General features: G+C 39.6%; 2 protein-coding genes and 1 pseudogene across 2 annotated transcripts; 1 reads left to right on the forward strand and 2 right to left on the reverse strand.

Annotated features, from left to right (window-relative positions):
- The first annotated feature begins 249 nt into the window (after positions 1-249).
- On the forward strand, positions 250-1199 carry LOC147464831 (uncharacterized; annotated as a pseudogene).
- A 46426-nt stretch (positions 1200-47625) lies between these two features.
- On the reverse strand, positions 47626-49061 carry LOC147464832 (uncharacterized). The gene is made up of 7 exons (XM_086510212.1): positions 48890-49061; positions 48693-48718; positions 48560-48604; positions 48444-48458; positions 48377-48383; positions 47807-47955; positions 47626-47670 (listed from the first exon to the last, which is right to left on the reverse strand). The coding sequence occupies exons 1-7, from the start codon at positions 49059-49061 to the stop codon at positions 47626-47628; spliced, it is 459 nt and encodes a 152-aa protein (XP_086366338.1).
- A 42040-nt stretch (positions 49062-91101) lies between these two features.
- On the reverse strand, positions 91102-226682 carry LOC147464833 (uncharacterized). The gene is made up of 7 exons (XM_086522204.1): positions 226110-226682; positions 225832-225972; positions 225639-225749; positions 222851-222913; positions 222563-222634; positions 222378-222462; positions 91102-91247 (listed from the first exon to the last, which is right to left on the reverse strand). Exons 1-7 carry the CDS (start codon positions 226680-226682, stop codon positions 91102-91104), a joined length of 1191 nt encoding a protein of 396 aa, XP_086378330.1.
- Between the last annotated feature and the right edge of the window lie 21784 nt (positions 226683-248466).

Consider the following 248466-nt stretch of genomic DNA (forward strand, 5'->3'; position numbering starts at 1 on the left):
AAGGTAAGCGCCATATTCAGTCATATTAGGCTAAATACTTTGCAATTGTATTTTATGTAGCAATGAAAGCATCACAAGCATTGCATTGTGGGATGACTGAAAAGTAGTGGCTCTTTTGTGGAGGAGTTTAGTGTCACAAGTGAGTACTCCCAAGCGGTGTCATCAAGTGGCATCAACAGCAAAACACTCTTATATATGACATCCGAAGGTTGGATAGAGCTTGGAATAACAAGATTTTCGCATCGCCACATGATTTTAGGATGGAGCAACCATATCCTCAATGATAATCCTAGTTCACACACACATGCTCCAAGTATTAGGAGAGATCCTCGAGGATTATTCATCATCCAATCGACAATGAAGATCATGATCACCTACAAATGTTGCATGAGATGAAATATCTTCACGCCGATGATGTACCGGTGATGCGCAAACGGGTTTTGTATCCATCTACCGTTAGACATGAACATTCTCTTGTAGGAAAAGCTTTCCTTAAAAAATATTGGTACAAACAACATTTTTCTTACAATGAAAGCATGAGAAAAATTAGAGGCTGGTTCAAAGAAGGTTTTGGGGATTTAGAGAAGCATTCATTCACACAAATTAACTTGTGAAAAAGATCCATTGATTTCAACTAATTTGATGGAATTCATCAAGGGAAAGATGCATGAGTTGAAAACTCTAGTGTTTCCAAAAGATGTAAAGCTTGATTGGAGTGTCACATATGTGTATGAGAAGGTCTTAGAATGGAGGCATGCACAAAGAAACCCGAAAAAATGTTTGCGGTTGGGAAATGTAGAGAAAAGTCCTCCTTTACTTAGCCCACTTACTATACAACCAAGGAGACAATGGTGCTATCCCTCTCAAGATAGCTCCATGAAAGCACTCGAGGGCACCTCCATGCTCCAATTTATGAAGAGTGCTCTTCACTTTGAAGATCCTCCCAAGGTATGTAAGTACATGAGTTGCTTTTAATTTTGTTCTTAAACATCTTTAATGTGAGCTCAATGTGTGTGTGTGTAAGTGTGTTTCCTCAATGTTTCTTAGTTTGTGAGCTAACTTTTTGATTATTTTCCTTCCATGCTATGTTGACAAAAGACCTTCACAAGATCCTCAAACACTGTGCACGGTCATGCCACACAGTCTTGTGGCAAAGGCATCCTTTTGAAGAGCTTTATATGCATGAGGTAAAAAAGTAAAGAATATTTACAAAAAAACATTGTATTCTTATTTGGTAGCTTGACACTTTCATGCATACTTTGCTTGTTTAGCCAAAGCACACCACCTATGGCGATCCCATGAGCATATCCTCTTATGCTAATCACATAGATGAAGATGGAGGAGACCCTTTTACGGAAACGTTTGTACAAGATTGTTATATCCCTGAGCCATTGAATGGGACTGCTAATACAATGGTAAGATATACATTATATGTTCTTTAAGATATGACTTTTTATTGTCCATTTTAAGTTTTGCACATGTCATATTTATCTCATGGTTATGCTCTCTTGGTACAAAGCATAAGGATTGTACCACCATATCTAGCGGAGGGGCTAGTTATTGCCATGATGATATAACTACAAACATGGTAAGAGTAATTAATTACATGCTAATTTATAGTTGTTAGATTACCTTATTTGAGGTTCTTACTTTGTTCATTTTTACTTCTTGTAAAATAGCATGAAGGAAGCCAAATTTTTTGCATAGATATTGATTGTGATGACATGCAAGTGAAGGAGCACATGGTTATGCTTGAGACACAAGGATCAAAACAAGAGGTGGCGACAATTGAATCATTACTACCTCAATTATGATACTCACTCCTTGTTTAAGCATGCCACTAACTTCTAGCTTGTTTTTTGTTATGTTATAGGCAAGACTCATGGCGACCATGTGAATGAAACATTTTTATGCAATTATGATGTGATTCCACCCAAACATGACAAGTTTGTGAGGCTAGGAGGATCAAATCCATTGGCGATTAGTCACTCAAAGTGTATGTTACTTTCAAACTTATTTTTTTAAATATGGATTTTATGACATGATCTTATCAATACATTTTAGGACAAGGAGATTCTCACTAAGTTCTATAGGATCCCATTATACAATGGAAATATCCTTGAGGTGAAAGAAGCGACAAATGATGAGGTGAAGATTCCTAGCGAAGTGGTGAATAGTGGAAGAGGCCACCATTACAAAGGGGGAAAAGACAAGTGAATTGGTAAGGGGAGAACTCTTGTATAGATGACTTGAATAAATAAATATAAAAGCTTTGACACATCGCCTAGTAAGTTCTCTAAACTCATACCGTGTTCATGGAAAATGTGTAGCATGAAGACTTAGATGCAACTACTTCCACCCATGTTTTTTGTGGATTATGAGGAGGAAAATGTGTTGGAGTTAAATAACTCAAACCCAAGGGTATGTAAAGGTTTTTCCTACTTAAGTGCCATTGGTTTTTTAATGCTTTTAGAATTGACATTTTGTGTGCTACAGCTTTGTGAAAATCCTAATGCAAGGGATAAGGAAATAAAATTTGCAAGTATCAACAAGATGATGGTATGTCTTTAGATTTGAGACCATGTGCCTATGTGTTCTCACATTAAAAAAATGTGGTTTATGCTTGATATGCAAATGAAAAATATTAGGATTCCTGAAGACAAAAATATCAAGTCAATGAGCTCTTTCTAAAAAGTCTTGGTATCTCAAAAAAAGAAAGGGTATCCTATTGATTGCATGTTACACTATCTTAAAGTTATGTAATATGGCTTAAATGGGGCACATACTAAAAAATCTTGCATTTTCTTTTAGGCCTTTGATGGCTTAATACATCAAAATGCCTCAAAGAAGAGGAAGGTAATGCCATGCACTCTTTACACCGTTTGTAAAACAATGAAGTAGTTTAGTTTCTTATTTGTGAAGTTGCCACTTACTCCATTGTCTGTTAATTTTTTGTAGGCCTTTCATAACCTAACCAACAACTTGTTAACTAGTCCTAAGACATATGTGGTGTGGTTTTCACCTTAAATCTTACATTGGTTAATTTGTAATGCTTATTGTAAGTCACTATCTAACAACTACTAAATGTGCATCTATTCTTACACAATTTTGGCAAAAAGTACATACATCAAGGTCCTCTAGGCCTATAAAGACTCCAGCAAGATTCATAGATACCTTATTAGAGAATGTAAGCAATTCTCAAGCAAGATTATCATTATTGATATGTTGCTTTGTCTTGTTCATAGAGCTCTTGAATCTTTTATGCTAATAGGATCAAAGCCGCACAAGTTTGCTTAACAAGAAGACAATCAAGAAGAGTAATATGGATACTTGCATGAGTTGTTTGAAAAATCATGACTTCGTTTTCTCCTCTTTTATAAACTACTTTATTATTTACAGTTCCTTGCAACAACAAAGGAAATGAAAAATGAAGAAATGATACGCATTACGATGAAGGCAATGGATCAACATGATGTAGATGAGATGTTCGGGCAGTTTTGGAAAGCCATCAAAGAGGCACGTACATCTAACAAGTCTTTCTTCAAAGAGTGTTTCGTGACTATCGATCAATCACTTCTTTTGCAATACTATGTAGCTTGAGTCCGTCATTGTAGCTCTCTTAGTTGCCAATAAAAAAAATGAGACACTTTTGTTTTGATGGAATTGGACAAGTTGCTTCTTTTTCTATCCTTTGTGACTATGATTCAAAGGTGATGCTATTTTGATTTCATACACATCTTTTCTTTAAATTTCAATTGCTTGAATTTCTACATGCCCTCTATTTTAGCATGCTATCTCTTTCTAAATGTTTAAGGCCTAGAATTTCAATGATGGAGATTCAAGAATGTTATGCATTATGTAGTTTGTTGGTAAGTTTATATAGCCAAGTAAAATCATTTATCCAAGTTACCACTTTTTATGCAACAATTATGGAGAAGGTGAGTGTAAGCTTCTACCCATACATGAGAGAAGTATATATATATATATATATATATATGTAGACGGCTGGCGCGTCACCATGTGGGAACGTGTTCTTAAAAGATGGGCAGTGAATCACTTAGTAATTACTAGAATAATTACTACGGTAAACCCGAAGCATATAAATAGGGCCCATTACTTTGATATGGGGGGGGGGGGGGGGGGGGGGGGGGGGGGGGGCAATTGTTATCACTCGTTTCTTAGAAGATGGGCAGTGAATCACATAGTAATTACTAAGGTAAACCCGAAGCATATAAATAGGGCCCATTACTTTGATATGGGGGGGGGGGGGGGCAATTGTTATCACTCGTATTAGCGCTTGGAGCTATAACTGCACTTGAGCATCAGTCGCAGTATTATCGGCTACACTTTTTCTCTCTGTAATTATATTCACTGTAATCTCAATCATGATATATATATATATTTCAGTGATACTGACTTCTCAACAGTCTTCTGAATCTGAATCTGAACTTTATTCCAGTCTTTAAGTCTGATTCTCATTTCAGTATTCATATTTCAGTCTAGTCACTGATTTCTGTCTAGTCTGTTGTCTGAACTCTTCCTACTCTAAGTAGTTGAAATCCTTCAACACTGGAATTAGCTGTCTCAAGAGATCAGCTCCAATTCCATTTTGGCGATCACGGTTGCTAGAGATGAAGCTTGTTGACTGAAAGACTCTTCTCCCAGTTGGAGTTTTCAGCAAATGGCACCAAAATCCAATCGTGACCGGAAATCTACCAATCGTGTGGACCCCATTCTTGAGGAGTCAGGAAGAGCGTCTGACCCCAAGAAAGAGAAAATGACTAAAACTGAGGCTCAGGAGGAGCATAGTCAGGCTGATGAGACGCAAGACTCACAGCACTCCAGTCATTCTCGACGCAGACGGGCAGAACGGGAAGCACGAAAGGCAAAGAGTTCCAAGAGTTCTCAGTCTCGCCAGAAAGATGAGCATATCAAAGGCAGAAAAGGAAGTCACCGAACTTCTAGTAGACAAAATAGAGAGGATATTGATACTGAGACAGAGACATAGATTGACTGGGATGCTAAAACTGACAATTGCAAGAAGGTTCCCAAGCGTCAGTCTGAAGCCAAGAAGAGAACTGGCAGGATCAGCAGTAATCGAAATAATTACACCACTTCCCTGAAGATTTCCTTTCCCATGTTCAAAGGAGGGAAAAAGGATGATCCTGATGTTCACATACATTGATGAAGATGATTGGGGGGAATACTTTCCACAAACCTTGAAGGAAGCAGCAAGGAAATGGTCTAGTCTGCTGTCTGAACTCTTCCTACTCTAAGTAGCTGAAATCCTTCAACACTGGAATTAGCTGTCTCAAGAGATCAGCTCTAATTCCAATATATATATATATATATATATATATATATATATATATATATATATATATATATATATATATATATATATATATATATATATATATATATATATATATATAGCTAGATAGAACTCTTTATCTAAGCTACTACTTTTTATGCAATTGTCATGGATAGGGTGAGTGTAAGCTTCTAACCATAACATGATCAAGGTAAATTTTAAAACAATTGTAAGCAATGCTTAGTTTTAAAGGACCACATGATTCTTCTAGTCTTTGATTTCTTGGTCTATGTGCACATCATCACGAACTCATGACAAATAAGTTCAAGTAAACATGAAAAAAATAAATATGAAGTTTAATTTAGAGATTAATAATTGTCACATTCCAATCTTCAATTAAGTAGAGCTAGATGTTTTTCTAGTTTAACCTTAACGAATTTGTCCACAACAACGATTGGGTGCTCATCAAACACACTTAACGAGCAGTCTTGTTTTTGGCCTAGAAGGCCTTGGCGGGAGGGGTATAAGTGCAATTGTAGGAGAATCTCTAGTCCCTTGTGAAGTCGTGATGACAATCTTGGAGGCAATTATTTACCCTTGGATTGCAAGTAGATTGCAAGCTTTGAAACTTATGCCTCATCAACCTTTTGAAAAATTCAAGAATAGAGTTCCCTAACTAGGGGAGGGTAAGAGGGAATATACAAAGAAAAGGTCTCTCTCTCTCTCTCTCTCTCTCTCTCTCTCTCTCTCTCTCTCTCTCAAATCATAAAGATGGGGAATTATATTATTTAGAGAGACTTTCTACAACCATAAGCGACATAGAGGCCATCGAAGTGGAAGAACACAAAACTTGGGTTGTCCAACTATTCATGTGGTCCTTGTCAATCGTAATCTTGTTCCGATGGTAGCAACCCTAATTGGACTAATATTTTTAGATTTATTGATTACATATTGTTGCCTCTTTCAGGCACAAACTAAAAGGTCCTATCAATTTGTCTTGTTCATCATAGATTATCCCTGTGCGATAGTCAACATATTCTATTAGTTAATTGTTAGCCACAGTCTTCTTTTGAGGATCAACTAAGGATTTAATACATAGGCAACAATAAAATAAGTATTGATTATGCAAAGGTCAAAGTAACCATTTAAAAAAGAAAAAATTCGGTGCTCATATTAAAACCTTAGTATAGAACTGAACAAGTGGCACAAGTGGTGCTTTTTTGAAGTTAAGAATTGCTAGACTCTAAATTTACACTAGCTAAGTTAAAAAGCATGTAGTTTTACAAAAAAATCCTTTTAATCTTGATTTATTAATGTGGAAAATTAAACCATCTTCAAATTGGGAAAATGAATCTATGTCTATGTGGGCACTTCCCACAAGGGAAAGTAAGTTCACATTTGCAAGGTGGGAAAAGTGGAGCTGATTGATTTCCCTCGTGGTAGCAGTCAATTGTGTCAATTTTTCCACTTGGAGAAGTTACTATTCCCTTTTTTTTCCCATTGGGAAAACTCTGGCCTACTTTCCCATAAGGAGCTACATTATGGAGAAAATATTCCCATCAGTGAAGTTGTTCTTAGTCACATGATTCTCACATTCAATTGGCAAGGACAACCTAGAGTCTCTATTCACACCAGCGATGCGAGCAAATCCATGCATAGACGATCAGATTATCAGACAAAACCAGGTCAAGGAAAATGAGCCAACAAAGTCAAAAAAAATTGTTCCATGCTAGACATAAGAGAGGGACATAGACATAAAGAGGGGATTCTTTTTATACATAAAAATCTGTTTTTAAGGACCATTGTGTTGGACGAGTTTACCAATAATGAGTGCAGTTAAAACTCCAAGTGTGGGAGTTTGGTTCATTGATGATCATTGCTTATGATCAAGGACTGAGATTTCTCTTGTGATTATTGCTATGCTTATGCTTTTTTCGTTGTGCTAGCTGGTGTGGCTCTTGGATTTTTTTTTGGTATGGCTATACTATCAAAAATTTTGCAACTATGTGATGGGATATGGATTATTATTTATGATTAAATTTTTTATTATGGAATAATTTATGGCAAGTGTGTAAGAGTAAAGACTATGTATAGCTTAATTGTCTTGGAAAGGATTTTTTTTGCATATCCAAGATGCTCCTGTGCAATGTTTCTTATGGTAGCTTTGATACAAAACTAGGGCCACCTATATTGCATATTCCATGGTCAGGATAGATGACCAGCTATGGCTATGCTTGATGAAGAATGTTGCATAAATATTCTTTTTTGTTAGGCTCATCTACACTCCATCTGCATGGCTAGTTTCTTTATGGTGGCACCAGAGAGGCATGGCTCTTGAAGTAGTGTACTTGGTGTACAAGGTGAGAACTAATCCTTGGAGAGATGCAGGTTGGGTGACGGGTTATCTTTGAATATTTGACTTGGAAGATGATTGAGTTATCTTGAGCAGTTACCACTAGTTACTCTACACTATCTTGCTATTTTGATCAATCAAGATCTAGTCACAAAACCTATATATAGGCCCCACTAATCCTTTTTTGAGACTCTCTAGTCTTATGCCCTTGATCTTTGTATCTTTTAGAGCTTAGTGAGATTAAGAATACTTATCAATGGGCTTTGTGCTAGTTGTACTTCGAGATTAAATTTTCCAGAGCACTAATATCTAAACTTGAATGTATTTTAGTTGTTTCATTACATGTCTATAGTCTCAAATCTTTAATTTTTGCTAAGTTCATTTGTTTATTTGATATGAAATCAAGTCATCGGAATTAATTTAAAACTATCATCTAGACATCTAAAGTCCTTCTACAAGGCTGGGATCCTCAAAGGGAAGGCTACCATATGTGCTGGTCGGATAGAAGAACCCATTTAACCAAGTCAAGACCACCAATGCCATGATGAGAGTATGAGTTATCATTTGCTTTTTGTGTGGGAGTGTCTATTAATGTAAGGATGCTACCAAAGAGGAGTATCGTATGGGGTTGTGGGTTTGATGTGAAGTTCATATATGCTTTATGGTTAGTTTTGTTGAGTTGTTTCCACTTGTTTGACCTCCATATATACATCTACAAATGTATGCTTTTCTAACCCAAACCGTATGGTTGATTTTGCAGAAAAAATCTTTCTTTTTGCATCATAGTGTTAGCATGAGTTTCATATCAATGGAGAGGTGTGCTATGATGATAACCTTTGTTATAGGGCTCAGTGTGATGCACTAATATGGGGTCAAAAACTATCTCTTGTGTGCCTTGTGTGTGCATCCACAAATTAAAAAAAAACTATTTTGCCCATAAGAAGGAATTACAAGATATGGTTGACAAAAGTGATGGGACTGTTTTGTGTCATGACTATGGTTATGTAATGAGGTTTTAATGTGCATAGAACCTGAGAGGGCATGTGTGGATGTCTCATGTGCATATTTGTCATGACTATGGTTATGTAATGAGGTTTTAATGTGCATGGAACTTGAGAGGTCATGTGTGGATGTCTTTCGTACATATGTGTACCACTTTCCATCTTAACACTAGACTCGTATAACAGGACACTTCTATGTCCTTAGACACTTTTCTGTCCTGTTAAGTGACCATTTTTCTTGAATTATTTGAAGAGCATGAAAATGAATTTCTAGGTGCTATATATCCACAAATTTGCCTTATGAGCTGAAAAAAACTTGACATTTTTTTTGGAATATAGATCTCACCATTAATCTTACTCTTACACAACATTTTTGAACATGAACTGTGTGAAAAAACGTGTCCTATTTTTGACTTTTTTTCAAGTTTTTGCAACTATACCACTCTAAACTTCGTGTTTGTGAGGTTTAGATTTCTACAGGATAAGCCTTCGTAGTTCTCAACATGTTTTGATGCTTCGATGGAAAACTAGGTGCTAAAATTGAAACTTATGACAAAATTACAAGAAATGCAATTTTGATTGTGTAAGTGTCATTATAACAAATGTGAATATATTGTCAAGGTGGAGAATAACCTTTGTGGAGCTTGGAATTACAGTAACTATAGATTTCCAATCCAGCAAAAAAAATTCAGATTCTGCATCATCTAACCAAAAAAGAAGGGCCTTTCTACGTGGCTCGTCAACTTCCACAATAAAAGCAGCCTTCATTTGATAGTCGTCCAAGAATGCAATGACATGATCCCCATGCTCAGTCCATGGTGGAACATAACCTGGCTGTCCTCTTTGCGCCAATCTCCCTCGAACCTTATGCCCACTCACCTCATACATTATCTCCAAGCCATCAATAGGAGATCTTAACCCAAAAACATTATGCTTGAGCCAAGCAAGAGGTTGCACCATGTCCTTTAGATTATTCTTCTCACTTGTGCACACGAGAGCCATCCATGTCACCTCATTCATGATGTAAATTCTTTGAACCATAGATTCCATGACCATAAATAGCTGAAGTTCTCCTTCTTGTTCATGAAGAAATATTTTTTTCAGGCGGTCTCTACATAATCCTCCTCCTTGTTGGCATGTTTGAGATAGCTTATCTTTAAAAACCACAGAGTCACCTTGTGTATACTTACATCCATGCAAAAAGGCCTTGAAGTAGAACACACCCATATCATATATATTTTCTAAAGTAAGAAAATTTGAGCCATTCCAATTGTAGATAGAAAACAATGACTCCCTTTCAAATGCACTAAGAGTAAAAACCTTCTTCTCCTTGCCACCAACAATAAGACCCTTGTTATTTACCAAGCCTTTGCAACTACTTGGAAGGAGTCTAGAACATGCATTCCATACATCTTTGGCGTTGTCCTCTGACGATACCAAAAGAATAGATTTCTCATGCCAATCAGCACAATCTCTTGGTACTTCTTGATCTCCATGTCCCTCTGGGAAAATGAAGAAAGAATTTACAAAATACTTATCTCTGTCAAAGCATCATGACCCATCTTTCTCAACATGGATTTGTTTCCAAATCCTTGTAAACAAATGACAACAGAAGAACTTAGTATAAGAAATCTCATTTTCCTTGTTATTGGTGGGTATACTCAAGTAGCCCAAAACACATCTCTCAAAAGAAAAGCACCAAAAACAATCGTGCGACCCATGTCTCAAGATGTCATCAAGCATTTCTCCATTACCTGAAAACACAACAAATAACATAAATATGCATGCATGAATTTGAAATGATATGAATTTTGTCATAACTAAAACAAGGACTAATACCTACAACATGTTCCAAAGGAGAGCTATTTGGACCCTCCCACTCCTCCAATAAGATGCACCATGAAAGCAAAAGAGATCGACAAACACTTATGTCATCTTGGGTCCATCCCTTTTTTTGCCTTGTACACTCAAAAAACATGTGTGAGATATCAATAAGAAGCTTTCCAAGGACCACATCTTCTTGGGAGATTCCATTGACTACATTTAGAATATGGGGCAAACACCACTGAATAAACTTTTGGCAGTCCTCCGCTTTGAAAATTTTGTAGTGTCGAGAAGGATGTCCTGGCCATCGTCCACTATTCAAAATAGTCTTGGGTATTGCCCTCTCCACCTCTTTCACAACCATATCAATTTCCTCTTTCACTGATGTAGAAGCGGTTGACAACAATTTTCTAAGGTACTTTTGAAACAAGTTAAGAGACAAGATGTGCATGGAATCATAGACTAAGTCCTTAGAAATGTCAAAACCATACAAGTGATAGAGTCTCCAAAGTGTAGACTCCCTCGATAAGCCCCCTTTTCTTAAGGTCTCCTCCTTTCTCTTCTTTGTCATGCATCTCTTTTACTTTTTTATAGTCCTCCACATCTTCTCCACATGCCTCTTCTTTGGCGGATACCTGCCTTGGAATCTGTTAGCATCATAAACATAGCAATCACCCACAAGTGTTGCCTTTGCCTTGTCTCGCCTACAGAACCTCATTAATTCCACCATGCTTCACTTGCCCAAGTTTGCATTGAGTAGGATGATCTCCCGTGCATAACATGAGCATGCTTCTCAATGTGACTCTTCCACCTTGTAGTTTGCCACTGATATCACTATAAGGATATGCATAATGCAAATCAAAACCCTCCACAAAAGATTTTCCAAGATCCAAAAGCAAAGGATGCAAGAATGCACCAAGTATATCGTTATGCTTTATCTCCAATTCTTGATGAGATAGAGGTAAAAACAACACGGGTAAAGATCCCAAAATTGATCTTTTGCCCCCATTCATCACCATTATTTCAACTACGGCACTATCTTTCATCATTGTAGAAGTGGCTTGGAAGCCATCCCAATGTAGCATGAGAGCAAAATTTCGAGGATCCCCCTTTACAAAGAAAGAAAGAAAAATATAACTTGATAATGATAAGAGAAAGGCATAGAGCACAGAGTTAAGATGAACCATATATAAATGTTAGGAAATAAGACGTAGCTAAATAGATAATTGAGTAGATTACTTAATGGAGAGAGACAGATTTACATACACGAGATTATAGAGTAGAGAGAGGGAGAGAGTACACACGATATACGTGGTTCACCCAATGTGGGCTACGCCCACGGGAAAGCAGCCACTCAATGGCTTTAGTACTTCAAAACAAGAAGTAGTTTACAAAGGGATTATACCCTTAATGGAGCTCCCGCCTTGCTTCACTCTCACCACCTCACACTCACCTTGTTGCATCAACTTCACAAACTATGAAATGTGTGTAGAAATGGCCTCCTTTTATAGGCCAAAAGGGCTACCCTCTCTTATGAGAGGAAGCCATGTGTAGCCGCCCTTGTGCGAATAAGTCCAAATCGGACCCTCCAATCCGCCCATGTGTGGCCACCCTTGAGAAGACAAGTCCGCTTTGAATTCGGCCACCGGCCCCCGGCCATTGACTTCCGACCACCGGCCACCGGCCATTGACTACCGGCCACCGGCCAACCGACGGGTGTTTTCCGACCACTTTCCGGCCGCCGTCCGGCCATAATATTCCGGCGAGGGGAAAAAAAGTCTCGGGGGCTTCCGCCCCCGAGGCCCCTAAAGTTGCCCTTGATTCTTGACTTTGAAAATTTTGCTTTCCGATGAGTGATTTTCTTTCACGCACGATGGCTTCTCCTCATAATGGGGGCCTTACAAATGTGCCTTTTACCACAGAAAATTACAAGGGTAAATCACGCTCCATACTTAACAATCTCCCACTTGGAGACTGATCTCCAAACCAAACCTGTGACTGCTTTCCATTCTCGCTTCTTATCCTTGAATGCTGATTGAAGATGAGTAAAATCTCAACTTCTCCTTGTTGACCACCTTTGTAAACATGTCTGCACGATTTTCACTTGTATGCACCTTTCCTAGCTTTAGCTGTCCCTCTTCCAAAAGAGTGCGTATGAAATGATATCTCACCTCAATGTGCTTTGTCCTTGAATGAAAGGCTGAGTTCTTCGCAAGATGGATAGTGCTTTGGCTATCACTGTACAAGACACAATTGTCTTGTTTGAATCCAAGCTCTCTAAGAATCTGTGAAGCCATAGAATTTCTTTGCTTGCCTCCGTCATTGCTACATACTCTTCTTCCGTGGTAGAAAGTGAAACCACTTTCTGCAGCTTTGTGTTGAGCTATATATAGAGATACTATATATAGCTTGTTGAGCTATATATAGTATCTGTATATATAGCTCAACACTTTGAACCCAGCTTATTGTTGTGCCTCCAACCGTGAACACATAGGCAGTAGTGCTCCTTCGAGTATCTTTGTCACCTGCCATATCTGCATCAGCATAACCTTCTAGAAAAATATCAGTTCCTCCAAAATACAAAGCATTTGTTGTTGTCCCTTTTAGATACCTAAGTATCCACTTCACAGCTTGCCAATGATCTTTACCTGGGTTGTCCATGAACCTACTCACAACTCCCACTGCATGTGCAATGTCTAGCCTTGTCCAGGCCATAGCATACATTAGAGAACCTACCGTTGCAGCATATGGAACTTTAGACATATAGGCTATCTCCTCTTGTGTCTTTGGACACATATCCCTCGTTAGTTTGAAGTGACCAGCGAAAGGTGTAGTAACTGGTTTTTCATTTTGCATTGGAAACCTTTCTAGTACCTTCTTGATGTAATCTTCTTGAGATAGCTTTATTGTCTTCTTCGTCTTGTACCTTGATATTTTCATACCAAGTATCCTCTTTGCAGCACCTAAATCTTTCATTGAAAAAGATTTAGACAACTCCTCTTTTAGGTCTTTGTTGTCCTGCATGTTAGCACTTGCAATCAACATGTCATCAACATACAACATTAGGATGATGAATTTCCCATCTCCCAAATTCTTTGTGTACACGCAGTGATCCGAGTTGCATCTTGTGAATCCATGATCCAACATCCATCGATCAAACTTCAAGTACCATTGTCTTCATGCTTGCTTTAAACCATACAAGCTCTTCTTTAATCTGCAAACCATTTTCTCCTTACCTTTTACTTCACTTTACTTTGGTTGAAGCATGTAGATTTCCTCCTCTAAGTCACCGTGAGGGAATGCCGTATTTACATCCATTTGCTCGAGATTTAGATCATGAGCAGCCACAAGGCTTAAGACAAGCCTAGTTGAGTTCATTTTTACAACTGGAGAAAATATTTCATTGAAGTCAATACCTTTCTTTTGAGAAAAACCTTTTACCACAAGCCTAGACTTGTACCTTTTCTTCCCACCTTCTTCTTCCTTCACCTTGTACACCCATTTGTTTTGAAGTGCCCACTTACCTTTAGGCAACTCAACCAACTCCCATGTTTGGTTGGGATGTAGTGAGTCCATCTGTACTTGCATGCTCTTCATCCATTCTTCTTTGGATTCATGTTGCATAGCTTCTTTGTATGATTCCGGCTCTACAGAATCTGAGATCAAGAGATAGTTGAAGTAAGAAACAAACCGTTCTAGAGGTCTACTTGCTCTTGTAGATCTTCGGGGAATAGGTTGAGGCTCCTCATTTGGTTGACGCTGTTGCACATTGTTACCGTTTGCAGTCCTTGAGTCTTCACCGTCCTCAAGCTCCATGTACTCATCACCTGTTTCTTTTGTTTGTTTTCTTTCCAAGTAATCTTTGTACATATTTTGTTCGTTAAAAATTACATCTCTACTCCTTAAGATTTTACCATCTTCAGGATTCCATAGGCAATACCCAAAGTCACCTTCTCCATAGCCAATGAAGAAACACTTTTTGGACTTTGCATCTAGCTTTGATCTTAGCCTTCTATCTATGTGCATGAAATCCTTACACCCAAACACTTTGAGAAATGCATAATTCACTAGTTTACATGTCCATGCCTCTTCTGGAACTCCCCCATCCAATGCCGTTGAGGGTGACCGGTTGAGGGTACTTACAGCTTCCGCCTAAAGCTCAAGCGGTAGGCCTACATGTAGCCGCATGCTTCGTGCTCGCTCCATGATTGCCCTGTTCATCCTTTCCAAAATCCCATTTTGTTGAGGTGTCCTTGGGGTTGTCCTTTGCCTCCGAATGCCATTGCTAGCACAAAAGCTTTCAAAAGCTTGGCTGCAATATTCGCCTCCATTGTCGGATCTGAGGCATTTAACCTTGGTACCTGTTTCATTCTCCACAAAGGCTTTCCACCTTTGAAATATGGAAAATACATCAGATTTATTCTTCATGACATAAAGCCATGTTTTTCTAGTCACATCGTCTATGAATGTTACATAGTACAATGAGCCACCAAGTGATGGTGTACTTGCAGGACCCCAAACATTAGAATGAACCAACTCAATTTTTTTATTTTTTCTTTCATTTCCTGATTTTTGAAATTTTACCCTCTTTTGTTTACCATAAACACAATCTTCACAGAACTCTAAGTCCACTTCTTTCAAACATGGTAGAAGCTTCTTTGTTTGAAGGATTTGCATTCCTTTGGCACTCATATGGCCAAGTCGGTGATGGGGGCTTTTCACAAGCCAAGCTCCCGTACCCCTCTTCTCTCGTCCCCACCCCATGAAAACCCTATCTTAGGGAGGGAGTGATAAAAGACATTGGAAAAAGTAAGAAAAAATAAAGTATGATTATGTAAATATATGAGAAAGGTAAAATAGGCCACCTCATGCCTGCGGGGCAGCCCATCCCCACCTTCCCTCCTTTTTCTTCAATGTTGCCCCGCCGTGTGTCCCTTTTCCTCTTCTCCACTCAAAAGGTCAACCCCCTCTCTCTTCCCCTTGTCCTTTCTACTTTCTCTCTCCCCTCAAGCTACCCCACCTCTCACCAATAATGCATTCTAACTCACCAATAATGCACCCTAACCCACATGCAACTTACCCTATCTTCCAAAATAGTATACCCCACCCCCCCTTTCTCTCTCATATCATATCCCATGACCCAAATACCCCCCCCTCTCTCTAAAGGGCGCCATGTCTCATGTCTCAGTTTCACTAAAAAAGGTGCCCACAGACCCATCCCCACCCGGTGGTTACCCGATTTTTCTTGTGTTCACAAACATCTGCACATAGATTCACCTCTGAACACACTCCTCTCTCTCCCCTCTTGTAATTACTTTATTCTCCATGTCACCTCTCACTTTTTTTCATCAACCCATCTCTCTCTCTTAGTCTCTCTCTCATGAGACTGCTGTTCTGGCACATATACACACAGCCAGACAAGTGTGGCCCACAGTCACATGGCCTATGTAGATAATGATTTCTTCATTTCTAAATTCTAGAATTTCTCCCCCCCCCCTCCTCCCCTATATTAAGAGGGGTCACCATCACACAAACACACACACCATCACCAAAGAGTACACTATGCACTGTGTGTGCCTAGTGCACACACACACACCCACACCATGACCATCACCATCACCGCAATCACCATGCTCTTCTTGAGCATGACCTCTACACCCTTGGGCTATGGAAGATGAAGGGCAACTAAATGAAGGATGATGTCCATAACCCTCGTGCGAGTCTTCGCCATCAACTCCCACCTATCCGCCATGTGCTCTACCACGCTCTCCCTTCTCATTCCCCTACCCTATGCTCCCCATTTCATCGCCTTATTCTCTAAATAAAGCTTGAGGTTTTGTGAGTATGTTTTATTGCAATGTTTTGCCCATGTGAGGTGTGCGGAATCGCCACCTAGTCTTGTGTTTGGAGTTAGCTTGTGTATGTGTGAAGGGTGTGCGGATTTGCCATCCTTTTGTGGTGCCTAAGTACTAAGCCGCTATACCCCCTCCCTCACTCTCTCTCTCTCTCTCTCTCTCTCTCTCTCTCTCTCTCACTTGATCTCATTCCCTTTCCTCTTCATCATTACTCCCAAGCATCCATCTCTCTTGGATGAAAACTTTGTTATGGTGGTGTGTTGTTTGCGTCCTAGCCGCTAAATCTAGGTGGTGCCCCCTGTTTGCTTTACCATGACAGGCTCGAGGCGCGCCATTCGGTTCCCGCTGTTTTAGAGGCCGTCGGGGTTCAGGGTTCGCTTTGCTCCCGTCATTTGGTGCCCCCACTGAGGAGGGCTTTCTAAGACCCTTCAGTTTACAATGCTGAAAGTGACGCCCACTATCAATCATGGACGAATGGCTGAAGGAATTTTTTAACTGGAAGACGGAAGAAGAAGAGACGAAGGAGGCACTAGCGGCCTTCATTGAGGTGCTACTGCCAGGCTGCAGTGTCGTCAGCATTCAAGAGGTAAATTCTCCATCTCGTGTCGCTCGTTCTAACTATAAATTGAGAGCATCAGGTGGGAGGTCGGTGAAGTGCCATCACTGTTGTCAACCAAGGCACACTGTCAATGAGTGCCAACAACGAAGGCAGCGAAAGGGCTGAAGTCATCTACATCAACATTCATCGCAAAGAAGTCATTCACATCAAGGAAGGGAAGCAAACGGTGAGACCTCTTTTCCCTAAAGAAATTATAGTCAAAGTTATAACTCCAAAGTGGCCTAAAGGGGCTGCTCGAGCCAAAGGCAACGAGAAGATAAGCCAGTCTGGAAACACATGACCCCGAAGGGGGAAGCATCTGGCCAAGCAAGTGCTTCAAGCTCAGAAGGCTGGGTTGTACCCAGTTTGCCAAAGAGGAAGTCATCCGAAGCTAAGCGGCGAAAGGTCTCCTACCGGTTTGCACGACGCATGCGAGTGCTACCAATCCACTTCGACAATCCGGAAGAAGAAGTGGTAAGAAGATTCCCATGTCCTAGAGAAGAGTGGTTCGGCTACTGCTCTCGCTGTTTTGGAAAGAGAGTGGAGGATCTTCCTCCTCTCCCGGTACAACTTATCTTGAAGAAGCTCTCTACCACGGGAGAAACCCAGTGGGCTGGGGACGAGTTGCAACTGAATGGAGTAGAATTCATGCAACACGCCGACTACGGAAATTACCTACAATTTTTGTTAGCCAAGAGGCTGGGAGTGGTCAGACGCGTCGCCAACACCCCGTACGTGCTGAGCAACGAAGGAAAGGTAGAGCCTATGAAAGGCGACGACCTCTTGTGGATGTGCCGACTCATCAACACTGGCACGATAAGAGTATAAGTAAGTATTTCATCCTCTGTGCATGATGGAAAACGGGCCAACGGCATTCCCATTCAGATTCTTGCAGCATATGCATGTGAATATCTATGTAGATAGGAAAGTCTTCTACCAACAGAAGATCGTACACCTATTCGGTGCGGCGGTACTAGGAGAAATCCTCAATTCCCTGAACCCTATCATTCTCCCCATATTAGATTACCATCGTTCCTTTAATGTTTCTATCTTTATCTTGTTTTAACCTATCCACCCACCCTCGTAAAAAGTTGCTATGAGCCGCACTGTTAATGTAATGTAAAAAAAAAAGAAAAAAAGAAAGAAAAGGTTTGTAATTTCCTGAGTCACTACCATGGCAAGTGTTTCTTTCCCCACGTTCAGTGGAAAGAAGGGAGAGGATCTCACCACCGACTTTTTGGATGATTTCGACATTGCTTGTATCGTCTCCAACAAAGATGACGATGCTTCACGACTTAGAATTTTTCCTCTACTGATGAGAGTAGAGGCCAAGTCCTTGTATAATGCATTGCCCCAGGCCACCAAGAATGCATGGGATGTGTTAATGGCTACTTTTGTAAAGAGGTTTGGTGGAGGCACAACCTCGGAGAGGCTATGGCAGTTACTGAGAGACTTGAAGCAGGAGGGTCTTTTAGAATATGCCACCTATGAGTCCAAATTTGTGGATTTGTGGGAACGGTGGGTTGAGTCATTGGCAAGGGGGGAAGCTGCACCCGATTTCCTAAAAAAAGATCGGTTCACGCATGGCTTATGGCCGCTTCTCAAGGAGAAGGTGAAAGGTAGATTCCCGGCTACATACGAGTTAGCCGTTGAGATTGCTCGCCTTAAGGACAAGACGCTGCGAATGAAAGCCAAAGAAACCGAGTCAACAGAAACAGCAACATCACGTCGACCAACAACTATGACAACCACCATTCCACCACCACCACCGGCTCTTGGGGTAAGAGATGACCAACAAGATATGTTGGCCCATATTATTGACCAAGTGCATAATTTGTTTGTCCACTTAATACAACAAGGGAGGAGTCAAGAAAGAGATCAAGACCCTGGAAGAGCACGACGACAAAACAGGGAGTATCATTGCTACAACTGCGGAGAAGACGGTCACGGTATGTACTACTGTCCCAAACCACGACAAAACTATAATAGAGGAGGTAGGAGGAACCAATTGTCACCCCCTAGAGAAAGAACACCCCCACCCCGAGCACCAACCCCACCAACACAAATTCTACGTCCACCCCAGACACCACTACAAGCATCCATTCCACCTCTTCCACCAGCCCCACCACCTGATCGCCCTGTAAATATCATAAGTCTAGAAGAGAAAGGAAAAGCCGTAGTAGTGGATCCACCCAGAGCAAAGGAGAGGGACAAGGGTAAGGAGAAGGTAACCTTTTTAGAACCACTTGAGGCCATGACTGTGAAAAGAGCTAGGAGGGAGAAGGCTACACAATCAGATGATGAGAGAAGCATGAGAGGAGAAACTAGCAAGAGGCCATCCAGGCCACGAAAGAAATTGGGCATCACCGACTTCCAGCTAGGGGAAAGTTCAAAGCCCTATGATCTAACATTGGATGTGGCAGAGCAAGGACCGAAGATTACATGGCCATAGCTGCTACATCTTGTACCTAAAGTAAGGCGACAATGGTCTAAAATGGTAAGTACAAGACGCTCCAAAACAAAGGTAGCCGGAGCAATTTCGGGATGCAACATGGATGACATCCTTCCAATTGTCGACGTAAACATAAAAGGAAAGAGGGTTGGAAACACCTACATTGATGGAGGTGCACAAATCTGTGTAATGAGCGAAGCTACGATGCTTCGATTAGGGCTCGAGGTTGATAGGCCTTCTCCATGCAAGGCAAAGATGGCAAACAACGCAAAAGTAAAGTGTGTGGGTGTGGTAAGTGCCGTGAAAATCAAAGCTTTCAACACTGAGGTAGAGGTAGATGTTTTTGTAATGCCTACTAAGGGGGAGGGCTATCCACTAATTTTGGGAAGGCCATGGTTGATGGCCATGAAGGCAAAACAGGACTGGGGTACTGGCCTTCAACGCATGACCGGTAAGAAAGGGGAGACAATCTACTACGACATGAGGATTGGCAAGCAGAAACAAATGAATCTGGAAACATCGGCAAATGAAACCACTAGCGAATCTTCCAGTTCTGAGGAGGAGACCACATCCACCGAAGAAAGTGACAATTCCATTGATAAGATGGGTATCATTATGAAGGATCCACAAAGGGTAAGCACAACTGGTGATCCATCACCAAAAGGGAAACCCAATGAAGAGGAGAGAAAATCACTTGGCCTAGGAGGAAGTAGGTTGAAGGGTATGTTCTCTACGGAATTAACACTTGAGGAGAAAGATAGTTTTTTGCAAATGTTGATGGGATTTCCTAACCTGTTCATTGACAAATATGAAAGAATCACAGGCATTACAGTGGTGGAACATCATATTAAGCTGAAGGAAGGGGTAAAACCAGTTGTGAAAAAGCTACGACGACTGGGTGTCATACAAGAAAAGGCACTCTTGGCTGAGGTAAGGAAACTGCTGGAGGCGGGATTCATCTATCCTGTAGAAAACTCAGAATGGGTGTCACCCGTAGTGGTGACTCCTAAAAAGAATGGTAAGTGGAGGGTCTGTGTTGACTACAAACCACTAAATGCAGCTACAAAGAGAGACCACTTTCCTCTCCCTGTCTTGGATGAAATTCTGAATGAAGTAGCGGGTTTTGAATGCTATACCGTCTGTGATGGTTATTCAGGATACTTTCAAATACGCATAGCCTTGGAAGATCAGCTAAAAACCACTTTTATCACGCCATGGGGTTGTTTTGCATACAGGGTTATGCCATTTGGTCTCACAAATGCACCTGCCACATTCCAAAGATATGTCACATATGTTTTTCAACCGTTCTTTGGAACATCCATAAGAGTGTTCATTGATGATTTTTGTATATATAGCTCCCGTATTTCACATTTAGAAAAGGTAACTGAAGGTTTGGCCAGGTTGCAGAGCCTAGGTGGGCAATTAAATGTGGATAAATGCCACATTGGGGAGAGTAAAGTCCTTCTACTAGGCCATGAAATTTCAGCAAAAGGTATCAACGCCGACCCAAGTAAGGTGTCCGCACTCATAGCCCTACCTTCACCAACGACCGCACGTCAACTGGTCTCTTTTCTACAGAAGGTGAGGTACTTAAGTAGATTCATACATCTACTATCACAACTTGTTCTACCACTGCAACAACTCACTCACATATCAACTTTCACTTGGGACGAGGAAAGCGAACATCACTACAATAAGGTAAAGGAGGTCTTAGCCACTCTGCCAACTATCTCACTACCTAAGTGGGATGAAAAATTCTATGTCACCTCAAGTGTTGGTGATGACTCATTGGGGGCTGTGCTACTCCAAAAGGATATGACGACATCTTTCATGAGGCCAATCTACTTCTCTAGTCGAATGATGACAGCAGGAGAGAAAGGTTTCACCCATGTGGAACACTTAGTCCTAGCTCTTAGATTTGCAACTACAAAGTTTAGGTCATATTTGCTGCCTAAGCAATTTGTGATTCTAACCATGGATGAAATATTTCCCTATGTTGTACAACACATGGATGTGTCTGCTAGAATTACTAAATGGCTAGTTTGCCTGCAAGAGTTTGACTACACGGTACAGGTAGAAAGCACGACAAGGGCAAGTTTGGGGGGACTCATGACCTACCAAGTCTTTGAAAGGAAGGAGAAGCAATCTAAGGAAGGAGAAGTCCGATTACCTCCAGTACCACCGATGGTAGAAGGAGCATACTCTCTCTACTTTGATGGAGCCTACAAGCGAGCGTTCGACAAAGCAGCTGCAGGCATAGTGGTCTTTGATGACAAAGGGACAAAGGTATTTTCGTTGGGCCAATTGTTAGATTCACATTCTAACAATGAAGCTGAGTATGCAGCACTAACCAAGGGTCTACAATGGTGCGTCTGGCAAGGTGTACAATGCCTTAATGTATTTGGGGATGCTCTACTTCTGGTAAGGCAAGTAAATGGAGCATGGACATGCAAGAATCCTAGTTTAAGGACTCACTTAAGTGGTGTAAAAACCTTGTTGGGTAAGTTTGAAGAAGTTCAAATACACCATATCCCAAGGTCTCAAAACCAAGAAGTAGATGCCCTAGCAAGTGAAAGACTACAGGAAGTGGTGGTTGGAGCAATAAAACTAAAGCTCCCTCTATTTCAAGGAAGTGATGCCTTGCCTGACATCATGCATTTTTTGGAAACAGGGGAATGCCCATCAGATTTAACAAAGGGACAGAAGCAATGGCTGACACGGAAGGCCACAAGGTATCGACTCATCAATGACGGTTTGTACTGTAAGCGTAAGGACCAAATACTCAGGAAGGTCCCTCTCTCTCAGGAAATCACGGGAGTATTTGCTAGTTGTCACGACGGGGTTTGTGGTGGTCACTTTGCCCTAGACATAACAAGTAGGAAAATTTTGCAGGCAGGCTTCATATGGCCTAGCCTCAACCACCAGGTTTTAGAGCAGACTTGGTAGGAGAATTAATGCAGAAACTGGGCATTACAAGGAGGCACTCTTCACCATATTACCCTCAATGTAATGGCCTAGTTGAAAAGGTAAATGGAATGGTTTCTAAAATTATTACCAAGCAGGTAAACAATCATCCTAGAGACTGGGATAAGTATCTACTACCAGCTTTATGGGCCTACAGAACTTCATTTCGTACATCCTTGGGATTCACACCGTATCATCTAGTATTTGGTAAGGAAGCAATCTTGCCCATTGAAGTGCAACTACAAAGTCTCAGAGTAATGGCAAGCCAACTTCAACAACCCAACATGCATTTGAGAGATCACATCATCAACTTGGAAAGACTGCAGCTGGACAGAGAAGAAGCAATAAATTATTATGCAGCACAAGCAGAGCATAGACGGCTTAGTTTTAACGAGCATCTCCGGAAAAAAGAATTGAAGAAAGGAATGTTGGTGCTCCGCTACGACAATCGCTTCAACACGCGCAAGGATAAGAAACTCCTACTCCGATGGGAAGGTCCTTTCATCATCAGGCAAAAGTATGCCAATGGAAGCTACCAGCTTATGGAGGCTGATGGAAAACTTCATAAAACCAGGGTAAATGGTTGGCGACTTAAACCTTATTTTCTTCGATTTGACCAGGCTCCACCAATTGACATTCCAGATGAGGACACACCATCAGCCGCCACCTCCGACGATAATGATCAAACAGATGAGCTAGAGACATGAATGCCTCTAGCCCAAAGGGGAGGGCTAATGATGGGGGCTTTTCACAAGCCAAGCTCCCATACCCCTCTTCTCTCGTCCCCACCCCATGAAAACCCCCTCTTAGGGAGGGAGTGATAAAAGACATTGGAAAAAGTAAGAAAAAATAAAGTATGATTATGTAAATATATGAGAAAGGTAAAATAGGCCACCTCATGCCTGCGGGGCAGCCCATCCCCACCTTGCCTCCTTTTTCTTCACTGTTGCCCCGCCGTGTGTCCCTTTTTCTCTCCTCCACTCAAAAGCTCAACCCCCTCTCTCTTCCCCTTATCCTTTCTCCTTTCTCTCTCCCCTCAAGCTACCCCACCTCTCACAAATAATGCATTCTAACTCACCAATAATGCACCCTAACCCACATGCAACTTACCCTATCTTCCAAAATAGTATACCCCACCCCCCCTTTCTCTCTCCTATCATATCCCATGACCCAAATACTCCCCCTCTCTCTAAAGGGCGCCATGTCTCTTTTCTTGTAGGTAAATAACCTCCCCCACACTCACACACACTCAGTTTCACTAAAAAAGGTGCCCACAGACCCATCCCCACCCGGTGGTTACCTGATTTTTCTTGTGTTCACACACAGATTCACCTCTGAACACACTCCTCTCTCTCCCCTCTTGTAATTACTTTATTCTCCATGTCACCTCTCACTTTTTTTCATCAACCCATCTCTCTCTCTCATGAGACTGCTGTTCTGACACATATACACACAGCCAGACAAGTGGGTCCCACAGTCACATGGCCTATGTAGATAATGATTTCTTCATTTCTAAATTCTAGAATTTCTCCCCCCCCCCCTCCTCCCCTATATAAAGAGGGGTCACCATCACACAAACACACACACCATCACCAAAGAGTACACTATGCACTATGTGTGCCTAGTGCACACACACACACCCACACCATCACCATCACCATCACCGCAATCACCATGCTCGTCTTGAGCATGACCTCTACACCCTTGGGCTATGGAAGATGAAGGGCAACTAAATGAAGGATGATGGCCATAACCCTCGTGTGAGTCTTCGCCATCAACTCCCACCTATCCGCCATGTGCTCTACCACGCTCTCCCTTCTCATTCCCCTACCCTATGCTCCCTATTTCATCCCCTTATTCTCTAAATAAAGCTTGAGGTTTTGTGAGTATGTTTTATTGCAATGTTTTGCCCATGTGAGGTGTACGGAATCGCCACCTAGTCTTGTGTTTGGAGTGAGCTTGTGTATGTGTGAAGGGTGTGCGAATTTGCCATCCTTTTCTGGTGCCTAAGTACTAAACCGCTATACCCCCTCCCTCACTCTCTCTCTCTCTCTCTCTCACTTGATCTCATTCCCTTTCCTCTTCATCATTACTCCCAAGCATCCATCTCTCTTGGATGAAAACTTTGTTTTGGTGGTGTGTTGTTTGCGTCCTAGCCGCTGAAGCTAGGTGGTGCCCCCTGTTTGCTTTACCATGACAGGATCGAGGCGCGCCATTCGGTCCCGGCTGTTTTAGAGGCCGTCCGGGTTCAGGGTTCGCTTTACTCCCGTCATCGGTAGTGCCACACCGCACTGTCAACTTCTATAGTTGCTGCACAAGTTGAAGGTTGCGTGCTGACAGTACACAAGTAAAGTGTACCGACTTTTTCTTCCTTGGCAGCCACCAAAGATCCCTTTGAGATCTTCCACCTTTTGTTTCCGAATGCAATGTTGTGACCTTCATCATCCAATTGTCCTGTAGAGATCAAATTTTTGCGAAGAGAAGGAACATGCCTAACATCTTTAAGCTTCCACTCATTTCCATTAGCAGTTTTGACAAAAATTGTACCTTTGCCGACAATCTCACAAGCTTCGTCATCTCCCAAGTATACATACCCAAAATTACCTTTGGTGTAGTCTTGGAAATGTTGCTTGTGTGGTGTGGCATGGAATGAAGCCCCGGAATCTACTATCCAGGAATTAGACACATTGTCAAATGAGAGAATTAGAGCATCTTGCTCTACTTTACCTGCCACATTGGCCTTCGATGTTGGCTTGTTGTCTTGAGACTCTGTCTCCTTCTTCTTCTTGGACCAGCAATCCTTCTTGACGTGGCCCTTCTTGCCGCAGTTCCAACATTCAAGAACTGTCTTTGTGCGTGACTTGCTCCGCCTTGAGTGATCAAGACCCTTTTGGTTTTTGAAACTCTCCTTAGGCCTTCCTCTTGTTTCCACTGACAGTGCATCACTTGATGATTCTCTTGTGCTTCTCCTTCATATTTACTCGCTTAGGAGAACACCCACAACATCATCAAACTTAATAGTATTTGTGCTAGAAATAGAATTACTTACAGCCATCACAAGGCTGTCCCAACTATCCGGTAGAGATGATAGTATAAGGAGAGCTCGCACTTTATCATTGAAATTGATTTTCACCGATCGAAGTTGACTTTTGTTTGTGTTAAAGTCATTTAGGTGTTCTGTAACTGAACCATTCTCTATCATCTTTAGATTGAACAAGCACTTCATAAGAAATACCTTATTGGATGCCAATGGTTTCTCGTAGAAGTCGTCAAGTGACTTCATCAAGTCCTCCGTGGTCTTCATCTCTGAAACATTGAAGGCCACCGCTGACGCCAAGCTTAACCGGACTGTTCCCAGTGCCTTTCGATCAAGGACATCCATGCATCATCTGCCATTGTTGTGGGCTTCTTCGCAAAACCGCCTAGTGGAAAATAGAGGTCCTTCTGGTAGAGATAGTCTTCAATCTGCATCTTCTAATGTTGGTATTTTTTTCCGTTGAACTTCTCAATCTTGAGCTTCCCTTTCTCCGCCATAACTCCCACTCAATTCAAGGAATCCTTTCCTTGAGATAATTTAGCTACGAGTAAACCTTGCTCTGATACCAGTTGTTAGGAAATAAGACGTAGCTAAATAGATAATTGATTAGATTACTTAATGGAGAGAGACAGATTTACATACACGAGATTATAGAGTAGAGAGAGGGAGAGAGAGTACACACGATATACGTGGTTCACCCAATGTGGGCTACGTCCACGGGAAAGCAGCCACTCAATGGCTTTAGTACTTCAAAACAAGAAGTAGTTTACAAAGGGAGTATACCCTTAATGGATCTCCCGCCTTGCTTCACTCTCACCACCTCACACTCACCTTGTTGCATCAACTTTACACACTATGAAATGTGTGTAGAAATGGCCTCCTTTTATAGGCCAAAAGGGCTACCCTCTCTTATGAGAGGCAGCCATGTGTAGCCGCCCTTGTGCGAATAAGTCCAAATCGGACCCTCCAATCCGCCCATGTGTGGCCGCCCTTGAGAAGACAAGTCCGCTTTTGAATTCGGCCACGGGCCATCGGCCATTGACTTCCGACCATCGGCCACCGGCCAACCGACGGTTGTTTTCCGACCACTTTTCGGCCGCCGTCCGGCCATAATATTCTGGCAAAAAGGAATATTTTGGCGAGGGAAAAAAAATGAGGCCCCTAAAGTTTCCCTTGATTCTTGACTCTGAAAATTTTGGTTTCCGGTGAGTGATTTTCCTTCACGCACGATGGCTTCTCCTCATAATGGGGGCCTTACAAATGTGCGATTTTACCACAGAAAATTACAAGGGTAAATCAGGCTCCATACTTAACAATAAAGGACCATTACTTGTATCTTCTTTCTCTTAGCAGAAATGTCTTGACAACATTTTGAGCATGTAAATTGATACTATTCATTTGGCTCACTCCATATGAGCTCGGAACTCCTTGATTCCTTGGGAAAGGTCATGTATGCTTGCATGCATAATTCGTTTTTACATATTACAGGTGCCTCCCAACATTTTTCAGGATTCCAAAAGTCCTGATAGGCTCTTGTCTTCTCCCCATCCCAAAACTCATTGATATCTGAAGGATAGTCAGAACCTTTCTTATCCAGCCATTGTCCTCTTTCCCTCCACATGGCCAAAAAGTCATGGTAAAACGTCTCACTAGCACATATGAGCCGAAGTTGTTCCATGAAAGAGATGTATTGAAAAGAAATCATATCTTTTCTAGGCTTCTGATAATGTGGACATCGTTCGCAACATTCTTTACGGTCACATACTAAAGAAGATGGATTGTCTTTGATGCTACAGTCACACTTGAGAATTGCACCCTCATATGCATCCTCAAGACTAGGTGCAAAAACTTGAGGATCATGGGACATATCCTCGGTGCCGACACAAAACTTCCATTCTTGAGGGGTCACCATGCCCATCTCTTTGTACATTTGCAATAGCTAAGAGAAGTTGCAAGGAATGCTCTTACCCCCCAATGGTCCATTCCAATTGCTTGGCTTGCAAACTAGGAGGGATGCAAGAGACCGCGCTTGAGATGTCATATGCTCTTTCTTTCGAGCACTCACATCCAATCCCCCGAATAGAATCTTCAAGAGATCGTCATATGGAGGCCTCATCACATAATGATTGGATGCATAACACACAATCTAGTATGTACCAATCCAATTCCTCATCACTTAATACACTAGCACTCAGTGGAAATGATTGAGAAGATGTAGCATATCGGTCCATGTACAAGTGTGCACTGGCAAGTTCATCATCACAACTACTTTTAATCAGCATGTTTATCACATGTAATATAACCCAATGAAAACATTATAAAACCTTTTATGGAAGAATTCCTCTCTTTTCAATCAAAATTCATGCGTTTCTAGAACATTGCAAGTCAACCACAATGATGCATCATATACCTAGCTAGGTATGTTGCCTACTAAAACATGACAACAGACATAAAAGAAGCAAAAAGACCGATGCAAATCAGACACGGCTTCAACCTTCTCACAAACATCCTTCAACTGTGTCAGTGTTTTACTCAGTTCAGTAGATTATTTGGCACATCAATTATAAATTAATCTGGCACAATTTTTCACACTAATTACAATCACAATCAATATTATGGCAGGATTGACATAATGTTAAAATGTCCCTATACAATACGGAAGGCAAGGTGGTCCATCTTTTTCATAGGTCTAGTTTGCATCACCACTAGGTGCATCACCACTAGGTGCATGAACGGCATCCAGAAGTGCGAAACCTAAAATCCCTTGCAAAAAGTAAACAAGTTAAATAACTGTCCCTAAAACATCTCAATATACAATTATGAAAAAAGGCTTGAGGAAATGAATTATGACCTAAGCTTGCAAGTAGTGGCTCAAGAAATCGAAGCCCTCCTGAATTCGCACATAATCTCCTCCTCTCAGGCTAGATCAATGGCAAAGTCCTCTTGTCTCTACTTAGTCTCTTCTGGTTAGACGCATTGTAGGCGATGGGCTAGTAGTTTCCTACAAAAGACTGTTGATCAACTAGGGCGAGGGCGATCCTAATTCCTGAACAGTAGAGCAAATTTGAAAACATACCTGCGCACACTGCTTGCTTGGGATTCAGATACGTGGACGATGTTGAGTTTATATGTGAAGCTACTCAATATATGGCTTCTCTATATATGGCACCCAGGTCCCCTCTATATATACATCATCTCATGTGTGTATTCTACACACTTTGGGGTTCTACTTCTATGTTCTCTCCTTCTCTCAACATGGTATCAAAGCAGTACGTTTTTGTTTTCAATGTTTCTCCTGATCAAAATCGATTTTGCAGAAACTACCCGCTAAAGGGATCAGAATCGATGTGGTCTACAACTTTGCAGAAGGAAGTTTCTTCAAATTCTGCACCGATTTTGAGTTATTGTTCATGGACTGCGTACATACCTGAAAAGCAACTTTCGCTTTTTGTTTTTGATTTTTCTGCTAATTAGAAACGATTTTGCAGAAACTACCTGCGAAAGAGACCGGAATCAATGTGGTCTACAACTTTGCAGAAGAAAGTTTTTTCAAATTCTGGACCGATTTTGAGTTATCGTTCACGGACTGCGTACATACCTGGAAAGCAACTTCCGCTTTTTGTTTTTTAATTTTTCTGCTAGTTAGAAATGATTTTGCAGAAACTACCCTCAACAGAGACCGGAATCAATGTGGTCTACAACTTTGCAGAAGGAAGTTTTTTCAAATTCTGCACCGATTTTGAGTTATCGTTCGCAGATTGCATACATACCTGAAAATCAACTTCCGTTTTTTGTTTTTGATTTTTCTACTAATTGAAAACGATTTTGCAGAAACTACCCACCATAGAGACCGGAATCGATGTGGTCTACAACTTTGCAGAAGGAAGTGCTTTCAAATTCTGCACCGATTTTGAGTTATCGTTCGCGGACTGCGTACATACCTGAAAAGCAACTTTCGCTTTTTGTTTTTGATTTTTCTGCTTATTGAAAATGATTTTGCAGAAACTACCCCTTATGAGAGACCAGAATCGATGTGGTCTACAACTTTACAGAAGAAAGTGTTTTCAAATTCTCCACCGATTTTGAGTTATCGTTCGCGGATTGCGTACATACCTAAAAAGCAATTTCCGTTTTTTGTTTTTTATTTTTCTTCTTATTGAAAACGATTTTGCAGAAACTACCCGCGTGAGAGACCGGAATCGATGTGTTCTACAACTTTGCAGAAGAAGCTACCCGCCATGGGGATTGGAATCGATGTGGTCTATAACTTTGCAGAAGAAAGTTTCTCTAAATTCTGCACCGATTTTGGGTTATCGTCTCGGACTGCGAATATGTTTGAAAATCAAAATTTTACTTTTTGCTTTTGATTTTTCTTATAATTCAAAACTTCTCAATTATATTTTTCTTCATCAATCATATATTTGTTACTGACGTAACTTTGCTGCAGAAGCCAGTTACACATCGTTCCGATTCAGTCGAGCCGTTGATGATCGTCCAAATTCTATCGAGCTACTGTTGGTACATGATCTTTTGTTATATGATATACTCGTTCATTGATTCTCGTATACTTATTCTTCTAGAGATATATTTTACGTCGTTTTATTGATAATTTCTCATTGATACCATAGTGATTTTGATGGTACCATGATGATGTTTTGTTAATACTTTGGTCATGGTGATTTTCGTTGATACCATGATGATATGTCATTGATACCATGGTTATTCTCGGTGGTGCAATGATGATATTTCGTTGATACAATGGTTATTCTCGGTGATTCCATGATGATATTTCGTTGATTCCATGGTGATTTTTGTTGATACCATGATGATGTTTTGTTGATACCATGGTTATTCTCGGTGATACCATGATGTTGTTTCGTTGATACCATGGTTATTCTCGGTGATGCCATGATGATATTTCGTTGATACCATGGTTATTCTCGGTGATGCCATGATGTTGTTTCGTTGATACAATGATTATTCTCGTTGATATCATGATGCTTTTCGTTGATACCATGATCATTTATTCATTACTATTGACATAATGATGATATTTTGTTAATACTTTGATGGTATTCATTGATCACTACATTGATAAATGTTGTTTTATGTAGTATATACACATATCATTTGTATCACGTAATCACACATTTTGTACTTTTATGTTTATACTTTATGTACCATATGTTGTCGTGCGTATATATGTCGTCAAAAGAGTGGCGTCGCGAACCATCTCTTATGGCATTGTGAACGTAATTATTTCATTAACGATGCTAATAATTTTCATGACATGTTTTTTTTTGGAGTCTATGATCTATGTAGGATTGATCAAAGAATTGATTTTATGAAGACAAACTTGGTGACAATAAAAGATTTATGAAGATATGTTTGGTGATGCCCTATTGATGACAACATGAAGATATGTTTGGTGATGCGATATTGATGACAAGCTACACAGCAGATTCACGGAGACACTTTTGATTACAAGCTAATCGATAGCTTTTACACCTCTTTATTGAACCTTTGTATTCATTATTGTATTTGATAGAAGTAATGTAACTCCTCATAAAACATTCATTGTAAAAGGAGTGATGTAGCTCCTCGTAAACATTTGTATATTCAATGATTTTTATAATATAACGGTGGGTGTATATAGAGCTGTGGGTTTTTCCCTTGATTCCCCAAGGGTTTTTTCATCCACAATTAGGGACCCTTATTTGAGCGGGGGTGTTGAGCTTATATGTGAAGCTACTCAATATATGGCTTCTCTATATATGGCACCCAGGTCCCCTCTATATATACATCATCTCATGTGTGTATTCTACACACTTTGGGGTTCTACTTCTGTGTTATCTCCTTCTCTCAACAGACGATATATAGTGGGTGCGTACGGCTTGTTGGGGATACAGGAGATGCGTGACAGTGAACTGGAGCTGACGCAGACGCGTAGAGGGATACATGTTGCAAGTCGATAGTGGGCGCATACTACTTGCTGGGGATACAGGAGATGCGTGACAGTGAACTGGAGCTGACGTGGGCTACAGGACCCAGGTTCAACTTTGTAGCATTTCAAATAGTAGACAAAATGAAATCAACAGTGCAGTATGCATTCTCTTTAGACTCCACAGGAACCAAGTCTCAAGGCTCTCGCATACCTTCTTGCTGACTGTAGTCGCAATGTGGAAATAAGCATGTTCGCCCATCTCTACTCAAGAGTCATCACACAACCCTGTTCACAAGCAGTGTAGCTGTGTACCAATGTAGCCAGTAGTGCAACCTGCTTCAATCTTGCTCCCTTGAATCCCTTTGTGCGCCAGTGGTCGTGCTCTCCGTTCGGTTGCTGCAACTTGCAGGTCTTCAAAGCGACAGGGACCAGGGTTCATTTTTTCGCGCTGTGGTTTTTAGCAGGGCATTCGATGATATGCAGGTTTTACGCGCAACTTTCAAGTTGCAAGGCTTAGCCTTTGGAGTGTCCGGCCTTAAGATTTTGAGCCACATCAAATTTGGGCCGTGGCCAATGGCCACTTGCCATGATCAATGTCTCTTTGAAGTCTGAAAGTGGACCAGAGTCATGACCATTGACTCATGAGTCATAGCATATATGTATTGTATTATTTATATCTACTTGTATGTATCCTTCATATACTGGAAAAAATGACAGGTAATTCACAAATCAGGACTTGTAATTTGACAGCCATAAATTTTTTCTACTTGTCGTTCGACAGAAAAATTCTCTATCTGCACTTGTCATTTGACAGGTGAATTTTTCTAGAACCTTTTTTGATAGGCAAAATGGCCCTTGACAGTAAAACCAGGCGTCAATTCTATAGGTTGCAAGTTGACCGCCTGTGCACACTGCTTGCTTGGGTTTCAGAAGTGGAGACGTGCCCCCATGCAGAGGGATGCAAGTTTCAAGCTGTTAGGGTAAAGGGGCCAAAAGTGCGCCACCTAAGCAGAGCAGCCCGCGGGAGATTTAAGGGTCAAAACCAGCGTTTTTTAAAAATTCAAGGTATTGGCTAGCACTGCCATGTGTCAGTGCACATGCCAGGTGAGATGATAAGGTTGTGGTGAGGATAGATGGGGTAATTTTTGCAATCAATAATTTCTTTGTAAAAAAAAGGGAGTGAGAGGAGATCCAATAGCCCCCTACGCCTGCTGGTTGCACTAATCTGTCGAGCAGGTTTGACACCCGCCACAATTTTCCCCCTCTTTCGGAGCCTCCATGAGCTGCAAGCGCACCATGGCCCCCATTTTATCTGAATCCGCCATGAGTTGCAAGGGCAACATGGCCGCCATTTAACTGAGTCCGCCATAACCTACTGAAGTGATAATCCCGTTGGCCATAATGGTCAAAGTGTGGACGCATGCAGGGAATCATTTGCCCTTTTGCTTCTCCTTGCGCTCCTCATAGTTTGCTATTGCGGCCATAGCAATCATCACACTTCTTGGGCATCGTTTACCCTGATGCTTCTCCTTGCTGTGCTCAGAGTTTGATATTGCGGTCTAGGTCATCAAAGACCAATTGTGCAGAGCACCACCAATTGGCATGCCGGGGAAGATTAATGCTTGCATCGCAATCTTACCCCTTGGCCCATGGTGAGTCAGGGAAGATCAGTGATCAGGACCCCTTTACCCTAAGAGTTTCATTTGGGAAGAGTAAAAGGTTTGATCCTGCCGTGTGTGAGACAATGACATGTGAGTTAAGCTCTGAACTTTTTCCCTAGGTAGCCCTAGCTTTAGCGATGGCGTGAAGCAGTGCTCGAGAAAAATCATTTTTCCACACATACAAAATTACTTTTCTTAATTTTATCAAGAGGAATTAGGTTATTTTTTCAAGTTTTTACACTATTTTTCTCTAGTTTCCCCTTACCCTCAACCGGCATCTTTAAAATTGAAAATGGCACGATATTAAGTTGAGACACATTTTTTGCGAACACTAACGTTAACAGAATAGCAGTGGCACCGCTCCCTCTATCGTCTCATCCTCACAACTACTTTTATCATGTTTAAGCTTCCTCACCACTCGCTTGTGCACAATAATGCCTCTCTACTGTTCCGACACCCGGACAAGTTCCAACTCATAGGAGTCCAAGGAGTTTCCAATATCCCATGGTTTACTCTTTTCTTTGGCCCTATCGACGTATCAAAAAAAGGATCGGATCTCCTCAAAACACTCTCGAAGGCTTGGAACAGGTATAGACCCATCCTGAGGGTTAATTGGGAATCTAAACACAGCCTCGCAAGATATGCCCAATATCATATGTGAAGGGAACGCCCAATGCTCTGCTTCCCTTTAATTGTATACAAAGGATAGGCCTTCCTATACCCTATACATGATACAACATCATGGAATGCATTACTCGTAGGGTTTGCAAAGTAGGGGCATAATGAGGCAATCCTAGAAAGCTTTGCTCAGATGGAGTGTCAGGAAGTCTATTTAGATGCACCAACAAGTGTTTTTTTGCATGCGATTTTGTAGCCAAAATAATATTCTCTTCACTTCGGTACGGTATGCAACCCATGGTCCCACATCCACCTATATCCCACACCCATTTCATTGCTTGTAACTGGGCTATCCAAAATGGTCTCAGATTTGGGTCAACAATGTTTACTACCTACAATATTGATAAGTCTGAATTCATAGTATAACGAAGACATTAGACAAGATGAATGTGAAAGACCCATGTTGGTTATGAAATCCTTCTACTATACTCCACCTTACGTTAGCGTAATTTTCATGAATGTACGGTGAATGAGATAAAAACAAGAGCCATGCTAGAGCCATGTCTTAGAATAGTTCAAGAGTGTAGGTCGAGTGATGATGAAGATGGTGTTTTGAAAAAATGACGCAAGAGTTGGAACAATGAAAATATTTTACCCTTGATATCAAAGGGGACTCCAAGCTAGAGGAATCCTAGAGGGCAAAGCAAAATCAACAATTAGACCTTGCTTAACCTCATGGTTAAATAGGAGTTTCTAAAATATGAAATATATTTGTATGGGAATTAATCTTGGTTGCTCCTTGTTGAGAATTTTATAGGATATATCTTTAAGGCCTCTTAAGAATTTTCTTGTGATGTTAAAAGGACTCTTCTTCTTCTTGTTCGATCTCTCCTCTGACCCAGTAAGATGCAATGTTTATAGAGGCTACTTGTAGGTAGGATAAGCCACATGATGGGCATGGACACCAATTAAACCCGCTTGAAGTGCTTCCTATGGTTTGACGTAGAGTTAGGGACTCATGAGCAACCACATGAAACCCACTTGTATATATCGGTGTGGGTGGCTACAAGTAGGTGCTTTGAGTCAAGATTATCAAGTAGGAAGTTCATTAACCAGGGTCCTCACGTTGATGCCTCATACAAGTATGCAACTTGTTGTAGCGAAATTGAAGTGTTACAGCTTGTGGATGAGCTTCTTGCTTAGGATGTCATCTCTTCGGGGTAGCAGTTCTGCCAAGTGTGCTCTACAATACTGTTTGGAAAATTATAAGTGGAAGAGGAAGAGCACGAGAAGCACAATGGATATGTTCAATGTCTCGTCTTTCGTAGTTTGGGCACGTTGCTAAGGATTGCCCCATGAAAGATTTGGTCCATATGTATGCCAAATGCAACTCCTTCACAAAAGCACAAAGAGTTCTTGATAACCTTTGTGTTTAAAATGTCATCTCTTGGAACACTTTGGTTGCAAGGAACGGTTTGGTTGCAAGGTATGCTCAAGAAGTGTAGAGTCAAGTAGCCCTGTGTTGTTTCCAGTTGATGTGAAGTGAAGGAATATCTCCAAACAAAACAAAATATACTTGTTTCTTATGGACCTATGGCCTTTCCAAAGATGTTGACGTGGGTTAGACACTAGAAGTCATGAAATACAGGCAGGTTATACTTAAAAAGAGAAGACTACTAAGTACTAACTAACTTGAAAGAGGAGGACAAACAAAAATAACATACTTGGGAGGGGACAATATCCTCTTCAATGTCTTTTAGCAGCATGTAGAAGCTTTCACCTCTTTGACAATGTAGCTGGGGGGATGGCAACATTGTGACTTAACATTGTGAGCTTTTGTGAGGGAGGCACCGCATACCTAGCTAGGTATGCGGTGCCTCTCAAGCACAAGCTCATGATGTTATTCATTGTATGAAAAACACTCAAAAAGACTCCGTTTTCCTACATGAGATAATTTCTAAATCTTCTTATGGTGCTGGCGATGCGCCAGACTGCACAAACCTCAGCTAAAATGATGTTCCTCATTAGTGGCACTTCTTTGTCACTCTTTTCACACGTGAAGCCCATCGTGCAACATTCTTTAGACTTATCATTAATGAAACAGAAACTGCGACATGGTTGGAGGGTGTTGTATTGTTGGTAGGAGCCCTCAAAGCAACCCATATGACGTGGTCACGCCGAGTGATGTGCATGGGATGCCTGTCCTGCTTGCTCACCATTGCCTTGTTGGTGTCGAAGCCCAAGTTTTGCAAATATTCCACCACCCTCACCATACTGGGGTTTCCTGCAGGCAGGTGTAGCTTGTTCCATGTACCGTCATATGCACATCTCACATGCACATGCTCTTCTCTCTTTCTCTCTCTCTTCTAATCATCAAGCAGCTTGTTCCATGTGCTGTCATATTCACATCTCACATGCATGTACTCTCTCTCTCTCTCTCTCTCTCTCTCTCTCTCTCTCTCTCTCTCTCTCTCTCTCATAATCATCAAGCAATAATTCATAATTGGAATCCACAAAAAGCTGCACTTAATGTAGGAGAAAAAAGAACCCTAAGGGTTTATTTATGGATACAATTTACAATCTTAGTGTAGAAATTTGACTCGAGTCCAGCTCGTGTGCGCGCTTTCTCTGTGCAGCCTACCAGAGATTGGGAGTTGCTGAACAACTGAGCGTTTGAGAATCAATTTTGCATGTCTTTCAGTTTGACTTTCTAGAGGGGGCTACTTTTGACATCAAGCTTCGAACGCTCCCACGGAACTCCTTCTGCATCGCTAGCTGCAGCTGGGTGCTTCTACTGGCATGTGCTTCTATGTATCTCTACGATTACACAAAACATGTATGGCGCATCATTCCGCCTTGTACAGGGCCGGGCTCCTCAAAAAGAAAGGTGGACATTGCCTATTTAGGCTGTGATTTCAATGCTAGCTTCGACGGAAACCTCAATCTTCCTAATCATCCTTCACCTCACCCTTGAAAGCTGATACTTACACACATTTTGATCCTCGTCTGACGTTGGTTTTTGGTCTTCCCACAACTTTTACTTTGACATTTTGGGCTTGGCTAGTATTATCTTTTACGTCGACCTTTTGGGCTTGAACATAAATTATTTTTGTTTGAGAAAATAAATTATTAAAACAGTGATGAAATTATGTAACGAAATGGTTTTACATCATTTGTTTTTTTTAAGTAAATTTTTTTTTTCAAACTTAAGTGATAATTAAGATTCATGTGTGGTGTATATGCACCAAACGTACGTGACTTCTTTTTAAACCCTGATCATGTTTTAGTTGTTTTTAGACATTAGACTCTTTGGAAGGCTGTCATATGTATTGATAGGACAGAGTAGTTCACTTAATGAAGTCAAGACCTTGTTTGGATATGTTGATAATTGAAGTTAGACCACCACTAGAGTATGAGTTATCAAGTGCTTTTGGTGTGGGAGTGCCTACTCGTGTAAGGGTGCTACCAAAGAGCAGTACCGTATGGGATTAATGCGGGTTTGATATAAAGTTTATATATGCTTTATGATTAGTTTCGGTGAGTTGTTTCCACCAATTTGACCTTATGTGAAGATGTATGCTTTTCTAACTTGAATGTGTGGTTAACTTTGCATATAAAGGCTTCTTTTTTCACCATAGTGTTAGCATGAGTTCATATCAATGGAGTGATGTGCTATGATGATAACCTATGTTACACGGTTGAGCTTGATGCATTGACATGGGTCAAACACTATCTCTTGTGTGTACGGTGCATGCATCCCCAAAAAAAAAAAAAAGTTGTTTTATCCATAAGGATCAAATTAGGGTATATGGCTGGCCAAAGCGATCATGGGGTTGTTTTGTGTCATTATTATGGTTATGTAATGAGGTTATAATGTGCATATGGTTGGCCAAAAAAGTGATGGGACTGTTTTGTGTCATGATTATAGTTATGTAATGAGGTTATAATGTGCATGGAATCTTAGAGAGAATGTGTGGATGTCTCATGTGCGTATGTGTATTTCTTTTCATCCTTTTAAGTTAAAAAAAACTAGCTCTATGCAGAAGGAGGAAGATGTACAATTGTGGTATGTTGTTCACATGTAGTTCAAATATTTTAAGTTGGTGATTTGAGATTATGTTTACTTGCTAGTCGGATTTTTTTTATACATTAAAAAAATTTGTTTTTAAGGACCATGTGTATTGGATGAGTTTGCCAACAATGAGTGCAATTAAAACTCCAAGTGTGGCACTTGGGTTCATTGATGATTATGGCTTATGATCAAGGACTGAGATTTCCCTTGTAATTATCGATACGCTTATGTTTTTTTTGTTGTATTAGCTAGTGTGGCTCTTGGATTATTTTTTTGGTATGTTTGTCCTATCAAATTTTTTGCAACCATTGGTGTGCTAAAGTGGTTTGCAAAATGGTTATGTATCACGTAAAGAGGGGTGGAGTCCTCACCCATGTCATGGGTAATGGATTATGATTTATGATTGAATTTTGGATTATGGATGGTTTATGGCAAGCATTTTGAACATGCGTTGATACGCCTAACAAATTTTGGCCCCACTAAAATTTTTCCTTATATCAAATGCTTGAAATGGTCTGTGAGACTTGATCAACACTTAGAGACTCCATCCCACTACATTATTAGGAAAGAAGGTGCATGTGTCAATCCTCCTAGAGACTCATATTCTTCACCTGTGGAATATGTCTCCCATAGTGATGTTCACTATGTGAAGGTGGCATTCATCATAAACCTTGCTCCAAATTGGCTACATCAATCTCCTTGATTTGGAAGCCCAGATTTTGCAGCCTTATATACAGTAAGAGCAACATGTGGAAATTCAAAAAAACGATCGCTAACCTTGTAGCCATATAATCTTTGATAGAAAATCAATTAAAAGAAATTTAATGCCTGTAGTTGTTAACATATGAAAAGGGAAGCTTGACAGAGGAGGTACTACGTACACTAACCTCGAGAATCCTTTCCTCAAACATGACCTTGTCATCTACCTAAAGAGATAAGTGGGTGAAAGTTCATTCAAAGCATATTTAAAAATGAAATAAAATTAAATTGATTAAATTGAATACTTATTATGATGAGGAAAAGTATCATATACTTACCTCAAGGAAAAAGGGCATTAGAAAACAAAAAAGGTAAAGGTGCATCACCAAAATCCCTACCTCTATTAATCTAGTCAATTCCTTGACCCGTTAACCAAACACTAAAAGTATGGATGAGTGAATATAAACAATACATCTAAACTAATGGCATGGATTGAAAACCTTGGTCTTCTTAGCTAGGAGTTCAATATACGTCAGTTTGAGAACTGCCTTTCGGAGTGAAATCTAATTCACCAGCTTGATCTTACACAAGCTATACTTTATCTATAGGCACAACAATTCATTTAGAAAGTACTATGATATACTTAAGTTGGAATCGTATTCACTTCATTATAAGTGAGAATTGTATAGTTAGGATTATGAAAATTTTCCCCTTGTTCCTACAAGTAAGACCATCTAATGCTGACTCAGATCATCGTCCTCTTGGTCTTCATCTTGGCTTAATTGGAGATGCTCCATTATTGCTTGATTTTCTAAAGCACTTGTTTATTTGGTCCTCTTTCATGTTTACAAACGGATCTTGTAGGTCCGCATGGTTTAGGGATAGATTTCCTTCCAAGTTTGTGATATCTACCAGAGACTAGTGGATGTAATTATCCAAAATGGACTACTTCATTACATTGTGGGCCTCCTTTAAACTATCAACAATTGGTTGCTTCTGGTGTAACATAGACTAGTACTCTTTTAGATTTTTCCCTAGGTTCCATTTCTCAACCCTCTCATTGGAATTAAAATTTTCCAGTTCTTTAGTTTGCTGCTCCAGTCCTTTGATGGCTTTCTCTATTTTCTGTTAACTACTTACTCACTATCAAAACCTTGTCATGTGTGATTAATTCAAAATTCCACTATAATTTTAAATTTTGAGTCTCTTGAGTCCAACCATTGTCTGAGTTGCCGATGTCGATAAAAAGTCACCTTGCTAGCCTACGCTTCCAATCATTTGGCCCACTGGATTGACAATTTTATTCCATCCTGTTTGGATTGTGGCTATGCATCCATTGGTAATGGAATCCACATTTATGCTCTTACTTTCATATTTGACTACATGGGAATTGTATGGTATTTGTAGTTGGTGTGTGGTATTGATGAGTTGAAACTTGATGGAACTTGAGCTATGAGCTAAGTATGATGGGATAAAGGCATTGGAAGTGAAAAATTCTAAATATATCCCACTAGGTGTTGCTTTTGTAAGGCCTCAAGTCTGTAAGGTAATCTTTGAATTGTTGTGTAGTGGCGATTGTGGATTTCTGTTTCAATGTGGTAGTTTTCAATTTTGTGTCTTCTTAGATTCATTTATTTCTTGGCGTACATCGATGGTTGTCTTCGGGGTTCTTTGATAGTGGTACTATGGCCGTGCATTCTAGTTTACCTCCTACCAGTTTAATGGTTCATTGTGCCTTCTTTTCTTTAGATTATTTGCTTTGGCGATGAGCTAGTCTCAATATTCTTTTGATAGTTTTTTTCTTTGTGGTATTTTCAAAATCTCCTTGCCTGGTCCACTCTGTGTTCATGTTACATGTCTTCTTGCCCTTCTAATTTGGCTACATCCAATGTTTGATCTCATGTTCTATTGGGCTTTCCTGCCAGAAGTTTGGGATGCCCTGGCTTGCAAGTCATCTAGTAGAAAACTTGCCAAACATACGAGGATTTAAACAGGTGTTGGGATTTTACCTTGGCTCTCTAAACACCACACTAGATCATAAAATAGTGTGCTTAGGTTAATTGGACACTTATTGTCCAAAGCTATCACAAGAAGCATGGTGAACAACTCCTTAGACACATACATAGGGTTGATAGTTTTCAGATTGATGGCCTCAGCTACAAATTTATAGGTTGTTTTTTGTTCCAGAGTCATGTCTAGTGATGTTGGCTTGCACATTCTCTCACAAATGTCACATGTCTTCCAAAAATCTCAAACTTTTGATATCATACTCTACCACCATGAACCAACTTGAAGAATTTTTTTGTAGTAGAGAAGTGTCCACTCAAACTTCTAGTGTGTGCTTTAGTAATTACTTGCATCTTGCCTTGCATTTGTATACACCTTCTCAGAACTCCATCAATACTTAGTAAGATTCTAGTTCAGACTTCTTTGAATGAGAGCCTTTTTACTAGGCTGTGTGCTTTAGTAAGTACTTGCATCTTGCCTTGAATTTATACACACCTTCTCCAAACTTCAACAACACCTAGTTGATACAAAGATCCTATTATGATAGTAAAATTTAGACTTGTAAGAATGAGAGATTTCTTACTCGATTGTCACCTGTCCTTTGGTATACACCCATATTGTAGGAATTTATACACATTGGTGCAATCAAACCTGGTCGAAGCTAGGAGCAGGCACAGACAATGCTATGTATGTTTACAAGTGCATGCTAGAGTGCTAAAGTAGGTGTGGAGGTCCTAGGTAGGCAAGTGGTTGCTGGAATGTATGCTTGAGGTGTATTTTTAGGCCATAAAGGCTCCATGATCGGCTAAATAGATTGGTAGATCAAGGTGTTCAAAGTAGTGGAGTCATGTGGTAAGATATAGTGCTCAAGGTGCTCTACAAATTGATCAAGACTACTCCTCAATCGGAGCTATAGGGTGGATGTTATTGGAATTTGAATGTGGAGTGCCTTGCAGATCTTGGACGGGATGGATAGGTGCAGATGGGTGGTCAGAGAAAAGGTGAGTGTATAGATATGGAGTGTTTAGTTTATGGAGCATGTGTATCTTTTGAGATTGACAATTGGAGTCTAGATGCTTGAGATATGGCCAGTTGAATTTTTTTCAAGGGCTAGGTCAGTGCCAGTTTGACTGCCTCGGTAGGCATGCCATCTAGAACTTTTTTGGGCTTACCAAAGTTCTCAAGAGAAGTATGTAGTGTGTGGAGTTAGCTATAATTGATGGGTTGTCAATCTAAGTTGTAAGTATAGAGTTATGGACGATTGAATTTTGTGGATGGTGGCAATAGTGGAGAGTCGGATGGTTTTTCACATTTTTTGGATGCGTTGTTCAAGGCCACAGAGACGTTGAATGATGGAGGAGAGATGGTGGGCTATCGATGGAATCTTATAGCATGTGCATTGGATTTTGGGGCCAAAAACCATGAGCCCCTCAATTGGCAAAGAAGAAGACAATTTTTTTAAAGTTATTGCGAAATTTTTCTAACCCCAAAGGGGTGCTTCCACCGTGTGCAGCCACATGGCAGTGAATAGGCCCATATGTGATGGGGATATCCTTGGATGCATGTTATAAATCTTGGGGCAAGGCCCTATCATCATCAAGAAAATGGAAAGAGAGAGGCTCTCATGGAGCTCTCTCCCCCCCCCCCCCCCCATGCTTGCGGCCCTGTGCGACGCTCATGGCGGTGTTGGGTGGTTTTTGAGTGCACAGTAGTGGTGTTGGTTGATGGTGAGTGCTCGTAAGCATTGGTCGACCATTATGGCAACAATGATGTGGCAATGTGGCACCTTTAGAGGCTATTCTCACTTGACTGGTCCCCGAGGAGCCCGCTTTTAGAATTGAAAGCAAAACACCCCCCCCCCCCCCCCCCCCCCCCCCCAAACTAGCAATCTCGCTAGTGCTTGGGTGAGGGAGAGTGAGTTCAAGGAGGAAGTTCTTGAGAGAGAGAGAGAGAGAGAGAGGGGGGGGGGGGGGGGGGGGGGGGGGGGGGGAGACAGGGGGGAATGGAACCTTGTGAATCACAAGGGGCACTAGTGATGTTGCTAGTGCTCCTCGCTCTAAAAAGGGAGAAAGGGAAATTTGTGAAGTTGAAAGGCACTGCCCTCTCCAAAAGATGCCAAATTAGGCCGCCAAAGAGCCACCAAGTGGACCAATGGAAGAGCAGATGCTAAAAGTGTAATATCACCTGTACAACATGGGGTTTTCTAATCATTTTTGGGCTTTTTGGGATCCATTAAAGCATGCACGAGGGTTTTTAGATAGAGATCTATGCTTGTCAACCCATGAGGGTTTTTTTCTTGAAACTAGTCACAGCTTTGGCATTGGAAATGTTGTAAATGTTCTTTTGAAGCGATATCAAGCCCATTGTCACCCCATTTGATATCCTTTTTCCCTTCCCCCTTTCTCCTTCTCTTGCTCTTGTTGTGTCTTGCAATGTTGTCAGTGTGGATGTGTGTGTCCCCCCAAAGCAGCGGTGTATGTGTAAAGAGAGTGAGATAGAATGGGTGGGTGTGTGTTGTTTGGTGATCTTGTCAGGTGTGTGAGTATTGGGTGGAGTGCAGACGTGGTTCTGTTAGTGTAAGTTGTAAGTTTTGAAGGAGTTTCTTTTATAGGATAGGGGTGTTGTGAATACCCCGATCTATAGAGAGTCCATTGTGTTGTGTTTCATGTGTGTTCCCCATTCCCCCTCTCCATCTTCTGGTGCCCCCATGGAGGAGCACACTAGATTTACAAGAAGCATAGTTTTTTGCATTGGTAAGCATGCCGACGTGAAGCTATGGACCAATTTTCACTGATGAAGAGAATTCACACAAGTAAATTGCAGATTTTGAGTTGTACATGCTATCATTGTGTATGCCTAATGAGGATAAGAAGATGCAAACTTTTCCATTGGTAATGCACGGTAAAGCGAAGGTGTGGTGTGAAGCTTTGGAAGGCAAGATCAAGGCATGCGTGGTCAGTTGTACGGCATACTTTTTTCATGTTTTCCATAAGAGGGTGTCCCAATTGAGGTGAATGTGAAGCTGAAGGCTCTTAACACTAGAATGGTAACCTAACAAGACATAAAAGTGTCCTTTCAGGGTTTTGGGAAAAAATTCCAAAACCATAGTAGATCCACTCATTTTGAAAAATCCTTTCATGAGCTTATAGTTCAATAACTACTACATATGGAAAAAATAAGAAACTTGTAATTTTTCTCATCACTTGGTCACTACAAGCCTCCAAAGTTGACGGAACAATGCATTTTGCCCAAAACAACAATTTCTTACGGTTGATTGTATATAAATAAGAGTGGGGATTTTTGTAGGACATGATATAAAATGCCCCGTTAACTTCAATGGGTTGGTGACCAAAACATATGGTTGCTTTTACCTCACTATTTGTTTTTGGGCAAAAAAAATAGGTACAAAAAAGTCCCATTTTTGTCATTCTGTGGACCTATCTTCAAAGTTTCTATAGTCACGCTCAATACAGATACTATATACATGTTTTCTTGGTTCCCTTTGGGCCTTTGGATTCAAAAGGATCCATGGAGCATGTCAAAAGGATAATGGATCTCTTAGAATTGGAACCTTGGGGGCAATGATAAAGTGCTAAATACAGCAAATATGAAAATATTGGGTTTAGCATTATGACCTCTAGAAACCCATAGAAACTACTCAATATCTAGCCAAGTTTGTAGTCTATGATTAGATATGGTTACTACCTACAAAATACACACAATTGGACTAAGAAAATAGCAATATTGAGAAAGTTATACTTGCTACTCTAAAATGTATCATATTCTTCAACAATCAAAAAACTCAACCATCATCATATACTATGCTATATAGCATATTAGGTCCCCCAAAACTCAAGGAAGATTAGCTTTATGTTATACATTACACTTACACAATCAAAATTGAATTTGGATATCAAGAAAGCCACCAAAAAAATCATAAAAGTGCTAATTTTGGCAAAAAAAAAGGATTATGCAATTCTTGTAAATTGGTCATAACTTTCAATTTTGACACTTAGCTCTCCCTACAAGCATCAAAACATGTTGAGAACTATGAAGGCCTAACCTCTAGCCATCTAAACTTCACAAACTTGAAGTTTAGAGTGGTATAGTTGCCAAAAATTGAAAAAAAGCCAAAAACAGGACCCGTTTTTTCACACAGTTTAGGTTCAAAAATGTTGTGCAAGAGTAAGGTTAATGGTGAGATCGATACTCCAAAAAAAATGCTAAGTTTTTTTCAACTCCTAAGGAAAATTTGTGGATATATAGCACCTAGAAATTCATTTTCATACTCTTCAAATAATTCAAGCAAAATGGTCACTTAACAGGACATAAAAGTGTCCTGTTACCGTTCTAGTGTTAAACAAGATGTAAGTGAGGATTTCAATCTTTTTTTATTATTTTGTTAAAGCATGTTGGACACAATTATCGGCAACTTGCAGTTGGCTAATGGTGAGTACTTCAAGGTGGATAAGTTCATGGCATTCTTGCATCCCAAAGTGTGAGAGAAGGTTGACTTTGAAAGCCCAAAAAACTACAAGGGTGCAGAGGTGATTGTACGAACTAATACTAGGAACATTAAGAAGAAAATTGAGAAAGGCATGTTGGGCTACAAGGTGGTGGTTCTACTCAACCACAGAGTCCTTAAGACGTTGTCTAGGATGAGAATCATGGGAATCAAGGTATGGGAGCTATTCCACAGCATTGGGAGCCCAGGATTTGTCTGAGAAAATGCGAGAATTGCTATTACCTCTGATGAAGAGGGGACAACCAAGAGGATCAATAAGATTTTGGATGCAGGTATCGTCTATCATATGAACGAGTCAGAGTGGGTTTCACATGTGGTCATCACTCCAAAGAAGAATGGGAAGTAGAGAGTGTGCATCAACTACAATCTCTTCAATGCTACTACGAAGTGGGATCACTACTCTTTACCATTATAGGATGAAATCCTAAACCAAGTAGAGGGTCATGAAAGGTATTTGATTATGGATGGGTTACAGAATGTGCATCAGATTTTGGGGCCAAAAATTATGAACCCCTTAAGTGGCAACAAAAGAAGACAAATTTTTAAAGTTTTTGTGGATTTTTTCTAGCCTCAAAGATGTGATTCCTCTCTCTCTCTCTCTCTCTCTCTCTCTCTCTCTCTCTCTCTCTCTCTCTCTCTCTCTCTCTCTCTCTCTCTCTCTCTCTCTCTCTCTCTCTCTCTCTCTCTCTCTCTCTCTCCCCCCTTCTTGCTCTTTACACACGCACAACATTCGTGCACTCACAATTGGTATCAGAGCTACGGCTTGGCAATGAAAAGGAGCACGAGGGCTTTGAGAGCTTCAAGGTGATAGCTTGCTTTCTCTCAGTGGTGGAGAGATCAAGAAGCTATCTGAGAATGCAATGGCAGCTTGCGAGCTCAGCCTGCGAGTGATGTATACTCTTATGGAAGCTCAGAAAAGAGTATGGAAAATTGTGTGTAAGTGAAGGTGTTACCCTAAAAGCTGTGTGAGTAGTAGCATTGTTTTTAAATTCCTTTTTATGCTCGTAGAATGCAGATTTGAATATTCTACCCGCTAAATCCCTTCGTTTCGATGTGGTCTACAACTTTGCAGAAGACACTTTCTACAAAATCCTCACCGTTTTGTTGATATTCAGCTCAGACTGACTCTATACAAAAAATTTAAGTTTTTTGTTTTCACATAGTGTGCAAGATTAATGCATTTTTTGGAAGCAAGGCAAGTGCTCAAAGTTGAGTGCATAAATTATGAGTTTAAGATGCAATTTCAGCATGTGCAGAGATTAATGCATTTTTTGGAAGCACGGCAAGTGCTCAAAGTTGAGTGCATACATTATGAGTTTAAGATGAAATTTCAGCTTGTGCAGAGCTTGTGGTTTGAAGGTTTTTGGTAGATTTGGGCAACAAAGCACGGAGGCGTTCACACACCATTGAAGCGATCTCTTGAGAGACACGGTTTTTGAGCACTCAGGTGAAGCTTCTTTCACAAGTTTTCATAGGATACTTTGACAGTGATTTTGTGCTTTGGTTTATGATCTTCGCAAATGGATTTGCAAATGGTTATGGTGCATTGTCTATGCCCATTATACATGCATTTTGGCGAGTGCTTTTGAGTGTCGGTGAGCTCTCTTGAGTCTTGAGATTATTGGTTTTGCATTGATCATGTTTTTGGATTGCAACTCTTTTGGCGCTTGTTCATGTGCAGTCACTCCGTGGATGTATGGTGAGTGCGGATTGCCATTGTATGTGGAATTGTGGAGCCATTTTAGCATTTCTACTCATTGGCATTGAGTAGTGTTTTGGTTTATGGTTTTGAGTCCTTTTTTGGAGGCTGTAGTGGTTGAGGTTTACTCCCACTTTGCCATAACTTTTGTTGATAGATTTTTGTTAGTTTTTAGTGATCAAGAGCTTCTCCCCCTTTGGCATCTTGGATGCGATTTTATGGTTGAGATTTGCATTGAGATTTTACTTCAATTGCATGTAGAGGAGACTCTCTTGGTTTTTCACCAGGTTTTATGCGGTGTGTACAAGTAATAGGCGGTTGGACGTCTCTTGCATGTTCATTCGGGGTAAGAGGCACATTGTCTTTACCCCAACAATCCCCCACTTAAAGGCGAATGTGTCACATAAGTGGTACTACTATAGGACCTAGTAGTATGTATAATAGGTAAGGGACTAAACTTGTCTCAACCTATGCCCAATGGCTCTCTCACACAAATTGTGTTGAGATGCTCCAAGCTCTCCTAGTGATGACATCAAATAATTGAAGCAATCAATAACCAATAGCCTCAAATTGGGTACATCTTGGCTACAAGAGAGACTACCAGAAGAAGACCGACTGAAGCGATCAGCAAGCACAAACTACACTTTGGCTACAGGAAAGATTGACCAAAAACAAACAACTGCAACAAATGGAACACACCCTTGCTTGCACCAACTTCAACATCGAACGTAACCAAAAATGATCGAATAATTGAACCATCAACAAGCGAAAGCCTTACATTGGCTGCACTTTGGTTGCAACAAAAACTAACCCAAAAACAAACAACTGCAACAACACAAACCCCTGCTTGCACTTATTATTGAACGTAAACCAACATTGCAACTGTGATCATAATTTTACAACCTACAAGAGGTGCTATTCATATAAAAACTATAAACAACAAGCCACTACTATAATCAGATTTAAAATAGTAGCAAGACGTGTTGTTCAAAACAAAAGTGTCTACAACAAGTTTGTCTTTATCAAAGAGGAGTTGTCACGGTATATCTATCAGAACCATTCAACAATCAACTCAACATAGACTATCCAAAGAAGGATTCTTCAAGTCCTCACAAAAAAAGGATTTGTTACGGTTTCAATTTGAAAGTTAACAAAGATGAAGCATAGCTCGTAGTTTCCATACCCTAGCAACTTGCAAGAAAGAAGCAAAGAGTATGATCCAACAAGGGCGTTGCACTTGACCATACAAGAAATGGTGCCAAAATAAGAACAGAACACAAGGCATTGAACAGCCACCTGAGAAAAACAGCTCTACCACACACCAACGGACCCCTGCCAAACAACAAAATGACAATGAAATGCCATTTAAGATTGCAAGAAATTAACGCCCGTCAAGTATTTTCCATGGTAATAAACATAATATCCATCATAGATACAGCACATACATGTGTGTGTGTTTGCACACAATATGGACCTGTACGTGTGTTTGTGGACGTGTACATACATACATTTATATCTGTATGTATCCATGTATGTACATCAATACATGCATAATACATACATGTACATACATACATGCATACATGCATTTGTATCATAGAGATGGTATATGTAGATATATCTATGTGTCTGAGAGAGAGAGAGAGAGAGAGAGAGAGAGAGAGAGAGAGAGAGAGAGAGAGAGAGAGAGAGAGAGACCAATGCAAGTTTCAAACATCTTAAGCAAAAAACACATAAAGACAAGGAGATTTACTAGTAAACTGGTCCGTCCATCATGAGCTCTCTGCATCCAGCTTCAGATTCAGCTCGTTGCCAAAAACCTTAGTTAGCAATCCCTTTTCATATCAGAGATTAGGATTCACCCCTCACAAACTTTAAAGCTTGGACATATCAAATTCATATTCAAACTTTCAACAAAGGCTTTGCGAACAACTACCTCATGACAAGTACGCTGCGAAGACGTGCCCTCATGCGCTCTACCCTGAAAGAAGAAATGAGTAAGGTTAGAAGCTTGACATAAGAGTAATAAATAAGGAAAAGGTGAATATATTGTCAAGGTGGAGAATAACCTTTGTGGAGCTTGGAATTACAATAACTATAGATTTCCAATCCAGCCAAAAAATTTCAGATTCTGCATCATCCAACCAAACAAGAAGGGCCTTTCTCCCTGGCTCGTCAACTTCCACAATAAAAGCAGCCTTCATTTGATAGTCATCGGAGAATGCAATGACATGATCCCCATGCTCAGTCCATGGTGGGACATAACCTGGCTGTCCTCTTTGCGCCAATCTCCCTTGAACCTTATGCCCACTCACCTCATACATAATCCCCAGGCCATCAATAGGATATCTTAACCAAAAACAATTATGCTTGATCCAAGAAAGAGGTTGCACCATGTCCTTTAGATTATTCTTCTCACTTGTGGGCACGAGAGCCATCCATGTCACCTCATTCATGATGTAAATGCTTTGAACAGTAGATTCCATGACCATAAATAGCTGAAGTTCTCCTTCTTGTTCATGAAGAAATATTTTCTTCAGACGGCCTCTACATAATCCTCCTCCTTGTTGCAATGTTTGAGATAGCTTATCTTCAAAAACCACATAGTCACCTTGTGTATACTTACATCCATGCAAAAAGGCCTTGAAGTAGAACACACCCATATCATATATATTTTCTAAAGTAAGCAAAGTTGATCCATTCCAATTGTAGATAGAAAACAATGACTCCCTTTCAAATGCACTAAGAGTAAAAACCTTCTTCTCCTTGCCACCAACCTTCTTCTCCTTGCCACCAACAACAAGACCCTTGTTATTTACCAAGCCTTTGCAACTACTTGGAAGGAGTCTAGAACATGCATTCCATACATCTTTGGCTTTGTCCTCTGACGATACCAAAAGACTAGATTTCTCATGCCAATCAGCACAATCTCTTGGTACTTCTCTGATCTCCATGTCCCTCTGGGAAAATGAAGAAAGAATTTACAAAATACTTATCTCTGTCAAAGCATCATGACCCATCTTTCTCAACATGGATTTGTTTCCAAATCCTTGTAAACAAATGACAACAGAAGAACTTAGTATAAGAAATCTCATTTTCCTTGTTATTGGTGGGTATACTCAAGTAGCCCAAAACACATCTCTCAAAAGAAAAGCACCAAAAACAATCGTGCGACCCATGTCTCAAGATGTCATCAAGCATTTCTCCATTACCTGAAAACACAACAAATAACATAAATATGCATGCATGAATTTGAAATGATATGAATTTTGTCATAACTAAAACAAGGACTAATACCTACAACATGTTCCAAAGGAGAGCTATTTGGACCCTCCCACTCCTCCAATAAGATGCACCATGAAAGCAAAAGAGATCGACAAACACTTATGTCATCTTGGGTCCATCCCTTTTTTTGCCACTCAAAAAATATGTGTGAGATATCAATAAGAAGCTTTCCAAGGACCACATCTTCTTGGGAGATTCCATTGACTACATTTAGAATATGGGGCAAACACCACTGAATAAACTTTTGGCAGTCCTCTGCTTTGAAAATTTTGTAGTGTCGAGAAGGATGTCCTGGCCATCATCCACTATTCAAAATAGTCTTGGGTATTGCCCTCTCCACCTCTTTCACAACCATATCAATTTCCTCTTTCACTGATGTAGAAGCGGTTGACAACAATTTTCTAAGGTACTTTTGAAACAAGTTAAGAGACAAGATGTGCATGGAATCATAGACTAAGTCCTTAGAAATGTCAAAACCATACAAGTGATAGAGTCTCCAAAGTGTAGACTCCCCCGATAAGCCCCCTTTTCTTAAGGTCTCCTCCTTTCTCTTCTTTGTCATGCATCTCTTTTACTTTTTTATAGTCCTCCACATCTTCTCCACATGCCTCTTCTTTGGCGGATACCTGCCTTGGAATCTGTTAGCATCATAAACATACCAATCACCCACAAGTGTTGCCTTTGCCTTGTCTCGCCTACAGAACCTCATTCCACCATGCTTCACTTGCCCAAGTTTGCATTGAGTAGGATGATCTCCCGTGCATAACATGAGAGTGCTTCTCAATGTGACTCTTCCACCTTGTAGTTTTCCACTGATATCACTAGAAGGATATGCATAATGGAAATCAAAACCCTCCACAAAATATTTTCCAAGATCCAAAAGCAAAGGATTCAAGAATGCACCAAGTATATCGTTATGCTTTATCTCCAAGTCTTTATGAGATAGAGGTAAAAACAACACGGGTAAAGATACCAAAATTGATCTTTTGCCCCCATTCATCACCATTTCAACTACGGTGCTATCTTTCATCGTTGTAGAAGCGGCTTGGAAGCCATCCCAATGTAGCATGAGAGAAAAATTTCGAGGATCCCCCTTTACAAAGAAACAAAGAAAAATGTAACTTGATAATGATAAGAAAAAGGCATAGAGCACAGAGTTAAGATGAACCATAGATAAATGTTAGGAAATAAGACGTAGCTAAATAGATAATTGAGTAGATTACTTAATGGAGAGAGACAGATTTACATACACGAGATTATAGAGTAGAGAGTGGGAGAGAGTACACACGATATACGTGGTTCACCCAATGTGGGCTTTAGTACTTCAAAACAAGAAGTAGTTTACAAAGGGATTATACCCTTAATGGAGCTCCCGCCTTGCTTCACTCTCACCACCTCACACTCACCTTGTTGCGTCAACTTCACACACTATGAAATGTGTGTAGAAATGGCCTCCTTTTATAGGCCAAAAGCGCTGCCCTCTCTTATGAGAGGCAGTCATGTGTAGCCGCCCTTGTGCGAATAAGTCCAAATCGGACCCTCCAATCCGCCCATGTGTGGCCGCCCTTGAGAAGACAAGTCCGCTTTTGAATTCGGCCACCGGACACAGGCCATTGACTTCCGACCACCGGCCACCGGCCAACCGACGGGTGTTTTCCGACCACTTTTCGGCTGCCGCCCGGCCATAATATTCCGACGAAAAGGAATATTCCAGCGAGGGAAAAAAAAAGTCTCGGGGGCTTCCGCCCCCGAGGCCCCTAAAGTTGCCCTTGATTCTTGACTCTGAAAATTTTGCTTTCCAATGAGTGATTTTCCGTCACGCACGATGGCTTCTCCTCATAATGGGGGCCTTACGTACAAATGTGCGCTTTTACCACAGAAAATTACAAGGGTAAAGCAGGCTCCATACTTAACAATCTCCCACTTGGAGACTGATCTCCAAACCAAACCTGTGACTGCTTTCCATTCTGGCTTCTTATCCTTGAATGCCGATTGAAGATGAGTAAAAGCTCAACTTCTCCTTGTTGACCACCTTTGTAAACATGTCTGCAGGATTTTCACTTGTATGCACCTTTCCTAGCTTTAGCTGTCCCTCTTCCAAAAGAGTGCGTATGAAATGATATCTCACCTCAATGTGCTTTGTCCTTGAATGAAAGGCTGAGTTCTTCACAAGATGGATAGCGCTTTGGCTATCATTGTACCAGAAACAAACTTGTTTCAATCCAAGCTCTTCTAAGAATCTGTGAAGCCACAGAATTTCTTTGCTTGCCTCCGTCATTGCTACATTCTCTGCTTCCGTGGTAGAAAGTGAAACCACTTTCTGCAGCTTTGAAGCCCAGCTTATTGCTGTGCCTCCAACTGTGAACACATAGCCAGTAGTGCTCCTTCGAGTATCTTTGTCACCTGCCATATCTGCATCAGCATAACCTTCTAGAAAAATATCATTTCCTCCAAAATACAAAGCATTTGTTGTTGTCCCTTATTGATACCTAAGTATCCACCTCACAGGTTGCCAATGATCTTTACCTGGGTTGTCCATGAACCTACTCACAACTCCCACTGCATGTGCAATGTCTGGCCTTGTCCAGACCATAGCATACATTAGAGAACCTACCGCTGCAACATATGGAACTTTAGACATATAGGCTATCTCCTCTTGTGTCTTTGGACACATATCCTTCGTTAGTTTAAAGTGACTAGCCAAAGGTGTAGAAACTGGTTTTGCATTTTTAATTGCAAACCTTTCTAGTACCTTCTTGATGTAATCTTCTTGAGATAGATTTATTGTCTTCTTCGTCCTGTCCCTTGATATTTTCATACCAAGTATCCTCTTTGCAGCACCTAAATCTTTCATTGAAAAAGATTTAGACAACTCCTCTTTTAGGTCTTTGATGTCCTACATGTTAGCACTTGCAATCAACATGTCATCAACATACAACATTAGGATGATGAATTTTCTATCTCCCAAATTCTTCGTGTAGACACAGTGATCCGAGTTGCATCTTGTGAATCCATGATCCAACATCCATCGATGAAACTTCAAGTACCATTGTCTTGATGCTTGCTTTAAACCATAAAAGCTCTTCTTTACTCTGCAATCCATTTTCTCCTTACCTTTTACTTCATACCCCTTTGGTTGAAGCATGTAGATTTCCTCCTCTAAGTCACCATGAGGGAATGCCGTATTTACATCCATTTGCTCGAGATTTAGATCATGAGCAGCCACAAGGCTTAAGACAAGCCTAATTGAGTTCATTTTTACAACTGGAGAAAATATTTCATTGAAGTCAATACCTTTCTTTTGAGAAAAACCTTTTACCACAAGCTTAGACTTGTACCTTTTCTTCCCACCTTCTTCTTCCTTCACCTTGTACACCCATTTGTTTTGAAGTGCCCGCTTACCTTTAGGCAACTCAACCAACTCCCATGGTTGGTTGCGATGTAGTGAGTCCATCTCCACTTGCATGCTCTTCATCCATTCTTCTTTGGATTCATGTTGCATAGCTTCTTCGTATGATTCCGGCTCTCCAGAATCTGAGATCAAGAGATGGTTGAAGGAAGGAACAAACCATTCTGGAGGTCTACTTGCTCTTGTAGATCTTTGGGGAATAGGTTGAGGCTCCTCATTTGGTTGACATTGTTGCACATTGTCACCGTTTGTAGTCCTTGAGTTCTTCACCGTCCTCAAGCTCCATGTACTCATCACCTGTTTCTCTTGTTTGTTTTCTTTCCAAGTAATCTTTGTACATATTTTGTTCGTTAAAAATTACATCCCTACTTCTTAAGATTTTAGCATCTTCAAGATTCCATAGGCAATACCCAAAGTCACCTTCTCCATAGCCAATGAAGAAACACTTTTTGGACTTTGCATCTAGCTTTGATCTTAGGCTTCTATCTATGTGCATGAAAGCCTCACACCCAAACACTTTGAGAAATGCATAATTCACCAGTTTACCTATTCATGCCTCTTTTGGAACCCCCCCATCCAATGCCGTTGAGGGTGACCGATTGATTAAGTACACACGCGTACTTACAGCTTCCGCCCAAAGCTCAGGCGGTAGGCCTGCATGTAGCTGCATGCTTCGTGCTCGCTCCATGATTTCCCTGTTCATCCTTTCCGAAATCCCATTCTGTTGAGGTGTCCTTGGGGTTGTCCTTTGCCTCCGAATGCCATTGCTAGCACAAAAGCTTTCAGAAGCTTGGCTGCAATATTCGCCTCCATTGTCAGATCTGAGGCATTTAACCTTGGTACCTGTTTCATTCTCCACAAAGGCTTTCCACCTTTGAAATATGGAAAATACATCGGATTTATTCTTCATGACATAAACCCATGTTTTTATAGTCGCATCGTCTATGAATGTTACATAGTACAATGAGCCACCAAGTGATGGTGTACTTGCATGACCCCAAACATCAGAATGAACCAACTCAACTTTTTTCTTTCTTTCATTTCCTGATTTTTGAAATTTTACACTCTTTTGTTGACCATAAACACAATCTTCACAGAACTCTAAGTCCACTTCTTTCAAACCTGGTAGAAGCTTCTTTGTTTGAAGGATTTGCATTCCTTTGGCACTCATATGCCCAAGTCGGTAGTGCCACACCGCACTGTTAACTTCTGTAGTTGCTGCACAAGTTGAAGGTTGCGTGCTAATAGTACACAAGTAAAGTGTACCGACTTTTTCTCCCTTGGAAACCACCAAAGATCCCTTTGAGATCTTCCACCTTTTGTTTCCGAATGGAATGTTGTGACCTTCATCATCCAATTGTCGTGTAGAGATCAAATTTTTGCGAAGAGAAGGAACATGCCTAACATCTTTAAGCTTGCACTCATTTCCATTAGCAGTTTTGACAGAAACTGTACCTTTGCCGACAATCTCACAAGCTTCATCATCTCCCAAGTATACATACCCAAAATTACCTTTGGTGTAGTCTTGGAAATGTTGCTTGTGTGGTGTGGCATGGAATGAAGCCCCGGAATCTACTATCCAGGAATTAGACACATTGTCTAATGAGAGAATTAGAGCATCTTGCTCTACTTTACCTGCCACATTGGCCTCCGATGTTGGCTTGTTGTCTTGAGACTCTGTCTCCTTCTTCTTCTTAGACCAGCAATCCTTCTTGACATGGCCCTTCTTGCCGCAGTTCCAACATTCAAGAACTGACTTTGTGCGTGACTTGCTCAACCTTGAGCAATCACGACCCTTTTGGTTTTTGAACCTCTCCTTAGGCCTACCTCTTGTTTCCACTAACAGTGCAACACTTGATGATTCTCCTATGCTTCTCCTTCGTATTTCCTCGCAAGAAATAGAATTACTTACAGCCATCACAAGGCTGTCCCAACTATCCGGTAGAGATGATAGTATAAGGAGAGCTCGCACTTCGTCATCGAAATTGATTTTCACCGATCGAAGTTGACTTATGTTTGTGTTAAAGTCATTTAGGTGTTCTGCAACTGAACCATTCTCTCTCATCTTTAGATTGAACAAGCACTTCATAAGAAATACCTTATTGGATGCCGATGGTTTCTCGTAGAAGTCGTCAAGTGACTTCATCAAGTCCTCCGTGGTCTTCATCTCCGAAACATTGAAGGCCACCGTTGACACCAAGCTTAACCGGATTATTCCCTGTGCCTTTCGATCAAGGACAATCCATGCTTCATCTGCCATTGTTGTGGGCTTCTTCGCAAGACCGCCTAGTGGCAAATAGAGCTCCTTCTGGTAGAGATAGTCTTCAATCTGCATCTTCCAATGTTGGTAGTTTTTGCCGTTGAACTTCTCAATCTTGAGCTTCCCTTCCTCCGCCATACCTCCCACTCAAGTCAAGGAATCCTTTCCTTGACATAATTTAGCTACGAGCAAAGCTTGCTCTGATACCAGTTGTTAGGAAATAAGACGTAGCTAAATAGATAATTGAGTAGATTACAAAAATGTCTCGACAACATTTAGACAAAATGTCAGGGCTCAAGAGGAGCAAGGAGAGGATAAATTGGAACCACATGTTGTGGCTGAGCCTGAGCCACCTATTTTGCGTAGATCTGGACGTATCACGCGACCTCCTGATCGGTTTGTTCCATCTATGAACTATGTCATGTTGACTGATTGCAATTAGCCTTCATGTTACAAGGAAGCAGTGCAAATGAAGGACTCTGGGAATTGGCAATTGTCCATGCAGTCAGAGATGACAGCTCTGCATAAAAACCAGACATGGAAGCTAGTTAAATTACCACAGGGCAAAAAGGCTCTACCTTGTAAATGGGTTTACAGGTATAAGATCACCGCTCATGATAGTCAGCCAAAGTACAAAGCAAGGCTTGTTGCCAAGGGCTTTAAGCAAGAACAAGGCATTGACTTTGATGAAGTCTTCTCTCCGGTGGTCAAGATGACTACATTGAGATTCTTTCTTGCATTGGTTGCCATATTAGATTTGGTGTTGCACCAAATGGATGTCAAGACAGCGTTCTTGCATGGTGATTTAGATGTGGAAATTTACATGCAACAGCCAGAAGGGTTTGTTGAGAAAGGCAAGGAAGATTTGGTATGCCAGTTGTTAAAGAGTCTTTATGGCTTTAAAAAATCACCGAGGGCATGGTACCATAAATTCCACAAGTTTATGCTTTCTCAAGGCTACAAACGTAGTGAGTTCGATCACTGTCTATATACAAAGAAGGCTAAGGATGGTAGTTGGCTGATCCTTATTTTGTATGTGGATGACATGTTGATTGCTGGCAAGCACTTGGAAGAAATTTCAGCTTTGAAGTCAAAGATGGAAAAATCGTTTGACATGAAAGACATGGGTGAGGCAAGTCATATACTTGGTATGCTCATTGAGAGAGACAGATCAAAGAAGTTGATTTGGTTATCTCAAACAGAGAATATTGACAAGGTTTTTCAACGTTTCAATATGGAGAAGGGAAAGGCATTGAGTGTTCCATTGCCACCATACGTGAAACTTAGCAAACAAGATTGTCCTGTGTCTGAGGAAGAACAGGCTAAAATGGATAAGATTCCATATGCTTCTGCAGTGGGTAGTTTGATGTATGCAATGATTGCTACTCGCCCAGACATTGCATTTGCAGTGGGAATAGTAGGTCGATTCATGTCAAACCTAGGCAAGAAACATTGGGAGGCAGTGAAAGGAATATTGAGATACCTGAAAGCTACAAAGAGTATGCGTATATGCTATGGGAGTCAGGAGCTAAGTGTAAAGGGTTTTGCAGACTCAGATTATGCAGGTGACTTAGACAACTGAAGGTCTACGTCAGGGTATGTCTTTACATTGGCTGGTGGAGCAGTATCATGGCGTTCTAGATTACAAGATTGTGTTACTCAGTCTACTACAAAGGCTGAATATGTTGCAGCATCAGAGGGATGCAGATAATCAATATGGCTTAATCGACTAGTAACAGATTTGGAAATCAAAGAAGAGATGCCCGTGTTATATTGTGATAGTCAGAGTGCTATACAACTGGCTCGGAATCCAATTTATCACTCAAAGACAAAGCATGTGGATGTGAAGTATCATTTCATCTGGGAAATGCTCGAGGATAAGAAAATTCATCTTGTCAAAGTTCACACCACAGAAAATCCTGCTGATCTACGTACAAAAGGACTTCCCTTAGAGAGCTTTGCGCACTTTCACAAGCAATTAGGTGTAGGGTAGTACATCACTTCTCTACATCTCTTGTATATTAGCTTGTATAGTAGCTTCTCTCACATTGAAAGTACGACATTGGACTTTAAGTGGGAGGTTGTTGGGGTATAAAGCCCAATGTGGTCGCCGAGGTAAGTGGGCGGGCCGCCAGGTATGTACACATATTCTTTTGTAAAAACCTAATAAGAACTCACTATGCTCTACACATTACAGTAGAGCGTCACCATATCTTCGTGCTCTTCTTCTCGCACTCTCTCTCGCGTCACACTTCCGCTCGTACTCCTTCAGATTCCATCAATATACCACCATCTCTCCTCCACCATTCAACGTCTCTGTGGCCTTGAACAACGCATCCAAAAAATGTGAAAAACCATCCGACTCTCCACTGTTGCCACCATCCACAAACTTCAATTGGCCATAACTCTATACTTACAACTTAGATCGACAACCCATCAATTCTAGCTAGCTCCACACACTACATACTTCTCTTGAGAACTTTGGTAAGCCCAAAAAAGTTCCAGATGGCATGCCTACTGAGGCAGTTAAACTGGCACTGACCTAGCCCCTGAAAAAACTTCAAATGGCCATATCTCAAGCATGTAGACTCCAATTTTCAATCTCAAAAGATACACATGCTCCATAAACTAAACACTCTAGTTATATACACTCACCTTTTCTATGACCACCCATCTGCACCTATCCATCCCGTACGAGATCTGCAAGGCACTCCACATTCAAATTCCAATAACTTCCACCCTATAGCTCCGATTGAGGAGTAGTCTTGACCGGTTTGTAGAGCACCTTGAGCACTACATCTTACCACATGACTCCACCACTTTGAACACCTTGATCTACCAACCTATTTAGCCGATCATGGAGCCTTTATGGCCTAAAAATACACCTCAAGCATACATTCCAGCAACCACTTGCCTACCTAGGACCTCCACACCTACTTTAGCACTCGAGCATGCACTTGTAAACATACATAGCATTGTCTGTGCCTGCTCCTAGCTTCGACCATGTTTGATTGCACCAACGTGTATAAATTCTTCCAATATGGGTGTATACTAAAGGACAGGTGACAATCGAGTAAGAAATCTCTCATTATTAGAAGTCTAAATTTTACTATCATAAGATGATGTTTGTATCAAATAGGTGTTGTTGAAGTTTTGAGAAGGTGTGTACAAATTCAAGGCAAGATGCAAGTAATTACTAAAGCACACAGCCTCTCATTCAAAGAAGTCTGAACTAGAATCTTACTAAGTATTGATGGAGTTCTGAGAAGGTGTGTAAAAATGCAAGGCCAGATGCAAGTAATTACTAAAGCACACACTAGAAGTGGACACTTCCCTACTACAAGAAAATTCTTCAAGTTGGTTCATGGTGGTAGAGTATGATATCAAATGTTTGAGATTTTTTGAACACATGTGACATTTGTGAGAGAATGTGCAAGCCAACATCACTAGACATGAATTTGGAACAAAAAACAACCTATAAATTTGTAGCTGAGGCCATCAATCTAAAAACTATCAACCCTATATATGTGTCTAAGCAGCTGTTCACCATGCTTCTTGTGATAGCTTTGGACAATAAGTGTCCAATTAACCTAAGCACACTATTTTATGCTCTAGTGTGGTGTTTAGAGAGCAAAGCTAAAATCCCAACACCTGTTTAAATCCTCATATGTTTGGCAAGTTTTCTACTAGATGACTTGCAAGACAGGGCATCCCAAACTTCTGGCACCAAAGCCCAATAGAATATAAGATCAAACATTGGATCTAGCCAAATTAGAAGGGCAAGAAGACATGTAACATGAACAGAGAGTGGACGGGGCAAGGAGATTTTGAAAATACCACAAAGAAAAAAAAACTATCAAAAGAATATTGAGACTAGCTCATCGCCAAAGAAAATAATCCAAACAAAAGAAGGCACAATGAACCATTAAACTGGTAGGAGGGAAACTAGAATGCACGGCCATAGTACCACTATCAAGGAACCCCGAAGACAACCATCGATGTAAACCAAGAAATAAATGAATCTAAGAAGACACAAAATTGAAAACTACCACATTGAAACAAAAATCCCCAATCGCCACTGCAACAACAATTCAAAGGTTACCTTATAGACCTGAGGCCTTACAAAAGCAACACCTAGTGGGATATATTCAGAAATTTTCACTTCCAATGCCTTTATCCCATCATGCTTAGCTCATAGCTCAAGTTCCATCAAGTTTCAACTCATCAATACCACACACCTACTACAAATACCATACAATTCTCATGTTGTCAAATATGAAAGTAAGAGCATAAATGTGGATACCATTACCAATGGATGCATAGCCACAATCCAAACAGGATGGAATAAAATTGTCAATCCAGTGGGCCAAAAATCCGGAATCTATGTTCCCAAGGTGACCTTTGACATCGGCCAACTCAGACAATGGTTGGACTCAAGAGACTCAAAATTTAGAATTATAGTGGAATTTTGAATTAATCACACATGACAAGGTTTTGATAGTGAGCAAGTAGTTAACAAAAAATAGAGAAAATCCATCAAAGGATTGGAGCAGTAAACTAAAGAACTGGAAAATTTTAATTCCAATGAGAAGGTTAAGAAATGGAACCTAGGGAAATATCTGAAAGAGTACTAGTCTATGTTAGACCAGAAGCAACCAATTGTTGATAGTTTAAAGGAGGCCCACAATGTAATGAAGTAGTCCATTTTGGATAATTATATCCACTAGTATCTGGTAGATATCACAAACTTGGAAGAAAATCTATCCCTAACCAGGCGGACCTACAAAATCCGGTTGCAAACATGAAAGAGGACTTAGAAGATAACGCGACCAAATAAACAAGTGCTTTAGAAAATCAAGCAATATTGGAGCATCTCCAATTAAGACAAGATGAACACAAACAGGAGGATGATCTTAGTCAACATTAGATGGTCTTTACTTGTAGGAACAAGGGGAAAATTGTCATAATCCTAACTATACAATTCTCACTTATGTTGTGAATACGATTCCAACTTCAGTATATCATAGTACTTTCTACATGATTTGTTGTGCCTATAGATAAAGTATAGCTTGTGTAAGATCAAGCTGGTGAATTAGATTTCACTCCAAAAGGCAGTTCTCAAACTGACGTATATATATTGAACTCCTAGCTAAGAAGACCAAGGTTCTCAATCCATGCCATTACTTTAGATGTATTGTTCATATTCACTAATCCATACTTTTAGTGTTTGGTTAACAGGTCAAGGAATTGACTAGATTAATAGAGGTAGGGATTTTGGTGACGCACCTTTACCTTTTTTGTTTTCTAATGCCCTTTTTCCTTGAGGTAAGTATATGATACTTTTCCTCATCATAATAAGTATTCAATTTAATTTTATTTCATTTTTAAATATGCTTTGAATGAACTTTCACCCACTTATCTCTTTAGGTACATGACAAGGTCATGTTTGAGGAAAGGATTCTAGGGGTTAGTGTACGTAGTACCTCCTCTGTCAAGCTTCCCTTTTCATATGTTAACAACTACAGGCATTAAATTTATTTTAATTGATTTTCAATCAAAGATTATATGGCTACAAGGTTAGCGATCGTTTTTTTGAATGGCCACATGTTGCTCCTACTGTATATAAGGCTGCAAAATCTGGGCTTACGAATCAAGGAGATTGATTTAGCCAATTTGGAGCAAGGTTTATGATGGATGCCACCTTCACATAGTGAACATCACTATGTGAGACATATGACACATGTGAAGAATATGAGTCTAGGAGGATTGACACATGCACCTTCTTTCCTAATAATCTAGTGGGATGGAGTCACTAAGTGCTGATCAAGTCTCATAGACCATTTCAAGCATTTGATATAAGGAAAAATTTTAGTGGGGCCAAAATCTGTAAGGCGTAGCAGCGCATGTTTCAAAATGCTTGCCATAAACCATCCATAATCCAAAATTCAATCATAAATCATAATCCGTTTCCCATGACATGGGTGAGGACTCCACCCCTCTTACGTGATACATAACCATTTTGCAAACCACTTTATCACACCAATGGTTGCAAAAAATTTGATAGGACAAACATACCAAAAAAATAATCCAAGAGCCACACTAGCTAACACAACAAAAAAAACATAAGTGTATCAATAATTACAAGGGAAATCTCAGTCCTTGATCATAAGCCATAATCATCAATGAACCCAAGTGCCACACTTGGAGTTTTACTTGCACTCATTGTTGGCAAACTCATCCAATAGACATGGTCCTTAAAAAAAAAAATCTAATGTATAAAAAAAATCTGACGAGCAAGTAAACATAATCTCAAATCACCAACTTAAAATGTTTGAACTACATGTGAACAACATACCACAATTGTACATCTTCCTCCTTCTACATAGAGCTAGTTTTTTTTAACTTAAAAGGATGAAAAGCAGTACACATACGCACATGAGACATCCACACATTCTCTCTGAGATTCCATGCACATTATAACCTCATTACATAACTATAATCATGACACAAAACAGTACACACAAGAGATAGTGTTTGACCCATGTCAATGCATCAAGCTCAACCCTGTAACATAGGTTATCATCATAGCATATCACTCCATTGATATGAAACTCAAGCTAACACTATGGTGAGAAAAGAAGCCTTTATATGCAAAGATAAGCACACATTCAAGTTAGAAAAGCATACATCTTCACATAAGGTCAAATTGGTGGAAACAACTCACCGAAACTAATCATAAAGCATATATAAACTTTATATCAAACCTGCAATCCCATACGGTACTGCTCTTTGGTAGCACCCTTACACGAGTAGGCACTCCCACACCAAAAGCACTTGCTAACTCATACTCTAGTGGTGGTCTAACTTCAATTATCGGCATATCCAAACAAGGTCTTGACTTCATTAAATGAGCTACTCTGTCCTATCAATACATATGACAGCCTTCCAAAGATTTTAATGTCTAAAAGAACTAAAACATGATTAGGGTTTAAAAAGAATTCACGTACGTTTGGTGCATATACACCACACATGAATCTTAATTATCACTTATGTTTGGAAAAAAAAATTACTTAAAGAAAACAGATGTTGTAAAACCATTTCGTTACATAATTTCATCATTGTTTTAATAATTTATTTTCTCAAACAAAAATAATTTATCTTCAAGCCCAAAAGGTCGACGTAAAAGGTAATACTAGCCAAGCCCAAAATGTCAAAGTAAAAGTTGTGGGAAGACCAAAAACCAACATTAGATGACGATCAAAATGTGTGTAAGTATCAGCTTTCAAGGGTGAGGTGAAGGCTGATTAGGAAGATGGAGGTTTTCGTCGAAGCTAGCATTGAAAGCACAGCCTAAATAGGCAATGCCAACCCTTCTTTTTGAGGAGCCCGGCCCTGTACAAGGTGGAATGATGCGCCATAAATGTTTTGTGTAATCGTAGAGATACATAGAAGCACCCGCCAGTAGAAGCACCTGGCTGCAGCTAGCGATGCAGAAGGAGTTCCGTGGGAGCGTTCGAAGCTTGATGTCAAAATCATCCCCCTCTAGCGCCATCCAATCTTGGGTGGCAAAGTCAAACTGAAAGACATGGATGCGTATGAAGGTGGAATCCGTATATTCAAGGTGCTCTAGATCCACGACGAGTAGGTGCTCACCAAGCTGCACCATGTGGAAGCGGAGGTCCTGCGAGGTGTGCCGCTGGCCTGCGTTATAATCGTGTGTAAGTACTATGATATCCTTGACCCTCATAGAGTTGTATATATGGCCATAAGTGGTGATCAAATCGAGGGATTATCCGCCTGAAGAAAGTGATACGAGGCCCTGAACTTATTGTACTAGTGTCGTGCTTGTAGTAGAAGCTGTCAAAATTCTCGCTACCGTTGTCAAACAGGTTGCCAATATACAGCTCTTCTCACCGTGTCTCCTACCAACACAAGAACCAGAATCAGGCAGGTCTGTACCATGCCTCCATCACCTGCTCTCTGCTCCATGCGCGCCATCCTCCATCCTCTAGTGAATGTGGCATTTTGATCTGGTGGAAAGGCATCGTGCAAAATGCGGGAGAAGGGAGTCAAGGGCTTGCTGATCACCAGCGGCTCCCATACGCTATTCTTGTGGCCCTTGAAGAACTCGCAGCACACTATGTCTCCCTTGCCACCTACCACTGGCGATATTAGCGGCCTATTAAACTCCAACAATTTTTTTTCTGCAGCGTACTTTTGTAGTCCATAAAGCTTCATAGTTCATATAGATTCCTTGGATTAGGACATTGGAATAGTCTTTTGTATTAAAGATTCTCCTATCAAGAGAGACTTGGTACAATACAATCTTCGTGTTCCTTGTGATCTAGGTGATGCAATGAAGATAGAAAGCTTCATGCATCACGAGCATAACATAGACTTTGTAAAACGCATTAACCACCCCCGTCCTCAATCCCAAGGCCTCAAACACCTTCAAAGGTGGAGAGAGCTAGAAACATTCATAGGAGAAAGAAGTAGTTCTTCACTTATCATCACTCTTCTTGCTTAGCATACATAATAGCATAGTAATGAAGACGGAGAAGCTGGAAAGCTTAAGCATTGGAGCATGGCTCTTGGTTGGATTTGCATTCCATAGACAAGAGTGTTGGTGTAGGCTCTCAACTTCTCTACGAGCTTGGAGAAGGAGATGGAGCTCTTGCAACTTTGCAACTCACACAATGAGTGTGTGTGTGTGGGGGAGAGTATACCCCCCAAGCTAGCCCCCTCCTTGCTTTGGTCGACCCCCTCATCTAGCTCTATCTTGTACTTCATTGGACCTCCTCAAGCCTGGCCAATCACATGCTTAGTGCATATCAAGCAACAAGGGTAGCCTTGGGACAAGTGCCCCCTTTCCCCTTTGAGAGAGGGGACTTGATAAATGCATAAACAATGAATTCAATTATCTTGCACTTGGACCCTGGCCAATCACATGCTTAGTGCATATCAAGCAACAAGGGTAGCCTTGGGACAAGTGTCCCCCTTTCCCCTTTGAGAGAGAGGGCTTGATAAATGCATAAATAATTAATTAAATTAACTAAATTATCATTGTACCCCCTTGGGAGGCCAATCAATAGGATTTAGGGATACCATGAGGAAAACATGAAGAGGATCTTGACAAGTGTCCTAGATGCTTTCTTTGTACCAAGCTTGGCTTGTGTGAGTGTGTGTGTTTTCTCTCTCTAGCTCCTTCAATGAGGGCTCTCCCCCCCCTTGGGTAGGGATATTCTTTGAACATTTGAACACCTTAACCCCTCAAGCACCTTAGTTATGGAGCACATTAGCACCTTAGTCATTAAGCACCTCAAGCACCTTAGTCAGCAAGCACAACAAGCACCTCAAGATTGGGCCGGGTTCCGACCTCAAGCACAGTCCTAGCTTACCTAAGGTCAAAGGACTTTTAACACTAACCTTTGGAGGTCTTTCATGAAGCTAACCCTAAGGTCTTTAAACTCCATTAGCTAGCCTTGCACTTTGACAGATCATCTCTCATTTGGACCGCTTTACCATTGGCCCAGTGTTGAGATAGATCTGTAAGCACATGTCTATATTCTACCCTTGTTCCCATTTATTCTCCCACATTAAATGATCTTCCATGAGAAAGAAGTCATCAAAATTGTGTCTCTTTTGGATGAAGCTTTGGAGGTGACTTGGGACAACAACTTGATGAGGACTCTTTTGAGCACTCTCAAGGTCGATGACCGAGAGTCAATGCGGTATCCATAGCAACTCACAATGGTCTATCTTCTATGATATATGAGTATGCTATCAATGCCGGATTTAAAGATGTGATTTCAGCCCTTTTACTAGGGAAGAAGGAAGAACCATTTACCCTACAAGATGGTTATCTTCTCTATGACAGGCTATGCATTACTAACTCATCACATGAGAAAGTAATGTATGAATCTCATGCTCCTCCTTATGTGGGGCATAGAGGCTAAAAGGGATAGAAACATACTTCTATTGGCCTGCCATGAAAACAAACATACAAGAGTATGTTTCAAAATGTGTGGTATGCCAAAAGATGAAGTTTGATAGAGGGAAGCAACCTGGATTGCTTCAACCTTGGCCAATTCCTAATTCACCATGGGACAGCATATCCATGGATTTTATCTTTGGATTGCCCAAGTCTTTCCATGGGAATACAGAAATATGGACGATAGTGGACAGCTTTAGCAAATAAGCATGTTTCATACCTATCAAAAAGACTATCAAGGCCCATCAAATGGCGACCATCTTTATATCAAAAATCTTCAAGTACCATGGCTTGCCAATGTCCATAGTATCAGATAGTGATCCTAGAATGACCAGTAATGTCTGGAAGGGTCTCTTTGAGAATTTAGGTACAAGGCTAAACTTCTCTTTGGCCTATCACCCCGAATAGATGGCCAAAGTGAAATAGCTAACCTAACAATTCTTGATCTACTAAAAGCTCACGTTACAGAAGTAGATCAAAAGTCCCAATGGGAGAAGTAATTACCTTTAGTGGAGTATGCTCATAATAACACTGTATATACTTCCACAGAAAAAGCACCTTTTGAGGTGATGGAGGGAAGATTAAAAAGTCCCCTGCTACTCAAGGTACATGGGAATATCTTTGTTGCATATGAATATAGCCGAGACCTGCAAGAATCTTTCCAAAAGATTAAGGATGCTATATCCATCTCTCAGCAAAGGCAAATGGCTGCTAGTGATAAGCACAGAAGAGCCATGGCCTTTAAAAAAAACGATTGCCTTGCTTAAGTTTCCCAAGGCTCGATTAAGGCACACGACGGGCAAGAATCCTACGGGGCACCAAAAGTACTATGATAAGTTAGCAAAAAGGTACTATGGTCCCTTTCAGATTCTTAGGCCAATCAATGAGATGGCATATCAGCTCAAGTTTCCCAACCATTGGCTCGTCCACAATGCCTTCCACATGAGCCTACTAAAACCTTACAAAGGAGAGCCACCTCAAGAAGCAACCATTGAAGACCCACCAGAGATCGAGGACCAAGAAGAGGTGCCACAACCCGAGTCCATTCTCCGACATGAAGACAAGGTATTGAGAGGTGGTAAGACTATCCGATGATATCTTATCAAGTTTAAAAATTATCCTTTTGAAGATACTAGATGGATGCAAGGCATACAATTAAAGGATAACCTAAATCTTGTCAATGCTTACAATGATTCCCTAGAATAAGCAAATGTAATATGTATAAATGAACAAAGTTTTTGTCTTATAAGACTCTTTTTTTTCTTTATTGTGCACAAATGTTAATAAGTATGCATACTTAGGATCATGTTTGTGGAGCCAACGTCTCCCAAACACCAAGTAGAGCTTGTTACTCTACCATGGAAGATTGATACGGGCTAATGTGCAGACATGCTTGCACTAGCTAAGGCTCTCAAGCACCAAATGGACTAGTCATCCATTCTGGAGCAGTGTCGTAGGGATCCTCTAGCCGCTAAGCAAATGGACTAATGACTAGGCTTTATCTTCTCTACCTCATAGTCGAGTAAGACTATAATTTCAAGAGAGCGATAATGTCATAAAAACTAATATCTAATTCTTCCAAATGATTTTATCATGTTAAACTGATCATTTAATATGAGGAGGTAACAGGGGAATTAAAAGCTAAAATATTGGTACGGCTGCCAGAACGGTCTCAACAGGGATCCAAAGGAGGGAAAACAGGGATCCAAAGGGGACAGTCTGCAAAAGAGCAACGTGCATCATTGGAGCTTAAAATACCTAAGGTTTAGCTCCATTAAAACTTCCATAGCAGCCTGAAGGGTTTATTCAGGAGAATGCATCTCATGAGGAGCTAGTATGTAAGCTCAAAAACTCACTTTATGGCTTAAAGCAGGGTTCAAGGCAGTGGTATCATAAATTTGATGCATGTATGAGGTCTCAAGGATATAAAAGGAGCGAAGAGGATCACTGCTTGTACACACGAAAGCTAGATGATAGCTCGATGATCATTCTAGTTTTGTACGTTGATAACATGCTTATCGTTGGGAAATCCATTGCGAAAATTGCAACTTGAAGAAAACACTTAGCAATAATTTTGCAATGAAAATTTTTGGGGGTGCTAAAAACTTTCTTGGCATGCGAATCAAAAGAGATCGCAAAAGTCCTATTATTGAGTTATCTCAGGAAACATACATTGAGAAAGTTTTGCAGCGTTTCAATATGCAGGGGGGAAAATGTTGAGTACCCCAATGCAGACATTCTTGAAACTCAGTAAGGAAGATACACCCAAATCTGATGTTGAGCAAGCTGAAATGGCTAAGGTATCATATTCTTTGACAGTGGGCAGTCTCATGTATGCTATGGTGGCCACAAGACCAGACATTGCTTTTGCAGTGGGAGTGGTGAGCCGATATATGGCAAATCTTGGCAGCAAGCATTAGGAAGCAGTGAAGCACATTCTTAGGTACCTCAAAGGTATGGTCGGCAAGTGTTTACGCTTCGAGAACAGTGATGCATCCATAATGGGTTATGCGGATGCAGACTATGTGGGTTGTGTTGACAATAGAAGATCGACATCTGGCTATTTCGTCATATTTGCTGGAGCAGCAGTATCTTGGAGGTCATGTCTTCAAGATTGTACGTCATCTTCCACTACGGAAGCAGTGTACGTTGCATTATCGGTGCAAGTAAAGAGGATGTATGGTTATCTCACTTGGTCAGAAATCTTGGCATTGATGAGACTCCAATGATATATTGTGATAGTCAGAGTGCTCTTGCATTGTCAAGGAATCCCGTGTTTCACTCCAAATCGAAACACATTGAAGTCAGGTATCATTTTGTGAGAGATTTCTTGGCCAAAGAACTCATTGATTTGGTCAAGGTACACACTGACGACAACCCAACAAATGCTTTGACAAAAGGCTTAGCTTAGAGCGGTTTACACATTGCAGTGAGTTGATGGGTATAGGTTAAAGCCACTAGATTGCTTCATGGTTGAACATATCAGGTCACTTGGGCTATGCTGGCCTTAAAGTGGGAGTTTGTTGAGATTCAGAACACTTTGCCAGACATACCACTTACTACTAACCCATCTACTCACTTAACTATTATACACTTATTCTTTAATACAACAAAATAAGGAGTTGCAAAACAGGATAACGTTGCCGTGCGCTCCACCCAAAGCAGGTCTCTCTCTCTCTCTCTCTCTCTCTCTCTCTCTCTCTCTCTCTCTCTCTCTCTCTCTCTCTCTCTCTCTCTCTATCTCTCTGTGTGTGTGTGTGTGTGTGTGTGTGTACTCTCGCACTTGCACTCGCACACGCTTCCCACGGCACCTTCATCGATGTTGTGTGACTCAACAATACTTGGTTAGACATCCATATATGGAGAGTCATTTCCAATGTCTGTCCTCTTTTCCATAAGCATAACTATAGTATAGTGCGGTTTAGTGATTTGTGGTGTCATCACAAGTGTTAATGATGGATCTTCTTTATCCCACATACCCTCTTCACCCTTAAGAGTACTAAGCTCTATATATATAGTTTGGCCCTCACTCTTGCTTTCACCAAAGGAGGAGGCTATGGAGGATGTAGTCTCTACATTTTATATATATATCAAAGATCGGGGCTAGTTGGGTTTTTCAATTCAATTTTTCTTTCCAAGAAGAATTCCGTCCCCCTCTCTCATGCGGCTTTTGTTTATGTTATTTTTATTTATTTATTTTTAACATGAACCTTATCACTTCAACAATTAAGAACTGAGTGTGTGGTTTGTGAGTGAGCTAATAGCCACGAGCTGACTATGTACTGTGATGGTGGTAAATTATAATGATAGTAAATGAGCTTAATAGATCTAAAATTCCGTGTGTGCTATTGTTGAAATATAAAAACACACAGATAGAGCACAAAACACTGAACTAATAATGGAAAACACAGAACCTGAAACCCATATATGTATAGAAAGACACCAAAAATGACAATACATGCACCCTTCCCACCTTCCTACAGAAAGAATATAACAAATGTAAATGTTTTTTTAAATGAACAATATTTTTGTCATATAAGACTAGTTCTTTTTCTATTGTGCACAAATTTAAGTAGATGCATGCTTAGAATCATGTTTGTGATGTCGATGTCTCCCAAACACCAAGTAGAATTTGTCACTCTACTTTGGGAGTATGATATGAACTAAAGAGCAGACATGCTTACGGCAGCTAAGTCTCCCATGCACCAAATGGAGTAGTCATCTTGTAACATTTAATGCACTAGTAACTTGTGTGTGGCGGAAAATGATAACATAGTGAGCATTCCATTAAGAACAACTTCCAAATGAGCATAGAGAGAGTACTTGATTGGAGAAATAAACATAGAAATTTACACCTAGCTAGTTTGGCATAGACAATACTTGAAAAGAGAGAGAAATAGAAAAATTGACAATAGTTGAGGACCCGATCTACATGGAGCCAATCCCCCCTCCAAAAAGGCTTTTTATTATAGCTTCTCCCATCAAAGTAGACTTTTGTACAATACAATCTTTGTGTTCCTTGACAAAATTCATTGGTGCAATGAAGATGGAAGCTTCATGCACCAAATTATGCTTGAAAAATGCCTAGTCTCAGCCCCAAGACCTCACACACCTTCAAAGATGGTGAGAGCTAGTAGGGAATGAGGAAAGATTGAGAGGAAGAAGATGTATCTGAAGTATTCTCCTCACATATTCACTCTAATAGCATAGCTTAGCTTAGTAATTAGCATGGTAGAGGAGATGAGCATGCCATTGAAGCTTGGCTCTTGGTTGGATTTGCATTCCATAGCCAAGAGTTGTTGATGTAGGCCTCTACTTCTCAATGCTTGGAGAAGGAGATGGAGTTCTTGCTCAACACATGAGTTGTGTGTGGATGTGGAAAAATTGGTTAGAGTAAAATGCCAACTTCTCTCTCTTCTTGGTCGCGACCCCTCTTCCCAAAAGCTCTTACTAGCTTCCCATTGGCTCCTGCAGATCTTGTCCAATAGCAGTTAATAAGCGTAGTTGATAGCATTGTGACAAGTGTCCCCCTTTCCCCTTTTGTGAGAGCTTTAGGTAATTAAAATAATTTAATTAAACTCTCATTGAACCTTTTAGTCTTTTGGCCAATAAGAATCAAGCAAGCCATTGGGCTGCTGGATGCTCATTGGACCCCTTGGTGGACTGTCCAAGAGTCTTCTAGGGAGCTTAATTTCTATTGGTTATTTTATCAAGCATTTTTAAATTGATTAAACTACTTTTACTCTAGCCTAATTCTCATTGGTCCACCTCTATGGCCATCCAATAGGATTTGAGGGGAGATTGGGGGCAACTAGGCTAGGAGCCTTCCATGTGTCCATTCTTCCCTTTGTGTAAAGGGAGAGCTTGGGAGTGTGTATGTGTGTGTTTCTCTCTCTTCACCTACCATTAGGGCTCGCCCCCTCCTTCATATGGACGTGGGAAGAATTTTTAGTCTTCCCATAACCATCCAATTTTCCCCACTTTTGGCCATTGGACTTTTTAATTAATTTTTGGAACTTTAGCATGAATGGCGCATAGGTTGGTATCTTCCAACGCCGAAATGATGTGGGCCTCTGCAGCTTCTTGAATAGCCTCTAGCGCTATTGCTTGCATTCTATACTGATTTCCATAGCTTTGAAGCACCTCCTTCACTATGCGAGCAAAGGGGGTGCATCGAATCAAAAGCTCCGTAGTCTTCTGGTAGTGGCGGATTTCTGCAAATGCCCTTGCTATTTTTCGATGCCGCTGCGGTTGTCTTGGGGGCACTTGCACATTTGCTGGCGGGCGGCGTTTAGGCTTCTTGAAAAACTTAGACTTGCGCCTGTTCACATGCTTAGGGGCTGGTTCTGCATCCTTTTCTGATTCATATATATATATATATATATATATATATACATGTATATATATATCTATATTATATGTATACATATACATATATATATATATAATATATATATATATATATATCTATATTATATAATATATATTATATATATATATATATATATATGCATATGTATATGTATATATATATATGTACCCTCTTCCCTTGGCTGCCGATCTTGTTGTGTGGGGAGAGCTCCCTGGCCTCGAGGCAGTGTCTTCCCCACAACGGCCACCCGGTGTGTGCACGGTATTTTATCTCGCAGCATGGTGGCTCACTCTCTGATTCAGTTTCTGTATGGACCACCCGAGTCCTGGATGGTCCTGCTTGTGATTGGTGGCGTGATGGCTGATCCCTATCGGACTCTGTTGTTTGTTGGCCGTGTTCTTCTCTCCAGTGCTGGGCACGTTGCTTCATTCTTTTCCTAGGTGTTATACTTGAGGAGGTGGAGAGATTCAATAGCCCTCGATGACTCTGCTGCCCTACCACCACGCCCACTGCTAGAAGAGTTCCTGGAACGGCCAGGTGTTCGTGGCCATTTTCTTGTGCCTTTAAGCCATGCCGGCTTCTCACATCCTTGGAGGTGTTTTTGTTGCTGGCAGGTGGATGCTCTTTCGCGGTTTGTTTGGTGCGTGCCATTTCGTTGGTAAGAGCTCACCTGCTCTTAAGAAATGAGTGGTTTATGAGAGCATGCAATATTTGTAAGGGTCCATTTAAAAAGGGCATTGTTCACACTAATTTTTAAAAAAAAACTATTATTTTTAAGATAAACATGTCGCTAAGAGTTGGACCCTGTGTTCATGTTAAGTGACTCGCGCAGTATCCGCTTTGATCCTTGTCGCACTCTATATCGCCGCCATGCAGCATGCGTGGTGGGACCTTGCGACATTTTCCACTTGTTGCTATGCTCTTGACGACTCCATTTCCGAACTTCAATAGCAATCTTCAATTGTCATGCATGCTCCATTGTGAGATTACGAGCAAATGTTGTGCGAAAAAACCAGTTGAACATCTCCTCCAAATAATTGGATTGCACCATTCCACCACCATGTCGAGCATTTTTGAAGTACACTCCCCTTGCTCGATAATGGGACTTCTCCATGCCTTGAGTGCTAAAAATTTCAAGCGATCCATACTTGTGCATAAAAAATGCACCATGCGCAAAAAAGATATGTTGTTCACATGAGTAAACGATCACAATTATTTAATAAAAACAATCCCTTGTAATAAATACACCACGTAAAATGGCTTACCATGTAATGTGTGATGTTATTTTCACCCCAAGAAAGGGTGAAGACCTTGGTAAAATCCACCAAGCCTTTTTGAAATGATTGGTGTGGCCCATAAGCTTGACCATTTTATCAAAATGTGCCGAAACTTGCTTGCGCTTGTTTGCAAGCTCGCCATTTGAATCATTGTCAGTAGTAGCTTTGCATAACTCCTTCCAAAGCTCCCAAAGGTTACCTACCTGCTGGTTGGAATTTTTTGAGCATCATATCGACTTGGCTTTCCTTGGGAAACTTTCTTCAAAAAGTTCCTAGCTTTTTGTCCACTCATTGACACTTGTTGAGCAATTTCATGGGCCTCCCCTGTGTTCTTTGCAGCAATGATAGACACATTTCCACCGTATCAATAAAAGTCACGAAGTATAGGTAATTTCCTGAGGATGGAGTTTGCATAGGCCCACAAACATCACTATGCACAAGTTGCAACCTGCATGCAACTCTTACTAGACCATCCTTTTGAAACTTTGAACATTGCATATTACCCAAAATAAAGCCTTCACACAAACATGCTTAGAAGGTGCTTCAAGAGGTGGCAAAGAAGCCACCATATCAGATTTTTACAAATGTAGCAAACTGGAAAAATTCAGATGCCCAAAATATGCATGCCTATGAGTGTGCAAATGCGGTACATGTGTAGAGAGCAAGAAGGAGAGATAGAGAGAACAAAGGATGTGGGTGGAGCAGCTCAACACAATTTTTGCGAGAGAGCCAGTGGGCATAGGTTGAGACAAGTTTAGTCCCTTACCTATCATACATACTACTAGGTCCTATGGTAGTACCACTTATGCGACACATTGCCTTTAAGTGGGGGATTGTTGGGGTAAAGACAATGTGCCTCTTACCCCGGATGAACATGCAAGAGACGTCCAATCGCCTACTACTTGTACACACCTTATTCTTTACTAGTAAGAAGAATAAGGGGCTCTCTTACACACATTATGTTGAGCTGCTCCACCCTCATCCTATGTTTTATCTCTCTTCTTCTTGCTCTTTGCACATGCATGCATTCGTGCACTCACAATTGGTATCAGAACGCGAATGCGATGTGTGTGCAAAAAGAAAGAAGGAGAGAGAAATGAGTGCATGAATGCCATGCGTGTGCAGAGAGCGAGAAGGAGAGAGAACACATGATGTGGATGGAGTGGTACTACTATAGGACCTAGTAGTATATACAGTATGTAAGGGATCTCATTTCAACCTATGCCCACTAGCTCTCTCGAAGCCAATGCAGGCTGTCGTGTAGGCTCTAGCGGTGTGCAAAAGCATATATCCCTACTAGAATCAATATGCATACCCTACAAGTATCTTGTAATGACCTGCACCGCTCCATGATGCATCATGCTAGTGTCAATCATCAAACGACTGACAACCCCAACTGCAAATGCTCCCACTATAATTACTATATTGGGTCTCAACACTAAGAGGTCATATATGAGAGTCTCAAAGGCGGATGAAAAATGCGTAATCTCTACCAGCATATCCATGCCAATCATGTCAATGCCATGTGCATTGACCTTTGCCAATCTATCTGCAATATGTATCTCAACCCTCAGTGCATCACCACGAGAAATAGTCACATATGGACGCTTCAATCCCATGACTCTAGGGTAGTTTTCACTCCCTCATTGTCCATACGGATTGCATCTTATTGTCCTGGCATCACCATATCAACCTCTAATATGAGCATGTCAAAGAACTCCATGTCACTCATCTCGGTGGTAGTAGGAATCTTTGTCCTAAGAGGATCAATCCGCTCTGTCTCTCTAGAGCATGTCCCTAGATCATACATATTGTGCATAACACTCTGAAGCTCATCCGCAAAAGTATATGTCTGCAAAGTCACTAAGACTTCACTGTCTGGTACATGTGACTTGCTGCTCTGCTCCCTCAAAGCCTCAAAATTTGTCACCACCACGGTGAGTGCTCTAGTCGTGCACTCACACAGCTGTCCTGCTCTACATGTCTATCCTTAGACCCTGCACACAAAAACAACAAAGTGTCACACACTGCTCATTAGTAAAGTGTACTCACCTAGATTGCGAACATTTGTATGGAAACAGACACAAAGAGACTATGGCATCTTTGACACCAAGAACCTAGAGAAGAGTCAAATGAGCACCATGATGGCCCCACGCTATCACAAGTGGGCACATATTGAACACCATGGAGCACAAGCATACTCCCACTGGAAAAAACGAAAATGAATGTCACCCACACCATGAACACCATCATGTTTCAGAGCAGAAAACGTGCTAAACCATTCCCTACAAGGAGTAACATGGCATAAAGCTTTATTGTCCAGCTACCAATCGTGAGACAAAGTCCATGCATGCCTAGGTGAACCTGTAGAAATAGGAGTGCCTACCATAGTCGTACTTTGAGTAATATCTAATGGAATCTTATGTTGTCTCCAACGCCTAAAATAACGTCTGCTCTTGTGTCCTGGCCTGCCACAATGCCAGCAAGCCGCATGTCTACGCCTTTGAGGTCTACATAATACACCAACCTGTGTATCCAATGACAAACTGTCACTACAAGATGCCATAATTGAGCACAAAATGAATCTACATATCAGCCCAAACAAAGTGTAAATGGAATGTCCACAAGAGTATAACTGCTCAACACGATGCAAAACAAAACTAGCTGATCAAAAACCATCCGTATAGGCACAAGCCAAATCTTTGCTAAAATAGAGCTCTACCACCTGTAATAAAACGCATAAAACCTGGTGAAAAACCAAGAGAGTCTCCTCTACAATTGAAGTAAAATCTCAATGCAAATCTCAACCATAAAATGAATCCAAGATGCCAAAGTGGGAGAAGCTCTTGATCACTAAAAACTGACAAAAATCTATCAACAAAAGTTATGAAAAGTGGGAGTAAACCTCGACCACTACAGTCTCCAAAAGAGGACTCAAAACCATAAACCAAAACACTACTCAATGCCAATGAGTAGAAATGCTAAAATGGCTCCACAATTCCACATACAATGGCAATCCGCACTCATCATACATCCACGGAGTGACCGTGCATGAACAAGCACCAAAAGAGTTTCAATCCAAAAACTTGATCAATGCAAAACCAATACTCTCAAGGCTCAAGAGAGCTCACCGACACTCAAAAGCACTTGCCAAAATGCATGTATAATGGGCATCAACCACGCACCATAACCATCTGCAAATCCATTTGCGAAGATCATAAACCAAAGCACAAAAATCACTGTCAACGTATCCTATGAAAACTTGTGAAAGAAGCTTCACCTCTGTGCTCAAAAACCGTGTCTCTCAAGAGATCGTTTCAATGGTTTGTGAACGCCTCCGTGCTTTGTTGCCCAAATCTACCAAAAACCTTCAAACCACAAGCTTTGCACAAGCTGAAATTTCATCTTAAACTCATAATGTATGCACTCAACTTTGAGCACTTGCCGTGCTTCCAAAAAATGCATTAATCTCTACACATGCTAAAATTGCATCTTAAACTCATAATTTATGCACTCAACTTTGAGCACTTGCCGTGCTTCCAAAAAATGCATTAATCTTGCACACTATTTGAAAACAAAAAACTTAAGATTTTTGTATAGAGTCAGTCTGAGCTGAATATCAACAAAACGGTGAGGATTTTGTAGAAAGTGTCTTCTGCAAAGTGGTAGATCACATTGCAACGAAGGGATTTAGCGGGTAGAATATTCAAATCTGCATTCTACAAGAATAAAAAGGGATTTAAAAACAATGCTTCTACTCACACAACTTTTAGGGCAACACCTTCACTTACACACAATTTTCCATACTCTTTTCTGAGCTTCCATAAGAGTATACATCACTCGCAGGCTGAGCTCGCAAGCTGCCATTGCATTCTCACAAAGCTTCTTGATCTCTCCACCATTGAGAGAAAACAAGCTATCACCTTGAAGCTCTCAAAGCCCTTGTCCTCCTTGTCATAGCCAAGCCGTAGCTCTGATACCAATTGTGAGTGCACGAATGCTGTGCGTGTGTAAAGAGAGAGAGAGAGAGAGAGAGAGAGAGAGAGAGGAGAGCACATCTTTGAGGCTAGAAAAAATCCACAAAAACATTTAAAATTTGTCTTCTTTTGTTGCCACTTAAGGGGCTCATTAATTTTGGCCCCAAAATTTGATGCACATTCTGTAACCCATCCATAATCAAATACCTTTCATGACCCGCTACTTGGTTTAGGATTTCATCCTATAATGGTAAAGAGTAGTGATCCCACTTCGTAGTAGCATTGAACAGATTGTAGTTGATGCACTCTCTCTACTTCCCATTCTTCTTTGGAGTGATGACCACAAGTGAAACCCACTCGGACTCGTTCATATGATAGATGATACCTGCATCCAAAATCTTATTGATCCTCTTAGTTGTCCCCTCTTCATTACAGTTAATAGCAATTCTTGCATTTTCTCGAACAAATCCCGGACTGTATGCTCCCAATGCTGTGGAATAGCTCCATACCTTGATTCCCATGATTCTCATCCTAGACAACATCTTAAGGACTCTGTGGTTGAGTAGAACCACCACCTTGTAGCCCAACATGCCTTGCTTAATTTTCTTCTTAATCTTCCTAGTCTTAGTTCGTACAATCACCTCTGCACCCTTGTAGTTTTTTGGGCTTTCAAAGTCAACCTTTTCTCGCACTTTGGGATGCAAGAATTCCATGAACTTATCCACCTTGAAGTACTCACCATTAGCCAACTGCATAGTTGCCGATAATTGTGCCCAACATGCTTTAACAAAATCAAAAAATAGATTGAAATCCTCACTTACATCTTGTTTAAGAGCCTTAAGCTTCACATTCACCTCAATTGGGACGCCTTCTTATGGAAAACATGAAAAAAGTATGCCGTACAACCGACCACGCATGCCTTGATCTTGCCTTCCAAAGCTTCACACCACACCTTCGCTTTACCGTGCATCACCAATGGAAAAGTTTGCATCTTCTTATCCTCATTAGGCATACACAATGATAGCATGTACAACTCACAATCTGCAATTTACTTGTGTGAATTCTCTTCATCAGTGAAAATTGGTCCATAGCTTCACTTCGGCATGCTTACCAATGCAAAAAACTATGCTTCTTGTCAATCTAGTGTGCTCCTCCATGGGGGCACCAGAAGATGGAGAGGGGGAATGGGGAACACACATGAAACAAAACACAATGGCCTCTCTATAGATCAGGGTATTCAAAACACCCCTATCCTATAAAAGAAACTCCTTTAAAACTTACAACTTACACTAACAGAACCATGTCTACACATTCACCGCTGCTTTGGGGAGACACACACATCCACACTGACAACATTGAAAAACACAACAAGAGCAAGAGAAGGAGAAAGGGCGAAGGGAAAAATGATATCAAATGGGTGACAATGGGCTTGATATCTCTTCAAAAGAACATTTACAACATTTCCAATGACAAAGCTATGACTAGTTTCAAGAAAAAAACCCTCATGGGCTTGACAAGCACACATCTCTATCTAAAAACCCGCATGCATGCTTTAATGGATCCCAAAAAGCCCAAAAATGATTAGAAAACCCCATGTTGTGGAGGTGCTATTACACTTTTAGCATTTGCTCTTCCATTGGTCCACTTGGTGGCTCTTTGGCGGCCCAATTTGGCATCTTTTAGAGAGGCCAGTTTCAACTTCACAAATTTCCCTTTCTCCCTTTTTTTTAGAGCCCAGGAGCACTAGCAATATCGCTAGTGCCCCTTGTGATTCACAAGGTTCCATTCCCCCCCCTCTCTCTCTCTCTCTCTCTCTCTCTCTCTCTCTCTCACTCTCAAGAACTTCCTCCTTGAACTCTCTCTCCCCTCACCCAAGCACTAGCGAGATTGCTAGTTTGGGGGGGGGGGGGGGGGGGGGGAGTGTTTTGCTTTCAATTCTAAAAGGGGGCTCCTTGGGGACCCGTCAAGTGAGAATAGCCTGTAAAGGTGCCACACTGCCACATCATTGTTGCCAAAATGGTCGACCAATGCTAGGAGCACTCACCATCAACCAACACCGCTACCGCTACTCACTCAAAAACCACCCAACACCGCCATGAGTGTCGCACAGGGCCGCAAGCATGGGGGAGGGGGGAGGGGGGGGAGAGCTCCACGAGAGCCTCTTTCTTTCCATTTTCTTGATGATGATAGGGTCTTGCCCCAAGATTTTTAACATGCATCCAAGGATATCCCCATCACATATGGGCCTATTCACTGCCACGTGGACGCACACGGTGGAAGCAACCCTTTGGGGTTAGAAAAATTTCGCAATAACTTTAGAAAATTGTCTTCTTCTTTGCCAATTGAGTGGCTCACGGTTTTTGGCCCCAAAATCCAATGCACATGCTATAAGATTCCATCGATAGCCCACCACTGTCCCTCCATCATTCAACGTCTCTGTGGCCTTGAACAACGCATTCAAAAATGTGAAAAACCATCCAACTCTCCACTGTTTCCACCATCCACAAACTTCAATCAGCCATAACTCTATACTTACAACTTAGATGGACAACCCATCAATTCTAGCTAGCTCCACACACTGCATACTTCTCTTGAGAACTTTGGTAAGCCCAAAAAAGTTCCAGATGGCATGCCTACTGAGGCAGTCAAACTGGCACTGACCTAGCCCTTGAAAAAACTTCAACTGGCCATATCTCAAGCATCTAGACTCCAATTGTCAATCTCAAAAGATACACATGCTCCATAAACTAAACACTCCAAATATATACACTCACCTTTTCTCTGACCACCCATCTGCACCTATCCATCCCGTAGGAGATCTGCAAGGCACTCCACATTCAAATTCCAATAACGTCCACCCTATAGCTCTGATTGAGGAGTAGTCTTAACCGGTTTGTAGAGCAACTTGAGCACTACGTCTTACCACATGACTCCACCACTTTGAACACCTTGATTTGCCAACCTATTTAGCCGATCATGGAGCCTTTATGGCCTAAAAATAAACCTCAAGCATACATTCCAGCAACCACTTGCCTACCTAGGACCTCCACACCTACTTTAGCACTCTATCATGCACTTGTAAACATACATAGCATTGTCTGTGCCTGCTCCTAACTTTGACCATGTTTGATTGTACCAACGTGTATAAATTCCTACAATATGGGTGTATACCAAAGGACAGGTGACAATCGAGTAAGAAATCTCTCATTCTTAGAAGTCTAAATTTTACTATCATAATAGGATCTTTGTATCAACTAGTGTTGTTGAAGTTTGGAGAAGGTGTGTACAAAATCAAGGCAAGATGCAATAATTACTAAAGCACACAACCTAGTAAAAGGCTCTCATTCAAAGAAGTCTGAACTAGAATCTTACTAAGTATTGATGGAGTTTTGTGAAGGTGTATACAAATGCAAGGCAAGATGCAAGTAATTACTAAAGCACACACTAGAAGTTTGAGTGGACACTTCTCTACTACAAGAAAATTCTTCAAGTTGGTTCATGGTGGTAGAGTATGATATCAAATGTTTGAGATTTTTGGAACACATGTGACATTTGTGAGAGAATGTGCAAGCCAACATCACTAGACATGACTTTGGAACAAAAAACAACCTATAAATTTGTAGCTGAGGCCATCAATCTGAAAACTATCAACCCTATGTATGTGTCTAAGGAGTTGTTCACCATGCTTCTTGTGATAGCTTTGGACAATAAGTGTCGAATTAACCTAAGAAAACTATTTTATGCTCTAGTGTGGTGTTTAGAGAGCCAAGATAAAATCCCAACACCTGTTTAAATCCTCGTATGTTTGGCAAGTTTTCTACTAGATGACTTGCAAGCCAGGGCATCCCAAACTTCTCGCACCAAAGCCCGATAGAACATGAGATCAAACATTGGATCTAGCCAAATTAGAAGGGCAAGAAGACATGTAACATGAACAGAGAGTGGACAAGGCAAGGAGATTTTTAAAATACCACAAAGAAAAAAAAACTATGAAAAGAATATTGAGAAAGCAATAATCCAGAGAAAAGAAGGCACAATGAACCATTAAACTGGTAGGAGGGAAACTAGAATGGACGGCCATAGTACCACTATCAAGAAACCCCAAAGACAACCATCGATGTACGCCAAGAAATAAATGAATCTAAGAAGACACAAAATTGAAAACTACCACATTGAAACAAAAGTCCACAATCGCCACTACAACAACAATTCAAAGATTACCTTATAGACTTGAGGCCTTACAAAAGCAACACCTAGTGGGATATATTTAGAATTTTTCACTTCCAATGCCTGTTACCATATACATGTGGTAGTGATGTGTGTGAACACACTAGGACCGTCGGGGCATTTTTCCCTCTTTAGGAGGTTTTTTCCCCAGTGCATTGTATATACGCCCATCACTTTAGGGCCATCTATCTTTCCATTGCACACTAAGTAAAACACTCTCTATTGTGTGCCTTGAGCTTCCTTCATCTTCTCCAAGCTGTGTGTGTTTCTCTGCAACCCTAATTCCAACAAAGCACAGGTTTTTTCTAGAAAAAACAGGACTAGGCAGCGTGTAGTTGAACAGGCTTTTATTGCTTCTCAAAGAAAGGGTGTAAGAGTAATGCAGTCACTTCTTATGGTTCTGCTGCGAGTGGAAAAAATTCTGTTCCTAATTCTTTTCTTTGTGCCGTAGCACTTTGTCTGGAAATTCTTAGTGATAAGGGCAAAAAGAAGATGCGTTGCCATTATTGTAAATCCAATGATCACTAGATCAAGTTGTGTCCTAAGTTGAAGGCCAAAGAGGCTAAGAGAAGAAAGAGGTGGTTCCACTACAAATGCTGGTTCTAATACAAATGCATCCATTGTTGAGTCTTCTGTGAAAGGAGACTGTGTTGCTGATGTTGATGCAGAATGGGCTTTTAGCGCAGAGTGCACTTACAATCCTGCTGTCCAGATGCATGCTTGTCAATTGCTGCAGATTCACATGTGTGGTATTTCGACAGTGGTGCTACAAAGCACATTACCTCACATCGTGAATTGTTACCTCTCTCGAGTCTGTCCCTCATGGGAATTTAGTCACTTGTGCCAACAACGCCTCTTATCCAGTTCAGGGAGCTGGAAAGATTGTGCTTACAGCTGCTACTGGCAGTCTTTCACACTTGTTGATGCACTTTATGTATCTGAGATCAAGAAGAATTTCTTGTCTGTATCCACACTTGCTAGACTTGCACTTGTAGTCAATTTGTGGATGACAAATGTACAGTTCATGATCTCAGTTTTGGTGATGAAATTGTTGCATCCGGGCTTTTTGTGCCGTGGGCTATATAAGCTCACTTTGTATGACAAGTGTGGACAAAATTTTGCAAATGCTGTTGCAGATTCAAGGGCTATTTCAGATGCAAAACTTTGGCATGCACGTTTTGGTCATCTGAATTTTGCTAGTTTGCTGCGTTTGCAGAAATCTGATATGGTTGCTTCTTTGCCACCTCTTGAAGCACCTGTCAAACAAGTTTTGTGAAGCTGTCTTTTGGGTAAGATGCAGCGTTCTAAATTTCCAAAGGATGGTTTAGTTAGGGACACATGCAGGTTGCAGCTTGTGCATAGTGATGTTTGTGGGCCCATGCAAACTCCGTCCTTGGGCAATTACCTGTACTTTGTTACTTTCATTGATGATTACTCCAAGCATGCATGGGTATTTCCGCTTAAAGCGAAGTCTGAAGTTTTTATGTGCTTCAAACAATTTCTGGCTATGGTGGCTGAAAATGTCTCGGAATGTACTATGGGCACCCTCCGTTCCGATCGAGGGGGGGAGTATATGTCTCATGAATTTTACATCAATCAGACATTGTTACTTCTTTCTTGAATGGTGACATATTTGAGGAAGTAATGTCATAGAATCTAATATCTAACCAACCCAAATGATTTTCTCATATTAAATTGATCACTTAATGTGGGAGAATAAACGGGAACAAGTGTTAAGATATAGATATGTGCTTATAGATCTATCTCAACACGGGGCGAATAGTAAAGGGGCCCAAATGGGAGATGGTCTATCAAGAGCAAGGCTAACCAATGGAGCATAAGACCTTAGGGTTAGCTTCATTGAAGACCTCCAATAATGTGTGAAAAAGTCCTTTGACCTTAGGTAAGCTAGGGCTAAGCTTGAGGTGGGAACCCAGCCCAAGCTCGAGGTGCTTGACCCTTGCTTGAGTGCTTGTCCCGCTTGAGGTGCTTGACTTGCCGCTTGTTTAAGGTGCTTGAGGTGCCTTGACATGCTTGCCTGAGATGCTTGTGGGAATACCCCCTAGTCCAAGTGCTTTGTCATGCTCGATGACTAAGGTGCTTGAGCTCCTAAAGTCAAAAAGATCCCTACAAGGAGGGGGGTGAGCCTACAAGGGGGGGGGATGAGAGAGAAACGCACACACACACACACAAAAGGGAAGCCCAGCTTGAAGAGGAGCAAGGACACTTGTCAAGTTCCTCCTTAATATGTTGCCCTCATGGTGTGCCTGAAGCCTATTCGTTGGCCACCCAAGGGGTCCAATGATAATTTAGGATATTTAATTAATTGATTTTGCATTTATCAAGTCCTCTCTCTCAAAGTGGAAAGGGGGACACTTGTCCCAAGGCTACCCCTGTTGCTTGTAATGGCTCCTGCTTGTGATTGGCTAGGCCTGGAGGGGTCCAATGAGCTTCAAGCATGAGCTACAAGGGGGGGTCGACCCAAGCAATCTAGGGGGGTGCTTAGGGGGTATACTCACCCACACACACTCTCATTGTGTGCTATGCAAAGTGCAAGAGCTCCCTCTCCAAGCAAGTAGAGGTTGAGAGCCTACACCAACACTCTTGGCTATGGAGTTCAAATCCAACCAAGAGCCATGCTTCAATGCTTGAGCTTGTCATCTCCTTCTTCTTCATTACTATGCTATTATGTATGCTATCTCAAGAGTTATGATAAGTGAGGAACTAGCTCTTTCTCGTATGAAATGTTTCTTCTTCCTCTTCCCTACCCTCATTCCCTGCTAGCTCTCTCCACCTTCGAAGGTGTTTGAGGTCTTGGGACTGAGGCTTGGTATTTCTTCAAGTTTAGGTTATGCTATGATGGTGATGCATGAAGCTTTCCATCTTCATTGCTTCACCTAGGTCACAAGGAACACAAAGAATGTATTGTAACAAGTCTCTCTTTATGGGAGAAATCATAATACAAATGCCTATTGGAGGGGGGACAGCTCCACATAAATCCGGTCCTCAACTGTTGTCATGTTCTCTAAATTCTCTCTCTTGCAAAAGTATTGTCTATGCCAAGTTAACTAATTGCTATGATTATGTTGCTATCTTCAATTATGTCTACCCGCTATGCTCACAAAATCATTTCTTGAAAGTATTCTCATTAAATTCCGCTACTCTCAAATTGAATAGGCAAATTCATTACAAAGTTTATGTAACGTAGCCTCGCGGTTTTGTCATAAAAGGACAAGAGGACAAAGTGTGCAGATGTAAGAAAGCTTTGTATGGGTTGAAGCAATCTCCTCGTGCTTGGTATGAGAAAGCTGACACTCATTTGGTTAAATGAGGCTTTCGTAACAGTCCAAAAGAAAGCACATTGTATGTAAAGCGTGAGGGTGATGTACTTCTCATTGTGGTTCTTTATGTTGATGATTTTCTGATCACTGGACCAAATGAGAGACATATTGCTGAATTTAAGGCTGATTTGAATGCTACTTTCAAGATGAAAGATTTGGGGCTGTTGCATCATTACTTGGGTATACAGTTTAAGCAGTGTGATGGTGGTATTGCCTTGTGTCTGAAAATTTACATAGAGACATTGCTATGTAAGTTTGGACTTGAGGAATGCAAACCTATTGCCACTACCATGGAAATAGGTTTGAAGTTGAGTCTACATGATGCTGGCGATCTTGCTGATGTCACTCTTTTTCAAAGTGCTGTTGGCTACCTCATTTATGTATGCAACACGAGGCCGGATATTCAGTTTCCAGTCTCACAGGTCAACAGATTTATGCATAGCCCAGGGTCTAAGCATTGGCAGGCTGTCGAGAGGATTTTCCGCTACCTTAGTGGCACTTTACATCTTGGCTTGTTTTATCCCAAGGGGGGATCATTGCCGCCAGACTTACATGCTTTTTCGGACTCAGATTGGTCTAGTTGTTTTGACACGCGAGTGTCCACAAGTGGTTTTTGTTTCATGCTTGGCAGTTCATGTATATCATGGAAAGAAGCAACCTACTGTGTCCACTTCGAGTTGTGAGGCTCAGTACAGGGCAGTCTTCACAGCTACGATTGAGTGTGTATGGCTTAGACGCCTTATGGCTGATTTGGGTGTTGGATAGGACACTGCCAACACTATCTACAATAACAGTCAGAGCGCATTGGCAGTTGCGAGGAACCCAGTTTTTCATGCTCGCACAAAGCACATTGAGGTGCATTACCATTATGTCAGGGAGAGGCTCTCAGCAGGAGAGATCAGCTTGGCTTATGTGCCAACACAGGACAACCTTGCAGATCTTTTCACAAAGGCATTGTATCATGAGAAGCTTGAAGCTTTCCGCAAAGCTTTGGGCTTACTCCCCTTTGTGGACTGATCCTGTCCTCAGGGCATGGAACTTCCCTTTACTCATGTGCCAGCTCTCATTCACCACATCACTCCAGGGGGGGATTGTTACCATATCCATGTGGTAGTGATGTGTGTGAACACACTAGGACCGCCAGGGCATTTTTTTCCCTCTTTAGGAGGTTTTTCCCCCCATGCATTGTATATACGCCCATCACTCTAGGGCCATCTATCTTTCCATTGCACACTAAGTAAAACACTCTCTATTGTGTGCCTTGAGCTTCCTTCCTCTTCTCCAAGATGTGTGTGTTTCTCTGCAACCCTAATTCCAACAATGCTTTTATCCCATCATGCTTAGCTCATAGCTCAAGTTCCATCAAGTTTCAACTCATCAATACCACACACCAACTACAAATACCATACAATTCCCATGTAGTCAAATATGAAAGTAAGAGCATAAATGTGGATACCATTACCAATGGATGCATAGCCACAATCCAAACAGGATGGAATAAAATTGTCAATCCAGTGGGCCAAATGATTGGAAGCGTAGGCTAGCAAGGTGACTTTTGACATCGGCAACTCAGACAATGGTTGGAGTCAAGACACTCAAAATTTAGAACTATAGTGGAATTTTGAATTAATCACACATGACAAGGTTTTGATAGTGAGCAAGTACTTAACAGAAAATAGAGAAAGCCATCAAAGGACTGGAGCAGCAAACTAAAGAACTGGAAAATTTTTAAATCCAATGAGAAGGTTGAGAAATGGAACCTAGGGAATGATCTGAAAAAATAATAGTCTATGTTAGACCAGAAGCAACCAATTGTTGATAGTTTAAAGGAGGCCCACAATGTAATGAAGTAGTCCATTTTGGATAATTATATCCACTAGTCTCTGGTAGATATCACAAACTTGGAAGGAAATCTATCCCTCAACCAGACGGACCTACAAAATCCGATTGTAAACATGAAAGAGGACCTGGAAGATAACGCGACCAAATAAACAAGTGCTTTAGAAAATCAAGCAACAATGGAGCATCTCCAATTAAGCCAAGATGAAGACAAAGAGGACGATGATCTGAGTCAGCATTAGATGGTCTTTACTTGTAGGAACAAGGGGAACATTTTCATAATCCTAACTATACAATTCTCACTTATAATGTAGTGAATACAATTCCAACTTCAGTATATCATAGTACTTTCTACCTGAATTGTTGTTCCTATAGATAAAGTATAGCTTGTGTAAGATCAAGCTGGTGAATTAGATTTCACTCCGAAAGGCAGTTCTCAAACTAACGTATATTGAACTCCTAGCTAAGAAGACCAAGGTTTTCAATCCATGTCATTAGTTTAGATGTATTGTTTATATTCACTTATCCATACTTTTAGTGTTTGGTTAACAGGTCAAGGAATTGACTAGATTAATAGAGGTAGGGATTTTGGTGATGCACCTTTACCTTTTTTGTTTTCTAATGCCCTTTTTCCTTGAGGTAAGTATATGATACTTTTCCTCATCATAATAAGTATTCAATTTAATTTTATTTCATTTTTAAATATGCTTTCAATGAACTTTCACCCACTTATCTCTTTAGGTAGATGACAAAGTCATGTTTGAGGAAAGGATTCTAGGGGTTAGTGTACGTAGTACCTCCTCTGTCAAGCTTCCCTTTTCATATGTTAACAACTACAGGCATTAAATTTATTTTAATTGATTTTCTATCAAAGATTATATGGCTACAAGGTTAGCGATCGTTTTTTTGAATTGCCACATGTTGCTCTTACTTTATATAAGGCTGCAAAATCTGGGCTTCCAAATCAAGGAGATTGATGTAGCCAATTTGGAGCAAGGTTTACGATGAATGCCACCTTCACATAGTGAACATCACTATGGGAGACATATTCCACAGGTGAAGAATATGAGTCTCTAGGAGGATTGACACATGCACCTTCTTTCCTAATAATGTACTGGGATGGAGTCTCTAAGAGTTGATCAAGTCTCACAGACCATTTCAAGCATTTGATATAAGGAAAAAATTTTAGTGGGGCCAAAAATTTTTAGGCGTATTAACGCATGTTTCAAAATGCTTCCATAAACCATCCATAATCCAAAATTCAATCATAAATCATAATCCGTTTCCCATGACATGGGTGAGGACTCCCTCTTTATGTGATACATAACCATTTTGCAAACCACTTTAGCCACCAATGGTTGCAAAAAATTTGATAGGACAAACATACCAAAAAAATAATCCAAGAGCCACACTAGCTAACACAACAAAAAAAACATAAGCGTATCGATAATTACAAGGAAAATCTCAGTCCTTGATCATAAGCCATAATGATCAATGAACCCAAGTGCCACACTTGGATTTTTAATTGCACTCATTGTTGGCAAACTCATCCAATACACATGGTCCTTAGAAACAAATTTTTTTAATGTATAAAAAAAATCCGACTAGCAAGTAAACATAATCTCAAATCACCAACTTAAAATATTTGAACTACATGTTAACAACATACCACAATTGTACATCTTCCTCCTTCTACATAGAGCTAGTTTTTTTTAACTTAAAAGGATGAAAAGCAGTACACATACGCACATGAGACATCCACACATTCTCTCTGAGATTCCATGCACATTATAACCTCATTACATAACTATAATCATGACACAAAACAGTCCCATCACTTTTTTGGCCAACCATATGCACATTATAACCTCATTTACATAACCATAATAATGACACAAAACAACCCCATGATCGCTTTGGCCAGCCATATACCCTAATTTCATCCTTATGGATAAAACAACTTTTAAATTTTTTTTTGGATGCATGCACCGTATACACAAGAGATAGTGTGTTTGACCCATGTCAATGCATCAAGCTCAACCCTGTAACATAGGTTATCATCATAGCACATCAGTCCATTGATATGAAACTCATGCTAACACTATGGTGAAAAAAGAAGCCTTTATATGCAAAGTTAACCACACATTCAAGTTAGAAAAGCATACATCTTCACATAAGGTCAAATTGGTGGAAACAACTCACCGAAACTAATCATAAAGCATACACAAGAACTTCATGACACTTTTCTATTTGGAAAAGAGACCTATTTTCCTCTAAGGATTTCTACTTTGAAATGTAAATTTAGATAGGTATTTCTCTTTTCAATATGAGAAAAGAAAGGACGTTTTAATTTCCATGTTGGAATATAAGAGCATATTTTCATGATGTAAATATTTCTAGGAATATTTACCATAAAGAAATCAAGACTTTTCCATGTAGGTTTTAGTTATCACATCATGGAAATTGAATTTCTTTATATGGGAAATTTCTCACGCCCAACTTAAAAACTTTTCTACATGGTATATTAGAACTTCCACATGGAAAATTTGTTTTTCCAATTTGTAAATATTGGACATGGCACAGTGTAAAAATATAAATATATGTATTGGCTACAATCAGGATTTTTTTTTGCAACCACCCGTTTCTTGAAAAAACCAAAGGTTTTATTCTTTTCTTTGCGCTTAAGTGTAATTTATAACGGGTAGCTCACATTTCACATGTAAAGAATAGGTAAAATTCATGGAAAAAAGGCTAAAGAGTCCTGGGTAGAATGCCATCTCACTCTTCCAAGATAGTAGAATATTCCTTCCAAGCTACTTGTTGACCAACACTTCTAAAAGACCACATCTACCCCTCACCTTATGGACACATGTCTCAAGGTCTCATATACCTAAATTTGTCAATATTTCTATCATATTACATTCAAATACACATGTCTTGAAATTTCGTACCCTATCTTTAAAATATTTCATATTTTTTTGTAATTATTTGTTTATAAAAATGGTTAGAGACAAATTGCATGACTACTTTGAAACAATGCTGAAAACAATTTAAGCTTACTTCCCAAGACCATTTGGAGGGTTTATCACCATGTAGATGAGCATAGATGAAGAGAACTTTTGAGGTTTCGATTCTAAAATGAATAGAATTACAAGGGCCTTTAAATAGAGGCATTAGTGGAAGCAATCCATTCTATGTAACATCTCAAAAGATGCTCTTGCTGTGATTTGCTAGTGCAACTTTTAAAATGTACTTTGTGTGTGCTCTTTAGGTCTCTTATAGTTGGCCAAAGTTGACCATACATGTCATCTACATCATCTAAGTTCAATGTATCCATTGCAATTGCCTCCATGCGATCATTGCTCAATAGCTCCACCACAACCTAAAGCATCCAAAAAACAATAATTAGTAACTAGAACAAGGCATGTCAATTATCTTTAGCTAAGCGACATTTCTAAATACAATGTTACTTTCATCTAACCTCTTCATCAAAGCTCTCATTGAACCTTGATGGCTTTTTTATAATTCTACATGACCTGGTTACTTTAGGCATCTACACAAGAAAGGACCATTAATCAAAAGGTGGCATTAACAATGTCAACATTTTCACACATTTAAATTGTTCAAATTAACACTCACTATTGAATGGTGGAATCTTGGAACATAAAATCCTCGAAAGTTACTTGATAGTCACAAGCATATTGTATCTCATGAGCAATGGCCGGTACATTGACAATTGTGCTTTTGTTCAATGGTTGCTCTACTTCATTCGAAAATGGTGCAACATTATACTAAAAGCAATTAGATTCTATTAGATGACAAAATGGTAAGCAATACTCACTATGTTCAAAGCTAAGATTAAGAGAAAGGGTATAATCCCAAGAAAATAAAAAGAGATTATAATAGCATACGAAAACTTTAGCAAACTCTAATGATAAAGAATGATGATTGCCTTTTCCTATTCTATCATTACAAGAATGACATGGACTTGCACTTTACAACTTCAAGCATGTGGAACAAAGATAAAAGAAACATTTTCCTAAAAGAGAAGACAAATGATATAAAATACTAATCTTTCACACTCAATCACCCATATCTAACTTACAGTATTATCTAACAAGCCCTTGGACCTTCTGAATTCAATAAAAATTTCTAGAGTGCACAAAGAAAAATAGAGTTCATATACACACATACTATCTCACATTTATGCACAAGGTATTAAAATCCTTGCCTGAAAAATCCTCTTTGTCTTGCTTGCAAAAACCCATGTCAAACAACTCTCTAATTTTTACCATGCCCTTGTTAAAAGATGCCCATGCTTCTCGATAATGTTTCACAAGGAAGGATTTCCCAACGGTGGCATACATATCTTTTACCTTCGTAGGATAGAAAATCCTATCATACGTTATTGGGCGCGCATCATTTTTAGGGATTCCTACATTACTTGTGATAAAGTCACTAACTACATCGGGTAAAGTAGGTTTGACATGAGATTCGGTGTTGTATTCTAGGGCTTTGCTTTGTGAGGTTAAGCTCATATTCTCGGAAGAATGAAAAAGGGTGATGTTTGACTCTTAGGAACAAATATGTGGCCACCCTCTAGTACCCTTTTAGACCAACCCACCAGAGCATGTCTATGGGCAACACTCTTTATGCCTATCTCACTCCAACCTTCACTAGTCATATACAAGCAAAGTTTTCCATTAATGCCACTGGAAAAAATAGCCTCAGAATATTCACGTGTACCACAAAACCTTTGCACAAAATTAACCACTGATAGAGTGTCCCATGATATCACCTTGGAGTTAGTGTCAAAGCTCACATCTTCAAAGCTACGAGCTAAATTCAGAACGCTTAGCATTGTACGTACCCTTTGGCAGCCATATCTGTCCTCGAAAATGCAGTTTATGGAGCTCGTGAAATAGCCCCTGTGAGCACCTGAGCTTGTCTTCTTGTTGCACGTATGACCCTGTTCAGAGTTTCAAATGGAGATGAGCCGTTTATATAGGAGCTCGGAGACGACCTGGCTGTGATAACAGCTTCTGCAGCGCACCCTTAAGGGCTCCGTACTGACTGGCCTTGATTACAGCTTTGCTGCGCAGCGCACCCTTAAGGGATCCGTACTGACTGGCCTTGATTATAGCTGCTGCATCGCACCCTTAAGGGCTCCGTACTGAGCTCGTCTCTAATGTCCCTCGCTCTCTCTGAGCCCAGCCTTGAGAGCCTTTTGTTGAGCTTGTTAGATGGCTTCCCTCCCTTTCAACTGCAGCTCGTATCCTCTCTTTGGCTGTCAATCAGTTGGCCGCCTTCATCCCCTCCAATCCCTTGGTAGTGCCTAGCTCCTGCAGTGTGCTCTGGCTTTTGAGCCCCCCCGTGCCCTCCTTTTATATTTCTCTGCAAGTGGTGTTGAGATGTAGAGAGAAAGACAGAGAGACGAGACAAGAGACACACCATATACGCTCCCAAAGACTGATTCATATTGAGGACAAGATACAAATATATAGGTGAGACCAAGTTGAGTAGAGTGAGCCATATATAGCTCCAACACCCCCACTCAAACAAAGGTCTCTAGCTTTGGATGAAAAAACCCTTGGGGAGTTCAAGGGAAAAACCCAAGCCCCTATACAATGTGAAAATATGAACCAGCCTTGTGGAACTGTTTGAAAACAGATAAGGCTTCATTTTTGTCTAAGTAGAAATACAGTCGTATACCTTGAGAAATCATCAATGAAAGTAATGAAGTAGCGATATTGTGATCTCAAAGAAGGTAGAGGTCCACATATATCATATGAACAATTCCAATATGTCATGAGAATGAGTTGTATTGGAAAGAGGAAAGGGTTTTCGATTGGTGTTTCCCAAGAGCACAAAATTCACAAATTCCCTTATGGGATGGGCTTTAAGATCCATGCCATGAACAAGATCACGACGTTGAAGATCAAGGAGTTTTGAGAAATCAGCATGATTAAAACGGTGATGCCATACTTGTAATCATGATCACCTGGAGCAGTGACAACATTTGCTACAGCATCGTTGAGAGAGAGTTCAAACAAATTACCATTTCGAGGAGCAGTGGCTATAGTTTGTCTCATCTTTCTCAATTCGGCATTTGGTATGATCAAATCCAACAAACAGACCAAGATCAACAAGTCTAGCAACTGAAAGAAGATTAAGTTGAAGATCTGGTACATGTAATACTCCTTGAAAAATTCGAGTGGAAAGAAGATAAGGTACCAAGATATAAGTCTCCCATACCCATTACTTGACAAGTAGTATCATCAGCAAGATAAACAACACGTGAACTGGCAATGGATGATAGTTATGGAGCCACTTAGACTGATATGTCATATTTCATGTAGCACCAGAATCGACAAAAAAAAAAAAAATGATCCATCGCAACTGAACATAGGACCCAGCTTGTTTCTGGTACAATTTTGTTTCGATGTTCAATAGCATATGCTCTATTCCGATCTGTGTCGAATCGACGCTTATAGCACATATGAGTGGGATGATCAGATCGTCCACAATATTCACAAGAATAAGAAGAAGAGTCTCTAGATAAACGTGGTTGTTTTGTGGTAATATTGTGTTCTTCATCATATTGACGTGCCCAACAATCATCTTCAGTATGGCCATTTCTGTTGCAGTAAGAACATTGCTTATTAGGGAATTTGAGACGAGAAGAAAATATTACCGCGACGGCCACCTCTGCGGTTTCCTCGTTGAAATGGACGCCTTCGACCATAAAACGCCCGTTTCATTTGTTGTGACTCAGTGTCCTCTTGTGAAATCATAGTTGTATCATGACTAGCATTACGATGTTCTTGACGTTGAGAGTATTCAATTAAAGACATGCAGGCTTGGTCAAAATCAAGACCATCTTTATTAGAGAGAATAGTAACAATGTTATCATAAAAAGAGTCCTTCACCGTATCAAGGAGAAGTGTAATCAGTTGCTTTTGTGGAACAGGATCATCGGCAGCAGCAAGTTGGTTAATAATAGATTTGAAAGATTCAATATGTCCCGTCATGGCAGTACCAACTTCATATTGTAACTTGTTAAGCAACCCTCTCAAATAAAGTATTTCTGTGACAGATTTCTTCTGAAAGTTTGCAATAAGGTACTTCCATACGTCGTGGGATAGGCAGTTCATACTTAGCAAGAAAAAGGGAATCAGTAACAGCAGAAAGAATATACCGACGAGCTGCTTTATCACGTCGTTGCCAATCCGTATAGGCAACATTCCAATCTTCAAATATAGGTCCTTCAGTGATAAGCACGTTATCATTATCCGTATCAACAGGCTGAGGCGGACAAACACGATTTTTCAAGAACAACATCGGAGAGTTCATCGCCTTCACGAATTAACAACATCTTTGTTTTCCAGCCTGGAAAACCTTGACCTGGAAAGGAGGAACAGAACGATGGCCAGAAAGAAAGCCGTTGACGAGAATATTCATAGCCATATCTTGTTGCGAGAAGAAGTATAAGATAAGATCGCAGAATTTGCACACCATATATGGTGAAGGCCACAATTGAGAATGAGAGAGATATGAGGACTGCGTTCTGTCAACGATAAACGTAAGAACGATGCTCAAGGAACGTCGAAAGATGTGAGAGACGTCACCCAAAAAAGGCAGGGTAAAGGAGACGTTAAAAATAAAAGAGTCCTCAAAATAGAGTGGCGTGAGATGCAAGATTGACGGCCACAATAAGAATAGCAAAAAGCTAAATCTTCTCGAAAATGTTAACGCCAAAATAAGAAAAACGATCGCGGACGCTTCACGAAGAAGTAGGACGAAGAAAGCTGCGTCAAGCTCAATTGAAGTAAAAACAGCATAACTTTCTGTTGAGAACTCCGATTGGCGCAAACCTAGAACTCGAATCGAAGAGCTCGAGGAGACGAACAAGTTTTTAGGGTTCTTACTATCCAGGTACTCCAAATCGAAGAGCTCGAGGAGACGAACAAGCTTTCCCGTTTCTCCAAATTTTGAGCAGAACAGCAAGAAAAATTGAGATGAAGTTCAGGGTGTCATCAACAAGAAAACGTAATCAACGATTAGATTGATTAGCAATAAACGCCATAGAAAACACTAATAGTATTCTTCTTAACACAAAACAACCACAGTTAACAAGAATCAATGCTCAAAAACAAAATTTGTAGCAATTTTTGAATCTTACATGCAAATCGCATACACATACTGTTTTGTCACCATGAATTGAATCGGCGCGTGATCGTTACTTCTGCTCTGATACCATGTTGAGATGTAGAGAGAAAGAGAGAGAGACGAGACAAGAGACATACCATATAAGCTCCCAAAGACTGATTCATGTTGAAGACAAGATACAAATATATAGGTGAGACCAAGTTGAGTAGAGTGAGCCATAAATAGCTCCAACAAGTGGGAGCCTGCGCAGCATATACGCAACCGCTCCATCCTTCACTTCACGCACACAATATACCCCTTGCTCTACCAGTCGACAGTGGCTTGATAAGGAGGACTCCCACTAAGGAGCTTATTCAAGCTTGGCGCGCGGTCGTAATACAACAAAGTGAAGTAATAGTATTAGCAAAGTGAAGCTGACATTTGAGGAGAAGCCTTGTGCGTTCGCTACGCTGATCTGTGCATAGCCAAACTAGAACGTTCAACGCGCTCTATGTATAGCTAGAGAATACAGAAATTAGCTGTGGCGGGATATGAAGATGGAGTGTCGATTTAGATTGTAGCTACTAACAGAATTTGTGTGTGTGTGTGTTTGGAGGGAAACTTGAAACGTGACTGCTTTGCCTGTAAAAGCTTATTGAATCGAATATTGGTTTTGCCAGAATTCATAATTGTAAGAAACGGCGCCCAATAGCCCTCCATAATGACGCTACAGACTCACGTGGACTCGTGGAGAGAGAGAGAGAGAAGTAAAGCAATGTGTGTGTGTGTGGTTGTTGAGCTTCACTAGAGTCTGCCGCTAGCCAGCGTGACCCACTCCTAGCCAGCGTCGAATTCATGGAGCCTGGAAACAGTTCGCTAGTCCATACATTTTCATTGGACCATTTTGTAGCATATACCTCTTGATATAGATATAATTTGTCCATTGTAGCAAATTCCGATTGATCTATATATTCGTTTAGTTTACATAAAATATATGCAAAATCTAGCAGATAATTTTATATAACTTGTTATTCTATGTGACATATATACCGAGTTGTATATATACATGGACATTGTTCATCTATACACGAGTAACATACTGTGATTGTAGGTTATTGTTTATATCCTATCTCACTATCCAACTATACCATACATGCAATTTTTACCATTATTATCATGCACTATATTTTACGTAGGTAATTGCATCCATTATAAACATCTTATCATAATTATTATCCCACGTTATTATCCTCGAGTATATCTCTAATTAATTTATATCCTATCAAGGTGTTATGTTCATACCCCTTGATATACATCTACATTTAATATCAATTGTTCATTGGGCTCGTCGTAATAATTACATGCGGTATCATAATCATTATCATGCACTATCCTCTTAGATCTCTAAATACACCCTATATATATCTAGTGGATATCAAAAACATGCTCTACATCACATGGTGCAACTAAAATAGAGCTTGCATAATTATATTTGTCTAATGTATACTATCTTGTGAGATATATAGGGAATGTCTAGTGCTAAGTTATCTAAACATGATATTCTAGGTACATATGGAGTTGTATACATGCATGGACACTATCCATCTATAGAAGGGGTATTATAATGGTTGTTATCAAGGTTAAATATGTATATCCTAACTCACTAACAGCTCCCCACATTAATATATCCACACATATATACATATATATCGAGGCTCGGTAGCTCCAAACACTGTACGTACATACACATTATCTTAGACATTAATAATAATGTGGTAGTGTGGATTGTTTTAATTTTTCATAACTCCACTATTTGAGCCTCCTATTTGAACTCTCAATCATCATCATAACCTAATCTAGGCTATCATGAAGTAGACTAGAGGCCGCATCGTAATTATTATCTTGTATTGTTTATATCGTAGGTCGGATATATTGAAAATATATAACAAATTCCTATTGATCTATATATTCGTTTAATTTATATAAAATATATGCAAACTCTAGCAAATATGTTTAGAGAACTTGTTATTCTATGTGTATATATGGAGTTGTATATATACATTGACATTGTTCATGTATACACAAGGTATCATATTGTGATTGTAGGTTATTGTTTATATCCTATCTCACTATCTAACTATACCATACATGCAATTTTGTTATTATTCTCACGCACTATATTTGAAGTTATAAGTAATTGCATTGATTGTAAACATCTTATCATAATTATTGTCTCACATTATTAGCACTCATTAAGTATTGAGTGTATCTTAAATTAATTTTTATCCTATCAAGGCGTTATGCATTTACCTCTTGATATACATCTTCATTTGATATATAGTTTTTCAAAAATATGTAGGACATTCATATACTAAGTCATTATTCAATTACTAGACTCACGGCACCATGATTATTATCAAACACTATTTACATTGTATATCATAATAAATAGTAAAAACATATATCTGTGTTGTAACAACAAATGCAAATGATATGTGCGTATACATGTGGGGTTAATACGGGTACCTATAAACATGCAGGACACTATCCATCTATTCATGTGTATATGTAGGGACACTATAGAACTATGCAAGGGTAACATATACGTTTTAGTTAGTGTTTATATCGTACATCAATATGCAACTAGACTAGCAGTGCTGCTATTATGGTAGGGAGACTATCGAACTATTCCAGGGGAAATATACATTCTAGGTTAGTTTTAATTATATCGTATATTACTATCCAAGTAGACTAGCGGTGGCGTTATTATCTTTGCTACAACAACGAATGAAAATTATATATACGTATACATATGTGGGGACATCTTGGCCTAGTTAAAATTTCTTTCCGATTGACATCTTGTGTTGGTTACACGTGAGGTATACAATGTCATGGACGGGTTGTAGCTCTTAGGCCCAATCACACACGTCCACCTCGACGTGCGCGACTTTGAGTTGGCACAATACCATCGGTGCCGCATGTTGTTTGGAAAATCAAAAGTATACCCTGGGTTACCTCCTCGCCCACAACAAGATAGCGACAGAATTACAAATTCTGAAGCGTGCAAAAACAAGAGAGGGGCTGCGAACCACCAACGTCCCCAGCAAGAGACGCAAGCCATTACAGCTATGCTACACTGTTTCGAAGTTGGTCCTTAGGAAATTAGCAAACTACCTCTCTAATTTTTGCAAATTCCCAAAATACCCCTCAAATTTCAAAGATTGATTGCCATTCAATAGAAGATGCTAAAACTAGAGTTTGAGTTGGTTATGTAGTTTTTGGAGACTATGAACTTCATTATTTGTAAACATAATTGCCCTTTTTCGTGAGTGCTTACACTTGAAAACGCCTCTCATTGCTCAATTGTCCAAAAAGAATAATGATTGGAATATCTTTAGGCCACCGAAATAGATACAATGGTATTTGGGAATTTTTCAAACTTGATAGGTAGTTGGAATTTCCACAAATTAGTGGGGTATTTGGCCTTACATAATAATTACAATATATGTGAGCTACAATATAGTCTAGTTGGATAGTGGATAGTAAAGTCATTATTGGACTCAAACTTTTGTCTACTTATATCAACATAGCCTGGTATAATGGTCACACGTCTCGTCATTGCTTCCCAAGCCCGCCCAGTCTAGCCAAGATCCAATATGATTTGTGTAAACGTGTAGGATAATTATTACACCCCTTATATAAATTGATAATGTCCCTACATGTATACATTTATAGATGGATAGTGCCCCTACATGTAAATAATTTGACATATTATCTCTATACATGTATGTACATAATATTCACAATGGCCATCCATGTAAACTGGACATTTTGATACTATGTCCATGTCAAGATATAGACACAATTAATATATGGATTCCGTACATCTTTTAGAAAAATTATATATTAAATGAAGATGTATATCAAAAGGTATCAACATAACAAAGATAAAATAATCTCACATATTATCTCCAGGTAGGTATACATATTATTCAAAATGGTGATTCGTGTAAAATGGACCTTTTGATATTATGTCCATGTCAAGATATAGACTATTAATATGGATGTCCTACATATTTTTGGAAAACTATATATTAAATGAAGATGTATATCAAGGGGTATCAACATAACACCTTGATAGGATATAAATTAATTAGAGACATACTCGAGCAATAATAGGGTGCGATAATAATTATGATAAGATGTTTACAATCCATGCAATTACTTATAACTTCGAATATAGTGCGTGATAATATAACAAAATTGCATGTATGTTATAGTTAGATAGTGAGATAGGATATAAACAATAACCTACAATCACAGTATGATACCTTGTGTATAGATGAACAATATCAATGTATATATACAACTCAATATATACACATAGAATAACAAGTTCTATAAACATACTTGCTAGATATTTGTTATATATTTTCCATATATGCGACCTACGATATAAACAATGCAAGATAATAATTACGATGCCGCCTCTAGTCTACTTCATGATAGCCTAGATTAGGTTATGATGATGATTGAGAGTTCAAATAGGAGGCTCAAATAGTGGAGTTATAAAAATTAAAACAATCCACACTACCACATTATTATCAATGTCTAAGATAATGTGTATGTACGTACATGTGTTTGGAGCTACCGAGCACTCGATATATATGTATATATGTGTGGAGATATTAATGTGGGGAGCTGTAGTGAGTTAGGATATACATATTTAACCTTGATAACAACCATTATAATACCCCTTCTATAGATGGATAGTGTCCATGCATGTATACAACTCCATATGTACCTAGAATATCATGTTTAGATAACTTAGCACTAGACATTCTTTATATATCTCACAAGATAGTATACATTAGACAAATATAATTATGCAAGATCTATTTTAGTTGCACCGTGTGATGTAGAACATGTTTCTGATATCCACTAGATATATATAGGTTGTATTTTAGAGATCTAAGAGGATAGTGCATGATAATGATTATGATACCGCATGTAATTATTACGACGATCCCAATGAACAATTGATATTAAATGTAGATGTATATCAAGGGGTATGAACATAACACCTTGATAGGATATAAATTAATTAGAGGTATAATCGAGGAATAATAACGTGCGATAATAATTATGATAAGATGTTTATAATGCATGCAATTACCTACGTCAAATATAGTGCATGATAATAATGGTAAAATTGCATGTATGGTATAGTTGGATAGTGAGATAGGATATAAACAATAACCTACAGTCACAGTATGTTACCTCGTGTATAGATGAACAATGTCCATGTATATATACAACTCGGTACATACGTTGTCAGGAGTTTTTTAGAGAAAGGGATTGCGCATATGTATATATACATGCATGGTGCATCAAATAAAGGATTTCCCCATCTCCATACCAGGGGGCCCACTGTGTACAGGTAGGGCCCCGTTACATAGTGCAGCGATGTACATAATTATAGCGTATTTTATTTCACTATATAATAAAAGAGGAGTTTGTTGTAGCTGTATAAAAGACTTCTCGAGGAAGCTATCCGGGCCGACGACATGATAAGCAGTGTGTCAGATGGCATCTAGTGCGTCAGGAGGGCGAATGGGTCAATACTTGCACGCGCAGAAGTATGGACACGACGTGGGTGTTATCTTGTGATACTTATGCAGAAAGGTTATCATGAGGAACACTTTTTGGGGCCACTTCACGTGGTTGCGGGATGCATTATTTGGAAAAACTGAGTGCCAGGTGTGCGGATGATGCAAAAAGGTGACAACTATGCACTGCGAGGTCTGTTTTTTCGCCTGTTTGGGGTCCGTTTGAGGACATCTAAAAGGCCACGGGTGCCAAACTAATAAAGCTAAGTGTGGGAACTGAAAAAACTGAGAGAAGACCAGAAAAAACATGGAGAAGAGAGGAGGAACAGCCGCAAGTGTGTTTTTTTTGCTTTTTTTGGAGCATTTTTTGGCCCTAAACTGCTCATCCGAGGTCGGATTTGAGCACTTTGACATTGTAGACTGGGGTTTTGGGGCGTTCTGGACACAATGGCGCTGTCCATTTTGCCAAATTCCTCACAGATTTTTTTGCTTTTTTTCTGTGTAATCTTCTCCGTGAGTGAAGCCTCTGCTTAACTTTGTGGTTGTATCTGGTGTATTTCCTCAATACTGTGTAGACTATTTGCCCCATTGGTGTTGGGCTGAGCTTCATTGAGTCTAACAACAGCAATTTGCCTCCTTTGAGCTGAATTGAGAGTGTGTGTGTGAGTGTGTATGTGTGAGTGTTTAGTGGGGAAGTCGGAAATCTCTCTCTTCTCACTCCGTCTGTGTGTTTCCTATCTCGGCCAGGCTGGTTGTGTAAGCCGAGTGGTGCCCCATAGTGTGTGTGTATCTTCCCAAGAGTGTGTGTCGGGTCATTATAGAGGCGTTGTGTGTGTTTCCATCCCGCTCACATTCTTTTGGCGCCCCCACTGAGGATCTTCTTCGAGTACCTTCTGCTTCGAGCTTCAAGGTTCAAGATACAGGTTACAGGTTACAGGCTACAGGGACAGGTATAGGTATAGGTGGTTCACAGAGGTACAGGTAGCTGGAGTACAGTGATATACTAGCAGTGATGTCACTTGTTGTTGTTGTGGGGGTATGCATCACTTGGCACCTATTTGAGCGCATTGTCTGCTGGATTGTACGTTACTTGTGGAAACTGCCATTGTACTCATTTGTGGAGCTATACTTGGTTGTATTTGGCAGTCCCAGCCATTTCTGAGACTTGGTCTGGAAGATAGTCATTTCTAAGACTTGACTATACGCGATTTGCATTAGCCTTCGTGTGAGGGTCGATAGCATGAGGTTTTTATTGAGCTGGGGGATTCTTAAATGTAGAGATCCTTTCGGTGATACAGGTAGCTGGAGCACCCTTTTTGTGACCTTGCCATAGGCTATGTACTAGTGAATCCTACTTGATGCTCGGGTTCTATTGTTGACAGTTTATGCATACATATACAGTCTATATTTTGGGTTCCTACTACTCTATTTCTGGGGAAACTCTGCCAAAATTTTTCCAAGTTATGATGGCTGGTTTTTTGGTCTTTTGAGCCATTTATGCTGTTATGCTGCTGAAATTTTGGCAAAATCAGAGGTTAAGTCAGGTGTGCCTTCTTGGGAGCTTCATGGTTGGCTTTAATGGATGATCAAAATGCCCCTCAATTCACTCCATTTCATTTAACTCAAAGAATCCAGATAAATGTTCATGTGTCCAGGAAGATTTTTTCCAGCAATGCATAGTCTTTATGTTCGGGCCAAGAAGATTAAGAGAGATCCTGGAATGTCCTTTGCCTGTTGTAATTCCGATGATCAACTATGAAAACTCATTTGATGTGCATGTGTTTCTCCTTATCTAAAGTTGAGCTCCATTGAAGTTTCTGAGAATTGAGTCAGTAAAAGTTTTGGGTTCTTGCACGTGTGTTCAAAGGGTTCTCAAAGCATTGAAACTTGGGTAGCCATGGCTTTCTCTTATCCGGAGTTTCATGGAAGAAGTGATGAAGATGTGGAAGACTTTCTGGAAAAGATGGAGGTTGCCTGCATTAGCAACCAGATTCATGACCCTGTGCAGATGTTACGTGTTCTCCAAATTTTTTGAAGAGTGATGCACACGATTTTGGTCCAAAGCATTTGAAGAGGAGTTGCGTGTAGCGGATCCACCTATCAGATTGAGTTGGGACAATCTACGACATGGTTTGGAAGTGGAGTTTGTGAAGATAGAAGATCCTGACAAAGTGTGGCAAGAAGTATAGGCTTTGGTGCAAAAGGAAGGTGAGCCAGTAGATGCGTACATACGTAAGTTTTCATTGGCATGGGAGCGAATGTGCAAGGCCTTAGGACCACAGGTACCCCCGCCTGACATGATGAAGAAGGACAAGTTCTTAGCTGGTCTTTGGGAGAATATACATTGGAGAGTGGAGCTAAAGAAGCCTAGGACATATGAAGATGCACTAGAGGTAGCAAGGAACAAAGAGTGGAAGCTGAGATAAATGAGACAGTTAGGGGTGGAGTCTTTGCCCATGAGGTCTGAATTTCAGCCTATTGACTCTTTACAAGGTCGCATGCCAGGGGTTCATCATGAACCAGTGGTTCCTGTTACTACTTAGGTTATGCCAGCAGGGTTCACTACAGCAGTGCAAGATGATGGGCTAAGGCAAGACATGAGGCAAATGGTAGATTTGATGAAGAATCTCAGCGTAAACATGCTAGGTCAAGTGGGAAATAATCGAGGTCAAGGAGGTTTGCAAATCAGCCAGGAGGTGAAGAAAGGCCTAGGAATGGTGTTGGACAAAGCAATGGTAGGTTTTGGAGGCAGACGCCCACATGTTACAATTGTGGAGAGTTGGGTCACATCAGCCCGCAATGTGATAAGCCACCAAGGATGGGGGGAGACATGTATCCATTGCCAAGACAGGTGTTAACTAGGTCAAATGATTATGGCATCGAAATTAAGGGAGATAAAGGAACCAGTGGATTAACCCAAGAGGAAAAGGGAAAGACAAAAGTGTTAAGTGTAGTCACCTTGGAGAAGGCATCAAAGCTAGAGGATAGATTAGTGATGCCTATTGGGAAGAGGACCACAGAGGATAAGGAAGGAAGAAGTGCCCCAGGTCCTAGTAAGAAGAAAGGAAAGAGCCATGAAGGCGAGGATGTCAAGGCCAAGAGGAAAAGGAGAGCTCGTCGAAAGTTTCATGTTTCAGATTTTCCACTAGGGGATGGGCAATTAAGCTATGACTTGAAGGAGGATCTGACGATCAGGAAGGCAGATGTTACTTTTGGGCAGCTTATAGAGATGGTGCCTAAGCTAAAGCGACAGTGGAAGAGGATGGTTAACCCAATGGAGAAAGAGCCAGAGAGAGGTTCAGTAAAGGTGTTGGCAATGGATGAGCTACCAGACATTTGTCCAATAGTAGATGTGTGGCATAAAAGGAAAAATTTGGGACAAGGTTATGTGGATGGCGGAGCCCAAATATGCGTCATAACACACTCATGCGTTGAGAAGATGGGTCTCACAGTGCTGGGGTGTCAGGTTTTCGGATCAGATTGGCAAACCATCAAAAAGTAAAATGCTTGGGTGTTGTAAAGAGCTTAGAAGTGGAGGCATATGATGCAAAGGCAGTGGTTGATTTTCATGTGATGCCAGCAGGGTTGGGAGCATATCCTATTATACTGGGCAGACCATGGTTACATGCAGTGGGGATGTTCAAGATCGGTGACATGGTACGATTAGCCTCTATAGAAATACAAGTACCAAGAAGCTTTATAATATGGACACAAGGAAACGATTAGAGGAGCTTTATGAAGATGAGGATGAGTCTAGTGATGAAGACTCTTCCACGGTGACAGATGAGGATAGTGATAGCACTACCAGCAGTGATGAGGATGCTGATGTTGAATTTCTTTTGATGGAGAAAGAAATCCAGGAGTTTGGTTAGTTGCATTTGCGAATGAGGTTGAAGATGAAAGTGAAGGGCCTTATGAAGTGATTGAAGGGCTGATGCAAACCAAGGTTGAGTTGTCAAAGAAGCAGGAATTGATGACACAAATGATCAGTGGAGACCTCTCAACTATGGAGAAGGATATATATTTGCACATGCTGGCTAGTTTTCCTGATTTGTTCATTACTTCATATGAAGAGATCAGAGGGTTCAAGGGCGAAGAGATGCATATAGAGCTGAAAGAAGGTGCTAAGCCAGTGCGGCAAAGGCTAAGAAGGATGGGTCAAGAGCAAATGGAAGCCTTGCGAGAAGAGGTGGACAAGTTATTGAAGGCAGGGTTCATAGTCCCTGTGGAGACCACAGAATGGGTGAGTCCAATTGTAGTCAGTCCAAAGAAGGATGGGAAGTGGAGAATCTGTGTAGATTTTAAACCCTTAAACACAGCCACTAAGAAGAACCCATATCCTCTTCCATTCATCGATCAGATCTTGGATTTAGTGGCAGGTTATGAGAGGTAGAGTGTGTGTGATGGTTTTTTCAGGCTATTTTCAATTGAAGATTGCTCTTAAAGACCGCACAAAGACCACTTTTATTACGCCATGGGGCTGCTATTGCTACACAGTATTTCCCATTTGGGTTGTCAAATGGACCTTCCTTCTATCAAGAGAGAGCAAATTGGGTGTTGGAACCATTCATTGGTAGTTGTGTTAAAGATTTTATGGATGACTTCTGTGTTTATAGCAGTAGGGCTGAACACCATGAGAAGCTGCAGATGGTATTGGCTCGATATGATGAATGTGGAGGACAACTAAATCCAAAGAAATGTCATCTAGCACAGCCAAGGGTGAAGTTATTGGGCCATATGGTGTCAGAAAATGGCATTGAGGCTGATCTAGAAAAGGTTAAGTCTATTATTCTTCTTCCATCACCTACGAGTACGAAGCAAAGTGAAGTACATAGCAAGGTTTATTCCATTGTCTTCTCAGATTATTTATCCATTAGAACAAGTGGAAAAGCATGATCCATTGCAATGGGATGACAACTATGAAGAAGTGTTTCAAAGAGGTGAAAGAGGTGTTAGGGGGGTTGTCAGCCATACAGGCTCCTGATTGGGAGCAAGTGTTTTATGTAAATCCATCAGTAGGGGAGGATGCCATTGGAACCATGCTATTGCAAAAGGGGAAGGGCAGCCATTATATGAGGCCAGTGTATTGTGCAAGCCGTGTGAAGCTGGTAGCAGAGAGAAAATTCTTGGAAGTAGAGCTAGTGATGGCCAGTGTAATATTTGCTTGTCGACGATTTCGTCATTACTTGCTACCACGAACTTTTGTTTTCTTGACGAGCTATGCCTTTTTGCCATAGTTAATTAATGTCACTAACATGTCAAATGTGGTCAAGAAATGGATAATTTAGCTGCAAGAATTTGAGTTCTCTTTTCTAGTGAAGATAGTACAAGGGCTACCCTAGCTGATTTGTTGACCTACAAGGAGAATCCCCTTATTGTTAAGGAAGAGGTGGTGAGAAAGGTAGTTGAAGAAGTGCCACAGATCAGCAATGCACATGTGTTGTTCTTTGATGGTTCATACAGAAAGAGCCATGATGCGGCTTCAGGGGTATAGCACTTTATGATCCAGAGGGGAAGCTAGTATGCAAGAGAGGGTTCAAATTGGATGCTCATAGTAACAATGAGGCTGAATATGCTACTCTGGAAGCCGATTACACATTTGTTTGAAGCATGGGGTTCGAAGGTTGAGCATAAAAGGTGATGCCTTGTTAGTGGTGAAGCAAGTGCTGGGTGTGTGGAAGAGCAAGAACACCTCATTGAAGGAAATGTGCTTCAGAATTAAAGGCCTGTTAAAAATTTTCAAAGCATGGAGAATCACACATTGAACGTGCTCTAAATGGAGAGGCACATGAAGCAGCTCAAGGCATGATTGGGGAGCTATTTGTGTTGAGGACCACTTTACCTCTTTATCATGGCCGGGAAAGTTTGGCTCAAGAAGAGGAGTTTTTGCTAACAGGAATCATTCCAAAGGAGATTCAGAAGTCTAAGAAGTATGGTTTTGTGCGTAGAGCATACAGGTACAAATTGATTGGTGATGTCTTATACATGAAAGGGGCTGATCTCGTGTTGAGACGTGTACCTTGGCAAGAGGAGCTTTATAGAGTGTTGGAAGAGAATCATGAAGACGCATGTGGTGGCCATTTTTCTGATCTAAAGATCACCTTGCATAAGATTTTGCAAGAGGGGTATGTATGGCCTAGTTTGCACAAGGATGTTTGTTGAGAGAGAAGGAGAGAGCACATAAGTAGAACCCCAAAGTGTGTAGAATACACACATGAGATGATGTATATATAGAGGGGACCTAGGTGCCATATATAGAGAAGCCATATATTGAGTAGCTTCACATATAAGCTCAACACCCCCGCTCAAATAAGGGTCCCTAACTGTGGATGAAAAAACCCTTGGGGGATCAAGGGAAAAACCCACATCTCTATATACACCCACCGTTATATTATAAAAATCATTGAATATACAAATGTTTACGAGGAGCTACATCACTCCTTTTACATTGAATGTTTTATGAGGAGTTACATTACTCCTATCCTATCAAATACAATAATGAATACAAAGGTTCAATAAAGAGGTGTAAAAGCTATCGATTAGCTTGTAATCAAAAGTGTCTCCGTGAATCTGCTGTGTAGCTTGTCATCAATATCGCATCACCAAACATGTCTTCATGTTGTCATCAATATCGCATCACCAAACATGTCTTCATGTTGTCATCAATATGGCATCACCAAACATATCTTCATAAATCTTTTATTGTCACCAAGTTTGTCCTCATAAAATCAATTCTTTGATCAATCCTACATAGATCATAGACTCCAAAAAAAAATATGTCATGAAAATTATTAGCATCGTTAATGAAATAATTACGTTCACAATGCCATAAGAGATGGTTCGCGACGCCACTCTTTTGACGACATATATACACACGACAACATATGGTACCTAAAGTATAAACGTAAAAGTACAAAATGTGTGATTACGTGATACAAATGATATGTTATATACTACATAAAACAACATTTATCAATGTAGTGATCAATGAATACCATCAAAGTATTAACAAAATATCATCATTATATCAATAAAAATGAATAAATAATCATGGTATCAACGAAAAGCATCATGATATCACCGAGAATAATCATTGTATCAACGAAACAACATCATGGCATCACCGAGAATAACCATGGTATCAACGAAACATCATCATAGCATCACCGAGAAGAACCATGGTATCAACGGAACAACATCATGGTATCACCGAGAATAACCATGGTATCAACAAAACATCATCATGGTATCAACAAAAATCACCATGGAATCAACGAAATATCATCATGGAATCACCGAGAATAACCATGGTATAAACGAAATATCATCATGGCACCACCGAGAATAACCATGCTATGCTATCAATGACATATCATCATGGTATCAATGAAAATCACCATGACCAAAGTATTAACAAAACATCATCATGGTACCATCAAAATCACTATGGTATCAATGAGAAATTATCAATAAAGCGACGTAAACTATATCTCTAAAAGAATAATTATACGAGAATCAATGAACGAGTATATCATATAACAAAAGATCATGTACCAACAGTAGCTCGATAGAATTTGGACGATCATCAACGGCTCGACTGAATCGGAACGATGTGTAACTGGCTTCTGCAACAAAGTTACGTCAGTAACAAATATATGATTGATGAAGAAAAATATAATTGAGAAGTTTTCAATTATGAGAAAAATCAAAAGCAAAAAGTAAAATTTTGATTTTCAAACATATTCGCAGTCCGAGACGATAACCCAAAATCGGTGCAGAATTAGAGAAACTTTCTTCTGCAAAGTTATAGACCACATCGATTCCAATCCCCATCGCGGGTAGTTTCTTCTGCAAAGTTGTAGAACACATCGATTCCGGTCTCTCACGCGGGTAGTTTCTGCAAAATCGTTTTCAATAAGCAGAAAAATAAAAAACAAAAAACGGAAATTGCTTTTTAGGTATGTACACAGTCCGCGAACGATAACTCAAAATTGGTGCAGAATTTGAAAACACTTTCTTCTCTAAAGTTGTAGACCACATCGATTCCGGTCTATCTCGCGGGTAGTTTCTGCAAAATCGTTTTCAATAAGCAAAAAAATCAAAAACAAAAAACAAAAATTGCTTGTCAGGTATGTACGCAGTCCGCGAACGATAACTCAAAATTGGTGCAGAGTTTGAAAACACTTTCTTTTGCAAAGTTGTAGACCACATCGATTCCGGTCTCTTGAGCGGGTATTTTCTGCAAAATCGTTTTCAATTAGCAGAAAAATCAAAAAACAAAAAGCAAAATTTGCTTTTCAGGTATATACGCAGTCCGCGAACGATAACTCAAAATCCGTGTAGAATTTGAAAACACTTTCATCTGCAAAGTTGTAGACCACATCGATTCCGGTCTCATTCGCGGGTAGTTTCTGCAAAATCATTTCCAATTAGCACAAAAATCAAAAATAAAAAGCGGAAGTTGCTTTTCAGGTATGTACACAGTCCGCGAACGATAACTCAAAATCGGTGCAGAATTTGAAAAAACTTCCTTTTGCAAAGTTGTAGACCACATCGATTCCGGTCTCTTGAGCGGGTAGTTTCTGCAAAATCGTTTCCAATTAGCACAAAAAATCAAAAACAAAACGCAAAAGCTGTTTTTCAGGTATGTACGCAGTCCGTCAACGATAACTCAAAATCGGTGCAGAATTTGAAAAAACTTCCTTCTGCAAAGTTGTAGACCACATCGATTCCGATTCCTTTCACGGGTAGTTTTTGCAAAATCAATTTTTGTCAGGAGAAAAAATCAAAAACAAAAACGTACTACTCTGATACCATGTTGAGAGAGAAGGAGAGAGCACAGAAGTAGAACCCCAAAGTGTGTAGAATACACACATGAGATGATGTATATATATAGGGGACCTAGGTGCCATATATAGAGAAGCCATATATTGAGTAGCTTCACATATAAGCTCAACAATGTTCACCATTGGTGTAGTCTTGCAATAGGTGTCAAGCATTTGGGAGAGAGTGTTGAAGCCAGAGCTACGAAAAACTATTATGGCGTTTGATGCGTTTGAAAAGTGGGGATTGATGCAATAGGCCCGTTACCTATCACAAGCAGGGGTAAAAGCTGTATCTTGACGACAGCGGACTATCTCTCTAGATGGGCAGAGGCTATACCAGTAAAACAGATCACTGCAAAGGATGTGGCAAAATTTTTGTATTATGAAATATGTTGCAAGTTTGGGGTGCCATTAGAGCTACTTTCAGATAAAGGGCCAGGATTTAGAGCTAAACTGCTAGACTTCTTATGCATAAACATGAAGATTAGGCACCAGCATACCACTCCTTATTACCCGCAGTGTAATGGCTTAAATGAAAGATTCAATGGTGAGTTGGTACAAATTGTTTCTCAAGTGACAGAGCACCAAGGAAAGAATTGGGATTTGGAATTGCCTAGTGCATTATGGGCTTACCGTACTTCGATGAAGACAGGTACAGGGTTTACTCCATTTCATTTTGGTGTATGGAAAGGAAGCACTATTGCTTGTGGAGGTAGAGTTGCCTGTGGTCAAGATGTTAGAGAAGTTGCTTGGGCCGCCTAGTGATGCATTCAAAGAGAGGCTCTTGCAGTTACAAGAGGTCCAGTTTGGATAGGATGAGCGCATTGGAGCATTATGGGCAAATGCAGGATAAGGATTAGGCAAAGATAAATGAAAAGGTCAAAAGTAAGGGTATCAAGTAACATGACTTGGTTTTGCGCTACAACATTAAGCTAGAAAACACCTTCCAAAACAAGTTTCAAATTAAGTGGGAAGGCCCTTTCAAGGTAGTGGAGTGTTTTTCCAAATGGCACATATCAGCTGGCTAACCTGGATGGTGTTCTACATAAGTCAAGGGTAAATGGATTGCGTCCTAAATTGTATCATGCTAGATTGATGATGGTGGAGCAAGATGAGCTGTCTGTGGATCAAGCATGTTGGTGAGGGATGAGGAGACTAGTGATGCGGCGAGTCTCATATCTCTCTTTGCTGCTGCTGATCATGAATGATCTAGCAGCTAGGGGATGGGAAAATTATGTCAGGAGTTTTTTGGAGCAAGGGATTCCGCATATGTACATATACATGCATGGTGCATCAAATAAAGGATTGCCCAATTTCCATAGCCAGGTGGTTACGTGGGGCCCACGTGTGTACAGGTAGGACAGGGTGTACATAGCGCAGCGATTTTCACTATTATCAGTACCAGTGTGTTTTTTCTACAATAAAGAAGAGTTGGCAGCGCGTAAAAATTCTCGAGGAAGCTATCTGCGGGCCGATGACATGAGGTAAGCAGGTGCGTCAGATGGCATCTAGTGGCGTCAGGAGGCGAATGGGGTCAATACTTGCACGCGCAGAAGTATGGACACGACGTGCGTGTTTTCTTGTGATAATTATGTAGAAAGGTCATCATGAGGACCACTTTTTGGAGCCACTTCTTGTGGTCGCGAGATGCATTATTTGGAAAAACTGAGTGCCAGGTGTGCGGATGATGCAAAAAGGTGACAACTATGCACTGCGAGGTCAGTTTTTGGCCTGTTCGGGGTCCGTTTGATGTCATCGAAAAGGCCACGGGTGCCCAACTAATAAATTTAAGTGTGGGAACTGAAAAAACTGAGAGAAGACCAGAAAAAAACGTGGAGAAGAGAGGTGGAACAGCCGCAAGTGTGTTTTTGCTATTTTTGGAGCATTTTTTGGCCCTAAACTGCTCATCCGAGGTCGGATTTGAGCACTTTGACATTGTAGACTGGGGTTTTGGGTGTTCCAGACGCAATGGAGCTGTCCATTTTGCCAAATACTCACAGATTTTCTGCTGTTTTTTCTGTGTAATCTTCTCCGGTGAGTGAAGCCTCTTCCTAACTTTGTGGTTGTATCTGGTGTATTTCCTCAATACTGTGTAAACTATTTGCCCCATTGGTATTGGGCTGAGCTTCATTGAGTCTAAACAATAGCAATTTGCCTCCTTTGAGCTGAATTGAGAGTGTGTGTGTGAGTGTGTATGTGTGAGTGTTGATTGGGCAAGTGGGAAATCTCTCTCTTCTCACTTCGTCTGTGTGTTTCCTGTCTCGTCCAGGCTGGTTGTGTAAGCCGAGTGGTGCCCCATAGTGTGTGTGTGTATCTTCCCAAGAGTGTGTGTCGGGTCATTATAGAGGCGTTGTGTGTGTTTCCATCCCGCTCACAACGTCACATAGAATAACAAGTTATATAAAATTATCTGCTGGATTTTGCATATATTTTATGTAAAACTAAACAAATATATAGATAAATCGCAATTTGCTGCAATGGATGAATTATATGTATATCAAGAGGTATACGCTACCTAATAATTACAATATATGTGAGCTACAGTATAGTCTAGTTGGATAGTGGATAGTAAAGTGATTATTGCACTCAAACTTTTGTCTACTTATATCAACATAGCCTGGCATAATGGTCACATGTCTCGTCATTGCTTCCCTAAACTGCCCAATCTGGTCAAGATCCAATATGATTTTTGTGTAAACGTGTAGGATAATTATTACACCCCTTATATAAATTGATAGTATCCCTACATATATACAATTATAGATGGATAGTGCAACTCCATGTAAATAATTTGACATATTATCTCTAGAAATGTATCTACATAATATTCACAATGGCCATCCATGTAAAATGAACCTTTTGATACTATGTCCATGTCAAGATATAGACACAATTAATATATGGATGCCATACATCTTTTAGAGAAATTATATATTAAATGAAGATGTATATCAAAAGGTATCAACATAAAAAAGATAAAATAATTTCACATATTATCTCCAGGTAGGTATACATATTATTCAAAATGGTGATTCGTGTAAAATGGACCTTTTGATATTGTGTCCATGTCAAGATATAGACTATTAATATGGATGTCCTACATATTTTTGGAAAACTATATATTAAATGAAGATGTATATCAAGGGGTATCAACATAACACCTTGATAGGATATAAATTAATTAGAGACATACTCGAGAGATAATGGGGTGCGATAATAATTATGATAAGATGTTTACAATCCATGCAATTACTTATAACTTCGAATATAGTGCGTGATAATAATAACAAAATTGCATTTATGGTATAGTTAGATAGTGAGATAGGATATAAACAATAACCTACAATCACAGTATGATACCTTTTGATACTATGTCCATGTCAAGATATAGACACAATTAATATATGGATGCCATACATCTTTTAGAAAAATTTAATATTAAATGAAGATGTATATCAAAAGGTATCAACATAACAAAGATAAAAGAATCTCACATATTATCTCCAGGTAGGTATACATATTATTCAAAATGGTGATTCGTGTAAAATGGACCTTTTGATATAATGTCCATGTCAAGATATAGACTATTAATATGGATGTCCTACATATTTTTGGAAAACTATATATTAAATGAAGATGTATATCAAGGGGTATCAACATAACACCTTGATAGGATATAAATTAATTAGAGACATACTCGAGAGATAATGGGGTGTGCGATAATAATTATGATAAGATGTTTACAATCCATGCAATTACTTATAACTTCGAATATAGTGCGTGATAATAATAACAAAATTGCATGTATGGTATAGTTAGATAGTGAGATAGGATATAAACAATAACCTACAATCACAGTATGATACCTTTTGATACTATGTCCATGTCAAGATATAACACAATTAATATATGGATGCCATACATCTTTTAGAAAAATTATATATTAAATGAAGATTATATCAAAAGGTATCAACATAACAAAGATAAAAGAATCTCACATATTATCTCCAGGTAGGTATACATATTATTCAAAATGGTGATTCGTGTAAAATGGACCTTTTGATATTATGTCCATGTCAAGATATAGACTATTAATATGGATGTCCTACATATTTTTGGAAAACTATATATTAAATGAAGATGTATATCAAGGGTATCAACATAACACCTTGATAGGATATAAATTAATTAGAGACATACTCGAGAGATAATGGGGTGCGATAATAATTATGATAAGATGTTTACAATCCATGCAATTACTTATAACTTCGAATATAGTGCGTTATAATAATAACAAAATTGCATGTATGGTATAGTTAGATAGTGAGATAGGATATAAACAATAACCTACAGTCACAGTATGATACCTTGTGTATAGATGAACAATGTCAATGTATATATACAACTCAATATATACACATAGAATAACAAGTTCTATAAACATACTTACTTTCTAGAGTTTGCATATATTTTATATAAAACTAAACGAATAATAGATCAATAGGAATTTGTTATATATTTTCCATATATGCGACCTACGATATAACAATGCAAGATAATAATTACGATGCGGCCTCTAGTCTACTTCATGATAGCCTAGATTAGGTTATGATGATGATTGAGAGTTCAAATAGGAGGCTCAAATAGTGGAGTTATGAAAAATTAAAACAATCTACACTACCACATTATTATCAATGTCTAAGATCATGTGTATCTACGTACACGTGTATGGAGCTACTGAGCACTCGATATAATGTATATATGTGTGGAGATATTAATGTGGGGAGCTGTAGTGAGAAAGGATATACATATTTAACCTTGATACCAACCATTATAATACCCCTTCTATGGATGAATAGTGTCCATGCATGTATACAGGATAGTTAGATAGGATATAAACAATAACCTACAGTCACAGGATGTTACCTCGTGTATAGATGAACAATGTCCATGTATATAGACAACTCGGTATATACGTCACATAGAATAACAAGTTACGAATATATAGATCAATAGGAATTTGTTATCTTTTGTCTACTTATATCAACATAGCGTGGCATAATGCTCACACATCTCGTCATCACTTCCCTAACCCGCCCAATCAGGCCAAGATCATATGATTTCGTGTAAACCTGTAGGATAAATATTACACCCCTTATATAAATTGATAGTGTCCCTACATCTATAAATTTATAGATGGATAGTGCCCCTGCATGTGAATAATTTGACATATTATCTCTACACATGTATGTACATAATATTCACAATGGCTATCCACGTAAAATGGATCTTTTGATACTATGTCCATGTCAAGATCCATTATAATACCCCTTCTATAGATGGATAGTGTCCATGCATGTATACAAATCCATATGTACCTAGAATATCATGTTTATGATAACTTAGCACTAGACATTCCCTATATATCTTACAAGAGAATATACATAAGACAAATATGATTATGCAAGCTCTATTTTAGTTGCATTGTGTGATGTAGAACATGTTTCTGATATCCACTAGATATATATAGGTGTATTTTAGAGATCTAAGAGGATTGTGCATGATAATGATTATGATACTGCATGTAATTATTACGATGAGACCAATGAAAAATTAATATTAAATGTAGATGTATATCAAGGGGTATGAACATAACACCTTGATAGGATATAAATTAATTAGAGATATACTCGAGCAATAATATCGTGCGATAATAATTATGATAAGATGTTTATAATCCATGCAATTACCTACGTCAAATATAGTGCATGATAATAATGGTAAAATTACATGTATGGTATAGTTGGATAGTGAGATAGGATATAAACAATAACCTACAGTCACAGTATGTTACCCGTCGTGTATAGATGAACAATGTCCATGTATATATACAACTCGGTATATACGTCACATAGAATAACAAGTTACGAATATATAGATCAATAGGAATTTGTTATATATTTTCAAATATATGCGACCTACGATATAAACAATCCAAGATAATAATTACGACGCGGTCTCTAGTCTACTTCATGATAGCCTATATTAGGTTATGATGATGATTTAGAGTTCAAACAGGAGGCTTAAATATGAAAATTAAAACAATCCACACTACCACATTATTATCAACGTCTCGTCATTGATTCCCTAGCCCGCCCAATCGGCCCAAGATCCAATATGATTTCATGTAAACGTGAAGGATAATTATTACACCCCTTATATAAATTGATAGTGTCCCTACATGTATACATTTATAGATGCATAGTGTGTTGAGATGTAGAGAGAAAGAGAGAGAGACGAGACAAGACACACACCATATACGCTCCCAAAGACTGATTCATATTGAGGACAAGATACAAATATATAGGTGAGACCAAGTTGAGCAGAGTGAGCCATATATAGCTCCAACACCCCCACTCAAACAAAGGTATCTAGCTTTGGATGAAAAAACCCTTGGGGAGTTCAAGGGAAAAACCCAAGCCCCTATACATTGTGAAATATGAACCAACGATGATGATGTGAAAGTGAACTGTGCATCTATGTACAAATATTCAAGTGACTTAGAGATCACAATGTGCAAATGTGGAGTGTGCATAGTGCATGGTACCTAAAAGATTACAATGTCATATGTACAAAGCATTACAATAGCAAAGAAGCTAATCTAGAAAGAGTGAGGTCGAAGCAACTCCAAGCTCCGAGTGCAAGAGGATGAAACGTGACTCGTTGAGGCCTTTGGTCAAAATGTCTGCAATCATCTGGTCACTTGGACAGTGTTCAACCATAATGGTTCCTTTGCGTACTTCATACCTGACATAATGATAATGGACATCAATGTGCTTTGACTTATTATGTTGAACATAGTAATTTGCAAGACTAATAGCACTTTGGTTGTCACACCGCAAGGGTGTGCTAAAAAGAGGAGAGTGGCCAATATCAACTAGCATTTGTCGAAGCCAAATCAACTCACGAGCTGCAAGTGATGCCGCAACATATTCTGACTCAGTCGTAGAAACTGCAACACAACGTTGTTTCTTGTTGGTCCAAGAAACAAGACAACCATTTATAAAGAAGCAATTTCCGCTAGTAGACCGCATAGATAAATGTGAGCTTGCCCAATCTGCATCTGTGTAACCCAATAGAGAAAGAGATTGCATAGAATCCGATGTGAGTTGTCGTCGATAGACTAAACCAAAATCTGTAGTGCCTTTCAAGTATTCAACACACGCTTTGCAGCAGACCAATGCTTAAGAGAAGGACATGCAAGATGTTTTCCAAGATAATTAGCAGCAAACAGAATATCAGGACGAGTGTTCATGCCAACAAAGTGAAAGACTCCAATCAAGTTAGCATAAGGTTGATTTGTGACAAGTTGACCGCCATTGTCAGAAGTGTTCTTCGTAGAGCTCGCAAGACAAGGTGTGTTGGCTGAATGTGCAGATTACATACCAAATTTTTGAATAGTATCTGCAATAAACTTTGACTGTCAAAGGAATAAAATACCTTTTGTACGGTTCCGTTGGATTTGAATGCCAAGACATGAGTGAATCTCTCCAAGATCCACCATATCAAATGCAGAAGACAATAACTTTTTCACTTGCTGAAGAAATCCCAAATCATTGGAAACAAGGAGGTATCATCCACATAAAGAGCAAGAATCACAAAACTGCTACCTTGGCGTTTTATGTATAAGTTGGGGTCTGACAAGCAAGAGATGAATCCTTTAGAGGTGAGAAAAAGATCAAATTTTGTATACCAGGCTCGCGAAGCTTGTTTGAGACCATATAGTGCCTTATGAAGTTGAGCAACAAGGTCTTCTTTACCTGGAATAACAAACCCTTCTGGTTGTTTCCATATAAATTTCCTCTTCCAAGTCACCATTAAGAAAAGCAGTTCACACATCCATTTGATGAGCTTCTAAATCAAATTGAACAGCAAATGCCAATAAAACTCGAACACTTGTAATGTGAACAACTGGTGAAAAAGTCTCTTGATAATCAACACCAACTACTTGGGAGTAAACTTTTGCAACTAAACGCACCTTGAACTTGTCAAAAGATCCATCTGCTTTTACTTTTATCTTATACACCCACTTACATTTAATATTGTACGACAAGGAGGTAATTCAGTTAGTATCCATGTACCTTTAGAGATAAGAGAATCGTACTCTACTTCCATAGCCTCTTGCCATTGATCCTTTTGTGGTGAAGAGATAGCTTCATCATAAGTAATGGGATCTTCGGAAGTAGAAAAAGCATTATCAGCAATATCGTCATCATAAACATGACATGAGCCATGTTCAAAATCAATAGGCAGATCAACAAAAATATCAATATTATCATTGGCAACATTCGGAATGGATGGTTGTGAAGAGGAAAGTTGCTCTATTGGAAGAGTTTCATCTTCTGAAAGAAATGGAAAAGCCTGAAGCAATGATTTAGTATCATCAGAATCATCCATGGACCATGAGCCTCCCATAAGCTGTTCGTTAAAAGTAGCATCACGATTCACAATTACTTTCTTGGAGGAAGGGTCATAGAATTTGTAGCCTTTGGAAGTGTCAGAATATCCAATAAAAATAACTTTAAGACCAGGAGCATCAAGCTTTGTTCGTGCTTCTTTGGGAACATGAATATAAACAATACATCCAAAGGTTCGAAAATGAGATAGAAGGAATGTCACCTGTCCATGCCGTGATGGGTATCTTACCAGAGGGTGCAGTAGTAGGAAGATGATTCTGAATAAATACTGCTGTCAAAGTAGCTTCAGCCCAAAAAACACGAGATAAGATAGAATGAATCACATACATCTTACAGCATTGAGAATAGTGCGATTCTTTCGTTCAACAACACCGTTCTGTTGAGGCGAATATGGAATAGTGTGTTCATGATGAATTCCATTGTCAGCACAGTAACTCACAAACTCCCGAGAAACATATTCGCCTCCATTGTCACTACGAAGCTTCTTAAGGCGACGACCAGTTTGAAGTTCCGCAGCCTTGTGGAATTGATTGAAAACAGATAAGGCTTCAGATTTTTGTCTAAGTAGAAATACAGTCATATACCTTGAAATCATCAATGAAAGTAATGAAGTAGTGATATTGTGATCTCGAAGAAGGTAGAGGTCCACATATATCATATGAACAAGATCCAATATTTCATGAGAATAAGTTTCTATTTGAAAGAGGAAAGGGTTTGCGATTGTTGTTTCCCAAGAGCACAAAATTCACAAATTCCCATATGGGGATGGGCTTTAAGATCCATGCCATGAACAAGATCACGACGTTGAAGATCAAGGAGTTTTTTGAGAAATCAGCATGAACAAAACGGTGATGCTATACTTTGCAATCATGATCACTTGGAGCAGTGACAACATTTGCTACAGCATCGCTGAGAGAGAGTTCAAACAAATTACCATTTTGAGGAGCAGTGGCTATAGTTCTGTCCATCTTTCTCAATTCGGCATTTGGTATGATCAAATCCAACAAACAGACCAAGATCAACAAGTCTAGCAACTGCAAGAAGATTACCTTGAAGATTTGGTACATGTAATACTCCTCACAAAATTCGAGTGGAAGAAGATAAGGTACCAAGATATAAGTCTCCAATACCCTTTACTTGATAAGTATATCATCAGCAAGATAAAACAACACATTGAACTGGCAAAGGATGATAGTTATGGAGCCACTTAGACTGATATGTCATATTTCTTGTAGCACCAGAATCGACAATAAAAAAGTGATCCATCGCGTACATGAAGTATTCTACTTCATGTACGCGATGGACACTTTTTATTGTCGATTCTGGTGCTACAAGAAATATGACATATCAGTCTAAGTGGCTCCATAACTATCATCCTTTGCCAGTTCAATGTGTTGTTTATCTTGCTGATGATACTACTTATCAAGTAAAGGGTATTGGAGACTTATATCTTGGTACCTTATCTTCTTCCACTCGAATTTTGTGAGGAGTATTACATGTACCAAATCTTCAAGGTAATCTTCTTGCAGTTGCTAGACTTGTTGATCTTGGTCTGTTTTGTTGGATTTGATCATACCAAATGCCGATTGAGAAAGATGACAGACTATAGCCACTGCTCCTCAAAATGGTAATTTGTTTGAACTCTCTCTCAGCGATGCTGTAGCAAATGTTGTCACTGCTCCAAGTGATCATGATTGCAAGTATAGCATCACCGTTTTGTTCATGCTGATTTCTCAAAACTCCTTGATCTTCAACGTCGTGATCTTGTTCATGGCATGGATCTTAAAGCCCATCCCCATATGGAATTTGTGAATTTTGTGCTCTTGGGAAACACAATCGCAAACCCTTTCCTCTTTCAAATAGAACTTATCTCATGAAATTGGATCTTGTTCATACTGATATATGTGGACCTCTACCTTCTTCGAGATCACAATATCACTACTTCATTACTTTCATTGATGATTTCTCAAGGTATATGACTGTATTTCTACTTAGACAAAAATCTGAAGCCTTATCTGTTTTCAATCAATTCCACAAGGCTGCGGAACTTCAAACTGGTCGTCGCCTTAAGAAGCTTCGTAGTGACAATGGAGGCGAATATGTTTTCTCGGGAGTTTGTGAGTTACTGTGCTGACAATGGAATTCATCATGAACACACTATTCCATATTCGCCTCAACAGAACGGTGTTGTTGAACGAAAGAATCGCACTATTCTCAATGCTGTAAGATGTATGCTGATTCATTCTATCTTATCTCGTGTTTTTGGGCTGAAGCTACTTTGACAGCAGTATTTATTCAGAATCATCTTCCTACTACTGCACCCTCTGGTAAGATACCCATCACGGCATGGACAGGTGACATTCCTTCTGTATCTCATTTTCGAACCTTTGATTTTGTTTATATTCATGTTCCCAAAGAAGCACGAACAAAGCTTGATGCTCCTGTCTTAAAGTTATTTTTATTGGATATTCTGACACTTCCAAAGGCTACAAATTCTATGCCCTTCCTCCAAGAAAGTAATTGTGAATCGTGATGCTACTTTAAACGAACAGCTTATGGGAGGCTCATGGTCCATGGATGATTCTGATGATACTAAATCATTGCTTCAGGCTTTTCCATTTCTTTCAGAAGATGAAACTCTTCCAATAGAGCAACTTTCCTCTTCACAACCATCCATTCCGAATGTTGCCAATGATAATATTGATATTTTTTTGTTGATCTGCCTATTGATTTTGAACATGGCTCATGTCATGTTTATGATGACGATATTGCTGATAATGCTTTTTCTACTTCCGAAGATCCCATTACTTATGATGAAGCTATCTCTTCACCACAAAAGGATCAATGGCAAGAGGCTATGGAAGTAGAGTACGATTCTCTTATCTCTAAAGGTACATGGATACTAACTGAATTACCTCCTTGTCGTACAACTAAATAAAGTATTGGGTGTATAAGATAAAAGTAAAAGCAGATGGATCTTTTGACAAGTTCAAGGTGCGTTTAGTTGCAAAAGTTTACTCCCAAGTAGTTGGTGTTGATTATCAAGAGACTTTTTCACCAGTTGTTCACATTACAAGTGTTCGAGTTTTATTGGCATTTGCTGTTCAATTTGATTTAGAAGCTCATCAAATGGATGTGTGAACTGCTTTTCTTAATGGTGACTTGGAAGAGGAAATTTATATGGAACAACCAGAAGGGTTTGTTATTCCAGGTAAAGAAGACCTTGTTGCTCAACTTCATAAGGCACTATATGGTCTCAAACAAGCTTCGCGAGCCTGGTATACAAAATTTGATCTTTTTCTCACCTCTAAAGGATTCATCTCTTGCTTGTCAGACCCCAACTTATACATAAAACGCCAAGGTAGCAGTTTTGTGATTCTTGCTCTTTATGTGGATGATACCATCCTTGTTTCCAATGATTTGGATTTCTTCAGCAAGTGAAAAAGTTATTGTCTTCTGCATTTGATATGGTGGATCTTGGAGAGATTCACTCATGTCTTGGCATTCAAATCCAACGGAACCGTACAAAAGGTATTTTATTCCTTTGACAGTCAAAGTTTATTGCAGATACTATTCAAAAATTTGGTATGTAATCTGCACATTCAGCCAACACACCTTGTCTTGCGAGCTCTACGAAGAACACTTCTGACAATGGCGGTCAACTTGTCACAAATCAACCTTATGCTAACTGATTGGATGTCTTTCACTTGTTGGCATGAACACTCGTCCTGATATTCTGTTTGCTGCTAATTATCTTGGAAAACATCTTGCATGTCCTTCTCTTAAGCATTGGTCTGCTGCAAAGCGTGTGTTGAAATACTTGAAAGGCACTACAGATTTGGTTTAGTCTATCGACGACAACTCACATCGGATTCTATGCAATCTCTTTCTCTATTGGGTTACACAGATGCAGATTGGGCAAGCTCACATTTATCTATGCGGTCTACTAGCGGAAATTGCTTCTTTATAAATGGTTGTCTTGTTTCTTGGACCAACAAGAAACAACGTTGTGTTGCAGTTTCTACGACTGAGTCAGAATATGTTTGCGGCATCACTTGCAGCTCGTGAGTTGATTTGGCTTCGACAAATGCTAGTTGATATTGGCCACTCTCCTCTTTTTAGCACACCCTTGCGGTGTGACAACCAAAGTGCTATTAGTCTTGCAAATTACTATGTTCAACATAATAAGTCAAAGCACATTGATGTCCATTATCATTATGTCAGGTATGAAGTACGCAAAGGAACCATTATGGTTGAACACTGTCCAAGTGACCAGATGATTGCAGACATTTTGACCAAAGGCCTCAACGAGTCACGTTTCATCCTCTTGCACTCGGAGCTTGGAGTTGCTTCGACCTCACTCTTTCTAGATTAGCTTCTTTGCTATTGTAATAGCTTTGTACATATGACATTGTAATCTTTTAGGTACCATGCACTATGCACACTCCACATTTGCACATTGTGATCTCTAAGTCACTTGAATATTTGTACATAGATGCACAGTTCACTTTCACATCATCATCGTTGGTTCATATTTTCACATTGTATAGGGGCTTGGGTTTTTCCCTTGAACTCCCAAGGGTTTTTTCATCCAAAGCTAGATACCTTTGTTGAGTGGGGGTGTTGGAGCTATATATGCTCACTCTGCTCAACTTGGTCTCACCTATATATTTGTATCTTGTCCTCAATATGAATCAGTCTTTGGGAGCGTATATGGTGTGTGTCTTGTCTCGTCTCTCTCTCTTTCTCTCTACATCTCAACACACTATGCATCTATAAATGTATACATGTAGGGACACTATCAATTTATATAAGGGGTGTAATAATTATCCTTCACGTTTACATGAAATCATATTGGATCTTGGGCCGATTGGGCGGGCTAGGGAATCAATGACGAGACGTTGATAATAATGTGGTAGTGTGGATTGTTTTAATTTTCATATTTAAGCCTCCTGTTTGAACTCTAAATCATCATCATAACCTAATATAGGCTATCATGAAGTAGACTAGAGACCGCGTCGTAATTATTATCTTGGATTGTTTTATATCGTAGGTCGCATATATTGAAAATATATAACAAATTCCTATTGATCTATATATTCGTAACTTGTTATTCTATGTGACGTATATACCGAGTTGTATATATACATGGACATTGTTCATCTATACACGAGGTAACATACTGTGACTGTAGGTTATTGTTTATATCCTATCTCACTATCCAACTATACCATACATGTAATTTTACCATTATTATCATGCACTATATTTGACGTAGGTAATTGCATGGATTATAAAAATCTTATCATAATTATTATCGCACGATATTATTGCTCGAGTATATCTCTAATTAATTTATATCCTATCAAGGTGTTATGTTCATACCCCTTGATATACATCTACATTTAATATTAATTTTCATTGGTCTCATCGTAATAATTACATGCAGTATCATAATCATTATCATGCACAATCCTCTTAGATCTCTAAAATACACCCTATATATATCTAGTGGATATCAGAAACATGTTCTACATCACACAATGCAACTAAAATAGAGCTTGCATAATCATATTTGTCTAATGTATATTCTCTTGTAAGATATATAGGGAATGTCTAGTGCTAAGTTATCATAAACATGATATTCTAGGTACATATGGATTTGTATACATGCATGGACACTATCCATCTATAGAAGGGGTATTATAATGGATCTTGACATGGACATAGTATCAAAAGATCCATTTTACGTGGATAGCCATTGTGAATATTATGTACATACATGTGTAGAGATAATATGTCAAATTATTCACATGCAGGGGCACTATCCATCTATAATTTATAGATGTAGGGACACTATCAATTTATATAAGGGGTGTAATATTTTATCCTACAGGTTTACACGAAATCATATGATCTTGGCCTGATTGGGCGGGTTAGGGAAGTGATGACGAGATGTGTGAGCATTATGCCACGCTATGTTGATATAAGTAGACAAAAGATAACAAATTCCTATTGATCTATATATTCGTAACTTGTTATTCTATGTGACGTATATACCGAGTTGTCTATATACATGGACATTGTTCATCTATACACGAGGTAACATCCTGTGACTGTAGGTTATTGTTTATATCCTATCTAACTATCCTGTATACATGCATGGACACATTCATCCATAGAAGGGGTATTATAATGGTTGGTATCAAGGTTAAATATGTATATCCTTTCTCACTACAGCTCCCCACATTAATATCTCCACACATATATACATATATATCGAGTGCTCAGTAGCTCCATACACGTGTACGTAGATACACATGATCTTAGACATTGATAATAATGTGGTAGTGTAGATTGTTTTAATTTTTTCATAACTCCACTATTTGAGCCTCCTATTTGAACTCTCAATCATCATCAAACCTAATCTAGGCTATCATGAAGTAGACTAGAGGCCGCATCGTAATTATTATCTTGCATTGTTTATATCGTAGGTCGCATATATGGAAAATATATAACAAATTCCTATTGATCTATATATTCGTTTAGTTTTATATAAAATATATGCAAACTCTAGAAAGTATGTTTATAGAACTTGTTATTCTATGTGTATATATTGAGTTGTATATATACATTGACATTGTTCATCTATACACAAGGTATCATACTGTGACTGTAGGTTATTGTTTATATCCTATCTCACTATCTAACTATACCATACATGCAATTTTGTTATTATTATAACGCACTATATTCGAAGTTATAAGTAATTGCATGGATTGTAAACATCTTATCATAATTATTATCGCACCCCATTATCTCTCGAGTATGTCTCTAATTAATTTATATCCTATCAAGGTGTTATGTTGATACCCCTTGATATACATCTTCATTTAATATATAGTTTTCCAAAAATATGTAGGACATCCATATTAATAGTCTATATCTTGACATGGACATAATATCAAAAGGTCCATTTTACACGAATCACCATTTTGAATAATATGTATACCTACCTGGAGATAATATGTGAGATTCTTTTATCTTTGTTATGTTGATACCTTTTGATATACATCTTCATTTAATATATAATTTTTCTAAAAGATGTATGGCATCCATATATTAATTGTGTCTATATCTTGACATGGACATAGTATCAAAAGGTATCATACTGTGATTGTAGGTTATTGTTTATATCCTATCTCACTATCTAACTATACCATACATGCAATTTTGTTATTATTATCACGCACTATATTCGAAGTTATAAGTAATTGCATGGATTGTAAACATCTTATCATAATTATTATCGCACCCATTAATCTCTCGAGTATGTCTCTAATTAATTTATATCCTATCAAGTGTTATGTTGATACCCCTTGATATACATCTTCATTTAATATATAGTTTTCCAAAATATGTAGGACATCCATATTAATAGTCTATATCTTGACATGGACATAATATCAAAAGGTCCATTTTACACGAATCACCATTTTGAATAATATGTAACCTACCTGGAGATAATATGTGAGATTCTTTTATCTTTGTTATGTTGATACCTTTTGATATACATCTTCATTTAATATATAATTTTTCTAAAAGATGTATGGCATCCATATATTAATTGTGTCTATATCTTGACATGGACATAGTATCAAAAGGTATCATACTGTGATTGTAGGTTATTGTTTATATCCTATCTCACTATCTAACTATACCATAAATGCAATTTTGTTATTATTATCACGCACTATATTCGAAGTTATAAGTAATTGCATGGATTGTAAACATCTTATCATAATTATTATCGCACCCCATTATCTCTCGAGTATGTCTCTAATTAATTTATATCCTATCAAGGTGTTATGTTGATACCCCTTGATATACATCTTCATTTAATATATAGTTTTCCAAAAATATGTAGGACATCCATATTAATAGTCTATATCTTGACATGGACACAATATCAAAAGGTCCATTTTACACGAATCACCATTTTGAATAATATGTATACCTACCTGGAGATAATATGTGAAATTATTTATCTTTTTATGTTGATACCTTTTGATATACATCTTCATTTAATATATAATTTCTCTAAAAGATGTATGGCATCCATATATTAATTGTGTCTATATCTTGACATGGACATAGTATCAAAAGGTTCATTTTACATGGATGGCCATTGTGAATATTATGTAGATACATTTCTAGAGATAATATGTCAAATTATTTACATGGAGTTGCACTATCCATCTATAATTGTATATATGTAGGGATACTATCAATTTATATAAGGGGTGTAATAATTATCCTACACGTTTACACAAAATCATATTGGATCTTGACCAGATTGGGCAGTTTAGGGAAGCAATGACGAGACATGTGACCATTATGCCAGGCTATGTTGATATAAGTAGACAAAAGTTTGAGTGCAATAATCACTTTACTATCCACTATCCAACTAGACTATACTGTAGCTCACATATATTGTAATTATTAGGTAGCGTATACCTCTTGATATACATATAATTCATCCATTGCAGCAAATTGCGATTTATCTATATATTTGTTTAGTTTTACATAAAATATATGCAAAATCCAGCAGATAATTTTATATAACTTGTTATTCTATGTGACGTTGTGAGCGGGATGGAAACACACACAACGCCTCTATAATGACCCGACACACACTCTTGGGAAGATACACACACACACTATGGGGCACCACTCGGCTTACACAACCAGCCTGGACGAGACAGGAAACCACACAGACGAAGTGAGAAGAGAGAGATTTCCCACTTGCCCAATCAACACTCACACATACACACTCACACACACACTCTCAATTCAGCTCAAAGGAGGCAAATTGCTATTGTTTAGACTCAATGAAGCTCAGCCCAATACCAATGGGGCAAATAGTTTACACAGTATTGAGGAAATACACCAGATACAACCACAAAGTTAGGAGAGGCTTCACTCACCGGAGAAGATTACACAGAAAAACAGCAGAAAATCTGTGAGTAATTTGGCAAAATGGACAGCTCCATTGCGTCTGGAACACCCAAAAACCCCAGTCTACAATGTCAAAGTGCTCAAATCCGACCTCGGATGAGCAGTTTAGGGCCAAAAAATGCTCCAAAAATAGCAAAAACACACTTGCGGCTGTTCCACCTCTCTTCTCCACGTTTTTTCTGGTCTTCTCTCAGTTTTTTCAGTTCCCACACTTAAATTTATTAGTTTGGGCACCCGTGGCCTTTTCGATGACATCAAACGGACCCCGAACAGGCCAAAAACTGACCTCGCAGTGCATAGTTGTCACCTTTTTGCATCATCCGCACACCTGGCACTCAGTTTTTCCAAATAATGCATCTCGCGACCACAAGAAGTGGCTCCAAAAAGTGGTCCTCATGATGACCTTTCTACATAATTATCACAAGAAAACACGCACGTCGTGTCCATACTTCTGCGCGTGCAAGTATTGACCCCATTCGCCCTCCTGACGCCACTAGATGCCATCTGACGCACCTGCTTACCTCATGTCATCGGCCCGCAGATAGCTTCCTCGAGATTTTTACGCGCTGCCAACTCTTCTTTATTGTAGAAAAACACACTGGTACTGATAATAGTGAAAATCGCTGCGCTATGTACACCCTGTCCTACCTGTACACACGTGGGCCCCACGTAACCACCTGGCTATGGAAATGGGCAATCCTTTATTTGATGCACCATGCATGTATATGTACATATGCGGAATCCCTTGCTCCAAAAAACTCCTGACATAATTTTCCCATCCCCTAGCCTGCTAGATCATTCATGATCAGCAGCAGCAAAGAGAGATATGAGACTCGCCGCATCACTAGTCTCCTCATCCCTCACCAACACTGCTTGATCCACAGACAGCTCATCTTGCTCCACCATCATCAATCTAGCATGATACAATTTAGGACGCAATCCATTTACCCTTGACTTATGTAGAACACCATCCAGGTTAGCCAGCTGATATGTGCCATTTGGAAAACACTCCACTACCTTGAAAGGCCTTCCCACTTAATTTGAAACTTGTTTTGGAAGGTGTTTTCTAGCTTAATGTTGTAGCGCAAAACCAAGTCATGTTACTTGATACCCTTACTTTGACCTTTTCATTAATCTTTGCCTAATCCTTATCCTGCATTTGCCCATAATGCTCCAATGCGCTCATCCTATCCAACTGGACCTCTTGTAACTGCAAGAGCCTCTCTTTGAATGCATCACTAGGCGGCCCAAGCAACTTCTCTAACATCTTGACCACAGGCAACTCTACCTCCACAAGCAATAGTGCTTCCTTTCCATACACCAAATGAAATGGAGTAAACCCTGTACCTGTCTTCATCGAAGTACGGTAAGCCCATAATGCACTAGGCAATTCCAAATCCCAATTCTTTCCTTGGTGCTCTGTCACTTGAGAAACAATTTGTACCAACTAACACCATTGAATCTTTCATTTAAGCCATTACACTGCGGGTAATAAGGAGTGGTATGCTGGTGCCTAATCTTCATGTTTATGCATAAGAAGTCTAGCAGTTTAGCTCTAAATCCTGGCCCTTTATCTGAAAGTAGCTCTAATGGCACCCAAACTTGCAACATATTTCATAATACAAAAATTTTGCCACATCCTTTGCAGTGATCTGTTTTTACTGGTATAGCCTCTGCCCATCTAGAGAGATAGTCCGCTGTCGTCAAGATACACTTTACCCCTGCTTGTGATAGGTAACGGGCCTATTGCATCAATCCCCCACTTTTCAAACGCATCAAACGCCATAATAGTTTTTCGTAGCTCTGGCTTCAACACTCTCTTCCCAAATGCTTGACACCTATTGCAAGACCTACACCAATGGTGAACATTGTTGAGCTTATATGTGAAGCTACTCAATATATGGCTTCTCTATATATGGCACCTAGGTCCCCTCTATATATACATCATCTCATGTGTGTATTCTACACACTTTGGGTTCTACTTCTGTGCTCTCTCCTTCTCTCTCAACATGGTATCAGAGTATACGTTTTGTTTTTTGATTTTTCTCCTGACAAAAATTGATTTTGCAAAAACTACCCTGAAAGGAATCGGATCGATGTGGTCTACAACTTTGCAGAAGGAATTTTTTTCAAATTCTGCACCGATTTTGAGTTATCGTTGACGGACTGCGTACATACCTGAAAAACAGCTTTGCGTTTGTTTTTGATTTTTGTGCTAATTGGAAACGATTTTGCAGAAACTACCCGCTCAAGAGACCGGAATCGATGTGGTCTACAACTTTGCAAAAGGAAGTTTTTTCAAATCTGCACCGATTTTGAGTTATCGTTCGCGGACTGTGTACATACCTGAAAAGCAACTTCCGCTTTTTATTTTGATTTTTGTGCTAATTGGAAATGATTTGCAGAAACTACCCGCGAATGAGACCGGAATCGATGTGTCTACAACTTTGCAGATGAAATGTTTTCAAATTCTACACGGATTGAGTTATCGTTCGCGGACTGCGTATATACCTGAAAAGCAAATTTTGCTTTTTGTTTTTGATTTTTCTGCTAATTGAAAACGATTTTGCAGAAACTACCCGCTCAAGAGACCGAATCGATGTGGTCTACAACTTTGCAAAAGAAAGTGTTTTCAAACTCTGCACCATTTTGAGTTATCGTTCGCGGGACTGCGACATACCTGACAAGCAATTTTGTTTTTTGTTTTTGATTTTTTGCTTATTGAAAACGATTTTGCAGAAACTACCCGCGAGATAGACCGGAATCGATGTGGTCTACAACTTTAGAGAAGAAAGTGTTTTCAAATTCTGCACCAATTTTGATTTATCGTTCGCGTACTGTGTACATACCTAAAAAGCAATTTCCGTTTTTTGTTTTTATTTTCTGCTTATTGAAAACGATTTGCGAAACTACCCGCGTGAGAGACCGGAATCGATGTGTTTCTACAACTTTGCAGAAGAAACTCCCAGCGATGGGGATTGGAATCGATGTGGTCTATAACTTTGCAGAAGAAAGTTTCTCTAAATTCTGCACCGATTTTGGGTTATCGTCTCGGACTGCAATATGTTTGAAAATAAAATTTTTACTTTTTGTTTTGATTTTTCACATAATTGAAAACTTCTCAATTATATTTTTCTTCATCAATCATATATTTGTTACTGACGTAACTTTGTTGCAGAAGCCATTACACATCGTTCCGATTCAGTCGAGCCGTTGATAATCGTCCAAATTCTATCAGCTACTGTTGGTACATGATCTTTTGTTATATGATATACTCGTTCATTGATTCTCGTATAATTATTCTTTTAGAGATATAGTTTACGTCGCTTTATTGATAATTTCTCATTGATACCATAGTGATTTTGATGGTACCATGATGATGTTTTGTTAATACTTGGTCATGGTGATTTTCATTGATACCATGATGATAGTCATTGATAGCAAAGCATGGTTATTCTCGGTGGGCATGATGATAATTCGTTTATACCATGGTTATTCTCGGTGATTCCATGATGAATTTCGTTGATTCCATGGTGATTTTTGTGTGATCCATGATGATGTTTTGTTGATACCATGGTTATTCTCGGTGATACCATGATGTTGTTCCGTTGATACCATGGTTCTTCTCGGTGATGCTATGATGATGTTTCGTTGATACCATGGTTATTCTCGGTGATGCCATGATGTTGTTTCGTTGATACAATGATTATTCTCGGTGATATCATGATGCTTTTCGTTGATACCATGATTATTTATTCATTTTTTATTGATATAATGATGATATTTGTTAATACTTTGATGGTATTCATTGATCACTACATGATAAATGTTGTTTTATGTAGTATATACACATATCATTTGTATCACGTAATCACACATTTTGTACTTTTACGTTTATACTTTAGGTACCATATGTTGTCGTGTGTATATATGTCGTCAAAAGAGTGGCGTCGCGACCATCTCTATGGCATTGTGAACGTAATTATTTCATTAACGATGCTAATAATTTTCATGACATTTTTTTTTGGAGTCTATGATCTATGTAGGATTGATCAAAGAATTGATTTTATGAGGACAAACTTGTGACAAAAAAGATTTATGAAGATATGTTTGGTGATGCCATAATGATGACAACATGAAGACATGTTTGGTGATGCGATATTGATGACAACATGAAGACATGTTGGTGATGCGATATTGATGACAAGCACACAGCAGATTCACGAGACACTTTTGATTACAAGCTAATCGATAGCTTTTACACCTCTTTATTGAACCTTTGTATTCATTATTGTATTTGATAGGATAGGAGTAATGTAACTCCTCATAAAACATTCAATGTAAAAGGAGTGATGTAGCCCTCGTAAACATTTGTATATTCAATGATTTTTATAATTAACGGTGGGTGTATATAGAGATGTGGGTTTTTCCCTTGATCCCCCAAGGGTTTTTTTCATCCACAGTTAGGGACCCTTATTTGAGCGGGGGTGTTGAGCTTATATGTAAGCTACTCAAATATGGCTTCTCTATATATGGCACCTAGGTCCCCCAATATATATACATCATCTCATGTGTGTATTCTACACACTTGGGGTTCTACTTATGTGCTCTCTCCTTCTCTCTCAACAAACATCCTTGTGCAAACTAGGCCATACATACCCCTCTTGCAAAATCTTATGCAAGGTGATCTTTAGATCAAAAAATGGCCACCACATGCGTCTTCATGATTCTCTTCCAACACTCTATAAAGCTCCTCTTGCCAAGGTACACGTCTCAACACGAGATCAGCCCCTTTCATGTATAAGACATCACCAATCAATTTGTACCTGTATGCTCTACGCACAAAACCATACTTCTTAGACTTCTGAATCTCCTTTGGAATGATTCCTGTTAGCAAAAACTCCTCTTCTTGAGCCAAACTTTCCCGGCCATGATAAAGAGGTAAAGTGGTCCTCAACACAAATAGCTCCCCAATCATGCCTTGAGCTGCTTCATGTGCCTCTCCATTTAGAGCACGTTCAATGTGTGATTCTCCATGCTTTGAAAATTTTTAACAGGCCTTTAATTCTGAAGCACATTTCCTTCAATGAGGTGTTCTTGCTCTTCCACACACCCAGCACTTGCTTCACCACTAACAAGGCATCACCTTTTATGCTCAACCTTCGAACCCCATGCTTCAAACAAATGTGTAATCCGGCTTCCAGAGTAGCATATTCAGCCTCATTGTTACTATGAGCATCCAATTTGAACCCTCTCTTGCATACTAGCTTCCCCTCTGGATCATAAAGTGCTATACCCCCTGAAGCCGCATCATGGCTCTTTCTGTATGAACCATCAAAGAACAACACATGTGCATTGCTGATCTGTGGCACTTCTTCAACTACCTTTCTCACCACCTCTTCCTTAACAATAAGGGGATTCTCCTTGTAGGTCAACAAATCAGCTAGGGTAGCCCTTGTACTATCTTCCACTAGAAAAGAGAACTCAAATTCTTGCAGCTAAATTACCATTTCTTGACCACATTTGACATGTTAGTGACATTAATTAACTATGGCAAAAAGGCATAGCTCGTCAAGAAAACAAAAGTTCGTGGTAGCAAGTAATGACGAAATCGTCGACAAGCAAATATTACACTGGCCATCACTAGCTCTACTTCCAAGAATTTTCTCTCTGCTACCAGCTTCACACGGCTTGCACAATACACTGGCCTCATATAATGGCTGCCCTTCCCCTTTTGCAATAGCATGGTTCCAATGGCATCCTCCCCTACTGATGGATTTACATAAAACACTTGCTCCCAATCAGGAGCCTGTATGGCTGACAACCCCCCTAACACCTCTTTCACCTCTTGAAACACTTCTTCATAGTTGTCATCCCATTGCAATGGATCATGCTTTTCCACTTGTTCTAATGGATAAATAATCTGAGAAGACAATGGAATAAACCTTGCTATGTACTTCACTTTGCTTCTTACTCGTAGGTGATGGAAGAAGAATAATAGACTTAACCTTTTCTAGATCAGCCTCAATGCCATTTTCTGACACCATATGGCCCAATAACTTCACCCTTGGCTGTGCTAGATGACATTTCTTTGGATTTAGTTGTCCTCCACATTCATCATATCGAGCCAATACCATCTGCAGCTTCTCATGGTGTTCAGCCCTACTGCTATAAACACAGAAGTCATCCATAAAATCTTTAACACAACTACCAATGAATGGTTCCAACACCCAATTTGCTCTCTCTTGATAGAAGGAAGGTCCATTTGACAACCCAAATGGAAATACTGTGTAGCAATAGCAGCCCCATGGCGTAATAAAAGTGGTCTTTGTGCGGTCTTTAAGAGCAATCTTCAATTGAAAATAGCCTGAAAAACCATCACACACACTCTACCTCTCATAACCTGCCACTAATCCAAGATCTGATCGATGAATGGAAGAGGATATGGGTTCTTCTTAGTGGCTGTGTTTAAGGGTTTAAAATCTACACAGATTCTCCACTTCCCATCCTTCTTTGGACTGACTACAATTGGACTCACCCATTCTGTGGTCTCCACAGGGACTATGAACCCTGCCTTCAATAACTTGTCCACCTCTTCTCGCAAGGCTTCCATTTGCTCTTGACCCATCCTTCTTAGCCTTTGCCGCACTGGCTTAGCACCTTCTTTCAGCTCTATATGCATCTCTTCGCCCTTGAACCCTCTGATCTCTTCATATGAAGTAATGAACAAATCAGGAAAACTAGCCAGCATGTGCAAATATATATCCTTCTCCATAGTTGAGAGGTCTCCACTGATCATTTGTGTCATCAATTCCTGCTTCTTTGACAACTCAACCTTGGTTTGCATCAGCCCTTCAATCACTTCATAAGGCCCTTCACTTTCATCTTCAACCTCATTCGCAAATGCAACTAAACCAAACTCCTGGATTTCTTTCTCCATCAAAAGAAATTCAACATCAGCATCCTCATCACTGCTGGTAGTGCTATCACTATCCTCATCTGTCACCGTGGAAGAGTCTTCATCACTAGACTCATCCTCATCTTCATAAAGCTCCTCTAATCGTTTCCTTGTGTCCATATTATAAAGCTTCTTGGTACTTGTATTTCTATAGAGGCTAATCGTACCATGTCACCGATCTTGAACATCCCCACTGCATGTAACCATGGTCTGCCCAGTATAATAGGATATGCTCCCAACCCTGCTGGCATCACATGAAAATCAACCACTGCCTTTGCATCATATGCCTCCACTTCTAAGCTCTTTACAACACCCAAGCATTTTACTTTTTGATGGTTTGCCAATCTGATCCGAAAACCTGACACCCCAGCCACTGTGAGACCCATCTTCTCAACGCATGAGTGTGTTATGACGCATATTTGGGCTCCGCCATCCACATAACCTTGTCCCAAAGTTTTCCTTTTATGCCACACATCTACTATTGGACAAATGTCTGGTAGCTCATCCATTGCCAACACCTTTACTGAACCTCTCTCTGGCTCTTTCTCCATTGGGTTAACCATCCTCTTCCACTGTCGCTTTAGCTTAGGCACCATCTCTATAAGCTGCCCAAAAGTAACATCTGCCTTCCTGATCGTCAGATCCTCCTTCAAGTCATAGCTTAATTGCCCATCCCCTAGTGGAAAATCTGAAACATGAAACTTTCGACGAGCTCTCCTTTTCCTCTTGGCCTTGACATCCTCGCCTTCATGGCTCTTTCCTTTCTTCTTACTAGGACCTGGGGCACTTCTTCCTTCCTTATCCTCTGTGGTCCTCTTCCCAATAGGCATCACTAATCTATCCTCTAGCTTTGATGCCTTCTCCAAGGTGACTACACTTAACACTTTTGTCTTTCCCTTTTCCTCTTGGGTTAATCCACTGGTTCCTTATCTCCCTTAATTTCGATGCCATAATCATTTGACCTAGTTAACACCTGTCTTGGCAATGGATACATGTCTCCCCCCATCCTTGGTGGCTTATCACATTGCGGGCTGATGTGACCCAACTCTCCACAATTGTAACATGTGGGCGTCTGCCTCCAAAACCTACCATTGCTTTGTCCAACACCATTCCTAGGCCTTTCTTCACCTCCTGGCTGATTTGCAAACCTCCCTTGACCTCGATTATTTCCCACTTGACCTAGCATGTTTAGGCTGAGATTCTTCATCAAATCTACCATTTGCCTCATGTCTTGCCTTAGCCCATCATCTTGCACTGCTGTAGTGAACCCTGCTGGCATAACCTAAGTAGTAACAGGAACCACTGGTTCATGATGAACCCCTGGCATGCGACCTTGTAAAGAGTCAATAGGCTGAAATTCAGACCTCATGGGCAAAGACTCCACCCCTAACTGTCTCATTTATCTCAGCTTCCACTCTTTGTTCCTTGCTACCTCTAGTGCATCTTCATATGTCCTAGGCTTCTTTAGCTCCACTCTCCAATGTATATTCTCCCAAAGACCAGCTAAGAACTTGTCCTTCTTCATCATGTCAGGCGGGGGTACCTGTGGTCCTAAGGCCTTGCACATTCGCTCCCATGCCAATGAAAACTTACGTATGTACGCATCTACTGGCTCACCTTCCTTTTGCACCAAAGCCTATACTTCTTGCCACACTTTGTCAGGATCTTCTATCTTCACAAACTCCACTTCCAACCCATGTCGTAGATTGTCCCAACTCAATCTGATAGGTGGATCCGCTACACGCAACTCCTCTTCAAATGCTTTGGACCAAAATCGTGCATCACTCTTCAAAAAAATTTGGAGAACACGTAACATCTGCACAGGGTCATGAATCTGGTTGCTAATGCAGGCAACCTCCATCTTTTCCAGAAAGTCTTCCACACATCTTCATCACTTCTTCCATGAAACTCCGGATAAGAGAAAGCCATGGCTACCCAAGTTTCAATGCTTTGAGAACCCCTTTGAACACACGTGCAAGAACCCAAAACTTTTACTGACTCAATTCTCAGAAACTTCAATGGAGCTCAACTTTAGATAAGGAGAAACACATGCACATCAAATGAGTTTTCATAGTTGATCATCGGAATTACAACAGGCAAAGGACATTCCAGGATCTCTCTTAATCTTCTTGGCCCGAACATAAAGACTATGCATTGCTGGAAAAAAATCTTCCTGGACACATGAACATTTATCTGGATTCTTTGAGTTAAATGAAATGGAGTGAATTGAGGGGCATTTTGATCATCCATTAAAGCCAACCATGAAGCTCCCAAGAAGGCACACCTGACTTAACCTCTGATTTTGCCAAAATTTCAGCAGCATAACAGCATAAATGGCTCAAAAGACCAAAAAACCAGCCATCATAACTTGGAAAAATTTTGGCAGAGTTTCCCCAGAAATAGAGTAGTAGGAACCCAAAATATAGACTGTATATGTATGCATAAACTGTCAACAATAGAACCCGAGCATCAAGTAGGATTCACTAGTACATAGCCTATGGCAAGGTCACAAAAAGGGTGCTCCAGCTACCTGTATCACCGAAAGGATCTCTACATTTAAGAATCCCCCAGCTCAATAAAAACCTCATGCTATCGACCCTCACACGAAGGCTAATGCAAATCGCGTATAGTCAAGTCTTAGAAATGACTATCTTCCAGACCAAGTCTCAGAAATGGCTGGGACTGCCAAATACAACCAAGTATAGCTCCACAAATGAGTACAATGGCAGTTTCCACAAGTAACGTACAATCCAGCAGACAATGCGCTCAAATAGGTGCCAAGTGATGCATACCCACAACAACAACAAGTGACATCACTGCTAGTATATCACTGTACTCCAGCTACCTGTACCTCTGTGAACCACCTATACCTATACCTGTCCCTGTAGCCTGTAACCTGTAACCTGTATCTTGAACCTTGAAGCTCGAAGCAGAAGGTACTCGAAGAAGATCCTCAGTGGGGGCGCCAAAAGAATGTGAGCGGGATGGAAACACACACAACGCCTCTATAATGACCCGACACACACTCTTGGGAAGATACACACACACTATGGGGCACCACTCGGCTTACACAACCAGCCTGGCCGAGATAGGAAACACACAGACGGAGTGAGAAGAGAGAGATTTCCGACTTCCCCACTAAACACTCACACATACACACTCACACACACACTCTCAATTCAGCTCAAAGGAGGCAAATTGCTGTTGTTTAGACTCAATGAAGCTCAGCCCAACACCAATGGGGCAAATAGTCTACACAGTATTGAGGAAATACACCAGATACAACCACAAAGTTAAGCAGAGGCTTCACTCACCGGAGAAGATTACACAGAAAAAAAGCAAAAAATCTGTGAGGAATTTGGCAAAATGGACAGCGCCATTGTGTCCAGAACGCCCAAAAACCCCAGTCTACAATGTCAAAGTGCTCAAATCCGACCTCGGATGAGCAGTTTAGGGCCAAAAAATGCTCCAAAAAAAGCAAAAAACACACTTGCGGCTGTTCCTCCTCTCTTCTCCATGTTTTTTCTGGTCTTCTCTCAGTTTTTTCAGTTCCCACACTTAGCTTTATTAGTTTGGCACCCGTGGCCTTTTAGATGTCCTCAAACGGACCCCAAACAGGCGAAAAACAGACCTCGCAGTGCATAGTTGTCACCTTTTTGCATCATCCGCACACCTGGCACTCAGTTTTTCCAAATAATGCATCCCGCAACCACGTGAAGTGGCCCCAAAAAGTGTTCCTCATGATAACCTTTCTGCATAAGTATCACAAGATAACACCCACGTCGTGTCCATACTTCTGCGCGTGCAAGTATTGACCCCATTCGCCCTCCTGACGCCACTAGATGCCATCTGACACACCTGCTTACTTCATGTCGTCGGCCCGCAGATAGCTTCCTCGAGAAGTTTTACACGCTACCAACTCCTCTTTATTGTAGAAAAAACACACTAGTACTTATAATAGTGAAAATCGCTGCACTATGTACACCCTGTCCTACCTGTACACACGTGGGCCCCACGTAACCACCTGGCTATGGAGATTAGGAAATCCTTTATTTGATGCACCATGCATGTATATATACATATGCGCAATCCCTTTCTCTAAAAAACTCCTGACAACGTATGTACCGAGTTGTATATATACATGGACATTGTTCATCTATACACGAGGTAACATACTGTGACTGTAGGTTATTGTTTATATCCTATCTCACTATCCAACTATACCATACATGCAATTTTACCATTATTATCATGCACTATATTTGACGTAGGTAATTGCATGCATTATAAACATCTTATCATAATTATTATCGCACGTTATTATTCCTCGATTATACCTCTAATTAATTTATATCCTATCAAGGTGTTATGTTCATACCCCTTGATATACATCTACATTTAATATCAATTGTTCATTGGGATCGTCGTAATAATTACATGCGGTATCATAATCATTATCATGCACTATCCTCTTAGATCTCTAAAATACAACCTATATATATCTAGTGGATATCAGAAACATGTTCTACATCACACGGTGCAACTAAAATAGATCTTGCATAATTATATTTGTCTAATGTATACTATCTTGTGAGATATATAAAGAATGTCTAGTGCTAAGTTATCTAAACATGATATTCTAGGTACATATGGAGTTGTATACATGCATGGACACTATCCATCTATAGAAGGGGTATTATAATGGTTGTTATCAAGGTTAAATATGTATATCCTAACTCACTACAGCTCCCCACATTAATATCTCCACACATATATACATATATATCGAGTGCTCGGTAGCTCCAAACACATGTACGTACATACACATTATCTTAGACATTGATAATAATGTGGTAGTGTGGATTGTTTTAATTTTTATAACTCCACTATTTGAGCCTCCTATTTGAACTCTCAATCATCATCATAACCTAATCTAGGCTATCATGAAGTAGACTAGAGGCGGCATCGTAATTATTATCTTGCATTGTTTATATCGTAGGTCGCATATATGGAAAATATATAACAAATATCTAGCAAGTATGTTTATAGAACTTGTTATTCTATGTGTATATATTGAGTTGTATATATACATTGATATTGTTCATCTATACACAAGGTATCATACTGTGATTGTAGGTTATTGTTTATATCCTATCTCACTATCTAACTATAACATACATGCAATTTTGTTATATTATCACGCACTATATTCGAAGTTATAAGTAATTGCATGGATTGTAAACATCTTATCATAATTATTATCGCACCCTATTATTGCTCGAGTATGTCTCTAATTAATTTATATCCTATCAAGGTGTTATGTTGATACCCCTTGATATACATCTTCATTTAATATATAGTTTTCCAAAAATATGTAGGACATCCATATTAATAGTCTATATCTTGACATGGACATAATATCAAAAGGTCCATTTTACACGAATCACCATTTTGAATAATATGTATACCTACCTGGAGATAATATGTGAGATTATTTTATCTTTGTTATGTTGATACCTTTTGATATACATCTTCATTTAATATATAATTTTTCTAAAAGATGTACGGAATCCATATATTAATTGTGTCTATATCTTGACATGGACATAGTATCAAAATGTCCAGTTTACATGGATGGCCATTGTGAATATTATGTACATACATGTATAGAGATAATATGTCAAATTATTTACATGTAGGGGCACTATCCATCTATAAATGTATACATGTAGGGACATTATCAATTTATATAAGGGGTGTAATAATTATCCTACACGTTTACACAAAATCATATTGGATCTTGGCTAGACTGGGCGGGCTTGGGAAGCAATGACGAGACGTGTGACCATTATACCAGGCTATGTTGATATAAGTAGACAAAAGTTTGAGTCCAATAATGACTTTACTATCCACTATCCAACTAGACTATATTGTAGCTCACATATATTGTAATTATTATGTAAGGCCAAAATACCCCACTAATTTGTGGAAATTCCAAACTACCTATCAAGTTTGAAAAATTCCCAAATACCATTGTATCTATTTCGGTGGCCTAAAGATATTCCAATCATTATTCTTTTTGGACAATTGAGCAATGAGAGGCGTTTTCAAGTGTAAGCACCTCACGAAAAAGGGCAATTATGTTTACAAATAATGAAGTTCATAGTCTCCAAAAACTACATAACCAACTCAAACTCTAGTTTTAGCATCTTCTATTGAATGGCAATCAATCTTTGAAATTTGAGGGGTATTTTGGGAATTTGCAAAAATTAGAGAGGTAGTTTGCTAATTTCCTAAGGACCAACTTCGAAACAGTGTAGCATAGCTGTAATGGCTTGCGTCTCTTGCTGGGGACGTTGGTGGTTCGCAGCCCCTCTCTTGTTTTTGCACGCTTCAGAATTTGTAATTCTGTCGCTATCTTGTTGTGGGCGAGGAGGTAACCCAGGGTATACTTTTGATTTTCCAAACAACATGCGGCACCGATGGTATTGTGCCAACTCAAAGTCGCGCACGTCGAGGTGGACGTGTGTGATTGGGCCCTAAGAGCTACAACCCGTCCATGACATTGTATACCTCACGTGTAACCAACACAAGATGTCAATCGGAAAGAAATTTTAACTAGGCCAAGATGTCCCCACATATGTATACGTATATATAATTTTCATTCGTTGTTGTAGCAAAGATAATAACGCCACCGCTAGTCTACTTGGATAGTAATATACGATATAATTAAAACTAACCTAGAATGTATATTTCACCCCTGGAATAGTTCGATAGTCTCCCTACCATAATAGCAGCACTGCTAGTCTAGTTGCATATTGATGTACGATATAAACACTAACCTAAAACGTATATGTTACCCCTTGCATAGTTCTATAGTGTCCCTACATATACACATGAATAGATGGATAGTGTCCCTGCATGTTTATAGGTACCCGTATTAACCCCACATGTATACGCACATATCATTTGCATTTGTTGTTACAACACAGATATATGTTTTTACTATTTATTATGATATACAATGTAAATAGTGTTTGATAATAATCATGGTGCCGTGAGTCTAGTAATTGAATAATGACTTAGTATATGAATGTCCTACATATTTTTGAAAAACTATATATCAAATGAAGATGTATATCAAGAGGTAAATGCATAACGCCTTGATAGGATAAAAATTAATTTAAGATACACTCAATACTTAATGAGTGCTAATAATGTGAGACAATAATTATGATAAGATGTTTACAATCAATGCAATTACTTATAACTTCAAATATAGTGCGTGAGAATAATAACAAAATTGCATGTATGGTATAGTTAGATAGTGAGATAGGATATAAACAATAACCTACAATCACAATATGATACCTTGTGTATACATGAACAATGTCAATGTATATATACAACTCCATATATACACATAGAATAACAAGTTCTCTAAACATATTTGCTAGAGTTTGCATATATTTTATATAAAATTAAACGAATATATAGATCAATAGGAATTTGTTATATATTTTCAATATATCCGACCTACGATATAAACAATACAAGATAATAATTACGATGCGGCCTCTAGTCTACTTCATGATAGCCTAGATTAGGTTATGATGATGATTGAGAGTTCAAATAGGAGGCTCAAATAGTGGAGTTATGAAAAATTAAAACAATCCACACTACCACATTATTATTAATGTCTAAGATAATGTGTATGTACGTACACGTGTTTGGAGCTACCGAGCCTCGATATATATGTATATATGTGTGGATATATTAATGTGGGGAGCTGTAGTGAGTTAGGATATACATATTTAACCTTGATAACAACCATTATAATACCCCTTCTATAGATGGATAGTGTCCATGCATGTATACAACTCCATATGTACCTAGAATATCATGTTTAGATAACTTAGCACTAGACATTCCCTATATATCTCACAAGATAGTATACATTAGACAAATATAATTATGCAAGCTCTATTTTAGTTGCACCATGTGATGTAGAGCATGTTTTTGATATCCACTAGATATATATAGGGTGTATTTTAGAGATCTAAGAGGATAGTGCATGATAATGATTATGATACCGCATGTAATTATTACGACGAGCCCAATGAACAATTGATATTAAATGTAGATGTATATCAAGGGGTATGAACATAACACCTTGATAGGATATAAATTAATTAGAGATATACTCGAGGATAATAACGTGGGATAATAATTATGATAAGATGTTTATAATGGATGCAATTACCTACGTAAAATATAGTGCATGATAATAATGGTAAAATTGCATGTATGGTATAGTTGGATAGTGAGATAGGATATAAACAATAACCTACAATCACAGTATGTTACCTCGTGTATAGATGAACAATGTCCATGTATATATACAACTCGGTATATATGTCACATAGAATAACAAGTTATATAAAATTATCTGCTAGATTTTGCATATATTTTATGTAAAACTAAACGAATATATAGATCAATCGGAATTTGCTACAATGGACAAATTATATCTATATCAAGAGGTATATGCTACAAAATGGTCCAATGAAAATGTATGGACTAGCGAACTGTTTCCAGGCTCCATGAATTCGACGCTGGCTAGGAGTGGGTCCACGCTGGCTAGCGGCAGACTCTAGTGAAGCTCAACAACCACACACACACACATTGCTTTACTCTCTCTCTCTCTCTCTCCACGAGTCCACCGTGAGTCTGTAGCGTCATTATGGAGGGCTATTGGGCGCCGTTTCTTACAATTATGAATTCTGGCAAAACCAATATTCGATTCAATAAGCTTTTACAGGCAAAGCAGTCACGTTTCAAGTTTCCCTCCAAACACACACACACACAAATTCTGTTAGTAGCTACAATCTAAATCGACACTCCATCTTCATATCCCGCCACAGCTAATTTCTGTATTCTCTAGCTATACATAGAGCGCGTTGAACGTTCTAGTTTGGCTATGCACAGATCAGCGTAGCGAACGCACAAGGCTTCTCCTCAAATGTCAGCTTCACTTTGCTAATACTATTACTTCACTTTGTTGTATTACGACCGCGCGCCCAAGCTTGAATAAGCTCCTTAGTGGGAGTCCTCCTTATCAAGCCACTGTCGACTGGTAGAGCAAGGGGTATATTGTGTGCGTGAAGTGAAGGATGGAGCGGTTGCGTATATGCTGCGCAGGCTCCCACTTGTTGGAGCTATATATGGCTCACTCTACTCAACTTGGTCTCACCTATATATTTGTATCTTGTCTTCAACATGAATCAGTCTTTGGGAGCTTATATGGTATGTCTCTTGTCTCGTCTCTCTCTCTTTCTCTCTACATCTCAACATGGTATCAGAGCAGTAACGATCACGCGCCGATTCAATTCATGGTGACAAAACAGTATGTGTATGCGATTTGCATGTAAGATTCAAAAATTGCTACAAATTTTGTTTTTGAGCATTGATTCTTGTTAACTGTGGTTGTTTTGTGTTAAGAAGAATACTATTAGTGTTTTCTATGGCGTTTATTGCTAATCAATCTAATCGTTGATTACGTTTTCTTGTTGATGACACCCTGAACTTCATCTCAATTTTTCTTGCTGTTCTGCTCAAAATTTGGAGAAACGGGAAAAGCTTGTTCGTCTCCTCGAGCTCTTCGATTTGGAGTACCTGGATAGTAAGAACCCTAAAAACTTGTTCGTCTCCTCGAGCTCTTCGATTCGAGTTCTAGGTTTGCGCCAATCGGAGTTCTCAACAGAAAGTTATGCTGTTTTTACTTCAATTGAGCTTGACGCAGCTTTCTTCGTCCTACTTCTTCGTGAAGCGTCCGCGATCGTTTTTCTTATTTTGGCGTTAACATTTTCGAGAAGATTTAGCTTTTTGCTATTCTTATTGTGGCCGTCAATCTTGCATCTCACGCCACTCTATTTTGAGGACTCTTTTATTTTTAACGTCTCCTTTACCCTGCCTTTTTTGGGTGACGTCTCTCACATCTTTCGACGTTCCTTGAGCATCGTTCTTACGTTTATCGTTGACAGAACGCAGTCCTCATATCTCTCTCATTCTCAATTGTGGCCTTCACCATATATGGTGTGCAAATTCTGCGATCTTATCTTATACTTCTTCTCGCAACAAGATATGGCTATGAATATTCTCGTCAACGGCTTTCTTTCTGGCCATCGTTCTGTTCCTCCTTTCCAAGGTCAAGGTTTTCCAGGCTGGAAAACAAAGATGTTGTTAATTCGTGAAGGCGATGAACTCTCCGATGTTGTTCTTGAAAATCGTGTTTGTCCGCCTCAGCCTGTTGATACGGATAATGATAACGTGCTTATCACTGAAGGACCTATATTTGAAGATTGGAATGTTGCCTATACGGATTGGCAACGACGTGATAAAGCAGCTCGTCGGTATATTCTTTCTGCTGTTACTGATTCCCTTTTTCTTGCTAAGTATGAACTGCCTACTTCCCACGACGTATGGAAGTACCTTATTGCAAACTTTCAGAAGAAATCTGTCACAGAAATACTTTATTTGAGAGGGTTGCTTAACAAGTTACAATATGAAGTTGGTACTGCCATGACGGGACATATTGAATCTTTCAAATCTATTATTAACCAACTTGCTGCTGCCGATGATCCTGTTCCACAAAAGCAACTGATTACACTTCTCCTTGATACGGTGAAGGACTCTTTTTATGATAACATTGTTACTATTCTCTCTAATAAAGATGGTCTTGATTTTGACCAAGCCTGCATGTCTTTAATTGAATACTCTCAACGTCAAGAACATCGTAATGCTAGTCATGATACAACTATGATTTCACAAGAGGACACTGAGTCACAACAAATGAAACGGGCGTTTTATGGTCGAAGGCGTCCATTTCAACGAGGAAACCGCAGAGGTGGCCGTCGCGGTAATATTTTCTCTCGTCTCAAATTCCCTAATAAGCAATGTTCTTACTGCAACAGAAATGGCCATACTGAAGATGATTGTTGGGCACGTCAATATGATGAAGAACACAATATTACCACAAAACAACCACGTTTATCTAGAGACTCTTCTTCTTATTCTTGTGAATATTGTGGACGATCTGATCATCCCACTCATATGTGCTATAAGCGTCGATTCGACACAGATCGGAATAGAGCATATGCTATTGAACATCGAAACAAAATTGTACCAGAAACAAGCTGCGTCCTATGTTCAGTTGCGATGGATCACTTTTTTTTGTCGATTCTGGTGCTACATGAAATATGACATATCAGTCTAAGTGGCTCCATAACTATCATCCATTGCCAGTTCAACGTGTTGTTTATCTTGCTGATGATACTACTTGTCAAGTAATGGGTATTGGAGACTTATATCTTGGTACCTTATCTTCTTCCACTCGAATTTTTCAAGGAGTATTACATGTACCAGATCTTCAACTTAATCTTCTTTCAGTTGCTAGACTTGTTGATCTTGGTCTGTTTGTTGGATTTGATCATACCAAATGCCGAATTGAGAAAGATGGACAAACTATAGCCACTGCTCCTCGAAATGGTAATTTGTTTGAACTCTCTCTCAACGATGCTGTAGCAAATGTTGTCACTGCTCCAGGTGATCATGATTACAAAGTATGGCATCACCGTTTTAATCATGCTGATTTCTCAAAACTCCTTGATCTTCAACGTCGTGATCTTGTTCATGGCATGGATCTTAAAGCCCATCCCCATAAGGGAATTTGTGAATTTTGTGCTCTTGGGAAACACAATCGAAAACCCTTTCCTCTTTCAAATACAACTCATTCTCATGACATATTGGATCTTGTTCATACTGATATATGTGGACCTCTACCTTCTTTGAGATCACAATATCGCTACTTCATTACTTTCATTGATGATTTCTCAAGGTATACGACTGTATTTCTACTTAGACAAAAATCTGAAGCCTTATCTGTTTTCAAACAGTTCCACAAGGCTGGTTCATATTTTCACATTGTATAGGGGCTTGGGTTTTTCCCTTGAACTCCCCAAGGGTTTTTTCATCCAAAGCTAGAGACCTTTGTTTGAGTGGGGGTGTTGGAGCTATATATGGCTCACTCTACTCAACTTGGTCTCACCTATATATTTGTATCTTGTCCTCAATATGAATCAGTCTTTGGGAGCGTATATGGTGTGTCTCTTGTCTCGTCTCTCTGTCTTTCTCTCTACATCTCAACACCACTTGCAGAGAAATATAAAAGGAGGGCACGGGGGGCTCAAAAGCCAGAGCACACTGCAGGAGCTAGGCACTACCAAGGGATTGGAGGGGATGAAGGCGGCCAACTGATTGACAGCCAAAGAGAGGATACGAGCTGCAGTTGAAAGGGAGGGAAGCCATCTAACAAGCTCAACAAAAGGCTCTCAAGGCTGGGCTCAGAGAGAGCGAGGGACATTAGAGACGAGCTCAGTACGGAGCCCTTAAGGGTGCGATGCAGCAGCTATAATCAAGGCCAGTCAGTACGGATCCCTTAAGGGTGCGCTGCAGAAGCTGTAATCAAGGCCAGTCAGTACGGAGCCCTTAAGGGTGCGCTGCAGAAGCTGTTATCACAGCCAGGTCGTCTCCGAGCTCCTATATAAACGGCTCATCTCCATTTGAAACTCTGAACAGGGTCATACGTGCAACAAGAAGACAAGCTCAGGTGCTCACAGGGGCTATTTCACGAGCTCCATAAACTGCATTTTCGAGGACAGATATGGCTGCCAAAGGGTACGTACAATGCTAAGCGTTCTGAATTTAGCTCGTAGCTTTGAAGATGTGAGCTTTGACACTAACTCCAAGGTGATATCATGGGACACTCTATCAGTGGTTAATTTTGTGCAAAGGTTTTGTGGTACACGTGAATATTCTGAGGCTATTTTTTCCAGTGGCATTAATGGAAAACTTTGCTTGTATATGACTAGTGAAGGTTGGAGTGAGATAGGCATAAAGAGTGTTGCCCATAGACATGCTCTGGTGGGTTGGTCTAAAAGGGTACTAGAGGGTGGCCACATTTGTTCCTAAGAGTCAAACATCACCCCTTTTTCATTCTTCCGAGAATATGAGCTTAACCTCACAAAGCAAAGCCCTAGAATACAACACCGAATCTCATGTCAAACCTACTTTACCCGATGTAGTTAGTGACTTTATCACAAGTAATGTAGGAATCCCTAAAAATGATGCGCGCCAATAACGTATGATAGGATTTTCTATCCTACGAAGGTAAAAGATATGTATGCCACCGTTGGGAAATCCTTCCTTGTGAAACATTATCGAGAAGCATGGGCATCTTTTAACAGGGCATGGTAAAAATTAGAGAGTTGTTTGACATGGGTTTTTGCAAGCAAGACAAAGAGGATTTTTCAGGCAAGGATTTTAATACCTTGTGCATAAATGTGAGATAGTATGTGTGTATATGAACTCTATTTTTCTTTGTGCACTCTAGAAATTTTTATTGAATTCAGAAGGTCCAAGGGCTTGTTAGATAATACTGTAAGTTAGATATGGGTGATTGAGTGTGAAAGATTAGTATTTTATATCATTTGTCTTCTCTTTTAGGAAAATGTTTCTTTTATCTTTGTTCCACATGCTTGAAGTTGTAAAGTGCAAGTCCATGTCATTCTTGTAATGATAGAATAGGAAAAGGCAATCATCATTCTTTATCATTAGAGTTTGCTAAAGTTTTCGTATGCTATTATATATCTTTTTTATTTTCTTGGGATTATACCCTTTCTCTTAATCTTAGCTTTGAACATAGTGAGTATTGCATTACCTTTTTGTCATCTAATAGAATCTAATTGCTTTTAGTATAATGTTGCACCATTTTCGAATGAAGTAGAGCAACCTTGAACAAAAGCACAATTGTCAATGTACCGGCCATTGCTCATGAGATACATATGCTGTGACTATCAGTAAACTTTCGAGGATTATATGTTCCAGATTCCACCATTCAATAGTGAGTGTTAAATTTGAACAATTTAAATGTGTGAAAATGTTGACATTGTTAATGCCACCTTTTGATTAATGGTCCTTTCTTGTGTAGATGCCTAAAGTAACCAGGTCATGTAGAATTATAAAAAGCCATCAAGGTTCAAAGAGAGCTTTGATGAAGAGGTTAGATGAAAGTAACATTGTTTTTAGAAATGTCGCTTAGCTAAGATAATTGACATGCTTGTTCTATTTCTATTATTTTTTTTTTGGATGCTTTAGGTGTGGTGGAGCTATTGAGCAATTATCGCATGGAGCAATTGCAATGGATACATTGAAACTTAGATGATGTAGGATGGACATGTATGGTCAACTATTGGCCAAATACTTAAGAGGACCTAAATGAGCACACACAAAGTACATTTTAAAAGTTGCACTAGCAAATCACAGCAAGAGCATCTTTGATATGTTACATAGAATGGATTCTTCACTAATGCTCTATTTAAAGGCCTTGAATTCTATTCATTTTAGAATCGAACCTCAAAGTCTCTTCATCTATGCTCATCTACATGGTGATAAACCCTCCAAATGGGTCTTGGAATAACTTAAATTGTTTTCAAGCATTGTTTCAAAGTAGTCATGCAATTTGTCTCACCATTTTTATAAACAAAATAATTACAAAAAAAACTATGAAATATTTTAAAGATAGGGTACGAAATTCAAGACATGTGTATTTGAATGTATATGATAGAAATATTGACAAAATTTAGGTATATGAGACCTTGAGACATGTGTCCATAAGGTGAGGGGTAGATGTGGTCTTTTAGAAGTGTTGGTCAACAAGTAGCTTGGAAGGAATTATTCATACTATCTGGAAGAGTGAGATGGCATTTACCCAGGACTTTTAGCCTTTTTTCATGAATTTTACCTATTCTTTACATGTGAAATGTGAGCTACCTGTTATAAATTACACTATAAGCGCAAAAGAAAAGAATGAAACTTTGGTTTTTTCAAGAAACGGGTGGTTGCAAAATAAAATCTGATTGTAGCCATTAAATATATTTATATATTTTACTGTGCCATGTCAATATTTACAAATTGGAAAACAAATTTTCCATGTGGATTTCTAATAGACCCATGTAGAAAGTTTTTAAATTAGGTAGGTATTTCTCTTGTTCAATATGAGAAAAGAAGGACGTTTTAATTTTCCATGTTGGAATATAAGAGCATATTTTCCATGATGTAAATATTCTAGGATATATTTACCATAAAGAAATCAAGACTTTTCATGTAGGTTTTAGTTATCACATCATGGAAATTGAAATTTCTTTATATGGGAAATTTCTCTCACGCCAACTTAAAAACTTTTCTACATGGGTATATTAGAACTTCCACATGGAAAATTTGTTTTCCAATTTGTAAATATTGGACATGGCACAGTTAAAAATAAAAATATATGTATTGGCTACAATCAGGATTTTTTTTTGCAACCACCCGTTTCTTGAAAAAACCAAAGGTTTTATTCTTTTCTTTGCGCTTAAGTGTAATTTATAACGGGTAGCTCACATTTCACATGTAAAGAATAGGTAAAATTCATGGAAAAAAGGCTAAAGAGTCCTGGGTAGAATGCCATCTCACTCTTCCAAGATAGTAGAATATTCCTTCCAAGCTACTTGTTGACCAACACTTCTAAAAGACCACATCTACCCCTCACCTTATGGACACATGTCTCAAGGTCTCATATACCTAAATTTGTCAATATTTCTATCATATTACATTCAAATACACATGTCTTGAAATTTCGTACCCTATCTTTAAAATATTTCATATTTTTTTGTAATTATTTGTTTATAAAAATGGTTAGAGACAAATTGCATGACTACTTTGAAACAATGCTGAAAACAATTTAAGCTTACTTCCCAAGACCATTTGGAGGGTTTATCACCATGTAGATGAGCATAGATGAAGAGAACTTTTGAGGTTTCGATTCTAAAATGAATAGAATTACAAGGGCCTTTAAATAGAGGCATTAGTGGAAGCAATCCATTCTATGTAACATCTCAAAAGATGCTCTTGCTGTGATTTGCTAGTGCAACTTTTAAAATGTACTTTGTGTGTGCTCTTTAGGTCTCTTATAGTTGGCCAAAGTTGACCATACATGTCATCTACATCATCTAAGTTCAATGTATCCATTGCAATTGCCTCCATGCGATCATTGCTCAATAGCTCCACCACAACCTAAAGCATCCAAAAAAAACAATAATTAGTAACTAGAACAAGGCATGTCAATTATCTTTAGCTAAGCGACATTTCTAAATACAATGTTACTTTCATCTAACCTCTTCATCAAAGCTCTCATTGAACCTTGATGGCTTTTTTATAATTCTACATGACCTGGTTACTTTAGGCATCTACACAAGAAAGGACCATTAATCAAAAGGTGGCATTAACAATGTCAACATTTTCACACATTTAAATTGTTCAAATTAACACTCACTATTGAATGGTGGAATCTTGGAACATAAAATCCTCGAAAGTTACTTGATAGTCACAAGCATATTGTATCTCATGAGCAATGGCCGGTACATTGACAATTGTGCTTTTGTTCAATGGTTGCTCTACTTCATTCGAAAATGGTGCAACATTATACTAAAAGCAATTAGATTCTATTAGATGACAAAATGGTAAGCAATACTCACTATGTTCAAAGCTAAGATTAAGAGAAAGGGTATAATCCCAAGAAAATAAAAAGAGATTATAATAGCATACGAAAACTTTAGCAAACTCTAATGATAAAGAATGATGATTGCCTTTTCCTATTCTATCATTACAAGAATGACATGGACTTGCACTTTACAACTTCAAGCATGTGGAACAAAGATAAAAGAAACATTTTCCTAAAAGAGAAGACAAATGATATAAAATACTAATCTTTCACACTCAATCACCCATATCTAACTTACAGTATTATCTAACAAGCCCTTGGACCTTCTGAATTCAATAAAAATTTCTAGAGTGCACAAAGAAAAATAGAGTTCATATACACACATACTATCTCACATTTATGCACAAGGTATTAAAATCCTTGCCTGAAAAATCCTCTTTGTCTTGCTTGCAAAAACCCATGTCAAACAACTCTCTAATTTTTACCATGCCCTTGTTAAAAGATGCCCATGCTTCTCGATAATGTTTCACAAGGAAGGATTTCCCAACGGTGGCATACATATCTTTTACCTTCGTAGGATAGAAAATCCTATCATACGTTATTGGGCGCGCATCATTTTTAGGGATTCCTACATTACTTGTGATAAAGTCACTAACTACATCGGGTAAAGTAGGTTTGACATGAGATTCGGTGTTGTATTCTAGGGCTTTGCTTTGTGAGGTTAAGCTCATATTCTCGGAAGAATGAAAAAGGGGTGATGTTTGACTCTTAGGAACAAATATGTGGCCACCCTCTAGTACCCTTTTAGACCAACCCACCAGAGCATGTCTATGGGCAACACTCTTTATGCCTATCTCACTCCAACCTTCACTAGTCATATACAAGCAAAGTTTTCCATTAATGCCACTGGAAAAAATAGCCTCAGAATATTCACGTGTACCACAAAACCTTTGCACAAAATTAACCACTGATAGAGTGTCCCATGATATCACCTTGGAGTTAGTGTCAAAGCTCACATCTTCAAAGCTACGAGCTAAATTCAGAACGCTTAGCATTGTACGTACCCTTTGGCAGCCATATCTGTCCTCGAAAATGCAGTTTATGGAGCTCGTGAAATAGCCCCTGTGAGCACCTGAGCTTGTCTTCTTGTTGCACGTATGACCCTGTTCAGAGTTTCAAATGGAGATGAGCCGTTTATATAGGAGCTCGGAGACGACCTGGCTGTGATAACAGCTTCTGCAGCGCACCCTTAAGGGCTCCGTACTGACTGGCCTTGATTACAGCTTCTGCAGCGCACCCTTAAGGGATCCGTACTGACTGGCCTTGATTATAGCTGCTGCATCGCACCCTTAAGGGCTCCGTACTGAGCTCGTCTCTAATGTCCCTCGCTCTCTCTGAGCCCAGCCTTGAGAGCCTTTTGTTGAGCTTGTTAGATGGCTTCCCTCCCTTTCAACTGCAGCTCGTATCCTCTCTTTGGCTGTCAATCAGTTGGCCGCCTTCATCCCCTCCAATCCCTTGGTAGTGCCTAGCTCCTGCAGTGTGCTCTGGCTTTTGAGCCCCCCGTGCCCTCCTTTTATATTTCTCTGCAAGTGGTGTTGAGATGTAGAGAGAAAGACAGAGAGACGAGACAAGAGACACACCATATACGCTCCCAAAGACTGATTCATATTGAGGACAAGATACAAATATATAGGTGAGACCAAGTTGAGTAGAGTGAGCCATATATAGCTCCAACACCCCCACTCAAACAAAGGTCTCTAGCTTTGGATGAAAAAACCCTTGGGGAGTTCAAGGGAAAAACCCAAGCCCCTATACAATGTGAAAATATGAACCAGCCTTGTGGAACTGTTTGAAAACAGATAAGGCTTCAGATTTTTGTCTAAGTAGAAATACAGTCGTATACCTTGAGAAATCATCAATGAAAGTAATGAAGTAGCGATATTGTGATCTCAAAGAAGGTAGAGGTCCACATATATCAGTATGAACAAGATCCAATATGTCATGAGAATGAGTTGTATTTGAAAGAGGAAAGGGTTTTCGATTGTGTTTCCCAAGAGCACAAAATTCACAAATTCCCTTATGGGGATGGGCTTTAAGATCCATGCCATGAACAAGATCACGACGTTGAAGATCAAGGAGTTTTGAGAAATCAGCATGATTAAAACGGTGATGCCATACTTTGTAATCATGATCACCTGGAGCAGTGACAACATTTGCTACAGCATCGTTGAGAGAGAGTTCAAACAAATTACCATTTCGAGGAGCAGTGGCTATAGTTTGTCCATCTTTCTCAATTCGGCATTTGGTATGATCAAATCCAACAAACAGACCAAGATCAACAAGTCTAGCAACTGAAAGAAGATTAAGTTGAAGATCTGGTACATGTAATACTCCTTGAAAAATTCGAGTGGAAGAAGATAAGGTACCAAGATATAAGTCTCCAATACCCATTACTTGACAAGTAGTATCATCAGCAAGATAAACAACACGTTGAACTGGCAATGGATGATAGTTATGGAGCCACTTAGACTGATATGTCATATTTCATGTAGCACCAGAATCGACAAAAAAAAGTGATCCATCGCAACTGAACATAGGACGCAGCTTGTTTCTGGTACAATTTTGTTTCGATGTTCAATAGCATATGCTCTATTCCGATCTGTGTCGAATCGACGCTTATAGCACATATGAGTGGGATGATCAGATCGTCCACAATATTCACAAGAATAAGAAGAAGAGTCTCTAGATAAACGTGGTTGTTTTGTGGTAATATTGTGTTCTTCATCATATTGACGTGCCCAACAATCATCTTCAGTATGGCCATTTCTGTTGCAGTAAGAACATTGCTTATTAGGGAATTTGAGACGAGAGAAAATATTACCGCGACGGCCACCTCTGCGGTTTCCTCGTTGAAATGGACGCCTTCGACCATAAAACGCCCGTTTCATTTGTTGTGACTCAGTGTCCTCTTGTGAAATCATAGTTGTATCATGACTAGCATTACGATGTTCTTGACGTTGAGAGTATTCAATTAAAGACATGCAGGCTTGGTCAAAATCAAGACCATCTTTATTAGAGAGAATAGTAACAATGTTATCATAAAAAGAGTCCTTCACCGTATCAAGGAGAAGTGTAATCAGTTGCTTTTGTGGAACAGGATCATCGGCAGCAGCAAGTTGGTTAATAATAGATTTGAAAGATTCAATATGTCCCGTCATGGCAGTACCAACTTCATATTGTAACTTGTTAAGCAACCCTCTCAAATAAAGTATTTCTGTGACAGATTTCTTCTGAAAGTTTGCAATAAGGTACTTCCATACGTCGTGGGAAGTAGGCAGTTCATACTTAGCAAGAAAAAGGGAATCAGTAACAGCAGAAAGAATATACCGACGAGCTGCTTTATCACGTCGTTGCCAATCCGTATAGGCAACATTCCAATCTTCAAATATAGGTCCTTCAGTGATAAGCACGTTATCATTATCCGTATCAACAGGCTGAGGCGGACAAACACGATTTTCAAGAACAACATCGGAGAGTTCATCGCCTTCACGAATTAACAACATCTTTGTTTTCCAGCCTGGAAAACCTTGACCTTGGAAAGGAGGAACAGAACGATGGCCAGAAAGAAAGCCGTTGACGAGAATATTCATAGCCATATCTTGTTGCGAGAAGAAGTATAAGATAAGATCGCAGAATTTGCACACCATATATGGTGAAGGCCACAATTGAGAATGAGAGAGATATGAGGACTGCGTTCTGTCAACGATAAACGTAAGAACGATGCTCAAGGAACGTCGAAAGATGTGAGAGACGTCACCCAAAAAAGGCAGGGTAAAGGAGACGTTAAAAATAAAAGAGTCCTCAAAATAGAGTGGCGTGAGATGCAAGATTGACGGCCACAATAAGAATAGCAAAAAGCTAAATCTTCTCGAAAATGTTAACGCCAAAATAAGAAAAACGATCGCGGACGCTTCACGAAGAAGTAGGACGAAGAAAGCTGCGTCAAGCTCAATTGAAGTAAAAACAGCATAACTTTCTGTTGAGAACTCCGATTGGCGCAAACCTAGAACTCGAATCGAAGAGCTCGAGGAGACGAACAAGTTTTTAGGGTTCTTACTATCCAGGTACTCCAAATCGAAGAGCTCGAGGAGACGAACAAGCTTTTCCCGTTTCTCCAAATTTTGAGCAGAACAGCAAGAAAAATTGAGATGAAGTTCAGGGTGTCATCAACAAGAAAACGTAATCAACGATTAGATTGATTAGCAATAAACGCCATAGAAAACACTAATAGTATTCTTCTTAACACAAAACAACCACAGTTAACAAGAATCAATGCTCAAAAACAAAATTTGTAGCAATTTTTGAATCTTACATGCAAATCGCATACACATACTGTTTTGTCACCATGAATTGAATCGGCGCGTGATCGTTACTGCTCTGATACCATGTTGAGATGTAGAGAGAAAGAGAGAGAGACGAGACAAGAGACATACCATATAAGCTCCCAAAGACTGATTCATGTTGAAGACAAGATACAAATATATAGGTGAGACCAAGTTGAGTAGAGTGAGCCATATATAGCTCCAACAAGTGGGAGCCTGCGCAGCATATACGCAACCGCTCCATCCTTCACTTCACGCACACAATATACCCCTTGCTCTACCAGTCGACAGTGGCTTGATAAGGAGGACTCCCACTAAGGAGCTTATTCAAGCTTGGGCGCGCGGTCGTAATACAACAAAGTGAAGTAATAGTATTAGCAAAGTGAAGCTGACATTTGAGGAGAAGCCTTGTGCGTTCGCTACGCTGATCTGTGCATAGCCAAACTAGAACGTTCAACGCGCTCTATGTATAGCTAGAGAATACAGAAATTAGCTGTGGCGGGATATGAAGATGGAGTGTCGATTTAGATTGTAGCTACTAACAGAATTTGTGTGTGTGTGTGTTTGGAGGGAAACTTGAAACGTGACTGCTTTGCCTGTAAAAGCTTATTGAATCGAATATTGGTTTTGCCAGAATTCATAATTGTAAGAAACGGCGCCCAATAGCCCTCCATAATGACGCTACAGACTCACGGTGGACTCGTGGAGAGAGAGAGAGAGAGAGTAAAGCAATGTGTGTGTGTGTGGTTGTTGAGCTTCACTAGAGTCTGCCGCTAGCCAGCGTGGACCCACTCCTAGCCAGCGTCGAATTCATGGAGCCTGGAAACAGTTCGCTAGTCCATACATTTTCATTGGACCATTTTGTAGCATATACCTCTTGATATAGATATAATTTGTCCATTGTAGCAAATTCCGATTGATCTATATATTCGTTTAGTTTTACATAAAATATATGCAAAATCTAGCAGATAATTTTATATAACTTGTTATTCTATGTGACATATATACCGAGTTGTATATATACATGGACATTGTTCATCTATACACGAGGTAACATACTGTGATTGTAGGTTATTGTTTATATCCTATCTCACTATCCAACTATACCATACATGCAATTTTACCATTATTATCATGCACTATATTTTACGTAGGTAATTGCATCCATTATAAACATCTTATCATAATTATTATCCCACGTTATTATCCTCGAGTATATCTCTAATTAATTTATATCCTATCAAGGTGTTATGTTCATACCCCTTGATATACATCTACATTTAATATCAATTGTTCATTGGGCTCGTCGTAATAATTACATGCGGTATCATAATCATTATCATGCACTATCCTCTTAGATCTCTAAAATACACCCTATATATATCTAGTGGATATCAAAAACATGCTCTACATCACATGGTGCAACTAAAATAGAGCTTGCATAATTATATTTGTCTAATGTATACTATCTTGTGAGATATATAGGGAATGTCTAGTGCTAAGTTATCTAAACATGATATTCTAGGTACATATGGAGTTGTATACATGCATGGACACTATCCATCTATAGAAGGGGTATTATAATGGTTGTTATCAAGGTTAAATATGTATATCCTAACTCACTACAGCTCCCCACATTAATATATCCACACATATATACATATATATCGAGGCTCGGTAGCTCCAAACACGTGTACGTACATACACATTATCTTAGACATTAATAATAATGTGGTAGTGTGGATTGTTTTAATTTTTCATAACTCCACTATTTGAGCCTCCTATTTGAACTCTCAATCATCATCATAACCTAATCTAGGCTATCATGAAGTAGACTAGAGGCCGCATCGTAATTATTATCTTGTATTGTTTATATCGTAGGTCGGATATATTGAAAATATATAACAAATTCCTATTGATCTATATATTCGTTTAATTTTATATAAAATATATGCAAACTCTAGCAAATATGTTTAGAGAACTTGTTATTCTATGTGTATATATGGAGTTGTATATATACATTGACATTGTTCATGTATACACAAGGTATCATATTGTGATTGTAGGTTATTGTTTATATCCTATCTCACTATCTAACTATACCATACATGCAATTTTGTTATTATTCTCACGCACTATATTTGAAGTTATAAGTAATTGCATTGATTGTAAACATCTTATCATAATTATTGTCTCACATTATTAGCACTCATTAAGTATTGAGTGTATCTTAAATTAATTTTTATCCTATCAAGGCGTTATGCATTTACCTCTTGATATACATCTTCATTTGATATATAGTTTTTCAAAAATATGTAGGACATTCATATACTAAGTCATTATTCAATTACTAGACTCACGGCACCATGATTATTATCAAACACTATTTACATTGTATATCATAATAAATAGTAAAAACATATATCTGTGTTGTAACAACAAATGCAAATGATATGTGCGTATACATGTGGGGTTAATACGGGTACCTATAAACATGCAGGGACACTATCCATCTATTCATGTGTATATGTAGGGACACTATAGAACTATGCAAGGGGTAACATATACGTTTTAGGTTAGTGTTTATATCGTACATCAATATGCAACTAGACTAGCAGTGCTGCTATTATGGTAGGGAGACTATCGAACTATTCCAGGGGTGAAATATACATTCTAGGTTAGTTTTAATTATATCGTATATTACTATCCAAGTAGACTAGCGGTGGCGTTATTATCTTTGCTACAACAACGAATGAAAATTATATATACGTATACATATGTGGGGACATCTTGGCCTAGTTAAAATTTCTTTCCGATTGACATCTTGTGTTGGTTACACGTGAGGTATACAATGTCATGGACGGGTTGTAGCTCTTAGGGCCCAATCACACACGTCCACCTCGACGTGCGCGACTTTGAGTTGGCACAATACCATCGGTGCCGCATGTTGTTTGGAAAATCAAAAGTATACCCTGGGTTACCTCCTCGCCCACAACAAGATAGCGACAGAATTACAAATTCTGAAGCGTGCAAAAACAAGAGAGGGGCTGCGAACCACCAACGTCCCCAGCAAGAGACGCAAGCCATTACAGCTATGCTACACTGTTTCGAAGTTGGTCCTTAGGAAATTAGCAAACTACCTCTCTAATTTTTGCAAATTCCCAAAATACCCCTCAAATTTCAAAGATTGATTGCCATTCAATAGAAGATGCTAAAACTAGAGTTTGAGTTGGTTATGTAGTTTTTGGAGACTATGAACTTCATTATTTGTAAACATAATTGCCCTTTTTCGTGAGGTGCTTACACTTGAAAACGCCTCTCATTGCTCAATTGTCCAAAAAGAATAATGATTGGAATATCTTTAGGCCACCGAAATAGATACAATGGTATTTGGGAATTTTTCAAACTTGATAGGTAGTTTGGAATTTCCACAAATTAGTGGGGTATTTTGGCCTTACATAATAATTACAATATATGTGAGCTACAATATAGTCTAGTTGGATAGTGGATAGTAAAGTCATTATTGGACTCAAACTTTTGTCTACTTATATCAACATAGCCTGGTATAATGGTCACACGTCTCGTCATTGCTTCCCAAGCCCGCCCAGTCTAGCCAAGATCCAATATGATTTTGTGTAAACGTGTAGGATAATTATTACACCCCTTATATAAATTGATAATGTCCCTACATGTATACATTTATAGATGGATAGTGCCCCTACATGTAAATAATTTGACATATTATCTCTATACATGTATGTACATAATATTCACAATGGCCATCCATGTAAACTGGACATTTTGATACTATGTCCATGTCAAGATATAGACACAATTAATATATGGATTCCGTACATCTTTTAGAAAAATTATATATTAAATGAAGATGTATATCAAAAGGTATCAACATAACAAAGATAAAATAATCTCACATATTATCTCCAGGTAGGTATACATATTATTCAAAATGGTGATTCGTGTAAAATGGACCTTTTGATATTATGTCCATGTCAAGATATAGACTATTAATATGGATGTCCTACATATTTTTGGAAAACTATATATTAAATGAAGATGTATATCAAGGGGTATCAACATAACACCTTGATAGGATATAAATTAATTAGAGACATACTCGAGCAATAATAGGGTGCGATAATAATTATGATAAGATGTTTACAATCCATGCAATTACTTATAACTTCGAATATAGTGCGTGATAATATAACAAAATTGCATGTATGTTATAGTTAGATAGTGAGATAGGATATAAACAATAACCTACAATCACAGTATGATACCTTGTGTATAGATGAACAATATCAATGTATATATACAACTCAATATATACACATAGAATAACAAGTTCTATAAACATACTTGCTAGATATTTGTTATATATTGTCCATATATGCGACCTACGATATAAACAATGCAAGATAATAATTACGATGCGGCCTCTAGTCTACTTCATGATAGCCTAGATTAGGTTATGATGATGATTGAGAGTTCAAATAGGAGGCTCAAATAGTGGAGTTATAAAAATTAATACAATCCACACTACCACATTATTATCAATGTCTAAGATAATGTGTATGTACGTACATGTGTTTGGAGCTACCGAGCACTCGATATATATGTATATATGTGTGGAGATATTAATGTGGGGAGCTGTAGTGAGTTAGGATATACATATTTAACCTTGATAACAACCATTATAATACCCCTTCTATAGATGGATAGTGTCCATGCATGTATACAACTCCATATGTACTCATGTTTAGATAACTTAGCACTAGACATTCTTTATATATCTCACAAGATAGTATACATTAGACAAATATAATTATGCAAGATCTATTTTAGTTGCACCGTGTGATGTAGAACATGTTTCTGATATCCACTAGATATATATAGGTTGTATTTTAGAGATCTAAGAGGATAGTGCATGATAATGATTATGATACCGCATGTAATTATTACGACGATCCCAATGAACAATTGATATTAAATGTAGATGTATATCAAGGGGTATGAACATAACACCTTGATAGGATATAAATTAATTAGAGGTATAATCGAGGAATAATAACGTGCGATAATAATTATGATAAGATGTTTATAATGCATGCAATTACCTACGTCAAATATAGTGCATGATAATAATGGTAAAATTGCATGTATGGTATAGTTGGATAGTGAGATAGGATATAAACAATAACCTACAGTCACAGTATGTTACCTCGTGTATAGATGAACAATGTCCATGTATATATACAACTCGGTACATACGTTGTCAGGAGTTTTTTAGAGAAAGGGATTGCGCATATGTATATATACATGCATGGTGCATCAAATAAAGGATTTCCTAATCTCCATAGCCAGGTGGTTACGTGGGGCCCACGTGTGTACAGGTAGGACAGGGTGTACATAGTGCAGCGATTTTCACTATTATAAGTACTAGTGTGTTTTTTCTACAATAAAGAGGAGTTGGTAGCGTGTAAAACTTCTCGAGGAAGCTATCTGCGGGCCGACGACATGAAGTAAGCAGGTGTGTCAGATGGCATCTAGTGGCGTCAGGAGGGCGAATGGGGTCAATACTTGCACGCGCAGAAGTATGGACACGACGTGGGTGTTATCTTGTGATACTTATGCAGAAAGGTTATCATGAGGAACACTTTTTGGGGCCACTTCACGTGGTTGCGGGATGCATTATTTGGAAAAACTGAGTGCCAGGTGTGCGGATGATGCAAAAAGGTGACAACTATGCACTGCGAGGTCTGTTTTTCGCCTGTTTGGGGTCCGTTTGAGGACATCTAAAAGGCCACGGGTGCCAAACTAATAAAGCTAAGTGTGGGAACTGAAAAAACTGAGAGAAGACCAGAAAAAACATGGAGAAGAGAGGAGGAACAGCCGCAAGTGTGTTTTTTGCTTTTTTTGGAGCATTTTTTGGCCCTAAACTGCTCATCCGAGGTCGGATTTGAGCACTTTGACATTGTAGACTGGGGTTTTTGGGCGTTCTGGACACAATGGCGCTGTCCATTTTGCCAAATTCCTCACAGATTTTTTGCTTTTTTTCTGTGTAATCTTCTCCGGTGAGTGAAGCCTCTGCTTAACTTTGTGGTTGTATCTGGTGTATTTCCTCAATACTGTGTAGACTATTTGCCCCATTGGTGTTGGGCTGAGCTTCATTGAGTCTAAACAACAGCAATTTGCCTCCTTTGAGCTGAATTGAGAGTGTGTGTGTGAGTGTGTATGTGTGAGTGTTTAGTGGGGAAGTCGGAAATCTCTCTCTTCTCACTCCGTCTGTGTGTTTCCTATCTCGGCCAGGCTGGTTGTGTAAGCCGAGTGGTGCCCCATAGTGTGTGTGTATCTTCCCAAGAGTGTGTGTCGGGTCATTATAGAGGCGTTGTGTGTGTTTCCATCCCGCTCACATTCTTTTGGCGCCCCCACTGAGGATCTTCTTCGAGTACCTTCTGCTTCGAGCTTCAAGGTTCAAGATACAGGTTACAGGTTACAGGCTACAGGGACAGGTATAGGTATAGGTGGTTCACAGAGGTACAGGTAGCTGGAGTACAGTGATATACTAGCAGTGATGTCACTTGTTGTTGTTGTGGGTATGCATCACTTGGCACCTATTTGAGCGCATTGTCTGCTGGATTGTACGTTACTTGTGGAAACTGCCATTGTACTCATTTGTGGAGCTATACTTGGTTGTATTTGGCAGTCCCAGCCATTTCTGAGACTTGGTCTGGAAGATAGTCATTTCTAAGACTTGACTATACGCGATTTGCATTAGCCTTCGTGTGAGGGTCGATAGCATGAGGTTTTTATTGAGCTGGGGGATTCTTAAATGTAGAGATCCTTTCGGTGATACAGGTAGCTGGAGCACCCTTTTTGTGACCTTGCCATAGGCTATGTACTAGTGAATCCTACTTGATGCTCGGGTTCTATTGTTGACAGTTTATGCATACATATACAGTCTATATTTTGGGTTCCTACTACTCTATTTCTGGGGAAACTCTGCCAAAATTTTTCCAAGTTATGATGGCTGGTTTTTTGGTCTTTTGAGCCATTTATGCTGTTATGCTGCTGAAATTTTGGCAAAATCAGAGGTTAAGTCAGGTGTGCCTTCTTGGGAGCTTCATGGTTGGCTTTAATGGATGATCAAAATGCCCCTCAATTCACTCCATTTCATTTAACTCAAAGAATCCAGATAAATGTTCATGTGTCCAGGAAGATTTTTTTCCAGCAATGCATAGTCTTTATGTTCGGGCCAAGAAGATTAAGAGAGATCCTGGAATGTCCTTTGCCTGTTGTAATTCCGATGATCAACTATGAAAACTCATTTGATGTGCATGTGTTTCTCCTTATCTAAAGTTGAGCTCCATTGAAGTTTCTGAGAATTGAGTCAGTAAAAGTTTTGGGTTCTTGCACGTGTGTTCAAAGGGGTTCTCAAAGCATTGAAACTTGGGTAGCCATGGCTTTCTCTTATCCGGAGTTTCATGGAAGAAGTGATGAAGATGTGGAAGACTTTCTGGAAAAGATGGAGGTTGCCTGCATTAGCAACCAGATTCATGACCCTGTGCAGATGTTACGTGTTCTCCAAATTTTTTTGAAGAGTGATGCACGATTTTGGTCCAAAGCATTTGAAGAGGAGTTGCGTGTAGCGGATCCACCTATCAGATTGAGTTGGGACAATCTACGACATGGGTTGGAAGTGGAGTTTGTGAAGATAGAAGATCCTGACAAAGTGTGGCAAGAAGTATAGGCTTTGGTGCAAAAGGAAGGTGAGCCAGTAGATGCGTACATACGTAAGTTTTCATTGGCATGGGAGCGAATGTGCAAGGCCTTAGGACCACAGGTACCCCCGCCTGACATGATGAAGAAGGACAAGTTCTTAGCTGGTCTTTGGGAGAATATACATTGGAGAGTGGAGCTAAAGAAGCCTAGGACATATGAAGATGCACTAGAGGTAGCAAGGAACAAAGAGTGGAAGCTGAGATAAATGAGACAGTTAGGGGTGGAGTCTTTGCCCATGAGGTCTGAATTTCAGCCTATTGACTCTTTACAAGGTCGCATGCCAGGGGTTCATCATGAACCAGTGGTTCCTGTTACTACTTAGGTTATGCCAGCAGGGTTCACTACAGCAGTGCAAGATGATGGGCTAAGGCAAGACATGAGGCAAATGGTAGATTTGATGAAGAATCTCAGCGTAAACATGCTAGGTCAAGTGGGAAATAATCGAGGTCAAGGGAGGTTTGCAAATCAGCCAGGAGGTGAAGAAAGGCCTAGGAATGGTGTTGGACAAAGCAATGGTAGGTTTTGGAGGCAGACGCCCACATGTTACAATTGTGGAGAGTTGGGTCACATCAGCCCGCAATGTGATAAGCCACCAAGGATGGGGGGAGACATGTATCCATTGCCAAGACAGGTGTTAACTAGGTCAAATGATTATGGCATCGAAATTAAGGGAGATAAAGGAACCAGTGGATTAACCCAAGAGGAAAAGGGAAAGACAAAAGTGTTAAGTGTAGTCACCTTGGAGAAGGCATCAAAGCTAGAGGATAGATTAGTGATGCCTATTGGGAAGAGGACCACAGAGGATAAGGAAGGAAGAAGTGCCCCAGGTCCTAGTAAGAAGAAAGGAAAGAGCCATGAAGGCGAGGATGTCAAGGCCAAGAGGAAAAGGAGAGCTCGTCGAAAGTTTCATGTTTCAGATTTTCCACTAGGGGATGGGCAATTAAGCTATGACTTGAAGGAGGATCTGACGATCAGGAAGGCAGATGTTACTTTTGGGCAGCTTATAGAGATGGTGCCTAAGCTAAAGCGACAGTGGAAGAGGATGGTTAACCCAATGGAGAAAGAGCCAGAGAGAGGTTCAGTAAAGGTGTTGGCAATGGATGAGCTACCAGACATTTGTCCAATAGTAGATGTGTGGCATAAAAGGAAAAATTTGGGACAAGGTTATGTGGATGGCGGAGCCCAAATATGCGTCATAACACACTCATGCGTTGAGAAGATGGGTCTCACAGTGGCTGGGGTGTCAGGTTTTCGGATCAGATTGGCAAACCATCAAAAAGTAAAATGCTTGGGTGTTGTAAAGAGCTTAGAAGTGGAGGCATATGATGCAAAGGCAGTGGTTGATTTTCATGTGATGCCAGCAGGGTTGGGAGCATATCCTATTATACTGGGCAGACCATGGTTACATGCAGTGGGGGATGTTCAAGATCGGTGACATGGTACGATTAGCCTCTATAGAAATACAAGTACCAAGAAGCTTTATAATATGGACACAAGGAAACGATTAGAGGAGCTTTATGAAGATGAGGATGAGTCTAGTGATGAAGACTCTTCCACGGTGACAGATGAGGATAGTGATAGCACTACCAGCAGTGATGAGGATGCTGATGTTGAATTTCTTTTGATGGAGAAAGAAATCCAGGAGTTTGGTTTAGTTGCATTTGCGAATGAGGTTGAAGATGAAAGTGAAGGGCCTTATGAAGTGATTGAAGGGCTGATGCAAACCAAGGTTGAGTTGTCAAAGAAGCAGGAATTGATGACACAAATGATCAGTGGAGACCTCTCAACTATGGAGAAGGATATATATTTGCACATGCTGGCTAGTTTTCCTGATTTGTTCATTACTTCATATGAAGAGATCAGAGGGTTCAAGGGCGAAGAGATGCATATAGAGCTGAAAGAAGGTGCTAAGCCAGTGCGGCAAAGGCTAAGAAGGATGGGTCAAGAGCAAATGGAAGCCTTGCGAGAAGAGGTGGACAAGTTATTGAAGGCAGGGTTCATAGTCCCTGTGGAGACCACAGAATGGGTGAGTCCAATTGTAGTCAGTCCAAAGAAGGATGGGAAGTGGAGAATCTGTGTAGATTTTAAACCCTTAAACACAGCCACTAAGAAGAACCCATATCCTCTTCCATTCATCGATCAGATCTTGGATTTAGTGGCAGGTTATGAGAGGTAGAGTGTGTGTGATGGTTTTTCAGGCTATTTTCAATTGAAGATTGCTCTTAAAGACCGCACAAAGACCACTTTTATTACGCCATGGGGCTGCTATTGCTACACAGTATTTCCATTTGGGTTGTCAAATGGACCTTCCTTCTATCAAGAGAGAGCAAATTGGGTGTTGGAACCATTCATTGGTAGTTGTGTTAAAGATTTTATGGATGACTTCTGTGTTTATAGCAGTAGGGCTGAACACCATGAGAAGCTGCAGATGGTATTGGCTCGATATGATGAATGTGGAGGACAACTAAATCCAAAGAAATGTCATCTAGCACAGCCAAGGGTGAAGTTATTGGGCCATATGGTGTCAGAAAATGGCATTGAGGCTGATCTAGAAAAGGTTAAGTCTATTATTCTTCTTCCATCACCTACGAGTACGAAGCAAAGTGAAGTACATAGCAAGGTTTATTCCATTGTCTTCTCAGATTATTTATCCATTAGAACAAGTGGAAAAGCATGATCCATTGCAATGGGATGACAACTATGAAGAAGTGTTTCAAGAGGTGAAAGAGGTGTTAGGGGGGTTGTCAGCCATACAGGCTCCTGATTGGGAGCAAGTGTTTTATGTAAATCCATCAGTAGGGGAGGATGCCATTGGAACCATGCTATTGCAAAAGGGGAAGGGCAGCCATTATATGAGGCCAGTGTATTGTGCAAGCCGTGTGAAGCTGGTAGCAGAGAGAAAATTCTTGGAAGTAGAGCTAGTGATGGCCAGTGTAATATTTGCTTGTCGACGATTTCGTCATTACTTGCTACCACGAACTTTTGTTTTCTTGACGAGCTATGCCTTTTTGCCATAGTTAATTAATGTCACTAACATGTCAAATGTGGTCAAGAAATGGATAATTTAGCTGCAAGAATTTGAGTTCTCTTTTCTAGTGGAAGATAGTACAAGGGCTACCCTAGCTGATTTGTTGACCTACAAGGAGAATCCCCTTATTGTTAAGGAAGAGGTGGTGAGAAAGGTAGTTGAAGAAGTGCCACAGATCAGCAATGCACATGTGTTGTTCTTTGATGGTTCATACAGAAAGAGCCATGATGCGGCTTCAGGGGGTATAGCACTTTATGATCCAGAGGGGAAGCTAGTATGCAAGAGAGGGTTCAAATTGGATGCTCATAGTAACAATGAGGCTGAATATGCTACTCTGGAAGCCGGATTACACATTTGTTTGAAGCATGGGGTTCGAAGGTTGAGCATAAAAGGTGATGCCTTGTTAGTGGTGAAGCAAGTGCTGGGTGTGTGGAAGAGCAAGAACACCTCATTGAAGGAAATGTGCTTCAGAATTAAAGGCCTGTTAAAAATTTTCAAAGCATGGAGAATCACACATTGAACGTGCTCTAAATGGAGAGGCACATGAAGCAGCTCAAGGCATGATTGGGGAGCTATTTGTGTTGAGGACCACTTTACCTCTTTATCATGGCCGGGAAAGTTTGGCTCAAGAAGAGGAGTTTTTGCTAACAGGAATCATTCCAAAGGAGATTCAGAAGTCTAAGAAGTATGGTTTTGTGCGTAGAGCATACAGGTACAAATTGATTGGTGATGTCTTATACATGAAAGGGGCTGATCTCGTGTTGAGACGTGTACCTTGGCAAGAGGAGCTTTATAGAGTGTTGGAAGAGAATCATGAAGACGCATGTGGTGGCCATTTTTCTGATCTAAAGATCACCTTGCATAAGATTTTGCAAGAGGGGTATGTATGGCCTAGTTTGCACAAGGATGTTTGTTGAGAGAGAAGGAGAGAGCACATAAGTAGAACCCCAAAGTGTGTAGAATACACACATGAGATGATGTATATATAGAGGGGACCTAGGTGCCATATATAGAGAAGCCATATATTGAGTAGCTTCACATATAAGCTCAACACCCCCGCTCAAATAAGGGTCCCTAACTGTGGATGAAAAAACCCTTGGGGGATCAAGGGAAAAACCCACATCTCTATATACACCCACCGTTATATTATAAAAATCATTGAATATACAAATGTTTACGAGGAGCTACATCACTCCTTTTACATTGAATGTTTTATGAGGAGTTACATTACTCCTATCCTATCAAATACAATAATGAATACAAAGGTTCAATAAAGAGGTGTAAAAGCTATCGATTAGCTTGTAATCAAAAGTGTCTCCGTGAATCTGCTGTGTAGCTTGTCATCAATATCGCATCACCAAACATGTCTTCATGTTGTCATCAATATCGCATCACCAAACATGTCTTCATGTTGTCATCAATATGGCATCACCAAACATATCTTCATAAATCTTTTATTGTCACCAAGTTTGTCCTCATAAAATCAATTCTTTGATCAATCCTACATAGATCATAGACTCCAAAAAAAAATATGTCATGAAAATTATTAGCATCGTTAATGAAATAATTACGTTCACAATGCCATAAGAGATGGTTCGCGACGCCACTCTTTTGACGACATATATACACACGACAACATATGGTACCTAAAGTATAAACGTAAAAGTACAAAATGTGTGATTACGTGATACAAATGATATGTGTATATACTACATAAAACAACATTTATCAATGTAGTGATCAATGAATACCATCAAAGTATTAACAAAATATCATCATTATATCAATAAAAATGAATAAATAATCATGGTATCAACGAAAAGCATCATGATATCACCGAGAATAATCATTGTATCAACGAAACAACATCATGGCATCACCGAGAATAACCATGGTATCAACGAAACATCATCATAGCATCACCGAGAAGAACCATGGTATCAACGGAACAACATCATGGTATCACCGAGAATAACCATGGTATCAACAAAACATCATCATGGTATCAACAAAAATCACCATGGAATCAACGAAATATCATCATGGAATCACCGAGAATAACCATGGTATAAACGAAATATCATCATGGCACCACCGAGAATAACCATGCTATGCTATCAATGACATATCATCATGGTATCAATGAAAATCACCATGACCAAAGTATTAACAAAACATCATCATGGTACCATCAAAATCACTATGGTATCAATGAGAAATTATCAATAAAGCGACGTAAACTATATCTCTAAAAGAATAATTATACGAGAATCAATGAACGAGTATATCATATAACAAAAGATCATGTACCAACAGTAGCTCGATAGAATTTGGACGATCATCAACGGCTCGACTGAATCGGAACGATGTGTAACTGGCTTCTGCAACAAAGTTACGTCAGTAACAAATATATGATTGATGAAGAAAAATATAATTGAGAAGTTTTCAATTATGAGAAAAATCAAAAGCAAAAAGTAAAATTTTGATTTTCAAACATATTCGCAGTCCGAGACGATAACCCAAAATCGGTGCAGAATTTAGAGAAACTTTCTTCTGCAAAGTTATAGACCACATCGATTCCAATCCCCATCGCGGGTAGTTTCTTCTGCAAAGTTGTAGAACACATCGATTCCGGTCTCTCACGCGGGTAGTTTCTGCAAAATCGTTTTCAATAAGCAGAAAAATAAAAAACAAAAAACGGAAATTGCTTTTTAGGTATGTACACAGTCCGCGAACGATAACTCAAAATTGGTGCAGAATTTGAAAACACTTTCTTCTCTAAAGTTGTAGACCACATCGATTCCGGTCTATCTCGCGGGTAGTTTCTGCAAAATCGTTTTCAATAAGCAAAAAAATCAAAAACAAAAAACAAAAATTGCTTGTCAGGTATGTACGCAGTCCGCGAACGATAACTCAAAATTGGTGCAGAGTTTGAAAACACTTTCTTTTGCAAAGTTGTAGACCACATCGATTCCGGTCTCTTGAGCGGGTAGTTTCTGCAAAATCGTTTTCAATTAGCAGAAAAATCAAAAAACAAAAAGCAAAATTTGCTTTTCAGGTATATACGCAGTCCGCGAACGATAACTCAAAATCCGTGTAGAATTTGAAAACACTTTCATCTGCAAAGTTGTAGACCACATCGATTCCGGTCTCATTCGCGGGTAGTTTCTGCAAAATCATTTCCAATTAGCACAAAAATCAAAAATAAAAAGCGGAAGTTGCTTTTCAGGTATGTACACAGTCCGCGAACGATAACTCAAAATCGGTGCAGAATTTGAAAAAACTTCCTTTTGCAAAGTTGTAGACCACATCGATTCCGGTCTCTTGAGCGGGTAGTTTCTGCAAAATCGTTTCCAATTAGCACAAAAATCAAAAACAAAACGCAAAAGCTGTTTTTCAGGTATGTACGCAGTCCGTCAACGATAACTCAAAATCGGTGCAGAATTTGAAAAAACTTCCTTCTGCAAAGTTGTAGACCACATCGATTCCGATTCCTTTCACGGGTAGTTTTTGCAAAATCAATTTTTGTCAGGAGAAAAATCAAAAACAAAAACGTACTACTCTGATACCATGTTGAGAGAGAAGGAGAGAGCACAGAAGTAGAACCCCAAAGTGTGTAGAATACACACATGAGATGATGTATATATAGAGGGGACCTAGGTGCCATATATAGAGAAGCCATATATTGAGTAGCTTCACATATAAGCTCAACAATGTTCACCATTGGTGTAGGTCTTGCAATAGGTGTCAAGCATTTGGGAAGAGAGTGTTGAAGCCAGAGCTACGAAAAACTATTATGGCGTTTGATGCGTTTGAAAAGTGGGGGATTGATGCAATAGGCCCGTTACCTATCACAAGCAGGGGTAAAAGCTGTATCTTGACGACAGCGGACTATCTCTCTAGATGGGCAGAGGCTATACCAGTAAAACAGATCACTGCAAAGGATGTGGCAAAATTTTTGTATTATGAAATATGTTGCAAGTTTGGGGTGCCATTAGAGCTACTTTCAGATAAAGGGCCAGGATTTAGAGCTAAACTGCTAGACTTCTTATGCATAAACATGAAGATTAGGCACCAGCATACCACTCCTTATTACCCGCAGTGTAATGGCTTAAATGAAAGATTCAATGGTGAGTTGGTACAAATTGTTTCTCAAGTGACAGAGCACCAAGGAAAGAATTGGGATTTGGAATTGCCTAGTGCATTATGGGCTTACCGTACTTCGATGAAGACAGGTACAGGGTTTACTCCATTTCATTTGGTGTATGGAAAGGAAGCACTATTGCTTGTGGAGGTAGAGTTGCCTGTGGTCAAGATGTTAGAGAAGTTGCTTGGGCCGCCTAGTGATGCATTCAAAGAGAGGCTCTTGCAGTTACAAGAGGTCCAGTTGGATAGGATGAGCGCATTGGAGCATTATGGGCAAATGCAGGATAAGGATTAGGCAAAGATAAATGAAAAGGTCAAAAGTAAGGGTATCAAGTAACATGACTTGGTTTTGCGCTACAACATTAAGCTAGAAAACACCTTCCAAAACAAGTTTCAAATTAAGTGGGAAGGCCCTTTCAAGGTAGTGGAGTGTTTTCCAAATGGCACATATCAGCTGGCTAACCTGGATGGTGTTCTACATAAGTCAAGGGTAAATGGATTGCGTCCTAAATTGTATCATGCTAGATTGATGATGGTGGAGCAAGATGAGCTGTCTGTGGATCAAGCAGTGTTGGTGAGGGATGAGGAGACTAGTGATGCGGCGAGTCTCATATCTCTCTTTGCTGCTGCTGATCATGAATGATCTAGCAGGCTAGGGGATGGGAAAATTATGTCAGGAGTTTTTTGGAGCAAGGGATTCCGCATATGTACATATACATGCATGGTGCATCAAATAAAGGATTGCCCAATTTCCATAGCCAGGTGGTTACGTGGGGCCCACGTGTGTACAGGTAGGACAGGGTGTACATAGCGCAGCGATTTTCACTATTATCAGTACCAGTGTGTTTTTTCTACAATAAAGAAGAGTTGGCAGCGCGTAAAAATTCTCGAGGAAGCTATCTGCGGGCCGATGACATGAGGTAAGCAGGTGCGTCAGATGGCATCTAGTGGCGTCAGGAGGGCGAATGGGGTCAATACTTGCACGCGCAGAAGTATGGACACGACGTGCGTGTTTTCTTGTGATAATTATGTAGAAAGGTCATCATGAGGACCACTTTTTGGAGCCACTTCTTGTGGTCGCGAGATGCATTATTTGGAAAAACTGAGTGCCAGGTGTGCGGATGATGCAAAAAGGTGACAACTATGCACTGCGAGGTCAGTTTTTGGCCTGTTCGGGGTCCGTTTGATGTCATCGAAAAGGCCACGGGTGCCCAACTAATAAATTTAAGTGTGGGAACTGAAAAAACTGAGAGAAGACCAGAAAAAACGTGGAGAAGAGAGGTGGAACAGCCGCAAGTGTGTTTTTGCTATTTTTGGAGCATTTTTTGGCCCTAAACTGCTCATCCGAGGTCGGATTTGAGCACTTTGACATTGTAGACTGGGGTTTTTGGGTGTTCCAGACGCAATGGAGCTGTCCATTTTGCCAAATTACTCACAGATTTTCTGCTGTTTTTCTGTGTAATCTTCTCCGGTGAGTGAAGCCTCTTCCTAACTTTGTGGTTGTATCTGGTGTATTTCCTCAATACTGTGTAAACTATTTGCCCCATTGGTATTGGGCTGAGCTTCATTGAGTCTAAACAATAGCAATTTGCCTCCTTTGAGCTGAATTGAGAGTGTGTGTGTGAGTGTGTATGTGTGAGTGTTGATTGGGCAAGTGGGAAATCTCTCTCTTCTCACTTCGTCTGTGTGTTTCCTGTCTCGTCCAGGCTGGTTGTGTAAGCCGAGTGGTGCCCCATAGTGTGTGTGTGTATCTTCCCAAGAGTGTGTGTCGGGTCATTATAGAGGCGTTGTGTGTGTTTCCATCCCGCTCACAACGTCACATAGAATAACAAGTTATATAAAATTATCTGCTGGATTTTGCATATATTTTATGTAAAACTAAACAAATATATAGATAAATCGCAATTTGCTGCAATGGATGAATTATATGTATATCAAGAGGTATACGCTACCTAATAATTACAATATATGTGAGCTACAGTATAGTCTAGTTGGATAGTGGATAGTAAAGTGATTATTGCACTCAAACTTTTGTCTACTTATATCAACATAGCCTGGCATAATGGTCACATGTCTCGTCATTGCTTCCCTAAACTGCCCAATCTGGTCAAGATCCAATATGATTTTGTGTAAACGTGTAGGATAATTATTACACCCCTTATATAAATTGATAGTATCCCTACATATATACAATTATAGATGGATAGTGCAACTCCATGTAAATAATTTGACATATTATCTCTAGAAATGTATCTACATAATATTCACAATGGCCATCCATGTAAAATGAACCTTTTGATACTATGTCCATGTCAAGATATAGACACAATTAATATATGGATGCCATACATCTTTTAGAGAAATTATATATTAAATGAAGATGTATATCAAAAGGTATCAACATAAAAAAGATAAAATAATTTCACATATTATCTCCAGGTAGGTATACATATTATTCAAAATGGTGATTCGTGTAAAATGGACCTTTTGATATTGTGTCCATGTCAAGATATAGACTATTAATATGGATGTCCTACATATTTTTGGAAAACTATATATTAAATGAAGATGTATATCAAGGGGTATCAACATAACACCTTGATAGGATATAAATTAATTAGAGACATACTCGAGAGATAATGGGGTGCGATAATAATTATGATAAGATGTTTACAATCCATGCAATTACTTATAACTTCGAATATAGTGCGTGATAATAATAACAAAATTGCATTTATGGTATAGTTAGATAGTGAGATAGGATATAAACAATAACCTACAATCACAGTATGATACCTTTTGATACTATGTCCATGTCAAGATATAGACACAATTAATATATGGATGCCATACATCTTTTAGAAAAATTATATATTAAATGAAGATGTATATCAAAAGGTATCAACATAACAAAGATAAAAGAATCTCACATATTATCTCCAGGTAGGTATACATATTATTCAAAATGGTGATTCGTGTAAAATGGACCTTTTGATATTATGTCCATGTCAAGATATAGACTATTAATATGGATGTCCTACATATTTTTGGAAAACTATATATTAAATGAAGATGTATATCAAGGGGTATCAACATAACACCTTGATAGGATATAAATTAATTAGAGACATACTCGAGAGATAATGGGGTGCGATAATAATTATGATAAGATGTTTACAATCCATGCAATTACTTATAACTTCGAATATAGTGCGTGATAATAATAACAAAATTGCATGTATGGTATAGTTAGATAGTGAGATAGGATATAAACAATAACCTACAATCACAGTATGATACCTTTTGATACTATGTCCATGTCAAGATATAGACACAATTAATATATGGATGCCATACATCTTTTAGAAAAATTATATATTAAATGAAGATGTATATCAAAAGGTATCAACATAACAAAGATAAAAGAATCTCACATATTATCTCCAGGTAGGTATACATATTATTCAAAATGGTGATTCGTGTAAAATGGACCTTTTGATATTATGTCCATGTCAAGATATAGACTATTAATATGGATGTCCTACATATTTTTGGAAAACTATATATTAAATGAAGATGTATATCAAGGGGTATCAACATAACACCTTGATAGGATATAAATTAATTAGAGACATACTCGAGAGATAATGGGGTGCGATAATAATTATGATAAGATGTTTACAATCCATGCAATTACTTATAACTTCGAATATAGTGCGTTATAATAATAACAAAATTGCATGTATGGTATAGTTAGATAGTGAGATAGGATATAAACAATAACCTACAGTCACAGTATGATACCTTGTGTATAGATGAACAATGTCAATGTATATATACAACTCAATATATACACATAGAATAACAAGTTCTATAAACATACTTTCTAGAGTTTGCATATATTTTATATAAAACTAAACGAATATATAGATCAATAGGAATTTGTTATATATTTTCCATATATGCGACCTACGATATAAACAATGCAAGATAATAATTACGATGCGGCCTCTAGTCTACTTCATGATAGCCTAGATTAGGTTATGATGATGATTGAGAGTTCAAATAGGAGGCTCAAATAGTGGAGTTATGAAAAATTAAAACAATCTACACTACCACATTATTATCAATGTCTAAGATCATGTGTATCTACGTACACGTGTATGGAGCTACTGAGCACTCGATATATATGTATATATGTGTGGAGATATTAATGTGGGGAGCTGTAGTGAGAAAGGATATACATATTTAACCTTGATACCAACCATTATAATACCCCTTCTATGGATGAATAGTGTCCATGCATGTATACAGGATAGTTAGATAGGATATAAACAATAACCTACAGTCACAGGATGTTACCTCGTGTATAGATGAACAATGTCCATGTATATAGACAACTCGGTATATACGTCACATAGAATAACAAGTTACGAATATATAGATCAATAGGAATTTGTTATCTTTTGTCTACTTATATCAACATAGCGTGGCATAATGCTCACACATCTCGTCATCACTTCCCTAACCCGCCCAATCAGGCCAAGATCATATGATTTCGTGTAAACCTGTAGGATAAATATTACACCCCTTATATAAATTGATAGTGTCCCTACATCTATAAATTTATAGATGGATAGTGCCCCTGCATGTGAATAATTTGACATATTATCTCTACACATGTATGTACATAATATTCACAATGGCTATCCACGTAAAATGGATCTTTTGATACTATGTCCATGTCAAGATCCATTATAATACCCCTTCTATAGATGGATAGTGTCCATGCATGTATACAAATCCATATGTACCTAGAATATCATGTTTATGATAACTTAGCACTAGACATTCCCTATATATCTTACAAGAGAATATACATTAGACAAATATGATTATGCAAGCTCTATTTTAGTTGCATTGTGTGATGTAGAACATGTTTCTGATATCCACTAGATATATATAGGGTGTATTTTAGAGATCTAAGAGGATTGTGCATGATAATGATTATGATACTGCATGTAATTATTACGATGAGACCAATGAAAAATTAATATTAAATGTAGATGTATATCAAGGGGTATGAACATAACACCTTGATAGGATATAAATTAATTAGAGATATACTCGAGCAATAATATCGTGCGATAATAATTATGATAAGATGTTTATAATCCATGCAATTACCTACGTCAAATATAGTGCATGATAATAATGGTAAAATTACATGTATGGTATAGTTGGATAGTGAGATAGGATATAAACAATAACCTACAGTCACAGTATGTTACCTCGTGTATAGATGAACAATGTCCATGTATATATACAACTCGGTATATACGTCACATAGAATAACAAGTTACGAATATATAGATCAATAGGAATTTGTTATATATTTTCAATATATGCGACCTACGATATAAACAATCCAAGATAATAATTACGACGCGGTCTCTAGTCTACTTCATGATAGCCTATATTAGGTTATGATGATGATTTAGAGTTCAAACAGGAGGCTTAAATATGAAAATTAAAACAATCCACACTACCACATTATTATCAACGTCTCGTCATTGATTCCCTAGCCCGCCCAATCGGCCCAAGATCCAATATGATTTCATGTAAACGTGAAGGATAATTATTACACCCCTTATATAAATTGATAGTGTCCCTACATGTATACATTTATAGATGCATAGTGTGTTGAGATGTAGAGAGAAAGAGAGAGAGACGAGACAAGACACACACCATATACGCTCCCAAAGACTGATTCATATTGAGGACAAGATACAAATATATAGGTGAGACCAAGTTGAGCAGAGTGAGCCATATATAGCTCCAACACCCCCACTCAAACAAAGGTATCTAGCTTTGGATGAAAAAACCCTTGGGGAGTTCAAGGGAAAAACCCAAGCCCCTATACAATGTGAAAATATGAACCAACGATGATGATGTGAAAGTGAACTGTGCATCTATGTACAAATATTCAAGTGACTTAGAGATCACAATGTGCAAATGTGGAGTGTGCATAGTGCATGGTACCTAAAAGATTACAATGTCATATGTACAAAGCTATTACAATAGCAAAGAAGCTAATCTAGAAAGAGTGAGGTCGAAGCAACTCCAAGCTCCGAGTGCAAGAGGATGAAACGTGACTCGTTGAGGCCTTTGGTCAAAATGTCTGCAATCATCTGGTCACTTGGACAGTGTTCAACCATAATGGTTCCTTTGCGTACTTCATACCTGACATAATGATAATGGACATCAATGTGCTTTGACTTATTATGTTGAACATAGTAATTTGCAAGACTAATAGCACTTTGGTTGTCACACCGCAAGGGTGTGCTAAAAAGAGGAGAGTGGCCAATATCAACTAGCATTTGTCGAAGCCAAATCAACTCACGAGCTGCAAGTGATGCCGCAACATATTCTGACTCAGTCGTAGAAACTGCAACACAACGTTGTTTCTTGTTGGTCCAAGAAACAAGACAACCATTTATAAAGAAGCAATTTCCGCTAGTAGACCGCATAGATAAATGTGAGCTTGCCCAATCTGCATCTGTGTAACCCAATAGAGAAAGAGATTGCATAGAATCCGATGTGAGTTGTCGTCGATAGACTAAACCAAAATCTGTAGTGCCTTTCAAGTATTTCAACACACGCTTTGCAGCAGACCAATGCTTAAGAGAAGGACATGCAAGATGTTTTCCAAGATAATTAGCAGCAAACAGAATATCAGGACGAGTGTTCATGCCAACAAAGTGAAAGACATCCAATCAAGTTAGCATAAGGTTGATTTGTGACAAGTTGACCGCCATTGTCAGAAGTGTTCTTCGTAGAGCTCGCAAGACAAGGTGTGTTGGCTGAATGTGCAGATTACATACCAAATTTTTGAATAGTATCTGCAATAAACTTTGACTGTCAAAGGAATAAAATACCTTTTGTACGGTTCCGTTGGATTTGAATGCCAAGACATGAGTGAATCTCTCCAAGATCCACCATATCAAATGCAGAAGACAATAACTTTTTCACTTGCTGAAGAAATCCCAAATCATTGGAAACAAGGATGGTATCATCCACATAAAGAGCAAGAATCACAAAACTGCTACCTTGGCGTTTTATGTATAAGTTGGGGTCTGACAAGCAAGAGATGAATCCTTTAGAGGTGAGAAAAAGATCAAATTTTGTATACCAGGCTCGCGAAGCTTGTTTGAGACCATATAGTGCCTTATGAAGTTGAGCAACAAGGTCTTCTTTACCTGGAATAACAAACCCTTCTGGTTGTTCCATATAAATTTCCTCTTCCAAGTCACCATTAAGAAAAGCAGTTCACACATCCATTTGATGAGCTTCTAAATCAAATTGAACAGCAAATGCCAATAAAACTCGAACACTTGTAATGTGAACAACTGGTGAAAAAGTCTCTTGATAATCAACACCAACTACTTGGGAGTAAACTTTTGCAACTAAACGCACCTTGAACTTGTCAAAAGATCCATCTGCTTTTACTTTTATCTTATACACCCACTTACATTTAATAGTTGTACGACAAGGAGGTAATTCAGTTAGTATCCATGTACCTTTAGAGATAAGAGAATCGTACTCTACTTCCATAGCCTCTTGCCATTGATCCTTTTGTGGTGAAGAGATAGCTTCATCATAAGTAATGGGATCTTCGGAAGTAGAAAAAGCATTATCAGCAATATCGTCATCATAAACATGACATGAGCCATGTTCAAAATCAATAGGCAGATCAACAAAAATATCAATATTATCATTGGCAACATTCGGAATGGATGGTTGTGAAGAGGAAAGTTGCTCTATTGGAAGAGTTTCATCTTCTGAAAGAAATGGAAAAGCCTGAAGCAATGATTTAGTATCATCAGAATCATCCATGGACCATGAGCCTCCCATAAGCTGTTCGTTAAAAGTAGCATCACGATTCACAATTACTTTCTTGGAGGAAGGGTCATAGAATTTGTAGCCTTTGGAAGTGTCAGAATATCCAATAAAAATAACTTTAAGACCAGGAGCATCAAGCTTTGTTCGTGCTTCTTTGGGAACATGAATATAAACAATACATCCAAAGGTTCGAAAATGAGATACAGAAGGAATGTCACCTGTCCATGCCGTGATGGGTATCTTACCAGAGGGTGCAGTAGTAGGAAGATGATTCTGAATAAATACTGCTGTCAAAGTAGCTTCAGCCCAAAAAACACGAGATAAGATAGAATGAATCAGCATACATCTTACAGCATTGAGAATAGTGCGATTCTTTCGTTCAACAACACCGTTCTGTTGAGGCGAATATGGAATAGTGTGTTCATGATGAATTCCATTGTCAGCACAGTAACTCACAAACTCCCGAGAAACATATTCGCCTCCATTGTCACTACGAAGCTTCTTAAGGCGACGACCAGTTTGAAGTTCCGCAGCCTTGTGGAATTGATTGAAAACAGATAAGGCTTCAGATTTTTGTCTAAGTAGAAATACAGTCATATACCTTGAGAAATCATCAATGAAAGTAATGAAGTAGTGATATTGTGATCTCGAAGAAGGTAGAGGTCCACATATATCAGTATGAACAAGATCCAATATTTCATGAGAATAAGTTCTATTTGAAAGAGGAAAGGGTTTGCGATTGTGTTTCCCAAGAGCACAAAATTCACAAATTCCCATATGGGGATGGGCTTTAAGATCCATGCCATGAACAAGATCACGACGTTGAAGATCAAGGAGTTTTGAGAAATCAGCATGAACAAAACGGTGATGCTATACTTTGCAATCATGATCACTTGGAGCAGTGACAACATTTGCTACAGCATCGCTGAGAGAGAGTTCAAACAAATTACCATTTTGAGGAGCAGTGGCTATAGTCTGTCCATCTTTCTCAATTCGGCATTTGGTATGATCAAATCCAACAAACAGACCAAGATCAACAAGTCTAGCAACTGCAAGAAGATTACCTTGAAGATTTGGTACATGTAATACTCCTCACAAAATTCGAGTGGAAGAAGATAAGGTACCAAGATATAAGTCTCCAATACCCTTTACTTGATAAGTAGTATCATCAGCAAGATAAAACAACACATTGAACTGGCAAAGGATGATAGTTATGGAGCCACTTAGACTGATATGTCATATTTCTTGTAGCACCAGAATCGACAATAAAAAGTGATCCATCGCGTACATGAAGTATTCTGTCTGGAGCAACTGAACATAGGACGCAACTTGTTTCTGGTACAATGTTGTTTCGATGTTCAGTAGCATATGCTCTATTCCGATCTGTGTCGAATCGACGCTTATAGCACATATGAGTGGGATGATCAGATCGTCCACAATATTCACAAGAAGAAGAAGAAGAGTCTCTAGATAAACGTGGTTGTTTTGTGGTAATATTGTGTTCTTCATCATATTGACGTGCCCAACAATCATCTTCAGTATGGCCATTTCTGTTGCAGTAAGAACATTGCTTATTAGGAAATTTGAGACGAGAGAAAATATTACCGCGACGGCCACCTCTGCGGTTTCCTCGTTGAAATGGACGCCTTCGAGCATAAAAATCCCGTTCCATCTATTGTGACTCAGTCTCCTCTTGTGAAATCATAGCTGTATCATGACTAGCATTACGACGTTCTTGACATTGAGAGTATTCAATTAAAGACATGCAGGCTTGGTCGAAATCAAGACCATCTTTATTAGAGAGAATAGTAACAATGTTATCATAAGAAGAGTCCTTCACCGTATCAAGGAGAAGTGTAATCAGTTGCTTTTGTGGAACAAGATCCCGTCATGGCAGTACCAACTTCATATTGTAACTTGTTAAGCAACCCTCTCAAATAAAGTATTTCTGTGACAGATTTCTTCTGAAAGTTTGCAATAAGGTACTTCCATACGTCGTGGGAAGTAGGCAGTTCATACATATCAAGCAAAAGGGAATCAGTAAGAGTAGAAAGAATATACCGACGAGCTGCTTTATCACGTCGTTGCCAATCCGTATAGGCAACATTCCAATTTTCAAATATAGGTCCTTCAGTGATAAGCACGTTATCATTATCCGTATCAACAAGTTGAGGCGGACAAACACGATTTCCAAGAACAACATTGGAGAGTTCATCGCCTTCAAGAATCAACAACATCTTTGCTTTCCAGCCTGGAAAACCTTGACCTTGAAAAGGAGGAACAGAACGCTGGCGAGAAGGAAAGCCGTTGACGAGAATATTCATAGCCATATCTTGTTGCGAGAAGACGTTGTGAGCGGGATGAAAACACACACAGCGCCTCTATAACGACCCGACACACACTCTTGGGAAGATACACACACACACTATGGGGCACCACTCGGCTTACACAACACACCTGGCCGAGACAGGGAACACACCTCTGGAGTGAGAGGAGAGAGACTATCCACTTGCCCACTCCACACAGACACACACACACACACACACACCCAAAAAACTCAGCTCAAAAGAGGAGAATTTCTGATGTTTAGATACAAATGAGCTTGGGCCAACACCAATGGGGCAAACAGCTCACACAATATGGGTAAAATAAGCCAGATACAATCACAAACTGGAGCAGAAACTTCGCTCATAGGAGAAACTTACACAGAAAAACAGCAGGAAAAGAGTGAGGAATTTGGCAAAATGGACAGCGCCATCGCGTCCGGAACGGCCCAAAACCCCAGTCTACAATGTCAAAGTGCTCAAATCCGACCTCGGATGAGCAGTTTACGGCCAAAACAGGCTCCAAAATGAGCAAAAACACAGCTGCGGCTGTTCCTCCTCTCTTCTCCACGTTTTTTTCTGGTCTTCTCTCTGTTTTTTCAGTTACCACACTTAGCTTTCTTAGTTGGGCACCCTTGGCCTTTTAGATGACCTCAAACGGACCCCGAACAGGCCAAAAACTGACCTCGCAGTGCATAGTTGTCACCTTTTTTTGCATCATTCGCACACCTGGCACTCAGCTTTTTTCCAATAATGCACCTCGCCACCACGTGAAGTGGCCCCAAAAAAAGGTCCTAATGATGACCTTTCTGCATAACTCTCACAAGAAAACACCCACGTTGTGTCCGTCCTCATCCACGTGCAAATATTGACCTCGTTCGCCCTCCTGACGCCACTAGATGCCATCTGACGCACCTGCTGACCTCACGTCGTCGGCCCGCGGATAGCTTCCTCGAGAAGTTTTACGCGCTATAAACTCCTCATTATTGTAGAAAAAACATACTGGTACTGGTGATAGTGAAAATCGATGCACTATGTACACGGTGTCCTTCCTGTACACATGTGGGCCCCACGTAACCACCTGGCTCTAGAAAATGGGCAATACTTTATTTGATGCACCATGCATGGGTATGTACATATGCGCAATCCCTTGCTCCAAAAAACTCCTGACATAATTTGCCCATCCCCTAGCCTGCTAGATCATTCATGATCATCAACAGCAAAGAGAGATATGAGACTCGCCGCATCACAAGTCTCCTCATCCTTCACCAACATTTCTTGCTCCACCGACAACTCATCTTGTTCCACCATCATCAATCTAGCATGATACAATTTAAGACGCAATCCATTTACCCTTGACTTATGTAGAACACCATCCAGGTTAGCCAGCTGATATGTGCCATTTGGAAAACACTCTACTACCTTGAAAGGGCCTTCCCACTTAATTTGAAACTTCTTTTGGAAGGTGTTGTCCAGCTTACTGTTGTAGCGCAAAACCAAGTCATGTTGCTTGATACCCTTACTTTTGACCTTTTCATTTAGCTTTGTCAAAGCCTTATCCTGCCTCTGCCCATAATGCTCCAAAGCGCTCATCCTATCCAACTGGACCTCTTGTAACTGCAAGAGCCTCTCTTTGAATGCATCACTAGGCGGCCCAAGCAACTTCTCTAACATCTTGACCGCAGGCAACTCTACCTCCACAGGCAATAGTGCTTCCTTTCCATACACCAAATGAAATGGAGTAAACCCTGTACCTGTCTTCACCGAAGTACGGTAAGCCCATAATGCACTAGGCAATTCCAAATCCCAATTCTTTCCTTGGTGCTCTGTCACTTTTGAAAGAATCTGTACCAACTCACCATTGAATCTTTCATTCAAGCCATTACACTGCGGGTAATAAGGAGTGGTATGCTGGTGCCTAATCTTCATCTTTGTGCATAAGAAGTCTAGCAGTTTAGCTCTAAATCCTGGCCCCTTATCTGAAAGTAGCTCTAATGGCACCCCAAACTTGCAACATATTTCATCATACACAAATTTTGCCACATCCTTTGCAGTGATCTGTTTTACTGCTATAGCCTCTGCCCATCTAGAGAGATAGTCCACTGCCGTCAAGATATAGCTTTTGCCCCTGCTTGTGATAGGTAACGGGCCTATTGCATCAATCCCCCACTTTTCAAACACATCAAACGCCATAATGGCTTTTCGTAGCTCTGGCTTCAACACTCTCTTCCCAAATGCTTGACACCTATTGCAAGACCTACACCAATGGTGAACATCCTTGTGCAAACTAGGCCATACATACCCCTCTTGCAAAATCTTATGCAAGGTGATCTTTAGAGCAAAATGGCCACCACATGCGCCTTCATGATTCTCTTCCAACACTCTATAAAGCTCCTCCCGCCAAGGTACACATCTCAACACGAGATCAGCCCCTTTCATGTATAAGACATCACCAATCAATTTGTACCTGTATGCTCTACGCACAAAGCCATACTTCTTAGACTTCTGAATCTCCTTTGGAATGATTCCTGTTAGCAAAAACTCCTCTTCTTGAGCCAAACTTTCCCGGCCATGATAAAGAGGTAAATTGGTCCTCAACACGAATAGCTCCCCAATCATGCCTTGAGCTGCTTCATGTGCCTCTCCATTTAGAGCACGTTCAATGTGTCTGATACTCCATGCTTCAAACTTTTTTAACAGGCCTTTAATTCTGAAGCACATTTCCTTCAATGAGGTGTTCTTGCTCTTCCACACACCCAGCACTTGCTTCACCACTAACAAGGCATCACCTTTTATGCTCAACCTTCGAACCCCATGCTTCAAACAAATGTGTAATCCGGCTTCCAATGTAGCATATTCAGCCTCATTGTTACTATGCGCATCCAATTTGAACCCTCTCTTGCATACTAGCTTCCCCTCTGGATCATAAAGTGCTATACCCCCTGAAGCTGCATCGTGGCTCTTTCTGTATGAACCATCAAAGAACAACACATGTGCATTGCTGATCTGTGGCACTTCTTCAGCTACCTTTCTCACCACCTCTTCCTTAACAATAAGGGGATTCTCCTTGTAGGTCAACAAATCAGCTAGGGTAGCCCTTGTACTATCTTCCACTAGAAAAGAGAACTCGAACTCTTGCAGCTCAATTACCCATTTCTTCACCACATTTGACATGTTAGTACCATTAATTAACTGTGGCAAAAAGGCATAACTCGTCAAGAAAACAAAAGGCCGTGGTAGCAAGTAATGACGAAATCGTCGACAAGCAAATATTACACTGGCCATCACTAGCTCTACTTCCGATAACTTTCTCTCCGCTACCAACTTCACTCGGCTTGCACAATACACTGGCCTCATATAATGGCTGCCCTTCCCCTTTTGCAATAGCATGGCTCCAATGGCATCATCCCCACTGATGGATTTACATAAAAAACTTTCTCCCAATCAGGAGCCTGCATGGCTGACAACCCCCCTAACACCTCTTTCACCTCTTGAAACACTTCTTCACACTTGTCATCCCATTGCAATGGATCATGCTTTGCCACTTGCTGTAATGGATAAAGAAGCTGCGAAGACAATGGAATAAACCGTGCCATGTACTTCACTTTGTGTATAAAGGTTGCCAATTGCTTCGTACTCATAGGTGATGGAAGAAGAATAATAGACTTCACCTTATCTGGATCAGCCTCAATGCCATTTTCTGACACCATATGGCCCAATAACTTCACCCTTGGCTGTGCTAGATGACATTTCTTTGGATTTAGTTGTCCTCCACATTCATCATATCGAGCCAATACCATCTGCAACTTCTCATGATGCTCAGCCCTACTGCTATAGACACAGAAGTCGTCCATAAAAGCCTTAACACAACTACCAATGAATGGTTCCAACACCCAATTTGCTCTTTCTTGATAGAAAGATGGTCCATTTGACAACCCAAATGGCAATACTGTGTAGCAATAGCAGCCCCATGGCGTAATAAAAGCTGTCTTTGTGCGGTCTTTAAGAGCAATCTTCAATTGAAAATAGCCTGAAAAACCATCACACACACTGTACCTCTCATAACCTGCCACTGAATCCAAGATCTGATCGATGAATGGAAGAGGATATGGGTTCTTCTTAGTGGCTGTGTTTAAGGGTTTAAAATCTACACAGATTCTCCACTTCCCATCCTTCTTTGGACTGACTACAACTGGACTCACCCATTCTGTGGTCTCCACAGGGACTATGAACCCTGCCTTCAATAACTTGTCCACCTCTTCTCGCAAGGCTTCCATTTTCTCTTGACCCATCCTTCTTAGCCTTTGCCGCACTGGCTTAGCACCTTCTTTCAGCTCTATATGCATCTCTTCGCCCTTGAACCCTCTGATCTCTTCATATGAAGTAATGAACAAATCAGGAAAACTAGCCAGCATGTGCAAATATATATCCTTCTCCATAGTTGAGAGGTCTCCACTGATCATTTGTGTCATCAATTCCTGCTTCTTTGACAACTCAACCTTGGTTTGCATCAGCCCTTCAATCACTTCATAAGGCCCTTCACTTTCATCTTCAACCTCATTCGCAAATGCAACTAAACCAAACTCCTGGATTTCTTTCTCCATCAAAAGAAATTCAACATCAGCATCCTCATCACTGCTGGTAGTGCTATCACTATCCTCATCTGTCACCGTGGAAGAGTCTTCATCACTAGACTCATCCTCATCTTCATAAAGCTCCTCTAATCGTTTCCTTGTGTCCATATTATAAAGCTTCTTGGTACTTGTATTTCTATAGAGGCTAATCGTACCATGTCACCGATCTTGAACATCCCCCACTGCATGTAACCATGGTCTGCCCAGTATAATAGGATATGCTCCCAACCCTGCTGGCATCACATGAAAATCAACCACTGCCTTTGCATCATATGCCTCCACTTCTAAGCTCTTTACAACACCCAAGCATTTTACTTTTTGATGGTTTGCCAATCTGATCCGAAAACCTGACACCCCAGCCACTGTGAGACCCATCTTCTCAACGCATGAGTGTGTTATGACGCATATTTGGGCTCCGCCATCCACATAACCTTGTCCCAAATTTTTCCTTTTATGCCACACATCTACTATTGGACAAATGTCTGGTAGCTCATCCATTGCCAACACCTTTACTGAACCTCTCTCTGGCTCTTTCTCCATTGGGTTAACCATCCTCTTCCACTGTCGCTTTAGCTTAGGCACCATCTCTATAAGCTGCCCAAAAGTAACATCTGCCTTCCTGATCGTCAGATCCTCCTTCAAGTCATAGCTTAATTGCCCATCCCCTAGTGGAAAATCTGAAACATGAAACTTTCGACGAGCTCTCCTTTTCCTCTTGGCCTTGACATCCTCGCCTTCATGGCTCTTTCCTTTCTTCTTACTAGGACCTGGGGCACTTCTTCCTTCCTTATCCTCTGTGGTCCTCTTCCCAATAGGCATCACTAATCTATCCTCTAGCTTTGATGCCTTCTCCAAGGTGACTACACTTAACACTTTTGTCTTTCCCTTTTCCTCTTGGGTTAATCCACTGGTTCCTTTATCTCCCTTAATTTCGATGCCATAATCATTTGACCTAGTTAACACCTGTCTTGGCAATGGATACATGTCTCCCCCCATCCTTGGTGGCTTATCACATTGCGGGCTGATGTGACCCAACTCTCCACAATTGTAACATGTGGGCGTCTGCCTCCAAAACCTACCATTGCTTTGTCCAACACCATTCCTAGGCCTTTCTTCACCTCCTGGCTGATTTGCAAACCTCCCTTGACCTCGATTATTTCCCACTTGACCTAGCATGTTTACGCTGAGATTCTTCATCAAATCTACCATTTGCCTCATGTCTTGCCTTAGCCCATCATCTTGCACTGCTGTAGTGAACCCTGCTGGCATAACCTAAGTAGTAACAGGAACCACTGGTTCGTGATGAACCCCTGGCATGCGACCTTGTAAAGAGTCAATAGGCTGAAATTCAGACCTCATGGGCAAAGACTCCACCCCTAACTGTCTCATTTATCTCAGCTTCCACTCTTTGTTCCTTGCTACCTCTAGTGCATCTTCATATGTCCTAGGCTTCTTTAGCTCTACTCTCCAACGTATATTCTCCCAAAGACCAGCCAAGAACCTGTCCTTCTTCATCATGTCAGGCGGGGGTACCTGTGGTGCTAAAGCCTTGCACATTCGCTCCCATGCCAATGAAAACTTACGTATGTACGCATCTACTGGCTCACCTTCCTTTTGCACCAAAGCCTGTACTTCTTGCTACACTTTGTCAGGGTCTTCTATCTTCACAAACTCCACTTCCAATCCATGCCTTAGATTGTCCCAACTCAATCTTATAGGTGGATCAGCCATACACAACTCCTCTTCAAATGCCTTGGACCAAACTCGTGCATCACTCTTCAAACAAATTTGGAGAAGGCGCAACATCTGCGCAGGGTCATGAATCTGGTTGCTACTGCAGGCAACCTCCATCTTTTCCAGAAAGTCCTCCACATCTTCATCACTTCTTCCATGAAACTCCGGATAAGAGAAAGCCATGGCTAGAGAACCCCTTCAAATAAACGTGCAAGAACCCAAAACTTTTCACTACCCAATCCCCAGAAACTTCAATGGAGCTCAGCTTTAGATGAGAACAAACACATGCACATCAAATGAGTTTTCATAGTTGATCATCGGAATTACAACAGGCAAAGGACATTCCAGGATCTCTCTCAATCTTCTTGGCCCAAACATAAAGACTATGCGCTGCTGGAAAAAGATCTTCCTGGACACATGAACATTAATCTGAATTCTTTGAGTTAAATGAAAAGGAGTGAACTGAGGGCCATTTTGATCATCCATTAAAGCCAACCATGAAGCTCCCAAGAAAGCACAACTGTCTTATCCTCTGATTTTGCCAAAATTTCAGCAGCATAACAGCATAAATGGCTCAAAATACCAAAAAACCAGCCATCATAACTTGGGAAAATTTCGACAGAGTTCCCCCAGAAGTAGAGCAGTAGGAACCCAAAATATAGACTGTCTATGTACGCATAAACTGTCAACAATAGAACCCGAGCATCAAGTAGGACTCACTAGTACATAGCCTATGGCGAGGTCACGAAAAGGGTGCTCCAGCTACCTGTATCACCGAAAGGATCTCCACATTTGAGAATCCCCCAGCTCAATAAAAACCTCACGCTATCGACCCTCACACGAAAGCTAATGCAAATCGCGTATAGTCAAGTCTTAGAAATGACTACCTTCCAGACCAAGTCTCAGAAATGGCTGGGACTGCCAAATAAAACCATATATGGCTCCACAAAGGCGTACAATGGCAGTTTCCACAAGTAACGTACAATCCAGCAGACAATGCGCTCAAATAGGCGCCAAGTGATGCATTCCCACAACAACTGCAAGTGATATCACTGCTAGTATATCACTGTACTCCGGCTACCTGTACCTGTGTGAATCACCTGTACCTGCACCTGTCCCTATAACCTGTAACCTATAATCTGCAACCTGTAATCTACAATCCCGAAGCTCGAAGCTCGAAGCTCGAAGCAGAAGGTACTCGAAGAATATCCTCAGTGGGGGCACCAAAAGAATGTGAGCGGGATGAAAACACACACAGTGCCTCTATAACGACCCGACACACACTCTTGGGAAGATACACACACACACTATGGGGCACCACTCGGCTTACACAACACACCTGGCCGAGACAGGGAACACACCTCTGGAGTGAGAGGAGAGAGACTATCCACTTGCCCACTCCACACAGACACACACATACACACACACACCCAAAAAACTCAGCTCAAAAGAGGAGAATTTCTGATGTTTAGATAAAAATGAGCTTGGGCCAACACCAATGGGACAAACAGCTCACACAATATGGGTAAAATAAGCCAGATACAATCACAAACTGGAGCAGAAACTTCGCTCATAGGAGAAACTTACACAGAAAAACAGCAGGAAAAGAGTGAGGAATTTGGCAAAATGGACAGCGCCATCGCGTCCGGAACGGCCCAAAACCACAGTCTACAATGTCAAAGTGCTCAAATCCGACCTCGGATGAGCAGTTTACGGCCAAAACAGGCTCCAAAATGAGCAAAAACACAGCTGCGGCTGTTCCTCCTCTCTTCTCCACGTTTTTTTCTGGTCTTCTCTCTGTTTTTTCAGTTACCACACTTAGCTTTCTTAGTTGGGCACCCTTGGCCTTTTAGATGACCTCAAACGGACCCCGAACAGGCCAAAAACTGACCTCGCAGTGCATAGTTGTCACCTTTTTTTGCATCATTCGCACACCTGGCACTCAGCTTTTTTCCAATAATGCACCTCGCCACCACGTGAAGTGGCCCCAAAAAAAGGTCCTAATGATGACCTTTCTGCATAACTCTCACAAGAAAACACCCACGTTGTGTCCGTCCTCATCCACGTGCAAATATTGACCTCGTTCGCCCTCCTGACGCCACTAGATGCCATCTGACGCACCTGCTGACCTCACGTCGTTGGCCCGCGGATAGCTTCCTCGAGAAGTTTTACGCGCTATAAACTCCTCATTATTGTAGAAAAAACATACTGGTACTGGTGATAGTGAAAATCGATGCACTATGTACACGGTGTCCTTCCTGTACACATGTGGGCCCCACGTAACCACCTGGCTCTAGAAAATGGGCAATACTTTATTTGATGCACCATGCATGGGTATGTACATATGCGCAATCCCTTGCTCCAAAAAACTCCTGACAACGTATAAGATAAGATCGCAGAATTTGCACACCATATATGGTGAAGGCCGCAATTGAGAATGAGAGAGATATGAGGACTGCGTTCTGTCAACGATAAACGTAAGAAGGATGCTCAAGGAACGTCAAAAGATGTGAAAGACGTCACCCAAAAAAGGCAGGGTAAAGGAGACGTTAATAATAAAAGAGTCCTCAAAATAGAGTGGCGTGAGACGTAAGATTGACGGCCACAATACGAATAGCAAAAAGCTAAATCTTCTCGAAAACGTTAACGCCAAAATAGAAAAAACGATCGCGGACGCTTCCCGAAGAAGTAGGACGGAGAAAGCTGCATCAAGCTCAATTGCAGTAAAAATAGCATAACTTTCTGCTACGAACTCCGATTGACGCAAACCTAGAACTCAAATCGAAGAGCTCGAGGAGACGAACAAGTTTTGGGTGAAAAGTGTCATTGCGCTACGCTCCATTGCGCTTTTCCCGTTTCTCCAAATTTTGAGCAGAACAGCAAAAAAAATTGAGATGAAGTTTAGGGTGTCATCAAGAAGAAAACGTAATCAACGATTAGATTGATTAGCAACAAACGCCACACAAAACACTAATAATATTCTTCTTAACACAAAACAACCACAGTTAACAAGAATCAATGCTCAAAAATAAAATTTGTAGCAATTTTTGAATCTTACTTGAAAATCGTTTGAATCGGCGCGTGATCGTTACGTAATCAACGATTAGATTGATTAGCAACAAACGCCACACAAAACACTAATAATATTCTTCTTAACACAAAACAATCACAGTTAACAAGAATCAATGCTTAAAAATAAAATTTGTAGCAATTTTTGAATCTTACATGCAAATCGTTTGAATTGGCGCGTGATCGTTACTCCTCTGATACCATGTTCAGATGTAGAGAGAAAGAGAGAGAGAGACGAGACAAGAGACACACCATATATGCTCCCAAAGGCTGATTTATAATGAGGACAAGATACAAATATATAGGTGAGAACAAGTTGAGTAGAGTGAGCCATATATAGCTCCAACATAGTGCCCCTGCATGTAAATAATTTGACATATTATCTCTATACATGTATGTACATAATATTCACAATGGCCATCCATGTAAAATGGACCTTTTGATACTATGTCCATGTCAAGATATAGACACAATTAAAATATGGATGCCATACATCTTTTAGAAGAATTATATATTAAATGAAGATGTATGTCAAAAGGTATCAACATAACAAAGATAAAATAATTTCACATATTATCTCCACGTAGGTATACATATTATTCAAAATGGTGATTCGTGTAAAATGGACCTTTTGATATTATGTCCATGTCAAGATATAGACTATTAATATGGATGTCTTATATATTTTTGGAAAACTATATATTAAATGAAGATGTATATCAAGGGGTATCATCATAACACCTTGATAGGATATAAATTAATTAGAGGCATACTCGAGCGATAATAGGGTGTTGATGCATGCTTTTTAGGACCCCTTCTGAAGATGCAATAAAGGCACAGTTAGTTGTTGGGGAGATGAGGATACTCTAGTCCAAGGGATCTCGAAAGAGAAGAAAAATCTACTTCACAAGCACCAAAGAGTAAAAAGTGCCATGGACAGAAGATACGTGGGAACGAGCTCTTATGCATGCCTACAACCTATATCTTATAGAATAGCCCATTCTAGGTGTGAATTTCTAGTGAAATTTACACGAGGATGTGCGTGTGGACTCACAGCAGAGCATACTCCGTTTTCACTTTTTTACCGACAGTAAATATTTTTTACCTACAGTAAATATTTTTCACCTACATGGTAAATACAGATCACTTTTTACCTACAGTAACTTTTTTAACCCATGGTAAATATTTTTTACTGCACCATAAGTATTTGGTAGGTAACAGTTCACTGTTACTAGAAGCAGTGATTGGGCATCAACAATGCAGTTACAGGAGGAGAAAAGGGGAAAATCTTATGGTAAAGGTAAGTCAACAGGGATAAAGACTTTTGAGTTGAAAAGAGACATGCTGATTTTTTCAAAGAACACATGTCAAAAGAAGCCATGGTTGAGGATTTTTTGAGAATTTGATATTCAAGAGGACCCAGTAGGTCCCCCCTTGACATGTGTAGAACCTCCAGTTTCAACAACCACCTTACCTGCTCTTAAATGCTGGTCAAGGCCTTATCCCCATGTGTCACAATCAGAAAAATCAGCATTTACCCTCCCCTCTCACATCACTCTAAAGAATATCTTGATGGTGACATATCAGGTGACCTCAATCTGTTGACCACCCTAAGAAAAAAGTAACCCCAATCAGTGGATTTAAGCATGTTTATCCCTAATCCTAAACCCTCTCAGAAACCTATATAAGGAGGCCTTCTCTCACTCAAAACCAACACTTCACCCCCTTCACCAAGAAATGAAGCTATGATGACATTGCTCACAACGAGAAGCTATGGATGGAGCTCTACTCTCTCTCCCTCTCTCTCTCTCCCTCTAGTATGCTACATTACTAGCCCTAAAACCTAAATAAGGAGTCTTCTCTCATGCTCCATGGCCACCATCCTCACCATCATTCTCTAAGGTATTGATGTGTTGCTAGTAGGATCATACCTACTTGCTGGGTTGATTGTTTTTGACAAGGGATTATGCCATCCTTGGCTTGCTTCTCTATATCCTTGTTATGTATGATCAGATGCCGTTGTATTGTTAAGCTGATGTCTTGTGTATATATATGCTACATAAGGTCCCTAAGCTTCGTTTCTATGTGTTTTGCCATATGTTTTGATGCCATCATAATGCCAGAAGTCTCACTTGCCTATGTGAACTATGTGTGAGGTCCCTAAACCTCTTAATTTAGGGTGGTGCCCCCTTTGTTTTGTTCTTTGCTTGTTTGCATGAGGCGTGGTTTGTGGAGTGTGCACGAGTACAGAGGCCACCCGTTTGAACTGCTCTTTTTCCCTCTATCATTTTGGTGCCCCCACTGAGGAGGGGTACACAGACCTTCAGTCCACAAGCAATGAAGATATGCAATCTACAACATGGACGAATGGCATTAAAAGCTTTCATCGAGGTCTTGTTACCAGGTTGCAGTGTCATTGAAATTCAAGAATTAAGTTATTCTGCAAGCCTTGTTCGTGATCGTCGCCAACGAAGGAGAGTAAGAAGAAGAGCTTGATATACCTCTCCTCTCAACCTATGAGTGCTCCAGAAACCTCCAACGCACACGAGCTTGAAATATTCTACATCAACATACACGAAGGTACTGTGACACACATTAAGGGAAGAGAAAGCATCACCAGACCTCTCTTTCCTGAGGAGCCGACTAAGAGGAGGAAGATCACCTCTACACCTAAGTGGCCCAAGGCCGCAATGCGTGCTCAAGCGTAAGGTAACATTTGGCTTAATCTCATTAATAAGGGATTACATGACCACTACAGGCAAGAAAAAGGCTAGTGAGCAACCAACTTCAACCTCCAACTTGCAACCACGACTCTCACCCCTAAATCCTCCTGAAGCAAAGAGGCGAAGGCTTGCCTACAAGATTGCCGCCCGTCTGCGAGTGCTCCCAGTGCACTTTGTGAATCCAGACACCACCAATCCCAAGCCAACCTCCTGTCCGCGTGAAGATCACTTTGGATATTGTCCAAAGTGCTTTGGAGACCGGGTGAAAAGCCTCCCTGCCCTACCTTTGATGCTAATTTTCAAGAAGTTATCTCAATCTAAGGAAACTATCTTAGTTGATGGTGTGCTGCACATTAATGGTGTCACTTTCATTCGTCATGGTGATTATGGTAATAGCATCCAATTGTTGCTTGCTAAAAGGCTCAGCATTGTACAAAGTGTTGCCATCATGCCTTACGTCTTCACAGATGCATCAGGAAGAGTCGAAGTGATCCGAGGTGCTGACCTTCTGTGGCTGATCAGGCTCATTGGTCCCAAGGTGGTGCAACTAAGCTAGGCTCTTGTGTGTAAGTATGGATGCCAATAATGAGAATGATGATCCCCGCATGTTTCCGTTCCATTTTGTGCGTCATATCCGTGTGAATATTTGTATTGATAGAAAAATCTTTTATCAGCAAAGAATAGCCCTGTTGTTTGGAGCCGAGAGACTTGGGGAAATCTTGCGCTCTCCTCATCCTGTCATTCTACCATTACTAGACTATTACCATTCCTTTGATGTGTCTATCTTCATCCTATTTTGAGCTAAGTTGTGCTAAAGCTCCAAATTGTAATTACCATACTCTATTTTAAAATAAATTGGAGCTGTTTGTGTAATTGTTTACTCTCTCACTTATGGCCTTCCCTAATTTTTATGGTAAGCTTGGGGAGGTTGCTCCAGACTTTTTGGATAATTTGGAAATGGCATTTCTGGTATCGGGAAGGGATGACGAAGCTACTAAGTTAAGGGCCTTTCCTTTGGTCTTGAGAGAAGGTGCAAAATTATGGTATCAAACTTTGGCACCTGAAGAAAGAAGAGACTGGGAGTCCTTAAAGATGGACTTCATCGAAGAATTTCGCCAGCATGAGCCTCCAGAGGAGATATGGAGATAGCTCTTTGAGCTACGCTAAACATCACCCAATGACTATAGAAGCTATGAAGGAAAGTTTTCCAACCTGTGGGAGAAATGGTGTGCATCACTAGGTGAAGGAGAAAGGGCGCCAGAATGCCTAAAGAAGGACTGTTTCGTGGCAGGGCTTTACCCCATCCTTCGAGAAAAGGTAAAAGGTAAATTCCCAGATACCTTTGATAAAGCTATGACTTATGCAAGGGAGAAGGATAGGAAGTTAAAATTCCAAGCTCAACTACAAGGGGGAATGGAGCCTCCACCGCTAGCTCAACCTACGGCAAGGGTAGTAGCAGGGACAGGAGCAACAGACCAAGATTTGTCTCAACAAGAATTACTTCAACAAATCACCAATCAGCTAGAGAGCCTGTCCATCAATCTGGTTCAAGGTGTAAGGGCTCCCCATCCAGGAAATGAACGAAATAGACAAGAAGGACAAAGGAAAGCACGTGAGTACATTTTCTACAACTGTGGAGAGGTAGGTCACGGCATGTATTATTGCCCCCATCCATGACACTATCAAGGAAATGGTAATCAAAGACGGCCTCCTGGCCAGCAAGTCACTACTCCTCGAGCTAGGCCACTAAATGGACAAAATGCACACGTGGCTCCACCAATCCAAATATTGAGACCCCCTCCTCCACCACCACAAGCACCAGCAGAGATCCCTCCACTACCATCGGGAGGGGAGGACAGGGCTGTCTCTGTCATAAGTCTTGACAATGGTAAGGATAAAGGGAAAGAAATGGAGGAAGCTGTTGCCATGCCAATAAAGAGAGTTAGGAGACAAAGAACTGATGAAATGGAAGCTTCAGAGCCGGATAAAGGGAATGAGGGTTCCTCCCAAGTGATAGGAGACAAGAAAAGGAAGAGTAGGTCAAGGAGGCACATAGGAGTAGAAGACTTTCCACTTGGGGTAGGATCCATACCTTACGACCTGGTAGCAGATGTGAGTAAGCAAGGACCAAAGATTTCATGGCAGCAACTCCTCCACCTTTCCCCAAAGATGCGTAGAACCTGGTCTAAGATGGTCAGCACCAGGAGGGCTAAGGCAAAGTCAGTTGGGTCTATTAGTGCAAGAGGCATGAAGGATATCGTGCCAGTCATTGATGCAGAGATTAAGAGTCAGCGAGTCTCCAATGTGTACGTAGATGGTGGAGCCGAGATTTGTGTTATGACAGAGAAATTAATGCACAGGTTGGGTTTGGAAGTAAACGAGCAAACTTCCTTACAAGCTAAGATGGCAAATAATGTAAGGGTGGCTTGTGTGGGAAACGTTAATGGAGTGAAGGTTTCAGCTTTTGGTGTTGCAATCTCAATTGATGCTTATGTGATCCCAACTAAGGGGAAGGGCTATCCGCTAATCCTTGGAAGACCTTGGCTTATGGCTATGAAAGCTAGGCAAGATTGGGAGACAGGTTCCCTTGAGTTGCGACCAAATCATAAGGTAGGTGGCAAGCAACAAAAAATTGTGTATGACATGAAGCAGGGTAGACAACAAGACCTAGAGATGGAGACTTCTATGGATGAATGGAGTACAAGCAGTTGCTCTTCATCTGAGGATGAGTCATCTGAGGAGGATGCTAGCTCTTTGGAAGTCATGGGTATAATACTGCGAAACCCAGAAGGAGAAGGTGTTCAAGACTCTCTAAACAAGGAAGAAGCCATAGGCTTAGAGGAGATGCTAGCTAAGGACCTACTAGAAGAAGAGAGAGAACCCTATTTGCAGGTACTAAAGAAGCATGCTGGCCTCTTTATAACTGATTACGAGCATATTAAAGGAGTGACGGTAACCCAACACCATATCCAATTAAAGGAAGGTGCCAAACCAGTGGTGCAAAGGCTAAGGAGATTAGGGCTAGTGCAACAAGATGCACTCTTAAAAGAAGTAAAAAGATTACTCAAGGCAGGATTTATCTACCCAGTGGAAGATTCTGAGTGGGTGTCTCCAGTTGTGGTAGCACCAAAGAAAAATGGGAAGTGGAGGGTATGTGTGGATTACAAGCCTCTAAACACAGCCACAAAAAGGGACCATTTTCCTTTGCCTTTTCAAGATGAAATACTAAATGAAGTGGCTGGTCATGAAAGGTACACAGTGTGTGATGGGTACTCAGGCTACTTCCAAATCAGAATTGCAGATGAAGACCAAAGAAAGACTACCTTCATAACACCTTGGGGGTGTTTTGCTTATGCCCCAGCTACTTTCCAGAGGTTTATGAACTTGGTGTTTCAACCTTACTTTGGTAAGTCCATACGAGTCTTCATTGATGATTTTTGCATTTATAGCTCTAGGGAAGTACATCTGTCCAAGGTTGATGAAGGTTTCACCCGTCTGGCCCAATTGGGTGGGCAATTGAATAAAGACAAGTGCCACATAGGTGAGAGCAAGGTCACTCTACTAGGCCATGTTGTGTCTCAAGATGGTATTGACGCTGACCCTGAAAAGGTAGAGACATTGTTAGCTTTACCTACTCCTTCAAACGTGAAGCAACTAGTCTCCTTCATTCAAAAGGTTCGCTACATGGGACGATTCATACATCTCCTTTCTCAGGCAATCTATCCTTTGCAGCAGCTCACTAAACACACTACATTGACATGGAGTGAGGAGGGTGAAAGGTGCTTTCAAGAAGTTAAAACCATTTTGAGCTCATTGCCTGTCGTCCTACAACCCACATGGGGTGAATTATTCTATGTAAATCCTAGTGTAGGTCCAGAAGCTCTAGGAGCTGTCTTGATGCAAAAAGACCCAAAGACATCTCTCATGAGACCAGTCTACTTCTCTAGTAGAGTGATGACAGCTGCTGAAAAGGGTTTCAGCGCAACTGAGCAATTGGTGCTAGCTCTTAAGTTTGCAGTGGAGAAGTTTCGGGCTTACTTACTTCCGAGACAATTTGTGGTGATCACAACTGAGGAGGTTTTTCCATATTCCCTACGACACATGGAATTGTCTCAAAGAATAGCAGATGTCCTCACACAAAGGTGTTATGAGAAGGCCAAGAAAGAGGCACCTAGTAAGGTACCGCCTATCCCAGAGCCTGAAGTTCTACTGGGAGCACACAGTCTATATTTTGATGGGGCTTACAAGAGGACCAAAGACAAGGCATCAGCAGGCATAGTAATATTAGGACCAGAGAAGGAGAAGATCTTTGCAAAAGGGTTTCATCTAAAAGAGGTTCATTCTAACAATGAGGCAGAGTACCATGCCCTTGTTTTAGGGTTGCAATGTTGTCTTTCTCAGGGCATCACACAGCTAAATGTTTTTGGTGACTCCATGTTGATTGTTAAGCAAATGGTTGGTGTATGGGCCCGTAAAAATGACAAATTGTCTGTTAATATGAGGGAAGCAAAGGCCTTGTTGAAGGGTTTTAAAGAAGTTCAAGTGCACTTTGTACCTAGAGATCAAAATCGAGAAGCAGATGCCTTAGCAGGTGAAGAACTACAAACTCTCATAGTAGGTGCTATCCTTGTGAAAAGTCCTTTATACCAGGGAAAGGAGGAGCTGCATGATTTACTTTACTTTCTTGAGCATTGTGAAGCGCCCTCTGGTATGAGTAAAAGTAAACGTAGGTGGTTGGCAAAAAAGGCTACCAGCTATAGCTTAGTGAATGAGGACTTGTATTGTAGAGGGAAAGATGCTGTCTTAAGGAGAGTTTCTGCATCCCAAGAGATAAAGGATATTTTGTTTAGTTGTCATGAAGGTGTGTGTGGTGGCCACTTTGCACAAGAGATTACTAGCAGAAAGATTTTACAAGCAGGGTTCACGTGGCCAAGCCTCCATCGAGATGTACAACATTGGTGCCGCACATGTGAGGTTTGCCAAAAAGCTTGACCAAGGCGTCTTACCCATGAAAATCAGCATCCAATCAAAACCTATGGGCCATTTGAAAAATGGGGAATAGATGCAATAGGGCCACTACCTTGCACTCAATCAGGGAAGGAATACATCATTATGGGGGTGGAGTACATGACCAGATGGGCAGAAGCTCGTCCCACAAAGCGCATCACAGTCAAGGACGTGAGTGATTTCATTTTTGAATGCCTTTGTTGCCGTTTTGGCACACCTTTGGAGATTCTCTCGGATAGGGGACTGGGATTTCGAGCTAATTTAGTCGGGCAAATGATGAGCAAGTTAAAAATCAAGCGTAGGCACTCTACACCATACTACCCTCAGTGCAATGGTCTTGTGGAAAAGGTAAATGGTCTTATATGTAAAATCATCACTAAGCAAGTGCATTTACATCCTAAGGCATAGGACAAACACCTAGATGCAGCACTTTGGGCCTACAGAACATCCTTTAAAACATCCTTGGGGTATACACCTTTTCACTTGGTTTAAGGGCAAGAGTCACTATTGCCTATAGAAGTGGAGCTAGCGAGCCTCCGAGTTCTAAAAGCACATAAGGAGGATAGTCAAGAGAAGCAGGTGGAAGGAAGAATCATCGATTTGGAGAGGTTAGGGCTAGATCGAGAGTCAGCAGTGAAGTACTATGCAGCCCAGTCAGAGAAGAAACGAAAGAAGTTCAATCGCAACCTTGTCAAGAAAGGTATCAAGGAAGGTTCTTTAGTGCTCAGATACGACAATCGCTTTGATCGCAGGAAGGATGGTAAGTTCTTGCTTAAGAGGGAAGGCCCTTTTGTAGTGATACAGAGGTTCTCAAATGGTAGTTACCAACGAGGTGACCTAGATGGTAAGGTACATCAGACCCCGGTAAATGGTTGGCAATTGAAGGCCTACCAATGTCGTCTTTCACAGCCATATGCTGGTGAAATCAATGCTAAGGATGGTTCAGAGGAGAGCTCATCATATTCGAGCTCCAACTAAGGTAACAATCATGTACATAATCGTTTCAAAAAAAAAAAAAGAGAGAAGACAAAAAAAAAAGAGAAACGAAAAAAAAAGAAAAAAAAAAGGAAAAAAAGAGAAGAAAAAAAGAAAAAAAGAGAATGCTACCAGTGAAAGTGGATATTGACAATGGATGGGGTATGGCTTTCAAGGGTCTAGGAGACCAGTTGTTAGTCATGGATGGATACAATTACTCATCAGAAAGGACTAAACAGGGTGCATCAGCCAAGAAAGCAGTAACATGGCAAATTCAATTGGTACCAGGTGGGTAAGTATTCAAGAGAACCCTATTGTAGCACAACCTATAGCTAGAGGCATCAAATACCTCTAGCATAAGGGGGAGGGCTATATGATGCATGGTTTTTAGGACCCCTTCTGAAGATGCAATAAAGGCACAGTCAGTTGTTGGGGAGATGAGGATACTCTAGTCCAAGGGATCTCGAAAGAGAAAAAAAATCTACTTCACAAGCACCAAAGAGTAAAAAGTGCCATGGACAGAAGATACGTGGGAACGAGCTCTTATGCATGCCTACAACCTATATCTTACAGAATAGCCCATTCTAGGTGTGAATTTCTAGTGAAATTTACACGAGGATGTTCGTGTGGACTCACAGCACAGCATACTCCGTTTTAACTTTTTTACCTACAGTAAATATTTTTCACCTACATGGTAAATCCAAATCACTTTTTACCTACAGTAACTTTTTTTTACCCATGGTAAATATTTTTTACTGCACCATAAGTATTTGGTAGGTAACAGTTCACTATTACTAGAAGCAGTGATTGGGCATCAACAATGCAGTTACAGGAGGAGAAAAGGGGAAAATCTTATGGTAAAGGTGAGTGAACAGGGATAAAGACTTTTGAGTTGAAAAGAGACATGCTGATTTTTTCAAAGAACACGTGTCAAAAGAAGCCATGGTTGAGGATTTTTTGAGAATTTGATATTCAGGAGGACCCAGCAGGTCCCCCCCTGACATGTGCAGAACCTCCAGTTTCAATAGCCACCTTACCTGCTCTTAAATGCTGGTCAAGGCCTTATCCCCATGTGTCACAATCAGAAAAATCAGCATTTACCCTCCCCTCTCACATCACTCTAGAGAATATCTTGATGGTGACATATCAGGTGACCTCAATCTGTTGACCACCCTAAGCAAAAAGTAACCCCAATCAGCGGATTTAAGCATGTTTATCCCTAATCCTAAACCCTCTCAGAAACCCATATAGGGAGGCCTTCTCTCACTCAAAACCAACACTTCACCCCCTTCACCAAGCAATCAAGCTATGATGACATTGCTCACAACGAGGAGCTATGGATGGAGCTCTACTCTCTCTCCCTCTCTCTCTCTCCCTCTAGTATGCTACATTACTAGCCCTAAAACCTAAATAAGGAGTCTTCTCTCATGCTCCATGGCCACCATCCTCGCCATCAGTCTCTAAGGTATTGATGTGTTGCTAGTAGGATCATACCTACTTGCTGGGTTGATTGTTTTTGACAAGGGATTATGCCATCCTTGGCTTGCTTCTCTATATCCTTGTTATGTATGATCAGATGCCGTTGTATTATTAAGCTGATGTCTTGTGTATATATATGCTACATAAGGTCCCTAACCTTCGTTTCTATGTGTTTTGCCATATGAGAGTCGAAGTGATCCGAGGTGCTGACCTTCTGTGCCTGATCAGGCTCATTGGTCCCAAGGTGGTGCAACTAAGCTAGGCTCTTGTGTGTAAGTATGGATGCCAATAATGAGAATGATGATCCCCGCATGTTTCCTTTCCATTTTGTGCGTCATATCCATGTGAATATTTGTATTGATAGAAAATTCTTTTATCAGCAAAGAATAGCCCTGTTGTTTGGAGCCGAGAGACTTGGCGAAATCTTGCGCTCTCCTCATCCTGTCATTCTATCGTTACTAGACTATTACCATTCCTTTGATGTGTCTATCTTCATCCTATTTTGAGCTAAGTTGTGCTAAAGCTCCAAATTGTAATTACCATACTCTATTTTAAAATAAATTGGAGCTGTTTGTGTAATTGTTTACTCTCTCACTTATGGCCTTCCCTAATTTTTATGGTAAGCATGGGGAGGTTGCTCCAGACTTTTTGGATAATTTGGAAATGGCCTTTCTGGTATGGGGAAGGATGGTAAGTTCTTGCTTAAGTGGGAAGGCCCTTTTGTAGTGATACAGAGGTTCTCAAATGGTAGTTACCAACTAGGTGACCTAGATGGTAAGGTACATCAGACCCCGGTAAATGGTTGGCGATTGAAGGCCTACCAATGTCGTCATTCACAGCCATATGCTGGTGAAATCAATGCTAAGGATGGTTCAGAGGAGAGCTCATCATATTCGAGCTCCAACTGACGTAACAATCATGTACATAGTCGTTTCAAAAAAAAAAAAAAAGAGAAACGAAAGAAAAAGGAAAGGAAAAAAAGAGAAGAATAAAAGAAAAAAAGAGAATCCTACCAGTGAAAGTGGATATTGACAATGGATGGGGTATGGCTTTCAAGGGTCTAGGAGACCAGTTGTTAGTCATGGATGGATACAATTATTCATCAGAAAGGACTAAACAGGGTGCATCAGCCAAGAAAGCAGTAACATGGCGAATTCAATTGGTACCAGGTGGGTAAGTATTCAAGAGAACCCTATTGTAGCACAACCTACAGCTAGAGTCATCAAATACCTCTAGCTTAAGGGGGAGGGCTATATGATGCATGGTTTTTAGGACCCCTTCTGAAGATGCAATAAAGGCACAGTTAGTTGTTAGGGAGATGAGGATACTCTAGTCCAAGGGATCTCGAAACAGAAGAAAAATCTACTTCACAAGCACCAAAGAGTAAAAAGTGCCATGGACAGAAGATACGTGGGAACGAGCTCTTATGCATGCCTACAACCTGTATCTTACAGAATAGCCCATTCTAGGTGTGAATTTTTAGTTAAATTTACACGACGATGTTCGTGTGGACTCAAAGCACAACATACTCCGTTTTCACTTTTTTACCGACAGTAAATATTTTTTACCTACAGTAAATATTTTTCACCTACATGGTAAATCCAAATCACTTTTTACCTACAGTAACTTTCTTTTACCCATGGTAAATATTTTTTACTGCACCATAAGTATTTGGTAGGTAACAATTCACTGTTACTAGAAGCAGTGATTGGGCATCAACAATGCAGTTACAGGAGGAGAAAAGGGGAAAATCTTATGGTAAAGGTGAGTCAACAGGGATAAAGACTTTTCAGTTGAAAAGAGACATGCTGATTTTTTCAAAGAACACATGTCAAAAGAAGCCATGGTTGATGATTTTTTGAGAATTTGATATTCAGGAGGACCCAGCAGGTCCTCCCATGACATGTGCAGAACCTCCAGTTTCAACAACCACCTTACCTGCTATTAAATGCTGGTCAAGGCCTTATCCCCATGTGTCACAATCAGAAAAATCAGCATTTACCCTCCCCTCTCACATCACTCTAGAGAATATCTTGATGGTGACATATCAGGTGACCTCAATCTGTTGACCACCCTAAGCAAAAAGTAACCTCAATCAGCGGATTTAAGCATGTTTATTCCTAATCCTAAACCCTCTCAGAAACCTATATAAGGAGGCCTTCTCTCACTCAAAACCAACACTTCACCCCCTTCACCAAGCAATGAAGCTATGACGACATTCCTCACAACTAGGAGCTATGGATGGAGCTCTACTCTCTCTCCCTCTCTCTCTCTCTCCCTCTAGTATGCTACATTACTAGCCCTAAAACCTAAATAACGAGTCTTCTCTCATGCTCCATGGCCACCATCCTCGCCATCATTCTCTAAGGTATTGATGTGTTGCTAGTAGGATCATACCTACTTGCTAGGTTGATTGTTTTTGACAAGGGATTATGCCATCCTTGGCTTGCTTCTCTATATCCTTGTTATGTATGATCAGATGCCGTTGTATTGTTAAGCTGATGTCTTGTGTATATATATGCTACATAAGGTCCCTAAGCTTCGTTTCTATGTGTTTTGCCATATGTTTTGATGCCATCATAATGCCAGAAGTCTCACTTGCCTATGTGCACTATGTGTGAGGTCCCTAAACCTCTTAATTTAGGGTGGTGCCCCCTTTGTTTTGTTCTTTGCTTGTTTGCATGAAGCGTGGTTTGTGGAGTGTGCATGAGTGTGCACTAGTACAGAGGCCACCCGATTGCACTGCTCTTTTTCCCGCTATCATTTTGGTGCCCCCACTGAGGAGGGCTACACAGACCTTCAGTCCACAAGCAATGAAGATGTGCAATCTACAACATGGACGAATGGCGTTAAAAGCTTTCATCGAGGTCTTGTTACCAGGTTGTAGTGTCATTGAAATTCAAGAAGTAAGTTCTTCTACATGCCTTGTTCGTGATCGTCGCCAACGAAGGAGAGTAAGAAGAAGAGCTTGATATACCTCTCCTCTCAACCTATGAGTGCTCCAGAAACCTCCAACGCACACGAGCTTGAAATATTCTACATCAACATACACGAAGGTACTGTGACACACATTAAGGGAAGAGAAAGCATCACCAGACCTCTCTTTCCTGAGGAGCCGACTAAGAGGAGGAAGATCACCTCTACACCTAAGTGGCCCAAGGCCGCAGCGCGTGCTCAAGCGTAAGGTAACATTTGGCTTAATCTCATTAATAAGGGATTACATGACCACTACAGGCAAGAAAAAGGCTAGTGAGCAACCAACTTCAACCTCCAACTTGCAACCACGACTCTCACCCCTAAATCCTCCTGAAGCAAAGAGGCGAAGGCTTGCCTACAAGATTGCCGCCTGTCTGCGAGTGCTCCCAGTGCACTTTGTGAATCCAGACACCACCAATCCCAAGCCAACCTCCTGTCCGCGTGAAGATCACTTTGGATATTGTCCAAAGTGCTTTGGAGACCGGGTGAAAAGCCTCCCTGCCCTACCTTTGATGCTAATTTTCAAGAAGTTATCTCAATCTAAGGAAACTATCTTAGTTGATGATGTGCTGCACATTAATGGTGTCACTTTCATTCGTCATGCTGATTATGGTAATAGCATCCAATTGTTGCTTGCTAAAAGGCTCAGCATTGTACAAAGTGTTGCCATCATGCCTTACGTCTTCATAGATGCATCAGGAAGAGTCGAAGTGATCCGAGGTGCTGACCTTCTGTGGCTGATCAGGCTCATTGGTCCCAAGGTGGTGCAACTAAACTAGGCTCTTGTGTGTAAGTATGGATGCCAATAATGAGAATGATGATCCCCGCATGTTTCCTTTCCATTTTGTGCGTCATATCCGTGTGAATATTTGTATTGATAGAAAATCTTTTATCAGCAAAGAATAGCCCTGTTGTTTGGATCCGAGAGACTTGGCGAAATCTTGCGATCTCCTCATCCTGTCATTCTACCCTTACTAGACTATTACCATTCCTTTGATGTGTCTATCTTCATCCTATTTTGAGCTAAGTTGTGCTAAAGCTCCAAATTGTAATTACCATACTCTATTTTAAAATAAATTGGAGCTGTTTGTGTAATTGGAGTAGGTTACCTCGTGTATAGATGAACAATGTCCATGTATATATAGAACTCGGTATATACGTCACATAGAATAACAAGTTATATAAAATTATCTGCTGGATTTTGCATATATTTTACATAAAACTAAACGAATATATAAACAATAGGAATTTTTTATAATGGACAAATTATATGTATATCAAGAGGTATTTGCTACATAATAATTACGATTTATGTGAGCTACGATATCGTCTAGTTGGACTGTGGACAGTAAAGGCATTATTGCACTCAAAATTTTGTCTACTTATATCAACATAGCATGGCATAATGCTCACACATCTCGTCATTGCTTCCCTAACCCGCCCAATCGGGCCAAGATCATATGATTTCGTGTAAACGTGTAGGATAATTATTACACCCCTTATATAAATTGATAGTGTCCCTTCATCTATACATTTATAGATAAATAGTGCCCGTGCATGTGAATAATTTGACATATTATCTCTACACATGTATGTACATAATATTCACAATGGCCATCCATGTAAAATGGACCTTTTGATACTATGTCCATGTCAAGATCCATTATAATACCCCTTCTATAGATGGATAGTGTTCATGCATGTATACAACTCCATACGTACCTAGAATATCCTGTTTATGATAACTTAGCACTAGACATTCCCTATATATCTTACAAGAGAATATACATTAGACAAATATAATTATGCAAGATCTATTTTAGTTGCATGGTTTGATGTGGAACATGTTTCTTATATCCACTAGATATGTATAGGGTGTATTTTAGAGATATAAGAGGATAGTGCATGATAATAATTATGATACCGTATGTAATTATTACGACGAGCCCAATGAAAAATTGATATTAAATGTAGATGTATATCAAGGGGTATGAACAAAACACCTTGATAGGATATAAATTAATTAGAGATATACTCGAGTGATAATAACATGCGATAATAATTATGATAAGATGTTTATAATCCATGCAATTACCTACGTCAAATATAGTGCATGATAAGAATTGTAAAATTGCATGTATGGTATAGTTGGATAGTGAGATAGGATGTAGACAATAACCTACAATCACAGTATGTTACCTCGTGTATAGATGAACAATGTCCATGTATATATACAACTCGGTATATACAGATAGAATAACAAGTTATATTAAATTATTTGTTGGATTTTGTATATATTTTATGTAAAACCAAATGAATATATAGATCAATAGGAATTGGTTATATAATTTCCATATCTGCAACCTACGATATAAACAATGCAAGATAATAATTACGATGCGGCCTCAGCTAGTCTACTTCATGAGAGCCTAGATTAGGCTATGGTGATGATTGAGAGTTCAAATAGGAGGCTCAATTAGTGGAGTTATGAAAAATTATAACAATCCATTTTACCACATTATTATCAATGTCTAAGATAATGTGTACGTATACGTGTGTGGAGATACCGAGCACTCAATATGTATGTATATATGTGTGGTCGGGGAGCTGTAGTGAGTTAGGATATACATATTTAACCTTGATAACAACCATTATAATACCCCTTCTATAGATGGATAGTGCCCATGCATGTATACAACTCCATATGTACATAGAATATCATGTTTTTGATAACACAGCACTTGTTATAATCCTATATATCTCACAAGATAATATACATTAGACAAATATAATTATGCAAGCTCTATTTTAGTTGCATGGTGTGATGTAGAACATGTTTCTGATATCCACTAGATGAAGATGTATATCAAGGGGTATCGACATAACACCTTGATAGGATATAAATCAATAAGAGTTATACTCGAGTGATAATAACGTGCAATAATGATTATGATAAGATGTTTATAATCCATGCAATCACCTACGTCAAATATAGTGCATGATAATAATGATAAAATTGCATTTATGGTATAGTTGGATAGTGAGATAGGATATAAACAATAACCTACAATCACAGTATATTACCTTGTGCATAGATGAACAATGTCCATGTATATATACAACTCAGTATATACACATAAAATAAAAGTTATATAAAATTATTTTTTGGATTTTGCATATATTTTATATAAAACTAAAAGAATATATAGATCAATAGGAATTTGTTATATAACTTCAATACACACTACCACATTATTATCAATGTCTAAGATAATGTGTATGTACATATACGTGTGTGGAGATACCAAGCACTCAATATGTATTTATACATGTGTAGAGATATTAATGTGGGAAGCTGTAGTGACTTAGGATATACATTTTAACCTTAATAACAACCATTATAATACCTTCTATAGATGGATAGTGTATATGCATGATTTAAACTCCATATGTACATAGAATATCATGTTTTTGATAACTAAGCACTAGACTTGCCTTATATATCTCGCAAGATAATATACATCAGACAAATATAATTATGCAAGCTCTATTTTAGTTGCATGGTGTGATTTAGAACATGTTTCTGATATCCACTAGATAGGGTGTATTTTAGAGATATAAGAGGATAGTGCATGATAATGACTATGATACCGCATGTAATTATTACGACGAGCTACAATAAATATGATAATTATGCTAATAAATATGATGATCTACAATAATAACTACAAGCTACAATTTAGATAATGCACACTAATAATTGCGATACATATAGTCTAGCTGGATAATGATTGAGCATATAAGCAACAATAAGCTGGAAGAGTTGTCAATATTTCCCTTCTTTGGGTGGATAGTGTACATGTTTCTGATATCCCGGCACTACATCGAGTGTAAATAAGAGATAGAAGAAGGTAGTGCATGATAATAAGGTGTGATGATAATTAGGATACCATATGTGATTATTACATTGATGTAATAATATATATGTGAGGCGATAACAATGATGGTATTGCATGTCTTGTCTAGTTGGGAAATAGTGAGAAAGGATATAAACACCTACCTACAATCAATATGATACCACATGTACAGATAGACAATGTCCATGACTGTATATATAAAGATTCGTATGTACATAGAGTGTCAACTTATAGATAATTAATTTATCGACTTGCCCTTCATATTTCAATACGTGAGATCTATGAATAAGTAATGTATGCAAGATAATAATGATGCATGTCTAGACCTCTTAACTAGTTGGACACTTAGATATGATATATTAACATCGACAGAGGTGATGTGCTACATTAATATTTACGAGCTACAATATAAATAATGCACCCTAATAATTACGATACATATAGTCTAGCTGGATAATGATGAGGCAAGATTTTCCATGCATGGGAACCCCCCCATATATTTTTGCCCTTTTACCAAAATATTTCCCATTATATAAGTTACTTTTGATTTTTTCTTCCTTTTTAACAAACGTTTTAGCCTTTATTAAATAAATAAGACTTATGCTAATCAATCACCATGTAGCATAAATAAGTAAGATTTCTTTGTTGATCTCTCTTTTGACCTTAAATATTAAATATATATAAATTACATTATATATTTTAGTATTTTCTAATATATTTTTCATGTATGTATATTATACCACCCTACCAAATTTTTTATTCACTAGTTTTCATTTTCAAACCTCAACCCCACTTTCAAATTTCAATAATACCTCCACCTAGATGATTGCCAATCCTTTCCAAACTCTAGGTCATATTTTCATATACATGAAGGAGCTTACACTTGAAGTCAAGAGAGAAGTCCACTCAAAGGGGACCACCAAAAGACTTTTGCAGTCACAAATAATACATTATTTGGCTGAATTTTTTAAGTAAAGAAGAACCCCAAATCTGAAGGAGCGTTCAACATGAAAGATGTAGCTCGTGATCTCAAATTTTAGCTCAAATTTTTTCAGAATTTTTGGAGTTATGAACGCGGAGCTATGAGTTTTGTAGTGGACCCCAGTTTTGTCACGTAAAGGTGACACAAGCCATCCCTAGTTTTCTTCCCTCTAGAATGGCTATGGTTCTACAAGTCTTCAAGCATGATTACAAGAGACAAGGCTCTTTTAATGAGGTCTTGGCAAGTCTAGAGTGATTCTATCACCATTTTTGGAGGATCCATCCTCATTAACAAATATCCACCTTCGACAACCTCTCTTATAATTTTCTTACCTCTCTCTTCTCTCCCTAATAAGCTTATGTCTAGCCAAAGCTAGACTATTGTAAATATTTCCTATCCTCTACATCCTACCCACATTCTCTCTTCTTCTCTCTCTATTGACTCTGGTATTTTAAATAATGAGGAGACAAGATGGGAGCCACAGTCACATGCGCCCCATTTTCCTAGTCACCAGAGTGGGACACTCACTTCAATTAGAAATATTGCTAAATCCTCTCCTTCTTCCCTATATAAGGAGGCCATGAGAGCTCACCATGACACAAAAACACACACAACATCTGAAGGGGATCGGGGAGCACCACAGACGGAGAGTGAGAGAGAGAGAGAAGGAGACACACACAAGATGTGGGTGGGGAGACTGTGAAGTGGCAGCTCCCCCTATACAGTATACTCACTATAAGTATAGGGTAACAATGGGCGGGCGCCCATGACCTGGGCGACCGGTCAAGGCACATAGGCCTTAACCCCAACAACCTCCCACTTAAAGGCCAATGTGCCTTTAAGCAAGATCTACTAGTGTACAACTAATAGAAGATGAGATATTCTCTCAACCTATGCCCACTGACTCTCGATGAGCTAGTGCATCCGGCTCTACTGATAGACAAACATCCCGCTGTGGAAGCCACACAGAGCTAGCTCCAAGCTCTGCAAATAGTCTACAAGAGCTCATGCACTCCTGCAAGTATCGGTCCAATACCTACAAACCTCTATTATGCTCTATGCCAAGATCAGTCATCGAACAACTAATCAACCCTGCTGCAAATGCTCCCACTGCAGCTGCTATGTCGGGCCTTGAGATCAGCATCTCGTACATGAGGACACCAAACGTTGACGCAACCCTGGCAACCTCTGCCACCTCCAACTCAGAACTCAACTCTTGGCAACCCTGTCCCCTATCATAGAGACCATGGCACTCTGACTCCGAGCTCTGGAGTGACTCCTTGTGCCCACCACATATCAAATGTGTACCAAGAGTATCCATCTGTCCTGGATCTGCATCAAGCTCTGGCATAAGCATATCAAGAAATGACTCCACAATAGCCGACATCTCGGCATCCATGTGAGTCATCTTTGTCATCACCTCTGATGACTCATCCTGCTGTGACTTATTATAGTTGTCCCGCTCTACCTACGCATCCGTAGACGCAACCTGCACAACAAGGTCACTGCTCTACACTCCATGCAAAGCATCCTGCAACCCACAAGCAAAAGAGACTCGCCTGCTCTCTCGCTCTCTACCTAGCTGCATGATCACAGAGACAACACCGTCTCTCTCGTGATCCACATGCAATGGGTAACCTGTACCACTCCTGGCACCTCTCGCAATCACTAGCGAACCCAAATGCATCACAAAATCTCGCTCTCGTAGTGAAATCTGACATCCACAATCTCTAAGCTGACCAATCGAGATCAAACTCACTATCAAATCTGGTACATAGCGCACATGTCGTTCCAAGTAAGATGCACCACTCGGTAATGACAGTCTCACATCTCCTGCACCTGCTATCGCATGCACCGATCCATCGGTCAAACGTACACTGCCAAGCATCCCGCTAGAATAGCTACAAAACCATTCATGATGCGGCGTGACATGAAACATAGCATCTGTGTCTAGCAAGAACTGCGAAGGGAGTGCACTATCCACATGTATAGCATCTCGTGCATAGCTCGAGGTAAAAGTGACATCCCCGTCACTAGTATACTCCGAAACTACATCTGCCTCAATTGTCAAAGCAACTGAGTCCATGGCATCACTACATACATCTCTGAGACTACCATGTCTCCTACGATGTCGCATACGACGAAAACAACGCCGTCTTACGTGTCCAGAATGACCACAATACCAACATATCACCTGTCGGCGTACTCGTGAATGTACATGTCTCACACGAGTCCGTGATGACTCAGATCTATCATACATATCATGTAATCTGCGCCAAAGTGCTCTCGAAGTAGTCTCATACATAACAAGAGCATATAAAGATTCCGCAAGGTGCAAAGAGAGTGTAGATAGTGCCATCTCCTCTAGCTCCTGCCACTGATCGTCAGACATGTTGGAAGGTCTACCTACATCACCACTCAATGGTCGATGCAACCCTCGCTGTCTCAATGCATCAAGCATACACTCTCTCCATGCTGCAAAGTCTGACCCATCAAACATGCACATTTCGGAGAGATCATAATCTGAGCGATCACCTGTCTCTGCCACGAGCACAATGTAGCAAACTAAAAAGCAAAACCACCTCACCAACAACACCTGGAAACTGTCTACAAATATGTCCAGAAACACAATGTAAAACCTGTGAGACACACTCCAAAATAGAGCTCCCGCAATGTCAATACAAGCCTCGCCTGCTCTAGTATCACACTGCAATCTATGAGCTAATCACCAAGCCCACACTATGCGGTATCGATGCATACACACGCACAAATCTCCCACTTGCAGAGAACACCGCACGCAAATGCTGAGTGCAACCCGCAATCTCTACCTAGATGGCATAAAACGATACGCATAAAACTCCTGAGAAAATTTCGCCAGAGTTTCGACGCACAATGTCTATCAACACAAAATAACCATTGTCCTGCAAGCTCAATACAATGAAATCAATGCGCATCAAACTACACTCAACATACATGCATAAGCTCTGCAAAACTATGGCAAACAATGCTCGAGATCACAAGACTCTCCCACCCAAGAGCAAACCACTGTCTCAAGCAAAGAAAGATACACAACTCCTCACTCTTGCCAGAGTGGATACGAAAACACAAAACTGTGTCCAGACTGACAAAACCTGTCAAAGTGAGAGTAAACACTCAATCACAGACTATGGCGAGAATCTGAGAAAAATCCGACAGAATTTTCTCTGAAAGCTGAGCAAAAAACTCAAGTACAATCTCTACCATAAACCATAACACTACTCAATGTCAATGAGTAGAAATGCCAAAATGGCTCCACATTTTTATATACAATGGCAATCCGCACTCAACGTACATCAGCGGAGTGACCGCGCATAAGGAAGCGCCAAAACATTTGCAATCCGGAAACTTGATCAATGCGAAAACAATGCTCTCAAGAGAGCTCACCGGCACTTGAAAGTGCTCGCCAAAATGCATGTATAATGGGCATCAACCATGAGCCATAACCATATGCAAACCATCCGCAAAGACCATGAATCCAAGCACAAAATCACTGCCAAAGTATTCTCTAAAACCCAGTGAAAGAGGCTCCACCTGTGTGCTCCAAAAAACTGCGTCTCTCAGGAGACCGCCTCGGTGGTGTGTAAACGCCTCCGTACTTCGTTGCCCAAGTCTACCAAAAAACCCTCAAGCCACAAGCTTAACACAAGCTGCAATTGCATCTTCAACTCAGAATTTATGCACTAAACTTCAAGCATCTCTAGTGCTTCCAAAAGTGCATCAAACTTGCACACAATGCGACAACAAAAAATCTGGAATTTCTGTATACAGTCAGTCTGAGCTGAATATCAGCCAAACGGCGAGGAATTTGCAAAAAGTTTCTTCTGCAAAGTTGTAGACCACGTCGAAGCGGATGGGCAGGAGCAACAAAATTCTCAGATCTGTATTCTACAAGGAGAAAAACGAATCTGAAAACAGTGCTACTGCGCACAGTTTTAGGGCAGCACCTTCACTTACACGCAATCTTCCACACTCCATGGGGGCACCAGAAGATGTAGAGGGGGAATGGGAAACACACATGAAACAAAACACAATGGCCTCTCTATAGATCAGGGTATTCAAAACACCCCTATCCTATAAAAGAAACTCCTTTAAAACTTACAACTTACACTAACAGAACCACGTCTACACATTCACCGCTGCTTTGGGGAGACACACACATCCACACTGACAACAATGAAAAACACAACAAGAGCAAGAGAAGGAGAAAGGGCAAAGGGAAAAATGATATCAAATGGGTGACAATGGGCTTGATATCTCTTCAAAAGAACATTTACAACATTTCCAATGACAAAGCTATGACTAGTTTCAAGAAAAAAACCCTCATGGGCTTGACAAGCACACATCTCTATCTAAAAACCCGCATGCATGCTTTAATGGATCCCAAAAAGCCCAAAAATTATTAGAAAACCCCATGTTGTGGAGGTGCTATTACACTTTTAGCATTTGCTCTTCCATTGGTCCACTTGGTGGCTCTTTGGCGGCCCAATTTGGCATCTTTTAGAGAGGCCAGTGCCTTTCAACTTCACAAATTTCCCTTTCTCCCTTTTTAGAGCCAGGAGCACTAGCAATATCGCTAGTGCCCCTTGTGATTCACAAGGTTCCATTCCCCCCCCCCCCCCCCCCCCCCCCCCTCTCTCTCTCTCTCTCTCACTCTCTCAAGAACTTCCTCCTTGAACTCTCTCTCCCTCACCCAAGCACTAGCGAGATTGCTAGTTTGAGGGGGGGGGGGGGGGGGGGGGGGGGGGGGAGTGTTTTGCTTTCAACCCGTCAAGTGAGAATAGCCTGTAAAGGTGCCACACTGCCACATCATTGTTGCCAAAATGGTCGACCAATGCTTAGGAGCACTCACCATCAACCAACACCGCTACCGTGCACTCAAAAACCACCCAACACCGCCATGAGTGTCGCACAGGGCCGCAAGCATGGGGGAGGGGGGAGGGGGGGGGAGAGCTCCACGAGAGCCTCTTTCTTTCCATTTTCTTGATGATGATAGGGTCTTGCCCCAAGATTTATAACATGCATCCAAGGATATCCCCATCATATATGGGCCTATTCACTGCCACGTGGCCGCACACGGTGGAAGCGACCCTTTGGGGTTAGAAAAATTTCGCAATAACTTTAAAAAATTGTCTTCTTCTTTGCCAATTGAGTGGCTCACGGTTTTTGGCCCCAAAATCCAATGCACATGCTATAAGATTCCATCGATAGCCCACCACTGTCTCCTCCACCATTCAATGTCTCTGTGGCCTTGAACAACGCATTCAAAAAATGTGAAAAACCATCCAGCTCTCCACTGTTTCCACCATCCACAAACTTCAATAAGCCATAACTCTATACTTACAACTTAGATGGACAACCCATCAATTCTAGCTAGCTCCACACACTACATACTTCTCTTGAGAACTTTGGTAAGCCCAAAAAAGTTCCAGATGGCATGCCTACTGAGGCAGTCAAACTGGCACTGACCTAGCCCTTGAAAAAACTTCAACTGGCCATATCTCAAGCATCTCGACTCCAATTGTCAATCTCAAAAGATACACATGCTCCATAAACTAAACACTCCAAATATATACACTCACCTTTTCTCTGACCACCCATCTGCACCTATCCATCCCGTAGGAGATCTGCAAGGCACTCCACATTCAAATTCCAATAACTTCCACCCTATAGCTCCGATTGAGGAGTAGTCTTAACCGGTTTGTAGAGCAACTTGAGCACTACATCTTACCACATGACTCCACCACTTTGAACACCTTGATCTACCAACCTATTTAGCCGATCATGGAGCCTTTATGGCCTAAAAATAAACCTCAAGCATACATTCCAGCAACCACTTGCCTACCTAGGACCTCCACACCTACTTTAGAACTCTATCATGCACTTGTAAACATACATAGCATTGTCTGTGCCTGCTCCTAACTTCGACCATGTTTGATTGTACCAACGTGTATAAATTCCTACAATATGGGTGTATACCAAAGGACAGGTGACAATCGAGTAAGAAATCTCTCATTCTTAGAAGTCTAAATTTTACTATCATAGTAGGATCTTTGTATCAACTAGGTGTTGTTGAAGTTTGGAGAAGGTGTGTACAAAATCAAGGCAAGATGCAAGTAATTACTAAAGCACACAACCTAGTAAAAAGGCTCTCATTCAAAGAGTATACAAATGCAAGGCAAGATGCAAGTAATTACTAAAGCACACACTAGAAGTTTGAGTGGACACTTCTCTACTACAAGAAAATTCTTCAAGTTGGTTCATGGTGGTAGAGTATGATATCAAATGTTTGAGATTTTTGGAACACATGTGACATTTGTGAGAGAATGTGCAAGCCAACATCACTAGACATGACTTTGGAACAAAAAACAACCTATAAATTTGTAGCTGAGGCCATCAATCTGAAAACTCTCAACCCTATGTATGTGTCTAAGAAGCTGTTCACCATGCTTCTTGTGATAGCTTTGGACAATAAGTGTCGAATTAACCTAAGCAAACTATTTTATGCTCTAGTGTGGTGTTTAGTGAGCCAAGATAAAATCCCAACACCTGTTTAAATCCTCGTATGTTTGGCAAGTTTTCTACTAGATGACTTGCAAGCCAGGGCATCCCAAACTTCTGGCACCAAAGCCCAATAGAACATGAGATCAAACATTGGATCTGGCCAAATTAGAAGGGCAAGAAGACATGTAACATGAACAGAGAGTGGACGAGGCAAGGAGATTTTTAAAATACCACAAAGAAAAAAAAACTATGAAAAAAATATTGAGAGTAGCTCATCGCGAAAGCAAATAATCCAGAGAAAAGAAGGCACAATGAACCATTAAACTGGTAGGAGGGAAACTAGAATGGACGGCCATAGTACCACTATCAAGAAACCCCAAAGACAACCATCGATGTAGGCCAAGAAATAAATGAATCTAAGAACACACAAAATTGAAAACTACCACATTGAAACAAAAGTCCACAATCGCCACTACAACAACAATTCAAAGATTACCTTACAGACTTGAGGCCTTACAAAAGCAACACCTAGTGGGATATATTTAGAATTTTTCACTTCCAATGCCTGTTACCATATACATGTGGTAGTGATGTGTGTGAACACACTAGGACCGCCGGGGCATTTTTTCCCTCTTTAGGAGGTTTTTTCCCCCGTGCATTGTATATACGCCCATCACTTTAGGGCCATCTATCTTTCCATTGCACACTAAGTAAAACACTCTCTATTGTGTGCCTTGAGCTTCCTTCATCTTCTCCAAGCTGTGTGTGTTTCTCTGCAACCCTAATTCCAACAAAGCACAGATTGTTTTCTAGAAAAAACAGGACTAGGCAGCGTGTAGTTGAACAGGCTTTTATTGCTTCTCAAAGAAAGGGTGGTAACAGTAATGCAGTCACTTCTTATGGTTCTACTGCGAGTGGCAAAAATTCTGTTCCTAATTCTTCTGCCGGCAGCACTTTGTCTGGAAATTCTAGTGATAAGGGCAAAAAGAAGATGCGTTGCCATTATTGTAAATCCAATGATCACTAGATCAAGTTGTGTCCTAAGTTGAAGGCCAAAGAGGCTAAGAAGAAAGAGGGTGGTTCCACTACAAATGCTGGTTCTAATACAAATGCATCCATTGTTGAGTCTTCTGTGAAAGGAGACTGTGTTGCTGATGTTGATGCAGAATGGGCTTTTAGCGCAGAGTGCACTTACAATCCTGCTGTCCATGATGCATGCTTGTCAATTGCTGCAGATTCACATGTGTGGTATTTCGACAGTGGTGCTACAAAGCACATTACCTCACATCGTGAATTGTTTACCTCTCTCGAGTCTGTCCCTCATGGGAATTTAGTCACTTGTGCCAACAACGCCTCTTATCCAGTTCAGGGAGTTGGAAAGATTGTGCTTACTGCTGCTAATGGCAGTTCTTTCACACTTGTTGATGCACTTTATGTATCTGAGATCAAGAAGAATTTCTTGTCTGTATCCACACTTGCTAGACTTGCACTTGTAGTCAAATTTGTGGATGACAAATGTACAGTTCATGATCTCAGTTTTGGTGATGAAATTGTTGCATCCGGGCTTTTGTGCCGTGGGCTATATAAGCTCACTTTGTATGAAAAGTGTGGACAAAATTTTGCAAATGCTGTTGCAGATTCAAGGGCTATTTCAGATGCAAAACTTTGGCATGCACGTTTTGGTCATCTGAATTTTGCTAGTTTGCTGCGTTTGCAGAAATCTGATATGGTTGCTTCTTTGCCACCTCTTGAAGCACCTGTCAAACATGTTTGTGAAGGCTGTATTTTGGGTAAGATGCAGCGTTCTAAATTTCCAAAGGATGGTTTAGTTAGGGACACATGCAGGTTGCAGCTTGTGCATAGTGATGTTTGTGGGCCCATGCAAACTCCGTCCTTGGGCAATTACCTGTACTTTGTGACTTTCATTGATGATTACTCCAAGCATGCATGGGTATTTCCGCTTAAAGCGAAGTCTGAAGTTTTTATGTGCTTCAAACAATTTCTGGCTATGGTGGCTGAAAATGTCTCAGAATGTACTATGGGCACCCTCCGTTCCGATCGAGGGGGGGAGTATATGTCTCATGAATTTACATCAATCAGACATTGTTACTTCTTTCTTGAATGGTGACATATTTGAGGAAGTAATGTCACAGAATCTAATATCTAACCAACCCAAATGATTTTCTCATATTAAATTGATCACTTAATGTGGGAGAATAAACGGGAACAAGTGTTAAGATATAGATATGTGCTTATAGATCTATCTCAACACGGGGCGAATAGTAAAGGGGCCCAAATGGGAGATGGTCTATCAAGAGCAAGGCTAACCAATGGAGCATAAGACCTTAGGGTTAGCTTCATTGAAGACCTCCAATAATGTGTGAAAAAGTCCTTTGACCTTAGGTAAGCTAGGGTTGAGCTTGAGGTGGGAACCCGGCCCAAGCTCGAGGTGCTTGACCTGCTTGAGGTGCTTGTCCTGCTTGAGGTGTTTTTCCTGCTTGAGGTGCTTGACTTACTCCATGCTTGAGGTGCTTGACTTGCCGCTTGATTAAGGTGCTTGAGGTGCCTTGACATGCTTGCCTGAGATGCTTGTGGGAATACCCCCTAGTCCAAGTGCTTTGTCATGCTTGATGACTAAGGTGCTTGAGCTCCTAAAGTCAAAAAGATCCCTACAAGGAGGGGGGCGAGCCTAAAAGGGGGGGGGATGAGAGAGAACACACACACACACACACAAGGGAAGCCCCAGCTTGAAGAGGCAGCAAGGACACTTGTCAAGTTCCTCCTTATGTTGCCCTCATGGTGTCCCTGAAGCCTATTGGTTGGCCACCCAAGGGTTCCAATGATAATTTAGGATATTTAATTAATTGATTTTTCATTTATCAAGTCCTCTCTCTCAAAGGGGAAAGGGGGACACTTGTCCCAAGGCTACCCCTGTTGCTTGTAATGGCTCCTGCTTGTGATTGGCTAGGCCTGGAGGGGTCCAATGAGCTTCAAGCATGAGCTACAAGGGGGGGTCGACCCAAGCAATCTAGGGGGGTGCTTAGGGGGTATACTCACCCACACACACTCTCATTGTGTGCTATGCAAAGTGCAAGATCTCCCTCTCCAAGCAAGTAGAGGTTGAGAGCCTACACCAACACTCTTGGCTATGGAGTTCAAATCCAACCAAGAGCCATGCTTCAATGCTTGAGCTTTTCATCTCTTTCTTCTTCATTACTATGCTATTATGTATGCTAGCTCAAGAGTTATGATAAGTGAGGAACTAGCTCTTTCTCGTATGAAATGTTTCTTCTTCCTCTTCCCTACCCTCATTCCCTGCTAGCTCTCTCCACCTTCGAAGGTGTTTGAGGTCTTGGGACTGAGGCTTGGTATAGTCAAAGCTTTCTTCAAGTTTAGGTTATGCTATGATGGTGATGCATGAAGCTTTCCATCTTCATTGCTTCACCTAGGTCACAAGGAACACAAAGAATGTATTGTAACAAGTCTCTCTTTATGGGAGAAATCATAATACAAATGCCTATTGGAGGGGGGACCAGCTCCACATAAATCCGGTCCTCAACTGTTGTCATGTTCTCTAAATTCTCTCTCTTGCAAAAGTATTGTCTATGCCAAGTTAACTAATTGCTATGATTATGTTGCTATCTTCAATTATGTCTACCCGCTATGCTCACAAAATCATTTCTTGAAAGTATTCTCATTAAATTCCGCTACTCTCAAATTGAATAGGCAAATTCCTTACAAAGTTTATGTAACGTAGCCTCGCGGTTTTGTCATAAAAGGACAAGAGGACAAAGTGTGCAGATGTAAGAAAGCTTTGTATGGGTTGAAGCAATCTCCTCGTGCTTGGTATGAGAAAGCTGACACTCATTTGGTTAAATGAGGCTTTCGTAACAGTCCAAAAGAAAGCACATTGTATGTAAAGCGTGAGGGTGATGTACTTCTCATTGTGGTTCTTTATGTTGATGATTTTATGATCACTGGACCAAATGAGAGACATATTGCTGAATTTAAGGCTGATTTGAATGCTACTTTCAAGATGAAATATTTGGGGCTGTTGCATCATTACTTGGGTATACAGTTTAAGCAGTGTGATGGTGGTATTGCCTTGTGTCTAAAAATTTACATAGAGACATTGCTATGTAAGTTTGGACTTGAGGAATGCAAACCTATTGCCACTACCATGGAAATAGGTTTGAAGTTGAGTCTACATGATGCTGGCGATCTTGCTGATGTCACTCTTTTTCAAACTGCTGTTGGCTACCTCATTTATGTATGCAACACGAGGCCGGATATTCAGTTTGCAGTCTCACAGGTCAACAGATTTATGCATAGCCCAGGGTCTAAGCATTGGCAGACTGTCGAGAGGATTTTCCGCTACCTTAGTGGCACTTTACATCTTGGCTTGTTTTATCCCAAGGGGGGATCATTGCCGCCAGACTTACATGCTTTTTCGGACTCAGATTGGTCTAGTTGTTTTGACACGCGAGTGTCCACAAGTGGTTTTTGTTTCATGCTTGGCAGTTCATGTATATCATGGCAAGAAGCAACCTACTGTGTCCACTTCGAGTTGTGAGGCTCAGTACAGGGCAGTCTTCACAGCTACGATTGAGTGTGTATGGCTTAGACGCCTTATGGCTGATTTGGGTGTTGGATAGGACACTGCCAACACTATCTACAATAACAGTCAGAGCGCATTGGCAGTTGCGAGGAACCCAGTTTTTCATGCTCGCACAAAGCACATTGAGGTGCATTACCATTATGTCAGGGAGAGGCTCTCAGCAGGAGAGATCAGCTTGGCTTATGTGCCAACACAGGACAACCTTGCAGATCTTTTCACAAAGGCATTGTATCATGAGAAGCTTGAAGCTTTCCGCAAAGTTTTGGGCTTACTCCCCTTTGTGGACTGATCCTGTCCTCAGGGCATGGAACTTCCCTTTACTCATGTGCCAGCTCTCATTCACCGCATCACTCCAGGGGGGATTTGTTACCATATCCATGTGGTAGTGATGTGTGTGAACACACTAGGACCGCCAGGGCATTTTTTCCCTCTTTAGGAGGTTTTTCCCCCCATGCATTGTATATATGCCCATCACTCTAGGGCCATCTATCTTTCCATTGCACACTAAGTAAAACACTCTCTATTGTGTGCCTTGAGCTTCCTTCCTCTTCTCCAAGATGTGTGTGTTTCTCTGCAACCCTAATTCCAACAATGCCTTTATCCCATCATGCTTAGCTCATAGCTCAAGTTCCATCAAGTTTCAACTCATCAATACCACACACCAACTACAAATACCATACAATTCCCATGTAGTCAAATATGAAAGTAAGAGCATAAATGTGGATACCATTACCAATGGATGCATAGCCACAATCCAAACAGGATGGAATAAAATTGTCGATCCAGTGGGCCAAATGATTGGAAGCGTAGGCTAGCAAGGTGACTTTTGACATCGGCAACTCAGACAATGGTTGGACTCAAGACACTCAAAATTTAGAACTATAGTGGAATTTTGAATTAATCATACATGACAAGGTTTTGATAGTGAGCAAGTACTTAACAGAAAATAGAGAAAGCCATCAAAGGACTGGAGCAGCAAACTAAAGAACTGGAAAATTTTTAATCCAATGAGAAGGTTGAGAAATGGAACCTAGGGAATGATCTGAAAAAATAATAGTCTATGTTAGACCAGAAGCAACCAATTGTTGATAGTTTAAAGGAGGCCCACAATGTAATGAAGTAGTCCATTTTGGATAATTATATCCACTAGTCTCTGGTAGATATCACAAACTTGGAAGGAAATCTATCCCTCAACCAGACGGACCTACAAGATCTGATTGTAAACATGAAAGAGGACCTGGAAGATAACGCGACCAAATAAACAAGTGCTTTAGAAAATCAAGCAGCAATGGAGCATCTCCAATTAAGCCAAGATGAAGACAAAGAGGACGATGATCTGAGTCAGCATTGGATGGTCTTTACTTGTAGGAACAAGGGGAACATTTTCATAATCCTAACTATACAATTCTCACTTATAATGTAGTGAATACAATTCCAACTTCAGTATATCATAGTACTTTCTACATGAATTGTTGTTCCTATAGATAAAGTATAGCTTGTGTAAGATCAAGCTGGTGAATTAGATTTCACTCCGAAAGGCAGTTCTCAAACTAACGTATATTGAACTCCTAGCTAAGAAGACCAAGGTTTTCAATCCATGTCATTAGTTTAGATGTATTGTTTATATTCACTTATCCATACTTTTAGTGTTTGGTTAACAGGTCAAGGAATTGACTAGATTAATAGAGGTAGGGATTTTGGTGATGCACCTTTACCTTTTTTGTTTTCTAATGCCCTTTTTCCTTGAGGTAAGTATATGATACTTTTCCTCATCATAATAAGTATTCAATTTAATTTTATTTCATTTTTAAATATGCTTTGAATGAACTTTCACCCACTTATCTCTTTAGTTAGATGACAAAGTCATGTTTGAGGAAAGGATTCTAGGGGTTAGTGTACGTAGTACCTCCTCTGTCAAGCTTCCCTTTTCATATGTTAACAACTAAAGGCATTAAATTTATTTTAATTGATTTTCTATCAAAGATTATATGGCTACAAGGTTAGCGATTGTTTTTTTGAATTGCCACATGTTGCTCTTACTTTATATAAGGCTGCAAAATCTAGGCTTCCAAATCAAGGAGATTGATGTAGCCAATTTGGAGCAAGGTTTACGATGAATGCCACCTTCACATAGTGAACATCACTATGGGAGACATATTCCACAGGTGAAGAATATGAGTCTCTAGGAGGATTGACACATGCACCTTCTTTCCTAATAATGTAGTGGGATGGAGTCTCTAAGAGTTGATCAAGTCTCACAGACCATTTCAAGCATTTGATATAAGGAAAAATTTTAGTGGGGCCAAAATTTTTTAGGCGTATCAACGCATGTTTCAAAATGCTTTCCATAAACCATCCATAATCCAAAATTCAATCATAAATCATAATCCGTTTCCCATGACATGGGTGAGGACTCCACCCCTCTTTATGTGATACATAACCATTTTGCAAACCACTTTAGCCACCAATGGTTGCAAAAAATTTGATAGGACAAACATACCAAAAAAATAATCCAAGAGCCACACTAGCTAACACAACAAAAAAAACATAGGCGTATCGATAATTACAAGGAAAATCTCAGTCCTTGATCATAAGCCATAATGATCAATGAACCCAAGTGCCACACTTGGATTTTTAATTGCACTCATTGTTGGCAAACTCATCCAATACACATGGTCCTTAGAAACAAATTTTTTTAATGTATAAAAAAAATCCGACTAGCAAGTAAACATAATCTCAAATCACCAACTTAAAATATTTGAACTACATGTTAACAACATACCACAATTGTACATCTTCCTCCTTCTACATAGAGCTAGTTTTTTTTAACTTAAAAGGATGAAAAGCAGTACACATACGCACATGAGACATCCACACATTCTCTCTGAGATTCCATGCACATTATAACCTCATTACATAACTATAATCATGACACAAAACAGTCCCATCACTTTTTTGGCCAACCATATGCACATTATAACCTCATTTACATAACCATAATAATGACACAAAACAACCCCATGATCGCTTTGGCCAGCCATATACCCTAATTTCATCCTTATGGATAAAACAACTTTTAAAATTTTTTTTGGATGCATGCACCGTATACACAAGAGATAGTGTTTGACCCATGTCAATGCATCAAGCTCAACCCTGTAACAGAGGTTATCATCATAGCACATCAGTCCATTGATATGAAACTCATGCTAACACTATGGTGAAAAAAGAAGCCTTTATATGCAAAGTTAACCACACATTCAAGTTAGAAAAGCATACATCTTCACATAAGGTCAAATTGGTGGAAACAACTCACCGAAACTAATCATAAAGCATACACAAGAACTTCATGACACTTTTCTATTTGGAAAAGAGACCTATTTTCCTCTAAGGATTTCTACTTTGAAATGTAAATTTAGATAGGTATTTCTCTTTTCAATATGAGAAAAGGACGTTTTAATTTCCATGTTGGAATATAAGAGCATATTTTCCATGATGTAAATATTTCTAGGAATATTTACCATAAAGAAATCAAGACTTTTCCATGTAGGTTTTAGTTATCACATCATGGAAATTCAAATTTCTTTATATGGGAAATTTCTCACGCCCAACTTAAAAACTTTTCTACATGGGTATATTAAACTTCCACATGGAAAATTTGTTTTCCAATTTGTAAATATTGGACATGGCACAGTTAAAAATATAAATATATGTATTGGCTACAATCAGGATTGTTTTTTTGCAACCACCCGTTTCTTGAAAAAACCAAAGGTTTTATTCTTTTCTTTGCGCTTAAGTGTAATTTATAACGGGTAGCTCACATTTCACATGTAAAGAATAGGTAAAATTCATGGCAAAAAGGCTAAAGCGTCCTGGGTAGAATCCCATCTCACTCTTCCAAGATAGTAGAATATTCCTTCCAAGCTACTTGTTGACCAACACTTCTAAAAGACCACATCTACCCCTCACCTTATGGACACATGTCTCAAGGTCTCATATACCTAAATTTGTCAATATTTCTATCATATTACATTCAAATACACATGTCTTGAAATTTCGTACCCTATCTTTAAAATATTTCATATTTTTTTGTAATTATTTGTTTATAAAAATGGTTAGAGACAAATTGCATGACTACTTTGAAACAATGCTGAAAACAATTTAAGCTTACTTCCCAAGACCATTTGGAGGGTTTATCACCATGTAGATGAGCATAGATGAAGAGAACTTTTGAGGTTTCGATTCTAAAATGAATAGAATTACAAGGGCCTTTAAATAGAGGCATTAGTGGAAGCAATCCATTCTATGTAACATCTCAAAAGATGCTCTTGCTGTGATTTGCTAGTGCAACTTTTAAAATGTACTTTGTGTGTGCTCTTTAGGTCTCTTATAGTTGGCCAAAGTTGACCATACATGTCATCTACATCATCTAAGTTCAATGTATCCATTGCAATTGCCTCCATGCGATCATTGCTCAATAGCTCCACCACAACCTAAAGCATCCAAAAAAACAATAATTAGTAACTAGAACAAGGCATGTCAATTATCTTTAGCTAAGCGACATTTCTAAATACAATGTTACTTTCATCTAACCTCTTCATCAAAGCTCTCATTGAACCTTGATGGCTTTTTTATAATTCTACATGACCTGGTTACTTTAGGCATCTACACAAGAAAGGACCATTAATCAAAAGGTGGCATTAACAATGTCAACATTTTCACACATTTAAATTGTTCAAATTAACACTCACTATTGAATGGTTTTGATTACACATAGAAGGGGGGATTTGATTAGAGAGATCACCAAGTACCTACACACAATGAATTTTTTTATTGATCATTATCCACTCTAACAACATAAGAATTAACTCACAAACATACCTTCTTGCCACTTGAAGTTAGTAACTTCTTCTTCTTTTTAAGAGGCTCGGTGCTCGAGGTGTTCTATGAGAAAAAGCTCACAGATTGTTTGTCATTGTTGTAATTTTATTGAATAAACTTAAAAATAGAGTTAACACTAGAATGGTACAGGACACTTTTATGTCCTTGGACACTTTTGTGTCGTGTAAAGTGACCATTTTGCTTGAATTATTTGAAGAGTATGAAAATGAATTTCTAGGTGCTATATATCCACAAAGTTTCCTTATGAGCTGAAAAAACTTAGCATTTTTTTTGGAGTATCGATCTCACCATTAACCTTACTCTTGCACAACATTTTTGAACCTAAATTGTGTGAAAAAATGGGTCCTATTTTTGGCTTTTTTTCAATTTTTGGCAACTATACCACTCTAAACTTCATGTTTGTGAGGTTTAGATGGCTAGAGGTTAGGCCTTCATAGTTCTCAACATGTTTTGATGCTTGTAGGGAGAGCTAAGTGTTAAAATTGAAAGTTATGACCAATTTATAAGATTGCATAATCCTTTTTTTGGCCAAAATTAGCACTTTTATGATTTTTTTGGTGGCTTTCTTGATATCCAAATTCAATTTTGATTGTGTAAGTGTAATGTATAACATAAATCTAATCTTCCTTGAGTTTTGGGGGACCTAATATGCTATATAACATAGTATATGATGATGGTTGAGTTTTTTTATTGTTGAAGAATACGATACATTTTAGAGTAGCAAGTATAACTTTCTCAATATTGCTAGTTTCTTAGGCCAATTGTGTTTATTTTGTAGGTAGTAACCATATCTAATCATAGACTACAAACTTGTCTAGATATTGAGTAGTTTCTATGGGTTTCTAGAGGTCATAATGCTAAACCTAGTTTTTTCATGTTTGCTGTATTTAGCACTTTATCATTGCCCCCAAGGTTCCAATTGTAAGAGATCCATCATCCTTTTGACATGCTCCATGGCTCATTTTGAATCCAAAGGCCCAAAGGGAACTAAGAAAACATGTGTATAGTATCTGTATTGAGCGTGACTATAGAAACTTTGATGATAGGTCCGCAGAATGGCAAAAATGCAACTTTTTTGTACCTATTTTTTTTGCCAAAAAAAAATTAGTGAGGTAAAAGCAACCATATGTTTTGGTCACCAACCCATTGAAGTTAACATGGCATTTTATCTTATGTCCTACAAAAATCCCCACTCTTTATTATATGCAATCAACCGTAAGAAATTGTTGTTTTGGGCAAAATGCATTGGTCCATCAACTTTGGAGGCTTGTAGTGACCAAGGGATGAGAAAAATTACAAGTTTCTCATTTTTTCCATATGCAGTAGTTATTGAACTATAAGCTCATGAAAGGATTTTTCAAAATGAGTGGATCTACTATGGTTTTGGAATTTTTTCCCAAAACCCTGAAAGGACACTTTTATGTCCTGTTAGGTTACCATTCTAGTGTTAACTCATGGTGCCAATGGTTACCATCATTGAAGACAGGCTTGCAAACTTTTTTGTTTTCGTCTTTGGATTAATTGCATTTTCCTACAAACCACAAAAAATTAAGTAGAGTAGAGAGAAAGAGAGAGAAAGAAGATGTTGTGGTGGGTGAGACAGGTAAGAATAGAGCTTATAACTTACAAAGCTAGTTGATTCAATTTCATCGATCACTTGTTGACATGAATGATATCTTCATTTCTCTCAAAAGTCCCTAATAAGTCTCTCGAGTGAGAGGGAACCATGTTTTCCTAACAACACTTTATAATCAATTTCTACTATATGAACATGAACATTTGAATTTCAAGAGTTTGTTAGTGTGAATTTCATTTACCTAACAATAAGCCTAAGGGATCTCTTTTTTGAAAATGGGGGGGGGGGGAGAGAGAGAGAGAGAGAGAGAGAGAGAGAGTCTACATTTTTTATTAAGACATTTGTCTTGTAAATTGCTCGCATCTTGGAACATAAAATCCTCGAAAGTTACTTGATAGTCACAAGCATATTGTATCTCATGAGCAATGGCCGGTACATTGACAATTGTGCTTTTGTTCAATGGTTGCTCTACTTCATTCGAAAATGGTGCAACATTATACTAAAAGCAATTAGATTCTATTAGATGACAAAATAGTAAGCAATACTCACTATGTTCAAAGCTAAGATTAAGAGAAAGGGTATAATCCCAAGAAAATAAAAAGAGATTATTAGCAAACTCTAATGATAAAGAATGATGATTGCCTTTTCCTATTCTATCATTACAAGAATGACATGGAATTGCACTTTACAACTTCAAGCATGTGGAACAAAGATAAAAGAAACATTTTCCTAAAAGAGAAGACAAATGATATAAAATACTAATCTTTCACACTCAATCACCCATATCTAACTTACAGTATTATCTAACAAGCCCTTGGACCTTTTGAATTCAATAAAAATTTCTAGAGTGCACAAAGAAAAATAGAGTTCATATACACACATACTATCTCACATTTATGCACAAGGTATTAAAATAGGGTAAGAAGATACCATCTAATCTACTTACAGTCAAAGCATTTTTCAAAACTATTGGATCTTGCTTATCTTTGCAAGAAGAATACTTCATTGTGCAATTTCTAAGGATTTCTTTAGTGAAGTGTTGTTCCCGCGAGTCGATGTTTGCAATATTGGCAATAGACAATTGCTTTTACCATTAACAATAGACAAGTAAGAGTCAAGGGTGGAGTCAAATATCACAACAATAAATTAAAACTTTACGTTTCTTAGACTCACAAGCTCTTTAAAACTTACTCGTTGAGCTTGACTTCTTTGAAGATCGTGAGAGCCATCCAAGCAACCTTTATTAACATAAGGGTGAAGAACTTCATAGCTTGTTGGTACTTCCCCTTGTAGCCAAGCCTCCTAAAAAACATCCATATATAATTGTTTCAAAAGGATATGTCTATATTACAAGGTTTTTAAAACTCATTTTTCAAAGAATTACCTCATCAGTATCATCAAGGGTGATGACCCCTTGGACGAGGCCCGTATAGAATGCACTTCGAGGAGTATCTTCTTTGTGCAATGTAGTTGATGCATTGCTCATAGCGCAATCTTGGGTAGACTCCATGGGAGGTATATCATCCTTGACAAAATCGTTCTAGAATGAATGAATGAGAGAGAGAGAGAGAGAAGAGAGAGAGAGAGAGAGAGAGAGAGATTAGGACAAGTGAGAGATACAGAGAAAACTTACAAGATACATAACATACATATTGGTAATACCGTTTGTGGATTGGTGTGATTATGACCAAGACTTTGATCAATGTTGTTGCCTTGAGCATAGCATCTACATTTTTTTGCGTCTACCATTCCTTTGCCACACTTTCTAATGTAGCTTCGATGTTCCAAGACCTTCATGTACACATCTTCAATTCGCCATGGCAATTCTCCAAGTTTTCCAAAGTGGAGAGGTGGAATGTGCTCCATATTTTCTTTGATAAAATCGAGAATTTGATCTGATTTTTCACGGCTATTGCGGAGATTGATGAATGAAAAATCCTCTTTGTCTTGCCTGCAAAAACCCATGTCAAACAACTCTCTAATTTTTACCATGCCCTTGTTAAAAGATTCCCATGCTTCTCGATAATGTTTCACAAGGAAGGCTTTCCCAACGGTGGCATACATATCTTTTACCTTCGTAGGATAGAAAATCCTATCATACGTTATTGGGCGCGCATCATTTTTAGGGATTCCTACATTACTTGTGATAAAGTCACTAACTACATCGGGTAAAGTAGGTTTGACATGAGATTCGGTGTTGTATTCTAGGGCTTTGCTTTGTGAGGTTAAGCTCATATTCTCGGAAGAATGAAAAAGGGATGATGTTTGACTCTTAGGAACAAATATGTGTCCACCCTCTAGTACCCTTTTAGACCAACCCACCAGAGCATGTCTATGGGCAACACTCTTTATGCCTATCTCACTCCAACCTTCACTAGTCATATACAAGCAAAGTTTTCCATTAATGCCACTGGAAAAAATAGCCTCAGAATATTCACGTGTACCACAAAACCTTTGCACAAAATTAACCACTGATAGAGTGTCCCATGATATCACCTTGGAGTTAGTGTCAAAGCTCACATCTTCAAAGCTACGAGCCTTGAAAAGATTAAGAAAGAACACTAAATAAAGCTTGATTTTTTGCTAAAGTATACTCTTGAATTCAGAACGTTAGCATTGTACGTACCTTCGGCAGCCATATCTGTCCTCGAAAATGCAGTTTATGGAGCTCGTGAAATAGCCCTGTGAGCACCTGAGCTTGTCTTCTTGTTGCACGTATGACCCTGTTCAGAGTTTCAAATGGAGATGAGCCGTTTATATAGGAGCTCGGAGACGACCTACCTGTGATAACAGCTTCTGCAGCGCACCCTTAAGGGCTCCTTACTGACTGGCCTTGATTACAGCTTTTGTAGCGCACCCTTAAGGGCTCCGTACTGACTGGCCTTGATTATAGCTGCTGCATCGCACCCTTAAGGGCTCCGTACTGAGCTCGTCTCTAATGTCCCTCGCTCTCTCTGAGCCCGGCCTTGAGAGCCTTTTGTTGAGCTTGTTAGATGGCTTCCCCCCCTTTCAACTGCAGCTCGTATCCTCTCTTTGGCTGTCAATCAGTTGGCGGCCTTCATCCCCTCCAATCCCTTGGTAGTGCCTAGCTCCTGCAGTGTGCTCTGGCTTCTGAGCCCCCATGCCCTCCTTTTATATTTCTCTGCAAGTGGTGTTGAGATGTAGAGAGAAAGACAGAGAGACGAGACAAGAGACACACCATATACGCTCCCAAAGACTGATTCATATTGAGGACAAGATACAAATATATAGGTGAGACCAAGTTGAGTAGAGTGAGCCATATATAGCTCCAACACCCCCACTCAAACAAAGGTCTCTAGCTTTGGATGAAAAAACCCTTGGGGAGTTCAAGGGAAAAACCCAAGCCCCTATACAATGTGAAAATATGAACCAGCCTTGTGGAATTGTTTGAAAACAGATAAGGCTTCAGATTTTTGTCTAAGTAGAAATACAGTCGTATACCTTGAGAAATCATCAATGAAAGTAATGAAGTAGCGATATTGTGATCTCAAAGAAGGTAGAGGTCCACATATATCAGTATGAACAAGATCCAATATGTCATGAGAATGAGTTGTATTTGAAAGAGGAAAGGGTTTGCGATTGTGTTTCCCAAGAGCACAAAATTCACAAATTCCCTTATGGGATGGGCTTTAAGATCCATGCCATGAACAAGATCACGACGTTGAAGATCAAGGAGTTTTGAGAAATCAGCATGAACAAAACGGTGATGCCATACTTTGCAATCATGATCACCTGGAGCAGTGACAACATTTGCTACAGCATCGTTGAGAGAGAGTTCAAACAAATTACCATTTCGAGGAGCAGTGGCTATAGTCTGTCCATCTTTCTCAATTCGGCATTTGGTATGATCAAATCCAACAAACAGACCAAGATCAACAAGTCTAGCAACTGAAAGAAGATTAAGTTGAAGATCTGGTACATGTAATACTCCTCAAAAAATTCGAGTAGAAGAAGATAAGGTACCAAGATATAAGTCTCCAATACCCATTACTTGACAAGTAGTATCATCAACAAGATAAACAACACGTTGAACTGGCAGTGGATGATAGTTATGGAGCCACTTAGACTGATATGTCATATTTCATGTAGCACCAGAATCAACAAAAAAAAGTGATCCATCGCGTACATGAAGTATTCTGTCTGGAGCAACTGAATATAGGACGCAGCTTGTTTCTAGTACAATTTTGTTTCGATGTTCAGTAGCATATGCTCTATTCCGATCTGTGTCGAATCGACGCTTATAGCACATATGAGTGGGATGATCAGATTGTCCACAATATTCACAAGAATAAGAAGAAGAGTCTCTAGATAAACGTGTTTGTTTTGTGGTAATATTGTGTTCTTCATCATATTGACGTGCCCAACAATCATCTTCAGTATGGCCATTTCTGTTGCAGTAAGAACATTGCTTATTAGGAAATTTGAGACGAGAGAAAATATTACCGCGACGGCCACCTCTGCGGTTTCCTCGTTGAAATGGACGCCTTCGAGCATAAAAAGCACGTTCCATTTGTTGTGACTCAGTGTCCTCTTGTGAAATCATAGCTGTATCATGACTAGCATTACGACGTTCTTGACGTTGAGAGTATTCAATTAAAGACATGCAAGCTTGGTCAAAATCAAGACCATCTTTATTAGAGAGAATAGTAACAATGTTATCATAAGAAGAGTCCTTCACCGTATCAAGGAGAAGTGTAATCAGTTGCTTTTGTGGAACAGGATCACCGGCAGCAGCAAGTTGGTTAATAATAGATTTGAAAGATTCAATATGTCCCGTCATGGCAGTACCAACTTCATATTGTAACTTGTTAAGCAACCCTCTCAAATAAAGTATTTCTGTGACAGATTTCTTCTGAAAGTTTGCAATAAGGTACTTCCATACGTCGTGGGAAGTAGGCAGTTCATACTTAGCAAGAAAAAGGGAATCAGTAAGAGCAGAAAGAATATACCGACGAGCTGCTTTATCACGTCGTTGCCAATCCGTATAGGCAACATTCCAATCTTCAAATATAGGTCCTTCAGTGATAAGCACGTTATCATTATCCGTATCAACAGGCTGAGGCGGACAAACACGATTTTCAAGAACAACATCGGAGAGTTCATCGCCTTCACGAATTAACAACATCTTTGCTTTCCAGCCTGGAAAACCTTGACCTTGGAAAGGACGAACAGAACGATGTCCAGAAAGAAAGCCGTTGACGAGAATATTCATAGCCATATCTTGTTGCGAGAAGAAGTATAAGATAAGATCGCAGAATTTGCACACCATATATGGTGAAGGCCGCAATTGAGAATGAGAGATATGAGGACTGCGTTCTGTCAACGATAAACGTAAGAACGATGCTCAAGGAACGTCGAAAGATGTGAGAGACGTCACCCAAAAAAGGCAGGGTAAAGGAGACGTTAAAAATAAAAGAGTCCTCAAAATAGAGTGGCGTGAGACGCAAGATTGACGGCCACAATAAGAATAGCAAAAAGCTAAATCTTCTCGAAAATGTTAACGCCAAAATAAGAAAAACGATCGCGGACGCTTCACGAAGAAGTAGGACGAAGAAAGCTGCGTCAAGCTCAATTGCAGTAAAAACAGCATAACTTTCTGTTGAGAACTCCGATTGGCGCAAACCTAGAACTCGAATCGAAGAGCTCGAGGAGACGAACAAGTTTTTAGGGTTCTTACTATCCAGGTACTCCAAATCGAAGAGCTCGAGGAGACGAACAAGTCTTACTATCCAGCTCGAGGAGACGAACAAGCTTTTCCCGTTTCTCCAAATTTTGAGCAGAACAGCAAGAAAAATTGAGATGAAGTTCAGGGTGTCATCAACAAGAAAACGTAATCAACGATTAGATTGATTAGTAATAAACGCCACAGAAAACACTAATAATATTCTTCTTAACACAAAACAACCACAGTTAACAAGAATCAATGCTCAAAAACAAAATTTGTAGCAATTTTTGAATCTTACATGCAAATCGAATACACATACTGTTTTGTCACCATGAATTGAATCGGCGCGTGATCGTTACTGCTCTGATACCATGTTGAGATGTAGAGAGAAAGAGAGAGAGACGAGACAAGAGACATACCATATAAGCTCCCAAAGACTGATTCATGTTGAAGACAAGATACAAATATATAGGTGAGACCAAGTTGAGTAGAGTGAGCCATATATAGCTCCAACAAGTGGGAGCCTGCGCAGGATATACGCAACCGCTCCATCCTTCGCTTCACGCACACAATATACCCCTTGCTCTACCAGTCGACAGTGGCTTGATAAGGAGGACTCCCACTAAGGAGCTTATTCAAGCTTGGGCGCGCGGTCGTAATACAACAAAGTGAAGTAATAGTATTAGCAAAGTGAAGCTGACATTTGAGGAGAAGCCTTGTGCGTTCGCTACGTTGATCTGTGCATAGCCAAACTAGAACGTTCAACGCGCTCTGTGTATAGCTAGAGAATACAGAAATTAGCTGTGGCGGGATATGAAGATGGAGTGTCGATTTAGATTGTAGCTACTAACAGAATTTGTGTGCGTGTGTGTGTGTGTGTGTTTGGAGGGAAACTTGAAACGTGACTGCTTTGCCTGTAAAAGCTTATTGAATCGAATATTGGTTTTGCCAGAATTCATAACTGTAAGAAACGGCGCCCAATAGCCCTCCATAATGACGCTACAGACTCACGGTGGACTCGTGGAGAGAGAGAGAGATTGCAGCAATGTGTGTGTGTGTGGCTGTTGAGCTTCGCTAGAGTCTGCCGCTAGCCAGCGTGGACCCACTCCTAGCCAGCGTCGAATTCATCGAGCCTGGATACAGTTCGCCAGTCCAGTCATTTTCATTGGACCATTTTGTAGCATATACCTCTTGATATACATATAATTTGTCCATTGTAGCAAATTCCGATTGATCTATATATTCGTTTAGTTTTACATAAAATATATGCAAAATCTAGCAGATAATTTTATATAACTTGTTATTCTATGTGACGTATATACCGAGTTGTATATATACATGGACATTGTTCATCTATACACGAGGTAACGTACTGTGATTGTAGGTTATTGTTTATATCCTATCTCACTATCCAACTATACCATACATGCAATTTTACCATTATTATCATGCACTATATTTCACGTAGGTAATTGCATCCATTATAAACATCTTATCATAATTATTATCCCACGTTATTATCCTCGAGTATATCTCTAATTAATTTATATCCTATCAAGGTGTTATGTTCATACCCCTTGATATACATCTACATTTAATATCAATTGTTCATTGGGCTCGTCGTAATAATTACATGCGGTATCATAATCATTATCATGCACTATCCTCTTAGATCTCTAAAATACACCCTATATATATCTAGTGGATATCAAAAACATGCTCTACATCACATGGTGCAACTAAAATAGAGCTTGCATAATTATATTTGTCTAATGTATACTATCTTGTGAGATATATAGGGAATGTCTAGTGCTAAGTTATCTAAACATGATATTCTAGGTACATATGGAGTTGTATACATGCATGGACACTATCCATCTATAGAAGGGGTATTATAATGGTTGTTATCAAGGTTAAATATGTATATCCTAACTCACTACAACTCCCCACATTAATATATTCACACATATATACATATATATCGAGGCTCGGTAGCTCCAAACACGTGTACGTACATACACATTATCTTAGACATTAATAATAATGTGGTAGTGTGGATTGTTTTAATTTTTCATAACTCCACTATTTGAGCCTCCTATTTGAACTCTCAATCATCATCATAACCTAATCTAGGCTATCATGAAGTAGACTAGAGGCCGCATCGTAATTATTATCTTGTATTGTTTATATCGTAGGTCGGATATATTGAAAATATATAACAAATTCCTATTGATCTATATATTCGTTTAATTTTATATAAAATATATGCAAACTCTAGCAAATATGTTTAGAGAACTTGTTATTCTATGTGTATATATGGAGTTGTATATATACATTGACATTGTTCATCTATACACAAGGTATCATATTGTGATTGTAGGTTATTGTTTATATCCTATCTCACTATCTAACTATACCATACATGCAATTTTGTTATTATTCTCACGCACTATATTTGAAGTTATAAGTAATTGCATTGATTGTAAACATCTTATCATAATTATTGTCTCACATTATTAGCACTCATTAAGTATTGAGTGTATCTCTAATTAATTTTTATCCTATCAAGGCGTTATGCATTTACCTCTTGATATACATCTTCATTTGATATATAGTTTTTCAAAAATATGTAGGACATTCATATACTAAGTCATTATTCAATTACTAGACTCACGGCACCATGATTATTATCAAACACTATTTACATTGTATATCATAATAAATAGTAAAAACATATATCTGTGTTGTAACAACAAATGCAAATGATATGTGCGTATACATGTGGGGTTAATACGGGTACCTATAAACATGCAGGGACACTATCCATCTATTCATGTGTACATGTAGGGACACTATAGAACTATGCAAGGGGTAACATATACGTTTTAGGTTAGTGTTTATATCGTACATCAATATCCAACTAGACTAGCAGTGCTGCTATTATGGTAGGGAGACTATCGAACTATGCCAGGGGTGAAATATACATTCTAGGTTAGTTTTAATTATATCGTATATTACTATTCAAGTACACTAGCGGTGGCGTTATTATCTTTTCTACAACAACGAATGAAAATTATATATACGTATACATATGTGGGGACATCTTGGCCTAGGAAAAATTTCTTTCTGATTGACATCTTGTGTTGGTTACACGTGAGGTATACAATGTCATGGACGGGTTGTAGCTCTTAGGGCCCAATCACACACGTCCACCTCGACGTGCGCGACTTTGAGTTGGCACAATACCATCGGTGCCGCATGTTGTTTGGAAAATCAAAAGTATACCCTGGGTTACCTCCTCGCCCACAACAAGATAGCGACAGAATTACAAATTCTGAAGCGTGCAAAAACAAGAGAGGGGCTGCAAACCACCAACGTCCCAGCAAGAGACGCAAGCCATTACAGCTATGCTACACTGTTTCGAAGTTGGTCCTTAGGAAATTAGCAAACTACCTCTCTAATTTTTGCAAATTCCCAAAATACCCCTCAAATTTCAAAGATTGATTGCCATTCAATAGAAGATGCTAAAACTAGAGTTTGAGTTGGTTATGTAGTTTTTGGAGACTATGAACTTCATTATTTGTAAACATAATTGCCCTTTTTCGTGAGGTGCTTACACTTGAAAACGCCTCTCATTGCTCAATTGTCCAAAAAGAATAATGATTAGAATATATTTAGGCCACCAAAATAGATACAATGGTATTTGGGAATTTTTCAAACTTGATAGGTAGTTTGGAATTTCCACAAATTAGTGGGGTATTTTGGCCTTACATAATAATTACAATATATGTGAGCTACAATATAGTCTAGTTGGATAGTGGATAGTAAAGTCATTATTGGACTCAAACTTTTGTCTACTTATATCAACATAGCTTGGTATAATGGTCACACGTCTCGTCATTGCTTCCCAAGCCCGCCCAATCTAGCCAAGATCCAATATGATTTTGTGTAAACGTGTAGGATAATTATTACACCCCTTATATAAATTGATAATGTCCCTACATGTATACATTTATAGATGGATAGTGCCCCTACATGTAAATAATTTGACATATTATCTCTATACATGTATGTACATAATATTCACAATGGCCATCCATGTAAAATGAACCTTTTGATACTATGTCCATGTCAAGATATAGACACAATTAATATATGGATTCCGTACATCTTTTAGAAAAATTATATATTAAATGAAGATGTATATCAAAAGGTATCAACATACAAAGATAAAATAATCTCACATATTATCTCCAGGTAGGTATACATATTATTCAAAATGTTGATTCGTGTAAAATGGACCTTTTGATATTATGTCCATGTCAAGATATAAACTATTAATATGGATGTCCTACATATTTTTGGAAAACTATATATTAAATGAAGATTTATATCAAGGGGTATCAACATAACACCTTGATAGGATATAAATTAATTAGAGACATACTCGAGAGATAATGGGGTGCGATAATAATTATGATAAGATGTTTACAATCCATGCAATTACTTATAACTTCGAATATAGTGCGTGAGAATATTAACAAAATTGCATGTATGTATAGTTAGATAGTGAGATAGGATATAAACAATAACCTACAATCATAGTATGATACCTTGTGTATAGATGAACAATGTCAATGTATATATACAACTCAATATATACACATAGAATAACAAGTTCTATAAACATACTTGCTAGATTTTGCATATATTTATATAAAACTACATGAATATATAGATCAATAGGAATTTGTTATATATTTCCATATATGCGACCTACGATATAAACAATGCAAGATAATAATTACGATGCGGCCTCTAGTCTACTTCATGATAGCCTAGATTAGGTTATGATGATGATTGAGAGTTCAAATAGGAGGCTCAAATAGTGGAGTTATAAAAATTAAAACAATCCACACTACCACATTATTATCAATGTCTAAGATAATGTGTATGTACGTACATGTGTTTGGAGCTACCGAGCACTCGATATATATGTATATATGTGTGGAGATATTAATGTGGGGAGCTGTAGTGAGTTAGGATATACATATTTAACCTTGATAACAACCATTATAATACCCCTTCTATAGATGGATAGTGTCCATGCATGTATACAACTCCATATGTACCTAGAATATCATGTTTAGATAACTTAGCACTAGACATTCTTTATATATCTCACAAGATAGTATACATTAGACAAATATAATTATGCAAGATCTATTTTAGTTGCACCGTGTGATGTAGAACATGTTTCTGATATCCACTAGATATATATAGGTTGTATTTTAGAGATCTAAGAGGATAGTGCATGATAATGATTATGATACCGCATGTAATTATTACGACGATCCCAATGAACAATTGATATTAAATGTAGATGTATATCAAGGGGTATGAACATAACACCTTGATAGGATATAAATTAATTAGAGATATAATCGAGGAATAATAACGTGCGATAACAATTATGATAAGATGTTTATAATGCATGCAATTACCTACGTCAAATATAGTGCATGATAATAATGGTAAAATTGCATGTATGGTATATTTGGATAGTGAGATAGGATATAAACAATAACCTACAGTCACAGTATGTTACCTCGTGTATAGATGAACAATGTCCATGTATATATACAACTCGGTATATACGTTGTCAGGAGTTTTGTAGAAAAAGGGATTGCGCATATGTATATATACATGCACGGTGCATCAAATAAAGGATTTCCTAATTTCCATAGCCAGGTGGTTACGTGGGGCCCACGTGTGTACACGTAGGACAGGGTGTACATAGTGCAGCGATTTTCACTATTATCAGTACTAGTGTGTTTTTTCTACAATAAAGAGGAGTTGGTAGCGCGTAAAACTTCTCAAGGAAGCTATCTGCGGGCCGACGACATGAAGTAAGCAGGTGCGTCAGATGGCATCTAGTGGCGTCAGGAGGGCGAATGGGGTCAATACTTGCACGCGCAGAAGTATGGACACGACGTGGGTGTTTTCTTGTGATAATTATGCAGAAAGGTTATCATGAGGACCACTTTTTGGGGCCACTTCACGTGGTTGCGGGATGCATTATTTGGAAAAACTGAGTGCCAGGTGTGTGGATGATGCAAAAAGGTGACAACTATGCACTGCGAGGTCAGTTTTTCGCCTGTTTGGGGTCCGTTTGAGGACATCTAAAAGGCCACGGGTGCCAAACTAATAAAGCTAAGTGTGGGAACTGAAAAAACTGAGAGAAGACCAGAAAAAACATGGAGAAGAGAGGAGGAACAGCCGCAAGTGTGTTTTTTGCTTTTTTTGGAGCATTTTTTGGCCCTAAACCTCTCATCCGAGGTCGGATTTGAGCACTTTGACATTGTAGACTGGGGTTTTTGGGCGTTCCGGACACAATGGCGCTGTCCATTTTGCCAAATTCCTCACAGATTTTCTTCTTTTTTTCTGTGTAATCTTCTCCGGTGAGTGAAGCCTCTGCTTAACTTTGTGGTTGTATCTGGTGTATTTCCTCAATACTGTGTAGACTATTTGCCCCATTGGTGTTGGGCTGAGCTTCATTGAGTCTAAACAACAGCAATTTGCCTCCTTTGAGCTGAATTGAGAGTGTGTGTGTGAGTGTGTATGTGTGAGTGTTGAGTGGGCAAGTCGGAAATCTCTCTCTTCTCACTCCGTCTGTGTGTTTCCTGTCTCGGCCAGGCTGGTTGTGTAAGCCGAGTGGTGCCCCATAGTGTGTGTATCTTCCCAAGAGTGTGTGTCGGGTCATTATAGAGGCGTTGTGTGTGTTTCCATCCCGCTCACATTCTTTTGCGCCCCCACTGAGGATCTTCTTCGAGTACCTTCTGCTTCGAGCTTCAAGCTTCAAGATACAGGTTACAGGTTACAGGCTACAGGGACAGGTACAGGTACAGGTGGTTCACAGAGGTACAGGTAGCTGGAGTACAGTGATATACTAGCAGTGATGTCACTTGTTGTTGTTGTGGGTATGCATCACTTGGCGCCTATTTGAGCGCATTGTCTGTTGGATTGTACGTTACTTGTGGAAACTGCCATTGTACGCATTTGTGGAGCTATACTTGGTTGTATTTGGCAGTCCCAGTCATTTCTGAGACTTGGTCTGGAAGATAGTCATTTCTAAGACTTGACTATACGCGATTTGCATTAGCCTTCGTGTGAGGGTCGATAGCGTGAGGTTTTTATTGAGCTGGGGGATTCTCAAATGTAGAGATTCTTTCGGTGATATAGGTAGCTGGAGCACCCTTTTTGTGACCTTGCCATAGGCTATGTACTAGTGAGTCCTACTTGATGCTCGGGTTCTATTGTTGACAGTTTATGCATACATATACAGTCTATATTTTGGGTTCCTACTACTCTATTTCTGGGGAAACTCTGCCAAAATTTTTCCAAGTTATGATGGCTGGTTTTTTGGTCTTTTGAGCCATTTATGCTGTTATGCTGCTGAAAATTTTGGCAAAATCAGAGGTTAAGTCAGGTGTGCCTTCTTGGGAGCTTCATGGTTGGCTTTAATGGATGATCAAAATGCCCCTCAATTCACTCCATTTCATTTAACTCAAAGAATCCAGATAAATGTTCATGTGTCCAGGAAGATTTTTTTCCAGCAATGCATAGTCTTTATGTTCGGGCCAAGAAGATTAAGAGAGATCCTGGAATGTCCTTTGCCTGTTGTAATTCCGATGATCAACTATGAAAACTCATTTGATGTGCATGTGTTTCTCCTTATCTAAAGTTGAGCTCCATTGAAGTTTCTGAGAATTGAGTCAGTAAAAGTTTTGGGTTCTTGCACGTGTGTTTAAAGGGGTTCTCAAAGCATTGAAACTTGGTAGCCATGGCTTTCTCTTATCCGGAGTTTCATGGAAGAAGTGATGAAGATGTGGAAGACTTTCTGGAAAAATGGAGGTTGCATGCATTAGCAACCAGATTCATGACCCTCTGCAGATGTTACGTGTTCTCCAAATTTGTTTGAAGAGTGATGCACGATTTTGGTCCAAAGCATTTGAAGAGGAGTTGCGTGTAGCGGATCCACCTGTCAGATTGAGTTGGGACAATCTACGACATGGGTTGGAAGTGGAGTTTGTGAAGATAGAAGAGCCTGACAAAGTGTGGCAAGAAGTATAGGCTTTGGTGCAAAAGGAAGGTGAGCCAGTAGATGCGTACATACGTAAGTTTTCATTGGCATGGGAGCGAATGTGCAAGGCCTTAGGACCACAGGTACCCCCGCCTGACATGATGAAGAAGGACAGGTTCTTAGCTGGTCTTTGGGAGAATATACATTGGAGAGTGGAGCTAAAGAAGCCTAGGACATATGAAGATGCACTAGAGGTAGCAAGGAACAAAGAGTGGAAGCTGAGATAAATGAGACAGTTAGGGGTGGAGTCTTTGCCCATGAGGTCTGAATTTCAGCCTATTGACTCTTTACAAGGTCGCATGCCAGGGGTTCATCACGAACCAGTGGTTCCTGTTACTACTCAGGTTATGCCAGCAGGGTTCACTACGGCAGTGCAAGATGATGGGCTAAGGCAAGACATGAGGCAAATGGTAGATTTGATGAAGAATCTCAGCCTAAACATGCTAGGTCAAGTGGGAAATAATCAAGGTCAAGGGAGGTTTGCAAATCAGCCAGGAGGTGAAGAAAGGCCTAGGAATGGTGTTGGACAAAGCAATGGTAGGTTTTGGAGGCAAACGCCCACATGTTACAATTGTGGAGAGTTGGGTCACATCAGCCCGCAATGTGATAAGCCACCAAGGATGGGGGGAGACATGTATCCATTGCCAAGACAGGTGTTAACTAGGTCAAATGATTATGGCATCGAAATTAAGGGAGATAAAGGAACCAGTGGATTAACCCAAGAGGAAAAGGGAAAGACAAAAGTGTTAAGTGTAGTCACCTTGGAGAAGGCATCAAAGCTAGAGGATAGATTAGTGATGCCTATTGGGAAGAGGACCACAGAGGATAAGGAAGGAAGAAGTGCCCCAGGTCCTAGTAAGAAGAAAGGAAAGAGCCATGAAGGCGAGGATGTCAAGGCCAAGAGGAAAAGGAGAGCTCGTCGAAAGTTTCATGTTTCAGATTTTCCACTAGGGGATGGGCAATTAAGCTATGACTTGAAGGAGGATCTGACGATCAGGAAGGCAGATGTTACTTTTGGGCAGCTTATAGAGATGGTGCCTAAGCTAAAGCGACAGTGGAAGAGGATGGTTAACCCAATGGAGAAAGAGCCAGAGAGAGGTTCAGTAAAGGTGTTGGCAATGGATGAGCTACCAGACATTTGTCCAATAGTAGATGTGTGGCATAAAAGGAAAAATTTGGGACAAGGTTATGTGGATGGCAGAGCCCAAATATGCGTCATAACACACTCATGCGTTGAGAAGATGGGTCTCACAGTGGCTGGGGTGTCAGGTTTTCGGATCAGATTGGCAAACCATCAAAAAGTAAAATGCTTGAGTGTTGTAAAGAGCTTAGAAGTGGAGGCATATGATGCAAAGGCAGTGGTTGATTTTCATGTGATGCCAGCAGGGTTGGGAGCATATCCTATTATACTGGGCAGACCATGGTTACATGCAGTGGGAGCTGTTCAAGATCGGTGACATGGTACGATTAGCCTCTATAGAAAGACAAGTACCAAGAAGCTTTATAATATGGACACAAGGAAACGATTAGAGGAGATTTATGAAGATGAGGATGAGTCTAGTGATGAAGACTCTTCCACGGTGACAGATGAGGATAGTGATAGCACTACCAGCAGTGATGAGGATGCTGATGTTGAATTTCTTTTGATGGAGAAAGAAATCCAGGAGTTTGGTTTAGTTGCATTTGCGAATGAGGTTGAAGATGAAAGTGAAGGGCCTTATGAAGTGATTGAAGGGCTGATGCAAACCAAGGTTGAGTTGTCAAAGAAGCAGGAATTGATGACACAAATGATCAGTGGAGACCTCTCAACTATGGAGAAGGATATATATTTGCACATGCTGGCTAGTTTTCCTGATTTGTTCATTACTTCATATGAAGAGATCAGAGGGTTCAAGGGCGAAGAGATGCATATAGAGCTGAAAGAAGGTGCTAAGCCAGTGCGGCAAAGGCTAAGAAGGATGGGTCAAGAGCAAATGGAAGCCTTGCGAGAAGAGGTGGACAAGTTATTGAAGGCAGGGTTCATAGTCCCTGTGGAGACCACAGAATGGGTGAGTCCAATTGTAGTCAGTCCAAAGAAGGATGGGAAGTGGAGAATCTGTGTAGATTTTAAACCCTTAAACACAGCCACTAAGAAGAACCCATATCCTCTTCCATTCATCGATCAGATCTTGGATTTAGTGGCAGGTTATGAGAGGTAGAGTGTGTGTGATGGTTTTTCAGGCTATTTTCAATTGAAGATTGCTCTTAAAGACCGCACAAAGACCACTTTTATTACGCCATGGGGCTGCTATTGCTACACAGTATTGCCATTTGGGTTGTCAAATGGACCTTCCTTCTATCAAGAGAGAGCAAATTGGGTGTTGGAACCATTCATTGGTAGTTGTGTTAAAGCTTTTATGGATGACTTCTGTGTTTATAGCAGTAGGGCTGAACACCATGAGAAGCTGCAGATGGTATTGGCTCGATATGATGAATGTGGAGGACAACTAAATCCAAAGAAATGTCATCTAGCACAGCCAAGGGTGAAGTTATTGGGCCATATGGTGTCAGAAAATGGCATTGAGACTGATCTAGAAAAGGTTAAGTCTATTATTCTTCTTCCATCACCTACGAGTACGAAGCAATTGGCAACTTTTATACACAAAGTGAAGTACATGGCAAGGTTTATTCCATTGTCTTCTCAGATTCTTTATCCATTAGAACAAGTGGAAAAGCATGATCCATTGCAATGGGATGACAACTATGAAGAAGTGTTTCAAGAGGTGAAAGAGGTGTTAGGGGGGTTGTCAGCCATACAGGCTCCTGATTGGGAGCAAGTGTTTTATGTAAATCCATCAGTAGGAGAGGATGCCATTGGAACCATGCTATTGCAAAAGGGGAAGGGCAGCCATTATATGAGGCCAGTGTATTGTGCAAGCCGTGTGAAGCTGGTAGCAGAGAGAAAATTCTTGGAAGTAGAGCTAGTGATGGCCAGTGTAATATTTGCTTGTCGACGATTTCGTCATTACTTGCTACCACGAACTTTTGTTTTCTTGACGAGCTATGCCTTTTTGCCACATTTAATTAATGTCACTAACATGTCAAATGTGGTCAAGAAATGGGTAATTTAGCTGCAAGAATTTGAGTTCTCTTTTCTAGTGGAAGATAGTACAAGGGCTACCCTAGCTGATTTGTTGACCTACAAGGAGAATCCCCTTATTGTTAAGGAAGAGGTGGTGAGAAAGGTAGTTGAAGAAGTGCCACAGATCAGCAATGCACATGTGTTGTTCTTTGATGGTTCATACAGAAAGAGCCATGATGCGGCTTCAGGGGGTATAGCACTTTATGATCCAGAGGGGAAGCTAGTATGCAAGAGAGGGTTCAAATTGGATGCTCATAGTAACAATGAGGCTGAATATGCTACTCTACAAGCCGGATTACACATTTTTTGAAGCATGGGGTTCGAAGGTTGAGCATAAAAGGTGATGCCTTGTTAGTGGTGAAGCAAGTGCTGGGTGTGTGGAAGAGCAAGAACACCTCATTGAAGGAAATGTGCTTCAGAATTAAAGGCCTGTTAAAAATGTTCAAAGCATGGAGAATCACACATTGAACGTGCTCTAAATGGAGAGGCACATGAAGCAGCTCAAGGCATGATTGGGGAGCTATTTGTGTTGAGGACCACTTTACCTCTTTATCATGGCCGGGAAAGTTTGGCTCAAGAAGAGGAGTTTTTGCTAACAGGAATCATTCCAAAGGAGATTCAGAAGTCTAAGAAGTATGGTTTTGTGCGTAGAGCATACATGTACAAATTGATTGGTGATGTCTTATACATGAAAGGGGCTGATCTCGTGTTGAGACGTGTACCTTGGCGAGAGGAGCTTTATAGAGTGTTGGAAGAGAATCATGAAGACACATGTGGTGGCCATTTTTCTCTAAAGATCACCTTGCATAAGATTTTGCAAGAGGGGTATGTATGGCCTAGTTTGCACAAGGATGTTCACCATTGGTGTAGGTCTTGCAATAGGTGTCAAGCATTTGGGAAGAGAGTGTTGAAGCCAGAGCTACGAAAAACTATTATGGCGTTTGATGCGTTTGAAAAGTGGGGGATTGATGCAATAGGCCCGTTACCTATCACAAGCAGGGGTAAAAGCTATATCTTGACGACAGCGGACTATCTCTCTAGATGGGCAGAGGCTATACCAGTAAAACAGATCACTGCAAAGGATGTGGCAAAATTTTTGTATGATGAAATATGTTGCAAGTTTGGGGTGCCATTAGAGCTACTTTCAGATAAAGGGCCAGGATTTAGAGCTAAACTGCTAGACTTCTTATGCATAAACATGAAGATTAGGCACCAGCATACCACTCCTTATTACCCGCAGTGTAATGGCTTAAATGAAAGATTCAATGGTGAGTTGGTACAAATTCTTTCTAAAGTGACAGAGCACCAAGGAAAGAATTGGGATTTGGAATTGCCTTGTGCATTATGGGCTTACCGTACTTCGATGAAGACAGGTACAGGGTTTACTCCATTTCATTTGGTGTATGGAAAGGAAGCACTATTGCTTGTGGAGGTAGAGTTGCCTGTGGTCAAGATGTTAGAGAAGTTGCTTGGGCCGCCTAGTGATGCATTCAAAGAGAGGCTCTTGCAGTTACAAGAGGTCCAGTTGGATAGGATGAGCGCATTGGAGCATTATGGGAAAATGCAGGATAAGGATTTGGCAAAGATAAATGAAAAGGTCAAAAGTAAGGGTATCAAGTAACATGACTTGGTTTTGTGCTACAACAGTAAGCTAGACAACACCTTCCAAAAGAAGTTTCAAATTAAGTGGGAAGGCCCTTTCAAGGTAGTGGAGTGATTTCCAAATGGCACATATCAGCTGGCTAACCTGGATGGTGTTCTACATAAGTCAAGGGTAAATGGATTGCGTCTTAAATTGTATCATGCTAGATTGATGATGGTGGAGCAAGATGAGCTGTCTGTGGATCAAGCAGTGTTGGTGAGGGATGAGGAGAGTAGTGATGCGGCGAGTCTCATATCTCTCTTTGCTGCTGCTGATCATGAATGATCTAGCAGGCTAGGGGATGGGAAAATTATGTCAGGAGCTTTTTGGAGCAAGGGATTGTGCATATGTGCATATACATGCATGGTGCATCAATAAAGGATTGCCCAATTTCCATAGCCAGGTGGTTACGTGGGGCCCACGTGTGTACAGGTAGGACAGGGTGTACATAGTGCAGCGATTTTCACTATTATCAGTACCAGTGTGTTTTTTCTACAATAAAGAAGAGTTGGTAGCGCGTAAAAATTCTCGAGCAAGCTATCTGCGGGCCGATGACATGAGGTAAGCAGGTGCGTCAGATGGCATCTAGTGGCGTCAGGAGGGCGAATGGAGTCAATACTTGCACGCGGAGAAGTATGGACACGACGTGCGTGTTTTCTTGTGATAATTATGTAGAAAGGTCATCATGAGGACCACTTTTTGGAGCCACTTCTTGTGGTCACAAGATGCATTATTTGGAAAAACTGAGTGCCAGGTGTGCGGATGATGCAAAAAGGTGACAACTATGCACTGCGAGGTCAGTTTTTGGCCTGTTCGGGGTCCGTTTGATGTCATCGAAAAGGCCCAGGTGCCCAACTAATAAAGCTAAGTGTGGGAACTGAAAAAACTGAGAGAAGACCAGAAAAGAGGTGGAACAGCCGCAAGTGTGTTTTTGCTATTTTTGGAGCATTTTTTGGCCCTAAACTGCTCATCCGAGGTCGGATTTGAGCACTTTGACATTGTAGACTGGGGTTTTTGGGTGTTCCGGACGTAATGGAGCTGTCCATTTTGCCAAATTACTCACAGATTTTCTGCTGTTTTTCTCTGTAATCTTGTCCGGTGAGTGAAGCCTCTGCTTCACTTTGTGGTTGTATCTGGTGTATTTCCTCAATACTGTGTAAACTATTTGCCCCATTGGTGTTGAGCTGAGATTCATTGAGTCTAAACAATAGCAATTTCCTCCTTTGAGCTGAATTGAGAGTGTGTGTGTGAGTGTGTATGTGTGAGTGTTGATTGGGCAAGTGGGAAATCTCTCTCTTCTCACTTCGTCTGTGTGTTTCCTATCTCGGCCAGGCTGGTTGTGTAAGCCGAGTGGTGCCCCATAGTGTATGTGTGTATCTTCCCAAGAGTGTGTGTCGGGTCGTTATAGAGGCGTTGTGTGTGTTTTCCATCCCACTCACAACGTCACATAGAATAACAAGTTATATAAAATTATCTGCTGGATTTTGCATATATTTTATGTAAAACTAAACAAATATATAGATCAATCGGAATTTGCTGCAATGGATGAATTATATGTATATCAAGAGGTATATGCTACCTAATAATTACAATATATGTGAGCTACAGTATAGTCTAGTTGGATAGTGGATAGTAAAGTGATTATTGCACTCAAACTTTTGTCTACTTATATCAACATAGCCTGGCATAATGGTCACATGTCTCGTCATTGCTTCCCTAGACCGCCCAATCTGGTCAAGATCCAATATGATTTTGTGTAAACGTGTAGGATAATTATTACACCCCTTATATAAATTGATAGTGTCCCTACATATATACAATTATAGATGGATAGTGCCCCTGCATGTAAATAATTTGACATATTATCTCTATAAATGTATGTACATAATATTCACAATGGCCATCCATGTAAAATGAACCTTTTGATACTATGTCCATGTCAAGATATAGACACAATTAATATATGGATGCCATACATCTTTTAGAAAAATTATATATTAAATGAAGATGTATATCAAAAGGTATCAACATAAAAAGGATAAAATAATCTCACATATTATCTCCAGGTAGGTATACATATTATTCAAAATGTTGATTCGTGTAAAATGGACCTTTTGATATTATGTCCATGTCAAGATATAAACTATTAATATGGATGTCCTACATATTTTTGGAAAACTATATATTAAATGAAGATTTATATCAAGGGGTATCAACATAACACCTTGATAGGATATAAATTAATTAGAGACATACTCGAGAGATAATGGGGTGCGATAATAATTATGATAAGATGTTTACAATCCATGCAATTACTTATAACTTCGAATATAGTGCGTGATAATAATAACAAAATTGCATGTATGGTATAGTTAGATAGTGAGATAGAATATAAACAATAACCTACAATCACAGTATGATACCTTTTGATACTATGTCCATGTCAAGATATAGACAGAATTAATATATGGATGCCATACATCTTTTAGAAAAATTATATATTAAATGAAGATGTATATCAAAAGGTATCAACATAACAAAGATAAAATAATCTCACATATTATCTCCAGGTAGGTATACATATTATTCAAAATGGTGATTCGTGTAAAATGGACCTTTTGATATTATGTCCATGTCAAGATATAGACTATTAATATGGATGTCCTACATATTTTTGGAAAACTATATATTAAATGAAGATGTATATCAAGGGGTATCAACATAACACCTTGATAGGATATAAATTAATTAGAGACATACTCGAGAGATAATGGGGTGCGATAATAATTATGATAAGATGTTTACAATCCATGCAATTACTTATAACTTCGAATATAGTGCGTGATAATAATAACAAAATTGCATGTATGGTATAGTTAGATAGTGAGATAGGATATAAACAATAACCTACAATCATAGTATGATACCTTGTGTATAGATGAACAATGTCAATGTATATATACAACTCAATATATACACATAGAATAACAAGTTCTATAAACATACTTGCTAGAGTTTGCATATATTTTAATAAAACTAAGGAATATATAGATCAATAGTAATTTGTTATATATTTTCCATATATGCGACCTACGATATAAAAAATGCAAGATAATAATTACGATGCGGCCTCTATCTACTTCATGATAGCTTAGATTAGGTTAGATGATGATTGAGAGTTCAAATAGGAGACTCAAATAGTGGAGTTATGAAAAATTAAAACAATCTACACTACACATTATTATCAATGTCTAAGATCATGTGTATGTACATACACGTGTATGGAGCTACCGAGCACTCCATATATATGTATATATGTGGAGATATTAATGTGGGGAGCTGTAGTGAGTTAGGATATACATATTTAACCTTGATACCAACCATTATAATACCCCTTCTATGGATGAATAGTGTCCATGCATGTATACAACTCCATATGTACCTAGAATATCATGTTTAGATAACTTAGCACTAGACATTCTTATATATCTCACAAGATAGTATACATTAAACAAATATAATTATGCAAGATCTATTTTTTGCACCATGTGATGTAAAACATGTTTCTGATAACCACTAGATATATATACGTGTATTTTAGAGATCTAAGAGGATAGTGCATGATAATGAATGATACCGCATGTAATTATTACGACGAGCCCAATGAGCAATTGATATTAAATGTAGATGTATATCAAGGGTAATGAACATAACACCTTGATAGGATATAAAGTAATTAGAGACATAAACGAGGAATAATAACATGTGATAATAATTATGATAAGATGTTTATAATGCATGCAATTACCTACGTCAAATATAGTGCATGATAATAATGGTAAAATTGCATGTATGGTATACTTGGATAGTGAGATAGGATATAAACAATAACCTACAGTCACAGTATGTTACCTCGTGTATAGGTGAACAATGTCCATGTATATATACAACTCGGTATATACGTCACATAGAATAACAAGTTATATAAAATTATCTGCTAGATTTTGCATATATTTTATGTAAAACTAAACGAATATATAAATCATCAAAGTTTGCTACAATGGACAAATTATATCTATATCAAGAGGTATATGCTACATATAAATTACAATATATGTGAGCTACAATATAGTCTAGTTGGATAGTGGATAGTAAAGTGATTATTGCACTCAAACTTTTGTCTACTTATATCAACATAGCCTGGCATAATGGTTAGACGTCTCGTCATTGCTTCCCTAGCGTGCCCAATCTGGTCAAGATCCAATCTGATTTTGTGTAAACCTGTAGGATAATTATTACACCCCTTATATAAATTGATAGTGTCCCTACATGTATACATGAAAGATGGATAGTGCCCCTGCATGTAAATAATTTGACATATTATCTCTATACATGTATGTACATAATATTCACTATGGCCATCCATGTAAAATGGACCTTTTGATACATACCATGTCAAGATATAGACACAATTAATATATGGATGCCATACATCTTTTAGAAAAATTATATATTAAATGAAGATGTATATCAAAAGGTATCAACATAACAAAGATAAAATAATCTCACATATTATCTCCAGGTAGGTATACATATTATTCAAAATGGTGATTCGTGTAAAATGGACCTTTTGATGTAATGTCCATGTCAAGATATAGACTATTAATATGGATGTCCTACATATTTTTGGAAAACTATATATTACATGAAGATGTATATCAAGGGGTATCATCATAACACCTTGATAGGATATAAATTAATTAGAGACATACTCGAGAGATAATGGGCTACTTGGGAGTAAACTTTTGCAACTAAACGCACCTTGAATACACCCACTTACATTTAATAGTAATTGTACGACCAGGAGGTAATTCAGTTAGTATCCATGTACCTTTAGAGATAAGAGAATCATACTCTACTTCCATAGCCTCTTGCCATTGATCCTTTTGTGGTGAAGAGATAGCTTCATCATAAGTAATGGGATCTTCGGAAGTAGAAAAAGCATTATCAGCAATATCGTCATCATAAACATGACATGAGCCATTTTCAAAATCAATAGGCAGATCAACAAAAATATCAATATCATCATTGGCAACATTCGGAATGGATGGTTGTGAAGAGGAAAGTTGCTCTATAGGAAGAGTTTCATCTTCTGAAAGAAATGGAAAAGCCTGAAGCAATGATTTAGTATCATCAGAATCATCCATGGACCATGAGCCTCCCATAAGCTATTCGTTAAAAGTAGCATCACGATTCACAATTACTTTCTTGGAGGAACGGTCATAGCATTTGTAGCCTTTGGAAGTGTCAGAATATCCAATAAAAATAACTTTAAGACCAGGAGCATCAAGCTTTGTTCGTGCTTCTTTGGAACATGAATATAAGCAATACATCCAAAGGTTCGAAAAATGAGATACAGAAGGAATT

This window comes from Adiantum capillus-veneris, chromosome 1 (genome assembly GCF_014529385.1).
Source record: "Adiantum capillus-veneris isolate H3 chromosome 1, ASM1452938v2, whole genome shotgun sequence".
NCBI lineage: Eukaryota > Viridiplantae > Streptophyta > Polypodiopsida > Polypodiales > Pteridaceae > Adiantum > Adiantum capillus-veneris.

What these genes read in the sequence shown, in the direction of transcription:
- LOC147464833 (XM_086522204.1), bottom strand. Translation starts at nt 226,682, where the DNA reads ATGAGCTTAACCTCACAAAGCAAAGCCCTAGAATACAACACCGAATCT. An exon ending in ATCACACCAATCCACAAACG is followed by an intron (nt 225,973 to 226,109) that starts GTATTACCAATA and finishes GATTTTGTCAAG; the next exon opens with GATGATATACCTCCCATGGA. An exon ending in CCCTTGATGATACTGATGAG is followed by an intron (nt 225,750 to 225,831) that starts GTAATTCTTTGA and finishes GATGTTTTTTAG; the next exon opens with GAGGCTTGGCTACAAGGGGA.
- LOC147464832 (XM_086510212.1), bottom strand. Translation starts at nt 49,061, where the DNA reads ATGGCTCTCGTGCCCACAAGTGAGAAGAATAATCTAAAGGACATGGTG. An exon ending in GGCGCAAAGAGGACAGCCAG is followed by an intron (nt 48,719 to 48,889) that starts GTTATGTCCCAC and finishes GGAAATCTATAG; the next exon opens with TTATTGTAATTCCAAGCTCC. An exon ending in CTTTCTTGCAAGTTGCTAGG is followed by an intron (nt 47,671 to 47,806) that starts GTATGGAAACTA and finishes TGGTTCTGATAG; the next exon opens with ATATACCGTGACAACTCCTC.